Genomic DNA, 268,271 nt, shown 5'->3' with positions numbered 1-268,271 from the left:
CGAGTTGGTCACACGGGAACAAGTACATGACACACTGAGTTGACAAAAGCCGTGTGCTAGCAATATGCAAATATACAGACGGCGGTAGCATCGCGTACTCAAGGTATAACAAGGCAGTGCATTGGCGAAGCTGTCGTTTGTACTCAGGTGATTCAGGTGAACAGGTGTCCGACGTGATTATTACCGACGGGGTTTAACAAAAGGAATGGTAGTTACGGCTAGACGCATGGGACATTCCATCTCGGGAACCGTTGCGGAATTCGATGTTGTGAGATCCACAGTGCCAAGAGTTGCCGAGAATACCAAATTTCAGGCATTGCCTCTCACCACGGACAACAAAGAGGCCGCCGGCCTTCACTTAACGATCGAGAGTGCGGCGTTTGCGTAGACCTGTCAGTGCCAACAGACAAGCAACTGTGCGTGAAATAACCACGGAAATCAGTGTGGGAGGTACAACGAACGTATCCGTTACTACAATGCGGCGAAATCTGGCGTTAATGGTCTATGACAGCAAATGACCGACGCGAGTGCCTTTGCTAAAGCACGACATCGCCTGTAGCGCCTCTCCCGGAATCGTGACCATATCTGCTGGACCCTAGACTACTGGGAAACCGTGGCCTGGTCAGATGAGTCCCGATTTCATTCGATAAGGGCTAGTAGTGGGGTTCGAGTAGGCTCAGACCCCACAAAGCCATGGACTCAAGTTGTCAACAAGACACTGTGCAAGCTGCGGGCACCTCCACAATAGTGTGGGCTGTGATTACAAGGAATGGACTGGGTACTCTAGTCCAGCCTAACCAATCATTGACCGGATATGGTTATGTTCAGCTACTTGGAGACCATTTGCAGCCATTCATGTAATTTTTATGGATGGCAACGCAATATGGCACAGAGCCACAATTGTTCACATTTGTTTGAAGGACATCTAGAAAATTCTAGCGAATGACTCGGGATTAGCCGAGCAGTCTCAGGCGCTGCAGTCATGGACTGTGCGGCTGGCCCCGGCGGAGGTTCGAGTCATCCTTCGGGCATGGGTGTGTGTGTCTGTCCTTAGGATAATTTAGGGTAAGTAGTGTGTAAGCTTAGGGCCTGATGACCTTAGCAGTTAAATCCCATAAGATTTCACACACATTTGAACGTTTGAACATTTGACTCGACGACCCAGATCGCCATACATGGGAATTAATCGAAAGGTCACTTCGTGCTCAAAATCCTGTACCGGAAACACTTCCGCAGTTACGAACGGCTATAGAGACATCATGGCTAAATATTTCTGCATGGGACTTCCAACATCCATGTCACGTCGAATTGCTGCATTACGCTGGACAAAATGTCAGACATGCTAATAAGACGTATTCCACAACTTTTGCCACCTCGGTATAAATTTTTTGTTTATTTGTAGATATACATTGAAATCTTCGCCCCATTGTACCGTAGCACGTCGACAGGTGAGATAAAACAAACTTTATCTATCTGTCCCGCCACTTTGTTTTGGCCCCTCTGTCGGTGCGCTACGATACTTCACATTTCAATGTGCACCAGCACTGCAGATATGTGATTACAAACAGACTAAAAATTTATTACGTAACTTTACTTTTTGGAGGAGTGGAAAAAGTTTTCAAAGTAGTCTGCGTCGTGAGCTGGAAACCCGAGACCAGCAGTGCGTCGAAGGAAATAATAGAAAATGTGTCCACGGCGGTGTACAAGGCGAGGTCCTCACGCTCTCTCCCACGAATTCCTTCCGCAGGCCGGACTGAAATCAATCGCAGGCCCGCAAGTTGCCCACCCATGTCATACGTGAATGTAGATAGAAAGTTGCTGTACAAACTTTAATGTACCCACGTAAATTAAAAGTTTCCCTTTGCAGCAATAGCAAGTTGCTGGTGACAAGTGAAGGTCGATAGAGGTCTCCCTGAAGCAGCTATATCTAGTTGCTGCATAGTGACAGCATAAACACATCGCCTGCAGCTGAGGTGTTGGGCCCATGGTTTTGCTACTCATAAACTGTGCCAGATTGCCTCCAAAAATGGCTACCATTCTTCCATAGTTGACAAGGTTCTTCAAACCAAAGCCAACGTACTGCGGTTGTGTCCGAATAAATAAAATTCGTCTCTTTTCCTTTTTTTGTGTGTGTGGGGGGGGGGGTGGGGGGGGGAGTTTCTTATAAACTCTGTGCTCTGTTTCGCAAATTTCATGTTAGAAATACGTTCAAAACGATAACATATTATGCCAACTACATTTGCATAATATTAAAACTGTTGTTGTTGTGGTCTTCATTCCTGAGACTGGTTTGATGCAGCTCTCCATGCTACTCTATCCTGTGCAAGCTTCTTCATCTCCCAGTACTTACTGCAACCTACACCCTTCTGAATCTGTTTAGTGCATTCATTTCTTGGTCTCCCTGTACGATTTTTACCCTCCACGCTGCCCTCCAATACTAAACTGGTGATCCCTTGATGCCTCAGAATATGCCCTACCAACCGATCCCTTCTTCTAGTCAAGTTGTGCCACAAATTTCTCTTCTGTCCTCTTCTATTCAGTACCTCCTCATTAGTTATGTGAACTACCCATCTAATCTTCAGCATTCTTCTGTAGCACCACATTTCGAAAGCTTCTATTCTCTTCTTGTCTAAACTATTTATCGTCCACGTTTCACTTCCATACATGGCTACACTCCATACAAATACTTTCAGGAACGACTTCCTGACACTTAAATCTATACTCGATGTTAACAAATTTCTCTTCTTCAAAAACGTTTCCCTTGCCATTGCCAGTCTACATTTTATATCCTCTCTACTTCGACCGTCATCAGTTATTTTGCTCCCCAAATAGCAAAACTCATTTACTACTTTAAGCGTCTCATTTCCTAATCTAATTCCCGCAGCATCACCCGATTTAATTTGACTACATTGCATTATCCTCGTTTTGCTTTTGTTGATGTTCATCTTATATCCTCCTTTCAAGACACTGTCTATTCCGTTCAGCTGCTCTTCCAGGTCCTTTGCTGTCTCTGACACAATTACAATGTCATCGGCGAACCTCAAAGTTTTTATTTCTTCTCCATGGATTTTCATTCCTACTCCAAATTTTTCTTTTGTTTCCTTTACTGATTGCTCAATATACAGATTGAGTAACATCGGGGATAGGCTACAATCCTGTCTCACTCCCTTCCCAACCACTGCTTCTCTTTCATGTCCCTCGACTCTTATAACTGCTTATTAAAACTAATCACAACAAATTTACAGCAGCAAGCATTTATAAAATCTGCTGCGCTGATTGTAACGCCTTTTATGTTGGCCTGATAGTCAGAAACTTCAAAAATAAATTCAAAGACCATGCAGAAGTAGGGAGGAAGAGTGCGGAAGACAAATCTACGTTTGCTTCTCACTTAGTTTCAGAGTTACACAGTGCCCCTCATATTGCCAACAAGATCAGAATTTTTCATAAAATGGAGAAATTTACCGGTATGGACATTTTTGAGGAAATCGAAATCTACGACTATGTGGAGCACAATAAGAGCGAGATTCATGACGTACAGAAGAGCCTGAAAAACATTGTTTTCGTCGATGCCTTCCAGATTGTGTTTGATGACGTATGAAGTAATTTATTCTGGCGCTTTTGCGTCTCATTACTTAGTACAGCAGGTCTCTTTATTGTAAACAGTAGTACATGAACAGTTCCTTACACCAACATGCCGTATTAACATCGTGTTTGCATGCATAGATACTACCGTTGATTTCCATATCGACATTTCGTTCATCATAGGGCCTCTGAGCGACGTCCGCTGTGCTTCCACCTTACGTAATAATACATTTTATACGTCTTTTTTTATGCATCCTTTTCAGTCTCTTAGATTTTAATTTGTATTGTTTTTACGAGGGCTATCCACAAAGTACATTACGTTTTCGTTTGTGTCCGTTAGGGGCGGGGCTAGCGCGGCCATCTTGGGTGTCATGGCATTTCGCCGCTCAGTCGGCATCCTGCCGTGCTAGTGAGAGGTTCGTGCTGTACTCCGTTGAGTTATTGTGACAGTTTGAAATGTCAGCGTTAATTGAAAATGCCGCGAAGTGTGAAGTGCGTGCTGTAATAAGGTTTCTGACTGCAAAAAACTGTACACCGATAGAAATCTATCGGCAGCTTTGTGAAGTGTATGGTGACAACGTAATTACTGAAGGTGGAGTGCGTCAATGGGTCATAAAATTTGAAAACGACGAAGAGCGAAGTGGAATACCCAGCATAGTGACTACCGAACTTGTCGAAAAAGTCGATGCCGCGGTCCGTGAAAAGCGTAATTTCACAATAACGGAACTCTCTATGAGTTTTCCACAAATTTCACGAAGTTTGTTGCACGAAATCATTACCGAAAAGCTTGGTTACCACAAGTTTTGTGCAGGATGGATACCAAAAATCTTGACAGAGATTCACAAAAATCAGCGAATGGCTGCAGCGTTAACGTTTTTGGACGCTTACGAGAAAGATGGCGACTCATTACTCGATCGCATCGTTACTGGTGACGAAACATGGGTTAAGCATGTGAACTGCGAGACAAAATTGCAGTCAGTGCAGTGGAGGCACACAAAATCCCCCCAAAAACCCAAGAAATGCATGTCTTTTGAGACAGAAAAGGTGTGATTTTTGTGGATTTCCTGGAAAGAGGCACTACAATAGACTCTCAAAGGTATTGCCAAACTCTGCACAACCTCAGAAGAGCAATACAAAACAAGCGCAGGGAAAAGTTGGGCTCAAAGATCTTGCTGATTCACGACAACGCCCAGGCCCACACGGCAAATGCCACTCGTGAAGTTCTCGAATCTTTTAAGTGGGAGTTGATTCCTCATCCGCCGTACAATCCCGACCTGGCACCGAGCGACTTCCACTTATTCCCAGCAATGAAGAAGTGGTTGGCTATGCAGCGTTTTGATGACGACGCACAGCTTCAAGAAGAGGTAACCACGTGGTTGAAGGCGTAGGCGGCCGAATTTTACGACGAAGGAATTTCCAAGCTCGTCCATCGCTACGATAAGTGCCTTAATTTAAATGGCAACTATGTAGAAAAGTAGTATTTAAGTGTTGCTTTCATCTGTACATAATAAAAAAATTCCAATACTTTATTTATTTTTACTTCCAAAACGTAATGTACTTTGTGGATAGCCCTAGTATTTATCTTTTACAGCATTTTAGTAGCTTTTATCTCGTCACTTCCCTCCAGCTGCCTACCTACCTGCCCCCTATTGGTCCTACTCGAGACTTGTCTCTCCCCTAATTAAGTGCCGCTCCTGGTACTCCTGTATCCTCTCAGGGGTCCTGGCATGTGTGGGTAGGAGACATATAGCGATTCTCTGTTTGTAACAATATCTACGTTATTACGGTGTTTTGTGATGTTTGTTAACAAGCTGTTTTTCAATATTATTTACTGTAAGTAACGTACAGCTAAATTCTTCACCATTTGACTAATTCTTTTGTACTTTATTGGTTGATACTATGCAGATACCACTAGATAATGGCCATGGGGATTGTAACCGGTCATGGTTTAAAGCGTAAAGGAAAAAAGTGCAACTGGTGCGGAAATTTTCTTCAAACCTTATAAGTTCACCGCTCAGCATATTTGGCCATTTCTGGTAAAGAAACAAGCTCAACTACCTTATTACCAAAGCCGAGCGCTCATTTCAAAGTGAATTTCTCGAATAATCAGAACCAAAAAAGATTCAGTAATACCCGTTGAAAACTATCTTTTGTGACAAGATTCATCCAGTATAACAGGACTACATCTTGCATGTGAATGAAGATAGAAATTTCGATTAAATTTTGAGTAGCGAAACTAAAAGTTTACCTTGCCGACCACCAACTGTAAAATGGAGGTTCATTTTGTGCCAGTAGGGGGTCCTTCCTGTTGCAACTCGCTCGCTCCGTCGCTAGTTTATTGGACAATTGTAGGAGCAAGGAGAAATTTGCATTTTTCAACAGGACGGACCACCAGTTCAGTGCCACCTACATGTAAGAGCACTTCCTAATAATGAGCTTCCTGGGTGATGGATCAGCATTGCGTTATTGGCTTCCGAGGTCGCCTGCTATTACTGTATGTGATTTTTTTGTGTCCTTTGCGTGGGTTTGTGAAAAACTTCGTCTAATTGCCTCCCTTTCAAACGCCTCTGAGTGAATTGCGACACCCAGAACAATAGCAGTAAATGAAGCGATGCCTGAGAAGCTCACAAAAGTGTGGGACGAGTGTGACTATCGTTTTGATGTTCATCGCGCGTCCGGTGGGGGGAATAAATCAGAAGTTTATTTTGAAAATAAAAAAGGTTGTAACCCTATATGTAACTTAAATTGTCGCCACGTTTTTATCATCATTCACGTATAAGATACAGTCTTATGAAATCGGATATATATTTTTGAAACATGTCGTGCTTCTCGCATAGTCTTGAAGAAATCAAGAAATGAAAATTTACAATACCTTCGTATTTCTTCTGCGAATGTCAATCACAAACAATTTTTCCAAAATAAAGCAACACACACAAATAAATGTAGCGTGACACAGAGTGTAACATCCACGATATATATATTTTTTATTACGAGTGGAATATGAACGTCTGGATAATATTCATTCAATTATGTAATTATTTCTTAAAAAGATGATAATTATGTAAAACAGAGACAATATTCGTCTCACATTCTTTGTTAATCTATGTCATTCTTTTCTTTTGTTTTGTACCCTTTTGTCGTCTTCTTCTGATGTACATCGCAAGACGCGAATCGACTTGAGGTCTGTTAAATGAAAAACATTTAATGTAAAATTATTGTACTTTTATGTTCATTTGCTGATAAAAACAAATAGAGCCAAATACGTTAAAACTATTTATGATTAATTATTGAAAATTCACTTCCTGTTTAAATTATAATTTTGTATTAATTGTTTTATCATAGCCGCAAGAGCAGCCATTGTTAGTTGCAATTATATAGCAACTTCGTCTGTACTTCTAGTTGAAAACAGCATGGGTTTGTGTTAAACTAATTTGCAAACAATTCAATAATTTTTATTGGTGGCATCAATTTAAATGATTTATTGGGAAAAGGAAAATCTTAATCAAAAAAGAAATCCTCTATCTTTTGTTGGCCACAATCTTAACTTTTATCACAGCGGCAAATTTAAATTACTTGAAACTGCAGACTTTCAATATTCCGATGTGTAAGAAATAAATGTGCACTGGTGGTACTGAACTCTATTTATAAAAGAAAAAATTAATCGAATCAGACTGCATTTTCTAAGAACAGTGCTGATGGTATTTATTGTTGAACAAGATTTCATTGCTGATGTATGTGCACCGGTGTACTGAACTCTATTTATAAAAGAAAAAATTAATCGAATCAGACTGCATTTTCTAAGAACAGTGCTGATGGTATTTATTATTGAACAAGATTTCATTGCTGATGTATGTGGCCAAAATTAAACTACGCACAAATCACGGAGAAAAATATTTCTGGTAGCATACGTCAGTGTTGTGTGCAGGTGATATTCTGTGGATCTGTTTCATGATCAATTTGCTAAGAATAATTAAATCCATCGAAGACAAAACTTATAAAAGCTCTGATGTACGATCTGTAATTTTAGTGATATGAACACAGCTTACAGTCAACATTATTACACTACGTCAGGTGGAATTCTTGTGCAATTTGAACAAAATAATTATCCAGGAGAAGTTGTAGTTTGAATAATGCATTATACATGTGTATAATATTGTCAGTATCATTTACAAAACCAAATCAATGCAACTGCTAAATAACAGAGTGAATTCAAACCGCAGAATACCATAGAGTATCGTATCATCCATATTCATTGCACTTGTCGATGTTGACGATACACAAAAACCGCCACAAGAGATCATTTCAAGCATAGTTTTCATATACGATCAACTTAGAATGATCAAATAAATGATCCCACTTTACAGCAGCACGAATGCTTCTTAGTAGGCCTACCTGATTTGATATAATTTTTGTCTTTATCGAGAGGGGTGGCTCACTGTAAAAGACACTGTGGTACGCTGTCTCATTCACCCTGGTATCCTTCGATGTGAAACAGTCCGTCTAGAGTCGCGTTATTAACGTTGTAAATACGTAGACTTACGGTTATTAAAACTGCAACATTATGAAGGCAGTATGCAACAACTGCAAAACTGGCATTCTTGGATATGAAAATGATTAGCATTTATTGCGCAACCTATGTACAGTACCTTATGGAAGCTCAGTCATCACACGCTGTGTTTAAAAAGGAACCAAAATGCGGATAGTGAGATACTAGAAAACTAGAAGACAAACGAAACTAACTTCCTTACAATTAATAAAAGAAACATGGTTCGTAGCAGGTTCTAATATAGACGATCTTTATTTAAATCGAGTGATTATCCAATTTTCAAGAACATGTGTAATATTACGTATTACATGTCGTAATTGCCGATTTTTTTCACTGCAGATAATAAACAGACGTTACATTTCATCCTTACGTTGTGTGTATAACGTCTTCTTTTTACATGATGTGAAAAATAATTTGGCAATTGCGACTTGTAACACATAATATTACATATATTCTTGAAAACGATAGGTCGTGGAAATTAGCTAATCGCGAGATTTAAATAAAGATTGTCTACATTACAGCCTACTACGGACCATGTTTTATTTTATTAAGTATTTGGAGGCCGTGGATCCCCACAAAAACGAAATTCCAACTATTTTTTACGTACACACATATGTTCCGTAGTGACTCGTCGGATTTATTTATTTATTTATCTCTTGTTCCGGTGATCCATGCTGTGACACTATCAGAGGATATGGAACGTGTCAATTTTACAAGCTTTTGGCCAGAATTTATGGTTATATATAAAACAAAACAAAAACAGTAAACAGTAACATAGGTCCCACTACAAAAAATACATTTTACAGATAGATAGAGATTACAAAACAAAAACAGTAACTTAGGTCCCAGTACAAAAATACATTTTAGAGATAGATAAAGATTACAAAATAATAAGTGTTACAGAGAAATAAATATTGCAAAATATATGTTTACAATAAAAATATTCGGTATTACAAATACAAATTTGGGCCTACATTTGCAATTTCAATACAAGAAATGTTAAACACTGTAGTTCAGGAACTCTTCTAATGTATAAAATGATCCTTGCAATCGGAACTGCCTTAAGCTTTTTTTAAACAAGAGGTCATCATCTACCAAACACTTAATTCTTGAAGGGAGGGCATTACACTGAAATGGACTCCTTTCTGCACCATACTTAGTTTTGGCTGTTCATAGTGGATATCATGTTTCCTTCTAGTATTGTGACTGCGATATGCACCATTCAGCTTAAAGATGGATTTTTCTTTCCCTATGAAGCACATCAACGAGAATATATATTGTGCAGTGGGTGTAAGTATTTCAAGCTTCTTAAAAAGATTCCTGCATGTGGCTCTAGGATGGACTCCACACATGATCCTTATGGCTCTTTTTTGTACACAGTACTTTTTTAGCCAGTGGCTGATTTCCCCAAAATATAATTCCAAATGCCATAATTGCATGAAAGTAACCGTAATACACTGACTTCATGGTTTCCATATTTCTATAAGAAGAAACAATGTGCAATGCCTATGTTGCTGAACTTAGTCTTCTGCACAGATCCACGATGTGGTTTGACCAATTCAGTTTGCTATCAATATGCAAGCCTAGGTATTTTGAGGAATCTACACTGGTTATTGTCTGCTCACCTATCTTTACAAATATTTCCCCATCTGTGGATGTTTTGTGGAACTGAATGTAGTTTGTTTTACAGTAATTTAAAATAAGACCATTAATGTTGAACCCGTTCACCGTTTCATTTAAAACCTTATTTGCCATTACCTCAAGTTTATCTACTGAATTATCAATAAGTAGTGTAGTGTCATCCGCGAAAATGGTGAATCTACAGTATTCCATAGAGAGAGGAAGATCATTTATAAATATAATAAAAAGTAGGGGGCCCAGAACTGAGTCCTGCGGCACTCCACATGTGATGGTACCCCATTCTGAAGATACTGGGACACCATCTTGACTATCTACTACAACTTTTTGTTTCCTGTTTGACGGATATGAGTCGAGCCATTTCCCTGCTGCACCACTTATACCGAGATGTGCAGCTTTTTGTAAAAGAATTTGGTGATTTACACAGTCAAATGCTTTTGTTAGGTCACAAAATATTTCAATCACTTTCAGTTTTTTGTTGATAGATTCCAAGAGTTTGCCAGTAAATGCAAATATTGCATCTTCCGTTGACAAACCTTTCTGAAATCCAAACTGACTTTTGCTGATGCTATTGTGTTCACTGAGATGCTTAACTATCCTGACATGTATTAGTTTCTCTAAAACCTTTGAAAAGCTTGTCAGTAGTGATATTGGCGTATCTTCTTCTTCTTCGGTTATCAACCCACAGGTTGGTTGGCAGCAGCACGCCATTCCGTTCTTTTGTCAACTTTCTTCTTCATATCTGCATAGGTCTGGCACCCGATGTCATTTATTACTTGTTGAATGTAGCTTAATCTAGGTCGTCCTCGGCGAGTTCTTCCTTCAATGATTCCTTCTAATATTCTCTTAATGAAATTGTTATGCCGTAAAATGTGACCTATGAAGGTTATTCTTCTTTTCTGTATATTTCGCCAAAGAGATCTGTTTTCTTTCACTCTTCTGAGGACATCTTCGTTTGTAGCCTTGTCTCGCCAGCTGATTTTTTCCATTCTCCGGTAGCACCACATTTCGAATGCCTCTAATCTTCTCTTTTCTTCTTTTCCACAAGTCCAAGTTTCACATCCGTAAAGGGCTGTACTCCACACATAGGTTTTCATGACTCTCTTTCTTACGTCTAAACTAACATTTCTACTCGTCAGTAAGTTTCTTTTTCCATTGAATGCTATTTTGGCAAGTTGTATTCTGTTTTTAATGTCACTTTTGCTCCTTCCATCTGCTGTTATTTTGCTACCTAAGTAGTTAAATTCTGTAACCTGCCCTAGTTTCTCTCCCTTTATTGTTATTCGTATGGGTTCATTGTAGTTCAGGGCGCCACTCACCATCACTTTAGTCTTTTTCTTATTTATTTTCATTCCATACTGTTCTTTTAAGGTGTTTTCCATTTCATTGAGTGCGGCTTCTAAATCTTCTTTCCTTTCTGTAATTATGGCGATATCATCTGCATATCGCAACATATCTATTTTCATTCCGTTAAGTTTTATTCCTACTTCAATATTCTCTCTTATTTTGTCTATTGCTTCTTGGATATATGCGTTGAAAATTACTGGAGATAGTGGGCATCCCTGTCTCACTCCTTTCCTTATTCTTGCTGTTTCTTCTTTGTTTTCCTTCTTAACTAAGGCTGTTTCATTTTGGTATATTTTAAAGATTATCCTTCTATCATTATATTTCAGACCAGCCTTCTTCAGAATTCTAAACATTTCTGGCCATACAACATTGTCAAATGCCTTTTCGAGGTCTACGAAGGCTATAAATACTTGTTTGTTTTTGGAAATTTGTTTCTCAATTATTAGTCTTAAAGATAAGATTGCTTCCCTCGTCCCTACACCGCTTCTAAAACCGAATTGGTCTTCACTTAGAGTGCTATTCAATTGGTTTTCAACTCTTTTCAAAATTATTCTTATTAGAATTTTTGATGCGTGTGAAAGAAGACTGAGTGTTCGATGGTTTTCACAGTCCATAGTAGATGCTTTCTTAGGTATGGGGAATATGATGCATTTCTGATAGTCTTCAGGAACTTCACCTGTTTTGTATATTTTCTGTATGAGTTGTAGTAATGTAGCTTTCATTTTGTCTCCTGATTTCTTAATTAGTTCAGAAGGTATATCATCAACACCTGCCGCTTTCTTATCTGGTAGTTCTTTTAGTGCTTTTTCAAATTCATCTTTCAGAATTGTGTCCCCTAGTTCTTCTTTCTCTACTTCTTCGCTTAATTCTATCATATTATCTGTTAGAGGGTCTCCTTGATATAGCTCTTCAATGTATTCTTGCCATCTCTTCAGCGTGTCATATCCAAATAGTACCTTGCCCTCTTTGTTCTTTATAGTTCCTGAAGATTTTACTTTCCGTTTAGCAAAGTTTTGTTTTATTGTTCTGTAGGCCAAGTCAGTTTTTCCTTTAACCATGTTTTCCTCCACCTCTTTACAAATGCTGTTGAGGTAATTTTCTTTTGCTTTCCTAGATTCTCTGTTTATTTGGTTTCTAAGCTTTCTATATTTGTTTTCGCTTTGCTCGTCAAAGGCATTTTTGTATAGTCTTCTTTCTTCCATTAGACAAATTATTTCAGGTGTTATCCACTCTTTCCTGTTTACAGGTTTGGCTTTCCCAATAAATTCTTCTGCTGCTTTATGTATGCCTTCTTTGATTTGTTTCCACTCCTCGTTAGTACTCCCGGGAATAATGTTTGATGCCATCTCATCAGTTTTCCGTGCATAAGGGATCACTAGTTCTTCAGACTTTAGGTTATCTCTGTTCCATACTTTGTTCGTTTTTCTCTCTAATCGCTTGAGTTTGAGTAAGCATTTCATCATTACAAGGTTGTGATCACTATTAATATCCGCAGACGGGTAGCTTCTGCAGTCCTTGATTTGGTTTTTAAAACGCGATTTTACTAATATATAGTCGATTTGGTGTCTTCTAGTATCTCCTGGGGCTTTCCACGTGTACCTTCTTCTTTTATGGTGGTTGAAAAGGGAGTTCGCTATGACCAACTTGTTTTTGGCACAAAATTCAATTAGCCGGCTTCCTCTTTCGTTTCTATCTCCTAGACCATATTTCCCTACAATTCCGTCAACTTTCTCTTCTCCAACACTAGCATTCCAATCTCCCATTATAATTAAGTTCTCTTCACCTTTAACATAATTTATAACTTTGTTGATGTCTTCATACACTGTTTCTATTACATCGTCTTCTTCTGCCGATGTCGGCATATAGACTTGTACTATTACCGTGTTCTTTGGTTTGGTTCCAATTTTGACTAGTATTATCCTAGAGTTAAATTGCACATATCCTGTGACTAGATTCCCGAGTTTTCCTTTTAGAATTATTCCAACTCCACCGATTCCAGTTGTTCCTTGGTTAGTACCTGTATGAATGATACGATAATTTCCTGATCTGAAGTCTCCTGGTTCAGGCCATCGCATCTCAGATATTCCTATTATGTCTGTTCCCATTCTGTCCATCTCTAGTTTGAGGTTCTCTAATTTCCCGCATTGGAGGAGTGTTCTTACATTCCATGTTGCTATTTTTAGTGTATTCTTCAACTTTGCCTGACCTTCCATTGTCCCCACCCGGAGATCCGATTGGGGGACTATTACTCCGGATTTATGTTTAACAGAAGATTCTGGCATGGTGCGCTACTGATTCTTGGGATATCTTGAGTGATCTTTAATGGAGTGGTTTCCCGTTGCCTTCTCCATCCTATGCCGTTGACTGTGAAGTTCTTCCGCCTTTAGGAGCAATTTTCTCACTCCAAGGACAAGAGAGTGCCCTGCCTCTATCCGCTCATCCGCTCTCTTTGAGACCGTTGGCACTTGATAGGGGGCGTTTCCTTATCCCGGGAAACACTCGGTCGTCAGAGCCTCGTTAGCAATAACAGGGTGTACCGTGCAGCAATCCTTAGCTGCAACTCGGGTAGGTGAGGTTGACATTTGTACAGGAGAGGCTGTTAGAGTCGCTTCACTGTACCTTGGCGTATAGTTAGCAGTATACGTCTTATCCCCCTTCTTATACAGCGGTCTTACACGTGCATACTTAAGCCTCTCAGGAACTATTCCTTGCTTAAGCGACGCATCAAAAATGTGGCAAAGGACTTTACTTACATGGCTGGAGCAGTATTTTAATTTGTCAGAAATGTTGTCAATTCCAGCAGAGTTTTTACTTTCCAGGGATTTAATAACTCTTTCAATTTCTTGAACAGTGACTGTTTTTACCTTCATGTGTTGTACTGAACCAGGTACTCTAGCTTTCAAAAGATTGATGGCTTGCTTCATGGACCCTTGTAAACCTATTTTTTTCTGTTACTGTTAAAAATTGTTGTTGAATGTGTCTGCGACTGTTTTTGGATCGCTAACAAGATTACCCTCACTTTTGATTAGAATGTTTTCACTACAAACTGCATTTTTCCCCCGTTTCCTTCCTTACAAATTTCCAGATAGTTTTTACTTTATTGCTCGAGTTGTCAATTTCTGCCTTCAAGCACATGTTCTTTGCTGCCTGAATGGTCTTATTCAGAACTTTATTGTAGATTTTATAGTGTGTAATCCTACTGTTATCATTTGAACTCCTGGCTGCAGCATATAGTTCTCTTCTTGTTTTACAAGAGATTTTGATGCCTTTAGTAATCCAAGGCTTCTTTCCAGATTTGAACAGGTTTTCTCTCACTGATTTTTTAGGAAATGCTTCTTCAAAAAGGCTTGTAACTTCATTGATAAATATATTAAATTTTGAATTAACATCAACTGTAGCATATACAGGAGACCAGTCCACAAGCCATAATTGCTGATTAAAGGTTTCAGTGGTGTGTCTGTTTATAATCCTAAATGTTTTCCAAATGAAATTTTCTTTTCTTTGTACATTCATTTGGTTTAGAGTGAGGAATTGCCCTTCATGATCAGAGAGACCATTTACAACATTTTTCATGGTTAAATTATTGCAAATATCCTTATCTACAAATACATTATCTATTAAAGTGCTAGAGCTGGCAGTTACTCTAGTTGGAGTGTCCAACACTGGTACTAAATTGTAACAGTACATTAAATGTTCAAAGTCTGTCTTGTTTCTATTTTCTGTTAAAAGGTCCACATTGAAGTCACCCATAACAATGATATATTTTGTTTTCCTACATAGGTGGGCCAGAAGTGATTCAGTTTGTCTTAGAAATACATTTAGATTTCCAGCAGGTGCCCTGTAAACAGCCAGAACAATAACAGTTGCACTGTCTGCTGTTAACTCAATGCCACACACCTCAAAATGTTGTTCATCACAGTCCTTGCTTAAATCTAGGGATTTATACACTATATTTTTTATAAATATTGCAACACCACCTTTTTCCATAACAGATCTACAGTAATGAGTAGCTAAACTAAGGTTCTCAATCTGTATCATGTGGGTCCCACTCATAACGTAATGTTCTGAGAAACACAGTATATCAGGCTCACTTTCACACCCGTCTTTTAAATTTATTAGCAACTGGTCTATTTTATTCTTGAGGCTACATATATTTTGGTGGAATAAAGACAAAGTTTGACTTTTCCTCACCTCTGCATTTGCGTGATGTTTGCTAGGAGTGGCATTTTTCAGTACATTAGTTGATAGTATTGCTTGCGGTGTGGAAAACTCACATTGAACACACGAGAGAGATGCTTCACGCAACTTTGAATCCTCATCTCTCGTGTTACTCACCATAAAAAACGCTGAGTTTGTTTTCTGTTGCGTGTAGGACGGGCAATAGTTACCGCTGAATATGTTGTTTTAGCTGTTTGCTCCGCCACTGACGATTCTGCTGCTTTTGAGGATGCTTCTTTTTCTTTTGCTGCGACTGGTCCCATACCGGTACACGGAATTTTTCTGTTCGCTCTCTCTCTGTTCGCAATGATTTCATTTATCATTTTACATACAAAGTTTATTCCTTAATAATTTAGATGCATTCCGTGTTTGGTATGCTGGCATCTGTCCAATTTGCCTATATCAAGGACGCTACATTTTCCAAACAAAGAACACATCTGTTTTATTTTAATGTTAGTTTTACGAATTTCTTTATTTACACACGAGTGATACAATAGATCATATCTGTGTGGTAATGTTGCAACTATCGTATTTTTTTGTTTACTGCGTTCCAGGAATTTCTTTAGTTCAGTGAGACAGATATTTGCTTCGTTTTTCGCAACATCATTTGCACCCGATATACACACGACATAGTCATTTTTTCCCGACATTTTGTCTTGTAAATCAACACCAATAATGTTTTTTGCTGTTGCTCCTGGCTTCACAAAACCTGTTGCGTCGTATTTCGTGTTTTCTTTGAATAGTCTCGTCATTTTTCTGCCGTGACTGTCCGTTAAAAATAATACATTACTTTCGTCTTTGCACTGTTGTACGTTTTGATTGATACTGTCTTTCTCATTACTACGTGCGATAGATGTCCCATTATTATGTACAATAGATGGCATGCTCAATTTCGCACCTTCATTGTTTGCGTTAATGCTGAACTCAGAGCCTGTATCACCATTATGATTACAAAGTTTGTTCAAAAGTTCATCTTCCCTTACCGATGTTAGGTCTAAATCCGCCTCTTCACTCACGGAAAGAACTTGAAATTTGTTTTTAACTGCCAACTGTTTGGTGTTTTTACTCCCTGGTGATGCTTTCATATTCACACCTCTGTTTTTATATGGTATATTTGTCCACTCGTTAGAGTTTTTTGCGGAAGAGAACTTGCCTTTTGTTTGACTAATGACTCACTTATTTCTTTTCAAAGTTCTAATGTCCGATACCACTCGTCGGCTATGAGCAATGACGTCATACCTAAGGCTAAGACGTTACGTATAGGCAATCTAAGAAAGCAACGGATCATACTCGTAAACAAACGAATGTAGCACACGATAAAATTACAATCATATTCACGCAGTTATTTGCTTGGTCATGAATTATATCCAAACGAACTGAAGATAATGATAATAATTAAGAACGAGAATTAAAAACAAATTTTCATATCTGATAAGAAGTATTCGCATATGTTGTTCGAGTGGAAAAGCACAGAGAACCTTTAAATTGCATTACAGTAAAACGCATGGTGAAATCATAGCTATAAAAGAGCATTAATTTTACTATTAATTATTGAACCTAACGGGAGAAGCACACGAAAGTTGGGGTTTAGAGCGGGGAGAAACTAAAGTGTAACAAAAAAACTGCAAATGAAGTGAATGACAACAAATACAAAACAGTAACATGAAATGTGGAGAAACCGACACACTAAATTTTAAAAGAAAAACCAGTATGTGGCTAACGAATATCTACAAAAAAATAAAGTATATTGGAATCGATAACTAGAATTAACCTATGTAGGTAACTTCCGGTTACAGACTCCATCCGCTCCATGAGTCATATGTAAATTATTTTTGCTGTTGTATGCACTGAAAAGACGATCTAATAAATGCATCATCAAATGCCTGGAATCGGTAGCTAGAACTGACCTATATAGGAGGTCAATTCTAGTTAATGATTCCAACTATTAGATGATTCATAATTCTGGACATGTTTGCAGTAAATCTGTGGCCTATGTTTTTGTGGGGTTTCTAGATTTCTTATTGATCTCAGAACTACTACGAAAAAGTAATAAATATTATAGGTACAGGTTCCAAATTTTTCTCTTTTTCATAGAAGTGAAAACAGAAATACCATATGTAGGAATCCTGTAACACTTTAGCGCACATACTTGTTGCTAAAACGGTCTAAATAACGAACCGTGGACTTGTTGGAATCGGTAACTAGAATCTACCTGTTTAAGTCAATTCCAGTTACCAATTCCAGTATTTGATAGACCCTACTTTTGTCAATTTTCGTTACTTGTGTACTTGGCCGCGGAGGGGTAGAAGGTGTGGGAATCATCATTATGGATGGTAACATAGGAGGGACGGTGGGAGAGGAAGGAGGCAATCAGATGGACATAGTCGATAGGAAGGGCATAGGTTAGGAGACCGGGATGTCAGACATGGTCATAGGCCTTTTCGAGGTCGAGGGACACAAAAATGGTGGAGCAACAGGAGTTAAGCTGGAGGGAGAGGAGATGAGTGAGGCATAGGAGTTGGTCATCAACAGAGCAGTAAAGTCGAAAGTCACATTGGGTGTTGGAAAAGAGGTGGTGTCAGTGGAGGTAGTGATGGATGCGCCGAGTAAGGATGGATTCCAAGAGCTTGCTGAACACCCAGGTGAGACATATATGGCGATAGGAAGAGGAATCAGATGGAGGCTTGTTGGGTTTGGAGAACATCAGGATACTGGAGGTTTTCCACAGGTCGGGGTAGAAGCCGGTGGCAAGTATTACGTTGTAGAGGGTGGAAAGGACTGCAAGGAAGGAGGGAGGGTAGTGTTTGAGATAGCGGTAAGTAACACATCGTGGCCGGCAGCATTGTTGCGTTTAGTGCGGAGTGTAAGCTGATCTCCTGTGTAGTGATGGAAGTGTTAAGTTCAGATGGTGGCGTTTGGCCCAAGTACTGGAAGCTAGGAGCAAGGGGAGGAACAGAGGTACCCGTATGGTAAAATGACATCAGGGAAGAGGGAATAATCAAATTGGGGATCATCTGGGATGGGAAAAACATCGGATAGGTGGAAGGCAAAGTGGTTGACCTTACTGAGGTGGTCAGGAAAGGGGCAGTCATCAAGGAGGAGAGGGCCCTGGGAGGTAGGGTGGTTCCCTGTAAGGTGGTGGAAACCAGACCAATACTTGGAAGAGTTTATTGGGAGCGTGGTGTTGAGTTGTGTACATGACTGTCGCCAAGCACGGCGCTTCTTTGCAGTAAGCATGTTGCGGACGTGTCGTTGTAATTGCCAGTGGCAGGTGAGTGTGTCCTGTTCACGAGTGGGGAGAAAAGAGCAGCAGAGGCGGCGGGATTCACGAAGGAGAAGGACAGCCTGTGGGGGCAGGGCTGGGGAGTGAGGGTTAATGGCTTTGGTAGGGATATGGGTGGCGACAGCGTAAGACAAGGTCTGGTGCAGGAAGGCAGCGGTGTGGGAGACGTCATCAGGAGATTGGAGGGTAAGGTCGTGGCGTTCGACCTGGGTATGTATGGAGTCCCAGTAGCATCCCAGTTGGCGCAGGAGTAATCGTGAACAAGTTTAGGAGGGATGTCAGGGTGAGGAGCAGGTCAGGGATGGCGACTGATAGAGATAGTGAGGAGGACGGGAGCATGGTCACTGCCAATGAGGTCAAGGACATACACGGCGATGCGCCCAAGGAGGTTGGGAGAGGCGAGGATCATGTCGAGAGTGGTGTTGGATACGGGTCGAGTGCTGGGGGGTGGGGGGGGGGGGGAGGAAACCAGGCCTCCCTGGAGGGTGGCGATAAACTGAAGCCACAACTGGAGTTCGGCAGGAGCACGGCTGTGGATTTTGAAGTCAGCGGCAATCACGTAGGTGGAGAAGGTGCGGTCAATGTGGGCCAGGAAATCTTATGGGATGGGGGTATGAGGGCGGACATAAATGGTTCAAATGGCTCTGAGCACTATGGGACTTAACAGCTGAGGTCATCAGTCCCCTAGAACTTAGAACTACTTAAACCTAACTAACCTAAGGACATGACACACATCCATCCCCGAGGCAGGATTCGAACCTGCGACAGTAGTGGTCTCGCGGCTCCAGACTGCAGCACCTAGAACCGCTCGGCCACCCTGGCCGGCGGACATAAATGGTGGCACAGGTGACGGTAAGGGTGGGGAAGAAGAGACTGAGGGTGAGATGTTCGGCAGGATTGTTGAAGAGTAATATTCGGCTAAACGATGAGCTACCCGTGGTTTACTGGCAAATTGCACTATGAGAACGAACCTTTTATGATTATGAAACGAGTTTTCTTTTTCCGTAGAAACTTTACGACAATCAAGTAATTTTAAAAATGCGATGTTTATAGCGTGTGCAACAATGTAATGACAGGTGTGCAGGCAATAAACACTGCGCTGGAGCCGCTATCTGTTCTATGTCTCAATGATAAGTGCACTCCAGTCGCAATGTACAGCCAGTGATGATACCTCGTAGTTCGCTATATGGCCACGGTGGCGCCTTGAGTAGTTCCCTGTCCGATATGTTGGAGCAATACAACATTGCGAATGGGGTTTCCAATTAGAAGTTATGAAATACTGGCCTGTCCTACCCTCGCAGGATTGAGGTGAGGTCTCACGTACCATTGGATATTCAAGGGCCATTGAGTATAATGTCAGTTCGAGTTGGTATTCCGTTGCGAGCAGACGCGTGATGCTTCCGCTGCGATGATTACGGGCGGAAACTCGGCGAAGGGCGTGGCGGATCGCCGTCCGGCGGAGCTCGCTTCGTCGGCGGCCCCATCCGACCCCCCAATGATGACGAACAGGCAAAGGAGGTAGGATAACGAGCATATGACGACACAGCAATCGACAAGCTCAAGAGCAAGGCAACCGTTTCCGGAATTGTTTGTACCCGCTCAGGCTGCATCTCAACAGCAAGAAGAACTGGCAGCATCTCAACTAGCTGAAGAGAGTATGGAGATTGAAGATGTTTCCATCACTCACAACACGTCGAACAGGGACGGCAGCATGACACAGCGGCCGACCCACGAAGTCATGGAACACGACAATGCAAATGGCGGCAGTTGCACGAGCCGCAAAAGAGGCGACGATAGTCGCCCCTCGTAGCAGTAACCTTAGATGGACGACGGTCTCAGCAACCCGCCGAGGAAGCGGCAAGCTAAGCAGTAGGAATTGCCTACGCCGCAAGGACTCGAAACCAGCAACAGATACGACGTCATCGCGGACGCGACTACAGCAGCGGACGACAGCATGACATCACAGCCGCAGCAACCTCCACGACTGCTACAGAAAATTCCACTTATCGTGATGCAGTACCCTGACACCTATAAGGAACCGTACGACTGGCTAAAGGAAAACATGAAGCAGTCGTTTTCTGCCAAACAGGCTGGAGGGGACAAATTGAAACTGTCTCCTCAAGTGAAGATTACGTCCGAGTGATGGGAGCTGGTCGACACCAGGGGTGTATACCCATGTATTCCTACCCAGCTGTTCGGTCACCCACACTGAGGGTGGTACTATGAGGAGTCGTCGCTTCACTCAAAAATGAGGAAGTCAAAGAAGAATTGCAACGTCTGGGCTACACCGTTCACGTAGTAGACTTTCACAGGATGCCTGGCACCAATCAGAAGTCTGGCCTAAGGGTGGTCGCCCTCCCGACTCCCGTGACAGCAGAAAAATCCTCCAGACTCTTCGTTCTGGAAGAAATATTGAGAAAACAGCGCGGAATTACGCAGTGTTTCCGCTGTCAAGGCTTCAACCAAGTCGCCAGATACTGCACAATGGACTGGGTGTGCGTTAAATATGGCGGACTCCACGACAGCAGGCAGTGCATGGTTCCTAAGGAGCAACCTGCGATATGTGGACTTTGCGGGGGTAACCACCCTGCAAGCTACAAGTCGTGTCGAAGCATAAAGATGTTAGTCGACAGATGAGAGGCCTGCCTCCACTCACCTGCAGGGGGCGGACAAACCCAGGCGCTTACGCCAGACCCAGAAGCATGGGATGCAGTTAGATTCTTTACGAAGCGGAAGGCAACGATTCCACCCCTCGAAACGCCTACTGGTATCGTCTACACGGCTGGGGACAAAGTGAATGCCATAGCGCATGTTTTTCAAAACAACTTTGTGCCAGTGGATGACCCAACTGATGACAACCATGTGCACCAGATTGAAGAAGAAGTACAAGATCACCTCCGTGCACCAGCTAGAGAAGAAGAAGAGAACATACCACCCATTACTCCAGCTGAAGTCTCTGGCTGCATTCGTGCCTTAAGCAATTAAAAAGCACCGGGACTCGAACGCTGCTCTCTTCAACATCATCCTGCGACTCAAGATTTTTCCAGCTGTCTGGAAACAAGCTGTAGTTGTGCCAGTCCCCAAGCCAGGAAAATCCAGGAAGGACCCTCGGAACTATCGACCGATCAGCCTCCTCTCTCATCTCAGTGAGGTGTTTGAGAGGCTCCTGCTGCAGTTCATCAAGGCTCTCATGGATCTCCGTCTTAGATGAGCAATTTGGTTTTTGCAGTCAACATTCAACCACGCAACAACTTCTGCGGGTTGTGGAAGAGATCACAACCGTTCAACAAGCGGGAATACTGTGGGGCCATCTTTTTGGATGTGTCTTGCGCTTTTGACAGCAACTGGCACACAGGACTGATTTGGAAGATCCAACATCTGCGATTTCCAAGGCCTTATGTCGTCGTGCTTGCATAATATCTTCAAGGACGCACCTTCAGATTGCGGAATTACGATTCCACCTCGACGCTACCACCTGTCGCCGCTGGCGTCCCGCAGGGGTTAGTTCTTGGACCGACCCTGTATTCCTTGTACACAGCAGACTTACCTCGGACACCGCGTGTGGAACTGGCCCTATACATGGATGTCACAGCTGTCTATACTCGGAGCAGATGGGCCATAATCATGCACCACTGACTACAAGACGCCTGCCGTAACATTGAGAACTGGTCTCGCAAGTGGAGACTCAAATTCAACGCACAGAAGAGCCAGACCATTATCTTCACACGGAAGCGACCCACCCTCGTGCCAACGCTCCAGCTGTTTGGAGAAGAGATGGAATGGAAACAAACGGCCACCTACCTGGGAGTCGTTTTAGATGCAAAACTCACATGGCAGCAGCATATCACTACCATCCGCAGGAAAGTTGACCAGCGTCTGGGGGCTCTCTACCTCCTACTCAACGAGCACTCGACGGTCACCAGTGAAAATGGACTGCGAATCTACCACCTGCTCATCCGTCCCATCATGGAATACGCTTGAACAGTATGGGGAAAAGCCGCTATCAAGCATCTCTCAAGACTACAAGCGCTGCAGAACAAGGCTCTACGAAGAATTATGCACGTCCATTCACAGTTCCCGACGAGATTTCTTCGTGAACTTGCACCGGAATCAGAAGTTCTTCAACGTTTCAAAGAAGTTGCCACGCGTTTCTACTAGAAGAAGGAAGAAGCCGGAAATCCCTTGATCCCGAACCTTGGAGCCCCTGATGACAGGGCTATATATCAACGCCCGGTAGCTCTGCTGCAACAATGAATGCCTCAGCAGATCTACATGATGCCATACCAATTCCACAATAGATGACAGATACACTCCACTAATAAAGATGACACACTTCCAACACCTGACGTTTCCTCTCCCGTGAAACACAGATGAAGTAGGAAATGCCCACCAGTAAAACCTACATTGCCATCAACTGAAGAAAAGTTAAGAAGAAGTGGGTAGGAGAGTTCAATGTCGTAAATTACGCGAGGTACCCATTTCTATTCCTCCGATTTCAGCGACATCTGTGCCGAAACGAAGAAAATGCTTCAGAGAAAACGGATGTAGATTTTGTTGCGGAATCGTAACCTTCAATGAAAAAGTAGTGGCTCCCATTGAAGATTCCAAAGTTGGGCCCCGTGTCCACTAGCTGGGTGCGATGGCGGGTCGAGAGCGGTATCGCTGGATGTCCTCTTCCGAGACAAGCAAATTGGAATTATATCTTTTTTTGGTCTGATGCGTAGTTTTCTTGATGTTCCAACGTCTTCAGTTAAAATAAATACCCTGTATACAAAGTTCTCGTCTTCACCTTATAATCCGTTCCTGGAAATTTATATCAAATCCCAAATTTTCCGTTGCCTTTTTCTTTTCTTGTCTTTTATGAAAATATTAATAAGTACAATTTATTGAACATTATTGCGGTTTATTTGCAGCACAAGTAACGTAAAAACTAAAAATTTAAAGACGTTTCATCAGTTGAACGAGAACCCAGAACCCTCGGATTACGGTTTCAAACTCCTTCCGTTACATGGAAACTATACCAACATAAATGGCTTATGCCTCGCCCAACCCGTGGCGAAAATGCTATTTTTTTTCTAAATGCCTGGCCATCTGGAAGTCCCACTTCCGTCACTCTTTTTTTTCTTGTTTTTTTTTGGGGGGGGGGGGCGGGGGGGGGGGGGGGGAAGAAAGCTTCACCAGTGGACTGTCTTGGAGTAAGGATAAAATTGTTCTATCCTCCAATGATTTCATTCCACTGACATCATTGGAGCACACGTTGAGGGTGTGGCGGAGGGACTTGAAGTCCCATACCACCCTTCGACGGAGGAAGTTCAAGGTAGCAGTAAATAGGTAACACAACTACACAGGTACTGCTATTGGTGCTCGTATGATGCTCGACACATATCGAGAGGTCGTATCAAGACTTACACTTTATTAGCGGCCGTAACAGAGGTATCGTTAGCCATGGTCTGAATCTGATTGCCCGAGGATGGTGAGAGGAAAAGGGTGGCAGCGCTAGTGCTGGGGAGTCGTGGAGCCAATGTTTCGTTAAGCCAGCGACTGTGTCGTGCAGAGCATCCACTCTGTCATAGAATCGCCTTGCCTTCTCTCGAATTGACGTCTTCAGAGTTATCATGTTTGTTTCCTCGTGGAGGGTAATTACCGTTGTGAGGGGAGGGCCATGGAGGCTCCACCGAAACACCTTATTCTGCAGGCACTGGAAAGTCTGCATGCGGAATGTATTAATCGTGGCCCACGCGGAGGAGCCATAGGTGAGGTAACGGTGGACAGCCATCAGGTACAGTCGGAGATTGGATGTTAGGTTCACTTCCCTGCTGTTGGACAGTGGGTACGATGCTTTTGTCAGCTTCTGTCCTTTTTGGGTTACGTATTCTGCATATCGATAGAAGAGCAGTAAATACTTGGTATCGGGAGACCATAGGACCTGGACGCCTGCAATAGCGAACTTTTGCTTCCCGCCAAATTCTGCATTTATCATAAATTTGGACACAAAATCGGTGACGAAAAGTAGGAGTGATGGCTTCGTCAGTTTTCTTGTAAAATGCTATGATTCATCTATCGAAACCCTTGAAAACACAACGTATTCGTCATACCGCAGTGGCTAACTGAAATGTTCTGCTGAGTTAGCCGGCCGCGGTGGCCGAGCGGTTCTAGGCGCTTCAGTCCGGAACCGCGCGACTGCTACGGTCGCAGGTTCGAATCCTGCCTCGGGCATGGATGTGTGTGATGTCCTTAGGTTAGTTAGGTTTAAGTACTTCTGAGTTCTAGGGTACTGATGACCTCAGATGTTAAGTCCCATAGTGCTCAGAGCCATTTTTCTGCAGAGTTAATAGCTGAAAAATAAAACAGCATAAAACAGATCTTGGCTTGTGGTACCCTCTCTGGACATTAGCCTAAACTCAGAGTTTTAAGCAGCTCGGCGCTCCACTATGTCTGGCTGTATTTCGTATCTTCAGGAGAGGACATTGCCAACAAGTAATTGTATCCAGATATTTGTATAAGCTGAGTGATTCCAACTGTGAATTGTTGGTGCAGTCATAAGATAATATCTTTTTGCGTTTTGTGAAGTGTACAGTTTTACGTTTCTGAAGTTCCCGATTTTCGCACCACTCTCTAATGGTAACAATATATGCCTATATATTTGCGCTCGTTTTATTTCTCCAGGTAGTACTTGATGATGGATAATTATATAATCTGCAAAAAATCTGAGATTACTGTTATTGTTGTCTGCCATGTCATTAATATAAACACGAACAGCGACGGTTTCAATGCATTCCCTAGGACACACCTGCATTTACTGAATGATTCTTCACACAAGACAGCATACGGCTTCCTACCTTCAAATAAACCACCAATCCAGTCGCAAATTTCAGTTGGTACCCCACATGATCGTACAGAATCATCTCCATCATGTTATCCATCATGGAGTCCGAATACCAGTCATACAAAATCCAGCTGGAGCTTTTCGCACCTTTTCGCATCCTTAAAGCCACAAACTAAGGCTACCTGGTAATGTAGATTTTTTTATTTCCGAAAAATATTTGACACAGTGTCGTACCAACTCTTGTTAATAAGATTACGATCATAATGAGTATCAAGTGAAATTTGAGTCTCTGTCAAGAATTTCTTGCCTGTGTGGAAGCAGTATGTTATCATATACGGAGAGTCATTGACAGACGTAGAAGTAAGCTTAGGCGTGTCCCAGGAAAGTGTTTTGTACGTTTCTGATATACTTGTAATATGCTCTATGTTCAGGTGCATGTTGCAACGAACGCAGCTTGATTCTACTTGTTCACACATGACTCTTCGGTAGTGCTGCCCAGCTACCGTCATTTCCAGGAGATTTATAAACTCAGGGTCATGTGTGGTAGTTCCTTGTGCATAATACTTCCCAAGAGGACATCAGACCGCCAAACGAGGATATAAGCCGACACACATCTCCATTCAGAAACTACTAACTGGTCGAAGGCCGAGCCCCCCCCCCCCCCCCCTCCCTCACAGTCCCTCTCACCTATAAATCCTTAATCCGTCCCATCCTTTGATTTGCGAATGTTGCATGGAGCTCCACCCCACCAAAGTTCTATCAGTCCCTCCAAATCCTGGAACACCATGTATTCCACCTTGCTTACCACATCCTTTTACCTTCCTCCACAAGATTCCTTTTCCAACTCATCAAATTCCCGCCTCTCCTCATTCATTCTGAACACCTCCAAACTACACCATTAGCAAACTTTACTCCAATAATCCTATAATTTAACCCCTACTTTTCAATTCTCATATACCGCTGCGCCTTTACCAACACATCCCACCAACCCTCCAACCAGCCACCCCCTGCATAGTCTCCCAAAGAAATTGCAGCCATCTCCCCTTCCCACTCCCAGATCTTGAAGCCCACCACAATGGTTACCCATCCTTCCAGCTACAGGGCCATTCAACCCAGTCCAGCTTATCAGGGCTTCCTCTCCCTCCTCTCCCCACATTTTCTTACCTCCTTTTTTCCCCATATGCCTTTCTTTGGCCACCCCACTTTTCCCAACAACTGTTAGTGTCACCAGTTTCTTCCTCAACTCCACCCCCTCTTCTCCTCTTCTGACGCCACCTTATACTACAGTCCTACCCTCTTCATGAGCGAACCTTTTTCCCTTCAACCGCGTGGGGTAGCTGCGTGGCTTGAGGCGCCTTGTCACAGTCTGTGCGCCCCCCCCCCCCCCTCCCCCACGTCGTCGAGTCCTCCCTCGGGCATGGGTGTTTGTGTTGTCCATAGCGTAAGTTAGTTTAAGTCAGATTAAATAGTGTGTAGGCTTAGGGAACGATGACCTCAGCAGTTTGGTCCCATAAGACCTTACCACAAATTTTCAAATTTTTTTTCTTCAACAACTGAGTCCCTATCCCATGGCAGGTCCTTCCAGTTTTTAGTGACAGCAGTGTCTCTAGGATATTGGACGGCAATTTTGTGGATCACCTCTGCTACCCCCCTTGTAGGCGAGTATGACTTCTGCCTTTTTCGGTTAATGGATACGGTTTTTTGCTCGAGAGGTCTATGGTACTTATGGTTAAAATAGGGACTAACTCAGTCGCAAAGTCGGTAAAGAGTCTGATAGGTATTCCGTGGAGCTTTGTTCAGTTTTACTGATATCCGCTGATTCTCAACACCATTGACACTACTATCTATATCCGTCGTCGCTGCGATGCTGTGAGAATTTAATTGCGACAATACCCTTACATTGTCACGTGTGAAGAAAACGGAGTTCAGTATTTCTGATTTTGCTTTGTTACCCTCGATTTCAGTCGCTACCTTGTCCTTGAGTATCTGGACACTAACTTTGGTAATTAACGGCCTTTACATATGACCAGATTTTCTTTGGTTTTTGTGGGGTATTCTTCGTCAATGTTCTGCTACGATAGTCATTGAAGGCTTTGTTCATTGCCCTCTTCGGGCATAATGCTTTTTATTCAGCATCATCTTATCCGTAGCCCTACGTTTTGTTTTACATCTATGATACAGTAGTCTCTGTTTCCTTACAGTGACTGTATACAAAGGAGGGCCCCTCCATTCATGAAGTGTTCTACCAGGTACATGCCTGTAAAGTGCATGGTCTTCTTCTAAATCTGAGGCACAGTTCTACATACTCCTCCCCAGAGTTAAATGTTTCGAGTTCCTAGCTAACATGTGACGTTATTGCCCCTTTATCTAGCTTACTGAACATATAAAACCTCCTACTTGACCTTTTTACTTTAATAACCATTGTTGTCGTAGTTACGCTCATATACCTATACCCTTGTTGCCCGGTCACTGCTATCAATTTATATGCCGACAGTCTCAAAGAGGTCAGGTCTGTTTGTTGATACTGGCTCCATTACAGATCCATCTGTCCTAGCTGGTTCTGAGCGAATGTGTTCAGTAATGCTTCACGCGGCACCTACCACTTAAATAACTATAACTTTCCCAACTGATTGTTGGGCTATTATAGCTTCTTCCAGTGATGGTCGTATGATTGGACAACTTCTCTAAAGTTCCGATTGCATCTAGAGATGAGTCTGATGGTCGATGAAAGGATCCGATTGTTTATGCCTTCCCTGAACAGTGAGTCTTGTCCAAGCAATCTCGCACGCAGTTCCAATTTCTGTCTCGATGGATTTGAGTTTCTTGCTTACTACGACAAATACAACACCCCCATTTACCATTAGCCTATCCTTTCGATATACGAGTATACTTAAATTTTACCCAAGTGTCTCACTGCTACCAATTTCGGTGTTACCCGCCTTTCTGTGCCTGGCACAAAGTGAGCTCCACAGCCTTTTTACGATCGCAGCACTCTGTTGCGAATCATTCAGAAGTTAATTACTTGGATTTCGATACTCTTGCAAACTGGCTGTTTACACCAGAAGCAGATATAGATTCAGTACATAATTTAGTAATGATGAAGAGTAGACCGAAGTTTAAGAGAATCGACGGGAAAATCAGTGTGGAAAGAAACGAGATACTAAAGTAGTGAGCAGTGATGAGGCGGATTTCAAGTTCTGTAAAGTTGTCCGTTCTGCTACAACGAATATCACAGTAGGTTGTTCAACTGATAAGTAATAGACATCTCCGAAAAGAGCAGAAGTTGCAAAGAAAACTGAAGAAACATTCGGTGAAAGAAGAAACACGAAAGAAGGAAGCACAATAGATGACTGGATATCGGAAACGCTGAAAGTGCCAAAATTGTGCAATATCAGTTTTTAGTTGGAAACCGTTGTATGTCCGAAGGCGAGTTACACAGAAAACGTCGAAAGTAGTTCACAAGACGTCCGGGAGGTGCAGGAGAATGGATGTTCCATCGGCAGCGGCACGATGAATACTGAATGTGCCACGCGCCTAATGGCAGTGATAGTTGTAAGCTGTGCCTCGTGTGAGCACCTACTCTGTATATTGTATAAACTCATTTTGTCGTGTGATAACTGTGTCGGACAGAACAAAAATCGTATGTCGTCGATAGCTTTAATGTTTCTTGTTGCGGAAGTTATCTTTCGCAGCGTTGATATCAAGTTTTTAATGCCTGTTCATAGTTACATTCCTTCGAGACTTTATTAATACAGAGAAAAGGAAACAGAATGTCAAATCATGGTTTCTGAAGAACTGGAAAATGTGGTGGCCACAAGTAGAGTAGAAAAACCTTTATTGTGACCAATATGGTGCCATTTTGATGAAGCACAGATGCGAAGAAATCGAGAAAGAAGTGTTCTAGAAAAGTCAGAACAACCTCTGGTGAAGTAAAGGATAAGTGGAAAGAGCACCTTGAAGTCCTTTACAAGGAGGAAGAAACTATAGCGGAAGATGTGAGGCAATATAGGTTTATAGGTTCGATGAGGAATTCCGCATTTTGCAAGACACCTTTGGAGTTTTGTTGTACCCAGGCTCGCTTCAACACTTTTTGTGCTATCTTCAGTGAGTTACTTTATTTCCTTTCTGTAAAATTATTATTGCATATTAATGTTTAGAGAAAACATTTGATACAAAATACATCTGTCAATGAAATGATTGTTGTCAAGTATTGTACATAGTTTGTTTACAGCTCACAGTTGAGATATGTATTGCTGGGCTGATGCATTGTACGAGGGTAGTCCCAAAAGTAAGGTCTCCTATTTTTTTGTAAGTACAGAACTCTGTTTGTGTGGCAGTTGGTCACACTGTTATGAAGAGTGCTTCACGCCCTATAAACATGCGCACGCCGCCCTGAGGCGCTCAGTAGAGATGGGCAAACTGAAACACGTAACTGTTCCGAAACAAATGAAACAGTACAATGTAATGTTCCGATACGCTGTTTCGAAACAGTGAAACAGTTTGTGTTTTGTAATCTAATAAACCTACACATTTTACCATCTTGAATGTCTACTGTATAAGTATGTCCATATAAACACACACGAGGTGCGAGAGCGCTAATCATGTCGCAGAAAGTATGAAACTATCACTTAGGCGTCTTGGCAGTTTCGTATTTCCTGCAGCAAATGCGCTGCTTTCGTGTCGCGTGACTTTCATACTTTTCAATTGGCTGAGGACAGCCATAGCTGAAGACAGAAGAACCACCACGAACGGAACTGGAGGTGGGAGCAAACTGCAGAAACAACGGATATTCTACTGGGAGTCCCACATTCCGTTAGTATGGGTAATAAACCCATCCTGCAATACCTTCAACTTCTGCACTTTCACTAACTACCTGTGCTTGAACACTGTTTTCATTAACTGTATCACTTTTACTCATAGTATCCCAAAACCTTTTATTAAATTCTAATTTATTCATTCTAACAACATCAGTATTTTCATGGTACTTACTCTTTACATTGTATCCTCTCCTTTTCCAGTTCCGGTTATGTGTTGTCCTGTCATAATATTGTCTAGCCCCAAAACTACGGACATCTAGTGGGACTGTCCACCGTTTCCCGGCTGGTTCCCTCGGTCTGTCCGTTTGTAGTTGTCGTTTAGTTCACTAGTTGCAGCAAACCCCCTTCTATCTTGTTCTCTTCCCCAATACCTATTTCTATCATTCCTGTTATCTCTCCTCCATCCTCCCTCCTGTGTATTGTTTCTGAAATCATTTTCGTATCTCCTATCTCCCCTATTTGGAACATTATTTCCAGAATTTTCAAAGTCTCTCCTCCCATAATAATCTCTATTTACATTCCTGTTCCACCCCCCATACTGGTTGTTGCCAGAGCCAAAACATTGGTTATTTTCTCTTTCCAAGGCCCTATCTAATCTATCTACAAATTTCAGGAACTCTTCCATTGAATCGTCTGGTCCATGGACCAATTCCCACTGCAGTCTCTCTGGTAACCTTCTTTTTAAAACATCAATTTGTGTCATAATATCAAAAGAGTTATTCAAGTGAGCAAGTTTTTTCAATTGATCTCTGCAAAATTTTTGCATTCCCCCTACTTTCCCTCTATACACTGGTCCATTTAGAAATTCTGACTTTAATCTGGCTTGTATGGATTGTGACCAAAATTTGCAAATAAATTTAGCTTCAAACTCTTCAAAAGTATTCCAAGAATCATTATTCTCATTTGCCCAGGATAGGGCCTCCCCTTCTAGAAACCGTTTTACTAACTTAATTTTTATGTTATCTGACATTCCTACAACAAACATATCCTTACATTGGTGAATAAAGTCAATAGGGTGCAGATTTTCACCAGGAAAGCATTTCACTTGGATGTGCCCATACATTGTATTTTGATTGTAAATCGTTTGTTTGGACATCAATGCGTCCTCCAATTGTGTACATTTAGTGTGTATATTTTCTACTTTTGTATCTACATTAGTGGTATACAGGTTGTATTCTTGTTTAAGGTTTTCTGAAGTTTTGTCTATTCTCTGATCTAATCTTTCAACTTCAGTATCTACTCTGTTGTAGATGACAGCAATGCTGTCTGTGTTAGCTTGTATGTTTTCATTTAAACTTTCAACTTTAACTTGAAATTCTTTTCTGAAGTGTATCAACTGTTCTCTAGTGTCCTTACTGAGGGTAGTTTTAATTTCCTCACACTTCTCATTGAGATGAGTACTTAATAGATCAAAATCCAAACTTAATTTATCCAGTCTATCTGTGTTTTCTTTAAGTTTCAAACTTACTTGTTCACTTGATTGTTTAAAATCCAAACGCACTTGTTCACTGGATTGTTTAAGTTGCGAGCTTATTTGAGTTGCAAACCCTGCTAGCCACTCTGTTAAGTTTAATTGTTCACCATCCCCTGGTTCAATTTTTACATTTCCTATGATCTCATCACTCTCAGGTAGAGACATGTTAACTATTAATTATTTTAAATGACAACAACAACAAAATACCTTGCTTTATGCTATGATGTCGTGATCGGTGTTCTTGCTGGCTTTCTTCACTTATATTCGGTTTTATCGAAGCTGCAGTCTTGATTGATGAATTCCATTGACATAATCCAGACGTTAATCTTCCGAGCGGTGTGATGATGGTTTTTGGTAGTCGCACTAACACACTTTATTTATTTATTTAATTTTGACATATTTTCACTGTTGCCACACTGCACAAATAAACTTTTTTGGAATGATAAGCACTTACGAAATTTATCGCTGCACTATTATCATCGATGCACTTAAAGATCCCGGACGAGCCCCCACTTTTGTAATGGTCGCCTGGTCGTAGATATTGCTAATTGCTATAATCGCACTATTTCACTCCCATTTACGGAGCTTGTTAGCACTTGATGTTAGGTTGGCGCCATTAAAATGCATTGTAGTAATCACTTCTGCTTGCTGGATCGCTGCTGTGTCTCGATGTTGATGCTGGCTCTAAATCTGGTTGTCTAGGGTTAAAAACATGAGGTCCCGTGTTTTTTATGTGATTTTGATGATAAAGAACGAGCGAAACCAACAAATATGTAAACTTCAAATTTTTATTACTCTGGTGGCCATCTTAATTCCACTGTCCACCAAAGACCATGACTCAACACAAAGTAGTACTTCCGTTACATGTTCTTCGCATTTTTTATCCACCTCAAACAATAACACACAAACACACTTTACCAAAGTGACATTCCGACTGCCTCCCGACCGTTCTTGCTGCTTGTATTTATAACATTGTCAAAGAACTACTAAAAAGAGATATAGTTTACAAGTCACATGTACATCTGTTATCATAATTTGTGCAGAAAAGTTATTAATTTGCATCGAATGACATAATTTAACATGTTATTAAAATGACAGACAGATTTGTTGACTTGACAGAATAATTCTTTGTTACAAAAAGGCCGTTTTTTAGAAGTTTGTCAATTGACTTCTCTAATTTGCATAAATAAGTAATTAACATGAATTATTAAGAAATACATTGGTTTTCGTCTAAAACAGGATTGATTTCGTGAATACTAAGTGAAACCGCTCCTAGTGAACAAATAGGTTTCACTGGGTGATTTTTATTTAAGGAGATCCAAAATACCTAATTTGTCCACTATTTTTCGTACTTCATATTAATTATTTACGATGAACTCAGTGTTTTTACATGATGACATTTGCTGTATCAGTGATCAAGTGATATTAACTTTTGTGTGGGTCAGTTACTCAGTATAATTTAATGGGTTGACTGTTTATGGAGACATGTTATGCAATCATTGTTAACACACACAATACCTTTGCTATAATCATAAATACTCGTTAAACTGGTTGAATTTGGAGGGTATCGCGTACTTCGGTACAGTAAAGCCTTTAATATGTTCCGTTACAAGTGGTATGTTGTGTTTCAGTACCTGTGCCGAGCCCGAATCTCGACCGATACAGAGTGGAATGAAACATCACTGTTTCGATACAATTAGTCCGTTCCAGGCACAAGTGGACTGAAACAGCCTTATTTTGAAACAACGATACAGTTTCTGTACCTCCATGGTTTCTGTGTCTGGCTCGAGATCGAATCTGGTCCGAGACAGGGGCGGAATGGAACACCACTGTTTCGAAACAGTGAACACGTATCGATACACTGTATCGAAACATAGAAACAGTGTCCAAGTCTAGCGCTCAGTCTTGGCGTGGCAGCAGTTGAGAATGGAGCTTCCGTTGGATGTTACCGCCAAGTGCGAATTGCGCGCAGTTATTCGGTTTTTGAACGCAAAGGGCACTGCGTTGATTGAAATCCATCGCCAATTGACGGAAGGGAATGGTGAGTCGTGCATGGATGTCAAAAATGTTCGTAAGTGGTGTAGAGAGTTTGCAGCTGATCGGACCGAAATTCACGACGAACAAAGGAGCGGAAGACCGTCAGTTTCTGAGGAGACAGTGTTGAAGGTTGAGCAAAGCATGTGTGAAGATCGGCGGGATCACCCTGGATGATCTCTGCACGTTGCTTCCAAAGGCTTCCCGAAGCACCGCTCACAGAATTTTAACGGAAACATTGAACTACCGGAAGGTGTGCGCAAGATAGGTGCCACGCATGCTGACTGAGGACCATATGCGGCAACAAGTTGATGCTTCCCGCGCATTTCTTCACCGCCTTGCAGCCGAACAGGGCAGCTTTCTTATGTCAATTGTCAAGGGTGACGAAACCTGGCCATACCACTTTACACCTGAGACCAAGCAACAATCACGCCAGTGGCGGCTTCCTTCTTCGCCAAAGCCACGGAAATTCAAACAAGTACCGTCTGCCGGTAAAGTCATGACAACCGTTTTTTGGGATCGGAAAGGGGTATTGTTTGTCAACTTTATGCCCACTGGGACCACAATTAAAGCTGACAGGTACTGTGAGACTCTGAAAAAACTGAAACGGCTTGTCTCCATGACAACGCTCGCCCACACATCGCTCGGCAAACAATTGTTCTCCTGCAACCGTTTCGGTGGAACATAATCACCCAACCACCCTATAGTCCTGACTTGGCGCCCAGTGACTATCACCTGTTCTCTAGGTTAAAAGAACATTTGCCTGGAAAGCGATTCAGCTCCGATGACGATGTGAAAGAAGGGGTTCATAACTTTCTGAACAGCATGGCTGCGAGCTGGTATGACATGGGTATACAAAAACTGCCACAGCGTCTACAAAGCTGCATCTACAGAAATGGTGATTATGTCGTAAAATAGCTAAATGTTCAAGCTGCAAACTGATGCAAACCATTGTAGAAATAAACAGATCTATGTACTTATAAAAGAAATTGAAGACCTTACTTTTGGGATTACCCTCGTATGTTGTTTATTACAATATGGCTAAAGTTATTGTGTTTTAGCTTATTTGGAAAAAGGGTGGCTATATGCATTAGTGTAGATACCTTACATGAAGCTATTGAATGTTTGTGCTGGTAACTTTTAGTCTGCTAACCAATCTGCAACTTGTCAACTGCAAACAGCAAAACGTAATTTTTATTTTTGTATATTACACATTTCCAAACGAAAATGAGTATGTAACGCGTTAGTTTGCATGTTACTTATGGCTTTGATATTGTGGTGTTTGTTCCTTTGTTGTGCTGTGATGACAAGTTGTAGATTGGTTAGCAGACTTACAGCTACCAACGTAAATATTCAGTAGCTTCATGTAAGGTACGTAAACCAATGCATACATACACCTTTTTTTCCAAAGAAGCTAAAAAACCATAACTTTAGACATATTGTAATAACCAACATACAATGCATGAGCCCACAATACATATCTCAAAGTGAACTGTAAACAAACCATGTACAATATTTTTCAACACTCACTTCATTTACAAATATAAATATTTTGTGCCAAATGTTTACGCTAAACGTTAAGGTGTAATAACAAATTTACGGAAAGGAAATAAAGTAACCCACTGAAGATAGTACAAAAAGTATTGAAAGGAGCCTGGGTACAATAAAACTTCAAAGGTGTCTTGCATAAGGCGGAATTCCTCATCAAATTTTCTTAGCAAGCGTGTATATATGAAGAACTGCAACACCACAAGATGAATGTTTATAGGTTATTGTTTGTGTCGAAATCCACTCAAGCGAGTGATGAAACCAGCACTGCAGTGAATGACCTGAAACTGTGACATGAACTACTGGTACCCGTCAATACTCGTAAACGAACACTTCAACAAATATCGGCTATGGCCAAATAGAAGTACAAGAGAAAAAGATCGTAACCGTTTTTACTCAAGAGCAAATACTGACTTTGAGGGGCAGCACCTCGAGCAGCATACGCATCCATCTTATTATTGACTTGTAAACTGTTACCGGTATGTAATGAGCCCCCAGGACACTAGCTACATTAAGGCGCGTTAGTTGACCCGTCTCCCCCTCTCCTCTGCACGTACTAATCTTTAAAAGTCGGCACTATGACTATTAGGAACATTTTGTGCCTACTGTTCACTGTTTTCAGATTGCTGCCAACCTCATGGACTTCAGAGCTGTGACACTGTAATTGCTTGACTAAGTGTTGTTGCCCGAGGGAGCACGTGATTAACTGATTAATAACAGTAACTGCTCTTATATTTAAATGCAATGTTAGAGACAATCACAAATATTTACCAAATATTTTGAATGCCATTTTTCTTCTACTCATTGCGTTTTATTACAACACCCTTATTTTAATTTCGTATTCCTCCCTATAAGTAAGTATCACATTTGAAGGTCGCTGTCCCAATGGTGCACATTCCAGGACACATGTTATTTTCGTTTGAAATTTATAGAGCAGCAGCAGATCGGTATGAAACACACATTCCCGTGAACTATCAGCAGTGGAAGACAATCAAAAAACACTCCTCACCTCCCCCCAACTCCCACATCTTCTGACCTCTCAGTTGGCTCAAGGTCGAGTTCACCAACGTCAGGTAAAATTTAGCACTTCACAAATATTATTGTTTCTATAAGTATTACTGAGCAGGAATACTACAATCTCAAGAAGCTCTTAATGTTAGTTGACTTTTATAGTTTCGGCTGTTAGTTGCTACTTCTGAACCAGATGACATTATTGGGTGTAGCTTTATATGTCCACAAAAGCATAACAGGAAATGTTAAAGAATGTAAATCCACCTCAGTAAGATAAACTCTCCTATCACTTAAATGCAAAAACAAGATATACACACTTGTTAATTGCCATGCACCAGTAAATGAAGACAACAGGAAATCCCTCAAAAAAACTGAGGAATTCTGGGATCTTTTAGAAACTGAAATACCTAAAATTCCAAAGATGAACACCACATTACTATTAGGCATCTTCGATGCACAAATAGGCAGAGAAAAGAAATTTAGAAATGTAGTAGGGCACTATCAAGCTCATAGAAGAACCAACACAAATGGTGTGAAGCTAATCAGCTTGTATCAAATCTCTCATCTGAAATTAATGTCAAACTTCTTTAAGAAACTCCCAAGAAAAGCTGAAACATGGATATCTCCCAACCCAATGTTACGAGAATTTCACTTAGATCACATGGCTATTTCGGAAAAAGTACATTGCAAATTATAAATGTGAAAGTAGTAAGGAATGCTGAATTTGATTCTCTAAAATTAAAGTCAAACTCCTACCTAATAAAGAACAAAGAAAGACAAAGGTTAATAAAATATAATACAGACAGGATTACTATAAGAAAGGAATCAGTTAAAAACTATCAAAACTAAATTAAAGTGGCTAAACATAGCAACTGGCAAGAAATATCCAAAGCAATTAATAATGCTGCACAGAAAATATTTGGGCCAACAAAAAGTAAAATATGGTGGAATGAAATATGTGAAGAAGCCATAACACAAAGATCTAAAAAGAGGAGAAAATGGAAATGCTCAAAGAAAATGGAAGATTGTGATCAATTTAAACAACAAAGGCAGGAAACAGCCAGGTTAATCAGATATACCAAACGAGATTTGAAAAGGAGAAATTTTTGGAAATATATAAAAAAAATTTAAAAGTAAAAATAGTACTTCTGACTTTTACCAAACTTTTAAGAACAAATTAAAGGAGTACCAACCTCCAAACATCTGTTTCAAAAATGAGAATGACAATAATGAAAATTGTGAAATATTAGCAAAATATTTTCATCAGCTTCTGAACTGTCTTTAATTTACATTAATTCCTTCCATTTCACTTCTTCACAGTAACTACTCCATTCTTCACTCCATTTTAGCTTTCTCTGTCTTTCATTTCCTGACTCATGTATTTCTCACCATCCCACCACCCACCTCCATTGTTTACAATGCATTTAGCTTTCCACTTTTGTTAACTCATGCACAATGTTTTAGTAGTAATCACTATCTAGCATATTACCCTGTCTTCCACCTTTAAGCTCTCAGATTTTCACATCATGTCTGGTTCAGTCCCCAACAATCCATCTTTCTTTCTCATCCCCTCTGGTAAGTCTTACCTGACCTGGAGTTCAGGGTGACTGTTCTGAACTGTACTCCTTTCCCTAAACCTCTCCAGTCCATTCCCTTCACACCTCTTCCTTCCTTTTCAGCTCTTCTGCCAGAAGAAGGAGCCATTGGTTCCTAAAGCTTTTAGAAGTTAAACCCTTTTTGTGTGTGTGTGTGTGTGTGTGTGTGTGTGTGTGTGTGTGTGTGTGTGTGTGTGTGTGTGTGTGTGCGTGTACTTTATATTATCAATAATTGATTATTTTCATTGATATATATATAGTTAGCATTTCTAATGATATTTTTGAAGTATTTGGCTTATCCTTTGGTCCAAAATTACCTAAGGGCCATTGAACGTGCATGTATATTTGCATATTAAGCATTTATGAATGCCTGTGACTTACTTGCTTAGAGGATTAGTTGAAGCTTTTGTGTAAAAAGAAAAACATAAATTGAAATCAATTGCTGTTGTTGCCGGCCAGTGTGGCTGAGCAGTTCTAGGCACTTCAGTGTAGAACCGCGCGACCGCTATGGTCACAGGTTCGAATCCTTCCTTGGGCATGGATGTGTGTGATCTCCTTAGGTTAGTTAGGTTCAAGTAGTTCTAAGTTCTAGGTGACTGATGACCTCAGATGTTAAGTCAGATAGGCTCAGAGCTATTTGAACCATTTTTTTGCTGTTTTTGGTAAATGAATAGCACAGGAATAGAATATGCTTTGTCCATATTATCAAATTGTTCAGAAAAGTAATTTTAAAGTTTGAAACCAAATTTCATGAGTAGTAACGGATAAAATTATTAATATTTAAGTCATTTGAAACTGATGTTATACATATTAAATTTAATATAGACTGATAACTTAAATGTTGATATTGTAGTTTTATTGGCATGATATTTAAACTAATGTCATGTGTTACAAGCGAAAAATCTACTACTTATATGTAATGGAATAGAAGATATTGCGAGTAAAACTGTACTTTTTGCTAATCTTTATGTGTCAGAGTATTTTGTAATGAAAACAATGATGGAAACAATAAAAATACTTCTTGTTAAACAATTTTTCTTTGTTATTTTAACTTCATGTGATAATGTGGCAAGAAAAATAAAACATGATATCACTTTTTACTAATATGCACTTCTCAGCCTAGTGTAAAAACTTTGTGTAAAACTCTTGAGCTCTTTGTTCACAGTAATCTTTTAAAACCTAGAGGTCCTGATACTTTTCTTTCAGTATTGCCAGAGAACATGTAAAAACAAATTATTATTATTATTATTATTATTATTATTATTATTATTATGTTTAGCAGGATATAAAATTATTCTGAAATAATCTTTTATTAAATTTTTATATTCTACCTTTGTAAGCAGGAGTTGAGTATTCTCCAGATTGCTGTTTTTCAAGTCACTGTGAAGCTCTCGCCACCTGTGAAATGCAAGCTTCATTATAAGTTTTTTTATGCTGAATGAGAGAGGTACATTTTCTGTGATGACTACCTCTCTGGTGACCTTTGTTAGCAATGGACATTTCCTTGAGTATTTCTTCTCCAGGAAAGACTCCAAATTTTGTATCCTAAATTATCTTGATTGACCACCACAACATCAGGATCCTTAGGTTTGCATCAAACTTTAATCATGATCTACATGCAATCCATTGGAACTTCTGCTACTGCCTTTGTGTTAATCGGTCCCACATGCATATCACACTACATAAAAGAGTGTATACTAATAGAGAATGTTCGTTTCACTGTCTCTGAAAGTTTCAGTTCACTCACCGGATAATTAAGATAACTTACAATAGCGTAATTCTTGTTCTGATCTGAACATGAATAATAAAAATTTCAAGACGTTTGACTTTCTTGTCCAATACTTCCATAAAAGCATGATTTAAAAAGAAAACCATTTCATTGACCCCGTTTCTTCCAGAGTCTTCAGTGTAAGTGTAGAACACTGAAGTTGAATTTGAACGCTGATGAGTATTGTAAGAGTAAACAGACAACTGCCTTTTATAATAGACATCATTAGTACTTATGTTTGGGAAGTATAAATTTATTTGGTAGTCCATGAAGACTGCTTCTTTTTCAGTAGACCTTTGGCTAAGTAAGCAAGCATTTCTTTTCCTGAAATAAAATGTTATGGTTTTCACTTTGTGTACTTTGTGGTCAACAGTGATCTTATTAATTTCTTTGAAGGCTTGTTTCTTCATGTCATCATCTAAATTTTCGGATAAACTTGCCTTCAGTACTTTCATCTCAGCTGTGTACTTATCACAGGTTGAGCACATATCACTCCTTGGATACCCAAAAATTATATTGAATTTGGTGTTGAATGCTGTTGAATATGATCTATATGAACTGTCCAATTTCTGGTATATTTCCTGGAACATTTCATGCATTTTTTCATCAAAAGTTCCTCTAGGAGATGTAGCTTCTTTGTGTTGCTATAATATGTTGATCTACCCTTAAATCAATCATTGTGATTGTAAATTACCTCTTCTACTTCTTCTATAACTTTCCATGGCCTATTTCCATGCTTATCTCTTTATAAATTGATCACCTATCATTAACCACTATCTTGTCATTTCATGTACTGCCACTAAGGCTTTTGTGCTTATAGGAACATTGTCATATTTGGCTCTAACTCTGTAGTTGAAATTACACTCTCAAAGCTGTCTTTCATCTTCATTCTTGTTTGATCCCCTTCTGTGAACCAGAAGTATTGTAACAAGACCTGTCAAATACAATTGTTATTCATTCCAGTCTCCCATATCATTAAATTTTCTTATAATATTTGATGTTTCTTCAGCACTTTCTTCCTCAAAGCACATTAACTTACTGTTGCAATCTTCTCCTAATTCATATGACTAACTGTGTGCAATCACCCTTGTAGGAAGCATTAATTAGACATAATATAATTAATAATGATGTTATATATTTAAAAAGAAAGATGATGAGACTTACCAAACAAAAGCGCTGGCAGGTCGATAGACACACAAACAAACACAAACATACACACAAAATTCTAGCTTTCGCAACCAACGGTGTGTATATGCGGATGGATATGTGTGTGTGTTGCGAGTGTATACCCGTCCTTTTTTCCCCCTAAGGTAAGTCTTTCCGCTCCCGGGATTGGAATGACTCCTTACCCTCTCCCTTAAAACCCAAATCCTTTTGTCTTTCCCTCTCCTTCCCTCTTTCCTGACGAGGCAACCGTTGGTTGCGAAAGCTAGAATTTTGTGTGTATGTTTGTGTTTGTTTGTGTGTCTATCGACCTGCCAGCGCTTTTGTTTGGTAAGTCTCATCATCTTTCTTTTTAAATATATTTTTCCCACGTGGAATGTTTCCCTCTATTATAATAATGATGTTATTAATACAAACATGATAGAATCCTTGAATGTAAAATATGAGTGGAATGGAATTATTTGATATCCCCCTAACACAGTTAGAATCTGAAGGTATTTATCTTTCATCCTCAGATGAAGTACTCATCATTCAGTATAAATAACAAATTATTAAAACTGAAATTAATCACTTACAACACCTGCATTTCTAAATCAAATGCCTCAAACTAAAGCAAAGGTTTTCACTAGCAACAACAATGCACAATGAAGGAAAGTTCTCTGTTTCTTGCTTTAATGTTGTATGCCAACCCACAAGGAATTTAAAAATTAATACAAAACATTGGATAAAGTAAATTTATTCCCTGTAGTAAGAGACAGCACATTCTTTCCCTGCATACTTAATCTAAAACGGGTTGTAGAACATGGACTATTTGTATAATCACACTGGTCAATTAACAATATTAAAGATCACAGAGTCCTACATCTCATAGGACACATAACTCATTTTTGAAAAAACATAGTCAAAGAATGTTCCTTTCCTGTACTCTTCAAATATCAGTGTCTTCTTGCCATCATTGTTACTTAAAGACTGTGGTACCTTTTGAATTGTTAATTATCTTTCTCCAGTGTTTGATGTAACAAATTTTATTTATCATATGTCCAGTCTAACCACCAGAACATTCCATATACCATCCACATTGTCTCTATCATTTCAAATACATTTATAACAGTGCTGTCATTATATTTTATCTGAATAGTATTAGCTGTTAACTACTCTGTAAATATCCATCAGGGCTCCTGGCTTTTGAGAGCGGCACTGTAGCATACTAGGTGCCAGCACCACTGTGAACATTTCGTGAAGAAATGTTACATTACAGTCAATATGGACATATGTAAAAGTGCATTACATGATTGATGTAATGTCTCACAAGCCTTATGTTAATGTTTATGTAACCAGTAGTTAACTTTGAAATTCAATCAGGACATGATCATTGTCGAATATTTCTCAAGCCATTGGCATGTAAAAGTCAAGCAGTGAAGTTGTTTGCATTGCTTTATTCAGTTTCATACAAACTAATAAACTACTACATGTCTTATTTGTCTTTATTGAGGCAACTAAATTTGCATCATAATTTCTCATACATATGTTCCATTGAACACTAAATAAATTTTCACCCAAGATTTACTTAATGTGACACTCTTTTGCCTCACATTAATCAATTTTATACTTACCAATATCTGTCCCACTTTTGTTGTAGAGAAATGAGAACATGGGTCAGAGACTATCTGATGGGATTAGGATGGTTTGTTAGTATCACAACCTTTTAATGAGGTTTCCAAGAATCAACAAAATTTCAGTCACTTCTCTGGTTCTAATCTGTTGATAATATTCCTGGTCTCTGAAGGCAATCTAGGTAATCTGTGTAGGTAACATGAATTGACCTACACATGGAAAATTTACCAGGTGTTATTATAAATCATACATCATGGTAGCTGATCTCAGTTGCATTACCACCATCTCCATGCTTCAACATGTCCATCTTATCAACAGACACTGCTCTTCCACCTTCATAGTTTCCATAGTTAACTACTGCTTTTTGTAAGTGTTGACTTTCATGCAAGAATGTTGACAAGCTACAGAAATAAACAAGTAAACATATAATTAGTTTCTCACTGTTGTACTATCAATGGGAAACAAAAGCTAATTTCCTCTGTCACCTCAGCCTTCCTCAAAACTTATCACTCCTCAGAAAAGCAAAAGTGTTTTGCTTCTCTCACACAGTGCTATGCTTGCTTTGCTTACCATGTATCAACCAACTCTTCCCCTGGGTTATGAGTTTCTGAAGTCATAGTGTGAAGTAACACACATCTTGCCAATTATACTCACTACACTGTACTCATACAGCTGCCATACCATAATGGCTGGACAGTGTTCCTCTTCAGCCTATTTCCTTTCAGGATGGTTCATAGTCTTCAGATTGTCCCCACTTCTCTTAGTCATCTTCTGAAAGTACCTATTCCATTTTCCTCATAACACAAATTCCATCAACTATGTAGTATGTTCTACATTAAATACCAGATTATGTACAACCACTGCACTTATTTTTGGTTTGACATAAAAACCTTTAAGTTATCAGTGAGATGAAATGGACATATACAGCGAACTTTTTATCGTGTGTGTTAAAATTTTTCAGACATTTCTTCAAATAGTGTTGCAAAAACTATAAAGTACTGCTACAAGGCAGCTGCTCATCATCTTCATGTATCACAGTCACACCTGAAATTACAAGTAACTGCCTCATAGAAAAAATGTGCAATTTCGTAGCACCAGCCTATGCAGTGCCTGAGAAACTATTTAAGAAGCTATTACATTGGGAAAGCATACAGCAGCATATTTATGAGCTGCTCTGCTGCTAATACCACTGTATATGAACTTACAATATTATGAAAATAATAGTTGCTGCTCACCATATTGTGGAGATACCGAGTCGCAAATAGGCACAACAAGAAGACCGTCACAAAATAAGCTTTTGGCCAACAAGATCTTTGTCAAAAATATAAGACTGACACACACACTCACTCACGCAAACTCAACTCACATACACATACACATGACTGTAGTCTCTGGCAGCTGAAGCGACACTGTGAGCAGCAGCAGCAGTGCATATGAGAGAGGCAACTGGATGGGAGTAAGAAGGGGCTGAGCTGGGGATGGGGAAGGATAGCAGGGTAGGGGTGAGGGATGGTGAAGTGCTGTTGGGAAGCATGCAGTGGAGCAGGGAAGGGGCCAGATGGGTGAGGGCAATGTTTAATGAAGATTGAGGCCGGGTGGATTACGGGAACATAGGATATATTGCAGGGAGAGTTCTCACCCGCACAATTTGGAAAATCTGGTGTTGGTGGGAATGGCACAGGCTGTGAAGCAGTCATTGAAATGCAGAATGTCATGTTGGGTGGAGTGCTCAGCAACAAGGTGGTTCAGGTGTTTTCTGGCCACATTTTGTCGGTGGCTATTCATGCGGACAGACAGCTTGTTGGTTATCATGCCCACATAGAGTGCAGCACAGTGGTTGCAGCTTAGCTTATAAATCACATTACTGGTTCCACAGGTAGCCCTACCTTTGATGAGGATAAGTGATGTTTGTGACCAGACTGGAGTAGGTGGCAGTGGGAGGATGTATGGGACAGGTCTTGCATCTATGTCTATTACAGGGATATGAGCCATGAGGTGTAGGATTGGGAGCAGGTTTTCGTAGGGATGGACAAGTATACTTTTTAGGTTAGATGGACAATGGAATACCACTGTGGAAGGATAGTGGGCAGACCATGTCTCATTTCATGTCATGATGAGAGGTATTCGAGAACTTGGCAGAGAATGTAATTCAGTTGCTCCAGTCCTGAGTGGTACTGAGTTATGAGGGAACTGCTCCTCTGTGACCAGACAGTGAGACTTTTGGAGGTGGTGGGAGGCTGGAAAGATAAGGCACAGGAGATTCGTTTTTGTACAAGGTTGGGAGGATAACTACAGTCTGTGAAGGCCTCAGTGAGACCCTTATTATATTTTAAGAGGAACCACTTTTGACTGCAGGTGTGATGACCATGTGTGGCTAGGCCTTATGGAAGAGACTTCTTGGTATGTAACAGGTGGATGTTGTCGAATTGGAGGTATTTCTGGTGGTTAGTAGGTTTGATTTGGACAGAGGTACTGATGTAGCCATCTTTGAGGTGGTGGTCAACAACTAGGAAGGTGGCTTGTTGATCTGAATAGGACCAGGTGAAGCAAGTGAGGGAGAAGCTGTGAGGTTCTGGAGGAATGTGAACAGGGTGTCCTCACCCTTGATCCAGATAGCAAAGATGTCATCAATGAATCTGAACCAGGTGAGAGGTTTAGGATTCCTGGTGTTTAGGAAGGATTCCTCTAGATGGCCCATGAGTAGGTTGGCAGAGGATGGTGCCATGCAGGTGCCCATAGACAAACCCCAGTTTTGTTTGTAGGTAATTCCTTCAAAGGAGAAGTAATTGTGGGTGAAGATATAGTTTGTCATGATGATTAGGAAGGAGATTGTTGGTTTGGTATCAGTTGGGCACTGTCAAAGGTAGTGTTCATAGTGATAAGGCCATGGGAATTAGGAACGTTAGTGTAAAGGGAGATGACATCAACAGTGATGAGCAGGCACCATGTGGTAAACAGACAGGAACTGGAAATTGGAAATTTGTGATAAGGACTATGGGACCAAACTGCTGAGGTCATTGGTCCCTAGGCTTACACACTACTTAATCTAACTTAAACTAAGTTATGCTAACGACAACACACACACTCATGTCCGACAGAGGACTCGAACCTCTGACAGGGGGGCCGTGGGAACTGTGACAAGATGCCTATGACCACACAGCTACCCTGCGCAGCCAACAGGAACTGTGGAGGTCTGTGGAGGAAACAATTGGTATCATTTAGATATGAGGGTAGATTCTGGGTAACAGGCTGAAGGTGATGATCTACAAGAGCAGAGATTCTCTCAATGGGGGCAGAGTAACCATCCACAGTAGTGCATCCAGGGTGGTTGGGTTTATGGACCTTAGGAATCATGTAGAAGATAGGAGTGTGGGGAGTGGTAGGGGTGAGCAGAGAGATGGACTCTGGGAAGACATTCTGGGATGGGCCTACAGATTTGAGGAGAAACTGGAGATCCTGCTGGATTTCTGGAATGGGGTCAATGTGGCAAGGTTTGTAGGTGGATGTATCTGACAGCTGGTAGAGTCCTTCTGCCAGGTAATCCTTGTGGTTCAAAACAACAGTGGTGGAGCCTTTGTCTGCAGGGAAGATTATAGGGTCAAGACAAGTTCTTAGATGGTGGACTGTAGTTCTTTTTGCTGATGTAAGGTTAGTTTGCATGTTGAGGGATTTGGGAAATGATGGTGAGGTAAGTAGTGAGGTTAATAAATTTTGGAAAGTTAACAGGGGGTGATTTGGGGGCAGTGGGGTGGATCACAGTTGGATGGAGGAGTGAACTGAGTCAGGCAGGGTTCAATATTGGTCTTTGGTTGAGTCTAATTGGTGGTGACAAAGTTTTTCCACTGTAAGGACCAGAGGAAGGAGGGAAGGCCTGCATGATTGACTTTGGGAGTGGGGCAGAAAGTGAGGCCTTTGGAAAGGATTGATATTTCTGTGGGGCTAAGGCTTCTGGAGGGAATTTTCATGAGTGTGTTTTGGGTCTTTTTAGGTTCTGGATTCTGTGTGGCTGTGGGAGAGTGTTTTGGAGGGTTAGGTAAATGTAGTAGGGCTGCAAGACAGGGTTTGTCAGCTATGGGGGGATGTGGGGGAGGTTTGGATGTTGTTGTAGAGGTGGTGGACAATTGTACTGCAAGGCAGGAGCAGTAAGTAAGCAGACTGGAGAGTTTTTTGAGGTGGTGTTGTGCATGTTGCTCTAGTTCCTGGAGAGCAAGAATTTCAATGCATGCTATTGTTTCCAGGAATTTGGGATTGCATAGCAGGAGAATTTTACATGTGCAGAGAAGGCATTGCAACGTGGTTTGGACTTGGTTTATAAGCTTTTGCAGGACTATGTTGGTGATGACTAAGGATTGGCAGAATAGGAACAGATAGTGGTCATTGTGGAAGGAGCAGTGGAAGGAGCAGTGGCAGCCGGAGATGGGTAATTTGATGGTAAGGCCAATTGGGGGGATTCCATGAGCCAATCAATAACACAGAAAGAGTATGTGGGATTGAGTTCTAGCTAGGGATAAGGAAACTTTTCGATATTGATGCAGATGGAAGGAACAAGAACCCATGGTGGTGGAAAACATGCAAGAAATTATATAAATAATGTAGAATTATGTCCGAAAAATTCGCAAAATACACCCAAATGAATGGGAAAAATAATGAGAAGGCAGGGCTACCTGTGACACCAGTCATGTGGTCTACGAGCTAAGCTGCAACCACTGTGCTGCATTCTATGTGGGCATGACAACCAAAAAGTTGTTTGTCTGCATAAATGGCCACCGGCAAACTGTGGCCAAGAAATAACTGGACCATCCCATTGCTGAGCTCGCTTCCTAACATGACATTCTTCATTTCAATGACTGCTTCAGAGACTGTGGAATATGGATCCTTCCCACGAACACCAGATTTTCCAAATTGCACAGATGGGAAATCCACCTGCAATAAGTCCTAATTCCCATAGCCCTCCTGGCCTCAACCTTCCTTAGTCATTGCCCTCACCCATCCAGCCCCTTCTCCATTCCCATTTTGGCACTACACAGCCCTCTATTCCACCAATGCACCCAGTCTTTTTATTTCTCTCGTTTTCCACTACCCCTCCCTCCCCCCATCTCTCCCCAGCCCACTGTCTAACCTCCCTATTGCACCTAGCTGGCCTACCCTCTCTTCACCTCATCTGTCCCCCACATCTCCCCTGCTATTCCTCCCTCTCCCCACTCCAGCCTCCTCCTGACTCCCACCCAGTTGCCTCCCTCATCATGCACTGCTGCTGCTGCTCACTATGTCACTTCAGCTGCCAAAGACTGCAGACGTGTGTGTGTGAGCTGCATTTCCTTGAGTGTGTGTGTGTGTGTATGTGTGTGTGTGTGTGTGTGTGTGTGTGTGTGTGTGAGAGACAGATCTAATTTTGACAAAGGCCTTGTGGCCAAAAGCTTATTTTGTGACAGTCTTTTTGTTTTGCCTATCTGTGTCTCATCATCTCCACTATCCTTTTCATTATATTGTTACATTCCATCCCACATTTTCCATTGTTTGCATATGAAGTTATTGTGTCCTTGCTCTTGATCAAACAGCTCATCTCATAACCAAGCATTACAATCATTTAAAGTATCCTGTAGATTATGTATAAATTTAGTGACAAATATTGAGCCATGAATAATGATGTAGGTTATAACTGTCTAAGGTTAGTTTAGTATAGTTCCCATCTCAGAGTTAGCTATTAACTAAGCCTATGTGTTTTTTATTAGACAGACAAGATTCCAACCAAGCCTGGAGAGCAATTGGTCTCATAATGGTTGGTCCCCCAAATACTATTTTACTTTCAACATAATTGACTGTGTTCATCATATCCCAGAAAGCCATGAAGACAAATTATCTGGCTTACCTTGAAAAGACATTACTTACTCATGCACATTTTGATGATTATTCCAACAGATCGCTTATCCTTGACACATGTTCTGTTCACATTTTGTACATGACTCTACTTAAGCATAGTAACAAAATAAAGATGTAGTTAGTTAGTAATTTTATAATGAAAAACTTTATTACAATAATTGTTTTCCTTCACATATTCATTAACATTACTAAAAATTAACACATTATCAGAAAGTTAACATATTGTATTATTCTTATTAATACTAAGACTATATATATTATTGTCAGGTACATTCTAAATTAACAGCAATACATTGTAGTGACATAATACAACTGTTGTTCTAAATGTGTTACAAATCCTGTTATACACACTAAAATTCAGTTATTGTCACCACAACAGTGTCTATTGCAATCCTTTTTCTTTTTTTACTTTGTTAGATGGTTTATTCTTCAGCTTCTCCTGTAAAAGAAAAATTATAAATGAAACACTACAACATTTATTTTATTAGTGTTGAATAAACAATAAAATGAGATGTAGTCTCATGCTTTTGTAACATACAATGATATGTGGTATTAATTACCTTGATGTAACTTCATTTCAAATTACATATAAATTCATACAACACTGTGTGTCACTAAAGATGTGACTATTCATATAAATGAATGAACAATAAAAAGTGTTATCATCAATCAAGGTACACATGCCGTTATGAATGGTAATTTTTAAAAACTGAGTGAAGCAGATGGTTTCTGCAAATATTAATTTTCCCAATTTCACAGTGAAATATTAAAACTACAAACATTTCTGTAAAGAAATGTATTTTGCATTTTTACTTCTATTCGGTTCTCTTTTTATGGTGCTTTTAACATTAATTCTTCTACAGGTGACAGCATATGTTCACTTTCACACAGTCATGAGCTTAGTATGTAGTAGTAGTATCTGGCAGCATTATACTCATAGACCTTAAGTCTAAGCATGTGTGTTGTGTTCACTCATATTTTATAAAGTAATAACTAAATTTCTAAAGTTCTATCATTGCTTAGAAACAATTGATAGAAAATAATTTCCACTACCTTTAAGTAAAAGTTCTTTCCATACAGACATTGCATTTCTGTATGGGGTTCAGAAGGGACTTTTATATTTTTGGTGGAAAAGTCTTCAATGGACTGCCAACTGGTATTAGGTAGGAAACTAGAAATCCCAAGATATTTCATAATAAAGTAAAAGAGCATTTATCAGCTATACCTGCTATAAATTATCAGAGAACTGGGAGTAGTTGATGTAAATTCTGTTTAAGCTTAATATCCATATTGCAAAGATATATTTCATATACATAGACATTCTGACCTGACAGCATTCTCTGGAATCATACATTGAAGTTACATAAACACTTACTGTCTGAAGTTTAAATGAAAATGGCAACATTTACCTTGAAGCTGCATATAAGACACATTTGAAAGTAGAAAAATGTGTACATTGGGAGTACTTTGAATTTCACCATCTGAAGGCTCGTGAGGGCCAACCAATCTGTCATCTCATAATTGTAAAGTTTTCTTGAGCAAATTTTTCTTTTGATATAATGTGTAATCTCACTCATCGCACATTCCTTAGGCTTCTCTCCTAATGGTGGCTTTGGAGCATGGTGTGTATATTACTAATATGTACATTACCTGAGTCTGAAGGATACCAGTAAAGGCAAAAGAATGTGTATCTAGTTTTATGTATGTCATAGCACTTGAATCATGTTATCAGTTATGCATCTCTTTATTTTAGCATTTAGTTGAACAGATAATTTAATTTTTTAGTATTGCTATAAATATGAAGTGTCTGTTTGACTTGCAGTAAACCCTTGAATACTATAATTTATTATGTTGAACAGTGGATACTCCAGGTATGAATATCAACAGTGAAGGAAAAGACAGGTTGCTACTTACCATAAAGAAGGCATGACAGGTTGCAGGCAGGCACAATTAAAACTTACCTTTAGCTTTTGGCCAGGGCCAGAGCCTTCATCAGTAAAAGACACACACACACACACACACACACACACACACACACACACACACACACACACACACACTCTCACACACACACACACACACAAGCAAGCACACCTCAGGCACACACTACTGCCAGCTCCAGCATATCGGGCCAGAATGCCATCCTACAATGCAGTGAAGTTTTCCTTTGTAACTCTTCTCTTTGACAATCTGGTCTGGGATGCTGTAGTTTGCAGTCATGTGTGCATGATGTGCACTTGCTTGTGTGTGTGAATAGTGTATGTGTCTCTCTTTTACTGATGAAGGCTGTGGCCGAAAGCTTTATGAAAGTGTCTTTTAATTGTGCATGTCTACAATTTGACGTGTGCTCTTTATGGTAAGTAGCAATCTATAATTTTTGTGTTATTCACTGTGTGAATGAATGAATGACAGGAGGCATCAAAACTAGGCATTTGTGAAAGTGTCAACCAGCAGTATAAATGGCACATTTCAAGTAAAAGTGTGTAACGTGTACAAGTGATTTAAACTTATATAACACTGCTGGCAAGGAAGTGAAGCACACAGAAAACACAGTCAGGTGTCAAAGTAACTTCGTACATGTACATACCATTTGTGGGTATGTGAATGATTAGATTTGCAATTCTCTGTGACAGGCGAAATGAACACTAGAATTTGTTGGTGTTATTCATCCTCCCACCATGCCTGGTAGGCTATATATGAGGTTTGATCAGTGCCGGATATTAAGTGATTACTGTGAAGGATGTGGAGGCATTGCATACCAGTGTAAGACAGTGTTATCAGCACCTGACAGTTTGGAAGGTGCCTCAGTGTGGTTCAGCCCACTGCATGGCAACATGAGGGCAGGCATACTTGTTGTCAAGGTTCTGGTCAGCCACATCTGACCAACTTGCTGAGGGTCACTCTATTGTGCACCAATCACATAGTAATCCCATCACATTTACACCTGCCCTCTCAGAACAAGTAATGGACTCCTTACAACATTCTGTGTCATCCCACACCACTGATCATTGACTAGCAGCAGCCAGACTAGGGAGTTACTGTCCTGTGACATTGACACCACAACACAATTGACTGCATTTGGTGTGGTCCATGACTGGGAAGTATAGACTGCTGATGAATAGTGTCACATTGTGTTCAGTGATGAATACAGTTCAGCACTACCCTGAATAACCATCATTGGCAGTATAGTAATGATCCGAGGTGAGGTCTCATTATTCCAATGCTTTGAAGAGGCACAGTGGTGTTACCTCTGGCATCATGGTGTGGGGAGCCATCAGGTATGACTTCAGGTCAAAACTGCTAGTAATGTAGAGAACTTTGATGGCAAAATGGTGTGCCACATATATCCTGTATCCTTGTGCCTTACCTCTCATGTTACAGTACAGTGGTGCTACTTTCAACAGAACAATACTCATTCACACATGCCACATATCTCTACAAACTGTCTACGTGATGTTGAGGTACTCCTGTGGTGAGCAAGATCCCAAGATCTATCCCCAATAGAACACGTGAGGGACCAGTTTGTTTGTTCACTCTGCCCTGTACACTATTCAGGATGTCAAGCATGAGTTACAACAGCAGTGGGCTGGTTGTGTCAAGAGAGCATACAATGACATGCTTCCTAACTGAATCAGTGCATGCATCCAGGCCAAAGGGGATGCAGTACCATACTGATAAGTGGTCTCACACTGCCAAGTTATTTCTAAATTTGATGTGATTTTGTAATCACTGGAATAACATCACATAAACTCTCAACTCATGAAGTTTCAGTCCATTCCCTCCTCCCCTTCTGGGTGCTTCAATTATTTTTTGTCAGGCATGGTACAAGCTTAAATATGGTGATACTATGTAAAATACAAAATGTGTTTAAATCTGCTTCTTGTGTTGCTGGTCAACATGTTACTTTCATTTACATTGACATCCTGCAGAATCTATGCATTCAGTTTCGTTTATTTTATCAGTTTTCAAATTAACCAAATATTTGGTATTGGATGACAAACAGATTCATATGAGACACTAACTTTTTGCTTATAAGTCATATAAGTCCCATTTTATCAAATCATTTGTTCACAAAAAGGATCCCAGTTAACTGCCTGAAGTGTGAAGAAAAACAGTAGGTAATTTTTTTCATTTTCAAATTGTGCATCTTTAAAACTAGTATCAGTCTGTAAACATTACCTTTGGGGAAGATACTTTATACACAGGCATGAAGACAAACAGTCAGCAGACTTATTTATATAACTTTATGATAAGACTCCAGGGATGACACACTGTTGGCCTACTCCTGAATTATCTTCTAGTAAAGGCTGCAGTTCTCATCAGTATCAAGTGGAATACAGTCTGCACTCAGTTTACCAAGCCTTCTACAGCAAATTTTGACTGAGACACACTGTTACTTCTTCAAATAGTTCCTCAGTTGCCATTCCACAGCTGAGTCCACCACAGTTCATATCTCTCTCTCTCTCTCTCTCTCTCTCTCTCTCTCTCTCTCTCTCTCTCTCTCACACACACACACACACACACACACACACACACACACACACACACGAAAAGAAAACAAAAAAACTTTGGAATGTTAGGATCTGAACCCAGTAATGGAGTGTTTGTGGTGGTCTAGCAGGTAGAGAACTAGATTCAGGCCCTGGAAGACCCAAATTCAAACTCAGACAGGAGACGGGGTTTTTCCTCATTTCAGTCCCTCCAGAATGGCTACCATTCCATTCAGTACTGGGGATTTTTCCCAGAATAAAGGGTGGCCAGGGTGATGGGTCCACGACCCACTCCTTCTTAGTGCCACAGTGTAAAAAGTCTGCACTCTACCTGAAGTCAGGTCAGTAGCCCCATTCCCGGCTTTCACCACAGAGTTAGGGACTCAGTAATGGAGGTAGACTAAGCTTACTACAATACATTACTCTTCTCCAACTCCTTTATATATAAAGAAGCAGATATCAAATGTTGAAGTGTCCACATACCCAGTGTATCCTTGTAATTGGTGTCCCCATCTATAAGCACTGTAAGCTCTGGCCCATTTTTATACTCTGAGAATCAGCATTTCAAAACAGTTGACTCTAAAATAGCCTTCTCATCACATCTGAGAATATCAGTGTACTTTTTGTCATAAGGTAAGTGCCACATTTCAAATTATGGTGTAACAAATAAAATAATTCCACTTAAGTAGTGAAATGCACCACAGTGATACAGTAAAGTCTACTCCAGTTGTTCCTATTGTGGTATGGGCTTCTGGATACATTATCCAATCCAGACTTCACTTCTATTATGTGCCACATATACTGAAACATCAAAGCATTGTTACTATCTTCTTAATAGTATGTTGGTCCATTTCTGGGACATACATAGCAGCAATTCCACATGGTTTGACATTAAATTAAAGGCTGTTGTCTTGTGGGCATGGATTTGGCACTCAGTTGCATACCAGAAGTGTTCCATTGGGTTCAGATAAGGCAAATTTGGTAGCTAAGGCATCATGTGAGTTTACTATCACACCTTCTAAACCCCTATATCATGATTCTGCACTTTTCATATGTAGGGGAACACATCAAACATGAAGGGATGCAGGTTGTCCATGATAATGTTCATATTATCCACAGCAGTCATGGTGTCTTCGATAACTACTACAGATCCCATGGAACCCCGGGTAAATGTCCACCATAGCTTAATACTGCCTCCATCAGACTGCAACCATGGCATGGAATGTGTTTTGAGCGTCTGTTTGTTGACCTGCTGTAAAAGGAAATGTGATTCAGGAGATGAGCAGACACTTTTTTTTAATCTAATGTCCATTCTTCATGTCCTCATGCCCAATGCAGTCATAACTAATGATACTATTGTATCACATGAAGACATGTAGGGGTTATCTGCTGTGGAGCCCCAAGTTCAACATTGTGCACTGAAGGATGCACTCCAAAACACTTGTGCCTGCACCACCACTGTACTTTGTCATCAGATCTGCTATAGGTCGTCATCTGTCCTGGTTTACAGTGTGCACACACCTCTGTTGGACTGTGATGAGGCACAGATGTCTAACACTTTGTTGCCTACTCTTGGTTCTTCACTCTTCAGCCACTTCATGTACATACTCACAACACTAGCACACAAACAGCCAACCAGGTTCAACATTTTCGGTATGCTTGTTTCCTGTTTTAGTCCAAACTAATCAGTTCTTTGTCAAAATCACTTATGCCAATTGATTTCCACATTTTCAAATCATGTCATTTCTAGAATGATTCCATAGTCATCTTTGTCCCACTTATACACTTTCCTGGCTGTGTTATGTGCCATAATGCCATCAGGTGGCATTCAGTCTCATGGCAGATGGTAATTGCAATATTTTCACTCAGAGGTGTATTTAGTTTGCTTTACTTTCTCATTAGCTACAGCTGTTGAAGCTTGGCATAAAATTGTAAGATGCTATAACTTGTCTGTGTATATACCGTATTTACTCGAATCTAAGCCGCACTTTTTTTTCGCTTTTTGTAATCCAAAAAACCAGCTGCGGCTTAGAATCGAGTGCAAAGCAATTGGAGGTTCTGAAAAATGTTGGTAGGTGCCGCCACAACTAACTTCTGCCGTCGAATATATGTAGCGCTACAAAGGCAAGCTTTGTAGGCACAAAGATAAATACTGGCGCCAAAACCTCTGCGTCAGTAAATAAATTTAAAAAAAAGGGTGGAAGACGAGCTTTTTTCTCCGCCCCGAATTTCGACCACTGCATTTTCATGCATTATCCAACGAAGTAAATACAAATTCCGTATTGCTCATCTTCGAATGTAGCAGAATTTCAATGTACTACGAAAATCCGACTGGTAAGACTGTTTGGGATGTTTGTCAATATGGCCAACTCTACGTTCTCAATTTTTTCCTACCTGTGAGAAGAGATGGTTGCTAATAGGAACCTGATGAAATGTAAATCACATGCAGTGATATTCTTCACCATAAGAATAATATGAATATAAACATTGTGCCACGTATTTTTCATGTTTGCTGCTATCTGATTTAAATCCTGTCTGCCTAATAAACTACGAAACTAGAGTGAGACAACAGCAAACGCGGCATAATATACGTATCGTGTCATGTTTATATTCGTATTATTGTTATGCCTAATAGTGATACAGTCAGAAATGAAGCACGGCAACTGACTAGATTTTTAAACCTAAGATGACTAATTTCTGTGCAGAAGCGGCCGCGAAGATTTTCAAACGGAGAAAAATTTTCACCTAACTCTCGTTCAGAACATGTTCTATCATACGCAGTCTATTATTTGGTTCTTGTTGATCATTATCAAAGAAAGCAGCAGTGTAAGTAACAACAAATAGCAGTCTCTTGCCATTGTTTTGCTAATGCGACTAACAATGCATGACACAGAACAGTAATGCATTTTCAGCTTAAGAGTGACGTAAACACCTATAAAAAAGAAAACGGCAATTATCAGATCGAAGCAAACTAAGCAATCGATTCAAACCAGACGAAGCACGCGAAAAAGGAAGGGTACCCGAATAAATACGGACGGAGCGCCTGACGCACAGCAATGGCTACCTGGTAAAGCTTAACTGCTATGCTTACGACTCGAACCAAACTACTGTAGCTGTATCGTCATTCATTCGACCTAAATTGTGTCTCATATTACAATGGACCAACTTTTTTTTTATTTGGAGGTGCGGCCTAAAACTATTCTCTCCCCTTGAATTTTGGAGTCTAAAATTACAGGTGCGGCTTAGATTCGGGAAATTTTTTTTCCTTTATTTCGAGTCTCATTTTTCAGATGCGGCTTAGATTCGAGTGCGGCTTAGATTCGAGTAAATATGGTACTACACAAATCTCCAATACCATTTCTGGAAGTCAAAATGAATGCCTCACAAAAAAGTTTTGTATCAGTTGCATATCTGTACAATTTTGTGGATTTGGTTTCTAGGAAAGCAGAAAATGAAAAAAATAAGTCTTATGAAACTGAAAATAGAACTTAACTGTGAACTAAAAAATTAAACAATAATCTAAATAAAGGTAGCTAGTTCCAAAGTATACACTTCTACATAAGTATGAAATGAAAACTGTTGCTACATTGCTCAACCCTGCACATTGAAAAATGCTTGAGTCCTCCTTGGCAAGTAATCTAGGTGATTGAGATGTTGCTGCTGATGCATATTGAATCCTTTGGCAGCAGCCCTCCTTAGGCAATCAAGTACCTGACGAAGGCTCCTGCAATAATCAACTGCTGGCTCCAACTGGTTCCAAGCATGCTCAGTTTGTTTCATGACAGAAGATATGACAGATCATTCTATTTGGTTGATCACTGGAGAAAGATATTGATGAGGTGGGCACACTATAATTGAGCATTTTCATCTGGAAAGGTGAACTCATCACTAAAATGTTGACTGCATCTCTGAACAGAACTTTGGAGGATACTTTCCGAACACTGCACAGTTCTGAAATTATGCGTGATACCAATGAGAGACATCTGACATTTGTACATAATACCAGCTCAAAACATGACTAGACCACCTCCCTACCAAATTGTGGAACAACATTCATTCGATTATGACAACCATTAGATGCCAGAAAAACCCTGAAATTGTTGGTGAAGAGATCCGAACACCAGAGCTAGTTTCCCTTACCCACTTTCTTCATACATAATGGTTCTGGGAACTTGTATAGAGCCTTCTTCAATATCCCTAGCTCCATAAAGCAGATAATTCTTCCTTTTTTTGTTTTAAGTTTTCTTTTACTTGTATTGAGGAGTCAGAACCTATATGACTAATCTAGGGGTGCAAGAAGCAAATTAGCTAAAACATTCACAGAGAAAGGATGTTTAATATCTTTTGATCTGTTAATAAAGGATGGTATGTGTCTCTAGATTTTGCATTACATACATTTAAATTCTTGTCTTCTGCAACAATAATATTTTTGACACATTACTTGCATTTTCTGATATGATGGCTGAATATTTCAAACTAATTCAAAATATGGTGACAGCACACTCTTTATGACAACCATCAGATGCCAGAAAAATCCTGCAATTGCTGGTGAAGAGTGTGCTATGTTAGTTGTGTTGGAGAGTACAGCTACTGCCCATGCTAAACTATTCAGCCTATTTACTAGATAGCACCTAAGTGTGTGTGTGTGTGTGTGTGTGTGTGTGTGTGTGTGTGTGTGTGTGTGTGTGTGTATGCCCACAAACAATGCCTAGGAATAATTTATTGTGATATGTGTCTGGCAGTTCCAGCTTTTCATTAATAATTTAGAGGCAGTTTGTTATTGTGTGCTGTCTTAAACTGCATAATTTAGATTTTCTTGAACTTCAGCTTCAAGCTATTTAGATGAAACAAGGTACCTAAATTGTTTGGATGATTTATAAATTTATGTCGCTAAGTCCAGATATTTTGAGGAATTAAAATAGGAATTCCAATGAGGTATTCGTTTACTTAGTATTTTCAGTTTCCTGCCCAATGTCTCCTAGAAACCTATTACAGACTTTGGCAGCAAAATATAAAACTCCATTCTGAACTACAGACAGGGATTCACAGTCACTATGTAATTTATTTTTGCCACTAGTAGTGTTGTTGTGAATTGAATAGTTCATCCTAAATTCATTCTATTCATTAATTATAAACATAATTAGAGGTATATGTTTCTGTGATTATAAACTTGCTCATGGTAATATAAAAGATTGGGAGGTCCTTTATTAATGTAAGAAACAGCAAGGGTCTCAGAACCAAACCTTCTGGAACTCCGGTACCCACTGTGCCCAACTCTGATGCAGTTTCAATTCCATTATCAGTAACAAAGAAAATAATCATGTTTTGACAATATAATGTAACTGGATAGATAAAAAAATCTACTCATCAAGTGATGGCAGGAGAACAGGCATATAAAAAAATTTACTTATGAAAGCTTTTGGAGACAGTGGCTCCTTCTTCTGGAAGAAGGGTTGAAGGAGAAGGAAGAGGGGTGAAGGGAAAGGAAGTGGAGAGGAGTAGGAATTGGGGTAGAGATCAGACAAGTCATCCAGAAGTCTGGGTCGATGGAGACTTACTGGCCTTACATCTGGTAAGTCGCCCCTGACCTTGTTTCTGGGTGCCACTGGCTCAGAAAGCTTGCATAAACAAAATCTTTTTTATATGTGTATTCTCCTGTCTCCGATTGGTGAGTAGATTTCTTATCTGTCCAGTTACTATCAGTATGTATTTTCTGCCTGTTAAGTGAAACTTAGTCCATTCCCCCACTATTCTGCTCAAACTATGGAATTATGCTCTCTGTAGAAGAATTTAATGGTTCACTCAGTAAAAGGCTTTGATCAGCTCACACAGGATTCTGACTAGTACCATTTTGCTGTTTGCAGATTTCAGAATAATATCACTAAAGGATAACATAGCGGTGTTAACAGCACTTGCTGAAAACCTATACTGAGTAAGGTGGTGCAGTGGTTAGCCCACTGGACTTACATTTGGGGAAAAACAGTCACATCCCCATCTGGCCATCTACATTTAGGATTCTATTATCTATCTAAATCAAAGGGCAAGGCCAATTTCCTCCCCCATCCTTGAATCAATGTGTGTTGGTGCTGTTTCTACTGACCTTGATGTCAATTTGACATTAAATTGTAACCTTCTTTTTTGGAAACCAAACTGAAATTGAGGTGACATTCAAGTGACCAACAGTTCTTCTGAACATCAGTTTTTCTGGGACTTTGGAAGAATTTGTTAGCGGAGAGAATGAGCATTAGTTTGATATGTCAGTTTTATCGCCCTTTCTTAAAAGTGCTGTCTCACAAGCATGTTTTAATCTCTCCAGTATAGTACTTTGTTGTGGAGATTAATTAAAAAACAATTGAAGGTAGAAAATTGCTGTAACCAGCATACATTATACTTTCTACTATGTGTTTTGGCAGAGTATACATCCATCACTAGGTGGATTTATGTCAGCTGATAATGAGTGGACATGTTACATGTGCAGCTTTTAGGTAACTTGTGGCACTGCCTTTCACTGATCGCTGATGACCAATCCTTGTAGGATTGTAAATGTTCTGTTCTCTCTTTTTGTGTTTCATTTTATGTCTGTGACACAGTCTATCAATAAGATGGCTCCTTCTGTGTAAGAGGCATGTCATTCATGCCACAACATTTCCGTCTGTCTAGTAGAATTTTGTGATACCAACAATCAGAGGTTTTGGCAAACTCACGGAACATACCAACAAGTTAATTTTTCTTGTTTAGCTCAGCCAGTACTTCCTTTCTGAGATCTTACACCACTTTCTCTGTGGATAATCCTTCTGGAAAACCATGCTCAGAGGCAGTTCACAACTTTTGCTCATTTAAATGAGCCAATATTCTATAAAGACTCCTTCCTCAAGCACTTTTAAGAGCTCTGAAAGAAGAGAAGTAAGCCTATAATTGGAGGTGGTCTGCTTATTTCCCGTTTTATACATGCTTCTTTCTATAGCATATTTAAGTCTCATTATAGGTAACCAAGGTTGCCACATGTTCTGGAAATCAGGGAATGTAAGGGAATTTCAAATGTGTCAGAGAAATCAGGAAAGTATCAGGGATATTTGAAAACAAAAGAAAAAAAACACTGGAAAAACCTCATTTTTGTCTCAGTAGATGAAGTGCTTTGTTTACTGAGATATCATGCATCATCGCTAGCTGGGCACAGCTGAGTATGTGCGTTGCTTCCCTACTCCCTCATTCCAACTGCTTATCTCCCTCCTGCCACTCCCCTCAGTTTGCAGTCAGTGTTGCCACCACTTCTTGCCACTAGCCTAGCAGCTGCTGATGAGAGGTAGGGAGGCATGAGGAACAGTTTGTTTGGATCTTGTAACGGAACATATTAAAGGCTTTACTGTACCGAAGTATGCGATACCCTCCAAATTCAACCAGTTTAACGAGTATTTATGATTATAGAAAAGTTATTGCGTATGTTAACAATGATTGCGTAACATGTCTCCATAAACAGTCAACCCATTAAATTATACTGAATAACTAACCCACACAAAAGTTAATATCACTTTATCACTGATACAGCAAATGTCATCATGTAAAAACACTGAGTTCATCTTAAATAATTAATATGAAGTACGAAAAATAGTGTACAACTTAGTTATTTTGGATCTCCTTAAATAAAATTCACCCAGTGAAACCTATTTGTTCACTAGGAGCGGTTTCACTTAGTATTCACGAAATCAATCCTGTTTTAGATGAAAACCAATGTATTTCTTAATAATTCATGTTAATTACTTATTTATGCAAATTAGAGAAGTCAATTGACAAACTTCTAAAAAACGGACTTTTTGTAACAAAGAATTATTCTGTCAAGTCAACAAATCTGTCTGTCATTTTAATAACATGTTAAATTATGTCACTCGATGCAAATTAATAACTTTTCTGCACAAATTATGATAACAGATGTACATGTGACTTGTAAACTATATCTCTTTTTAGTAGTTCTTTGACAATGTTATAAATACGAGCAGCAAGAAGGGTCGAGAGGCAGTCGGAATGTCACTTTGGTACAGTGTGTTAGTGTGTTATTGTTTGAGGTGGATAAACAATGCAAAGAACATGTAACGGAAATACTACTTTGTGTTGTGTCATGGTCTTTGGTGGACAGTGGAAGTAAGATGGCCACCAGAGTAATAAATGTTTGAAGTTTACATATTTGTTGGTTTCGTTCATCCTTTATCATCAAAAGCACATAAAACAAAACACGGGACCTCATGTTTTTAACCCTAGACAACCAGATTTAGAGCCAGCATCTACATCGAGACACAGCAGCGATCCAGCAAGCAGGAGTGATTACTACAATGCATTGTAATGGCGCCAACCTAACATCAAGTGCTAACAAGCTCCGTAAATGGGAGTGAAATAGTGCGTTTATAGCAATTAGCAATATCTACGACCAGGCGACCATTACAAAAGTGGGGGCCTGTCCGGGATCTTTAAGTGCATCGATGATAATAGTGCAGCGATAAATTTCGTAAGTGCTTAGCATTCCAAAAAAAGTTTATTTGTGCAGTGTGGCAACAGTGAAAATATGTCAAAATTAAATAAATAAATAAAGTGTGTTTGTGCGACTGCCAAAAACCATCATCACACCGCTCGGAAGATTAACGTCTGGATAATGTCAACAGAAGTCATCAATCAAGACCTCAGCTTCAATAAAACCGAATAGAAGTGAAGAAACCAACAGGAACACCGATCACGACATCATAGCATAAAGCCAGGTATTTTGTTGTTGTTGTCATTTAAAATAATTAATAGTTAACATGTCTCTGCCTGAGAGTGATGAGATCGTAGGAAATGTAAAAATTGAACCAGGGGATGGTGAACAATTAAACTTAACAGAGTGGCTAGCAGGGTTTGCAACTCAAATAAGCTCGCAACTTAAACAATCCAGTGAAGAAATAAGTGTGAAACTGAAAGAAAACACAGATAGACTGGATAAGTTAAGTTTCAATTTTGATGTATTAAGTACTCATCTCAATGAGAAGTGTGAGGAAATTAAAACTAGCCTCAGTAAGGACACTAGAGAACAGTTGATACACTTCAGAAAAGGATTTCAAGTTAAAGTTGAAAGTTTAAATGAAAACATACAAGCTAACACAGACAGCATTGCTGTCATCTACAACAGAGTAGATACTGAAGTTGAAAGATTAGATCAGAGAATAGACAAAACTTCAGAAAACCTTAAACAAGAATACAACCTGTATACCACTAATGTAGATACAAAAGTAGAAAATATACACACTAAATGTACACAATTGGAGGACGCATTGATGTCCAAACAAACGATTTACAATCAAAATACAATGTATGGGCACATCTAAGTGAAATGCTTTCCTGGTGAAAATCTGCACCCTATTGACTTTATTCACCAATGTAAGGATATGTTTGTGGTAGGAATGTCAGATAACATAAAAATCAAGTTAGTAAAACGGTTTCTTGAAGGGGAGGCCCTATCCTGGGCAAATGAGAATAATGATTCTTGGAATACTTTTGAAGAGTGTGAAGCTAAATTTATTTGCAAATTTTGGTCACAATCCATACAAGCCAGATTAAAGTCAGAATTTCTAAATTTCTAATGAAAGTAGGGGGAATGCAAAAATGTTGCAGAGATCAATTGAAAAAGCTTGCTCACTTGAATAACTCTTTTGATATTATGACACAAATTGATGTTTTAAAAAGAAGGTTACCAGAGAGACTGCAGTGGGAATTGGTCCATGGACCAGACGATTCAATGGAAGAGTTCCTGAAATTTGTAGATAGATTAGATAGGGCCTTGGAAAGAGAAAATAACCAAAGTTTTGGCTCTGGCAACAACCAGTATGGGGGGTGGAACAGGAATGTAAATAGAGATTATTATGGGAGGAGAGACTTTGAAAATTCTGGAAATAATGCTCCAAATAGGGGAGATAGGAGATATGAAAATGATTTCAGAAACAATACACCGGAGGGAGGATGGAGGAGAGATAGCAGGAATGATAGAAGTAGGTATTGGGGAAGAGAACAAGATAGAAGGCGGTTTGCTGAAACTAGTGAACAAAACGACAACTACAAACGGACAGACCGAGGGAACCAGCCGGGAAACGGTGGACAGTCCCACTAGATGTCCGTAGTTTTGGGGCTAGACAGTATTATGATAGGACAACACATAACCGAAACTGGAAAAGGAGAGGATACAATGTAAAGAGTAAGTACCATGAAAACTCTGATGTTGTTAGAATGGATAAATTAGAATTTAATAAAAGGTTTTGGGATACTATGAGTAAAAGTGATACAGTTAATAAAAACAGTGTTCAAGCACAGGTAGTTAGTGAAAGTGCAGAAGTTGAAGGTATTGCAGAGTTGCATAGTTGGGCTGAAAAAGATACTGGTGCTAATATCAAGTCAGACACACCACAAATAGAATCTATTTTGGGGGGTTTATTTGATAAGAAGGGGGATGACGAAGTGTTTAATGGAGCCAAAGACTCAATTGCTGAGATTCAGATACATAGGGGGGAAACTGAAGATGGGGTTGTTGCGGAGGAGGAGGAAGAAGTAATAGAGGGACATTTAAATAATGATCCTAAATCAAGTGATGTTGTTGATGAGAGTGTGGAGGAAGAAATAAAAGTATTTGTAGAATTGAAAAGTGATGATGAGGTAAAGGTAAGTGGTGTGACAAATATGGGTCATAATGAGGTTAATGTAAGTGAAATGCAGACTAGGGAATGTGTATCTGAGGACAAGCTATTGCCTATTGGGAACTATGAAACACTAATCTATGAGAGTGGTAATAATAATAATATTAAAGAAAATATAAAGGGATGGAATGTAAATGTGTGTTTTCAAGAGAAAGGGGAAAAGTTTTTAGAAGTTTTGTGGAACAACTATGGAAACTGTATAAACAAAGATGCCTTTTGGAAAGAATTAGCAAAGGTAAGTGCAACCTTGTATCCTACATGGTGGACAAGAATCCGTAGTGGACTTTATAAAAAAGGGGGTGAAAACAGTAGTTTGTTAAGTGACAACACAGTGTTAAAAGGAACTGATGAAAACAAAGGTTTATGTTTAAATGTCAATGCTTTGCAAACAGAGAGGGATGTGTCTAAGTGTAGGAAAGAGGGATTAGACTTAGGAACTAAAGAAATTGAAAATGATCTATTGTTTGAAAATACTGAAATAGACAAAGAAGTTGAGCTAGGTTGTCCGTATGTTAAAGTAAACATTGACATTGGTCCATTTGAAATAAAAGAAAGCCCACATCCTAATGCGTATAGACTTATCTTTCCCAGATCAAGAAAGTTATTTGGATTAAGAAACATCACTGAATTGAAACCATATAAACATGGTTAAGCACATTTCCCTGTTTGAATACAGTTACTTACCCATTTTCCATAAAGCATGTTATCAGCAAAGTTTTTTACTGGGTGTGTCTAATAGCAACTACCACTCATCCTACAGACCCTGGAGAAGTTCCAGATCTCTGAGAGAATGTTTTTATATTTATATTGTCACTATTGAATATTAAATTTTGAGACATCTTCTTTACTTGCAACGGGCAAGAAGGTGACAAACATTAATTACTTTCCTTTTGTATTGTTGAATATGGGACATACTTGCACCAAATAAAAGACAATGAAAAAATTGTTGTGCAAGACCCATCATTTTGTGACTATTGTGTTCTTAGGCATAAGATTTGTGTACAATTTTCTACAGTTAATCAGATGTTCACCAAGTTTGATGTTTGTGTTATGTTGTGACCAATTTAAGTGTCCAATTTTAGTATTAATTTGTTCTTGTACTGTCTTGACTCCCCCCCATGAACCATGGACCTTGCCGTTGGTGGGGAGGCTTGCATGCCTCAGCGATACAGATAGCCGTACCGTAGGTGCAACCACAACGGAGGGGTATCTGTTGAGAGGCCAGACAAACATGTGGTTCCTGAAGAGGGGCAGCAGCCTTTTCAGTAGTTGCAGGGGCAACAGTCTGGATGATTGACTGATCTGGCCTTGTAACATTAACCAAAACGGCCTTGCTGTGCTGGTACTGCGAACGGCTGAAAGCAAGGGGAAACTACAGCCGTAATTTTTCCCGAGGACATGCAGCTCTACTGTATGATTAAATGATGATGGCGTCCTCTTGGGTAAAATATTCCGGAGGTAAAATAGTCCCCCATTCGGATCTCCGGGTGGGGACTACTCAAGAGGACGTCGTTATTAGGAGAAAGAAAACTGGCGTTCTACGGATCGGAGCGTGGAATGTCAGATCACTTAATCGGGCAGGTAGGTTAGAAAATTTAAAAAGGGAGATGGATAGGTTAAAGTTAGATATAGTGGGAATTAGTGAAGTTCGGTGGCAGGAGGAACAAGACTTTTGGTCAGGTGATTACAGGGTTATAAATACAAAATCAAATAGGGGTAATGCAGGAGTAGGTTTAACAATGAATAAAAAAATAGGAGTGCGGGTTAGCTAATACAAACAGCATAGTGAACGCATTATTGTGGCCAAGACAGACACAAAGCCCATGCCTACTACAGTAGTACAAGTTTATATGCCAACTAGCTCTGCAGATGATGAAGAAATAGATGAAATGTATGACGAGATAAAAGAAATTATTCAGGTAGTGAAGGGAGACGAAAATTTAATAGTCATGGGTGACTGGAATTCGTCAGTAGGAAAAGGGAGAGAAGGAAACATAGTAGGTGAATATGGATTGGGGGGAAGGAATGAAAGAGGAAGCCGCCTTGTAGAATTTTGCACAGAGCATAACTTAATCATAGCTAACACTTGGTTCAAGAATCATGAAAGGAGGCTGTATACATGGAAGAAGCCTGGAGATACTGACAGGTTTCAGATAGATTATATAATGGTAAGACAGAGATTTAGGAACCAGGTTTTAAATTGTAAGACATTTCCTGGGGCAGATGTAGATTCTGACCACAATCTATTGGTTATGAACTGCAGATTGAAACTGAAGAAACTGCAAAAAGGTGGGAATTTAAGGAGATGGGACCTGGATAAACTGAAAGAACCAGAGGTTGTAGAGAGTTTCAGGGAGAGCATTAGGGAACAATTGACTGGAATGGGGGAAAGAAATACAGTAGAAGAAGAATGGGTAGCTCTGAGGGATGAAGTGGTGAAGGCAGCAGACGATCAAGTAGGTAAAAAGACGCGGGCTAATAGAAATCCTTGGGTAACAGAAGAAATATTGAATTTAATTGATGAAAGGAGAAAATATAAAAATGCAGTAAATGAAGCAGGCAAAAAGGAATACAAACGTCTCAAAAATGAAATCGACAGGAAGTGCAAAATGGCTAAGCAGGGATGGCTAGAGGACAAATGTAAGGCTGTAGAGGCTTGTCTCACTAGGGGTAAGATAGATACTGCCTACAGGAAAATTAAAGAGACCTTTGGAGAGAAGAGAACCACTTGTATGAATATCAAGAGCTCAGATGGCAACCCAGTTCTAAGCAAAGAAGGGAAAGCAGAAAGGTGGAAGGAGTATATAGAGGGTTTATACAAGGGCGATGTACTTGAGGACAATATTATGGAAATGGAAGAGGATGTAGATGAAGATGAAATGGGAGATAAGATACTGCGTGAAGAGTTTGACAGAGCACTGAAAGACCTGAATCAAAACAAGGCCCCGGGAGTAGACAACATTCCATTAGAACTACTGATGGCCTCGGGAGAGCCAGTCATGACAAAACTCTACCATCTGGTGAGCACGATGTATGAGACAGGCGAAATACCCTCAGACTTTAAGAAGAATATAATAATTCCAATCCCAAAGAAAGCAGGTGTTGACAGATGTGAAAGTTACCGAACTATCAGTTTAATAAGTCACAGCTGCAAAATACTAACGCGAATTCTTTACAGACGAATGGAAAAACTGGTAGAAGCCGACCTCGGGGAAGATCAGTTTGGATTCCGTAGAAATGTTGGAACACGTGAGGCAATACTGACCTTACGACTTATCTTGGAAGAAAGATTAAGAAAAGGCAAACCTACATTTCTAGCATTTGTAGACTTAGAGAAAGCTTTTGACAATGTTGACTGGAATACTCTCTTTCAAATTCTGAAGGTGGCAGGGGTAAAATACAGGGAGCGAAAGGCTATTTACAATTTGTACAGAAACCAGATGGCAGTTGTAAGAGTTGAGGGGCATGAAAGGGAAGCAGTGGTTGGGAAAGGAGTGAGACAGGGTTGTAGCCTCTCCCCGATGTTATTCAATCTGTATATTGAGCAAGCAGTAAAGGAAACAAAAGAAAAATTCGGAGTAGGTATTAAAATTCATGGAGAAGAAGTAAAAACTTTGAGGTTCGCCAATGACATTGTAATTCTGTCAGAGACAGCAAAGGACGTGGAAGAGCAGTTGAACGGAATGGACAGTGTCTTGAAAGGAGGATATAAGATGAACATCAACAAAAGCAAAACGAGGATAATGGAATGTAGTCAAATTAAGTCAGGTGATGCTGGGGGAATTAGATTAGGAAATGAGACACTTAAAGTAGTAAAGGAGTTTTGCTATTTAGGGAGTAAAATAACCGATGATGGTCGAAGTAGAGAGGATATAAAATGTAGACTGGCAATGGCAAGGAAAGCGTTTCTCAAGAAGAGAAATTTGTTAACATCGAATATATATTTAGGTGTCAGGAAGTTGTTTCTGAAAGTATTTGTATGGAGTGTAGCCATGTATGGAAGTGAGACATGGACGATAACTAGTTTGGACAAGAAGAGAATAGAAGCTTTCGAAATGTGGTGCTACAGAAGAATGCTGAAGATAAGGTGGGTAGATCACGTAACTAATGAGGAGGTATTGAATAGGATTGGGGAGAAGAGAAGTTTGTGGCACAACTTGACTAGAAGAAGGGATCGGTTGGTAGGACATGTTCTGAGGCATCGAGGGATCACAAATTTAGCATTGGAGGGCAGCGTGGAGGGTAAAAATCGTAGAGGGAGACCAAGAGATCAATACAGTAAGCAGATTCAGAAAGATGTAGGTTGCAGTAGGTACTGGGAGATGAAGAAGCTTGCACAGGATAGAGTAGCATGGAGAGCTGCATCAAACCAGTCTCAGGACTGAAGACCACAACAACAACAACAACAACTGTCTTGACTATGCGTCTCAATGGGAGACAAGTTTTTTAAATATTTCCTTTTTTTGCAAGTGCATATTATATTCATACATGTGACTTCTCTAGTGTTTGTGTTTATATATCATGTCCATACTTATATTTATGTTCTTTGTTTTCATTTGTTTTATGTGGCTCAAAAAGAGCAGACAGTTGCAATATTTTCCTATGGACATATGACCTGTCCATCTATGTAATATATTTATGTTCCTTCTATTATATTGAGTAATCTGTGACTCAATGAGAACTGACTTTGAAATAATTTACATATATTTTTGATATATCTTAACATTGCATGTGATATATTTGTGTCTATTTTTAATCATTTTCCATGTGGCTCACTGGGAGCAAAGATTAACATTTTTTTTACTTTCATATATTACTAATTATTTTTATTATGCTGTCATACTGAATGACATAACACAAAGTGCATTTGAAACAACACAACTAAAATATTTGCAGGAAAAAGTCATTTTGAAACGGTGTAATGGTCATTGCATACATACACATTATGCATAGTAAAACAAAAAAAATTATTAAAGTAGTACTTTTCCAAATTTTAACAATTTGACACATTTGTCCTAGTCGGCTAATATCATTAACATTCTGTAAATGATATTACCCGAGGGGGGTGTTGTAGCGGAACATATTAAAGGCTTTACTGTACCGAAGTATGCGATACCCTCCAAATTCAACCAGTTTAACGAGTATTTATGATTATAGAAAAGTTATTGTGTATGTTAACAATGATTGCGTAACATGTCTCCATAAACAGTCAACCCATTAAATTATACTGAATAACTAACCCACACAAAAGTTAATATCACTTTATCACTGATACAGCAAATGTCATCATGTAAAAACACTGAGTTCATCTTAAATAATTAATATGAAGTACGAAAAATAGTGTACAACTTAGGTATTTTGGATCTCCTTAAATAAAATTCACCCAGTGAAACCTATTTGTTCACTAGGAGCGGTTTCACTTAGTATTCACGAAATCAATCCTGTTTTAGACGAAAACCAATGTATTTCTTAATAATTCATGTTAATTACTTATTTATGCAAATTAGAGAAGTCAATTGACAAACTTCTAAAAAACGGACTTTTTGTAACAAAGAATTATTCTGTCAAGTCAACAAATCTGTCTGTCATTTTAATAACATGTTAAATTATGTCACTCGATGCAAATTAATAACTTTTCTGCACAAATTATGATAACAGATGTACATGTGACTTGTAAACTATATCTCTTTTTAGTAGTTCTTTGACAATGTTCTAATACGAGCAGCAAGAAGGGTCGAGAGGCAGTCGGAATGTCACTTTGGTACAGTGTGTTAGTGTGTTATTGTTTGAGGTGGATAAACAATGCAAAGAACATGTAACGGAAATACTACTTTGTGTTGTGTCATGGTCTTTGGTGGACAGTGGAAGTAAGATGGTCACCAGAGTAATAAATATTTGAAGTTTACATATTTGTTGGTTTCGTTCATCCTTTATCATCAAAAGCACATAAAACAAAACACAGGACCTCATGTTTTTAACCCTAGACAACCAGATTTAGAGCCAGCATCTACATCGAGACACAGCAGCGATCCAGCAAGCAGGAGTGATTACTACAATGCATTGTAATGGCGCCAACCTAACATCAAGTGCTAACAAGCTCCGTAAATGGGAGTGAAATAGTGCGTTTATAGCAATTAGCAATATCTACGACCAGGCGACCATTACAATCTGATTCTCAGAGACAGTAGACGCAGTGGCAAGAGATGGCAGTGATGTGTGCATGATTTGTGTCTGAGTAATTGTGTGAAACTCCGTGTGCTCTCTTTTCCTGACAAAGGCTATGGCCAAAAATTTAGATGTGAGAGTTTGGATCTCTTTTCTACATGCCTGTCTGTGGCTCAGTGATCATCATAATGGTGAGTTGCTATCTATCCTCATTATTATTGATTCTCAGACTATATGCACAAGTTGTCTGTTATGTGGATTGATCATTGTGGTCTCATTTCATCAACATGCTGTCCATGACTCGTAAATAGAGGCCACATGAGTGGATTTCCACAATGGGCCACAACCACAGGCCATTTTGATGGCTCTAATGGATCAGGCCTGCCAATTTGAAGCCTGTCTTTCCCCACTAATGCGCAAGCCCAGTCTGCCAGATCTAGTCTCACTGATCTGCCCACAGGCTGGCTCTGTTTGTGTGCGGGATAATGCAGTGGGTTTTCATGGTTTATCCACGGACACAGGAATGCGGTGCTTCTCGGCGGTCCAGAGGCGATGGACAATGGATTTCAGGAATTGTGACTGTCTCACTACAAGTACATTGAACAAAGCAGTATTTTACAGACATTTTATTTATTCTATATATTTCGGCACTTCGAAAGTAGTTTATATATAAAAAAGCATACTGACATTGGTCTAGCCCCTTTATTATATTTGTAGTAACTAAAACTTGCTGTCTCTTGAAAACTGTTCACTAAAAAGTGGCACATTTCATGTAACAGCTTCATGTCTCTTGTTTCCTTGTTAAAATTTACTTTCTTTGGCAAAATAAAGCAGAATTTGCACAATGTCTCCTCGCTAACATCGTAGTGCACTTGCAGTTGTGACAGACTCCTAAAACAGTGGATATATTGTGCATATTGTGTATGAAGTTAGGCAGATAAACTTTCAGTATTTGCTGAAAGTTAACTTCAAGTACAATTTTTCAATTTCCTATACCTACACTTAATAAAACCTGTGATAGCTCTTGTATACAAAGGATGAAGAAATGTGCTTTATTATTTTATATGTATATCTTGTTATATTACTATAGCACTTGTACATAGTTGTTCCATTTGCTTAGTCCTCCATTCTTAGATGGAAATTATTGGGACTGCTGGTAATGATCAGGATGCAGCTATGTAAAAATACACACTCCATCATTCAAGTCTGAATATCATGTATGAATCATTTGACTGCTCATTTTACGCATGCAGTATGTTTTCTCACAGCTTACAATTTGTTTGAATTTTACTTGAAAGAGCTGAAAGTGACACCTAATTTGCTGAAAATTACTGTATTTTCACATATTGTAACACCTAATGAAAAGGCAAAACATCTGTTTGGTTTTCGTTTAATCATAAGATTGTCAGTGATGTAGATATAAAAGCAGTTTTCACAAACTTCAAATTTGTTATTGATTTTAATCTGATGAACAGTTTTCTGTTCATATTAAATTCTTGTGCTTTGATTCAAACAATTTGTTTCATGATCTGATGCCATCACACACGTTTAAAAGATTTGATTCCATGGAAAACATGTTTTATCTTTAAAAGCTTTCATGGAAGCGATCAGGTGGTCTTTATAAAACACCTTAAAATTGAAGTATTCAACTTGATGTGTGACATTTTGGAGTGATAAACTGTAACTAAATATTGGGTTATGCCAAAAAAATTTCTTTTAAATTATGATTTACGAATATGTCACTGTCATAGCTTTTAGATGAAAAACATTTTTAGATAAATAAAATTTTCTGTACACACTTTAATTCTTTGCTCTGATAAATTTGTGTCTTCACGGATACATCATAGACATAGAGATGTGTGTCAATATCTGTTCTTCATTTGAAAAGGACTGATATTTTTGTAGCATTTTTACCTTTACAATGTAATGTTCACCATCTGTGTGTTTAAAAATTTAATAAAGCAACTTTGTAAGCTAACAGTAAAAGAAGAAAAGATCTTGAATAAAAAGTTTTTGTCTCATTTTTTCTGATTTAGTGTCAGTAACTACAGTTGCTGTTAATTCAAAGTTACAGTTAACTGTTTCATAAAAACATAAATTCTTCATACAAAAATGGATTTCATTTACTTAACTTACTTGCCCTTGAGACCATAAAGTCTGTAAAGGGGACAATTTTTTGTTAATTCAGAACGAGAGGATTAATAATATGTTTAGAAATACAGAAGGCCTTACATTTTTTGTCAACTTACATCTTTACTTTCACTTAAGATCAAAAAATTTGTTAGGTAAAATGCAGAAACTTGTCTGGAATTCAGGGAAATATCAGGGAATTTCACTTGGGGAAACTTCTGGCAACCCTGGTGACATTCATCATGAGAGAGTGCTATAATGTGTAGTTCTGAGAACTGCATGATGGGTTGCTGAAGCAGCTACATAGACTGGAAGATGATCCAAATAAATTAAAATTAGTCATATTGTAATAATATACAACCGAGACTGGAAAATAAGTTATATAAACATTTTTATTACTAAGACTGCCAGGAAATATGCCCTAAGTTATTGACTGGTTACAAAGACAGATGAAGGGTAATTCTGTTAAGTCAGCACAAGGCTTTAATATTCTGTTAGAAACACCATCATAGTTTGTAGATTGTTACAGTATAATGTCCAGATAAATTTTGTAAACCTCTCAGGGTTTTTATTTTTGAAACTAACTTCTGTTGGTGAGCCCTGCTGTATCTACATAAATAAATGTGATGCCCATTTATTTGGTTGTTTCTTAATGTGTGCAATGTTTGATGACACTTTCAGGAAGTAATCACTGAACTTTGTGGCCCATGATTTGAAAATGTCATAATTTCTATCAGGGCTATTCTCTGTGGCTCAGTTTCATTCGGAACACTGTTCATTTGTATATTATTTGATAATGTTCCAGACAGTTTCTACCTTCTTCTTTGAGGGAATGTTTGCACAGGGCATGTGTTTCATTTGCTGGGTTACACAATACTTGTTGTAATCAAGCTTGATTACAGTTTGTTCTCTGAATTAGGTAGAGTTCTCTCTTACAATCATAAGATACTTCAATTCCAGGAGTTAAACGATGGCAACATATCTCTCTCTCTCTCTCTCTCTCTCTCTCTCTCTCTCTCTCTCTCTCTCTCTCTCTCTCTCTCTCTCACACACACACACACACACACACACACACACACACACACACACACACACGCAAGCAAGCAAGCAAGCAAGCAAGCAAGCATACCTCATACACACATGACCGCCAACTCCTGCATCTCAGGCTGGCCTGAGCGGCTGGAGTTGGTGCTCATGTGTGCATGAGGTGTGCTTGCTTGCTTGTGTGTGTGTGTGTGTGTGTGTGTGTGTGTGTGTGTGTGTGTGTGTCTTACTGATGCAGACTATGGCCAAAAGCTTTATGTGAGTGTCTTTTAATTGTGCCCCTCTGCAACTTGATGTGTCTTCTTTACAGCAATTAGCAATCTATCTTTTCCCACATTGTTAGTTACAGAAGTCAATCATCCTTTATCCTTCCTGTATATGAACTACATCATTACATACTACTGCAGTAGACTAAAGTAAAGTTAAATATATGTGGGAACTCTGCGACAATAAACAATATCAATGGCAGTTGACTGAGACCACGCATGAGCAATCTCTGACAGATAGTTTATGCAGTGGCTTCAAGCAGTACAGATGTACCTCTGCTGTACCAACTCTGTGAACGTGAATTGTACTCTTACTCAGATATAGCTCATATTGTTATGCATTCCACATGCCATCTATAGCAGAGTACTACATTGATGACCTACAATGACCATGTTTGCTTTCAGTTTGCAAAATCTACAGTTATTGCACACTACAATGCTGCCATCATCCCATCATGACATTTCACACATCCAGATAGCAGTTCTCATGTTATGATACCTGGGGTCATGGATAGACCCCCCCAGGCATGTCAGATTATCCACAATGGTAGTGACATACTTCACGGTGGTGCTCAGGCAGTGAACAATGGAGCACATCAGACAACCTACTGTGTGATATCTCAATAGATTCTGCTAAACTTACAAACTGGGCTACTTCCAAGCCACATCAATCCAATGGTCAGAGTTGCATTCACTCACTTTGGCCGAGAGGTCACCTGCAATGCAAACAAGATCATCTGCTCCAGGCATCAGGCAGCCATTGGTATTGTCTCCCATTCACCTACTATGCATCAAGTTGTGCCAGTTATGGTGTCTAATAGCACAGCTGTTCTTCCTCTGTGAACATGAAAGTGGCAACCTACTGGACAGGGTACACATCTTCAGCTGCCACCTTTTTGGCTGGATCAACAAAGCCTGTGGTTTGCCACTGTGCAAAGCATTTTTGCTGCAAGTTATGTCATCAGTGACAGCATGAAATTCTTCACAGTGCTTTGTCATTTTTTAATACAACCAGCAAAGTCATCCTTCCCCCAGCCCTGGACAAGAAATACAAGACTGTAAAAACTGAAGTCCTCCATTGCCACACCCACTCCCAGGAGAAATGTTGGACCACATCTTCTACGATGAACATTTAAAGGACAACTATGGCATCGGGTACATACTCAGATTGATTTGCACCTCATGCCCAATCACACACCATAGACATTATTGACTGTCAAGCTTTGCCCGCAAGTTTAACTGGCCACCAGTCTCCTGTGAGCAAGACTCACTAAAAGCACATCTCAAACTTGTGGACAGAATATTTTCCATCAGTCAACATTGACAATGTGTAAATAATCCAGACAACAATGGCCTTGAATGCAACCTCCTGTGCAACATGAGCTAAGCTGATCTTGTCTGACCTCTGCTGACCATGATGTTGCCACTGTTAGCTGGAGGAATGACCCACATGCTGCCACAACAAACCCCTACACGCTCACCAACTGCACTGCACCTGTGCCTTCACAGAACTGCTTTTGTTGGTACCACACATGATTCAGTGACTCTGCCCACAACTGTTGTTCACCTTGTGACTTCCCAAACTCAATGTATGTTTTTCAGGAGGTACAATAAACGATGCAGGATATCTAAGCTGCCTAGACACAATGATGGCATTGGCCCTCTGCTGTCTCATCCTCATCTTGACAACAAGTTCTTCATTCTCAACAGTAGTGACCAACGATCTCTTGCCAACTCTGGGTCAGAAGTATGTACTTTGCTACCCTCTACTCTATGCCTAACACTCCTTGTTCAGCCCTACAGTTCCATGCAGCAAAAGACTCAATAATCTGAGTATATGGCAATCAGACCTGCACGCTGGACCTTGGTTTTGATGACTTTTGCAGCTGGGCATTCATGGTTGCGCATGTTAGTGAGCCAGTATTCAGTGTGTACTTCCTCTGAAACTTGCATATGGTTCCTGATCCATACAGAAGTATGTTGACTCACATTGCTAGCAGCCACTCAGTCATATGTGTCATCAGCCTTGCGCCCAAGGCAGTCTGGTACAATGGAGACACTCACTTTACACAACAGTTCCCACCACTGACCAGAAAGTCCCACAGCCACCAATACCTTCAGGAGTGACTTCTCAACACTGAACATTTTCAGACAGGAAATGACACCACCCAGCAGAGAATTCATGATGTTGAGAAAGAATTCCAACTGACATGGTGCCGTTTCGACTGGCTTCGTCAATTGCCTCCACCCAGTTTTAGTGTACCTTCTGTCCCCCAGCACTGACTGACACCAAAGTCATTTTGTCATCTGTGGATACACCTACAGCATCACCACTATCTGCTGATACAAAGTACAAAGCTCGGTACCATGCGTTTTGCTTGCTCTCCCCTGACGTGTCTTTGGGCTTTCCCCACAAGACCAGTTTGTGCAGTGAGCTATTAAAATGAAATAGTTCATAAGATAATCATTAGTGCATCACAGACCATGTACTGCTCCTAAATCTACTCAGGGTCACAAGTGAGCGGTAGATAAAGACTAACACACTGACAGTTCAAAGGGTTCAAAGGGCTCTAAGCATTATGGGACTTAACATCTGAGGTCATCATTCCCTAGACTTAGAACTACTTAAACCTAATTAACCTAAGGATATCACACACATCCATGCCCAAGGCAGGATTCGAACCTGCAACAGTAGCAGCTGTGCGGTTCCAGACTGAAGCGCTCAGCCACAGCGGCCAGCTCTGACAATTCCTGGGCTTCACCCATCAAATTAGTTCCCAAAAAAGATGGTTCTGTCTGGTTGTGTGGTAATTACATAGTTCTCAATGACTGTACTGTACTGGACAGTTATCCAGTTCCAAACATCCAGGATGTCACTTGTTACCTGGTTGACGTCTCCGTGTTTAGTGCCATAAACTGCAACAAAGCATAGCTGCAAATCCCTAATTGCCTGGATGATACCTACAATATGGCTATTATCATGCCTTTTGGCTTTTTTTAGTTTATATCTATGCTGTATGTACTTAAGAATGCCACTCAAATATAGCAGTCCTTTATCGATAGTGTACTATTCAACTTCCCATTCATTACGTGTAGCCTGATGATATCCTTATTTTTTCACCAGATGAAGATTCCCAAACATGCATCTCAATCAAAATTTTTATGTGCTCTCTGACAGCAAAGTTGTAATCAATGAAAAAAATGCCAACATTGACTCTGCTCTGGCATTTTCCCCATGTCACAGCACAAAGAGACCATTCAACAACTGCCACTGCCACAGGACTACCAGGAACTGTGTCAGTTTTTAGACATGATAAATTTTTATTGATGGCACCTTATGCAGGCAACTTTTCTTCAGGAGTCTCTCACTCAAGCCCTTGTTGGCAAGAGTGCTATGAGTAAACATAAACTCACATGGATATCAGAGATGCAATCTGCTTTCAAACATATTAAAGACTGTCTTGTCCAAGCCATTAATTTGTTGCACCCTCCCCATGACGCCCAGCTCATCATAACACTGTACATGAGTGACTTCCCTGTTGGCACAATTCTGTAACAAGAAGTGGGGGTTTCAAATGATCACTCTTTTTTTTTTCTCATGCAAACTCTCACTTCCACAGTACAAGTGGCCAGCATATGATCAAAAGCTACTAGCAGTTTATGAAGCAGCATGTTAATTCTGGTAAGACATCAGTGCCCTCTGATTTTTTATACAGACCACTAACTGCTCGCAGACTCGATCTGAAATTCACCAAAGGACACTTGGCCCTGACTGTTTTGGCACTTAGATTACATTGCATAGTTCACTACCAATATCTGTCATTGAATGGTGTAGAAAACATCATGACAGATTACCTCTTTTGCACAAATGCCACATCATCCCACTTTGACTATGAACAGTTTGAGGAAATGCAACAGCAAGACCAACAGTTACAGGCTCTTCTTCACAACTTGCCCATGAATCTATGCATCAAACTTCAGCCTATTCCTGGTGCAGCCTGTCCCATCACTTATGACATCACACACTAACAGCCATTCCTGCTTGTTCCTTGACCATTTCACCATGTCATCTACGACCAGTTACATAACTTGGCATGACCCAGCATGCATCTGACTTCATTCCTGGTGCCAGACCATTTTGTATGGCCTAATGTGAAGGACTGTAAGCTTTGGATTCATGCATGCATTCTGTGGCAAAGGAGCAAGGTATCACACCATGCTCAGTCACCACTGGTTTGCTTTGAAGTCCCAAAACTACACTTTTGGTGTTACATATCTATCCTGTAGGGCCACTACTCACCTCTGACAGCTATTTATACATCCTGTCGGATATCAAGCACATCACTCAATGGCTAGAAGCTGTGCCACTTATATTATGGCTGAATCCGCAGCCATAACTTTTGTCAACACATGGATTTCATGCTTCAGCTGTCTCACATCTATTATGACTGGCCAAGGTCAGCACTTTGAATTGGTTCTGTTCCTTGACTTGTGCAACCTGCTCAGCAGTAGTCAATTTAGAATGATAGTGTGTCACCCACAGAGTAACAGGTTCATCAAGCAGTGGCATCACACCTTAAAGGTGGCTCTAGTGTGCCATATCACACTCTGGACAGAGGCTTACCATGGGTACTCCTGGGAGTGTGTGCAGACCATAAATGTGACCTTTGTTCACTGAAATTTTGTATGGTGTAGTGATCTCCCTGAATGGTGACTTTGTGTTGCAAAAACCTTTGACTAAGTCTCCTGATCTGCCTGGCCTGGCTTCATGAGTAAAATGCTGCATCACCCAGCTCCACATGTCTACCCTCTTCCTTATACAGCACCTAAAGTATTCCTCCACATGACTCTAAAAGATTATGACTTTGTGATGTTGTGTAATGATACAATCTGACCAGCCTTGCAGCCCTCATACTCAGGTCAACACAAGATACTTTGATGGGATGACTGTGCCTTTGACATATTGTTACATGGGAAACCTGCAACAGCTTCCGTCAGTCGTCTTAAGCCAGTGGGATTGTACAAGAAGCTTTACCTGGAAATGATCCCTACTAATCTCACTCCACTGCTCTGTTAGGTGGCTCACACCTGCCTGGTGATGGATGTACCACTGACTTTTCAGTAGTGCCTCAATGTCCGTGATTTTCTTCCTGAAGGCCTTGACATTAGATTGATCTATAATGACCTCCTCATCGAGAGGCAGCAAGCAGATTGCAAATGGCTCTATTACCTGTTGCTTGAAGAAAACCGTTAAGATACCACATGAGATCAATACCGCCACTCTCACCTTCTGCTTCTCTGCTATGGTCTCCTCGCCATTATGCTTCCCCACCTGCCCTTTTCTGATTATGCACCCTTACCAGTGCCATCTCTCCCCACTGACCTCTCCACTACCCCTCCAAACTTTTATATCACCACAGTCATGCTTCAGCTAGCCTCACCATGTACCAGCACATTTTCATGACTACCACCTCTATGCTGTTTGGCATACACTGCCTCCCCGCACCAATTCGCAGAGACGACAATATACCTGTCCTGCCACACAGTGCCCTGATGACCTCTCTACTGCCACACTGTCTCTTTGCCTCTATACTCTTCATATCTATGCTCACAGTCCTGCGCATTATGGGGAGAGGGAGCCTCTATGGGAACTCCGTGATGATAAATAATATCACTGGTGGCCAACTTAGACCGTGCACAAGTTATTTGTGTCAGACAATTCATGTAATAGCTTCAAGCACTGAAGATGTATCCCTGTTGTCCAATCTTTGTGAGAATAACATGTGTACTTATACAGATACAATGCAATCAACATGATCAGCCCCTCAAATATCACATCTGGTACTTGAATTCATGGTAGTAACAAAACATTAGCTGTCTACGACCATAAGCTCAAACCATCCTATTATTTGATAGCTTCATGGGTATATTACATGTGGCATTATTATACCTTAATATCTTCACAGTGTGCATAGTACTTAGTTTAATACACAATTTTATTCTATGAAGTGACCAGTGCAACTAAGACATCTGTGTTACTACGTATTTCAGACATCTAATGAGCTCAAAACTACTTCCACAGCTTAGATATATACTCACCTATCCATGAATTGTAACCTTTGCTGAAGCACTGGCCATTCCTTCAGAATTCACTGCAATGCAGGTGTATGTACCAGCATCTGATTTACGTAGATCAACAATTTGTACCCATGATGTTTCCATGTAAGATTCTGGACCACCACGTACTTGTACCGCTACATACAGGTCATCACCTATAATGTAAGGATTTTTGTAAAAAAGGAAGGTCCAAAAATTAAATTATAACAAAAGAAAACTAGAAAAGCTATATCAGACTAAGGCAATAGCAACCTGATAGTCATATACAAAAGGTGGTCTATCTGTCAGTTCTTGTAATACACACTTCCTTTGATAAAAAAGGATTGGAGATAATGAAATTTTAGTACTATGCACAGAACTCACTGAGAACTGCAGGTCAAAGAATAAATAAAGTAACAGTATGAGACACTAATTAACCAGGAGATTTCAGAAAACAATCAAGTTACAAAAAATCGAAAAGTTAAAAGTGATGATGATTAAATCAGAGATAACAGAAGAGACTTCAGTATACAAATAACAGTTCATTCAAAAATGGACACAGATGAAGAAAAGAACAACAGTCATAAGATAAAATAACAAAAGGAAACAACAGGAAAGAAAATACAGCAATAAATATTATAAGTCATTCATTGTGTTACACTGATATGACCATGAAGAAGACCTTTCTAGGATGTAGAAAAAATCAAAGAATCCATAAACAAAGTGAATCTGATTTTATAATCAGCATTACTAATTAACTATTTTTAAATTATTATGAACTATTCATTCTTACTCAAACTAAATTTAAATAAGAAAAAGAAAGCTTAAGTTGTACTTGTACTGACTGGAAGACAGAGTTTCCTTAAATCTTATAAGATGGTTAATTAATTCATTTGTCAGAAAACTAATGTATAGGAAGTGAGGTAAAGAAACACTAAAATATAGTGCAGAAGCAGAAAGAAGATTAAGGTTTAACACATTGACATTTGGTTAACAAATCTGGGGAATGCTGTTCTCTTGATCACCAAACTGAAGGGGGAGGAGGAGGGAGGGGGGCAGGGAGATTTACAGAGAAGAGGCACGGAGTGAGGTGGTGCAGCAGTTAGCATTATGGTCCAGTATTTGGGAGGATGATGGTTCAAGTCCACGTCCAGCCATTCAGGTTTAGGTTTTCTATAATTTTTCCAAATTTCTCAGGGCAGATGCTTGAGTGGTCCCTTTGAAAGCACGTGGCTGATTTCCTTCCCCATTCTAGAAACATTCTTAACTTATGTTCCATCTCTAATGACCTTGATATTGACAGGACATTAAACCCTAATCTTCCTTCCATCCAGGGGACAGTCTGTAAAAGTTATGCTGAACTCCTCTCTGTAGGGTTTGTGGGGAGAGAGGAAGAAGCATAGTGATTTCTACAGGAAGAGCAGTGCTGGGGGAAGGGAGGGAGACAATCAATGAATCAATCACTCCCCTACAATGAGTAGAAGAAACTGTAAAAAACTCTTTGGCTACTACGACTATACAATAAGTCACACGCTCTTCTGTGAGTAAGGCGTTATAAGGTTGAAGCTCTGACAGTTCAGCTGTACGGCTCATGATGCACCTCATGCCCCATTTGTCATCTCCATTATCCCTGCTGCAGCCCCTGCAATGATTTGCAAGTACTTTTCAATGACATTGAAACTTCTCCTTGCTTCAACAGTGCCTGTTAATCCATTGTCATGTGGTAATTATTTGTTGTTGTTGTTGTTGTTGTGGTGGTCTTCAGTCCTGAGACTGGTTTGATGCAGCTCTCCATGCTACTCTATCCTGTGCAAGCTTCTTCATATCAAATGGCTCTGAGCACTATGCGACTTAACTTCTGAGGTCATCAGTCACCTAGAACTTAGAACTAATTAAACCTAACTAACCTAAGGACATCACACACATCCATGCCCGAGGCAGGATTCGAACCTGCGACTGTAGCGGTCGCTTGGCTCCAGACTGTAGCGCCCAGAACTGCACGGCCACTCCAGCCAGCATTCTTCATCTCCCAGTACGTACTTCAGCCTACATCCTTCTGAATCTGTTTAGTGTATTCATCTCTTGGTCTCCCTCTACGATTTTTACCCTCCACACCGCCCTCCAATACTTAATTGGTGATCCCTTGATGCCTCAGAACATGTCCTACCAACTGATCCCTTCTTCTTGTCAAGTGTTGCCACAAACTCCTCTTCTCCCCAATCCTATTCAATACTTCCTCATTAGTTACGTGATCTACCTATCTAATCTTCAGCATTCTTCTGTAGCACCACATTTCAAAGGCTTCTATTCTCTTCTTGTCCAAACTATTTATTGTCCATGTTTCACTTCCATACATGGCTACACTCCATACAAATACTTTCAGAAAAGACTTCCTGACATTTAAATCTATACTCGATATTAACAAATTTCTCTTCTTCAGAAATGATTTCCTTGCCATTGCCAGTCTACATTTTATATCCTCTCTACTTCGACCATCATCAGTTACTTTGCTCCCCAAATAGCAAAACTCCTTTACTACTTTAAGTGTCTCATTTCCTAATCTAATTCCCTCAGCATCGCCAGATTTAATTAGACTACATTCCATTATCCTCGTTTTGCTTTTGTTGATGTTCATCTTATATCCTCCCTTCAAGACACTGTCCATTCCGTTCAACTGCTCATCCAAGTCCTCTGCTGTCTCTGAGAGAATTACAATGTCATCAGCGAACCTTAAAGTTTTTACTTCTTCACCATGGATTTTAATACCTACTCCGAATGTTTCTTTTGTTTCCTTTACTGCTTGCTCAATATACAGATTGAATAACATTGGGGAGAGGCTACAACCCTGTCTTACTCCCTTCCCAACCACTGCTTCCCTTTCATGTCCCTCGACTCTTATAACTGCCATCTGGTTTCTGTACAAACTGTAAATAGCCTTTCGCTCCCTGTATATTACCCTTGACACCTTCAGAATTTGAAAGAGATTATTCCAGTCAACATTGTCAAAAGCTTTCTCCAAGTCTACAAATGCTAGAAACGTAGGTTTGCCTTTCCTTAATCTTTCTTCTAAGATAAGTCGTAGGGTCAGTATTGCCTCACGTGTTCCCATATTTCTACGGAATCCAAACTGATCTTCCCCGAGGTCAGCTTCTACCAGTTTTTCCATTCGTCTGTACAGAATTCGCGTTAGTATTTTGCAGCTATGACTTATTAAACTGATAGTTTGGTAATTTTCACATCTGTCAATGCCTGCTTTCTTTGGGATTGGAATTATTATATTCTTCTTGAAGTCTGAGGGTATTTCGCCTGTCTCATACATTTTGCTCACCAGATGGTAGAGTTTTTTCAGGACTGGCTCTCCCAAGGCTGTCAGTAGTTCTAATGGAATTTTGTCTACTCCTGGGGCCTTGTTTCGACTTAGGTCTTTCAGTGCTCTATCAAATTCTTCACGCAGTATCATATCTCCCATTTCATCTTCATCTACATCCTCTTCCATTTACATAATATTGTCCTCAAGAACATCGCCCTTGTATAGTCCCTCTATATACTCCTTCCACCTTTCTGCTTTCCATTCTTTGCTTAGAACTGGGTTTCCATCTCAGCCCTTGATATTCATACAAGTGGTTCTCTTTTCTCCAAAGGTCTCTTTAATTTTCCTGTAGGCAGTATCTATCTTACCCCTAGTGAGGTAAGCCTCTACATTCCAATTAACTTGCTTGCTATTTTGTGCATTAACCATAATGTTGACAAAAATTATTTTTGGAAGAAAATCTATTATGAGCCTGTTGTAACTACCAATTCTGTGTGTCTGTCACTTCCTAGTTTGGCAGCAATAGTGTGCACAACCTGCTAGCTGTGCTTACTGTTGGAACTAATTACTATATAGGCCAGAGTTCCAGGCTCCGCTGGCCACTCGTACATTGTTAACTTTAGTTTACCTTGCCCTCCATGTGTGGGTGTACTGTTCGAGCAATAAATTACAGTGTTATTGGGTTAGAACAGAATCATCAGCACTTTTTGAACATAAATTATTAGTCAGATTGTTTAGTTATATTTTTAAAGTTAACTTTCTTTTGAGTAAGTTTTTTAATTGCAAAAACAGTTTTATTTTATTTAGTTGAAAAAAAAACCAAATAATAAATTCTTTTAGCAAATAACCCCATTTTGGGAAAAAGTTAAAAAGCATACACTTTGAGATTTGGCATCTACGTTTAAAATCAGGATTGTGTTGCAGAAGGATGGTGAAAGAAATTGCTCATCATCTTTAAAGGGCCCAGTCTGACATTCACCTTAAGTGATTTAGGAAAATCACAGAAAACCTAGATCTGGATGGCCAAATGGAGTTGTGACCACATTCCTCCCCACTATGAATCCATTGTCTTACCACTGCACCACTCATTCATTGTGATGTCGTACAGTACCTCTTTAAAAATTCATGCTATTGGAACAGAAGCAATAATCTTATGCACAAATACTCAACTTGTCTCACACAAATAAATGCATGGTTTGTTATAGATTGTAACAGTACAAGTGTATTCTTTCAGATATTTTAGTATCAAATTATCATTTCTTCCTTGCTTCCAAGTTTTCTTTATTATAGTCTTCTACAGTAGTATATCAGCTTCCAATATGGTAGCGGTGAAAACATTGACAAAAGTCATGAAGGAATTAATTTGAACATCACACCTGTGTGAGTTTACTCCTTTTACTCATTAAATTTCTAATACATATTTCCCTCAGACAGAAAATTACACCTTCCTTTTTTCCATGTAACTTAGACAGAATATAATTCAGTATTAGCTCCTAGAATTTATAAAAATACATTTCATATACACAAAACAAGTATTGTACTGCTGGAATGAAATATCATATGGGTTGTGGGATACAACAATGACCTAAATGGACATTTACTGTTAGCAGGGCTTGCAGTTTACAATCATGTTTGATAGACCCCATCGAGGAGGAGAATCTTCATGTATGTGGGGTCAAGATATACATTAACAAAAGACAAAGACATCACTAATACTTAATCTATATACTGTATTAATAACATATTATCACTACACTTCCTAATGCTGTTCACACTAACGCCACCTAAAGTAACCAAGTAAATTAGATAGGAAGCTCCTGCTTTGGAAACAGCTGCTGGCTTCTGAGTTTTAGAACATAGTTGCTGTTTACCTGCCATTGGTATGTTAATATTTACTTAATGACAATGGTATCTTATAAACAAAATAGTTTTTGCATGCATAAATACTGAGGCCTGTTTATAGTATGTTAATGCTTGCCATTCATCTTTATAAAACAAATATTGCTGATTCTCATGTAGCTCACAGAACCTTTCAGTCTTTGAATCCAGATATTCAGATAATTTGTAAAAATAATGAGTAATAAGTTATGTTTTTAATTTTCTTTTGTGTTGCTAAGGATTACTAATTTCTCGCTTTATGTTAGATAGGATCTTATTGAATGTCTTAACACTAGACAGCATAACTCCATTGCAAATAGTCTGACGAAATATGAAATGAGGAGGTTCTCCACAGAATCAGTGAGAAAGGAATGGGTGGGAAGCTAAAAGAAGTGACTGAGTGATAGAATATGTACTAAAGCAGTGGGGAGCACTTTCCATGGTACTAGACCAGGGCTGGCCACAGCATGGAAAATTTCACACATGCAGAATGTGCAGACCACAGGTGGGCCATTTGTTGTCCTGTCTTGACTTCTCTCGTTTCTTACTGGAAGTAGTCATTAGAGCACGACATTTCATTTGGTATTTTGGTGTGACATTTTTTCAGCCAACACGACTCTCTTCAGTTCACAGTGCTATTTGTTCATCATATGACAGACATTCACAGGTCCATTGGCTGTTTTCACAGAAAGAGGCAGTCTACAATTTTACTGTCATAAACCTTTAAAAATGAATGTGAATGACAGAAGAGAGGGCTGAGAATTCTCAGTAACTATTATGCACTTGCATAATTGACATGTACTGAAAATTTACTATGAAATGACATTATAACACTCTGCAGAAAAAAATTAAAAGACTTATTTGATAATGAAAGAGCAAAAATTTACCATTATCGACAGATGGGGTTTATTGTTCTGTACCTCAAGAAGCACTTTGTGCTAAATTTGCAGGCATGGAGCATGTGTTGGAATTGAACTGAATTTCTGAAGTCACACTCATCATTCCATTGTCTGTTGCAACAGTTTTCGATGGAATGGAATTAGAGTATGGAGACTTTACATATAACTGTAAGGTATGTTGCTTAAGTCAAGGGGCAGGCTGGAATGATTCTTCAATATAAAGCCTGCTATTGTTAGATTTGTGAACAAAAAAAGTGTGCAGGGATGAAAATTAGAACATCTGGAATGGACTGCAGACCCCACATTTTATGTGGACTAGGCTGCACACTGCCCATGGTAAGACACTGCAAGGAGAGAAACAATTTATTTCTGATTTGATGTGGATGCATTTACAAAGAAAAATCACATTGTAAAATGGACAAATTCTAACAAAAAGCAGAGTCCAGTCCCTTAAGCTCACAGACGTTAAAGAAAATGTGAGGTTTCAAGAATTTATAGTTGACTTGAAAGAATTACAAGTATAACTTAAACATTTTTGAGGATGCTGCCAATCCTGTGTGTGTTTTCAAGACCACTTGCTGTTTCAGTTCAAAGTGCCCCTATGCATATGCAGATGTAATTGATTGATCTGTAGTTTAAGTCCCATTTTAAAGACACATCCTTTTACATTAACACTGCCTGGCACGTCTACATTGTTTTCTTCAGGGAGAGTTTCCACATCTTCAAATGAGTTTGCATATGTGATAAAATATTTCAGTCAGAATATGTGTGTGAAAGGCTTTTTTTCTATTATGAAACTAAATAAGTCATGATTATATGGATACCTGAGTGCAAAAATCTGTGTAATAGTCTCTGTGTCTGTATTCCAACAGTTTGTACCAAATAAAAATTGTACTATGTCATCAGTGTGACAAAAATAACTAAGTAATGCTGATAATTTGTTTCGTTTGTGATCTATGTTGTTGAGAAATATGAAACCAAGTCTCATGCAGTATGACTGCATTGCCATTTAAATATAGTATGCCCACAATTTATCCCTCCTCCCACTCATAGAGTATGGCATGATGGTGGAAGAAACATGCAGTTTCACTGAGTGCTATGGCATACAGCCCATTGCTTGGCTTGTGAGCTGAATTCCTAGCCACCCCTGTACTTGATGGAGATATAAAACCTGGGAGACAGAAATTCAAATACATTCAACAAATAACTGTTGACTGGAAGTGCTGCGCTCAGATGTAGAGATTAGCACAGTGGAGGAAATCATGGTGAGCCACATTAGATCAGTCATAAGACTGAACAGCATTACCTTTTACTGTACCTTACCAGGCTTGGGTCACACAAATCATTATTATTTCTTCTAATCCTCATCAGATTTGCATTCCACTCTGTATTTTTCAGAGCATTCTTCACGTATACAATTTTTTTAGCAAGGCTTCACAGTTCATACTTCAAGTACAGAATAATGTGTCTTTGAGTGGTACGGTTTGTGGTAACTCTGGTACAACATAAACACCCACTTCTTTGTTTGACATAAAATACTGAGTTGGCCTGCAAGGTGTATGTAATTCTTTCAAATATATATTCAGTAACTCATGATCTAGTGTTGGCACCCTTGACTTGTAAAAAAGTCCTGGGTCCTAACCCAAGCACTGCTTAAATTATGAGTAATGGCATTACAGGTTAGTTCTCATCAGCAATTAGAGCCAAGGACTTCTGGCATATGAAGTCACCCCTATTCTGTCTACAGACTTCTCAAATGGGGCAGAGGAGCAGCGCACTCTCTTGCCCTTGTGATGGGAAACTGCCCCTAAAAGGTGGAAGAATCACCAATGATCAATAAAATGAATACTCAGAAGGCACATAATGTGTAGGCACAGGATATGTTGCCTGTAACTGAAAAAGTGTCATGATGATCTTCCCATTGGCAAAAGATTCCAGATAAGTCCCCTATCTGGATCTCTGGGAAGGGCCTGCCAAGAGACATCTCTAAAAAAGACTGTCACACATGTTGGACTGACAAACACAGGTACAAGGCAGATAACTGAGAAGAAACCTGTGAAACAAAAGGAAAACTTCATCTGATCTGCAAAGGAAGTAAGTACAAAAATGTTCTGGGAAAGACAGGAATACAAAAATATAAGCTCCTTAGGAAAGAAATAAATAGGAAGAGCAGGGCAGCCAAGGTGAAATGGTTGCAGGAAAACATGGAGAAATTGAAAAAGCAAGGAGTGGCTCAACACATAGAAACCTCATAACACCCTTTGCGGAAATTAAGAACTGATAATATTAAGAGTGCAGTGAAAATTCCATTGTTAGTCACAGAGGAGAGTGGGTGGAAAGAGTAAATTTAAGGCTTCTATGAGGAGAAGAGCTTGTCTGATGATGTTATAGAAGAAGAAATTGGAGTCTATATGGAAGACATAAGGTATCCAGTATTAGAGTCAGAATTTAAAAGAGCTCTGGAAGACTTGAGATCAAATAAGGCAGAAATGATAGATAACATCTATCAAAATTTCTAAAATGAACAGGGGAAGTGAGAACTGAACAACTATTCAAGCTGGTGTGTAGAATATACAAGACTGGCAACATATGATTAGACTTTTGGAAAAATGCCATCTACACAAGTCCAAAAATAACAAGGGCAGAGAAGTGTGGGAGTATCACACAATCAGCTTAACAGCTCATGCATTCAAGTTGCTGACAAGAATAATATACAGGAGAATGGAAAAGCTAATTGTGGAACTATTAGATGATGATCAGTTTGGCTTTAGGAAAGGTAAAGGCACCAGGGAGGCAATTCTGACATTGCACTTGATTAACAAGAGGAAGACTAAAGGAAAATCAAGACACATTCATAGGACCTGTCAACTTAGAAAAAGCACTTGATAGGTCAAATGGTGAGATTTGTTAGAAATTCTGAGAAAACAGGAGCAAACCATAAGGAAGATGGTTGATATACATCATTTACCACAACCAGGATGCAACTCTAAGACAGGAAAACTGAGAATGAAACAGGACACAGATGCAGCCTTTCATCCCTACTGTTCAATCTATACAGTGAAGAAGCAATGATAGGAATATATGAAAGGTTCAAGAGTGGGATTAAAATTCAGGGTGAAGGATATCAATGACAAGATTTGCGGATGATGACATTGCCATCCTCACTGAAAGTTATGAAGGATTACAGGATCTGTTGGATGGAATGAACAGTGTAATGAGTACAGAATATGAATTGGGACTAAACCAGAAAAGGATAAAAGTAATGAGAAGTATCAGAAATGGGAATAGTGAAAAAAATAACATTAAAATTGGTGATCATGAAGTAAACTAAGTTACGGAATTCTGTTACCTTAGAAGCAAAGTAACCTTTGACATACAAAGCAAAGAGAACATAGAAAGCAGGCTAACACAGGCAAATTGGGCATTATTGGACAAGAGAAGTCTACTGGTACCATGCACAGGCCTTAATGGAAAAAATCCTGAGAATGTATGTCTGAAGCACAGCATTGTATGGAAGTGAATCACAGATACTGAGAAGGCTGGAATATAAGATAACTGAAGAATATGAGATGTGGTGCTACTGAAAAATGTTGAAAATTTGGTGGACTGATAAAATAATGGATAACAGAGTTCACCACAGACTCAGCTAAGAAAGGAGCATAAGGAAAACACTAACAAAATGAAGGAACAGGATGAATATGTGTTCAGACATCATTACTTACACTTTTACCATTTCATATTTTCTTCTTTAGTGCATTAATTGGTGCATTTTTCATTAAATTTGACATTTTCATCATTTATAACCTAAACAATTTTGTTTTGATCTGATCTACATTCTGTCAGGCAGGGTACTAGCAGCCATCAATTCTGAATTGTACAACAACTTTGTGTCTCTCATGAGTCTCTCATGATACACAATATATATTCCTATTTCTTACTCTCTTTTACACTCACAAACATATTTCTCTGCTTGACTTGCCTTCTATTCAGATAATTTCTCTCATTTTTTTATACTTATAAAGTAAAATTGCTGACAGCTACCTATAGATTCATTACTATCCACTCTATGCAAATGTAATGGCATTCTCTTTTATGACTGACTTGAGTTGTCATTTTGACTGCATTCTGTCCTATTAACAGCTTCATTTCTTTTGCCCCAACCTTGAATTAATCCATGATAGCCTCTCCTGTACTTGGTGATACATTTTCTTTTTCTCCCCATTCTGAAGATGTGTTCTGGTTACAATAAGTTTATACTAAGCACTGTCTATTTCTGTTGGTGATACTGTAACTCTATAAAATGTCTGTCTTACAATGATTTAACTCCCATTTATATTTCCAGTGCCCTCAACTTTTAGGTTGCCCTGCACATATCTGCTGCAAAATCCTGAACGACCAACACCTAAAAGACTGTGCTCTCCAGTGGCAGTAGACCACTACCTACTGTGCCACAAGCATCAGTATGGGTGTAGTTGTGGGATGTACATTACATGAAACAGCCAATATGTCATTAATAGTGAGTGTGGTAGTAGTTATTTATCTTTGAAACATATCATTTATTAATGACCCACAAAATGATGTATTGTGGAACATTTACAACAATAAGAACAAATGGAACATCTACAGCAACAATTACAGTACCAGCAGCAACTGATACAACAACAGCAGTAGCAGCTACTGTTCAATCAGCAGTGACAGCACGTGGAAAAGATGGCAGTGCTGCAGCAGCAATACCGGGAGCAGCTACAAATATGGCTGGAAGCAGAGGGCTGTCTGCAGTGGAACAATAGATGCCACACTCACACAAACCTGAAAGTTAATGACCATGCACTAGACTGCCAACCACAGCAGGTGCCTCTTCCCATTACCAGATTGGGTTGTGTGTTTTTACCACCATCATTTTTACAACATAGCAAGTAAGTGTAGATCAATGTGTTCCTGGACAGGAAACACAAATTGAAGCTTCCCATATCTGGAAGGCAAGGCTGCCAACAGCACCAGCCTGGCCAGTTATTGTGACATTTACTGGTAACAGACAGGCCCACTAAGATACACTTTGTGTTGGATACCAGCTCAGGCATGTGTGTGTTTCCCAGGTACCTGCTATGGAACAATTACTACACACTAATTATGACATAGCAGCTGTAAATACATAGCTACATATGGGCTCACAGCTTTGGTTGCTGAAGCACTGGTTTCTGAAGGACATTTGATCGCTGATTTATCATTGCAGATGGACCCACACTATCATTGAGCAGAACTTGCTGTCCTTCTATGACCTCATCCTACATGAGAGGAATGCTTCCATTTTGGACCAGGTCACGTATCACTGAAGGCTGTATGCAAGCCTACACAGTACATTGATCCATTGGTATGCTTCCTCACTGTGCCGCTGCCACCACTGGCATCCCTACTAAACCACTTCTCATTGATCATGCAACCTGCCAGAATGCTCTCATCGCCCTACCAGTTAACAGTGCATCACATCAGGATCATTCCAGGGTCCTAATCTTTTCTTGCAGCCCAGCCATTTACTGCCCCATGAACTTTGCCTCATAAAACATAATTCCATGTAGTGATCCAAGCAAACACAGTATGACCCTCATAAAGAAACTGGGATCCCCCCCCCCACTCTTCATCTGGTACCAAAGAAACTAGACAGTTGGCACCCCCTTGATGATTGTAGAGGACTCTTAGCTTGGACAATTACCAACCTATACATCACATTAGATATTTTGCTTGTCACCTGGTATGACACACTGTTCTCTCAAAGTGTGACAATAGAGTACCTCCATAAAACTGAAATAACTATGCCTTTTGGACTATTTTAATTCCCATACTCATTGTATAATGTACAGAATGTGGGAAAAACTTTTCAATACTTTACCAATGAAGTTTTGTGGGAACTGGACTCCTTCTTTGTGTACATTGGTGAGATGTTGCTGGCATCCTTGTCATCAGAAGAACACGAAAGACATCTGTGCCTACAGAATTCACCTACATCTAGCTAAATTTGTCATCAGTGTTAACTAAATGAAATTTCTGGGTTTCGTATTTCTGTGACTGGTACACATCCAGCAGCTGAACACATGGCCGCTCCTACAACATACCAATCCTGAAAATAGTATGCAATAAGGCATCAGTACCTGGGGTAGTTAAACTCTTACCACAGTTTGTTAACTCAAGCTGCTGAATCCCATGTGCCACTCCATTCTGTCCTCACAGGCTCCAGAGTGCATGGTTGCACATCTATCATAGGACTGACAAACTACAGGCAGCATCTGAAGCATACTAGACAAGCCTCGTGCTAGCCATTCTCCTTGTATACCTATTCGCCAACACCCCATTACATACTATCTGGACTCAGCCATCTGGGAACCTGCGCTACGTGAGCCATTACTGTGACCCCTCCAGCTATCAATCTCTGAGAAACCATGCGGCTATCACTGGGATCAACAAGTAATTTCTTTGACCAATGGCTAAGCAAGGCATGTGCACCAAGCTGGTGAACAGTGAGGAATGAACCAAAAAGAAAGCAAGACAGTGGAGTGGGAACAGGGACAGTTATTGTTTGCTGGTCATTGGTCATACAGCATTGGGTCCTCTCTCTCTCTCTCTCTCTCTCTCTCTCTCTCTCTCTCTCTCTCTCTCTCTCTCTCTTTCTCTGAGCTGTGTACCAAGCACAGCATGCTACTGCAGACAACATTGGTGAATTCCAATAAGGATCCATGTAATTTGTCCAGAATAACTCCAGCACTTGCCACATCCAATACCATAACCACTACCATCTCACTGTGAAGGCACTACTGATGCAGCATTTGTGTGATCCAATATACACGATAGCCATACATGGTCTCAGATCTGCATGCCCTGCCAGATGTGCAAAGTAGCACAGCACATACATGTTCCACTTAGAAGTTTTGAAATCCCGGAAGCACAATTCTCACTCCAGGTTACACGGATCTATTGGTACTACCCACTAAAAAAGAAAAAAAAACTACTGAGAAAGTTGTGTGTTGTTCACTTTGGAGTTGGATTTCACATTTTGGCAGCCCAAGCATGTGACTTTCAACCAGTGTCAGCAGTGGAGGCAGAAATATTTTGCACAATGGCCTGACTGTATGGGATACACATAAAAAAACTTCACAATTTCATGCAGTTGCAAATGACACTGGGGAGTGCTTAAAATATTCCTTGAATGCCTCTGAAATAGGCCACATGACAGATTTGTGTATAAGCCTTCCCAGTAGTGCTGCTGGGATTGCACACTGCATTAAAAGTAGGCCTGAAGGCCTCCCCAGTAGAGCTGGTGTATGGCAAACCTTTTTGTCTACCAGAAAAGTTTTTCAAACTGCATCCCACCCCCTGTTTTCTACTCAAAATTACAGAGCAGAACTCCAGAGGCAAACTGAAGCTATTCAACTAGTGGAACAAGTCTTGGCAATGATGAAGGACATCTTCGTCCAATGCAACCCATTGTGCAAATCACTGGAAGTTCCCTTCAAAAACTCATACACAGTTATGGGACAAAATGATAGGACACTCACTCTCTGCAGATACAGTACTATGTCAACCACAGCAAGCCAGCCTACCAAAGTGCTGAAGCTGCCATGGAAACACAATGCATCAACTGGAAACAGAACACCCACCACACCACAGCCACCTGCATTGCAGTATCATCCAGAGCAATGCCACTCACCTGAAAATTGACTTATTGCTGCCCACCCAGATGAGCTGACTCACCAGCATCCAGCCCCAGTGGAAACTCATTATGAATAAAAAGTGGAGTTGCATTTCGATCCAGCAGATATTTCCTAGCTCAGGTCAGTTAAATTTATTAATATTATTATTTGTGTGTGTGTGTGTGGGTGGGTGGGTGGGTAGGTGGGTGTGTTTGCAAGCCACCTAACAATGTGTGGCAGAAGGTACTTCTGTACCACTAATTGATCCCTCCTTCAATGTTCCACTCGTGAATGGTGCATGGGAAGAATTATTGTCTGTAAGCCTCCACATTAGCTCCTATTTCTAGTCATGGTCATTCCACGGGATGTATGTGGGAGGAAGTAATATGTTGTCTCATTCTTCCTGGAAAGTGTTCTCTTGAAATTTCTATAGTAAACTTTTATGGAGCACAGCATGTCTCACAAAATCTGTCTCTGGAGCTTGTTGAGCATCTCAGTAATGCTCTCATGCTGACCAGAGAGCCCCATGATGAAACGCGCCTCTTTTCATTGGGTCTTCCCGATCTCTTCCATCAGTCCGACCTGGTCAGGTTCCCATATTGATTAACAGTATTCAAAAATCAGTTGAACAAATGCCTTATAAGCCACTCCCTTCATGGATGAGTTTCCTTAAGATTCTTTCTATGAATCTCAGTCTGGTGTCTGATTTTCCGGCTATTTGTTTTATGTGGTTGTTCCACTTAAGTTCACTTTGGATAGTTACTCCTAGATATTGTACAGTGGTACTGTTTCCAGCAATTTCTCATGAATAGTCTAGTTACACAGCACTGGATTTCTTTTCCTATGTATGCATAATATGTTGCATTTACATACATCAGAGCCTGCACCATTCATCAATCCTCTGCAGGTTATTCTATGATTCAGTGCTGTGTTCTGGTGTTTTTAATTTCCTACAGACAACCACATCAACAGTGAATAGTCTTAAAGTGCTTTTAATACTTTCTACTAGGTCATTTACATACATTCTAAACAGTAATGGATCTATTACACTTCTTTGGGGTAATCTGTAAATTACCTTTATATCTGCCAATTTTGTTCTGTTAAGACCATCATATTAAGTTTTATCTGAAAGTAAGTCTTGAATTCAGTCACAAATCTCATGTGACATTTGATAAGCTTCTATTTTTTTTCAGTAATTACTAGTGCGGTATGGTGTCAAATGCCTTCCTGAAGACAAGAAACACAGCATCAAACTGAGCACCACTGTCTACAGCGCTATGGATCTCATGGAGGAACAGGAAAAACTGTGTTTGGCAAGATTTCTGTTTCCAGAACCTATGTTGATTTTTATAGAGGAGATTTTTGTTCTCTGAAAACATCATAATTCTTGAGCATAAAAGATGTTCCATAACTCTACAATAGACGCCAGTGATATAGGCCTCTAATTATCTGCATCTATCCTATGACCCTTCTTGAAAATGGAATGACCTGCATTTTTTTCCAGTCACTAGGTACCCTTCATTGCTTGAGTGATCTCTGATATCTGCTGTTAGACAGGGGGCAAGTTCTTTTGCATAATCTTTGTAGAATCTTATAGGTATCTCATCTGCTCCTGATACCTTTCCATTAGTAAGTAATTTTAGTTGCTTTTCTGTGCAATTATCAGTTATCAGTATCTTCCATTTTGAGATTGGTACAATGATTAGAAGGAGGAACCGTGCTACAATCTTCTGTGGCGAAACAATTTCAGAATGCTGATTTCAGTACTTTGGCCTTCTATCTATTATCTTCCATTTTGGTGCCAGTATGGTCCCTGAGTAAACAAATAGAGGATTTTGAATGACTTACTGATTTTACATAAGACCAAAACCTCTTAAGACCTTTATACAGATTGGTTGAAAAAATTTTACTTTTAAAGTCATTGAACACTTCTCCCATTGCTCTCCTTACACTCGTTTTCATGTCATTCAGCTTTTGTTTGTCAGCTACATTTTGACTTCTCTGGTATATGTGATGAAGTTCTCTTTATTTATGTAACAGTTTTCTAACATGGCTATTAAACCACAGTGGGTCTTTCTCATCCCTTAACACCTTCCTCTGAACTTACTTTTCTAATGTGTATTGAACAGTGTTTTCAAAATGTTTCCATTTGTACTCCACATCTTTGTCCTCAGCTTTGAATATTTGATTTTGACTGTTCAGGTACTCTGCAATTAGTATTCTGTCACTATTGCTAAGCAAAAATGTCTTCCTACTTTTCTTAACACCTCTTGTAAAACCCATGGTCATAGCTGCTATCACAGCCTTATGATCATTGATACATTCCTCTATGTTAAATGATCCGATAAGCTCAGATCTGTTAGTTGTTAGGAAGAATAAGATGTTACCTTCACAAGTTGGTTCTCTAACCATCTGCTCAAAATAAAATCAAACAATAGAAAATCCAGGATGGAATAGTGCCAATATTATTATCAAATAATAGATTGCTACTCACCATATAGTGAAGATGCTGAGTCACAGACAGGCGCAAAAAAAAGATTCCATTCTAAAAATCAAACAGAATTTCCATGGTCCATGGAACTCTTCAATCCCTAACATTTTGGCCAAGGCTATGCTGGACATCTTTGGAGGTGCTCCTGGTTGTGCTGAGTCTTGCACAACCAGGAGCACTTCCAAAGATGTCCAACATAGCCTTGGATGAAACGTTAGGGATTGAAGAGTTCCATGGACCATGGCCATACAACCTGGAAGAATTCTCAGCAGCTGAAACATTCGGTCATGAAAGCCTTCATTTTATCTATAAACCCAATCATACAGGATACTGTGCCCTACTGAGAGGATCTCTGCTGTCACAGACCAACACCATCAGACTGTAATCCACAACCTACCCTCCTATACAAAAGATACCAACCATTTCATCCACTGACTCTCCACAGTTCCTGTTCCTTTACCACACGGTGCCCTGCTCATCCGTAATGCTGCTATTGAACACTGTCTTCCCAAGCACCCAACTGATTTTAAACCAACAACTTCCTTCCTGGACACTATGACCATCTTTATCCTCACCCACAATTACTTCACCTTTGAAGACATCACCTACAAACAAATCCATGGTATGACAACAGGCACCTGCATAACTACATCCGGTGCCAACCTACTCATGGGCCATCTAGAGGAATGCCAGAATACCAAACCTCTCAGCTGGCTGAGATGCACTGATGACATCTTTGTCATCTGGATCAAGGGCGAGGACATCTTATCCACATTCCTACAGAGCCCTAACACCTTCTCCCCCATTCACTTACCTGATTGTCCTCAACCCATTAAGTCACCTTCCTTGATGTTGACCTCCACCTCAAAGATGGCTACATCAGTACCTCTGTCCATACTGAACTTACCAACCACCTCCAATACCTTCACTGTGACAGCTGCCAGCCACTCCATGCTAAAAATTCCCTTCCACACAGCCTAGCTACCCGTGGTCATTGCACCTGTAGCGATGAGCATCCCCTCTCAAAATACACCAAGAGTCTCACTGAGGCCTTCACAGACTGAAATTACCATTCCAACCTTGTACAGAAACAGATTTTCCATGCCTTATCTCTCCAGTCATCCATCATCTACCAAAGTGTCATCATGCAGTCACAAAAAAAATTCCTTTCATGAATAAGTACCACCCAGGATCTAAGTAACTGAATCACATTCTCTGCCAAGGTTTCAACTATCTCTCATCATACCCTGAAATGAGGAATGTTACATACTTTCCTCCCCACCCTACTCCTACCCCACCCACCGAACCTACACAATATCCTCATCCATCCCTATTCCACCTCTGCTCCCAATCCACTGCCTCATGGCTCAAATTACTGTAATAGACTTAGATGCAAGACCTTTCACATACATCCTCCCACCACCACTTACTCCATTCTGGTCACAACCATCACCCCTACCATTAAAGGCAGGGCCACCTGTGAAAGTAGTCATGTGTTCTACAAGCTATGCTGCAACCACTGTGTTGCGTTATGTGGGTGTGACAACCAACAAACTGTCTGTATGCATGATTGTCCATTGACTAACTGTGTCTAAAAAAAAAGCTGGACCAACCAGTTGCTGAGATCACTGCCCAACACAAAATTCTTCACTTCAATGGCTGCTTCACAGTCTGGACCATCAGGATCCTTCCTACCAACACCAGCTTTTTTGAATTGCACAGGTAGGAACTCTCCCTGCAACCTTGCAGAGTAGCCATGTGGACTTTAGGATAAAATGATAGGGCTGTTCAAATTATCACCAAATCCCTGCCATATTTCACTCTTGAGATGTAAACTGAGACATAAGTTGTAAACAGTGTAGATCAAGACTCATCCAACCAAATGACTTCCTTCCATTGCTCCATAGTCCAGGTTTTATGGCATCAGCAGCTTTTTCCTGTTATCATAATTTACATAACTGAAAACTGGTTTTGAAATTCATGCTCACCCTGCAATTTCCTGCCTATGGAACTCACATCATGTTGTTTCAGTGCTAAAAGAGTTCATGAGTGTGGCAATCAGTTCTGCAATGGCTTTTGCAGCTGTTGGAGACTTATTTTTTGTCACAGTCCTCTTCAGCGAACATAGGTCATGATCATTCAACACACACCTTCATCCACTTTCTGACTTAGTGAATGATGTTTTTCTGCTTTTCCTGTATGTGCAGTATAAACCTTAGATACGTTGCCTCTTCCAACACCAAACACTTTGGCTACTGAAGTTATAGAAGCAACCACCATAGAAGCACCAACAATTTGTCCACTGGAATTTACTTAGCTCCAGTATAATGCAGTCGTAACTGTGCAGAACACTGTTCTGACCATGACTGACACTTCCAACATATTGAGGATGTTGCATAGGTGCCATTAGCAGTCAAATACAATAGCCTGCAGGGTTGTCTAGCATTTGTATTTATGGTTAAGCAGGCATCCCTTGCAGTGGCTCCGTATTTTTGTCCAACCCCTGTGTGTGTGTATACAAATATGTTAAGAGGAAAGCAAATACTTTGAAAAAAGCTACTGCTCTTCCTTAAAGTGTTGTATTTAGCTATTCTTACATTTTATCTTTGAGAATAAATTGCATCAGTGACAATTATAACATTTTTTTTTTTTTAAATCAGCTGAAGAGCACCAAACAAATATGCCTGAGTACAGAGTGAGGGCACTGAGTAATCATTTTCAAGCTTTTCCTTTCCTTGTTTCTTTTATAAAGTACTTTTTAATTAAATTAAGTTTATGTGCCATAGGAATATCTTAATACACATTTAAATGACACACTGGAACTGATTCCATAACATCATCATCTGATAATGAGTAACTGTTAACTATAAGCCTTAGCAGTCATAATTTTACATACATTAAAATGAAGAAACTACTTACTTGGCAATAGCCTGACAGAACCATTTTCAGCCTTGAATTCCCAGTGAATAGATGGTACTGGATAACCTTTAGCTTCACAGTCAAGTGATAAGCCAGAGTTTAATGGCACTACTACATCTTCAGGTCCTGAAGTGATCCATGGAGCTGAAATTGAGACAAAAGAAAAAATGCTGTAATTTTTATCTATTTTGAGAATATAAAAATCAGCAAATCACTTTTAATTGTATAAATTAACTAAACTCCAAGCACTTTTAGCAGTATTTCTGACAGGGTTGTCCACTTACAAGTCCTGAAACAGGAAAACCTGAAGTATAGTGACAGATGCATAAACTCAGAAATTGCTCTTTTGTCTGAGATGTTTACATTATATTTAACGGTTTTTTAAATCATTCTGACTTTCATTTCTTATTTCTTCTGTATTTCAGGTGACTTCCATTTCATTCATGCACAATAAAATGGATATACTAAAACATCAAATAAAATTTGTATTCTATTGGTGATGAGATAAAGGTAATTGCAGTGTTAATATCTTGCTCTAGAGAATTAGCTCATGTTTTATTAGCATTAATGCTCATAAGTGGATTTAATTGAACCTTGAAAATATATTTAACAGTAAAATTACATCATGAGATAAATTATACAATACAATGAACTGGCATACTCTATTCCTTCAAGAGTGTGGTACATATGCTACTAATAAAAGCTTACTTTAAGTGAGCTGTATCAGTTTTCATATATTACAATGCAGTACTATCTCTTAAAACTCTATAGTTAAAATTTATTGTATATGGCACTACTGCAAGGACATGTACATTGGTGCTGGAAATGTATGAGCTATAGATAGTATTAACATTATTTAATTTTGTAGTACTTTTATATCCAGCCCAAATGCCTACAGAAAAAATTGTATAAAATTTCTTGTTGCAATACGACACACAGTAATGCACTTGATGATAGCTAATGAATGATATTTGCACTGTCAGTTTTTCACTTGCCAGAAAAGACACAGCAGTCTTACTTGGAAGAAACCAAATGCTTACTATGGGTGATTAACTGGTAACTAACAAACTTAAATGGTTTTGTTGACTTGTGATGAAATTCTGCTGGAAAATTAGTAGCCAGTAATTAAATTTTCCACTGGAGTCGACAGCTTCCTAATATCATGTGATCTTTCCAAAACCTCTATAGCACCATGATCAGACCCAGCAATCTTCTTCATCCCAATGCCTTCACTCATGGTTTCCATTCTTGTTTTATTGCTTTATGCTTTATTTTAAAAAATACAGCAATCAGCCATTTTTTGTATATTTTTATTTATGCCAATTGGTGTTTTGGGCTTTTGTTCATCTTTGACTGGCCTAACTCATATTTATTCTTCAGTTAGCACATCATTAAAAACACTGAGTGTAATTTGGATGTGCAGCTGCCTTTCTGTTCTGCTTGTTTGTTGTTCCAGTTTTTGCACAATGCACTGGTTTTGTGCAGCATATGAATGAAAAAGTGCTTGTGCTGTGAATATAAATGTGAAAATTGGTACAACAACAATCATAATAGAAAGACAGCTATATCATCGAAATTTCAGTCAATGTTCCTGACAATGAGCTAATTGAGAATTAAATACTCGTATGTATTATGCCTTCTCCCAATCCCTACAATGGAAGCACTTCTTTGCCACCAATCCCTCCAACAAAAACCACCGTAACTCCAAAATTGAACCCTGCCTCTTCCAGTTCATAGCACCATCCAACTGTGATCCTCCCCGCTCCCACCTAACCACCTGCTGGTCACCTTTCAGGAATTCCTTACCTCCAACTTAGCCTCACCATCCTTCACCAAGTCCTTTCATCAGAACACCAACCTTTCAGTAGAAGAAAGAAAAGCTATAAGCAACCTCAAAACAAATCCTGGCCTAATCATCCTACCTGCAGACAAAGGTCTCACCAATGTTATTATGAATTGTAGTGACTGCCTAGCAGAAGGCCTCCGCCCACTATCTGACTACTCCACCTATAAACTCTGCCAAGTGATCCCATCCCGAAAGTCCAACACAAACTCCAATCCCTATTTAAAGCCTTAGGCCGAACTGGTTCCAACTGCCATCTGGTGAGCCCAGAGTTGAACTGAGGCCCTCCTAGTCTCCGAACTGATTTGTCACTCACCAGGGCTGGTCATTGCCAGCCAAATCCAGGTCTGAGATTCATATGCAGATGCCTCTGTCTCCTCCCAACAGGCTGACTGCCAGCTAGCCTCATGTGCAGCTGATCACTGCCTTACCACTTTGTGCTGCAGCTTATCTAGCATTGCCCACCACCTGAAGTATGCAGACCTCATAAGATCCAAGCACCGATGTGCTAAGCCCAGTCACTGTGGCCAGAGGGAATGCTGCACTAGGGTCAGCTAACCACTAGCTACTGCCTCAACTCCCAGTGGGCCAGTCCTACAGAGTCACTGCACTTTCACCCAGCAGCAGTCCAACATCACTTCACATGAGTCAGAGACCAACACCTGACTATACCTATTGAACACAAATGCTGTCGGTCAGTGTCAGAAAAATGTGTCATCTGAGGAGTGTGCATACATGTAGCTGCTCTCAGCTTGTTGGAACAGTGAAGAGTTTTCATGAGTAGCATCCGTCTTACTGCAGTCAAGTCACCGCTCTGACAGTACCGTGTAGCCCTCTTGAATCTACCAAAGCCTCCAGTACACAGGTGGGAGAGCTGAATGTCATCTTGACAGCCCAGAGGAACAGATCACCAACGCACTGTAGCAATTTTTGCCCACAGGTCCACTACATTTCTGTGTCAACATCTTTTGCTCCCCACTTTGGTCTTTCTTTCCTTTTTCTCCTTTGTTACTGTTCATTTTAGTATCACTCATGGTTCTGTTTTCTGCCTTCCCCTTCCTCCCTCTCCATCTTTTTCAATTTGCACTTTCCAAGTGCTTATACTTTCTTTTTACTCAGGTTATCAGAATTTAGATATTCCCAGTATCTATCTCAGTCTCAAATCACAGAGAATTTTTATAATTATTCCCTGATTTGTCTCCATTTCTTAATCATTTTCTTACTAGAGGAAGAAGTTTTTGTTTCTGAAATCCTTCGGTGATGTGTTTGTGCATGCCTGAGATAGAAAACCAAGTCCCATTCCCTCTCTATAAAAATTGGAACATTTGGTATCAAATGAAAAGTGTATGATACAATATTGTTTTTAATTTCATCCTTATATTTGTCCTTTGCAAACATTTTCCAATAATTTGTTGTAGACTGTTTGCCAAATTTGTTAGTGTTGTTACCTGTGTCACCAGTGTTCTACAGAGCCATATAGACACTTTAAGTGTATGTTATTGTTGTTGCAGTCTTCAATCCAAAGACTGGTGTAATGCAGCTCTCCATGCTACTCTAGACTGTCAAGCCTGCTTGATGTCTTAGAATATATCCTATCAACTTATCACTTCTTTTAGTCAAGTTGTGCCACAGATTTCTTGTTTCCCCAATTCCATACAGTACCTGCTCATTAGTTACATGATCTACCTATCTAATCTCCTGCATTCTTCTGTAGCACCACATTTCAAAAGCTTCTATTTTCTTCTTGTCTGAATTGTTTATCAACCACGTTTCACTTCCACACGTCTCCACAAATACCTTCAGAAAAGTCAGCCTAACACTTAAGCATTTGTTAAATCTTAAGAAATTTCTCTTTTTCATAAATTCTCTTTTTGCCACTGGATTTTATATCCTCTCTACTTTGAACATAATCAGTTATTTTGCTGCTCAAATAAGCAAAACCTATCTGCTACTTTAACTGTCTCATTTTCTAATCTAATTCCCTCAGCTTCACCTGATTCTTGTCATGTTTTGTTGATTTTCATCTTTTGTCCTTCTTTCAAGACACTGTCCATTCTGTTCAGCAGCTCTTCCAAGTATTTTGCTGTCTGAATTACTTTTTTTATGCTTACTCTGGATACAAATTGAATAACATAAGGGATATTCTGCAACTCTGTCTCACTCTCTTCTCAACAACTGAATTCCTTTCATGCTCCTTGAATATTATAAGTGTTTACTCCTATTATCTTCAGAATTTCAAAGTGTATTTGAGTCAACAGTGTCAAAAGCTTTCTCTTAGTCTACAGATGCTATGAATGTAGAGTTGCCTTTCCTTAACCAGCCTTATAAGATAGACAATGCTCACGTGTTCCTACATTTCTCTGAAAATCTTATTGATCTTCCCTGACATTCACTTCTACCAGTTGTTCCATTCTTCTGTAAAGAATTTGCATTAGTATTTTGCAACCATGATTTATTAAACTGATAGTTTGGTAATTTCCACACTTGTCAGCAACTGCTTTTTTTGGAATTGGAATTGCTGCATTCTTTTTGAAGTCTGGGGGTATTCTGCATGTCTCATGTATCTTGCACACCAGGTGGAAGAGTTTTCTCATGGCTGGCTCTCCCAGGGCTGTCAGTAGTTCTGGTGGAATCTCGTCTACTCCAGGGGCCTTGTTTGAACTTAGGTCTTTCAGTGCTCTCTCAAATTATTTTTGCAACATCATGTCTGCCATCTCATCTTCATCTATGTCCTCTTCCATTTCTATAATATTGAATTCATGATCATCTTCCCTGTATAGACCCTCCACATACTTCTTTCACCTTTCCCTTCTTTGCTTGTTATTGGTTTTCCATCTGAGCTCTTGATATTGATACACTGATTCCCTGTTCTCAAAAAGTCGCTTTAATTTTTCTGTAGATGGTATCTATTTTTCACCCAGTGAAATATGCTTCTAAGTCCTCACAATTGTCCTCTAGCCACTCCTGCTTAGCCATTTTGCTATCAGTCTCATTTTTTAGACTTCATCTGCTTTATTTGTTGCATTTTTATAATCTCTCTTTTCATCAGTTAAATTCAGTATCAGCTATGTTATCAAAGTATTTCCAGCAGGCCTTGTCTTTTTACCTTTTTGATCTTGTGCTGCACTCACTTTTTCATCTCTTAAAGCTACCCATTCATCTTCTACTACATTTCCTTTCCCACTTGAAGTCAACCATTGCCTAATGCAAACTCCCAACAACCTCTGGTTCTTTCAACTTATCCACATCCCATCTCCTTAATTTCCTGACTTTTTGCAATGTTTTCAGTTTTACTCTATTGTTCATAACCAATAACTTGTAGTCAAGAGTTCACATCTGCCCCCAGAAATGTCTTACAATTTAAAACCTGCTTCAGAAATCTCTGTCTTACCATTATATAATCAATCTGAAATCCTCTGGTGTCTCCATGTCTTTTCACATATACAGCCTCTTTTTGAGATTCCTAAAGCAAGTGTTATTAATGATTAAATTATGTTCTGCTTCTGAGCAAAATTCTAGCAGGCAGCTTTCTCTTTCATTAATTTCTTCCAGTCTGTATTCACCTACTATTTTTCCTTCTCTTCCTTTTTCTACTGTCAAATTCCAGTCCCCAATTACAATAAAATTTTTGTCTCCCTTAACAATCTGAATAATTTCTTTTATCTGATCATACATTTCTTTAATTTCTTAATCTGCAGCTAGTTGGCATATAAACTTATACTACTGTGGTAAGTGTGGGCTTCATGTCTATCTTTGCTACAATAATGTGTTCACTACCCACATTCCTATTCTCTTATTCATTGTTAAACCCATCCATGCATTATCTGTATGTGACTTTGTATTTATAGCCCTGTATGCACCTGGCCAGAAGTCCTGCTCCTCCTGCCACAGAAATTCACTAATTCCCACTACATCTAACTTCAGCCTATCCATTTTGCTTTCCAAATTTTTTAACCTACCTGCTCAATTAAGGGATCCAACTGATCAGTAGAAGGCCAGTTTTGTTTCTCCTGATGACAATACCTTCCCAGGTACTCACCGCCAGAGATCCAAATGGGGGACTATTGTACCTCCAGAATATTTTACCCAAGGGGATGCCATAATTAACCATAAAGTAGAGCTGCATGCCCTCAGGAAAAACTATGGTTGTAGTTTCCCCTTGCTTTCAGCTGTTCACATACCAACACATCAAAGCTGTTTTGCTTGGTGTTACAAGGCCAAACCCTGGAATTGTCCTTGGGTACAACGTTAGTTGTAATACAGTCCCTTGCTGCAGTTGAAGATACTATCTAATCAGTTAACAAAACATACTTTAGAGTGACTTTGCCTACTTACAGGTGCTGGTCTACTAAAGTGATGGCTGATTTTAATACTGAGTTCCTGGCATATCTTATTAACAGTAACAATAATAACAGCAAAATGGGTTCATATTAACAGCTGATTAATTTGCCTTTTTTGTGCCTACCTACTTGGCACACTACTTACACATAATACTGTCATACTGAGCAAATGGAACTGAAATTCATAACTTCTGGCAACATAGTCTCTGTATTTGTGATACTCAGTGTGTAAAACAAAAAGAGAGCCCTCTCAACATAAACAGATAAGTGTCACAAATTTTCAGTGTGTAAGTGACTTTCAGGCAGATTTCTTCAAATTCCTGTATTTACAGATAGTTAATTACATATATATGACATGGATCTAATAGAAGTCTTTCTAATGAGACACAAGTCTGTGTGTAACACACTTTCTCAGTGAACCATCTACATGATTGTTTTAAGTGACCTTCATTTATTCATGTACTAAATGTTTTATGTACAGTGATTTATACTTAAATATATTCAATCTCACAAATACAATTTGTTATATTATTACACATTCAGAAATTATTTTACTGTATAAAAGTGTTCTTGAGGTCTTACCACTTTCACAAGGTCCCCAGTGCTTTAGTCGAATTGAGGGTTGCTCCTCAAATTTACTAGCATCTGCTTTCAACTGACAAACTGAGTCATATGTCCTGTTATTTGTCCCACATGCTTCACGTGAATCTTTACACATGCACAAAGACTCGGGCTCATCCTGTGAACAGAATTTTGTAGTTATAAATCAGATCTTTTATCCAACAAAATCCAGTAGATGATTTAGAAAATTTAACAGAAAACTCATATGCAAAGTGTACACTTTTACAAAAGGCATTTTTTTAAGTTCATTGTCAAGGTACAATAGAAATGCTTGAGCAAAGATAGAAAGAATGACTATTTCCCTCAATGTTGTAGCTCTTAATAGCATGAAAGCACACATCTCTAAGTTTCACTTTCTTCTTAGGAGAAGTACAAAAGAATTTAATTAATGAAAGGCAATCCTGCAGATTGACCTCATCATACCGACAGATTTTCTATGTGAAATGTTTTGCAATTGTGTTTCCACATGATCAAAATAATGTTTGACAATTACTTCAATTGTACACATATGTGACTGCACAGAATGTCCTTAGCGGAACATTGAAGCAAAATGTCATGGCTGTTCAAACTGTCTCAGCCCCATTTCTTTCCAGACTTTTGGCAAACTGTTATTATCTCTTACTTTTTTAGTCAAGATTAGCCTCAATGATTAACCACAATGCAATTAAGAAGTTGCCATAGGAAGTTCATCTGTACAATGTTGCAAAAACATCAAAATTACAGTATACTGATAATTTTTACTTATGGACCATCTGACAGCAACTGAATAAAACACAATTTTAGTGCCATACACGTTTCGCCTTTATTTTCTGCAAGGCATCATCAGTGACAGGTTGCGTGGACAATTTCTTACATATTATGCTCCTGTTGCATTTTTGGTGTTCTTCTTCTTATGAATGCCAATTTGCGGTTTTTTTCCCACATTCCACAACACAATGAACTACCGTAATATTACATGCAACTGAGGAAGACAGGACTAAAAAGTTGAAGATATCGAAATTACAGTTCATGATATAAAGCTGAGACTATGAGCATATAGGAAATAAATTGATGATGAAAAGTGAAAGTAAGAGATGAAGAGAAAGGTACAACAAAAGGTTGTGTATCACTACTGAAAATAATCAAACATTTAAGATATTAAGGAAAAAATGAATGAAAATCAGAGACAAATGGAGATGTTTCACTAGACCTAGTGACACCATTTATTAATTTGGTGGGTTGTTGACAGTTAAAAAAATATTGTGAAAGTTTTCAGTTTAAAATTATTGTATAGCAGATACAAAACGTGTCTCATAAGAAACTTCCTGGCACATTAAAACTGTGTGCCGGACTGAAAGGCAAAGGTCCTGAGTTCGAGTCTCAGGTCTGGTACACAGTTTTAATCTGTCAGGAAGTTTCATATCAGCACACACCCCACTGCAGAGTGAAAATCACATTGTGGAAACATCCCCCAGGCTGTGACTAAGCCGTGTCCCAGCAATATCCTATCTTCCAGGAATGCTATTTATGCAAGGTTCGCAGGAGAGCTTCCATGAAGCTTGGAAGATAGAAGATGAGGTACTGGAGGACTTATAGCTGTGAGAACAAGGCATGAGTTGTGCTTGGGTAGCTCAGATGGTAGAGCACTTGCCCACGTAATGCAAAGGTCCTGAGTCCAAGTCTCGGTCCAGCGCACAATTTTAATCTGCCAGGAAGTTTCATATCAGTGCACACTCTGCTGCAGAGTGAAAAATTTCATTCTGTGTCTCATAAGATTTAATGCACAAGGTCTTCTGAAGATTATAAAAGCTCTGAGGCACATACGACTAATCAAAGGGCAAGAAATTAAAAAAAGAAAAATCACTCCTTGTTTTGCGTAACTTTCCAAAAAAGGCAGCTGGACAAGTATCAAGAAACATTTTAGGGCAGTGATTCAGGATTAAATTTGTGCATGGTAACTACAAAATAGATCATGAGCTTATTGCAAACTTGCAAATTTATTTATTCTTTTTCTTTTGATCTGGCTTTCAATCAGTCTACCCTGCAGAAGCTGCTAGTCTGATAACACATTCCAAACATGCATGGCTCATCTTTTCTTCATTTCCCCACCTGTACTGGTATTACCACAGCTTTTGATGTTGAGCCATTAGCATATTCCAGCACTCCTTGCTGCAGAAATAAATTGAATAAATTCTAGATTCTACTTGTTCCTTCTCAGTAATGATTCATCCAAGCCTCTTGATTTTGCCATAGTATTGCTAACTTTCAGCAGTTGCTATCCTTTCTGTATTTATCACAGTTCTGCTTACTGCACTGCACAACATTTTGGCTTTTCTGTGAGTTTTTAAATATGGAACTGGTATGCATGAACAAATTGTATAACATTGTCTTACAAATTTTATGTAAGGAAACCATTTGAATACTGACAATGTTTCATGTAAGGATAATATCTGTGGGTTTATATATTTAAATTATCAACTTTCATGAAAAGGAGAAAGTTTACAAACAATGATGGTAGACTTGTCAGTTTGTTTATTTCAGGTGCTCTTGAAAACCAATGTGCAGCAGCCTTACAAGGCACCACAAAAAAGTAAGAATACAATTTTTGAGAAAATGTATAACTCATAGTCTTCTGTTACTTTCTGTAATTCAAACAGGTCTTGGTGTATTTAATCTTGAACCAAATATCTGGGTGTCTGTAAACATGATGTTTAACAAACTCAAGTGGCAGACTCTGCAAGAGAGGCGCTCTGCATCGCGGTGTAGCTTGCTCGCCAGGTTTCGAGAGGGTGCGTTTCTGGATGAGGTATAGAATATATTGCTTCCTCCTACTTATACCTCCCGAGGAGATCACGAACGTAAAATTAGAGAGATTAGAGTGCGCACAGAGGCTTTCAGACAGTCGTTCTTCCCGCGAACCATACGCGACTGGAACAGGAAAGGGAGATAATGACAGTGGCACGTAAAGTGCCCTCCGCCACACACCGTTGGGTGGCTTGCGGAGTATAAATGTAGATGTAGATGTAGATGTATAAGCCAATCATTATTCACATTGATATTATAATCCAATTCTATGCTTTTTCACAGTTCTTAAACATCTTCATGTTTCTTTGTCTTTCTTCTTTTAGTTTTGGTCATCTGAGAACCACATTAACACTCCTTTACATGCATCACCCAACACCAGTACATGCCTTGTGTCTGTGAGATACATATTTAGTCAACTAAAAACAGTAATGTTTCTGATTTCCCAGGTGAAAAAGTACACATACATCAAATTAAGAATGTTATTAATTAAATAAATTAGATAAAAACTTTTATTATAAACTAGTTCATAGAAATTCAATCCAAAGAGTTAAACCTGACTAGTACTAATAGTACTAGTAAAAAAGAAACAAACAGAAAAAATGTCCCTAACAACTTCTACTTTTACAAAATGTCAGTCTGTATTACTTTCATCATCATCATGATCAATTTTACAATCACCAACACAAAAATAGTCACAGTGTTGTGGGCATAAATATTGGCCACATGCTTTGCCTGTGTATTTGGTTTTAGTGTCATCACCCCAACATGGTTGGCAGTGTTTTTGATTATGAGCTTCTGTATGAGTTGTTGCAGAGTTGCTTGAAGTTTGTGTTACTTGATCTTGAAGAAGCTCTCAAAGACATAAGGCCATAGTGCGTGACAAGCATGTGAGCTGTGATCGCCTAATCTAGTGATTCTTTATGAGCTTGTGGGGACATAGAACCACTGGCTCTACTCCTCTCCCCCCTCCCTCCAATAATATCACTGTCATACCGCAGCAAGAACAACTGTATCTTTGCCAGATCAGTTCTCCTCTATTCTACACATATTGTGTATACGCTGTGAGAATAAAAGTATTCATAGTAAGTGAAGGGAGTCAGAGTGATCATTTATTGTCATAATTACCATGCCCGCTCCCCTCTACCTACAAGCTCTTTTCCCAGCTCACGAAGGAAAACCCGGCGAGATGGCATGTTTTGTCCATTCCCTAGGCAAATGACTTGCCTGTTTGTACCAGCTATGTATAGAATGGTGGAAAACACAACCATTGGCCACTTTCTCGTGCCTCTTTGGACACTGTAATCAGAACACATGTCAAACAATGTCCATACCAAGTATATGTTACTATAATACGTAATCATTTCTGGTTTTCTTTTGTCCCCATTTTCTTCATCAATTGCTCCATCCAAATGTGTATTGGACATCAAGAGTACATTCTTTTTCTTGTGTGGCACATACGAAACCATAGTGCTCTCCTTGTTGAAAGCAAGAACGTTGGGGAATGCCTCTCTGTTTCTCAAATCCTTCATTTCTTTTGGAATTTGCCATTTGTTCTTTTTCAAAGTCCCCACATAGACAGGCCGTATTTTGTTAACAAGGTATAAAGCAGAGTAAGATTACTGAACCAGTTGTCAGCTGTAATACACTGGTATAGGCATGCATATTCAAATATGGAGATATGTAAACAGGTAGAAAACAGTGCTGCGGTCGGAAACGTCTATATAATACCAACAAGTGTCTGGCACATTTGTTAGATCGGTTACTGCTGCTACAATGGCAGGTTATCAAGATTTAACTGAGTCTGAACGTGGTGCTGCAGTCGACACATGAGATTTCCCTTCCGCAAATTGCTGCAGATTTCAATTCTGGGCTAATAACAAGTGTTAGCGTGTGAACCATTCAACGAAACATCATCGATATGGACTTTCGAAGCTGAAGGCCCGCTCATGTACCCTTGATGATTGCACGACACAAAGCATGACACCTCGCCTAGGCCTGTCAAAACCGACATTGGACTGCTATTGACTGGAAATACGTTGCCTGGTCGAACGAGTCTCGTTTCAAATTATACCAAGCAGATGGACGTGTACGGGTATGGAGACAACCTCGTGAATCCATTGGCCCTGCATGTCAGCAGGGGACTGTTCAGGTTGGCAGAGGCTCTGTAATGGTGTGGGGAGTGTGCAGTTGGAGTGATATGGGACCCCCGATATGTCTAGATACGACTCTGACAGGTTACACGTATGTAAGCATCCAGTCTGATCACCTGCATCCATTCATGTCCATTGTGCATTCCGACAGACTTGATCAATTCTAGCAGGACAATGAAACACTCCACACGTCCAGAATTGCTATAGAGTGGCTTCACGAACTCTCTTCTGAGTTTTAACACTTCCGCTGGCAACCAAACTCCCCATATCTGGGATGCCTTGTAATGTCCTGTTCAGAACTGATCTCATCCCCATCGTATTCTTACGGATTTATGGACAGCCCTCCAGAATTCACGGTCTCAGTTCCCTCCAGTACTATTTCAGACATTAGTAGAGTCCATGCCACGTCGCGTAGCCGCACTTCTGCGTGCTCATGGACGCCCTACACGATATTAAGCAAGTGCACCAGTTTCTTTGGGTCTTCATTTTATTGCGTCCTGGTATACTAAATGGAACAACCGGCGTTGAACGACATCCACAGATTTATTACAAAGCTGGGAAGGGCCGTCAGGTTGCTTGCTTGCGAAGATTTCCATGTTGCATGTATAATACACGCTCGAATCGACGGCAGCAAAGATTTTAACTCCACATTTAGGTGGCTTGGAACGGATACATTGAATAAAGTTGCACCTGCCTCTAAAAGCCACCAATCTCTCATCGATGGCGACGTCTTCTACCACTTGATAACTCACTTTACCGTTCTTGACAAATTTTCCAAAATTGTCGCTGATAGAGGCAAGGCGACAGAGCGCCTTTCGCTCTTCTCCAGTTTGCCTGTCATCGAATCTTAGAGTTTGAAGTAAGAAACGAAACCTTTTGATGTCCATGGTGGAACGGAATATCTCAGTCTCGAATTCATCATCAGGCCAATAAATGTGAAAGTTTCAGTTTCCCTGCTTTATAAGTTCCAGCAACGTAGAGAAGTCCCATAAATGCTTTTATTTCGTGTTTGTTGGTGTTTTTAACGTCTCTGATACGTCAATAATTGTATCAGATGCTATTAGTATATTGATTAGTGAGCATCACAACTATTTCTAAGCCCGCATCTCGTGGTCGTGCGGTAGCGTTCTCGCTTCCCACGCCCGGGTTCCCGGGTTCGATTCCCGGCGGGGTCAGGGATTTTCTCTGCCTCATGATGGCTGGGTGTTGTGTGCTGTCCTTAGGTTAGTTAGGTTTAAGTAGTTCTAAGTTCTAGGGGACTTATGACCACAGCAGTTGAGTCCCATAGTGCTCAGAGCCAGTTGAACCATTTGAACTATTTCTAACATATTGTCCTCGAATCAACAGAGTCTGTTTTCCAGAATGGTTTGTGCCTTTTTGCCTTTCCTACTGGGCCTGGGAGCTGTCGTATGAGATTGTGTTTACCTCTCCTCTTATATGGATAAGGTGATTTTCTTCATGAAATTGAATCCAGTATTTGGTTTTTTAGGCAGACATAAGAGGTCTCGTCGTCTTCACAATCAGGTGGTGTGTCTGAATCACTTTGTTCAGTGTCAGAGTTCTCTTCTCGTTCTTGAACGTCTTCTTCCGCACCAGTGTCGGCTTCCTCTTCTGGAACCTCTGTAAAGAGGTTTGATTTTCCTTCAGGAACTGAAGCTAAAGAAGGTAGACTTACTTCGTCATCACTCTCGTCAAAGCCATCAAATAGATGTTAGTGAATTTGCCGGATGTCAGCGGAGTTATTGAAATACTGCTTTTGTCGCCATTTTGAACCTAAAACAAATTATGTACGAGTAGTTTGCACAAAATTTGGAAATTTGTGGTAAGGTCTTATGGGACCAAACTGCTAAGGTCATCGGTCCCTAAGGTTACACACGACTTAATCTAACTTAAACTAACTCACGCTAAGGACAACACACACCCATGCCCGGGGTAGAACTCGAACCTCCGACAGGGGGAGCAGCGCGGACCGTTACAAGGCGCCCTTAAACCGCGCGGCTACCCCGTGCGGCTTTGCACAAAACAAAGTTACTCAGAACATTTGGACCAGTCAAACTAATATAGATACACGCGTTGTATCAGAGAGATACATGAGGGTGTATCGGGTAAACAAATCCATTTTCACAAAAATAATTATAATCACATGGTATCACAACGTGTACCAAAAAGAAAATAGAAGGGTAGTATTTAAAAACTTACTTAAAAACACACGGCGTATCTGTTAGATACAGAAGTAAATTAATCGCCTCTCGTGGGTGAAACGCATGACAGCGCTCGACTAACTCGCTGAAGAACACATGCTTGAGGAATAGGAAAGAGGAAGACAACGTCGCCCTCGGGCGGCTAAACCTGTTATCAAACATGCTGTGTATCTGTGAGATACATAGCGTGTAATGGAGCGTTAATTTGGATCTCCTTTATTCTGATATTTACTCTTTTCCAACAATATTTCATTTTCATTCATTGCAGCCGTCTTTACTTCTCTGTCTATGATATTTTTGTCCTGGAAATTTGTGGTAGGCTCAATTTTTTATTTAAACCTTGTCATGTCGTAAATCTCTCTTCTTTATTCCCATTTAGTGTAAATGCCATTACAGTTCTTGGGTCCAGTGTACTTACGTTCTCTTGCTCACTAGAAACTTCAGTACCAGTATCTGATTGTCAACTTCCAATGGGCCATTGTAATGATGTAGTGGAAGAATGCGGTCTTTCTTTTTTCCCTGACCATGTGTGAAATCCTCTCTGTCTGGCTGTACAGTTCCTGGTTCACCCATTTTCTGTAGTGATGGTCTTCTGTTCTTTGAAGTGCCAATATCCTTGTAGATATTGTATCTATCAGCCGTTAGCAGCAATCCAGTGTGTTGTGTAACATACAAATGAAAAAGTGTGGCACGATTATAAATGCGAAAATTGGAACAAGGAGCAGAATAAAAAGGCAGCTGCAGCATCCAAATTGCAGTCAATGTTTCTAACGATTTACTAACTGAAGATCAAATATGTGTTAGGTCAGTCGAAGTTTGACGAAAGCTCAGAACGTCTGTTGTCATAAACAAAAATATATATTAGCTGAGGAAGCTGAGTAGTACACAAAATATGAAACAAACTAACTGAATGAGAAAAGGAAGACGTCGTTCAGGCTACAACAGGTAGGGAACATTTTTTAAGTATGGAAATACAGATCTGAACCAGCCGATCGCCAGCAGTAAAATTAACAGTCAGCATGAAATTTTAACACAATCTATTGAAAGCGTTGACGAGGGTGAATCATGTGGCGACAGTTGTGGTAGTATAAGAAGTGGAAGTGACATTGTCGTTGGTGTTGATGCTGAAGACGCATTAACCCTTTCAGACCCTCAGGCTACAATCATGTACAATTACTTTTCCTGTGTCTTAGCTGCTACCTGAGGTACACATTTGTGTGTGATCAACCTTTTCATCATGCGCAAGTGCTACCTATGGTTGGGGCGCACTATGAAAAAATCAGCAAGTCAATGCAGCAGTGCGCAGCAGCTCGTGACCACCATAGTACAGGAATGCGGTTAGTTTCCTGTATTCCACTGTGTAACTGAATATTGTTATTTTGCATGGTAATTATTAAATTATCATTTTACTATTTATTACAATAAAGAATATTTCGTAATTAGTCATTATAGTGCATAAAATGAAGCCAAGTGTACGAAGCATGTTTTGAAAATAGGTACACATTTTTGCGTAAATCTTGCATCTAAAATCATTAAAAAATCATCTAAGAGCATTACCAGATAAATAAAAATTTTCTGTCCTCCAGAAAAAATTCATGTCTGAAAGGGTTAAAAATAGGGACTTGTGATGACAGTATAGGGCTTCCAGCATCTGGAAACGAAGGAATAGAGGAGGACACAGCTCCTGACAGAAAAGTTAGGAAGAGTGGCATATAGGTAGAAAAATGAGGTTGGGGGAGAGGCCGAAAAATCTCTGCAGTCTGCAAATAGGGCTCTGAAATTTCTGTCCAAGCTCCTCGAGCATTTTTACATTTTCATATGCGCTATACCTACCTGTTAGGACCGTAACAGCGCTTCTCTGAATGTGTTCGATGTTTATTGTCAAGCCTACTTGATAAGGTCTCCAAGCACTGGAGCAGTAATCTACGATTACCGAAGTTACAAGCATATGGAAAAGGGTCGTAGATACATGAGTGGCTCGAAAGCTTCTTCATTAATCAGTATGCTGTCCTCTACGGCTAGTATTCATCAGTGATAAGGATATCGTAAGGAGTGCCCCAGGGAAGTGAGATAGGAGCGCTCTCATTTTCTATATACACTACTGGCCATTAAAATTGCTACACCAAGAAGAAATATAGATGATAAACGGGTATTCATTGGACAGATATATTATACTAGGACTGACTTGTGATTACATTTTCACGCAATTTGTGTGCATAGATACTGATAAATCAGTACCCAGAACAACCACCTCTGGCTGGCCGTAATAACGGCCTTGATACGCCTGGGCATTGAGTCAAACAGAGCTTGGATAGCGTGTACAGGTACAGCTGCCCATGCGGCTTTAACACGATACCCCAGTTCATCAAGAGTAGTGACTGGCGTATTGTGACGAGCCAGTTGCTCGGCCACCATTGACCAGACGTTTTCAATTGGTGAGAGATCTGGAGAATGTGCTGGCCAGGGCAGCAGTCGAACATTTTCTGTATCCAGAAAGGCCCGTACAGGATCTGCAACATGCGGTCGTGCATTATCCTGCTGAAATGTAGGGTTTCGCAGGGGTCGAATGAAGGGTAGAGATACGGGTCGTAACACATCTGAAACGTAACGTCCACTGTTCAAAGTCAATCCGAACAAGAGGTGACCGAGTTGCGGTAACCAATGGCACCCCATACCATCACGCCGGGTGATACGCCAGTACGGCGATGACGAGTACACGCTTCCAATATGCGTTCACCGCAATGTCGCCAATCACGGATGCGACCATCGTGATGCTGTAAACTGAACCTGGATTCATCCGAAAAAATGACGTTTTGCCATTCGTGCACCCAGGTTCGTCGTTGAGTACACCATCGCAGGCACTCCTGTCTGTGATGCTGCGTCAAGGGTAACCGCAGCCATGGTCTCCGGGCTGATAGTCCATGCTCCCTCAAACGTCGTCGAACTGTTCGCGCAGATGGTTGTTGTATTGCGAACGTCCTCATCTGTTGACTCAGGGATCGAGACGTGGCTGCACGATCCATTACAGCCATGCGGATAAGATACCTGTCATCTCGACTGCTAGTGATAAGAGGCTGTTGGGATCCAGCACAGCGTTCCGTATTACCCTCCTGAACCCACCGATTCCATATTCTGCTAACAGTCATTGGATATCGACCAACGCGAGCAGCAATGTCGCGATACGATAAAACCGCAATCGCGATAGGCTACAATCCGACCTTTATCAAAGTCGGAAACGTGATGGTACGCATTTCTCCTCCTTACACGAGGCATCACAACAACGTTTCACCAGGCAACGCCGGTCAACTGCTGTTTGTGTATGGGAAATCGGTTGGAAACTTTCCTTATGTCAGCACGTTGTAGGTGTCGCCACCGGCGCCATCCTTGTGTGAATTCTCTGAAAAGCTAATCATTTGCATATCACAGCATCTTCGTCCTGTCGGTTAAATTTCGCTTCTGTAGCACGTCATCTTCGTGGTGTAGCAATTTTAATGGCCAGTAGTGTACATAAACGATCTAGCAGAAAGGGTGGGGAGCAATCTGCCGTTGTTTGCTAATGATTCTGTGGTTTACTGGAAGACATCTTCGTTGAGTGACTGTAGGAGGATACAAGATGACTTAGACAAAATTTCTATTTGTTTTGATAAATGGCAGCTAACTCTATAACCACAAAAAAGTAAATTAATGCGGGTGAGTATGACAAACAACCTGTAATATTAGGATACAACATTAGTAGTGTCCTGCTCGACACAGTCACGTCGGTTAAATATCTGGGCGTAGAGCTGCAAAGCGAAATGAGATGGAACAACCATGTGAGGACTGTGGTAGGGAATGCAAATGGTCGACTTTCGTTTATTGGGAGGAATTTTAGGAAAACGTGGTACTTCTATAAAGCACAACGTACACAGGACTCTAGTGCGCCCTATTATTTAGAACTACTCGAGTGTTTGGGATCTGCTCCAGGTCGGATTAGAGAAAGACATAGAGGCAAGTCAAAGGCTGGCTGCGAAATTTGTTCGGTAGGTTCGAACAACACGCAACTATACATAGATACTTCGGTAATCCCTCGAGGGAACGTGACGTTCTTTTCGAGGAATACTATTGAGAAAATTTAGAGTACCGGCATATGAAGCTGACTAGAGAACGATTCTACTGCCACCAACATACATTTCGCGTAAGGATCACGAAGATAAGATACGAGAAATTATGGGTCATACGGGGGCATATACAGAGGGGTCCAAAAAAGCGTATTCACTGTTTAAAAGTCCATAACTGGCAAACTAATTGACGGAGTTGTCTCATCTTCGGTAGTGTAATAGTTTGTAGTTCCGGCAATCGCCACACAAGCGTTGTATTGCGTTGTTTTGTTTTGTCAGATGACAGTCGCCAGATAGTCAGTGTTTTGTTCTTAGTTGCACCTAGTAACTCGAGTAAAAAAAGCTGGCGCAAGGCTTACATTCGATGAAAGGAAGTCTGTTTTGAAGTGGTATTTTAAGTACGAAAACATTAATGAGATTCAACAGCAATGGCGAAATGATTATCAAACAGGGCCACCGACACGTTTAACGATTCGAGACAAACTCGAGGCCGAAGGCTGTGTTACAGATGTACACAAACAACGATCTGGACGACCTGTAACAGTAACAAGTGCAGCTAACTGCCGTCGTGTGTTACAGCAATTCACTCGCTCACCACAAAAGTTTGTGAGACAGTGTGCCCGTGAAACTGGAGTGAGTCGCTCAAGTGTTCAGTGAATTTTGAAGACAGCAAAGTGAAGTGGGACCGATGACCGTAGCAGTCTGGTCCCTTCAATCCCACAAACCAACCAGCCAAAGTGGAAGTGCTACATCCCACGATTGCTACACGTAATGAACGAGGACGACCCAGACCGTAGAATAAGGTACTGCGAGTGGTTTACTAACATGTTGTACAACGAAGAAGAGTTTGCAGAGACGATTGTGTGGTCTGATGAGGCACAGTTCAAACTCAATGGTACAGTAAATCGCTACAATTGCATCTACTGGGCCGCCGAAAATCCGAACGTCCCTGTAGACAAAGCCGTGAATTTGCCAGGAGTAAATGTGTGGTGTGGGTTGTCTTACCGGGCCTTGATTGGGCCATTCTTCTTTGACGGCACAGTTACCGGTGAGGTGTACCTTCGGAAGCTTCAGACATCCATTTTACCTGCCATCCGAGACTTGTATAGAGACGGAAGAGTTTACTTTGAACAAGATGGTGCCCCAGCCCACTACCAAAATCGTGTTAGGGCGTATCTCGACGAAAATCTACCAGGAAGATGGATAGGCCGTAGAGGTGCTGTGGAGTATCCACCACGTTCCCCAGACCTAACTCTTCTGGACTTTTACCTGTGGGGAACACTAAAGGACGTCGTTTATCGACATAAGCCACGCACATTGGATGAACTTCGAGAATCCACATCGTACATTCATGTGCAAATATCCAAGTGAACACGTTGCATTCAGTAGTTCGTGCTGCAGTTCGGCGGCATCGTTTGTGTGTGGGTGTTAATGGTGACCATTTCGAACACCTACAGTGGTATCTTTAATTTGGACTTTAAACTAAACTTTCACCAAAAAATGAGACAACTCCGTCAATTATTTTACAAGTTATGGACTTTTAAACAGTGAATACATTTTTTGGACCCCTCTGTCGATAGTCGTTTTTTCCTCGCTCTCTTTGCCAGTGGAATAGGAAAGGTAACGACTAGTAGCGATAAAGGGCACCCTCCGCCAAGCACCGTATGGTTCCATACGGCGTATGTATGTAGTTGTAGATGGGCTTTGTATGCGATTTCGTTTACAGGTGCACTGCACTTTCCCAAACCCTTCCCACAAACTTAAGTCTTCCACGAACGACGTCGGCACCACAGAATGCGTGAACCGATTGCCGGCAGCTAAATTGTCGCTGACGTAAGCTCCCACCTGCTATTTCCGCCCACGACAGTGGCGCGCCGTTTTGAGACGCACTCTCCGCCTCTAACTGGAGTCGAGCGAATGGGTTTGTCGGAAGTGGGCGGAGCAAGTGCGCCAAGTCACCAGGCGTGGACTGGAAGCAGCTGCCACCAGTGTTGCATTTTAGACACTTTAAAAATAAGTGCGTCCTCTGTCACAGTTCCGTACCAGTTGCACGTCAGCCTTGGTTAACTCATTGCTCCTGATCCTCCGACACATTTCTTTACTCATCATTTTCTGTCTCGACTATAATATGTATACTTTCACGCCAGGCATTTTCTTCGCATGTAACTGCAATTTATTGAGGAGTGTCTCATAAATTTACAGTCGTTGTCTCCTGAAGCAGCAGACATAAAGCCTTATGTTTGTGTGTAATCAAACCGTGGTCAAAAAGTCAACTATCACATTTGTCAGAATAACCTGAACTGTTATACGCTTGAAGTTGGACGTCAGCTGTCCCACGAACGTCTAGTTATGAAGTTTAAAGAATCAGTATTAAATGAGGAATTTACGAATATACACTACTGGCCATTAAAAGTACTACACCGCGAAGACGTGCTACAGACACGAAATTTAACCGACAGGAAGAAGATGCTGTGATATGCAAATGATTAGCTTTTCAGAGCATTCACACTAGGTTGGCGCCGGTGGCGACACCTACAACCTGCTGACATGAGGAAAGTTTCCAACCGATTTCTCATACACAAACAGCAGTTGACCGGCGTTGCCTGGGGAAACGTTGTTGTGATACCTCGTATAAGGAGGAGAAATGCGTGCCATCACGTTTCCGACTTTGATAAAGGTCGGATTGTAGCCTATCGCGATTGCGGTTTATCGTATCGCAACATTGCTGCTCGCGTTGGTCGAGATCCAATGACCGTTAGCAGAATATGGAATCGGTGGGTTCAGGAGCGTAATACGGAACGCCGTGCTGGATCCCAACGGCCTCGTATCACTAGCAGTGGAGATGACAGGCATCTTATTCGCATGACTGTAACGGATCGTGCAGCCACGTCTAGATCCCTGAGTCAACAGATGGGGACGTTTTGCAAAACAACAACCATCTGCGCGAACAGTTCGACGACGTTTGCAGCAGCATGGACTATCAGCTCGGAGACCATGGCTGCGGTTACCCTTGACGCTGCATCACACACAGGAGCGTCTGCGATGGTGTACTCAACGACGAACCTGGGTGCACGAATGGCAAAACGTCATTTTTTCGGATGAATCCACGTTCTGTTTACAGCATCATGATGGTCGCATCCGTGATTGGCGACATCGCAGTGAACGCACATTGGAAGCGTGTATTCGTCATCGCCATACTGGCGTATCACCCGACGTGATGGTATGGGGCGCCATTGGTTACACGTCTCGGCCACCTCTTGTTCGGATTGACGGCACTTTTAACAGTGGACGTTACATTTCAGATGTGTTACGACCCGTGGCTCTACTCTTCATTCGATCCCTGCGAAACACTGCATTTCATCAGCATAATGCACGACGGCATGTTGCAGGTCCTGTACGGACCTTTCTGGGTACAGAAAATGTTCGACTGCTGCCCTGGCCAGCACATTCTCCAGATCTCTCACCAACTGAAAACGTCTGGTCAATGGTGGCCGAGCAACTGGCTCGTCACAATACGCCAGTCACTACTCTTGATGAACTGTGGTGTCGTGTTGTAGCTGCATGGGCAGCTGTATCTGTACACGCCATCCAAGCTCTGTTTGACTCAATGACCATGCGTATCAAGGCCGTTATTACGGCCAGAGATGGTTGTTCTGGGTACTGATTTCTCAGGATCTATGCATCCAAATTGCATGAAAATGTAATCACATGTCAGTTCTAGTATAACATATTTGTCCAATGAATACCCGTTTATCATCTGCATTTCTTCTTGGTGTAGCATTTTTAATGGCCAGTAGTGTATTACAGTTCCCTACGCATCGCTCCCATTGGTATAGAGGGCGAAACTAGTCTAATTACAGCTCGCATAGAGGCGTTTAAGGAAACATTCTTCCCGATTTCCATAGGGAAGAAAGCCTGAGTCACAGAAATATCTTCTGCCATGCTTTTTACAGTGGTTTGCGCAGTATAGAGGAAGATACTCTTTTTAACGCAGTCTTCTTTGTACAGTTTTCTTTCCCTTTTATATTACTCCTTTTGAGAAAAAATGCTGATATACTGAATTACATTGTTTGCAAAAGCAAATTGCCTGGTGCTATCGCGTCCTTCGTGTTCATTTTTTATCAGCTCGCGCATCAGAAAAAGGAGAGCAAATGACTATACTCGGTTATATTTTATTTTGAAGCCAAAAACTGCCCCATCCAGAAGGTTTACTGCATTTTTTCAATCATTGAATCATACTTCATTACGCGCTCTAGGCTCCGGCCGAGGTTGCTGTATGAGGCGTTTACGAGGAAACACATGCAGGTCCGTTAACGTGGAGACATGAAATGACATACACGTAGACTGTAAGTGTAATACAGAGGTTAGATTAGATTCAGTTTTCGTTCTATAGATCCAAAAATGAGATGATTCTCGTGAGTGTGGAACGAGTCAGAAAGTATAACATAAAAACATTAAACTTTTGAATATATCTCCTTCGGGTATGGGTGTCTGTGTTGTTCTTAGCGTAAGTTAGTTTAAGTAGTGTATAGGTCTAGGGACCGATGACCTCAGCAGTTTAGTCCCTTAGGAATTCACACACATTTGAACATTTGAATATAATACTCACTTACCTGATAATTTGTCAGGAGATTGTCAAAATATGTGAGTACATTACAGTAAACTGGAACTGGTAATATTTACCGAATTAATACACTGTCAGAATGAAACATCGCTATGCTTTTTTAATAAATTTATCATACACAAAATTCCGTATCTTGACTGTTGTGAACTAGTGCTGTCAAAACTGAAATCTAGCGGACATTTTTACTTAAGTTGGTCTAGCAGTCGTAGTTAATACATTCACCTAGGTGCCTATCAAAGAGCCTTTAGGACTCTGTTTAAACTGTACTTTATCTGAAACCAATTTTTTAATAATTGCTGCCAGAAGAAGAAAGCTCTAACAGTCATTTTAACTTTCTAATTGCACTCGATTGCGTTTGTCACCTATTGCCCCACATCAAATTACGATTTCGTTTCAAAACATTATGTGTAGAGCATTCAAAAGGAATTTTCAGAGTAGCAGACGGGAGACATTTCTAAAATTCTGTTAAGCAATGGCACCGCCATTATTTCTTTATGGAAGTGAATACTAAAGAAATGACAGACCACAATAGAAAGTGCAGAAACATGGCCCAAGGGCGTGCCCAGTAAGGAGCAAACCCCCGGTATATATACAATGAAGCGCCAAAGAAACTTGTATAGGCATGCGTATTCAAATACAGATATATGTAAACAGGCAGCATAAGGCGCTGTGGTCGGCAACGACTTTGTAAGACAACAAGTGTCTGGCGCAGATGTTACATTGGTTACTGCTACTACAATTGCAGGGTATCAAGATTTAAGTGAGCTTGAACGTGGTATTATAGCCAGCGCACGATCGATGGAACAAAGCATCTCCAAGGTAGCGATAAAGTGGGGATTTTCCCATACGACCATTTCACGAGTGTACCGTGAATATCAGGAATCCGGTAAAACATCAAATCTCCGATATCGCTGCGGCCGGAAAAAGATCCTGCAAGAACGGGACCAACGACGACTGAAGAGAACCATTCAACGTGACAGAAATACAACCCTTGCGCAAACTGATACAGATTTCAGTACTGGGCCACCAACAAGTATCAGCGTACGAATCATTCAACGAAACATCATCGATTTGAGCTTTCGGAGCGGAAGGTCCACTCGTGTACCCTTGATGACTGCACGACACAAAGCTTTGCGCTTCGCCTGGGCCCGTCAACATCAACGTTGGACTTCTGATGACTGGAAACATATTGCCTAGTCGAATGGGTCTTGTTTTAAATTGTATCGAGCGGACGGACGTGTACGGGTATGGAGACAACCTCATAAACCCATAGACGCTGCATGTCAGCAGGACCGCGCGGGGTAGCCACGTGGTCTTAGGTGCCTTGCCACGGTTCTCGCGGCTCTCCCCGTCAGAGGTTCGAGTCCTCTCTCGTGCATGGGTGTGTGTGTTGTCCTTAGCGTAAGTTAGTTTAAATTAGATTAAATAGTGTGTAACCTTAGAGACCGTGAACCTCAGCTTTTGCTCCCATAGGAACTTACCACCGCCATGTCAGCAGAGGACTGTTCAAGCTGGTGTAATGGTGTGCTGCGTGTGCAGTTGGAATCCCTGATATGTCTAGATACGACTCTGACATGTGACTCGTACGTATGCATCCTGTCTGATCAACTGCATCCATTCATGTCCATTGTGCGTTCCGACGGACCTGAGCAATTCCATCAGGACAATGCGACACCCCACACGTCCAGAATTGCTGCAGCTGGCTACCAAACACCTCAGACATGAACGTTATTGAGCATATCTGGGATACCTTGCAACGTGCTGTTCAGAAGAGATCTCCACTCCCTCGTACTCTTACGGATTTATGGACAGCCCTGCAGGATTCATGGTATCAATTCCCTCCAGTACTACTTCAGACATTAGTCGAGTCCATGCCATGTCGTGCTGCGGCGCTTCTGCGTGCTCGCGGGGGCCCTACAAGATTTTAGGCAGGTGTACCAGTTTCTTTGGATCTTCAGTGTATATGAATGATCTTCGCATACTGACTCGCATCCTGACCCCACCACACACATGCACACACACACACACACACACACACACACACACACACACACACACACACACCAAATAATTACTGAATCAGAAGAAAACAAGGACACGTAATTTTTCCTGACTAGTGGCAAGTACGAGGGTTGGAACTTAAATAGTGGCAACTATTTATTCACAACCGATACAAAAGCGTTACATGTTTGCACCTGTTACTGTCCTTCAAAGTAGTCACCAGCGTTGTGTATAACCCGTTGCCAGCGATGTGGAGGGCGCAATATACCGTTAGCAGAGCCTGTTCTGTTGATGGTGCGAATGGAGCTGTCTAAAGTTATGGTGATTCTCGTGTACGACTGTGACGGTGTTATCCTAACGTATTACGTTCCTCCACGGCAGACCGTCAGTGCATAGCATTACTGTTCGTTTTTGGAGCATCACCTGCGACCAGCTTTGCGAAAGAAGCGGCGACACTTTCTGCGCAATCCACGATGGCAAATATCCTTCAACTTTCCCCACAGAAAGAAATCCGGGGACGTCAGATCCGGTGAACGTGCGGGCCATGGTATGGTGCTTCGACGACCAATCCACCTGCCATGAAATATGCTATTCAATACCGCTTCAACCGCACGCGAGCTATGTGCCGAACATCCATCACGGTGGAAGTACATCGTCATTCTGTCATGCAGTGAAACATGTTGTAGTAACATCGGTAGAACATGACGTAGGACATCAGCATACATTGCACCATTTAGATTGCCATCGATAAAATGGGGCCCAATTATCCTTTCTCCCATAATGCCGCACCATACATTAACCCGCCAAGGTCGCTGATGTTCCACTTGTCACAGCCATCGTGGATTTTTCGTTGCCCATTAGTGCATATTATGCCGGTTTACGTTACCGCTCTTGGTAAATGACGCTTCGTCGCTAAATAGAACGTGTGCAAAAAATCTGTCATCGTCCCGTAATTTCTTTTGTGCCCAGTGGCACGTTCAAAGTCGTCGCCATGCAATTCCTGGTGCATAGAAATATGGTACGGGTGCAATCGATGTTGATGTAGCATTCCCAACACCGACGTTTTTGAGATTCCCGATTCTTTCGCAATTTGTCTGCTACTGATGGGCGGATTATCCGCGACAGCAGCTAAAACACCTACTTGGGCATCATCATTTGTTGCAGGTCGTGGTTGACGTTTCACATGTGGCTGAACACTTCCTGTTTCCTTAAATAACGTAACTGTGCGGCGAACGATCCAGACACTTAGATGATGTCGTCCAGGTTACCGAGCAGCATACATAGCACATGCCCGTTGGACATTTTGATCACAATAGCCATACATCAACATGATATCGACCTTTTCCGCAGTTGGTAAACGGTCCATTTTAACACGGGTAACGTATCACGAAGCAAATACCGTCTCCACTGGCGGAATGTTAAGTGATACCACGTACTTATGCGTTTGTGACTATTACAGCGCCATCTATCACAAAGCGAAAAAAGTGGTCCAACTAAAACATTCATATTTCTTTACGTACTACACGAATATGTAATAAACAATGGGGGTTCGTGTTTTAAAAAAACACAATTGATTTCCGTTTGACCTATGGCAGCGCCGTCTAGCGGGCCAACCATAGCGCCATCTAGTTTCCCCTTTCAAGCTAGACGAGTTTCGTTCTTTGTAGTTGTTTCGTTTGATGCTTATTTCGTGAGATATTTGGCCCGGTCACTATCAATGGATCACCCTGTATAGTCGTCAACAACTCACTTCTGACATTCTGTTTTAAAAGTGAAAAATACGGTCTACTTCTGTATTTACCCCAGAACCTCCATGTGGTGTCAAGTTAATGACAACTGTTTGGGATTTTAAGCGCATTAATTCGTAGAATAACATTCCGGGAAACTTCTCTGCCCGTATAATGTGTTTCCTGGAACGTCATGGAATGACACGATTATAGCTCTATGAGGCTTTTATTGAGTCAATGTTTCACAAAAATTTGCACAATGGTGTCAATAACGCATCACAATGTGCAATGAAATTACCTCCAAAGAATGTGTGTGCTTCTGTGGTTTTCGCTTTTATGCCAATGAACTAGAGAAGTAAAAAGGCGTCTGTTTATTTCCATTGACATTATACTGCAGTGATCGAAAGCTGATTAGGGAGGACAGGAGGGAACTTCTGTATCTCTACAAGAGCTGTCTCATTGACGGTGTGGTGATTTATATGTGATTGTTACTGAAAATTACTGGCAGATTAAAACTGCGTAGTGTGACACGGACCCGGCAACTTGCCGTTCACGAGCAATTCTCGCACTTACTGAGCTCCCAGATGCGACCCACGACTGCTAGGACCTCTCTGATCATTTCCAGACTTCACAGTTCTGTTTCATACCTTTTTAGCACTCCTGGAAAAAGGATATTGCGGAGAAGAGGCATAATTACAGCATAGAGGATTGTTTCCAGAATGAACATTTCAATCTGCAGGGGAGAGCGCTCTGTTATGAAATTTTCTGGAAGGTAACATATCGGTCGTGAACATGGAAATTCCACAACAGTCCTCACACCACTGCAGAGTGGCTTATGAGTCAAAAATGGTTCAAATGGCTCTGAGCACTATGGGACTTAACTTCTGAAGTCATCAGTCCCCTAGAACTTGGAACTACTTAAACCTAACAAAGGACATCACACACATCCATGCCCGAGGCAGGATTCGAACCTGCGACCGTAGCGGTCGCGCGGTTCCAGACTGAAGCGCCTAGAACCGCTCGGCCACTCCGGCCGGTGCTTATGAGTCGCAGTTCTATTATTCAATAAGTAAAAACATTGGCGGGAAAGTGCAAAGGCATGAGCTCGAGTCCCTGTTCGGTCCACAGTTCTAATTTCTCAGATAGTTAGCCAGCTTTAAATTTTTCGGCAGGACCCGCACAGAACATTGCAACGAACTGGCGGACAGATGTAAATAACAACATAAACTGGAAGGAACATTCTACGGGAAGGATTGCTATGTATCCCGGATAACCTGCAGCAGATACACAAACTGCTGCCTAGTGTTTCCCTAAAGAGACGTGTGTACTGTGAAAATTTTATTCTTTTTTTGAAGAAGATTAGGGCGTCCAGAGTGAACCACTATGAATTGTAACATCTCATTTATCCGTAAAAGCCAGTAGCCACAATGCTCCGATGCAGTGTTGGGAAAAACCCCACGCTGTCATTCACATCTAGCGTGACAGTATAAGTGTTTTGTATCTTCCCTCCACACCATCGTATCTTCCAGGAGTTCTACTGCTGCGAGGTACGCGTAAGACCAATGAAAAATGAAAAGTGAGAGGGAGTAGTGGCAGAGGTGAAGTTCTGAGGAGGGGGGGGATCGTGCTTGGATGGATCAATTGGTAAGAGCATTGCCTGCGATAGGCAAGGAACGAATCACGGTCCGGCACACAGTTTTAATCTGTAAAGAAGTTTTGTAACAGCACACATTCCACAACAGAGTGAAAGATTCATTTTTGATGACTGTTATTACTTACGGTCATGCGTGGTGCTTACCCAATACGCATAACTATTGAGTACCGCACGGCATCGTTTTGGCTGAAAACGGGCAAAGCAGACACAGTGAGAGACTATATGTAAACTGAAGGGAGATGATTGCTATCAACTGCAGCGGGACATTAAGCGGAATCAGCAGCGACGAGGGGAAATGTGTACGGAACAGGGATTCGAGTCCGGGATTTTGTGCTTACTAGCACCTGGCGTTCGGTGGGAGTCTGGATCGGCCATGAGGCGTAGCGAGATAGTCCATGCAGTTTCAATAACGCTGTGTCTTGGATGGCACGTGGTTACCACACCTGCCTAGTAAGCAGGAGATCCCGAGTTCGAATCCCGCTCCGGTACAAATTTTTTCTCGGCGCCCCTGATTCCGCTTAATGTCCCGCCCCAGCTGATAGCAGTCACCCCCTTCAATTTACATTCACAGCTGCAGGATCTGTTCTTTCGGAGGAATAGACACTGTGAATTCAAATAACAGTGAGAAACCTCTTAAGAAAGGAAATACGTGCCTTGACAGAGCTCAAAACCTAGAAAAAGAATTTATGGCAAAGGGAGTGATGCAACTGCGAAAAGGCTCGTGAGATACACATTCTTCCTCAGCATCGTGGAGTGACTGAGAATGAAACATATCAATGTCAGCCGGGGTTTAATTCATTTCTTAACCAGCTCTGGACAATACCCCACTCGTTTGCTCGGTGAAAATCTGTCAGGTGATTGACTGTGCCTGTGGAAAGAGAGAGGAACCCCCCCCCCCCCCTTCCCAACACATACTTCTGTACTACTATCGTTTGTCGCAGGAAAGACGACTAACACACTCACACGACGACATAATACAACCATTAATACATCAGATCTCGTGGGCCGACGTCAACGACTGTGCAGACAGAATATCTAGAGCGTTGCATAATGACTGCTTTCAGCGATAAGAGTACAGGCGGCAATCTCCCCTGAGACACTAGCGAGGCAGAAGACATCAGCAGTGGTGGGAGATCAGACGACGGACTAAATGTACAATCACCAGAGTGTCACAAAACCAAGTGTCCAGTAGACGGTAATATTAGATTGTAAGAGAAATGTAGAAACAGAAGAAAGCACACGCTGCCGTGTGCAGTAACCTAATCTAGACGCAGGATCACACCATCTAAGGGTAAGAGGCTCAAAGTATTGCTGATATCCTCGCCCTCGGATAACGAGCAGTGTTAGAACGGGCGAGGGAGAAGCTCAACGTCCTTCAAAGGTACTTTTACCCGGACGACATCGGTTGTGGCATCCTATAAACTATTTCATATTTAGTTAATAAGGAAATTGTTAATTTTAAGCAATTCTGTTTCATAATAAGTTTTTCGTGCACAAATACTTATAGCTGCAACATTGTTAGAACTTTGTTCAAACGATGAGGAATCAAATAAGCTTCATATTATGCATATCTAAAATTTAATACTGTTAGTCACCAGGTGGCTGGTGATTTGTAAATGGTAGCAAATTAAAATAAATCGTCATTCCGCTGTGACGGTCGCGGTTAAGCTTGTGCATAATGATCTCTGTTGTGTACCTCTTCCTTCACTCAAGTGCTGCACGCGTTGTGTTTTCCGCGTGCGAATGTTTTGTTGCTGCAGCATAAGGCAGGATGCGAATGCCCTAGGGGCTCTGACTCAGCCTGCTTCTGCTGACAGGCGTCCTGCCCCTTCCTGACAGATGCGCGTCTCTGTGTGTACACCACACCGCTGGCTGCTGCGCAGTACTCGGCAACTCACTGAAATCCGCAGGCATCTGTTTCTGTCTCGTACGCAGATGCGCAATTCCCAGCACAGATCCCGGCCGGTGTGGCCGTGCGGTCTGGGCGCTTCAGTCTGGAACCGCGTGACCGCTCCGGTCGCAGGTTCGAATCCTGCCTCGGGCATGGATGTGTGTGATGTCCTTAGGTTAGTTAGGTTTAAGTAGTTCTAAGTTCTAGGGGACTGATGACCACAGAAGTTAAGTCCCATAGTGCTCAGAGCCATTTGAACCATTTTGAACCCAGCACAGATAGTTTCTTAGCGTTTAAGGTCCGCTATGCCGACAGGGAAACGCAAAGGCTCAATCTAGATATAGTAGGGGTCAGTGAAGTGAAATGGAAAGAAGACATCTACTTCTGGCCAGATGAGTACAGAGTAATATCAACAGCAGCAGAAAATAGTATAACGGCAGTAGGATTCGTAATGAACAGGAAAGTAGGGTAGAGAGTGTGTTACTGTGAACAGTTCAGTGATAGGGTTGTTCTTACCAGAATCGACAGCAAACCAACACCGACAACAATAGTTCAGGTATACATACCGACGTCGCAAGCTGAAGATGAAGAGATGGAGAAAGAATATTAGTCGGCCGGTGTGGCCGAGCGGTTCTAGGCGCTTCAGTCTGGAACCGCGCGACCGCTACGGTCGCAGGTTTGAATCCTGCCGCGGGCATGTATGTGTGTGATGCCTTTAGGTTAGTTAGGTTTAATTAGTTCTAAGTTCTAGGGGACTGATGACCTCAGATGTTAAGTCCCATAGTGCTCAGAGCCAAAGTATAACAGGATACTGAAAGGTAACACAGTACGTAAAGGGAGATGAAAATCTAATAATCGTGGGTGACTGAAATGCAGTTGTAGGGGAAGGAGCAGAAGAAAAGGTTACAGGAGGATATGGGCGTGCAACAAGGAATGAGAGAGGAGAAAGACTAACTGAGTTCTGTAAGAAATTTCAGCAAGTAATAGCGAATACTCTGTTCAAGAAACACAAATGGAGGAGATATACTTGGAAAAGCTGAGTGGTACGGGAAGATTCCAGTTAGATTACAGCAGAGTCAGACAGAGATTCCGAAATCAGATACTGGAGCAGGCGTACTTAGGAGCAGATATAGACTCGGATCACAATATAATATTGTGAAGAGTACGGTGAAGTTTAAGACATTTTCAGGAAGAATCAATACGAAAAGAAGTTGGATACAGAAGTACTAAGGAATGACGACATACGCTTGAAGTTCTCTAAGGCTATAGATACAGCAATAAGGAACAGCTCAGTAGGCAGTAGAGTTGAAGATAAATGGGCATCTCTAAAAAGGGCCATCACAGGAGTTGGAAAGAAAAACGTAGGTACAAAGAAGGTGACTGCGACGAAGCCATGGGTAACAGAAGTACTTCATTTGATCGATGAAACGAGAAAGTACAAAAATGTTCCGGGAAACTCAGGAATACAGAGATACAAGTCGCAGAGGAATGAAATAAATATGAACTGCAGGGAAACTAAGGCGGAATGACTGCTTGAAAAATGTGAATAAATCGAAAAAGAAACGATTGTCGGAAGGACAGACTCAGCGTACAGGAAAGTCAAAACAACCTTTGGTGACAGTAAAAGCAAGGGTGGTAACATCAACAGTGCAAAGAGAATTTCACTGTTATATGCAGAGGAGAGAGGGGATAGGTGGAAAGAATACATTGAAAGCCTCTATGAGGGGGAAGATTTGTCTGATGTGACAGAAGAAGAAACAGAAGAGAAGAGGTAGGGGATCCAGTATTAGAATCAGAATTTAAAAGAGCTTTGGAGGACTTAAGATCAAATAACGAAGAAGGGATACATAACATTCCATCAGAATTTCTAAAATCATTACGGAAAGTGGCAACAAACCGACTTTTCACGTTGGTGTGTAGAATGAATGAGTCTGGCGAGATACCATCTGACTTTCAGAAAAATATCATCCACACAATTCCGAAAACTGCAAGAGCCGACAAGAGCGAGAATTATCACACCACACCACCACCGTAACAGCTCATGCACCAAGTTGCTGACAAGCATAATATACAGAAGAATTGAAAAGAAAATTGAGTATGCGCTAAATGACGATCAGTTTGGCTTTAGAGAAGGTAAAGACACGAGAGAGGCAGTTCTGACGTTGTAGTTGATAATGGAACCAAGATTAAAGAAAAATCAAGACACGTTCATAGGTTTTGTCGATCTGGAAAAAGCGTTAGAAAATGTAAAATGGTGCAAGATGTTCGAAATTCTGAGAAAAAGAGGGGTAAGCTATAGGGACAGACGGATGATATACAATATATACAAGAGCCAAGAGGGAATAATAAGTATGGACGACGAAGAACGAAGTGGTAGGATTAAAAAGGGTGTAGGGAGATTAAAAAGGGTGTAGAGAGACAGCTTGAAGTTGGTTCATTGCCAGGCACTTAATTGTGAATAGGAGAGTAATCACGTAGATGTAGATGTAGTCTTTCGCCCCTACTGCTCAATCTATACATCGAAGAAGCTATGATGGAAATAAAAGAAAGGTTTAGGAGTGGAATTAAAATTTAAGGTGAAAGGATATCAATGAGACAATTCGCTGATGACACTGGTATCCTGATTGAAAGTGAAGAAGAATTGCATGATATGCTGGATGGAACGAACTGTCTAATGAGTACAGAATATGGACTGAGAGTAAATCGAAGAAAGACGAAAGTAATGAGAAGTAGCAGAAATGAGAACAGCGAGAAACTCAACATCGGGATTGATGGTCACGAAGTAGATGCAGTTAAGGAATTCTACTACCTAGTCAGCAAAATAACCAATGACGGACAGAGCAAGGAGGACATCAAAAGCAGACCAGCAAAGGCAAAAAGGGCATTCCTGGCCAAGAGAAGTCTACTAGTGTCAAATATAGGCATATATTTGAGGACGAAATTTCTGAGAATGTTTGTTTGGCGTACAGCATTATATGGTAGTGAAGCATGGACTGTGGGAAATCCGGAACAGAAGACAATCGAAGCATATGAGATGTGGTGCTACAAACGAATGTTGAGGGTTAGGTGGACTGATAAGGTAAGGAATGAGGAGGTTCTACGCAGAATCGGAGATGAAAGGAATATGTGGAAAACACTGATAAGGAGAAGGGACAGGATGATAGGGTATCTGTTAAGACATGAGGGAATGCCTTCCATGGTACTGGAGGGAGCTGTAGGGGGCAGAAGCTGTAGAGTAAGACAGAGATTGGAATACATACAGCAGATAATTGAGGACGTAGGTTGCAAGTGCTACTCTGAGATGATGAGGTTAGCACAGGAGAGGAATTCGTGGCGGGCTCCATCAAATTAGTCAGTTGTCTGATGACACCTCCGCTCCAAAAAAAAAAAAAATGCCAACATCACAATAAAAAAAATCAGCCCTTATTTATACCTCTGCAGACAACGTAATTTTGGGTTTAGACTATGACGAAAAATAAGAAAATTTGTTAAACCTTCACATACCATTACGACCAATATCATTCGAGACGAGGCGTAATCTGGGATTGGACAAAGACTGGGAAGGAAACTAACTGTGAATTTTTCGAAGGAACTGTCCGATAATTTGTTTCAACTGATTTAGGGAAACCTAAATGAGGGTTGCCAGACAGATATTACACACCGTAGATGTTTTCTTTTTCTGAGCAGCATTACTGAATTCAGTCTGTTGTCGTTCGATATTTGCTGCTAACCTTGATTTCTTCCATGAGTTCCCGTCCTTCCACTTCACTTTCTTCACTCAATCGTTCTTTCGACCGACAGTGAACTGACATGAATGGCGTTGGAGTAGGTGGATGACCAGTCTCCCTACGGCTGGCTGTGTCGAGTACGCTCCTGGTCTCTTCCACGCTTTTCAGCGCTTCTGCGAGACGTTGACTGCCCGTTGTCACAATCATTCTCCTCTAACTCCACATCTCGAAAATCTGAAACTTTTTCTCTGTCCTCGATGACCGTGTGTATCTGTTTACGAATCTTTTCCTAGTGTATGGTGAAGTGGTAGCGTGATGTTCCTTTTAAATCTGTAACCAGAGTTGTAAACTGGAGGAAACTATTGGAGTGCTTCTAACCACTCTTCGGGAGGGAACGAAATTGATGCTACACATGATAGGCAGTGATAAAAGTAAATGAATAAAATTGATCAAAAGCCCTGGTTTTGCTGGGACACTTTTGATTTTTGGAGTTCAGTCGGTTTGTTCCCATCGAAGTCTGCCGGAACGCCTAAATGTTATGGTTTTTAGAAATCAAATCAAATTCTCGGTCATGAGACGTTTCAGTACATAACTTTTTATATTTATTTATAAAAGTATCTACACTATATTTCCACATCTTATCCATAACTTAACGTACCACGACGCACAGTATTACGAAATGCGTTCACACAGCCTACCTGGCGATTCCTTCAAGTTCGAGATCTTCAGTACTTCTTGCGCTGAAGTTAGTATTACTGAGCTGGATATTTTAACCGGTAACACTACTGCTTTCGCGTCATTTCGTTAGCGTAAGTACTGGAGGACGTATAACACATTTAGCTGAATCTAGAGACTTCGAAAGAAATCCTGGTGGTGGAAGTCAATCTCAAGTACAGTTGTTCGGAATTCCATGACGTCTTAAACATAAAGGGGAGAAAACATCTGCTGAATCGAACTCATTCGTCACAGAAGTATGGAGGCATAAACAGCTGAGTGTTAAAAGCTTTCTGTAGTTACCTAAGCAAGCGTTGTGTCCTGTTTACGGCATTTAAGATTTAATTGTATTACAATTATACGCTAACTACGAATGGGTCTGTCTTTTAGATTATACTTGTCATATTATTATTTGGTGCCTACTACTCATTTTATTGTAAGCTTTGATAATGTATAAAAGTTACGGAGCATTGCCGCATACTGAACCGCGAGCTGTTATAAAACTCATCCCAACTTCGACTCCCGGTCAATTAAAATACACTCCTGGAAATGGAAAAAAGAACACATTGACACCGGTGTGTCAGACCCACCATACTTGCTCCGGACACTGCGAGAGGGCTGTACAAGCAATGATCACACGCACGGCACAGCGGACACACCAGGAACCGCGGTGTTGGCCGTCGAATGGCGCTAGCTGCGCAGCATTTGTGCACCGCCGCCGTCAGTATCAGCCAGTTTGCCGTGGCATACGGAGCTCCATCGCAGTCTTTAACACTGGTAGCATGCCGCGACAGCGTGGACGTGAACCGTATGTGCAGTTGACGGACTTTGAGCGACGGCGTATAGTGGGCATGCGGGAGGCCGGGTGGACGTACCGCCGAATTGCTCAACACGTGGGGCGTGAGGTCTCCACAGTACATCGATGTTGTCGCCAGTGGTCGGCGGAAGGTGCACGTGCCCGTCGACCTGGGACCGGACCGCAGCGACGCACGGATGCACGCCAAGACCGTAGGATCCTACGCAGTGCCGTAGGGGACCGCACCGCCACTTCCCAGCAAATTAGGGACACTGTTGCTCCTGGGGTATCGGCGAGGACCATTCGCAACCGTCTCCATGAAGCTGGGCTACGGTCCCGCACACCGTTAGGCCGTCTTCCGCTCACGCCCCAACATCGTGCAGCCCGCCTCCAGTGGTGTCGCGACAGGCGTGAATGGAGGGACGAATGGAGACGTGTCGTCTTCAGCGATGAGAGTCGCTTCTGCCTTGGTGCCAATGATGGTCGTATGCGTGTTTGGCGCCGTGCAGGTGAGCGCCACAATCAGGACTGCATACGACCGAGGCACACAGGGCCAACACCCGGCATCATGGTGTGGGGAGCGATCTCCTACACTGGCCGTACACCACTGGTGATCGTCGAGGGGACACTGAATAGTGCACGGTACATCCAAACCGTCATCGAACCCATCGTTCTACCATTCCTAGACCGGCAAGGGAACTTGCTGTTCCAACAGGACAATGCACGTCCGCATGTATCCCGTGCCACCCAACGTGCTCTAGAAGGTGTAAGTCAACTACCCTGGCAGGCAAGATCTCCGGATCTGTCCCCCATTGAGCATGTTTGGGACTGGATGAAGCGTCGTCTCACGCGGTCTGCACGTCCAGCACGAACGCTGGTCCAACTGAGGCGCCAGGTGGAAATGGCATGGCAAGCCGTTCCACAGGACTACATCCAGCATCTCTACGATCGTCTCCATGGGAGAATAGCAGCCTGCATTGCTGCGAAAGGTGGATATACACTGTACTAGTGCCGACATTGTGCATGCTCTGTTGCCTGTGTCTATGTGCCTGTGGTTCTGTCAGTGTGATCATGTGATGTATCTGACCCCAGGAATGTGTCAATAAAGTTTCCCCTTCCTGGGACAATGAATTCACGGTGTTCTTATTTCAGTTTCCAGGAGTGTACATCAAATGCAATCAAGACATTTGCGAATGAGTAAAGAGACACAGTTCTCGAATTAATTAATCCGTGGCAGTGATGTGCATAACTGTTAACTACTGTATTTATAACAGTTAAATAATGTCGACTCTAATGAGTCACCATCAAAACCATTATGTTGTTACTGGTGTAAGGACAGCAAACACTGGACGATTGCACAGTGGAAAAACTTTGTGTGGAGTGACGAATCACGGTACACAGTGGCGCTCCGATGGCGGGGTGTGGGTATGGCGAATGTCCGGTGAACGTCATCTGCCAGCGTTTGTAGTGCCAACAGTAAAATTCTGAGGTGGTGGTGTTATGGCGTGGATTTGTGTTTTTCAAAGAGGGGACTTGCACACTTTGTTGTTTTGTGGGGTACTATCACAGCACAGACCTACATTGATGTTTTAAGCACCTTCTTGCTTCCCACTGTTGAAGAGCAATTCGGGGATGGCGATTGCACCTTTCAACATGATCGAGCACCTCTTCATAATGCACGGCCTGTGACGGAGAGGTTACACGACAATAACATTCCTGTAATGGACTGGCCTGCACAGAATCCTGACGTGAATCCTATGGAAGCCCTTTGGGATGTTCTGGAACGCAGACTTCGTGCCAGGCCTCACCGACCGACATCGATACCTCTCCTCAGTGCAGCACTCCGTAAAGAATTTGGCTGCCATTCCCCAAGAAACGTTCCAGCACCTGATTGAACGTATGCATGCGAGACTGGAACCTGCCATCAAGGCTAAGGGTGGGCCAACACCATACTGAATTCCAGCATTACCAATTGGGGGAGGGGAGAGGGTGGGGGCGCCACGAACTTGTGAATCACTTTCAACTAGGTGTTCTGATACTTTCATGTTTGCCTACCACTAGCAATCGTTCAACCTGGGTTAAACATGAAAATGGACTGCGTGACGCAGTGGTTGAGGGATCGTACTGGTGTCCAGAGAAAGCGGGACTTAGTCCCCGTCCAGCTTCCAAGCTTTGCACTTTCCGTCGTCATTATAAATAGCTTAAGGCCAACTACGGATAGCTGACTTTGAAAATAACATGGCCGGTCAACTACCTTCAAGAAGATCAAATAGAGTCTCAGATTGGCAAAGAACAATTGTCGAGAGTATACCGTATACCCTGTACACGTCAAAAAGTCTTTTTCTGGAATGACTGTACAATCCATCACTCTCAGGATCATCTAACATAATGTTGCACGTGTGTATTGTGTATTGTGTATGGAACCGGGGACCTAGAAACGTAGTAGCTTCGTCCCGCCATAGCCCACAGTGGTCCACAGCCCCACAATAGACCACAGCAGTCCATCCACCCTGCCGCCGCCCCACACAGAACCCAGGGTTACTCTGCAGTTCGGCCCCCAGTGAACCCCTCACCCCGAGGGAACGTCTCATACCAGACTATTGTAACCCCTGTTTGCCTGTTTGAGTGGTAGAGTAATGATGGTGTACACGTACGTGGAGGCAGTGTTCGTGCAGCAATCGAAAACATAGTGTAACTGAGGCGTAATAAGGGAAACCAGCCCGCATTCGCCGAGGAAGATGGAAAACCGCCTTAAAAACCATCCACAGGCTGACCAGCACACTGGACCTCGACACCAATCCGCCGGTGGATTCGTGCTGGGGACCTCCACGTCTTCCCGCTCGGGAAGCAGCACGGTAGACCGCGCGGCTAGCAGGGCTGGCATGTTGCATGTACTTATATTATCTAGCCACCGCCACAACCCGAGTTCGCATCCAGCAGTGGAGGCAGAATTTTTGACAATGTCAGCCATTGTGGTGGCGTAACGTCTGGGAAATTGTTAAACAAACATCGGTCGAAGATCCCGAAACAAAAGCCAACAGACAATGTAACAAGTATACAGGGTGTTACAAAAAGGTACGGCCAAACTTTCAGGAAACATTCCTCACACACAAAGAAAGAAAATATGTTATGTGGACATGTGTCCGGAAACGCTTACTTTCCATGTTAGAGCTCATTTTATTACTTCTCTTCAAATCATATTAATCATGGAATGGAAACACACAGCCACAGAACGTACCAGCGTGACTTAAAAACACTTTGTTACAGGAAATGTTCAAAATGTCCTCCGTTAGCGAGGATACATGCATCCACCCTCCGTCGCATGCAATCCCTGACGCGCTGATGCAGCCCTGGAGAATGGCGTATTGTATCAAAGCTGTCCACAATACGAGCACAAAGAGTCTCTACATTTGGTACCGGAGTTGCGTAGACAAGAGCTTTCAAATGCCCCCATAAATGAAAGTCAAGAGGGTTGAGGTCAGGAGAGTGTGGAGGACATGGAATTAGTCCGCCTCTACCAATCCATCGGTCACCGAATCTGTAGTTGAGAAGCGTACGAACACTTCGACTGAAATGTGCAGGGGCTCCATCGTACATGAACCACATGTTGTGTCGTACTTGTAAAGGCACATGTTCTAGCAGCACAGGTAGAGTATCCCGTATGAAATCATGATAACGTGCTACATTGAGCGTAGGTGGAAGAACATGGGGCCCAATCAAGACATCACCAACAATGCCTGGCCAAACGTTCACAGAAAATCTGTGTTGATGACGTGATTGCACAATTGCGTGCGGATTCTCGTCAGCCCACACATGTTGATTGCGAAAATTTACAATTTGATCACGTTAGATACTGACGAAACTAAAATGAGCTCTAACATAGAAATTAAGCGTTTCCGGACACATGTCCACATAACATCTTTTCTTTATTTGTGTGTGAGGAATGTTTCCTGAAAGTTTGGTCGTACCTTTTTGTAACACCCTGTATATGTCAGTCGTCTGTTCTTTCGGACATGATCCAGCGACCACTATGAAGTAAGACACAAAGTAATTAAGGGGAATGGCTATTAGCGGAAACTAATTGAAAGCAATAGGAAAATTTGTGCCAGACCGGGATTCGAAACCAGGTCTCCTGCTTACCAGGCAGGTGCTCTGACCTTTAAGCCTTCCGGACACAGTGGTCATTGCAGCTGCACTGACTACCCTAGCACGCCTCCTGTCAGATCCAAGTTCTGAACTTATCCACACACTACTTATGTAGTGGCCTTTTCCAATTATCATTAATCGCGGCATTTTGCCGATTCCCATAAGAGTTCGAGGCATTTCAGAAAGAACAGACACCACATAACAAGTGGCCATGAAAGCCTCAAAAACTTAGTCTGTCTGAGCTTGTGATCAGTCTCTAAATATTTCATCGTCGACAGAACATTAAACACAGGCCTTCCCCTCTGCCAGTTCATTTTCACTTAATGTGAGGAGCAAGAACAGATTCCCAGTAACTTATAACTCATTCCCACTCTGAACTTCTGCTTCCTGGTGCGGAGTTTCGAGCTATGTGGCGAATGAAGTCTGCCATGGCACGCTGCTGGTCATAAAAATTGCAACACCATAAAGGCGTAATGCAGCAAACAGCAAATTGTCCTGAAGAGTACTACAGACAAAAGATCAGCATTTCAGCACAACCTCACGAAGTACTTAGAAGTTGTACCATCTAGATTCTGGAAATATGGAAAGATTACGTAGCGGGTTTCTCGTGCGGAAATCGCATTTGAATGTTAGGAGTTCCTGAGAAGTTTTAATGTCTCATCTAAGAAGGTGAAACATATTCCAGTACGTGTCGGAATTCAAGAGCGGCGGGAATGTGGCCTATTAGGATTTTGGTTTATCGTTCCCCAACATCGCTGCTCTCATTGATCGAAATCCCAAGGTTGTCGAGTGGACATGGAATCAATAGATTCAGGAGTGTCATCAGCGCGTGGTAGATCGCAACGGCTCTACGTCTCTAGCGCCAGAGAGGGCAGATATATAGTTCGCTCAGTCGTGCAGAATCGTGCAGGAACCACGGGCTGTTAGCAAAGGACGGCACAGTCATACACCGAGAAATAACACTGGACACAGGAGGGTCTTTTCAGATGAGTGTACCATCATGATGGACATATCCTTACGTGGCGGCTCCGAGGCGAACGAACGTTGCCAGACTGCATTCGTCATCGTCATTAGCGCCTAGCAGTTGGCGTGGGTACGAGTTGCCATTGATCACAGAAGACGATCAGCCGGAAATCTGCTCAGCAGCCGTTACATTTCTGACGTGCTAAGGCCAGATCTTTCGAGGTCTCCAGGACATTATCTGTAAAAAAGATAGCTCAAGACCGTACGTTGGACGTGGTGTTCCTGGCCATTACACACTTCAGAACTCTCACTCATTGGAAAGATTTGGCGATGGATTAGCCGATAGAGTAGCTCGCCATCACTCGTTAGCCAGTACGACTGATGAACTCTGGCACAGTAGTAAATGATGTACCCATAGCTGCCACTCAACCTCATTTCGCCTCGATGCCTAACATGTTACAACCATTGTTTCCACCGGGAATGGCAGCCCTATTTACTGAATTTCACACTCTTATACAGCCCGAAAAACACGTAAAAAGTAATAATGTATTCTTTCCCCTATTTTGCATAGAAACAATAACTAAAATTTCAAATGTTGAAATGTGTGTGAATTCCTAAGGGACCGAACTGGTGAGGTCCATCGGTCCCTAGACTTACACACTACTTAAACTAACTTACGCTAAGAAAAACACACACACCCATGCCCGAGGAAGGACTCGAACCTCTGGCGGGATGGCCAGCGCAATCCGTGATATGGCGCCTTAAACCACGCGGCCACTCCGCGCGGCAACTAAAATTTCATTATTCGCCGTACTCCCTGGTGTTATGATTATAACAACCATCAGTGCAGGTTACCTGAACAAGTCTACATCTTCATCTGTACTTCGCAAGCAACCATACGGTCGAGGGTATTTCGGGTACCACCTAAAATTCCCTTATTCCCTGTCCCGTTCGTCAACGATACGCTTCAAGAGCAACCGTCGGTAAGATTCTGAATGATCTCAAATATCTCTGATTTTCCAGTCATGGTCATTTCACGAGTTGTATAGGGGAGGAATTAATATTTTGCGACGCAATACGTTGTCATGCTCTAAACCTCTCCGTGATGCACGACGCTTCTCTGTAGCGTCTGCCAGTGGGGTCTGTTGATCATCTCCGTAACACTCTGAGTTTATCATGCGAAACTATGAAGAAATGCAGCGCTCTTCGTTTAATTTTCTCTATCTCATCTTTTAATACAGGCTTGTAAGGATCACAGACCAACGATAAATAGTGAAAATCTGGTGTAAAGAGAATCTTTCGAGCCACTCCTTTCGTAAGGAGATTACATTTTGTCAAGACTCTTTCAATGAATCTCAGTCTCGCATTTGCGTTTTAGGAAGTACTTTTACGTTGTCGTTTTCTCTTTAAATAGCTGCAGACGGATACCTTCACATTTCAAGGTTTTTCAACACATTGATTCGACGAACGATTGCAAATGTAGATAGTAGCGGTCCGTTTAATCGTCTAGGTATATTTGAAACAAATTGAATATAAATAAATTATAACGTTTCCAAAACCGATTTATGCTCTCAGAGTCCATCAAATAGTCAAATACATCGAGATAGATATTAATTATTTTCACAGGAAATTATCCCCTACCGTCAATTCTTTCATCGCATGTGCAAGTTTAATATTAATTAAGCGTGATACTTCCTGCCGTGTTTCGCTTCCTAAAAACCTAAGCGTTATGAAATCCTGTGTGCAAATCCGGTCGACGAGACGCAACATACATTTCCTCTTAAATATATACAGACTAATAACCGAGAAATATTTTCATGATACTATTTTGCTTTGTCAGAAGCAGTAATGACGCAGTTTGTAGTCCGTCTCTAATAATCTCGTCGTGAGTGGTTAAACTTAACACTCATTTTTTTCTGTTTTTACAGTTGTTGAATGCTTACACTTTACTTACTTCGCCAAGATCATTTTTATCTCTAAATTGTTTATATTTCCTTACGTCAAGAAATATACCGTTTAGTCTACATCTGTAATACACTTTACTTGTTACTGGTTCGTATCTCACGCTTTGGCACGTATTTTGCAAATAGAGCATTTCTCTGTGTCGCAGTTCACATTGCTATGAAATAATTCCTGTCAGCATACTGATGGCAACTATCAAACAGTCAAGAGTACTTGGCTGACAGCGTGTCTGCTTCTTGTGTTTCCAAGACGCTTTCTCATCGAAAATACTGAAAAACTCTGTGATCTTTGGTCATGTGCCACATGAGCTTTGGAGAGCCAGTTCAGTTCAGATAGATCCTGACAAACTGAGGCACGACTGCCATTTTATGAATGACCCATGCAAAGCTATATACTGATGTTGCACTTGGAAGGCATAGGTAGTGATTACCATCGTGATGTGTTGATATTCAAAATTCTTTTAATTAAAAATACACGACGACATTATAATACCCGCAAACGTATGGGGAATATCGTAACATCGATACTTTTGTTGTTTTGGACAGATCCGTTGACCGGAAACAGATTGCGGAGTGGCCTCTGGCACGAAGAGCCGATGGTCAGGGAGGACAAGGACGCGGTGCAGGCAGATAGCAGTACTTCGGTTTCAAAACAATCCCTGTCGAGATGTGGCACGAAAAAAACTGAGAGCCAGTTCTAAAACAAACGGGCAGATTTTATGCTTCACATCTACTACACAATTCAGCTACACCCTATGTTAGTGTCACCAAAACGTGTATAATCATGAAATGGTGTCAGCACGCTCTGAAGACTATTCCAGAGTAGGAGAACTGTCACAACTGACTTATTCATTTGGGCAGTTAATGTCATGTGATCGTTTCATCGCCTTAATGAAATGACAAGGATTGCTTAAGACAGAGAAGGCCGCTTTTTCAGGTTGCATGGAAATGAATTTTGTTGACTTTCGTTTTACATAAAGATGGCGCTTCAATCACATGTTCCTTCTACGTAGAAAGATTCTGAAGGGCCTAGTGAGACATCGCGGAGTGCAGTTTTTTTGTCAGGCGAAGAGGTGTGCTTTCACGGCAGTGGCGACAGTCTACTGGGAACGAATCGGCTTCCCATGGCCCCTACGCTGTTTCATCCAAGTGTCGATTGCGCCGCTGGCTGTCAATTTGTTTAAGTGACCGCCGCTGTCAGAGACCACCCAAGGTGCGACAGAGGAGCAGCGCGTTTATCCTGCGTGGCAAGTCCATATCAGTAACACGTTCAGTTGCTAGATCTACAACTCGTCCGTAATCCATCGAATGGAAGATTCCAAGCCAACTTGGGGCGGTGCGGAACTGTGAGTATTTGTCCGGAATCACATATGCCAAAATTTACGGTTGAGACAATCTACACGTGCCATTGTTATATACTATTTTATTCAATTCACTTTCTTAAAACAAGCTGGAATACAGTAATTATTACAACTATGTCCTCGTTTATTTATACCTATTCTGAGAAGTAAATTACGTTATACAGAATTTGTCTTTTGCATTTTTTTCCTTTTCTGTGCCTTTTCTGTTTGTGTATTATTCCAAATATACATAGTACTTCAGTACTTTTAACACTATTCATTCAGTGCCCTAATGGTCAGTAAGAGGTGTTTCAGGATACGGTCCACTGTTTGTGTATTGTATTGTATTGTGTATTAAACCGGGGATCTAGAAACGACGGAGATGCTTGTACCGCCGGAGCCCTCAGTGGTTCACAACGCCACAACAGGCCACAGCAGTCCGCCCACCCCATCGCCGCCCCACATCGAACACGAGGTTATTGTGCGGCTCGGCTTCCAATCGACACCCCCCCCCCACCTCCCCTCCCCCACGAAGTCTCATACCAGACGAATGTAACCCCAAATATTTGCGTGGTACAGTAATTATGGTGTACACGTATGTGGAGACAGTGTTTGCACAGCAATCGCCGACATAGTATAACTGAAGCAGAATAAGAGAAACCAGCCCGCATTTGCCGAGGCAGATGGAAAACCGCCTAAAAACCATCCACAGACTGGCCGGTTCACCGGACCTCGATACAAATCCGCCGGGCGGATACGAGCCGGGGACCGGCACACCTACCCGCTCGTGAAGCAGCGCATTATACTGCGCGGCTAGCCGTAGGGAATTTCCAAGTGGAAATATTTATGAGGATATTTCCAGTTCTGACATATGTGTTACAACCAAAGAACACCTTCCAAACCTTAGTAGGAAACGATAGACTGAAAATATTTTGGTGGATCATCATCGTCCTAATCAAAACTGCGTAAGTAGCTGATTGTATTCTATGATTTGCTCGACGTGTTCTGCAGCTTACTTGATGCATGTTTTAATTTTTTTTTGTTTTGTCCGTCTCTACCATGAAGGATGGAATGGTATGTTCCATATCCGACCTATTGTAGAGTCCTGTCCATTTTAGTGAACACTAGACCATCTGTTGCTGGGGCACAGGGAGTCCTAATTTGGAATATTTGATAGTAGAATTCCATTTCCGACATTTGCTATCTTTAATTTATTTTAGGACAATACGTCCAGTAAAAAATGAGACCTGGTGCACATTTGAGTTGTAGTTTAGGTGTATGAGACAGTAAGGTCGACGTGTCCCACTCCGTTCATGGACTGCGCACGTCGAGTGCGATGTTGAATATTAATATTTTTAGTCCTAAAATACATAGTATCTTCCAGAATACGTTACTGTGGTTGTCGTTAATACATTTCAATAACGAATAAACATGTGTACTCTAATTTTATTTACAGACTGTACGGACTGACATCATGCAAAACTTTGTTTTCTCATAACAAATTATCTTTCGGCAGAGACACACGAGTCCCTGACAGACAAGTTCAACATTCAAAAAACTGCGTAGTATAGCACAGTCTTGGTGGAACGATTGAACAGCAGAAACATGGAAACAGTTGTGTTTGCCTATGACCGCAGTATTATCATCATTTCTTGGTGTCTGTTGATATCGTCTGTGCCACAGTTAAGTGAAACACGGAACAGGAAAATATTTTTCATACCAAGAAAATAAAGAAATGAACAGACAACAAAGCAAGTGATTATATTGGGGCAAAAAGTACGGTCGGGCCTCGTTGTATAACGGCAGTGCGCGTGACTGGAAACCGAGAGGTAGCAGCATCGAATCTCGGCCGCGTAACGGAAATTTTCAGTCTGCCTTTATTCAAGACTTTAAGTCTGAACGACGTGATGAGTAGCCACGATCAACACGTGGTTCCGATTCCAAGTCAAACGGCAGATCCCCGATTTTTAGTTGTATAACCGATAGATTAGTGACACACGATTTGCCGAAGTGACGTCCAGTTGTAAGACTTGCATCCGGCTATTGAGTCAGACGCAATAGTAATAAAATGGTAAAAAGTATTAATAATTCAGCCATAAAACTTGCAGTAATCTCCTTTTCTGAGGGAAAAAAATCACTATTCCATCGCTAATTTACCGGTGACAAGATGTGAGTTCTTACATTCCACCACAGAATATCATACTGTACGTCAAAACATAAATGCGAGGAATTATCGTAAACAACAGAGAAATAGGGTCGCATCTAATAATTCGTATACAGTAGATATTAATGTAGGAAATGAGATTAAACGCTCAGTATTTTTACAGCAGTTCGTCCCTACAGAAGGCTCCAAAACGTTTCCGGAAGACTAAAAGTAATAAAATCGTTTTCAAAAGACAGATTTCCAGGAAAAAAATAGAGGAATTACGCAGGTACGAAAAAAATAAAATTCTGGACACCATAGACTTACAGAGAAATAAGGAACCTCTTACTGTGGCTTAGAGCTGGTTCCTGTCATGAATGTTTTGTCTCTCTCTGATCTTTGTGCTTTGTGTTTAAAATTTAAATCTACGGATTAAGTGGCTACTCTGAATCAATAGACGATATTTATTGTTTCATTTTGAACTGCTCTCTGAGTCACTGACAGCATTAACACTGGGGAATAAAGGTCATTTTCCCTCTAGTATTGTCCGTACATCACTGTTCTTTTCAAGTTCTCATGGGTTATTCTCGACGAATTTCACTAGCGAAAATGCAGGGAGACATGCAGTAATCTCTTTGATTGTAAGAGGCGATACGAAGCAACAATTACTCCCCTTAGTTAACACTTTCTGGATAGAGGTTTCGGTTTTTAGGATAGTATACTGGTCATGAACTTACGAATCAGATATTTCAGGCTGGCATGTTGTCGACACAGTCTGTCAGGCATCATAGTAACCATATTTTCCCATTAGATTTCACAATACCTGCTTCAATCGAGTCTTGTGGTGTGGCTCTGGCAAGCAAACTGTATCAGTTAACTTGAATTTCCTCTAACACCATAGTGTCTATCCGAAGGAATACGCTACCGACCCAGTCATTTCGTAAGGTTATCGTTGTGTGAGTTTGTGAATTTAAGGCGCTCAGGAGTAAGGTTGTTAGAGTCCTAGGAACACACTTAGCAAAAAAATATTTACTGTTATCTTCCACGACAGAAGGAGCCTGCAACTAAGTCAACTGTGTTTGTATGTAAAATTACTTCTGTTGACTTCCAGGATGAATTGTGCAACAAAGTCACGGCCAATTCCTTCAGCCTTCCTTGTTCAGCCCACCAAATAGTCGAACTCATGACATCGATATCAACGGGACATTTAAATTCTGAAACTCCCTTCCTTCCTTCTTTCTCTTCCTTATTCTGCTCCACGGAGCAGAGCGGGCTGTCTGAGAAAAGGGGACTTCCAGTTCCGAAAACCTTTGTCGGAACTGGGGGATTGAGATTATTTTAATGTATTTCTGGGAAAATGTTATCAATTGTTCCAGACAAAAATTAAAATTTATGGTACATGTTTGTTGTGTGTGTGAATGCGTGTCAGTGTGAGTGATTTCCTTTCTTTTGTAACTGGCGCACAGTTGGAGCTAAGAGTGACTGCAGGCGCACGCCTGTGCGAGCCAACGGAACTATTTGTTACCGAAGTCCTTACTGGACATCGTCTCGGTAATTACTGTAATCGGTAAGTGGCATCCTGGGCTTTTTTGTGACCCCCCCCCCCCCCCCAATTGAAGAGACGCATTTCAGTTGCGGCCCATACAACAAGTACCACATGGACATCACGAAGAAAGCAGATTCACAAGAGAGATGCTTGAAGCAATCAATACAGGTAAGTGGCTAGAATACATTCCCTGCTCCCAAACCAAGTACAGTATTTCTCGACGTACAGGAACCAAGTTGGTGAGTAGCCCAGGGTACGAACGTGGATGTCACAAAATTTCCGGTTTTACAATCTCCCAATCAAAAACGAAGCCTAAGGCGCCAAGTTATAAAATTAGTATACAATCTCGCTGTTCACTGTAAATGTGAAATGCGGGGTGATCCCTATGATGCAAGTGAAGTGTTAGCGTTTCATGGGAACCACTACTCTCTTAGGTTGCGATCACCACAGACCACGCCACCTTGTTGCTCAAGCATTGTGCGAGGTGGTTTGTCGGTTTTGGCCGAGATGTTAAGGGAGAGACAAGAATACAGCAATATATATTGCCCAAGAATGAAATAAATGGAATGTGCAGGGAAGCCAAGGCAAGATGGCTATCGAAAAATGTGAAGAAATCTAAAAACAAATGACCGTCGGAAGGACTCACTCAGAATACAGATAAGTCAAAACAAATTTAGCCGATGTAAAAACCAAGGACGGCAACACTTAAGCGTGCAAAGGGAATTCCACTATTAAATGCAGAGGAGAGAGTGGATAGCCGCAGAGAGTACGTTGAAGGTCCCTGTGACGAGGAGAATTTACCTGATAACGTGATAGACGAAGGAATTGGAGGCGATATGGAAGAGATACAAGATCCAGTATTAGAGTCAGAATTTAAGATCGCTCTGGAACACATGGGATAAAATAAGGGAAAAGGGATAGACAACAATTCGTCGGAATTCGTAAAATCACTGAAGGAAGTGGCAAACAAACGATTATTCAAGTTAGTGAATAGAATCTATGAGATTAGCGACGTACGCATTTTCTCGAAAAAATATTATCCGTTCAATTTCGAAGATAGCAAGAGCTGACAAGTGCGAAAATTAGTCACAATCAGCTTAACAGTTCATGCATCCAAGTTACTGACAAGAATAATACACATAAGAATGGAAAATACAACTGGGGCACTGTTAGATGGCGATTAGTTTGACTTTAGGAAAGGTAAAGGCACCAAAGAGCCAGTCCTGACGTTGCACTCATGATGATGAAAGCATGACAGAGGAAAACTCAAGACACAAAAAAATGGTTCAAACGGCATTGAGCACTATGGGACTTAACAGCTGAGGTCATCAGTCCCCTAGAACTTAGAACTTAGCTGCAGTATAGCAGGTCAGCAACTGGAAGCAGTTAATTCCATAAATTATCTGGGAGTAGGCATTAGGAGTGATTTAAAATGGAATGATCATATAAAGTTGATCGTCGGTAAAGCAGATGCCAGACTGAGATTCATTGGAAAAATTCTAAGAAAATGCAATCCGAAAACAAAGGAAGTAGGTTACAGTACACTTGTTCGTCCACTGCTTGAATATTGCTACCCAGTGTGGGATCCGTACCAGATAGGGTTGATAGAAGAGATAGAGAAGATCCAACGGAGAGCAGCGCGCTTCTTACAGGATCATTTAGTAATCGAGAAAGCGTTACGGAGATGACAGATAAACTCCAGTGGAAGACTTTGCAGGAGAGACGCTCAGTAGCTCGGTACGGGCTTTTGTTGAAATTTCGAGAACATACCTTCACCGAGGAGTCAAGCAGTTTAATGCTCCCTCCTATGTATATCTCGCGAAGAGACCATGAGGATAAATCAGAGAGATTAGAGCCCATACAGAGGCATACCGACAATCTTTCTTTCCACGAACAATACGAGACTGGAATAGAAGGGAGAACCGATAGAGGTACTCAAAGTACCCTCCGCCACACACCGTCTGGTGGCTTGCGGAGTATAGCTGTAGATGTAGATGTACTTAAACCTAACTAACCTAAGGACATCATACACATCCATGCCCGAGGCAGGATTCGAACCTGCGACCGTAGCAATCGCGCGGTTCCGGAACCGCTCGGCCACCGCGGCCGACTCAAGACACATCCATGGGATTTGTCAACCTGGAAAAAGCTTTTATAGTCTAAAATCGTGTAAGATGTTGGAAATTCTGAGAAAAGTAGGAGTAAGATTTAGAAAAAAAAGAGTATTATACAATATGTAGAAGAAACATGAGGAAACAATAAGATTGGAAAACCAAGAACGAAGTGCTCAAATTAAAAAGAGAGTAAGACAGGAACGCAGTCTTTCGTCCTACTGTTCACTCTGTATTTCGCAGAAGCAATGAAAAAAATAAAAGTAAGGTTCAATAGTGAGATGAAAATTCAAGGTGATAAGATATCACTGATGAGATTCCCTGACGACATTGCAAACCTTAGTGAAGGTAAAGAAGAATTACAACATCTATTGAATGGAATGAACAGTCTAATATATATAGAATATAGACCCAGAGTAAACCGAAGAAAGATGGAAGTAATGAGAATAAGGAAAAGCTTAACATCAAAATTGGTGTCCATGATGTAGACGAAGCTAAGGAGTTCTGCTGCCTAGGGAGCAAAACAACCAATGACAGACAAAGCAAGGAGGACCTTAGCACAGGCCAAGAGTGCATTCCTGGCCAAAATAATTCGATTAATGTTAAATAAAGGCATTAATTTCAGGAAGAAATTTCTAAGAATGTACGTACGGAGCACCGCACTTTATCGTAGTTAATCACAGACAGTCGGGAAACCGGAACAGTATTGGGTGGAAGCGTTTGAGATAAGGTGCTAAGAGGGATGTTGAAAACAGGTAGCTTGTTACAGTAAGGAAAGAGGAGGTTCTTCACATCATCAGCGAAGAAAAGAACACAGGGAAAACGCTGACAAGAAGAAGGGAGAGGATGATAGGACATGTGTTTAGACAGAATATTGATTACCTTCTTAACTTCTTTCTGCGTAATTTATGACTGGTAAAGACACTTCTATCACTTTGGTAATTTCCAATACTATTTTGTTTTTATCATCGATCAAAAATGGCTCTGAGCACTATGGGACTTAACTTCTGAGGTCATCAGTCCTCTAGAACTTAGAACTACTTAAACCTAAATAACCTAAGGACACCACACACTTCCATGCCCGAGGCAGGATTCGAACCTGCGACCGTAGCGGTCACGCAATTCCAGACTGTAGCCCTAGAACCGCTCGGCCACTCCGGCCGGCTATCTTCGATCAATTCACGATACAGGCATATCGTAAAGAAACTCTTTTTCGCTGAACATGCGCGACGACCATCACTACAAACAACGTCCACCGTGTTGTCAGACCTAGCAAGTTAGCGCAGTGGTTAGCACACTGGACTCGCATTCTGGAGGACGGCGGTTCAGTCCCGTATCCGACCATCCTGATTTAGGTTTTCCGTGACTTCCCTAAATCGCTTCAGGTAGATGTCGGGATGGTTCCTTTCAAAGGGCACTGACGGCTTCCTTTCCCATCCTTCCCTAATCCGAAGAGACCGATGACCTCGCTGTTTGGTCTCTTCCACCAAATCAACTCCCCCCCCCCCCCCCCCAACCTCATCTTGTCAAATCGGCAATCAATCAGAACTTCTCTCAAACTTTTAAACACAGTCTATTTTGACAAACGCGTGAAATTATGCTGCAAACTGCCAAATGCTTTGAGAAACTAGTGAAGTTTGACAAATTGTTTGACCTTTTAAAGTGGCGTTGAGATTTCAGTTTGAGTGTGTGCACAGCTCTGTCAGCAGATGCCGCCGACATACCAGTCTGAAGGGCAGAATGGCACAGCCATTTTCTCCGAATTCTCAAGTCCATACCCAACTCGTGTTGTGTATTCGCGCATAAAACTGATACACCACCTGCTACAGTCAGAGGAGTGGGCCAGAGCGCCGTGCTGTGATCGCAGCTTGCCTATTGCGCTTGTGTCGTGCATGAAGCATCCTGTACAACCCGTTTGCAGTGAACTACAAGACCTGTTATAGAGGATAAAGACTATTCTCTTATTACTTTGTCTCCACTCAGCTGTTTATATTGGTTTTTGTTTATTTATTATAGGTTTCTAAGCTTCACGGCTTCATCTTCAAGTAATTTAATTCATTGATCGATGTTATATTACATGACAAGTATATCTGCCTCAAATGGCTCTGAGCACTATGGGACTTAACAGCTATGGTCATCAGTCCCCTAGAACTTAGAACTACTTAAACCTAAGGACAGCACACAACACCCAGTCATCACGAGGCAGAGAAAATCCCTGACCCCACCGGGAATCGAACCCGGGAACCCGGGCGCGGGAAGCGAGAACGCTACCGCAAGACCACGAGATGCGGACACAAGTATATCTGATGAATGTAATCCAGCATGATCAGGTGTGGTATCCTAACTACACCAAAGAATGCTGGATTCCATTAATCGGATGTACACTCCTGGAAATGGAAAAAAGAACACATTGACACCGGTGTGTCAGACCCACCATACTTGCTCCGGGCACTGCGAGAGGGCTGTACAAGCAATGATCACACGCACGGCACAGCGGACACACCAGGAACCGCGGTGTTGGCCGTCGAATGGCGCTAGCTGCGCAGCATTTGTGCACCGCCGCCGTCAGTGTCAGCCAGTTTGCCGTGGCATACGGAGCTCCATCGCAGTCTTTAACACTGGTAGCATGCCGCGACAGCGTGGACGTGAACCGTATGTGCAGTTGACGGACTTTGAGCGAGGGCGTATAGTGGGCATGCGGGAGGCCGGGTGGACGTACCGCCGAATTGCTCAACACGTGGGGCGTGAGGTCTCCACAGTACATCGATGTTGTCGCCAGTAGTCGGCGGAAGGTGCACGTGCCCGTCGACCTGGGACCGGACCGCAGCGACGCACGGATGCACGCCAAGACCGTAGGATTCTACGCAGTGCCGTAGGGGACCGCACCGCCACTTCCCAGCAAATTAGGGACACTGTTGCTCCTGGGGTATCGGCGAGGACCATTCGCAACCGTCTCCATGAAGCTGGGCTACGGTCCCGCACACCGTTAGGCCGTCTTCCGCTCACGCCCCAACATCGTGCAGCCCGCCTCCAGTGGTGTCGCGACAGGCGTGAATGGAGGGACGAATGGAGACGTGTCGTCTTCAGCGATGAGAGTCGCTTCTGCCTTGGTGCCAATGATGGTCGTATGCGTGTTTGGCGCCGTGCAGGTGAGCGCCACAATCAGGAATGCATACGACCGAGGCACACAGGGCCAACACCCGGCATCATGGTGTGGGGAGCGATCTCCTACACTGGCCGTACACCACTGGTGATCGTCGAGGGGACACTGAATAGTGCACGGTACATCCAAACCGTCATCGAACCCATCGTTCTACCATTCCTAGACCGGCAAGGGAACTTGCTATTCCAACAGGACAATGCACGTCCGCATGTATCCCGTGCCACCCAACGTGCTCTAGAAGGTGTAAGTCAACTACCCTGGCCAGCAAGATCTCCGGATCTGTCCCCCATTGAGCATGTTTGGGACTGGATGAAGCGTCGTCTCACGCGGTCTGCACGTCCAGCACGAACGCTGGTCCGCCAGGTGGAAATGGCATGGCAAGCCGTTCCACAGGACTACATCCAGCATCTCTACGATCGTCTCCATGGAAGAATAGCAGCCTGCATTGCTGCGAAAGGTGGATATACACTGTACTAGTGCCGACATGTGCATGCTCTGTTGCCTGTGTCTATGTGCCTGTGGTTCTGTCAGTGTGATCATGTGATGTATCTGACCCCAGGAATGTGTCAATAAAGTTTCCCCTTCCTGGGACAATGAATTCACGGGGTTCTTATTTCAATTTCCAGGAGTGTACTTGCGGTGGCATAGGACATCAATCAAAAAGTTAAAGTACTTGTAGATGACGTTGTGAGGCTTAGAAATCTATACCAGATTAACAAGAAACAATAAAAATGACTGTGCGGAGATCAACTAATAAAATTCTTTATTGTCCGTAATACACCCGACCTCACAATTCCCATCACTATGGAAACAACTACAATAGAAGTTTAACAAAGCTGTAATGTTACACTTTAGGTACCATTATGCTCAATAAAACACTTCAAAGCATCTTGCAAGTAACATCATCTGTGTACATTTAGTAAAATCTCGAATTTAGTACTACTGGGAGTGACTTTGGACTAGGCATTGCTTGCCTGCGGTATCCTTTCTCCCTTGATCTGCTCAAAGAATATGTAATCTTGAGAGGGAAAGACAGTTTCCCAAGTCCAGACCACAACGCGTTTGCTTGCTTTACATCTGAGATGTACACCCGTTTGACCCCTTTCAGCCAAAAGTGTGCAAGCTGTGGCAAGTGCATCTAGTTAAACACTGCAAAGAGCAACCGCAGCCACTCATCTGGTTTATTTAGGAGGTCGCGTCAGCAGAGGCGCGGCTTCGTTGGGGTGACGCAACGCCAATCGACCTCAAACGCTGCACGTAGCGTTCTGCAGCCTAGTTGCGCCGTCTTTCCCCATTAATGGTAATGACACTGGTAACGCCGCTGTTGCATCCTCTGAAAAAACACTCTGTTACTCGAGATCTCTTACGTAATCAAACATTTTCCATTTTTCAGTTTCAAACCAGCGACAAATTTGCGACGATCCACCCGGTGCTTCATCCACGAACGCACAAATTTGTGCACAAAGTCTCAACACCAAAAAGATGTCACGCATTATTTTCAAGAATGAAATCCATTCCGAGGCCGGATTCGAACCCAAAATATCGACTTTGTGTAACATCAAAGTTTGCTCAAGACAATGTAAAATTGCAATCGCACACCAATGGGCGATACAAGTCGTGGCATTTTATCGCGAGCATATCAGCCGTGCTAGACGCACGGATACGTAAGGTACTGATCATGACAACTCTGAAACCTTCACCAGCTACCATTTGAAATCATCTCTTTAGAGATGAAACTGCTGCCACAATGATCAAGAACAAGTAGATCCAAGGTTCGACGCTAACTCGGATTGCAAGAATGGACTACAGCGCAGCAGATCATAGGCGTCCGCAAGAGAGGCGGGAATGATGGCGGAGGGGGGGGGGGGGGGGGGCAAGACAGGCACCTATCCCCTCCTGACATCTGCACTACAGAGTTTTTATTCATTACAAAATTCCCATACCCTTCTAGAAGTGAGTGGACAAGCATCACCTTTCAGGGATATACGAGGGCCATTCCAAAACAAATGCACACTATTTTTGTAAAAAACAGTTTTCATTCTGCATGTATGAAAGTTTTACAGTGTGTAGATACATCCTTCCAGCTTGTTTTCAAACGTAGTTCAACCTTTTCCCGTGATTGGCGCTGTCATAGCATGTCTTCAAGTTGGCTGCTACACTTGACGTTCGTCAGAAGCAACGTGCTGTCATAGAATTCCTGTGCTGTGAAAACGAGACAGTGGGAAACATCCACAAGAGGTTGAAAAAGGTGTATGGAGATGCTGCTGTCGATCGCAGTACAGTTAGTCGGTGGGCAAACAGGTTACGTGATGAAAGCGGGCACGGCAATATTGAGGATTGTCCTCGCAGCGGCAGGCCTCGTACTGCACACACTCCAGACAATGTGCAGAGAGTTAACGAACCGGTGACTGCTGACAAAGGCATCACAGTGAAACTTAAAGCTCGACTGAGTCGTGTTCGACCACATCTGCAAAAGCAGGATGTTTTGCTGTTGCACAACAATTCACGGCCACATGTCAGTCAAAAAAACCATGGAAGCGATTACAAAACTCGGATGGACAACACTGAAACACCCGCCTTATAGTCCTGACCTGGCTCCATGTGACTATCATCTCTTTGGGAAACTGAAAGACTCTCTTGGTGGAACAAGGTTTGAAGACGATGACTCCATTGTGCACGCTGCCAAAAAGTGGCTCCAACAGGTTGGTCCAGAATTTTATCGTGTGGATATACAGGCGCTAGTTCCAAGATGGCGTAAGGCAGTTGAGAGGGATGTAAAGTATGTGGAGAAATGAAAATATTGTTCCTAAAGCATGTATCTACACATTGTAAAACTTTCAAACATGTAGAATAAAAGATGGATATAAAAAAGTAGTGTGCATTTCTTTTGGAGTGACCCTCGTAATACGTTCTGAGTCCCCAATAAAATATCATTCTTGTGGAATGACATCTCTCGTAACTGACGAACTCATTTTCGTATTATCGCGAAATAGGGAGGTGAGTACCACAGATATAATACGAGAATTGGGGTGGCAATCACCAAAACAAAAACGTTTTTCGTTGCTACAGGATCTTCTGATGAATTTTCAATCACCAAGTTTCGCGTCATAGAGTGAAAATATTTTGTTGACGCCCTCTACATACGGAAAAATGATCGTTATAATAAACTAACTAAGAGCTCGTACCAGAATATTCAAGCGTTCGTTTTTTTCGAGCGCTGTTAGACGGCGAAATGGTAGAGAAACACATTGAAAGTGGTTCTCTGTCAGGCATTTAACTGTGAATTGTAATCACGTAAACGTAGATTTAGGTACCGAAAAAGCATAAATTTCCGCGGACGCCCATTCAGCAAATCACTCGTTATTCCAATGTTGAATATCAACATGCGAGTAGTGTTGTCATCCAGAATCCTTTCCTTTCTGTGGTCACTGGTTCATACTGTGATCGCACTTCATTAGGAAGAGAAATACATCGTTGGTGCACGAATATTACCACTGATCGTTCAAGTAATAGAAAATTGTTACCTGGAATAATGAGTGCATGTCATTATTCGTTGATAACACGGTACGAACGTTTGGACACACACGCGATAGCTATCATTTCACTCGGTGGCAGTGTCCTCATTTACAGAATCGTTTAGCGGTATTAAATGGGATATTTGGTAGTATTTTCATCATTACATAAGTAGAGGGTTATCCACAAGTACCTCCTGGGTCTCACAGTACTGCTACGTAAGAACTACAAGACGCACAGAAAACAGACAGACGTCAGTGGACAGAGCATCTCTCCACATTTCCAACTCAAATTACGAGTGCTCGGCGTGGGCACCATTTGTGAAGTGGGAAACTGCAATCCCGCCAACACCAATTGCCTGGGAAGACGCGACAGCAGCCCAGTTTGGAAATCTCTTGATTGGATTGCTTATCTGCAGACAAGACTAATTCGATGCGATAGTACAGAGTGGGTGGTATGTCTACATGTTCAGTTACACCAGCTCCCTAGTGCAGCTAAGCCACGGCGCACATAACGATTTGAAACTTGGACAGATGCTATATTCACTGATATGTGTCATTTTTCTCTATGCCTCATAGCTTTCGTCCAGTTGTCTTCTGAGACCCCGGACATAATTACGAATAACCCTATGCTTGCTTAGAATATACACTGCACAACGGAATTGAAGGATAGCTTTTCAGAAATCTTGAAATTATTTCCCGTTTCACGCCTGTTACCCATATTTCACCCCTTCTTTTGATGCGTCCGCAAGGTATATTTGGATTGCATCACCGATCGTTGAAATCCGCGGTATTCTTATTTGTACCCAAGGAAAACGTTTCAGACACACCGCCGCTCGGAATCCCAATGAAAACGTGTCAGTGGGTTGCACAGAGGGCGTCAATGAAACCACCAGTTCCCTTTAGACGTTACAACCATTCTCTAAAGACGTCGTGGGCCAGCAAACATAGTAGCATCTCTTTGGAGTGCAGCATCCCTTTGGATTACAGTACAACGGCAATTTTTTCTCTGGTGTATAGCGTGGAATCTGAATGTGATCCGGAACGGTAAATGATGATTATGCCTTTCCAGCTCTCCTGATTTTACGCCCTCCTGTGGCGTGATCATTGACGGGTACCGCTTCGATACATGCTTAAATGAAACGAGAAAGGGTCCCTCTGAGACCCTCCAGTTCGGAAACACCCTCAGTGTCACCCACCCACATTTAGTGAGCACTTCAAATTGTACCTGTACAGAAAAAATGGAAATGAGCGTGTGGCATCATTGGCCGGGAGGCCCCTATTCGGGGAAGTTCGACCTCCAAGTGCAAGCCTTATTTCATTCGACGCCACACTGGGCGACTTGCAGCCCGGTGATGAGGATGAAATGATGAGGAGGACAACACAACACCCAGTCCACGAGAGAAAAAAATCTCCAACCCGGCCGGGAATCTAACCCGGGCCCACTTGCATGAGAGACGAGCACTTTACCACCCAGCCAAGTAGGCGGACACCTATACGGATAAAAAAATGTGACGAGAGTCCCAGGTGCCTCCAGATAGGCAACCACTCGACACCTCTCCGTTCGCAGAGGGGCGCTTTGCCATTTTACTCATGCATGCGTTAATGTCTCATTCCTTCATGATCACACCACAGGACGGCGCAAAATAGGAAGCCTGAAAATGCATAAGCACCCTTCGCTGCTTCGGATCGCGTTCAGAGCAAAAACTGTGCTCGCATGGCACTCCAAAGGAGTGATATCAGATTCAGTATTGTTGCTAGTCCACTATGTCCTAAGGGAAAGGTTGAAGCGTCTGTGGGGTATCAGCAGTGAGTCTGAATCGTTTTCCTCCGTCACACATAAGAAAAACGCGTGAATTAAACGCTGGGGGAAGCGGTACTAATCTCATCGTGGAAGAGTTTAAAAAAAGGGGTTAAGCGTGGGTAAGATGGGGTACAACGACCTTCCCATTATGTGACAAGTTCACGGTGGAGTTGGGCTGAATTGTCGTGACGTTTTGTGCCAATGTGACCTTACGGTTCTTTTGCACCTCTAAGCTGTGGCCTTTCTTTCACATGTATCGACAGCTTACAGTTGAGGCGTCATCTAGCCCAACAGTGACGTCGCAGGGCGAAACGCTTTTGCACCGTTACAGAGGAAAGTTGTAGGCACATTTGAGGCAGATTTCAATGGGAAATAATTACGGAGTGCTGAAAAATTAATTGTGTTACGGAATGCGTTATCAACAAAGTTAGCAAACTGGTATAACTGTAGTCAGGAGTACTAAAATGTTCGTCAAATATACTAACTTTAGGCCAGTAATAAAAAATTTCCGACACATATCAGTAAAAGTTAACGACCTATTAAAGGACGTGACAAGGACGTTGTAGTAATGCAACAATGGAAGCTGAGTGTTTCCGAAACGTACATTTCGGGTTTATGCTAAGGTGTCCCTTTAGTTTTCCAGCTGGTAGCAATCCCCTGGGACGCCATATTCTAAATTTCGTGGTTACTTCTGTCGACGCTTTCAGAGATTCATTTCAGAACTTTCAAATACAAACTCGACCATTTTCTAAGTGAATACGCATTTTATTTCAGTTACGAGTGCCGAAATGTCGGGATATAAGGCGTCACACATAAGGCACACGCGAGAACAGACACGACAATCTACATTTACATCTACACTCCACATGCCACCTGACGGTGTGTGGCGGAGGGTACCTTGAGTACCTCTATTGGTTCTCCCTTCTATTTCAGTCTTGTATTGTTCGTGGAAAGAAAGATTGTCGGTATGCCTCTGTGTGGGCTCTAATCTCTCTGATTTTATCCTCATGGTCTTCTCGCGAGATGTACGTAGGAGGGAGAAATATACTGCTTCACTCCTCGGTGAAGGTATGTTCTGGAAACTTCAACAAAAGCCCGTACCGAGTTACTGAGCGTCTCTCTTGCAGAGTCTTCCACTGGAGTCTATCTATTATCTCCGTAACGCTTTCGCGATTACTAAATGATCCTGTAACGAAGCGCTCTGCTCTCTGTTGGATCTTCTCTATCTCTTCTATCAACCCTATCTGGTACGGATCCCACACCGGTGAGCAGTATTCAAGCAGTGGGCGAAGAAGTGTACTGTAACCTACTTCCTTTGTTTTCGGACTGCATTTCCTTAGGATTCTTCCAATGAATCTCAGTCTGGCATCTGCTTTATCGATGATTAATTTTATATGGTTATTCCATTTTAGATCACTCCTAATGCCTACTCCCAGATAATTTATGGAATTAACTGCTTCCAATTGCTGACCTGCTATATTGTAGCTAAATGATAAACGATCTTTCTTTCTATGTATTCGCAGCACATTACACTTGTCTACATTGAGATTCAATTGCCATTCCGTGCACCATGCGCCAGTTCGCTGCAGATCCTCCTGCATTTCAGTACAATTTTCCATTGTCGCAACCTCTCAATATACTACAGCATCATCCGCAAAAAGCCTCAGTGAACTTCCGATGTTATCGACAAGGTCATTTATATATATTGTGAATAGCAACGGTCCTACGACACTCCCCTGCGGCACACCTGAAATCACTCTCACTTCGGAAGACTTCTCTCCATTGAGAATGACATGCTCCGTTCTGTTATCCAGGAACTCCTCAATCCAATCACACAATTGGTCTGATAGTCCATAAGCTCTTACTTTGTTCATTAAACGACTGCGAGGAACAGTATCAAACGCCTTGCGGACGTCAAGAAACACGGCATCTACCTGGGAACCCTTGTCTATGACCCTCTGAGTCTCGTGGACGAATAGCGCACGCTGGATTTCATATGATCGTCTTTTTCAAAACCCATGCTGATTCCTGCAGATTAGATTTCTAGTCTTCAGAAAAGTCATTATACTCGAACATAATATGTGTTCCAAAATTCTACAACTGATCGACGTTAGAGATATAGGTCTACAGTTCCGCACATCTGTTCGACGTCCCTTCTTTGAAACGGGGATGACCTGTGTCCTTTTCCAATCTTTTGGCCGGCCGTTGTAGCCGAGCGGTTCTAGTCGCAGGTTGGAATCCTGCCTCGGGCATGGATGTGTGTGATGTCCTTAGGTTCGTTAGGTTTAAGTAGTTCTAAGTTCTAGGGGACTGATGACCTCAGAAGTTAAGTCCCATAGTGCTCAGAGCCATTTGAGCCAGCCAATCTTTTGGAACGCTACGCTCTTCTAGAGACCAACGGTACACCTCTGCAAGAAGGGGGGCAAGTTCCTTCGTGTACTCTGTGTAAAATCGAACTGGTATCCCATCAGGTCCAGCAGCCTTTCCTCTTTTGAGCGATTTTAATTGTTTTTCTATCCCTCTGTCATCTATTTCGATATATACCATTTTGTCATCTGTGCGACAATCTAGAGAAGGAACGAAAGTGCAGTCTTCCTCTGTGAAACAGCTTTGGAAAAAGACATTTAGTATATCGGCCTTTAGTCTGTCATTCCCTGTTTCAGTACCATTTTGGTCACAGAGTGCGTGGACATTTTGTTTTGATTCACCTAGCGCATAAGACCAAAATTTCAACCCTAAAAATGGAGATATCCCGCAAAAAACGGACCATCTGGCGATACTAGCTGCAAGTTCAAAAATGGCTTTGAGCACTATGGGACTTAACTTCTGAAGTCATGAGTCCCCTAAAACTTAGAACTACTTAAACGTAACTAACCTAAGGACATCACACACATCCATACCCGAGGCAGGATTCGAACCTGCAACCGTAGCGGTCGCGCGGTTCCAGACTGTAGCGCCTAGAACCGCTCGGCCACCCCGGCCGGCCTAGCTGCAAGTGACGCTGTCATGACGAACAGGAAAGGCAACTCGGGAGGGATAACAGCCGTGTCGGAGTACACACATCCCGGGTTGACTTACAAGCGCCTGCGAGTTGTGCGGGCCAGAGGCAGACACTGCGGCGGCCAGCGGCTGCGCGTGTCTGGCGATCCGTGATTTACGCGCCTGACGCAGAACCCGGGCCGGCCCGTGTACCGTGGTGTGCGTGTAGTGCAGCGCAGGCGCCGCGTGCACTGAGCGCCCGCCAGCCACAAAGGCCGGATTAATCTCCTGCGAAGAGGACCGTGGCGGAGGCGAGCCCAGCCACGCCGATCCGAGCCCTGCCACGCCGAGCGGCCGCATTTGCATCACAATTGCACATCCTGCCCGCTAGATAATAGGCCTGATGTAATGCCGATCGCTCTCGATCTACTGCGAAATTACTCGCAGTCCTGCCCGTGTCTCTTTCCTCCCGAAAAAATGATATCCGACGTTCGCTCTTATTGTCTTCTGACGTCTGAATAGCTCTGTTTGTACGGTGTGTGAGCATTACATTGCAGAAATGGATGTTATTGCGCTGCAGAACGTAGCGGTACTGTCATTCTAACTGGCTTCGTTGTCGTATTTTAGCCACAACAATTCAGCCACCTGTCAGTACCATTCTAGTAAGCTGCAATAACCATAATACCTCTCTCGAATGACAACATTGGCTGAGCGTTTGGGTTATTGACCGCCTTCGTGTCTGAGTAACCATCGTGTTACAACATCTTACAGCACCCCTAGATATTCTGAAGGCATCAAAGATATTGGTAGTGCACGCCAGTTGTCTCCATTGGAAGTTCTGATTTCTTAGTCATTGTGAACGCCATACTTCCCACACGCAAACTATTATTGAAATTGGATAGAAAAGAATAACTGTATTTCTAAAATAAGTTGTAAGTAGGCTGTTTAGGTTTTTATGTTGGTGACGCCACGCAGCGCTCAGTATTAAAATCTCTGACTGCGCTGTGTGCAGTCTGTGGCTGGTTGGACTCATTGTTGGATTATTCGTTAGTGTTTTGTTGGGCAGTTGGATGTGAACACCCGTAGCCGACAGTAGTGGGTGGATGTGGGGAGAGAGACGCCAGAGTTTTGTGAGATGTTAATATGAGCGGACGATCTGGACTTGTGTGCGTCAGAAAAAGGAAATTTGTCAAGATAGATGTCAAGAATATGACTTTTGAACATTATTAAAGTAAATACATTGTTCGTTCTCTATCAAAATCTTTCATTTGCTAACTATATGCCTATCAGTAGTTAGTGCCTTCAAGAGTTAGAATCTTTTATTTAGCTGGCAGTATTTTCGCTGGCTGTATTGCAGTAGTTTGAGTAACAAAGATTTTTGTGAGGTAAGTGATTCATGAAGGGTATAGGTTATTGTTAGTCAGGGCTGTTCTTTTTGTAGGGATTATTAATAGTCAGATTGCGTTGCGCTAAAATATTGTGTGTCAGCTTAGAATTGATCAGAATGAGTAAAGAGAAAACTGTCTGAGTACGTTCAGTTTTACTCAGCTGTTTCTGCATCAAATAACCTAGAAGTTTACCAGTACAGTTATTCATTACATTCAAAGAGGAAGTTTCAGAATTTTAGATTTAGCATTTATGATAAATCTTAGAAAGCCAGAATGTGTAAAAATTGTATGTTTATTGTATTTCATAGGAAAACAATTTCTGTAGCTTCAACAGCGCAAGTAGCGTGGGTTTGGAGGAAAGTAGGCACTTGCTGCTCCTGGTCTTTCCACTGGGAGCAGTACAGAAGCGCAATCATGATAGAAATAAAATACTTCTTTTAACATTGATTTTCTTTTTGGCCAACTAGCTGCATTGGCACGAAAAAGCGTAAAATAACTCGACAACTGGTACCGAATATTTTATCATCTCCTAGACAACATAAATTTGAGCCAATGAACCTATCACTTCTTTTCTTTTATATGAAACTTCACCGGTAGTTTGTCGCAGGTAGCGCTATGATGGCTGCTAAACCATGGACTTGGGTTCTTCCGTCAGTACTTTCGGATATTTTTCATTGGCTGAAAGACTGGAAAAGAGCTCCCTCTGTTTCGTAAAAATAAATAAAGAGGTACTTGTAGAATAAGTAATATTCCCCGCTTCAAAAGTCGACTTTAACGGCCGCGAGATCAATGCTTTCATCACAGCCAAGCATTCATCTACTCTAGTTCATAAAATACGTATGATACTTAAAAATTAACAAGTGGCAATTATCGTATGTCCACCACTAGAACCTCGTAAGGGACACAGTATTGAAGCTCAGTATTATTGTTACGTCGATTAATGAGTTGAATAATGCAGCCAATCATTTCTGCAAAGAATGGCACGACTTTGGCCGGACATTACGCTTAACGCTGTAATTGAATGTCGTTTCTTGCTCATGATGACTGATAAAATGTGTACGATAATGAAACACAATTAGGTGGGGACTTCAAAAGTAAGTTACACATTATTGTAGTAGGCGAAGTAACTTTTATCGAATACTGCACTAACTTCAAACCGACACAGATAAATGACACTATTTTTCAACATAGTCACCAAGTTCCTATGTACAACGATCGGGGGGTTCTACAAACCTCTGAGTCCCTCAATGACAGACATTTGCTCCTTCCTCACAGGGCCATTCGAGAACCGCGTGTGAATCTGCGATTGCTGCGAATCAATTCTTCGAGTGCCTAGATATCGTTGTCTGTGATCGATATCGACAGCCTTCCTTCCCGAATAGCATCACCCAAGTCTGTGCGGCCTTAGTGAAACTGTTGGCACCATTTCTCTACGGATGGAAGTGACACTGTATAGGGATCACACACTGCCAGAATTTCACGGCGAATCTGTGTGTAACTTCGACGTTTTGCCCACGAGAATCGTACTTTCCTGCGACTTCAAGTTTGGAAAAAAGTTCCAGTCGCTGCGGCATTTCACTCCCACAGTGTGAAGCGTTATCGTACCGCAGCAGAACTGCGTCTGTAGGAAATCCAGAACGTGTACTCTCTTCTGACAATGCGCCACTCTCCTTGGGTTATGGTTTTAATGTGGGACGACATGTATAACTTACATTTGGAACCCCCCACCCTCTTAAGTATTTCAGGTCACAAAAAGTTACACGTAATGTAGCGTTAAAGCGTGGCTTGAAGATGGCCACGATATTCAACAGCTTCTATGATGCCGTTCTTCGAATTTATGTAATTTGGGCTGGAGCAGATTCAGGTAATACACTTACACAAGGTAGTGGAGGGTCTGAATCAGAGGCTGAGACGGTTCTGCGACCGTGTGGGCTGCAGATTCCTCGACTTGCGCCATAGGGTGGTGGGGTTTCGGGTTCCGCTGGATAGGTCAGGAATCCACTACACGCAACAAGGGGCTACACGGGTAGCAGGGGTTGTGTGGCGTGGGCTGGACGGTTTTTTAGGTTAGATGGCCTTGGGCAAGTACAGAAAGGGCAACAGCCTCAAAGGGTGCGGGGCAAAGTCACGACATGTGGGGACCAAGCAGCAATCGGTATTGTAATTGTAAACTGTCGAAGCTGCGTTGGTAAAGTACCGGAACTTCAAGCGCCGATAGAAAGCACCGAAGCTGAAATTGTTATAGGTACAGAAAGTTGGCTGAAGCCAGAGATAAATTCTGCTGAAATTTTTACAAAAGCACAGACGGTGTTTAGAAAGGATAGATTGCATGCAATCGGTGGTGGAGTGTTCGTCGCTGTTAGTAGTAGTTTATCCTGTAGTGAAGTAGAAGTGGATAGTTCCTGTGAATTATTATGGGTGGAGTTTACACTCAACAACCGAGCTAGGTTAATAATTGGCTCCTTTCACCGACCTCCCGACTCAGCAGCATTAGTGGCAGAACAACTGAGAGAAAATTTGGAATACATTTCACATAAATTTTCTCAGCATGTTATAGTCTTAGGTGGAGATTTTAATTTACCAGATATAGAATGGGACACTCAGATGTTTAGGATGGGTGGTAGGGACAGAGCATCGAGTGACATTATACTGAGTGCACTATCCGAAAATTACCTCGAGCAATTAAACAGAGAACCGACTCGTGGAGATAACATCTTGGACCTACTGATAACAAACAGACTCGAACTTTTCGACTCTGTATGTGCAGAACAGGGAATCAGCGATCATAAGGCCGTTGCAGCATCCCTGAATATGGAAGTTAATAGGCATATAAAAAAAGGGAGGAAGGTTTATCTGTTTAGCAAGAGTAATAGAAGGCAGATTTCAGACTACCTAACAGATCAAAACGAAAATTTCTGTTCCGACACTGACAATGTTGAGTGTTTATGGAAAAAGTTCAAGGCAATCGTAAAATGCGTTTTAGACAGGTACGTGCCGAGTAAAACTGTGAGGCACGGGAAAAACCCACCGTGGTACAACAACAGAGTTAGGAAACTACTGCGAAAGCAAAGAGAGCTTCACTGCAAGTTTAAACGCAGCCAAAACCTCTCAGACAAACAGAAGCTAAACGATGTCAAAGTTAGCGTAAGGAGGGCTATGCGTGAAGCGTTCAGTGAATTCGAAAGTAAAATTCTATGTACCGACTTGACAGAAAATCCTAGGAAGTTCTGGTCTTACGTTAAATTAGTAAGTGGCTCGAAACAGCATATCCAGACACTCCGGGATGATGAAGGCATTGAAACAGAGGATGACACGCGTAAAGCTGAAATACTAAACACCTTTTTCCAAAGCTGTTTCACAGAGGAGGACCGCACTGCAGTTCCTTCTCTAAATCCTCGCACAAACTAAAAAATGGCTGACAACGAAATAAGTGTCCAAGGAATAGAAAAGCAACTGGAATCACTCAACAGAGGAAAGTCCACTGGACCTGACGGGATACCAATTCGATTCTACACAGAGTACGCGAAAGAACTTGCCCCCCTTCGAACAGCCGTGTACCGCAAGTCTCTAGAGGAACGGAAGGTTCCAAATGATTGGAAAAGAGCACAGGTAGTCCCAGTCTTCAAGAAGGGTCGTCGAGCAGATGCGCAAAACTATAGACCTATATCTCTGACGTCGATCTGTTGTAGAATTTTAGAACATGTTTTTTGCTCGAGTATCATGTCGTTTTTGGAAACCCAGAATCTACTATGTAGGGATCAACATGGAGTCCGGAAACAGCGATCATGTGAGACCCAACTCGCTTTATTTGTTCATGAGACCCAGAAAATATTAGATACAGGCTCCCAGGTAGATGCTATTTTTCTTGACTTCCGGAAGGCGTTCGATACAGTTCCGCACTGTCGCCTGATAAACAAAGTAAGAGCCTACGGAATATCAGACCAGTTGTGTGGCTGGATTGAAGAGTTTTTAGCAAACAGAACACAGCATGTTGTTATCAATGGAGAGACGTCTGCAGACGTTAAAGTAACCTCTGGCGTGCCACAGGGGAGTGTTATGGGACCATTGCTTTTCACAATATATATAAATGACCTAGTAGATAGTGTCGGAAGTTCCATGCGGCTTTTCGCGGATGATGCTGTAATATACAGAGAAGTTGCAGCATTAGAAAATTGTAGCGAAATGCAGGAAGATCTGCAGCGGATAGGCACTTGGTGCAGGGAGTGGCAACTGACCCTTAACATAGACAAATGAAAAGTATTGCGAATACATAGAAAGAAGGATCCTTTATTGTGTGATTATATGATAGCGGAACAAACACTGGTAGCAGTTACATCTGTAAAATATCTGGGAGTATGCGTGCGGAACGATTTGAAGTGGAATGATCATATAAAATTAATTGTTGGTAAGGTGGGTACCAGGTTGAGATTCATTGGGAGAGTCCTTAGAAAATGTAGTCCATCAACAAAGGAGGTGGCTTACAAAACACTCGTTCGACCTATACTTGAGTATTGCTCATCAGTGTGGGATCCGTACCAGATCGGGTTGACGGAGGAGATAGAGAAGATCCAAAGAAGAGCGGCGCGTTTCGTCACAGGGTTATTTGGTAACCGTGATAGCGTTACGGAGATGTTTAACAAACTTAAGTGGCAGACTCTGCAAGAGAGGCGCTCTGCATCGCGGTGTAGCTTGCTTGCCAGGTTTCGAGAGGGTGCGTTTCTGGATGAGGTATCGAATATATTGCTTCCCCCTACTTATACCTCCCGAGGAGATCACGAATGTAAAATTAGAGAGATTAGAGCGCGTACGGAGGCTTTCAGACAGTCGTTTTTCCCGCGAACCATACGCGACTGGAACAGGAAAGGGAGGTAATGACAGTGGCACGTAAAGTGCCCTCCGCCACACACCGTTGGGTGGCTTGCGGAGTATAAATGTAGATGTAGATGTAGATGTAGATGTAGATGTAGAAGGTGAAAGGTTTTCGGCCTGGCAAGCTATGACATCGGTCAGCACTAAATTTTATTTTTTGTTGTATTAATGCACGTTGCGGGATACAGTAAACAAAAAGAGAACTTCAGCCGGTGAAAGTTTATAGCATTTTTAAAGTGTTATGTCTGTCCTTTTAAAACTGGGCAAACTGGGCTTGGTGTTTTCAAATCATTTGGGGCTTTCTTTCGCCAGACGATACTTGCCAAAATTTGTGTTCCCTGCAGACGAGGCCGTTAAGAGACGAAGCACAATTCTGGATTGCGGTAGGATCGGCAAAGAAAACGCACGTATCCATTCTAAAGGAAACATCCCAGCATTTTCTTTAACCGGTTCAAGGAAATCATTGAGAACCTAAATCTAAGCAGCTAGATAGCGATTCTAACTCTGATCCTCCCAAATAGCAAACTCTGTGCTGTTCGCAGCCATACACAGCGAGGGCGCCACATGAGGGGGTCAACCTCAAGAGGCGCAACCTAGTTATGGCGAGACGCCATAGGATGCACAAACAGTACGTTATATTATGTTTTTGTATGTCCATCCTTTTGACTGGAGGTCTTGGGGACCACGGCCGTTCAATACTGTAAGAAAATGAAGTACCTACAGCCGTCCTGTGATCTTATTTATTGTGCAGCTACCAGTTTCGGCCCTTCGATGCGCCATCTTCAGGCCTTAGTTGATGCTGAAGGCAGTTGATGGTTGATGATTGGAGTGCTGACGTCATAGTTACAGATAGTCTGCGTAAATCTGTTATGTTGGCCACTGATGCAGCGTGTACATGGATCGTGATAACCTCTTCAGCATCAACGAATGCCTGAAGACGGTGCATTGAATCGCCGAAACTGGTAGCTACAGAATAAATAAAATCATAAGGGCTGCTGTAAGGGTTTCATTTACTTACAGTATTATGTTTCCTCTATACGTCAGTGAAACATTTCCGAAGTTGGCATCCATTCACCAAACGCAGATATAAGCGGACACACGGCTCCACTCGTCCATACAAGGGTTAGAACCCCTCTTCCCCTTGGGAATAAGAACTGTCTGGGCTGCTCTTAAAGTCGGAATATCAATAGGGAAAAGTTTCCAGCCGTCGCCCTCTGTGTCGTCACCCTTACTAGCAGTCCTTGCTACCCATCATTCTCAACGTCATCACCTCCACCCTCAGCCCTTGTCTTTGCTGTCAGTCCTCGCTACCAGTCGCCACATTCGCCACCAGACCTCGCCCTCGCCGTCGACATCGACAGTCGTCACCAGTCCACGTCATCGCTGCCAGTCTTTTCTCCATCATCGCCTGCTTGCCATCACCTGCGCTACCCTCATACAACCATCTATCAAACTAGAGCTACGACGTCCACAATCATCTTGTATTGCACTGCCACCTCCACTTACTCCTTCACTGTTCCCTCCTGCTCTTCCCTCCTTCCCCACTACTCCGGTGCCTTCATCCATCTTCCCACTCTCACACACTGCAGCCTCAGACTCAATTTACTCTTCGTCTGCGTGTGTCATCATTCCAGCATGCACTGCACATCCGTTTCCATCGCCGCTGCAGCCACCACCGCCATCCCCGCCACCGTTGTCAGTACTGTACCAAGTAGTAGCGCCATCAGCCCCTACTGCTGCTCAAATGCCACGACTATCATCACTACTTTTGGGTACAGAAGTAGAAGCACCAACCTCACCTACTCCAGCAACAACCCGACCCATACCAACAACATATGCTACAGCTGTGACCGCATCAGTCATATCTGCATAGTTGCAGTCCATCCCCCATCTCCACCCCCCACCCCCACCCCCCACTCCAGGTAAAAAGTATAAGAAAAGTCGTGCGAAACCTCAACCCACGACCACCGTCAATTTTCTCTGTCACCTCATCCTCAAACGATCCTTGCAACCCATTTAGAACACAGATCCCACACTTATTTCTGACAACCAACTTCCCTGCCCAATCCGCCACTATCCCCACACACCAAAACCTATGGAGTTCTCTTCCTCCCCCCTCCCCTTCAAATCTCCTCCAATACATTCCTTCATCTCATCACATCCCAACACCAGATTCATCAGTCCTAAAACACTTTCCCTCGAAATAAAAAAGCACCTTCCAAACCTCAACATATCGCAACTCATACCCCACAAAGACTCTGTAATCATCAAATCATCTGATCCTGATCTCCAAACCCTCATTCTGCAACAAATACCTTCCAACAGCTATGATCTACATGCCTCCCTGCTCCCACTCAGTCCACCACGACACCGATAAACCCATCATCCCCCCCCCCCTCCACAGTCCACAGATATCGACTCTTTCTGCTGGGATCAAGGGGTGAACTCTGAGATCACAGTGGGGGAAGTTTGGTGAGAGCTAAATTCCAATACTGACTTTTAAATCTGAAACACCCCTCGAATTCACCAACATTCCGATCCTGCATTCCTCATTCACGTCTTTTCTCAAGATCTCTCAACCATAGATCACCTTCTTCAGAATGGGCCTTCAACTATTTCCTTAAACACAAAGCTGAGCCCAAGCATACTGTTGCCACAAATGTATCATCTACAGTGATTAATTCTTGACTGCAAAAACTGTCCTTCCTACTACAATGAGCCCAAGCCTACTGTATCATCTACAGTGATTAATTCTTGACTGCAAAAACTGTCCTTTCTACTACCACTTCAAAGCCAGCCACCTGAACCAACGCTGTTCCAAACTTCGGTCCCTACCCACCTGCGACATTTGCAGCCAATCCCATTCCAACTCTGCCTATAAGAGTACTGCTAAACCCCCTCCCACCAATACTGAAATGGCCATCCCATTCTGCCCTATCGACAGACCACTTCACCGAAACAACTCCCTATGTCCTACTCTTACCACTGAAGACATCATCCGCTTCATTACCACTGTCCTCAAAAACATTCACCCATTCAGGTGTTCATACATCCTCTATCAGGTCACCCTGGCGGCCCATTCCATATTTCATTTAAATGCCATTACACGTGTTTCTAAAACCATTCCCACTTCCCCATTCCACGAGTAGACACTCTCTTCTAATACATTACCACCCAACCTTGAGCAGCCCCTCCAACCCTAAAACACCCTCTTCTCTTCCGCCACCATCCCTCTCACAGCCACACCAACAGCTTTTTTCTCCTTCTCCGTATCTTCAGTGCTAACTCTGTGCCCTCATCTTTTGTTTCTCTTTTTACCATACTACCGCGATCTTTTCCATCTACCCCTTGACTGGAGCTGGTCATCAAGCAGATGCCACGCCAGCATTACCGCCTGCAACTCGTCACGTCTTAGCGGCTCTCCATGAAAATCCAACTCCACCGCATCATCATCACCCAGAAATATTCAATACTCACGTTTTGTTCACCTTTCTATGTTTTAATATAACTAATATGTTTCAAAACTGAAGGCTGAATAGCGGCTACATCTGCCAGCCCGCCCTCGTAAGGGGGCATGAAACGACAAGAAAGGCAAACAATTCCACTCATCAGTTAGTATCAGCGACGGCGTATCAGATTCAGGACCGTGCCTCCAGTCGCTGCCAAGAAGAGCCCAACTGGACATTCTGCTAGTTATGTTAGGCCTCGTTCACTGGATTCAGGACTATACCACTGTTGAAATGAACATTTAATCATTGCCACACATCGTCTTCACGCTTAATTTAAGTAATGTGTAATTTATTTTAATGAACTATTGTAAATTGCTGCTAATATTTATTGTCAAATATCTTTGTTTAACGCTGTCCTGGCGAACATAGTCATATTGAGAAGCGTGGCTGTTGCACAGTTATATGATTTATAATTAAAACAGCAAACAACCACAAGTATGGTTTGAAAAGGATTATTTACATAAAACAATTACCGGTATGGGATTTATTACAAATCCATCTTCAGGCGGCTTCTGCAGATTTCCATACTGTCCTGCTGGGTTCTCGTTTTGTACTCGTTACTGGTTTTGTGCTCCAACAACAAGATAAACTAAAAGTTTTCCCTACATGCATGTCTGAAAAAACAGACATTGTTAGCGAAACAGCTGTATGAAACACCTCGAAATTAATCCGCTGAGTGAGAATTCCCTGACACCAGCTCTGTTAGGTCTAGATCTACTACCCAGCTAGAGACATACGAAAATTTGTGCCGGATCGGGATTCGAATCGAGGTCTCCTGCTCATCGCCAGCAGTCGCCTTAACCACTTCGGCTGCCCTTGAACGCCCTTCGGACCAACCAACTCTTCCATACGTCGTATTGACCACATCCTCATGTCGTAGCCCCTTAAATTCATCACGCAATGCTTGGAACATTACTTGGACTCCAGCAACTAGGAGAATAGAGACCAGTGTTGTTATCGTCGCACGACCGCCCAGGGTTGCAATACTTACTTACATGCACGTGTGAAAGGACAGACACTGTAAGGACGTAGAAAGTGTGGTATATAGAAGCTTGGCTCAGTTCCAGGAGCGTGGACGGATAACCGAAATAGTTAAGACAATTGCTCGCGATAAGTGGGAAATCCGCGTTCAGGTTCCCCTCCGACACCCTGATGGGTAGCAGACCCATACCTAATACAACTGATGTCTACGAATACGCAGACAGTGAATGAATTTCGAAAAAGTTCTTCGTTCAAGATTAGATAAACTCACATGAGTATTTTTATCTTCACAGGAACATTCTTGAAATGGTTTTCAACGTCACATCTCATATTTTATTACCGTAAAATCGTTTCAAGAATGTTTCTCTGAAGGTAGGAAAAAATAAGTTTACCGAATTTTGAAGAACAAACGTTGTTTATCTTAGATCACAAAATCAGTAGTTAGTACAAAGCTACGTCCCATAAGGACAGCTGGGAAATCAGCAAGAGCCATCTGAATATGGGTTTGTAATAAATCGGAAGCCGGTAATGGTTAGATTCAAATAAACATTTTAAACCATACTGTCGGCCGGGGTGGCCGAGCGGTTCTAGGCGCTACAGTCTGGAACCGCGCGACCGCTACGGTCGCACGTTCGTATCCTGCCTCGGGCATGGATGTGTGTGATGTCCTTAGGTTAGTTAGGTTTAAGTAGTTCTAAGTTCTAGGGGACTGATGACCTCAGATGTTAAGTCCCATAGTGCTCAGAGCCATTTGAACCCACATGGACAGCAGGGAAATCGGTAAGAGCCATATGACGATGGATTTGTAATAAATCCGAAGCCGGTAATGGTTAGATTTAAATAAATTTTGTAAACCATACTTGTGAGTTAGCCGGCCGGAGTGGCCGAGCGTTCTAGGCGCTACAGTCTGGAACCGCGCGACCGCTACGGTCGCAGGTTCGAATCCTGTCTCGGGCATGGATGTGTGTGATGTCCTTAGATTAGTTACGTTTTAGTAGTTCTAAGTTCTAGGGGACTGATGACCTCAGAAGTTAAGTCCCATGTACTCTGAGCCATTTGAACCCTTTTGAACTTGTGAGTCGTTGCTGCTTAAATTATAAACCTTATATTTTTATTTAGCTTTTGCCTGATCATATTGCACCCTGTAACGATGGTGTAAAGTTGCTGCGTGCAAGCAAACCAATTCATAAAAGCACATAATTTCGGTTGTTAAATGATTTTACAATGAAATGAACAACCTTAGCTGCTTACAGGCGTTGACATACGTCAACGGGGACAGATGAAAATGTGTGCCCCGACCGGAACTCGAACCCGGGATCTCCCGCTTACATGGCAGATGCTCTATCCATCTGAGCCACCGAGGACACAGAGGATAGCGCGAATGCAGGGATTTATCTCTGGCACGCCTCCTGCGAAACCCACATTCTCAACGTATTGTCCCGCACTACATTCGTAGTGCACCCGCCCATTATACACATTACTCGCGGCGCGTTGCCGATTCCCGTAAGAGTTCGGGCACTGTTTGTGCATTCGCACAGAAGAAGAAGATGGTCAAGTGGCCGGTGAGCCTTAACTATATATATATATATATATACTAAGATGGTATGTGTTCTTTCGGAAATGTAAGCAGAAGATCCCGGGTTCGAGTTCTACATCTACATCTACATCCATACTCCGCAAGCCACCTGACGGTGTGTGGCGGAGGGTACCTTCAGTACCTCTATCGGTTCTCCCTTCTATTCCAGTCTCGTATTGTTCGTGGAAAGAAGGATTGTCGGTATGCCTCTGTGTGGGCTCTAATCTCTCTGATTTTATCCTCATGGTCTCTTCGCGAGATATACGTAGGAGGGAGCAATAAACTGATTGACTCTTCGGTGAAGGTATGTTCTCGAAACTTTGACAAAAGCCCGTACCGAGCTACTGAGCGTCTCTCCTGCAGAGTCTTCCACTGGAGTTTATCTATCATCTCCGTAACGCTTTCGCGATTACTAAATGATCCTGTAACGAAGCGCGTTGCTCTCCGTTGGATCTTCTCTATGTCTTGTATCAACCCTATCTGGTACGGATCCCACACTGCTGAGCAGTATTCAAGCAGTGGGCGAACAAGCGTACTGTAACCTACTTCCTTTGTTTTCGGATTGCATTTCCTTAGGATTCTTCCAATGAATCTCAGTCTGGCATCTGCTTTACCGACAATCAACATTATATGATCATTCCATTTTAAATCACTCCTAATGCGTACTCCCAGATAATTTATGGTATTAACTGCTTCCAGTTGCTGACCTGCTATATTGTAGCTAAATGATAAAGGATCTATCTTTCTGTGTATTCGCAGCACATTACACTTGTCTACATTGAGATTCAGTTGCCATTCCCTGCACCATGCGTCAATTCGCTGCAGATCCTCCTGCATTTCAGTACAATTTTCCATTGTTACAACCTCTCGATACACCACAGCATCAACTGCAAAAAGCCTCAGTGAACTTCCGATGTCATCCACCAGGTCATTTATGTATATTGTGAATAGCAACGGTCCTATGACACTCCCCTGCGGCACACCTGAAATTACTCTTACTTCGGAAGACTTCTCTCCATTGAGAATAACATGCTGCGTCCTGTTATCTAGGAACTCCTCAATCCAATCACACAATTGGTCTGATAGTCCACATGCTCTTACTTTGTTCATTAAACGACTGTGGGGAACTGTATCGAACGCCTTGCGGAAGTCAAGAAACACGGCATCTACCTGTGAACCCGTGTCTATGGCCCTCTGAGTCTCGTGGACGAATAGCGCGAGCTGGGTTTCACATGACCGTCTTTTTCGAAACCCATGCTGATTCCTACAGAGTAGATTTCTAGTCTCCAGAAAAGTCATTATACTCGAACACAATACGTGTTCCAAAATTCTACAACTGATCGACGTTAGAGATATAGGTCTATAGTTCTGCACATCTGTTCGACGTCCCTTCTTGAAAACGGGGATGACCTGTGCCCTTTTCCAATCCTTCGGAACGCTACGCTCTTCTAGAGACCTACGGTACACCGCTGCAAGAAGGGGGGCAAGTTCCTTCGCGTACTCTGTGTAAAATTGAACTGGTATCCCATCAGGTCCAGAGGCCTTTCCTCTTTTGAGCGATTTTAATTGTTTCTCTATCCCTCTGTCGTCTATTTCGATATCTACCATTTTGTCATCTGTGTGACAATCTAGAGAAGGAACTACAGTGCAATCTTCCTCTGTGAAACAACTTTGGAAAGAGACATTTAGTATTTCGGCCTTTAGTCTGTCATCCTCTGTTTCAGTACCATTTTGGTCACAGAGTGTCTGGACATTTTGTTTTGATCCGGTCGGGGCACACATTTTCATCTGTCCCCGTTGACGTATGTCAACGCCTGTAAGCAGCTAAGGTTGTTCATTTCATGTCCGAAAGAACAGATACCATCTTAGTATATATATGTTAAATGATTCTTTTCCTGTCATGGGTTTATGTTTGACACCAAGTATTGGGAAGAAAACAACACTCTCCCCTAGCCCCTTTGATAATGCAAACTTTTGCTCATTCTAGAAACATCCCTCAACAGGATGGTTAAAGGTGGAAACCATTGGAATATGTGAGTGATTTGAATTCTGTTCAATAGATATGGGACCCTCTGATTTCAACCTACTCGGGCATCTAAAAAAAATTGATGAGTCAAAAACATATTTGGTCCAATCGTGTGGTTTTGGCATTTTTAGACTTTCCAGAATGGGACTACATGAATGGAATCAACCTGCTAGAAAATCCTTGGATGATGTGCACTGACCTAAAAGAAGGAACGCTAGAGTTCAATTCTGACCAATAAAAACTGTGTATCGCTGCCGCGTGGAGAATTATTAACTTGCGGAGGCGTCACAAGTAACGAGAAGAGCAGTGGTATCGACAAGTTGTTACTGACAAGCTGCGATTTCGTTAGTTCTTCCTGTGTGTGGGTGTCACGAAATGTCAGCGACTCCTATCGGCAACAGCGCGTCGCTCTAGACGCCAAGACAAATTTAAATCTGTCCGACGGCTGTTGCAAAAAAGAAGGTGACGGCGGACGAGATGCTAGAGCAGACAAAGAAGCGGTGCCTGCGGCCGACACGCCGGCCAGCCATAAGTCAGGGGGGCGCTAATGGCCGCCACTCCAGATAGCCGGCGCTCGCAGACAGGCGCGCCCGGCACGCGTGTGCTGGCTGCAGCCGTGCGCGCAGAACTTTCTGCGCCTCCCGACCTCCATTAGCCACAGACTTCACAGCAATGTCTGCCAGAATAGGAGCCCAGAGGAAGATCGACTCACAAGAATCAAAGCGCGAGAGATACGTACTGGATGAACCGTAGCCGGCCGGTGTGGCCGTGCGGTTAAAGGCGCTTCAGTCTGGAACCGCGTGATCGCTACGGTCGCAGGTTCGAATCCTGCCTCGGGCATGGATGTGTGTGATGTCCTTAGGTTAGTTAGGTTTAATTAGTTCTAAGTTCTAGGCGACTGATGACCTCAGAAGTTAAGTCGCATAGTGCTCAGAGCCATTTGAACCATTTGATGGACCGTAATTAATGGCGGAAACTGACACAGTGAATGTAAAGCAGAGCAACAGTTACCCGTACTACTCAGGAACAGCATCATGGCTACGTTTCATGATTAAACATAAATACAGGGTGGTCCATTGATCGTGACCGGGCCAAATATCTCACGAAATAAGCGTCAAACGAAAAAACTACAAAGAACAAAACTTGTCTAACTTGAAGGGGGAAACCAGATGGTTGCCCCGCTAGATTGCACTGTCATACGTCAAACGGATATCAAATGCGTTTTTTTTTTAATAGGAACCCTCAATTTCGTGTAGTACGTAAATAAATATGATTGTTTTAGTTGGACCACTTTTTTCGCTTTGTTATATATGGCGCTGTAATAGTCACTCTTGTCACCGTGTCTATTGACTACTGAGGTCTGGAGTACCGGGCACTAGGTGGCAGCACAATGCACCTAATTTGAAAAACGTATGTTTTTGGGGGTCTCCGGATGCTTTTGGTCACATAGTGTACATACTCTAGTTTCAAAAGTTAAAAACAGGCATTAAGGTAAGGCTGAAATTTAGGGGAAGTATCCCAAAATTTGTTTTAGCCTCAGAATTGAGACTACTTTCTTTTTGACACTAAATCTCGCAAACGTTTTCAAGGCAGCGATTGGGCAACACCACGCGTTCTTCTTCTTATTCTAAGTACTTCATAGCCATCCAAAGGCTCTGTAAAGCTGGATAGTTCCTAAGGAACTTCCTGGCAGATTGAAACTGTGTGTCGGATTGAGAATCGAACTCGGAACCTTTGCCTTCCGCAGGCAAGTGCTCCACCACTTTTTTTTATTTTAATTTTTTTAAGCTCCTTTCCACTGAGCTACGCTAGCACGACTCATGAATCGTCCTCACAGCGTTACTTCTGCCAGTACCTATTCGCCTACCTCCCAAAATTTTGTGAAGTTGCCCGCGGGAGGTAAAGGTCCGGAGTTTCAGTCTCGCTCCGGTACACAGTTATAATCTGCCGGGAAGTTTCATATCAGCGCGCGCTCGTCTGCAGAGTGAAAATATAATTCCGCATAGGTCTTTATGAGCATAATAGTTGTCACTACTGCCATCCTCGTCGTCGCAAGCGAAGGCCCAAATGTCAACACACAACACGAACAATGACCATTGATAGGTAAGGGAAAATCGCTGAAACGGTCAGTCCACGCCAACGGACCTTTTTCATGGTGCACGAGCAAAATTGAATTTTACGACAGGAATGCTTTTGGCCAATTCACGTTTCAGGCTGATCGGCATTCAAATAATCCATATTATTCTGTAAATGATAACAGAAGAATCAGCGCTCTAGTAAACAAGGAGCCGCAAACGAGTAGTTTGGGAGACGGTGATGGATGTGTGGTTACGAGCCGCCACTGACTTCAGCATAACATATTGCCCTATCAAGTACAAATGTAACTGAAATGTAAATTTTTCGATTAAATCCCAAACTAACTGGGCTCCAGTATCAGCTATGGCCTTTGGTTGGGGAATGTGGTACATTCGTCACAGGACACCGGCATATTTTGCTACTGATTTAGACGACATCTAACGCGCCATTATGGTGCAAGATATATAGTCCTCCAAGATGACCTGACCTGATCTTACAAGCGGATTGTACAGCATTTTGTTTGATACGACTGAAGAAGTGGAGCCTTGTAAAGTACTGTCAAGATTAATAGATGATCCATTTGTCTTTGAAACAATTCAAATTCACCGCAGAAATGAGCGCTGTATTACGTCAAAATGCCACAAAGACAGACTGAACTGCTCTCGTAACAGGTATTAATGTAGAGTAAATTGTAAGATGTAACGTGCTGAAGCACTCTTTCATTTATTGTTAAGGTAGAGCACGTGTGAAATTTGAGCCCGATTAGGTGATCAATCAGTCGACAAGCTTAAATTTTATTTTAAGTACAACGATATTTCAGTCAATGCTTGAAATAAGAATAATTCTCATAAAGATTGAAAATCATTTATTTTACACCAGAATGATGTCCGTTATTCAGGAACACACATTTTCATTAACTTTCCAGCAACCATAATACCTTCAGTGTAAGAGGTGCCTAAAGGATTTATTAGTTAGTAGATCCGACTGATGTGTACATATTATGAATAATATCAAGCAGTGTGCGTATTACGTAAAGCATTACTTCTGTACACCTTCAGTAGAGTAATGTGACCATTGTAAATGAGCCTTGTAAAGTAATTTTTCTCTTTGACCACTCGTGGCTGCAATAGCCTAAGAATTATCATATTCACCTCATGTATTCTGCGTGTAACTGTTTTGCGACAGATTTGTTATTACCTCTTAAATGAAAATATGTTTAAATCTTTTTTACTTATTCCACAATTACGAGGACCATTTCACTTGAGATCTGTGGAAGGTGCATTAGCATATGGTCCAAATGGCTCTAAGCACTATGGGACTTAACATCTGAGGTCATCAGTCCCCTAGACTTAGAACTACTTAAACCTAACTAACGTAAGAACGTCACACACACATCAATGCCCGAGGCAGGAGTCGAACCTGCGACCGTAGCGGCAGCACGGTTCCGGACTGAAGCACCTAGAATCGCTCGGTCACAGCGGCCGGCATGGCATGCTGAAGTCAGTGGCCGCTCGCAAGCACACGCAGTCGTTTATGGGCTCATATTTAGTGGCACTTTTCTGCTTCTCTTATCGTATGTTTTCACCCACGTATACTTTCACTATTAATGATGATACACCCTATACGTGCTAACACATTGTTTATTTTGCAGCATCGTTAGCCATCCACCCCAACCCATATCTACGCCTCTTTACTTGTTGAAGAATTTGTCAACTGTCTTTCCTGGGTAGCCTCTCCAGTTCCTGCGTTGCGTTGCTTTCTATGTCTCCATCTCCACTCTTCCTGAGGCATTCAGTCACGCAGTTCTAGTTGTTTTCAAGTCATATCCACCATACACTTAATGTCTCCATTCTTTGTCCTATCCATTATTGTGGAGTGCAATATCTTCTCCAAAATATTTTCATTGCCTGCAGTATTTCTTTCAGTTTCTTCCTCAGCGTCCGCACTTCTGAACTAAATGACACAGTGCTTTCCAAAATACCCTTAGGCAGTCTCTTTTTTGTAACCTTGGTAAAACTGTCATTCCATAATGCTGGATGTAGCTCTTTAAGTATGACATTGGATTTTCTTATATCATCAAGGCATCGAGGTTACAAAAACACGGCGTACACGACTTGTCTTTCTTGTGTAATAAGGTAGATCTCTGTTACGCCCCGTTCGCGATCACTACAAGATCAATACGAAGGGAGCTGTAGTGTATTCCTAGATTTATTCCTAGATTCCTAACTTAATACTGGTGACTGATACATTGTGAGCACTCTTTCGTGAGATAGTTTTCGTCCAACATAAGGCATTTACCAGTTTAGGTTTTACTGCATCCTCCCAATGAATCCACTATACTGAGGCAATCATGCTGTGAGAATTAAAACTGATGATTTTAAACAGCACGTATTCCAGCAGTTTTAGGACGCAAAGCTGTTTGAGACAGGAGGCATAATGATCATCATACCCATTCGTGATGGGTAACACTAGGTGTAATAATTTTCGGAGGTCACTTCCTCTGTTTCTTTCGTTAAAATATCAAAACAAAAATCTACAAGTAGAAGATGTAGTATATGAAGTAAATGTGGATAAAAACTGACTAAAATTATCTCATACTGAGTAAGCATACGAATTGCTCTTCAAGAAAAATAACGTTAATAACTTTTGGCCGCGTCTTCATACCTTAAATTACTCTGGCTCAATAATATTTAAAATAAACCGGAAAATTTGTTACGAAATTTGTAACTGTCTGAAGGACTGCTATGGATAATTTTTCAAGTTTGTTAGAAATGGGACAAGCATCTGCAGTGAGGACGATCTACATTCAATGGGTGCGTCCATACCACTCTTTCTCTCTCGTCGCGTGAACCATACACCGTTATTGGCATCAGATAACTCATAGAACATAGTTTTTGCTTCGCACACTGCAAGTAATCCAGTCAACTTGAGATGTAAACAATTCCAGGGTAAAGGTTATCGCAGAGAAGCGAGATGCCTGACAGACCAGCGAACTGCGATGTGCTACGAGCGAGGCTGCGGCGTGAACGTACCCTCAAAGTGGCGGTTACGAACGTGTTAGACATTGCCGTAGTGAAATATACCCGGTAGCCTGCACTGTTGAGTGGCGAAGCTAGCGACGTCAAATGTAAATGTTTGAGTGTGACATGGATAGAGCATCAGATTCCGACTTCTACATATTGACGGCACCTAAATTACAACTCCTCCATCGGTGATGTTTTGGAGCACACAGTACTGTTCGTTTTTAGATAAACCTGTGTCCAATGTTTTAGTTGGAAACGATCAGCCACATGAACACAACGATATGTACTACTTCTTCCTTGAAATTCCATCATTTGCGTGTGACCCATCAAACATTGCTGGGATATGGTTAATCTGCAATTTGTTCATCACTGTGCTCAAGCAGCTGATAGCGTTGAGTCTTTTTGGCGTCGTAAACATATCACGTGGAAGTGAATTTCTCATAAGTATATCCACGCACTCCTTGAGTCCACGCCACGTACAGCAAAGGGGAGCTTCTCATCTCAGGTGCCTATAATTTATTATGGTCGGTTCTGCAATATTAATCGTTTGTTTACAGTCATGTATGTTATTGGTGCTGAACTTTTAACAAATGTCTTTGTACATAGATAGCTACCAAATCGGTATGCCTGATGCATTGTTGTTAGCATAGTTTGTTTGATAAGAGCCAGAAGCGTTAGAGATCGGACTGTGTCCCTTCTATTTTTTTAACTGGTACTTAACACAATATTACCGTTGTTTCTAGCATCCTAGCCTCCGAAATCTCCTTTCTTTTCAATCTTCTGTCTGCAAATTCTTCTCTGATGTAGTTCTTCCGACTCCCTCTTCCCATGTTGTTTTCGGACGCCCTCTCTTCTCTTCGTCTTCTTCTTTTTCTTCTAAAGTTGGAATCCATTCCATTATATCCCTAGCATCTATGCTCACCCAAACGACATACATGCCCATACCGTCTCAATTGTTATGCTTAGACTGTATCCACTACGTAATACCCAGGTTCATTCTCTTATGTGTGTCTTTATTTTTAACTTTAGCCTACAGCAACACTTCCAAAATCCCATCTCCATTGAGAAGAAGTTCCTCTTCACTATTTCAGTTATTTCCCATGGTACTGCTCCATACGTTGCTATACCTTCTACAGTATTTTTAAATGCCCTAATCTTCGCTTCTGATCTGTTTGTTACACAAAACTCAATTTAAATGTTTGGTTGATTATCTACCTTGGCCAATGCAGTTATTAATTTCGCTTTACTCGATACATCTTTGTTAATAATGGCTCCCAAATATCTATTCCTGTTTTTATGAGGTGAAATACACATTTGGCATCACGGGACTGTCTAGTCTACACTGAAGCCGTGGCGGGCAACGATGGTACTAGAATTCGACGATGATAGCACCATCTAAAGAGCAGATGGAAGTAATGTTGGTGAATATCAGAATTAATGGGGGCGGGTAGATTTCCAACCCAGATTCATTCCGTTTCGAACTCAGTGCTTACCCGCTTCCATATTTCCACTCTTTTAAGAAGGAAGCTGCTACAACTTATGACTGCAGGATGCGACAGACAGAGTGTTATAGGTTTGTCTATGAAACGGACATTGCCTTGATTTACAGTATTAGGTGCTTGTGACTGCATTTGTTTTCCGTAAGCGGCAACACCCACGCGCAACTGACTAGTGAAGTTATTGTTACAGCCCTACCGGCTGTCATACTATCGGAAACATTTCCTGTAAGAACCATTTCGTCTTTATGTCAACACCAAAGTAGCACAAGATGTGTGTTACAATATTCAACGCTAATCACTTCCAGCAGACTGATTAAAATCATTGTGCATTTTTTTCTATTGCCTAACGAACAGTGATTGCTTCTAATATTTCGCTAATGCGTCATTATAACGTTTATTCTGTTTAGTCTTTAGAAAACCAGAATTTTTACACTGCTCTAGTATATGTTAATTTCTTTGATACAGAATAGAAGTTTCTCACAGGAGTGCGACTCTTGGCGGGAGACCAGATGCGCACCTCCGCACTGAAGGACCCTTGAGTTTTCGCAGCGTCGGCCATCACGATAGTTGGCACGTTTCCCTGGCTTCTGTGATTCAGGTTTCTGGGCTTGTCATTAACTTGGTCATTAGGGTCGTCTGTAGTCGACCGAGCGATAAATCGCTTCCTTATTCCAAATGCTGGCGTACCTCCAACGGATCGATGTTAAAAAATACTATACAATTCAACATTAAACGACAGACAGCGGGCAGACACACGGTGCTTTAAAAGATACTCGAGATGAAAGGGTTTTGGTAATGGAATTTCTTTGAGAGGTATTGCTGGCAAGTTTAGGTGCATCAAAGGAAATTTAGGTCTGCTTTCTGCGATTCTGCGTCGTCCATAGAACAGACAATATGAGAATCATTAAGCCCGTATTGTGGCAAATCACAATAAGAGCTAAGTTAATATAGCAGTTATGAAGCCAAAGGAAATTGGTACATTTCGAAACTAAGTTTCTACGCTTTTTAAATAATTTTGTCTAGCAGAAGGACAGTAGAGAGATACACTTTCTACATTTTTCGAAATTTAGAAATCTGCAGCGTGTTATCTCGTTCAGAACTATAGCAATGATATCATTTAACAACATCGAACTCCACGATTTTCCAGATAAAATTCGACGCACATATTCCTTGTGTAACTACAGTGGAACAGCTAATCTCCATGTGTGAGCAGCCGAGAAATATCTGCGCGTCTGACTGCGTGTCACAGGTCACTGTGCCACTGGCCGTGTTGTTTGGTGGAATTATAAACACTTCGTTCAGATTATTCCTCCAAAGGCCTTCGCTTCAAACTGTTACTCGTTCTACACGTTCTCACTAGCCAGACCAGGCTCAATACATGGAACGAAATTATCTCATCTATAATTTGAACAGAATTAAATACCTTATAACATTTAGTTTCGTAAGCTGCATTTTAGTACAGTTAAAAAACTTGACCTGAAAGTGCTTTAACCAACAACATCGGTTTTGAAGTACACTACTGGCCATTAAAATTGCTACACCAAGAAGAAATGCATATGATAATCGGGTATTCATTAGACAAACACATTATACTAGAACTGACATGTGATTACATTTTCACGCAATCTGGGTGAATAGATTCTGAGGAATCAGTACCCAGAACAAACACCTTGGGCCGTAATAACGGCCTTGATACGCCTCGGCATTGAGTCAAACAGAGCTTGGATGGCGTGTACAGGTACTGCTGCCCATGCAGCTTCAACACGATACCACAGTTCATCAAGAGTAGTGACTGAGGTATTGTGACGAGCCAGTTGCTCGGCCACCATTGACCAGACGTTTTCAATTGATGAAAGATCTGGAGAATGTGCTGGCCAGGGCAGCAGTCGAACATTTTCTGTATCCAGAAACGCCCGTACAAGACCTGCAACATGCGGTCGTGCATTATCCTGCTAAAATGTAGGGTTTCGCAGGGGTCGAATTAAGGGTAGAGCCACGGTTCGTAACACATCTGAAATATAACTTCCACTGTTCAAAGTGCCGTCAATGCGAACAAGAGGTGACCGAGACGTGTAACCAATGGCACCCCATACCATCACACCGGGTGATACGCCAGTATGGGGATGATGAATACACGCTTCCAATGTGCGTTCACTACGATGTTGCCAAACACGGATGCGACCATCATTATGCTGTAAACAGTACCTGGATTCATCCGAAAAAATGACGTTTTGCCATTCGTGCACCCAGGTTCGTCGTTGAGTACACCATCGCAGTCACTCCTGCCTGTGATGCAGCGTCAAGGGTAACCGCAGCCATGGTTTCCGAACTGATAGTCCATGCTGCTGCAAACGTCGTCGAACAGTTCGTGCAGATGGTTGTTGTCTTGTAAAGGTCCACATCTGTTGACTCAGGGATCGAGACGTCGCTTCACGATCCGTTACAGCCATGCAGATAAGATGCCTGTCATCTCGACTGCTAGTGATACGAGGCCGTTGGGATCCAGCACAGCGTTCCGTATTACCCTCCTGAACAAACCGATTCCATATTCTGCTAACAGTCATTGGATCTCGACTAACCCGAGCAGCAATGTCGCGATACGATAAACCGCAATCGCGATAGGCTACAATCCGACCTTTATCAAAGTCGGAAACGTGATGGTACGCATTTCTCCTCCTTACACGAGGCATCATAACAAGCTTTCACCAGGCAACGCCGGTCAACTGCTGTTTGTGTATGAGAGGTCGGTTGGAAACTTTCCTCATGTCAGCACGTTGTAGGTGTCGCCACCGGCGTCAACCTTGTGTGAATGCTCTGAAAAGCTAATCATTTGCATATCACAGCATCTTCTTCCTGTCGCTTAAATTTCGCGTCTGTAGCACGTCATCTTCGTGGTGTAGATATTTTAATGGTCAGTAGTGTATTTAAAACAAATGACGACGCGATATTAATTGACGTATTTGTTCGAAAGAAATTGTAGAAACGAAGGAAACGTGCAGTTAGTGTTAACGAAATTTATCGTGGATCTGTTTTCGAAAAAATGAGGTCGGCATGACATCGAAATTCTCTACTGATAGACAGAAGTTGTGTAGACAGAGAAGTTTTTTTCGAGGAGACTTGAAAACTAAGCTACAGATGTCGTTCCACGCTAAGACCATTCCGCAACAACAGTGTCCCATTGTCATAAGAGAGTATATGCCCCGGGGTTCCTGCAGACACTGGATGCGGTATGGAGGGACGTAGGGTCAGCACACCGCTCTCGGTCGTTGTCAGTTTTCGTGACCTGAACCGCTACTACTCGGTCAAGCAGCTCGTCAACTTATATCACAAGGCTAATTCCAGTCCTCTCGCCATATCCCTGGCAGTACTGGGAATCCAACCCGGGTTCTGCGCATGACAGTCTGCCGCGCAGACGACTCATCTATGGAGGCGGCCCACGTAATCAACATAATTACAGTCAAATGTCTAATATTCTGTAATTTAGAAATTTATGGGAGTTTACGACCGTCTAGTGGACAGAGTGAATCTGTCTGGCTCCCCTCGACATTGCGCCAGATAACCTTCTCTGATTGAGAAACTTCTGGGCGCTCGTTTAGGCAGGAAGAAGAAAGGGAAAGCGAAGTTCAACATCTAGTCCACAACGATATCATTACAGGCGAAACACGAGCTCTGATTGTGGAAGCAAATGGACCGTCCCCTTTTTCGGAGGAACCATTCCGACATAGGCCGTAAGTGATTTAGAGAAACCACGGGAAACCTAAATCTGGATTGCCGGACGGGGATTTGAAATTCCGTCCTCCGAAATGCACGGCTACTGTCTTAACCAGTGCATCACCTCGATCAGCCTGGCTCGCCTTGCTGCTTCATTCCGCGCCGAGAACAGTTACAACGGAAACGCTCACAAGGCTACCTTTCTGTAAGAATAATTGCAATGCCTGAAGCAACTGCGTTTGCGACGACACTGAGTATGGGGCTCTACATGGGAAAGGATTGCGCAGAAAGAGAACGTGGCGCGTCGTGTGAAGAGCACGGGCAGCGCAGCCGGCACACGCGGCTCGGTATTGTCCGCGGCGTCAGCGTGGCGCCCACGTGTGCAGCAGGACATTCCGCGCGTGCTGCGTCCACTGGCGCGCCGGCCCACAGAGTCACTGACCCAGGCGCCGCGGGACTGCAGAGCGCAAGCAGAGTGCAAAGGGCGGCCACCGAGCAGCCGCACACTTCCCGCTTCAGAACTGGACATAACGGAGCACACAGTCCCATGCATTATCATAGCCTGAATTACGTTCGCGCAACAAGTCAAGGAAACATCTCAAAAGTCACTAAACCAAAAAAATTGTGAGTTGAATAATGTGGAACATTGCGCTGACATAGAACACATCTACAGCCATACCCTGCAAGCCAGCCCACGGAGTGCGGCGGAAGGTATTTCTGGCGCCATTACAATTTCTTTCGCTTCCTCATTCCATTAGCGAATGGTAGGGCGGAATGTCGACTGTCGGTGAACCTCCGTATTACCTCTAATTTCTCGAATTTTCTCATTGTGGCCATTTCGCGAGACGTATGTGGGAGGAAGTGATATGACGCGGCTCCATTCCTCTCGAAAGCTACTCTCTCGGAATTTCAACAGTGAGCCTCTCCGTGATCCAAACACGCCTCTTGTAGCGTCTACCTTAGGCGTTCGTTGAGGACCTCCGTAAAGCTCTCGCGTTGACTGAACGATCCAGTGACAATGCGTGCCGCTCGTCTTCGGATGTTCCGTATCTATTCTATTACTCCACACAGTAGATTGTAACAAAATGAAAGCCAGTACTCAAGGTTGTCTTCCAAGCGTCAGTACTCAAAAATTTGCATTGTAAACCACTTCTTTCGTGGGTAAATTACTGGTGAGCAAGATGTATGAAACAGGCGAAATACCCACAGACTTCAAGAAGAATATAATAATTCCAACCCCAAAGAAAGCAGGTGTTGACAGATGTGAAAATTACCGAACAATCAGTTTAATAAGCCACAGCTGCAAAATACTAACACGAATTCTTTACAGACGAGTGGAAAAACTAGTAGAAGCCGACCTTGGGGAAGATCAGTTTGGATTCCGTAGAAATACTGGAACACATGAGGCAATACTGACCTTACGACTTATCTTAGAAGAAAGATTAAGGAAAGGCAAACCTACGTTTCTAGCATTTGTAGACTTAGAGAAAGCTTTTGACAATGTTGACTGGAATACTCTCTTTCAAATTCTAAAGGTGGCAGGGGTAAAATACAGGGAGCGAAAGGCTATTTACAATTTGTACAGAAACCAGATGGCAGTTATAAGAGTCGAGGGACATGAAAGGGAAGCAGTGGTTGGGAAGGGAGTAAGACAGGGTTGTAGCCTCTCCCCGATGTTATTCAATCTGTATATTGAGCAAGCAGTAAAGGAAACAAAAGAAAAATTCGGAGTAGGTATTAAAATCCATGGAGAAGAAATAAAAACTTTGAGGTTCGCTGATGACATTGTAATTCTGTCAGAGACAGCAAAGGACTTGGAAGAGCAGTTGAACGGAATGGATGGTGTCTTGAAGGGAGGATATAAGATGAACATCAACAAAAGCAAAACGTGGATAATGGAATGTAGTCGAATTAAGGCGGGTGATGTTGAGGGTATTAGATTAGGAAATGAGACACTTAAAGTAGTAAAGGAGTTTTGCTATTTGGGGAGCAAAATAACTGATGATGGTCGAAGTAGAGCGGATATAAAATGTAGACTGGCAATGGCAAGAAAAGCGTTTCTGAAGAAGAGAAATTTGTTAACATCGAGTATAGATTTAAGTGTCAGGAAGTCGTTTCTGAAAGTATTTGTATGGAGCGTAGCCATGTATGGAAGTGAAACATGGACGGTAAATAGTTTGGACAAGAAGAGAATAGAAGCTTTAGAAATGTGGTGCTACAGATGAATGCTGAAGATTAGATGGGTAGATCACATAACTAATGAGGAAGTATTGAATAGGATTCGGGAGAAGAGACGTTTGTGGCACAACTTGACCAGAAGAAGGGATCGGTTGGTAGGACATGTTCTGAGGCATCAAGGGATCACCAATTTAGTACTGGAGGGCAGCGTGGAGGGTAAAAATCGTAGGGGGAGACCAAGAGATGAATACACTAAGCAGGATGTAGGTTGCAGTAGGTACTGGGAGATGAAGAAGCTTGCACAGGATAGAGTAGCATGGAGAGCTGCATCAAACCAGTCTCAGGACTGAAGACCACAACAACAACAACAAGATTATTCTAATGAATTCCAGACTTGCCTCTGCAATTCCTGCAGTCTGGTTTATGTGATCGTTCCCCTGTACGTTCTAGGTACACTATGTGATCAAAAGTATCCGGACACCCCCAAAACACATACGTTTTTCACACTGGGTGCATTGTGCTGCCACCTACTGCCAGGTACTCCATATCAGATACCTCAGTAGTCATTAGACATCGTGAGAGAGCAGAATGGGGCGCTCCGCGGAACTCACGGACTTCGAACATGGTCAGGTGATTGCGGGTCCCTTGTGCCATACGTCTCTATGCGAGATTTCCACGCTCCTAAACATCCATAGATCTACTGTTTCCGATCTGCTAGTGAAGTGGAAACGTGAAGGGACAAGTACACCACAAAAGCGTACAGGCCGACCTCGTCTGTTCACTGACGATTGGAGATTGTCGTAGTGTCTAATAGGCAAACATGTATCAGCACCATCACACAGGAATTCCAAACTGCATCAAGATCCACTGCCAGTACTATGACAGTTAGGTGGGACGTGAGAAAACTTGGATTTCATGGTCGAGCAGCTGCTCATAAGTCACACATCACGCCGGTAAATGCCAAACGACGTCTCGCTTGGTGTAAGGAGCGTAATCATTGGACGATTGAACAGTAGAAGAACGTCGTATGGAGTGACGAATCACGTTACACAATGTGGCGATCCGATGGCAGGGTGAGTCTGGCGAATGCCCAGTGAACGTAATCTGCCAGCGTGTGTAGTGCCAACTGTAAAATGCGGAGGCGGTGGTATTACGATGTGGTCGTGTTTTCTATGGAGGAGACCTTGCACCCCTTGTTGTTTTCCGTACACTATCACAGTACAGGCCTACACTGATGTTGTAAGCATCTCCTTGCTTCCCACTGTTGAAGAGCAATTAGGGGATGGCGATTGCATCTTTCAACACGATCGAGCACCTATTCATAATGCATGGCCTCTGCCGGAGTGCTTACACGACAATAACATCCCTGCAATGAACTGGCCTGCACAGAGTCCTGGCCTGAATCACATAGAAAACTTTTGAGATGTTTTGGAACGCCGACTTCATACCAGGCCTCACAGACCGACATCGATACCTGTCCTCAGTTCAGCACACCGTGAAGAATGGGCTGTCTTTCCCCAAGGAACCTTCCAGCACCTGATTGAACGTATACCTGCGAGGGTGGTAGCTGTAATCAAGGCTAAGGGTGGGCCACCACCATACTGAATTCCAGCATTACCGATGGAGGGCGCCATGATCTTGTAAGTCATTTTCAGCCAGGTGTCCCGATACTTTTGATCACATAGTATATGATTTGCATCCTTCACTCGTACATAACGTCTGTTTTACTGATTATAGCTCCTCTAACAGACAGTGAAAAAGGAGACTTCTACAAGAAAACATTATGCAGAATATGTAGAAGATAGTGTTATTCAAAAAGTGCAAGAAACCAAAGGATCACAAATGTCTTAGAACCAGTCATATATGGAACTAAACCGGTTTCACTTCTAAACTACCATGACACCATACCAGCCACTGAAATGAAATAGCTGCACCGAGTGGCCGCGGGGTTAGAGGCGCCATGGCACGGATTGCGCGCCCCCTCTCGCCGGAGGTTCGAGTCCTTCCCGGGCATGGGTGTCTGTGTGTGTTGTTCTTATCATAAGTTAGTTTAAGTAGTGTGTAAGTCTAGGGACCGGTGACCTCAGCAGTTTTTTCCCTTAGGAATTCACACAGATTTCAGCATTTTTTGAAATGAAACAACGAACACGCATGATTATTGCTAGCATGTGGCTACAACTTTCCAAAAGTAACATGGAAGGAAAATTTCATACATTAAATCTGCTCCATTATAGAGTGAAAGTGATATTAGGGTCAAAGTTAGAGCCTAAATTTGTTTCTCACGTCCAGTCTTAACGTCCAAGTTACTGTGTGCCACGAAGGCCAAAAATAAACGTTTATCTCTGAACGCCGGATAGTGCAGTATTCTACAAAAGCGAAAAATTTGTCATAATGCAGTTTGCTTCAAAATGCGTGATGTCTAAATAAACGTTGGTGAGAATTTGTCATTCCACCAAGCGCTGTTCTAAATAACTGAGAAAAATCGCAAAAAAGCCTTCGTGATTTTGGTCGGTAAATCTGGAGGCAAATCACAGTCAAATGAGAACCAAACTGACCGGAAAAAGTGAGTAAAACGTTTATTATTTCAAAAATAATCGCCATAACTACTCATACCTTTATTGCACTGTGAGACAACATGATCAATACGTTCATGAAAAACGTTTATGGTTGCCTAAGGAACCATAATTCTAGCGAGATGTGAACCGCTTGATCCGATGTAAATTGGCGTCACTGCCGTCTTTCTTTAGGGCTCTAAAAGTATGGAAATTGCATAAGGAGAGAGGGAAACTGTATGAGCGATGTGTAAGAGCTTCCCTGCGAAATGTCTGCAGCATAATCGAAACAATCTTGGCAACATGTGGGCGGGCATTATCTTGCAACAGAACGATGCCATCCGTCAACATTCTTGGGCGTTTGGACTTGATGGCGGTCTTCAGTTTTTGCAAAATGTACACCGTGTTCCAGAAATTCAGTGAACAATGGGCCCTAGTAGTCAAAGAAAAAGGTCATCACGACTTTCCCGGAGATGGGGTGCCTGTTGTTTCGACTACACTGCAGAAGTTTCTCTGGAAATCCCTTACACATCCTCCACATTTTCAGAGCCCTGAAGAAAGTCATTCGTGGCCGTCGATTTGTGTCGTATGAAGAGGTGCACGCCTGGATGCAATCATGGTTCCGTAGGCATCTGCAAACATTTTTGCATGAATTCATCCACCATCTTGTCTCACAGTTATATGAAATGAAATGATCGTATGGCATTGTTGGCTGGGAGGCCCCATTCGGGGGAGTGCGGCCGCCGTATTGCAAGTTCATTTTAGTTGACGCCACTTCGGCGACTTGCGAGTCAGTGATGATGAAAATGATGAACGACACACAACACCCAGTCTCCTGCCGGGAATCGAACCTGGGCCCCCTGCGTGGTAAGTGGTAACGCTACCACTACGCTACGGAGGCGGACACAGCTATGGTGATTACATTTGAAATTTTAAGTTTACTTATTTTCTCGTCTGTCTCGTTTTCACTTAACTACCCATTACGCATACACGAGGGTGAGTCAAAAAAAACCTTAAATATTTTTTAAAAATATTATTTATTGTGCAGGAGTGGTACAAAACTGTATCACTTTTCAACATAATCTTCCCCACGCTCAATGCAAGTCCTCCAGCGCTTATAAAGTGCATAAATTTCTTTAGAAAAAAATTCGTTTGGTTGTCCGCGCAACCACATACGAGGTGCATTCAAGTTCTAAGGCCTCCTATTTTTTTTCTCCGGTCTGGAAAGAGATAGAAACATGCGCATTGTTTTAAAATGGGACCGCGTTCATTGTCAATACGTCCCAGAGATGGCAGCACCGTACGGCAGATGGAATTTTACCGCCAGCGGCGAGAATGAGAACTGTTTTAAATACTTAAAATGGCAACGTTTTCCTTACTTGAACAGCGTGCAATCATTCGTTTTCTGAATTTGCGTGGTGTGAAACCAATTGAAATTCATCGACAGTTGAAGGAGACACCTGGTGATGGAGTTATGGATGTGTCAAAAATGCGTTCGTGGGTGCGACAGTTTAATGAAGGCAGAACATCGTGTGACAACAAACCGAAACAACCTCGGGCTCGCATAAGCCGGTCTGACGACATGATCGAGAAAGTGGAGAGAATTGTTTTGGAGGATCACCGAATGACTGTTGAACGGCTCGCCTTCAGAGTTGGCATTTCTGTGGGTTCTGTCCACACAATCCTGAATGACGACCTGAAAATGCGAAAAGTGTCATCCAGGTGGGTGCCACGAATGCTGACGGGCGACCACATGGCTGCCCGTGTGGCATGTTGCCAAGCAGTGTTGACGCGCAACGACAGCATGAATGGGACTTTCGTTTCGTCGGTTGTGACAATGGATGAGACGTGGATGCCATTTTTCAATCCAGAAACAAAGCGCCAGTCAGCTCAATGGAACCACACAGATTCACCGCCACCAAAAAAATTTCAGGTAACCGCCAGTGCTGAAAAAATGATGGTGTCCACGTTCTGGGACAGCGAGGGCGTAATCCTTACCCATTGCGTTCCAAAGGGCACTACGGTAACAGGTGCATCCTACGAAAATGTTTTGAAGAACAAATTCCTTCCTGCACTGCAACAAAAACGTCCGGGAAGGGCTGTTTCACCAAGACAATTCACCCACACATCGAGCTAACATTACGCAACAGTTTCTTCGTGATAACAACTTTGAAGTGATTCCTCATGCTCCCTACTCACCTGACCTGGCTCCTAGTGACTTTTGGCTTTTTCCAACAATGAAAGACAATCTCCGTGGCCGCACATTCACCAGCCGTGCTGCTATTGCCTCAGCGATTTTCCAGTGGTCAAAACAGACTCCCAAAGAAGCCTTCGCTGCTGCCATGGAATCATGGCGTCAGCGTTGTGAAAAATGTATATGTCTGCAGGGCGATTACGTCGAGAAGTAACGCCAGTTTCATCGATTTCGGGTGAGTAGTTAATTAGAAAAAACATCAGAGGCCTTAGAACTTGAATGCACCTCGTATGCACCGCGTGGCGTACCTCTTCATCCGAACGGAACTTCTTTCCTCCCATTGCGTCTTTGAGTGGTCCAATCATATGGAAATCACTTGGGCAAGGTCTAGTGAGTATGGTGGATGAGGAAGACACCCAAAATGCAGGTCTGTGATTGTTGCAACTGTTGTACGGGCAGTGTGGGGCCATGCATTGTCATGTTGCAAAAGGACACCTGCTGACAGCAATCCACGTCGCTTTGATTTGATTGCAGGCCGCAGATGATTTTTTTGGGAGATCTGTGTATGATGTACTGGTGACAGTGGTCCCTCTAGGCATGTAATGCTCCAAAATGACGCCTTTTTCGTCCCAAAAGAGAGTCGCATAACCTTCCTTGCTGATGGTTCTGTTCGAAACTTCTTTGGTTTTGGGGATGATGAATGGCGCCATTCCTTACTCGCTCTCTTCATTTCCAGTTGGTGGAAGTGAACCCAGCTTTCGTCCCCAGCAGCGATTCTTGCAAGGAAGCCATCACCTTCTCGTTCAAAGCGCCGAAGCAGTTCTTCACAAGCATCAACATGTCGTTCTCTCATTTCAGGAGTCAGCTGCCGTGGCACCCATCCTTGCAGACACTTTGTGAAACTGGAGCACATCATGTGGTGTGCCGACCCATGACTAATCTCTAAAAATGCTACAATGTCATTCAGTGACACTCAGCTGTTTTCCTTCTTTGTGGCTTCAACTGCTGCCTGACCTGGACGAGGAGCATCTTCCACTAAAGTCATACCATTTGCGAACTTCCTACTCCATTCGTAGACTTGCTGCTGTGACACACATGCATCACCGTAATGAACCTTCATTCGTCGATGAATTTCAGTAGGTTTCACACCTTCACCACGCAAAAATCGAATAACAGAACACTGTTCTTCCCTCGTGCAAGTCGCAAGTGGAGCAGCCATCCTTATACTGATACTGCGACGGTATGTGTGCATCTGCACTACACTGCCACCTACAGGCCATTCTGCACGCTGTTTGTACCGCGCTTACCAACTTACAGGATAACGGCGTGAGATTTGTTATTACAAATTTAAGGTTTTCATTCGACTTTCACCCACGTAGATGTTCGAATCTTCGACCAGCACACAATTTCAGTTTGTCACATATAATGAAAGCACCAAATGCCATTCATAGAATAAGACAATTCATTCTCGATGCTTTAACTAGTTTGTAGGTTACTATATTTGCGTAAATAACATTCTAGAACTTCACAGGATGTCATTTGTTTTAAATGAAACAATATACACTATTGATATTTGTCATTTCACTAGAGAGCTCATTATGCGAGTAACCTTCAACGATGTGTGATGGCTGTTGATCGGTAATCCAATCTTGCGTTTCTTTCAAATAACGAATTCGCTCCTGTGGGTTTTTTTGTCCCGAGGCACTGGAAGACAGATGGCTGCGTTGACGGACAACTGAACAGCAGAACATTTATATTCAGCTTTCCGGGTGAGATAAAACGTCCTGGCCCGGATATCTGGTGCCATAAAAAGATGACCTCTCTGTCATGTTTACAGATGTGTCGGCGAGTTTTAAAGCTCCTCTGACTAATCGGTATAAAAAAGTCCGAGTTGCAACCACGTGGCTGCAAAACAGACTTGAAATGAAGGAGTGAATGTGAAAAAAAAAATATTCGTGCTAATGGAGAATGACATAACAAGAACTTTTCGCTACGTTCTCGCGTGGCCGTCCCGTGTCATTATCTTGCGTTCTTGACGAGTTCCTTTCACGTCTGGTGCTCGCAAAACGTCCATTAGTGGGATGGCGCCGGCTTTGTCCTAATGCGAGACTGTTTTTCGTTGACCATTGTCAGATACACAAGCGATACTGCTCTGCCGCATATGTGCCGTAAAAAACTGTATTGCATTACTCTGAGCAGCACGGAAAGCGGGAGTGTCGAGTATTTTAGCGTTTAATGGTATTACGGGGGAGTGAAGCGTCTCTCAGGCATAAAGTCTGTCTTTCGCGTCTCAGGCTATTAGATTTAACTTAATAACCTTAACATGTATCACCTCAAGCATCAACGAAGCTTCAGATTTTCCCGCTTCGTTAATGTAGTGAAGTTATAAATTAAAAAGAGGTGTTATTTCTTTTCCTAACGAGGATAGGCCGTAAAGCAACAAAAATACGTTAAACTAAAGAAAATTGTTACTGAAGACGCCATGCATGTGCAGTGTATGTATGCGTGTGTGTGTGCGTGTGTACTATTCGTGTGCGAGAGAGAAAGAGAAAGAGAGAGACAGAGACTGAGAGAGACAGATAGAGAGGATGGGGGGAGAGGGGATGGAGGCAGATAGTTGGGAGGTGGGGTTATGTAAACGGTAGGAGTTTGAGTAGATCCGGTCTAGTGTTTATGTCCACGAATGGTTAAACTGCCAATCTAAAAATATTGTTTTTAAAATTGGATGCATAAACTTCGGAAGTATACCTAAAGATACTTGTACAGTGTGTAGATTAGTAAAGATTGGAGGTATAATTGTTGGCAACGAACTGATACGGAAAGAAAATGATTTGTTCCAAAAAAAAATAATATTTAAGAGATGAGGTGTAGAAATTCGCGGTTTGTAGTGGAAAAATGACTCAATAGTGTGCAATTTGTCCTAATTTTATGAAGAACGTGCAATATACGTATACTGCACCTGAAGCGAAATTATTGTACAAACTAAATCCCTTCCAGCTGAAAATGTACATAATACCATAACGATGCGGAATACTAATTCCGTACGACTTACGTTATGAGATACAAATAGTCTCTAACGAAATCACTTTTAGAAAGAAGTGTGTGATGAAGTCAAAGAGGTTCCAGTATAGTGCTAAAACAATACTGAAACCTGAGAATGACCTACACAAACAATGGACACCCCCAGTGTAAATGAAAGTCATTTCAGTGCTAATTTGGTCACTAGCCACACTGTTATAGATCTGGAATAGCACAGTCAGATATGATTAATTTAACGCTTATCACGCTGTAGAAGATACCTGAATGGGTCAAATTTTCAGGAAAGGGTAAAGATTTGAAAGTAATGACCCATCACTAACGAACACTGGCCTGCATTCTTTCAAAGTAAACCGCAAAAATCTTCTCAGTATGATCAGATCTATAGTTGAAGTCCATTCTTACCGAAAACGATGTCACTAAAATGAGCTTGCCATATCTCTCCGCGAACGACTTAAAAGCACGCGCATAATGTCCGCTGAAGCCACTTTCGGTCCTGTATAATTTCCCAGCAGACACAGGAGTCTGATCAATAGCAAAAAGCCCACCTTTCATCATTCATAGCGTATAATGTTGGAGAATTGGAAAAGATCAATAAGTTGAAACTGTATTCAGCCACTTATACTTAACTCTTCAACAGATTTATGTGGCTGGAATATTGCACATCGCCCTTAGACTTGTTTGGTTCCTTCTACCATAAGCATCATGGCAATTAATTTTGCTAATTATATACCTCATTTATTTATTTATTACATTGTAGCATGTTACCTGTAATTTAAACACAGTTGTATTTATTCTTACAGAAATTATTACTATCAGCGACCGCCTGCTTAGCTGGGTGGTAACAGGCTTGACTCCTATGCAATGGGCCCGGGTTCGATTCCCGGCCGACTTGGAGATTTTCTCCGCTCGTTGACTGGGTGTTGTGTTGTCATTATTTCATCATCGGCCGCAAGACGACCAATGTGGCACCGACTGAAATAAGACTTGCACTAGGCGGTCGAACCCGAATGGGACTTCCCGGCCAACAATGCCATACGATCATTTCATTTCATTACTATCAACAATACTTCTTCCTACACATCGACAGCTAAAGATTCAACATTACATACACCACAGTATTTCGTCCCATCACCATAAATATTCCTATTATTAATAAGAGCTACGCCTACTTCCAAATCTATGTCTGTCACTATTATTGCCTTACAACTCGTGTCGCTTCTATCCATCACCAGTATGCATTATAACTAACTGAAACAGATTAAAAACAACAGTAACACCAGTTCCTATGTGCCACTTTCCACAATGCACTCCATCGCTCACTGGTCCTAAGGCAAGTACATCTCATTTCAGAAAGAAATTTACTTTCAATTTTCCGTCACGGAAACGTTAACACCAAAGTAAATTACCAACGACGAAAATGAAATTTTTTTTTCGCGGATACTAACGTCTAGATTGCGTAATATATTTTCAATTCTTTAAACACGTTTCGCCTATAGCTGTATCAGGTCAAAACTTAAAACACTTAAAGGAAAGTTTAGTGTCAGCTGCAATAAAACCTTTACCTAAACGTTGCCTCAACGTCGTAATAAGTGACAATATATTACACAGTCTGGACGGCTTTATTCGCAAAAATGCATAGCGACAGCATGCTCATTTGGGGTGTGCATTTGCTTGGATTAAAAATGAAAACTTTTCACTGCACGGATATGGCAAATCGTAGCAGTAGATATGTTCTAAAGTACCGAACTGATTGGTGAAATAAATGAGACACTGGATTCTGGACACATACTCGAAAAGATTTGGGTCAATCCTCATTCAGTTCCGTAGTCTTGTGTATCTCACGGTTTGCCTAAATCAGGAGGCGAACACCGGGAGGGCAACATAAAAAAGGCCATAAGTTTTCTTGCCCATCATTATCGAAATACGATTTTGTTTTACATCGCTATTGCGAATGACATCAACTGTCTTTCTATCGTCTTAGGAACAATGGAACCCAAATCCTCGTCCCACCATTTCGCATTACACTTAGACTGTGTTTTCTAAACACCTCGGGTGAGTGATGGGCATTCCGAAAACCGAAAGCGAGCACTTCTTTGTTCCTGAGTGATCACGATTTTCTCGAGAGTCGATGTCTGAATGGCACATAAGAAGATACTGTACCTGCCGGACCCAGTGAAGCGACGCCAACCAACATATCGATGATCAAACCAAAGGGGTGGCGGACGTTTCGCGTCCACTGTCAGACCAGGGGGGAGACGACAGAAGCGACGTCACGGTCCCGCGCCGCTAGCAAATCGCGGCGGATCTGCAAACCGTTGGCAGCACTTCTCTGCCCCACAGCAGCCATCAACAGAGAGTTCAGTTCCTGCTTTCGTGACTCTGTAATCTCTAAGCTTCCTGTTACGCAGTGCAATCAGCGACGGCTGTCTACCACTCGGACTTTTCTTCTGGTTCGCTCTTCGGACAGACTTGCTATTTGTGTTGACTGCCCTACTTCGAATGTTAAATTGGCCACTGGACGGCCCAGCTGTATGCTATTTTACGTTGTAGGCGTGCTCACGATACGCCAATGAAGTGTCAGTTGCCGACATACATCTGCGAAGGACATTCTTAAAGTCTTACTTATCTCCTCCAAAAAATATATTCCCTAATTAGTACCTTTTTGTTTGCAGTTTCATGTCTGAAGTTCCGGTACACATAGAAATACCTAAACCAGGGTAACGTAGCACCCCTCTACAGCAGCCAAAACAAACTGGCGCTGCCCATCTCAAACTTCAACAACAGGCGTTTTGTTTCGACTTCTCTATTGGCGAGCTACGATAATTTCATGAAGGGATTTTCATATGACTCGCCCACCCAGATAAACAATAGTGCGTAGAAGTCACACAATCTGGGTCTACCTGTTCTCTGTAGCCGGCCGCGGTGGCCGAGCGGTTCTAGGCGCTTCGGTCTGGAACCACGCGGCTGCTACGATCGCAGGTTCGAACGCTGACTCGGGCATGGATGTGTGTGATGTCCTTAGGTTAGTTAAGTTTAAGTAGTTCTAAGCTCCAGGGGACTGATGACCTCAGATGTTAAGTCCCATAGTGTTTAGAGACATTTGATTTTGTTCTATGTAAAAAAGGGTGTCCAACCTTTTAGCTTACCTGGCCTAAATTGGAAGAAGACGAGTATTGCTGGACCGTGCAGGGTATACTTAACACTGTAGTCCGATTCACGAACGATGGCGGTTTGTGCAGGTGGAGAAACGGACGGGGATTACGTTGTTGTCGGTTCCAACCGTCAGTTGCGGTACGCGCATGCATGTGCTTTGCGTTTGAATAAAGCATGTATCCTGCAAATTATGTCTCCCACGTCCTTCCATAGAATTTGTCATTTACCACTACCATCAACCATGACAACTCGCAACAAAAGGAATAAAAATTTACACAATATCTCGCTACGGTCACGTTTAACGCTCGCATTTGCTACGACATTCACAGCAGGGCGCCCAGAACACTGCTGAATCCTCATTGGCTGTCAGAGAATGCGTGTAGTTGGTCCGCGGAATAAGTCTAAACTCGACCGCCAGCTATAACAAGAAACACTAAGGCAAAAGAAGTGGTGGGGATGGACAAATGAGAGGGCAGCATCGTGCGCCGGGAGTTTCAGATGGGAAGTATGCAGTTTATTATAACTTTACACTGATACTTGCTTTGGGCCGCGGGTTGAAAACCCCTGCTGTGAAGGATGAGTGGTTTTCCTTAGGGTAAGCTCCTATTGGACAGACAGCTATCGAAAACATCAACTTGCTCCAAAATGCAGGTAAGTGTTCCTCTGTCCCTCGGGTAGATGAAATGAAATGAGCTTCTGGCATTGATGGCCGGGAGGCTCCATCCGGGGAAGTTCGGCAGCCGAGTGCAAGTCTTATTTCATCCGACCCCACATTGAGCGACTCGAGTGCAAGTGATGAGGATGAAATGATGATGAAGACGCAATAGCCACCAACACAGGCTGGTCTTGCAGGACCATTCCTTGAGACAGGCAGTCTGTGAAAGTAACGGGCCGGCTGCAGAGGTGCGCCGATGAGTTGGGTAACGCGAGTGAGGTGGGCGGGAGTCGTGGGAGCAGCAGCCACCGCCGACAGAACGGAGACCAGTTCGCCCACCAACACAGCTCCAACGCTGTATCCTTCGCTTCCTTCATATCGCCAGGTGACTGGCTGTTCAGTAATATTGGTTTGAAGAACTGTGTGATGACCGTGTATTCAGTGTTTTCTCCAGCACTAGACAAAAAGCCATGATATTTAGCATAATCTGAAATAGGGAAGTTTGAAGTTCCAAAGTAAGTATTTCTACATCTACACTTATGATCTGCAAGCCTCCTTACGGTGTGTGGTGGCGGGTGCTTTTGGTAGTGGATCTCTTGCCCTATTTATGCCCCGTGTTTTATTACTACCAGTCCCTGCCCCAATAGTCGCTCCCCTGTAGCTCTTCCTCCTGCAATTCGTTGCAGTCTCCTTTGATTGCTTATGTCAGTCTAGTGGAAATTGTTCTGTTATTGTTTGATCCGATGTCTGTTACAGACCGATCGTAGCTGAAGTACACTATGTGATAAAAAGTATCCTAACACTTGGCTGAAAATGACTTACAAGTTCGTGGCGCCTTCCATCGGTAATGCTGGAATGACACCTTCCACTCTCTCAGGCATACGTTCAATCAGATGTTGGAAGGTGTCTTGAGGAATGGCAGCCCATTCTTCACTGAGTGCTGCTCTGAGTGGAGGTATCGATGTCAGTCGGTGAGGCCTCGCATGAAACATGCCAAAGGTTTTCTTTAGGATCCAGGTCAGGACTCTGTGCAGGCCAGTCTATTACAGGGATGTTATTGTCGTGTAACCTCTCCGCCACAGGCCGTGCATTATGAGCAGGTGGTCGATCGTGTTGAAAGATGCAATCGCCATCCCCGAATTACTCTTCAACAGTGGCAAGCAAGAAGGTGCTTAAAACATTAAAGCCGGCCGGAGTGGCCGAGCGGTTCTAGGCGCTACAGTCTGGAACCGCGCGACCGCTACGGTCGCAGGTTCGAATCCTGCCTCGGGCATGGATGTGTGTGATGTCCTTAGGTTAGTTAGGTTTAATTAGTTCTAGGGGACTGATGACCTTAGAAGTTAAGTCACATAGTGCTCAGAGTCATTTGAACCATGACATTAAAGTAGGCCTGTGCTCTGATAGTGCCACGCAAAACAACAAGGGTGCAAGCCCCGTCCATGAAAAACGCCACCACGCCGTAGTACACCGCCTCTGCATTTTACAGTTGGCACTGCCGTGTCATCCTCAGCTCATAGGCGGCACTGTATACGGATATGGAGGGGCATGTGGTCAGCACAACGCTCTCCCGTCCGTATGTCACTTTCCGAGACCGGAGCCGCAACTTTTCAGTCAAGTAGCTCCTCAATTTGCCTCGCTAGGGCTGAGTGCACCCTGCTTGCCAACAGCGCTCGGCAGACTGGATGGTCACCCATCCAAGTGCTAGCCCAGCCCAACAGCGCTTAACTGCGGTGATCTGGCGGGAACCGGTGTTACTGTTGTGGCGTAGCAAGACAGCCACGCCACTCGGAAGTAGCCGAAATGCACGCGTTACACACGCCGGCTGGCGTGATGTCTGAAACAGGATACGTAATGAATGCTATAAAGAAAAGTACGTAGCTTCTGTAATACTTAACTTTAATCCATCATTTGCATACAGCATTCTTGATGATACAAGTGAGACTCTCTCTAGATATGGTTAATGGCGCCTTGCTAGGTCATAGGCCATGGACTTAGCTGAAGGCTATTCTAACTATCTCTCGGCAAATGAGAGAAAGGCTTCGTCAGTGTAGTCGCTAGCAACGTCGTCGTACAACTGGGGCTAGTGCTAGTAAGTCTCTCTAGACCTGCCGTGTGGTGGCGCTCGGTCTGCAATTACTGACAGTGGCGACACGCGGGTCCGACATGTACTAATGGACCGCGGACGATTTAAAGCTACCACCTAGCAAGTGTGGTGTCTGGCGGTGACACCACAGTTACCACTGCGGCAAGGCCGTTGGCCTTTCTGTAAAATATTTAAATAGACAATTTATTTAAACATTAAGGCATGCTGTATAACACGCGAGTTATTTATGATCTTTGTGTTGCTGAAATTTCCATATGGTCTGATGCTACCGAAGCTCGACGCATGTGAGCAGCCTATAGTGGCTTGCCTTTTATGTATTCTGTTTTACAAATTTTGTGACTAAAGCTTTATCGCTTGATTTTTAGTTTACACGTGACATGCAAATTTGAGAATTTTATTTCTGATGAAGGCACTCATAGCAGTGTTGAAACCTAGGTCAAAAACTCCTTTTTTGCGACGGAGGGCTGCTTTCACTGTTTATTTACTTTGTAAACGGTCGCTGACCACGCAGCCATGTTCAAAACTTTACACTGTAGGTATCTTTAAAAACTTCACGAACAGTGTAAACAAAATGTGAAAGTTACTTCAGTGGGTGATGTTATGCACAAAATGAATCAGCATAATTCACAGATACACTGTACCGAGTGAAATGGGGTAAAGCGGATCACAGGGGGTAAAGTGGATGCATGATACGTTAGTGTACTAAATCACTGCCACCTGATTGACAGGAGAGAGAAACACGAAAATTGACTTAGTTAGAAGGCTGTGATCTGTAAGTTAGTTATCTGTGTCATCACTAACACGAGAAACGAAAATTGTGGCAACCATCAGCTGTTATTATCAATGGTGCCTTTAAAGCTATATAATATCGTCGAAAACAGACTGGCACAGCGCCCATAGGTGAGAAACTACATCTGTTTTGTAGCTGAATTGCATCAAAGCACTACTGTACCTGCAATATATGTGAAACTCACTTTTTAACGTACTTTTTTCACTTCGGTATTGTGCTAAAAATGACTTCCTTTGTAATTTCAGGGATAAAGTGGATCAAGCCCCAGAAACAAATACGGAAGTTTGGAGCACAGGAAAAAATATTATAGTGAACTTCATTTTCGCGAAGCATGATAAAAGTAAAGAACAATAAATGGCTTTACCAAATGCTTCTGAATTTCTTTATGACAAATGAAGCCATGTCTCCGCTTGCTTCAATACTGACGAAAAAGATAGATGTCAGGTAGGAAACGTTATGGAGGCGGATAAAGACACTGCGCTGATCAATTTTTAAGAAAAAAAAATATAGCAAGAAACAGATATTTTGTGCATCCTAATGTTGCTGACATTCGAACATTTTCGATATCAAACATTATTTGTAAGGTAAAGGTGAAAGATTTCAGGAGGGGCCAATATGATGTCGCAGACATTAATGTGAACAAAGTGGAGTAATAGAATTGCGATATCTGATTTTATTACATTACTATGTAGTTTTGTGTTTAAATTCTCAAAAATATTGGTAATTTAACTGTATTTCCGATTGTAATTCGAATGTTAAGTTATTTTTACTTAAAGATGTACGATTATTTCTTCTATAAAATCTTACAGTGATTCACTTTCCTCCTCGAATGGGTTAACTTGGCTTAAGTACACTACTGGCAATTAAAATTGCTATACCACGAAGATGACGTGCTACAGACGCGAAATTTAACCGACAGGAAGAAGATGCTGTGATATACAAATGATTAGCTTTTCAGAGCATTCACACAAGGTTGGCGCCGGTGGCGACACCTACAGCGTGTTGACATGAGGAAAGTTTCCAACCGATTTCTCATACACAAACAGCAGTTGACTGGCGTTGCTTGATGAAACGTTGTTGTGATGCCTCGTGTAAGGAGGAGAAATGCGTACCATCACCTTTCCGACTTTGATAAAGGTCGGATTGTAGCCTATCGCGATTGCGGTTTATCGTATCGCGACATTGCTGCTCGCGTTGGTCGAGATCCAATGACTGTTAGCAGAATATGGAATAGGTGGTTTCAGGAGGGTAATACGCAACGCCGTACTGAATCCCAATGGCCTCGTATCACTAGCAGTAGAGATGACAGGCATCTTATCCGTATGGCTCTAACGGATCGTGCAGCCACGTCTCGATCCCTGAGTCAGCAAATGGGGACGTTTGCAAGACAACAACCATCTGCACGAACAGTTCGACGATGTTTGCAGCAGCATGGACTATCAGCTTGGAGACAATGGCTGCGGTTACCCTTGACGCTGCATCACAGACAGGAGCGCCTCCGATGGTGTACTCAACGACGAACCTGGGTGCACGAATGGCAAAACGTCATTTTTTCGGATGAATCAAGGTTCTGTTTACAGCATCATGATGGTCGCATCCGTGTTTGGCGACATCGCGGTGAACGCACATTGGAAGCGTGTATTCGTCATCGCCATACTGGCGTATCACCCGGCGTGATGGTATGGGGTGCCATTGGTTACACGTCTCGGTCACCTCTTGTTCACATTGACGGCACGTTGAACAGTGGACGTTACATTTCAGATGTGTTACGACCCGTGGCTCTGCCCTTCATTCGATCCCTGCGAAACCCTACATTTTAGCAGGATAATGCACGACCGCATGTTGCTGGTCCTGTACGGGCCTTTCTGGATACAGAAAATGTTCGACTGCTGCCCTGGCCAGCACATTCTCCAGATCTCTCACCAATTGAAAACGTCTGGTCAATGGTGGCCGAGCAACTGGCTCGTCACAATACGCCAGTCACTTCTCTCGATGGACTGTGGTATCGTGTTGAAGCTGCATCGTCAGCTGTACTTGCGCCATCCAAAGTTCTGTTTGACTCAATGCCCAGGCGTATCAAGGCCGTTATTACGGCCAGAGGTGGTTGTTCTGGGTACTGTTTTCTCAGGATCTATGCACCCAAATTGCGTGAAAATGTAATCATATGTCAGTTCTAGTATAATATATTTGTCCAATAAATACCCGTTTATCATCTGCATTTCTTCTTGGTGTAGCAATTTTAATGGCCAGTAGCGTACGAAAATATATAGATGTTCCCCATTACCCAAAGTAGTAGGTTACAGCGGACCAGAATTTTCTGTATGCTGGTAACCGTGTACAGTAAAAAGAATGTTAGTGACAACTGAAAAATCCTAAATGTAAAGTACCAGCAAATATTTTTGCTGAGTCTCATTAATCGTTGAAGACCTTATTGTTATGAAAACTTGAAATTTTGATTTAATTTACCCTGTTTTACGATAAATAATCTACATATATTTCACTGTAACTGCGTATACGTTCTATGAGAACTTGTAAAATTTCAGTTAAGATCGAACCGTAGGTTCTTCGATGAGCAACAGAAGTCCTGATGATGAAGCTGCACTCGAGAATGTGCACTGTCGAAGTAAAAATGCTGTTGAGAAGCCGGTACACTGACTTGCTCACTAACTATGTACATCTCTGAGACAAGGAGCGCCTGTCTGCGTTGCTGACAGGCAGCGGCGCCCGCTCCCGTACCTCGCAGCAGCCAGCCGTGAACAGATCGAGTGTCGGCGATGACACAACGCGCACTTCGCTTCTCACGCCTGGCGCTCCCGAGGTCACGCTAGCGAGCTTCCTCGTGGGGTGGGCGCTGTACCGTGTGGTACACAACTGTGCGGAAGATAGCGACAGCCGTCTGATGCAGTCGTAAGAGGTGTCAGTCTGCACTCATAACAACCTTGTTATGCGAATATGATTATGCATTAGCATCGTTCATTCAGGTAACTGTATGTGCATCACGTACAGGCTATGAATAACACAGTGCTAAGAAGCGTGCTGGAGAAATGAGGTAACTTTCCGTTAATGCTCGTCGTCTCTTCCCTCATTTTCTATTCAGCTGTATGCACGCCCCCAGGATTCGCCCTTCGCCGCTCTTTTATGTCCTAAACACAGCCCGTGTTTCTAAACCACCCTCTCATGCGTTCCTACTTCAATATGGCGACGACAACGCTTTCCTTGTCCTTCATCTCATCCTCCATACCTCCCGACATCGGCTCCAAATCCACCTCCATAATTTCACCTCCTGGTATAGCGAATGATACATTTTGAACAATCATGGGAAAACCCAGCATCCTCGAGATCTCTACTTCACAGTCCCTAACGATCCTACTCATCTAAGTAAAACACTAAAATATAGTGGAGTGATGCTCGATCAAAAGCAAGGCTGGACTCCTCACATACCAACCATCCAAAAGAAAACTACATACGGCACGAAAGTGAGGCTAAAACCCTTCACTATCATACATACTAACTAGGTCCTCATCCGTCCCATACTCTCATACGCTAATTTTGCATGGATCAACACCTCTCCCTAGGCCTCTAAATCCTAGAGCGCCTTGAGCTCCAGCTCGCATTCCGTATCCGTTTACCATTCCCTGCTTGTATCCTGTAACAGATTAAAAAGGTTCCCAGAGCGATGTCTCCTTTAAAATCGAATTCTTACACTAAGCTCGATATCTCATCCTTGAGAGCACCGCGCCTCAATCGTCCCATGCAACGTTTCTTAATCTCCATAATCACCATGTCCTTTCTGAAGGTAATTTCAGCCGTCTTCTCTTCCAGTGCCTTACATCATTTCTGAGATCATTCTATTAAACATAGCCTACCTCAACTTTCCCTTTTCCGATTAAAGTCCCATCCCAGCCAAAACCGGAGCAACCGTAGTCATAGGTATCTCCCATCAACTAAATTCAATCTCTAGAACCTCACCCCTCCCCCTACACTCAACCCCTGCAAAAACCTTATTCCACATCCTTCCCCCTATAATTCTCTTCCCATTCCCACTGCATTCACACAGTAAGTTTTAGCAGCAGCCCACAATATCATCACCCTTTCAGTCTTATGCCGTCAAACCGACATAATCACTTTTTATCCATGCCATTGTATTTTTACGTTTTTGTTAGCCATTTTACTCAAAGCCTACTGAACGACAACATGGTTACTGCCAGCCCACACCTCTCCCTTCGTGGTGGGGAGGAATAAATAAGAACTAAATCCTAGAAAATAGCCGTTAGAAGGCTTGGAGAAAGGAAATTAAGGAATGGTACAGTTTAGTGTGTCGTCGACATCGATGGGGCTACATGATTACAGATCATTTGACCACCAGAAGGCAATCGCTGTGAAGGAATACTCGGGGGCCATTGACATTCTGGATGATTTAATGAAGATTTGATGCCCATTCCTTCCGATATAACTGCTAATAGTCTCGCTGTTTGTAGTTAACAGTTGTTACCTATGGGCCGGTCGGTGTGACCGAGCGGTTCTAGGCGCTTCAGTCTGAAACCACGCGACCGCTACGGTCGCAGGCTCGAATCCTGCCTCGGGCATGGATGTGTGTGATGGCCTTAGGTTAGTTAGGTTTGGGTAGTTCTAACTTCTAGGGGACTGATGACTTCAGATGTTAAGTCTCACAGTCCTCAGAGCCATTGTATTGTTACCTATGTCTGGGGCGTTCCACGCGTGATGCTTTGAGGTCGATCGATCGAGATATACAGATGTCTCCACCACATCTGCGAAAGCAAGCACTGGTATAGGGTGCACGTATTGCTGTCAAACTGACCTCATACTGTGTATCTATACTTCTTCTTTATGATTTCTTATGCTGATTTCACCTGAACAGTATATAAAAAATTGTGTATGGCTTTAGATAAAGTGTGATCGAACCAGAATCTCGTATTGAAAGTGCTACATTGATTGACGACGTGTACTTCGATTTTATATCCTTCATTGAAAAAATGAATAACTACAGGGTATTTCTAGTAAAGATTATACAGACTTTCAAGGATCATCAAGATCAGCAAATGTGTCAACTTGAGAAGGGAATACCTGATCGGTAATTGACTGAGCAGGATACAATATGTGAAATAAAAAAAGGTTTTATTTACCATTGCTCTACTGACGGTGATAAAAATCCAAAAATCCTTTTTTGTAATAATTTTATTTATCCGTACATTTATATAAGTGCAACAGTTCAGAGTAATGTTCCCTAGCTTCTATGCAAGCTTGACATTCTCACACAGACTTCGTATGTACCCGTCCGAACAATGAGCTGGTCTCGAAACAAACCCTCTACTTCCTACACAAGCTTCAAGGAAATCGTGACGTAGGTGTTCGGGAACGAGATGTACAAATTAAGCTGGAGCCCCATCACGATGAAACCACGAAGAACATGTGGGACGTCGTCCAATAACAGAGTATGCCTCTCAGAAACACTGAGTGCACCACTGCATTTATATGAAAGCAAGTAGTCGCTATTTTGTTAATCAATCATTGACTGATTCTACTCACATGTTCTTTGTAACTCTGTGTTAACAACTCCACCAAGCCGTAGCGTGGCAATCGTCAGAACCCCCTACACGACTATTAGCATTACTGAGCATCCCGTTTCTGGGGTCGATATAATTTCATTCCTGAATTGTTTGTAACTACATGGTAAATCATTTTATTACATCGCATAACCAACGACTCGTAGCCTTTGGCATTCCAGGGACGTAATTAACACACAACACGTTTGGATTTGTAACCCTTGACATTCTCATTTGTGGATCGGGGTCCCTTATTTCAAACTGATACATTTGCCCTTCTCTACCATCACTGAAAGTTTCTCTCCTCGCGAAGGGAACGCCCTTTAAAAAGGAAGTGTCTGTGGCTGTCTCTAAACTAAGTGAACATGGTCTACGCTACAGACAATGTGCGTAGCTCCAAGATAAAGAACGAGCGAGGTGGTGCAGTGGTTAGCACAACAGATTCGCATCCGGGAGGATGACTGTTCAAACCCGCGACCGGCCGTTCCGATTTCGGTTTTCCGTGATCTCCCTAAATCGGTTCAGGCATATATCTGGATCATTCCTTTGACAGGGTACGGCCGACTTCCTTCCCCATCCTTCCCTAATCCGATGGGACCGATGACCTCGCTGTTTGGTCCCCTCCCCAATCCAGGATTACGTGTCGGGCGAGGGAGTTGATTTACAGAACAATTGTGCTCCCTCCAACATTTGAACAGCAGTGTGGCGATGACACATTATTGACGTTCCCAGCTGCGTGAACGTTAAGTGCCGGACCGAAACTCGAACTTACATATATTTGCCCACAGTACACAAATATTGTTGAGATACAAATAAGATACCTGTCTCCAAACAAACGAATATACAATTCTACATTCACTACTGTGGCATCTGTGGTGGTAAACGTATGAATTGGTTGTCAAGTCATCACTGAAGTGTTAATAGCAAACAATGTACACAGAACAAGACATCATAACGACAAGATAACAATATGAACGGAAATATGCCGAAAATATTACCATATAGATGACAATAGTGACCATCGTCAGAACACCTAAAAATTACTGGAAGTACAATACCACGTTATGTAAAAAAAGCGAAGGAAGTGCACTGTTTTAGAACTGTAATTAATACGTGTAACGCCAAAACTGCATCACATTTCAGAATAGCCACTGAAGATGCCTCTCACATAGTAGACGAAACGCATCTGGGATAATAACTATCAACATTGGAGCACGCTAAAGAGTTTTTGTTGTAAAAGAGTATCTGCATAAATGTTGCGGAAAATGGCAACTGCCACAAAATATTTTTAGTTAATTACAGCTGCATCAAACCAGTCTCAGGACTGAAGACCACAACAACAACAACAACAACAACAACAAACACGTTTTATAGGTTTTTAACTGAATATCATAAATTATTATCAACAACTGAAGTATTATCAAAATGAGTTATTTAGGGATGTTTTTACGCTCATTGACAACAAACTTTTATAAACAGGTCTATTTGCTAGACATCTGTAAACAGACATAACACTGTCCAACAATACAACGGAGTGAAACACGAATGTTGAAGTACTCGTCATATTATTTTTAATAGCACAAAAAGAAAATTTTCAAACAAAAATAAGTTTTCTAATGCTAATAAGGAATTTATCTCAAAAAGTATTTCATGCCATATTAGCAACGATGAGCTCCGTCACGAATCAGACTTGTCCGACTAAAGCGAGTTGGAGTTTGAGACAAATATATTCCAATCAGAGTGATTTAAAATGAGCAGTTCATTCGACATCTACATGTGATCTATAGGGCAACCTCCGTCCGTTGAGGTATTGTGAATAGTTACAGTTATCAAATTCTAGACACGGGAACCGTCGTGTTGTTCAAGGACTTTTCAGGATTACCTACAAGTTAAATGTTTTTTGCTCTCTCTGTTATGACGAAACGATTCGTCCATTATTTTTCAGTGAGCACATAAGTTTCTTCATGTAACTGAACAGTCTACAACACCATAATAACAACCAATGAGCACAAAGGTATTTTTTTTAATTGCGGGAAGTGGAGTTGATGGAACGAAGATGTTACATTCTATGCCTCTCGCTCCTCCTCTCAACCCCACATCCCCGTCCCCCAACTTATTCCCACCGTCGATCAAATGACAGTATCGTCTCGCCTTATTTAAGTAGGATTGAAAAAATTGACTCATTATTTTTGACATATAACTGAGGAGACAGTAGACTCTGTCTTATTAGACGGTGTACACAACACGTTTGATGAATTCGTGAACAGAGTAGGAATTCTGAAATTCTCTTACAGAAAATTCTTGAAAAGACCGGAAACTTAGGTTGACAACTTGTCTGAATTAATGTGCGAGGAAATACAAACTGTGTTCCTGATCACTATTATTTATGGTAACTACATGCGGTATGAAACGGTTACAAACAAAGAAAATTTTTAATGAAATTTTGAAACGCTGTTGTATATTAAGGAGATTCTAAATCATTATCGAGGTAATTATCTATCTGCTACGATTCAGAGGCTTGTGCACAATACAATTACTGCTCTTTTATTGTGTACCTCAAACATGTTTCAATACAGCTGTAACATCTTCCCAGTGGCGTGCTATACGCAGTTGACTGAAATTTTGTCCGAAAATGTTTTTTAGCAATACAACTAACATTTTACTAATACGAGAAATACTTTTGAGGTTCATTTCAAAGATACATTACACAGACTAGTGAAAGATGAATCTCATAACCGACTTCATATTATAAGCTAAAAATACTTGCCCTTACCTTACAAACCATTTTCGAACAAATTTTTAGATCATTAAATAAAGATCACACACTACAGGTGACGAATTGCATTTGATGTGTATCAACGATAGGACAGAACTTACGGATAAATGACTATTAAAGTAAGATATAATTAACTTGAACATTATATTTTGCCTATTCATTTACTCGATTTGGTACGTTAACTAGAACTGACTCATGTTGGCTCCATGAAGAATTGTACTGTTAGTAGTTTTATCACTTGTAAATATATTAATTATCTAGCTACATGCAAAATGTAACTTATATTTGGTTTTTGGTCTTGTATATCCCTCGTTCTTTATAACTGACAAGCGATGGACTATACATGTCTGGTCTGAACCTTAGTTCTTGCTCGCGTTATTTTACCATGTAGCTAACCAAAATGTATATACGATTTACTTAACCCAATCCGCAAAGAATATTTTGGAATGAAACACTAAGGGCTGGAGATTCTATGTAGACGAGTAGAAATCTAAAGGTCAATAAATAAATTTGAAAGAATAATTACACTGAAATATGTTTTAGGCATAAAAATAATAAATTATTGAGTTTTGCAAGGTCGAACGTTTGTATTTCTCATTTCTCTTTCGTGATTGGCGTAAGTGAGAAGTACCTATCCTACCTCACTCAAGTTTTGTTTGTTACAAAATAACATCTACTGCTACTAATCACAATACGTTTCGGTAAATAATTCTCGTTCTTAAGTACGTTGTTCCTTGCACGAGGATACTTTCAAATGTAATGTTTCCTATGTATGAACTCCTGCATTTCGCTGGCGTGTTTATTGTAATGTAAACGCTCAGAGTTTTGTAATTACTGGCGTAATTATAGACACATTTGAAAATAAATCTTTACTTATGAATGAACCTTTCAGGAATGTTGTAAACACGTTCTATGGGATTCAGTTCGAAAGGTCGAGCTTGGAGCTCCACTCGGTAAGTTGCTTACTTGCGAATATATTCGTTCACTCCCAACGTTTCTGGCACTATTCCCCAAGATCGAGACTAAGCCTCGAAAAACTCTTAACGGGCGTCTCGCCTTCTGCAGAAGCGATGTACCTTCCCAGAAAAACGCAAACATACTCTGTGGGGTTCACACCGAGAAATTTGGTGAATATATTCGTCCACTATACCAGTGTATACATTTGCTATTTCAAGAGCATTCTTTTCTCCGTAAAAACCGTGCTTTGGAAGTAGGAAATGAATATATTTATCTGGAATATAACCAGACAGCAGAGATAACCCTCATAGAATCGCCCTCACCTTGGTGGCATTTGGCAAACTTGGTTCATTCTCCGCCATAAATTCGAAGAGGAAGGCTTATGACACATGCATCCTGCCAGTAACAACATAATGGCTCGAAAAAATGACACAGCAAACAGCACAGATCGTCTCCGGGTGTGTCAAAGGGCAATTGAGCGAGCAATGCTCGGATTGAATCCGCGAGAAAACATCAAGATAAAGAGAAGAATAGGAGTCCGCGACTTTTTCGAGAGGGTAGCGAAACTGAAATGGCTTTGGGCAGGAGCAACTTCACATGGAGCAAAACACTGGTACAGTTGAGTCCGAGGGAGTCAAAGAGAAATGTCGGCCGTCCTATGGCATGATGAGGGACGATATCCACCACATGCAGGAAGAAACTGGATCCAAACAGTCCAGCAAAGATCGACACGGAAGTCTTTGAAAGAGGGCTATGTCTACGAGAGGATATCTAGAGGCTGGAAAGGAAGATGTTTAGCAAGTGCCTTGTTATGTGCAGAAGTGATTCTCTTCCGAAATAGAAATGAGCGTTTGGTGTTATTGGCCGGGAGGCCCCTTACGGGGCAGGTCCGGCCGCGTTGATGCAGGTCTTATTACATTCGACGCCACCTTGGGCGACCTGCGCGCCGGATGGGGATGAAATGATGATGAAAACAACACAACAACCAGTCCCTGAGCGGAGAAAATCCCCGACCCAGCCGGGAATCGAACCCGGGCCTCTTAGGACAGCACTCTGTTACGCTACCGCTCAGCTATCGGGGCGGACATTCTATTTCGACAACATGGTAAACATACTCTATGAGATTCGCACTGAGAGATCTTGTCACTATACCAATGACTATCAGGTCGGATTGAGAGAGGACATAGAAGCAATTCAGAGGCGGGCTGCTAGATTTGTTACTGGTAGGTTTGATCATCACGCGAGTGTTACGGAAATGCTTCAGGAACTCGGGTGGGAGTCTCTAGAGGAAAGGAGGCGTTCTTTTCGTGAATCGCTACTGAGGAAATTTAGAGAACCAGCATTTGAGGCTAACTGCAGTACAATTTTACTGCCGCCAACTTACATTTCGCGGATAGACCACAAAGATAAGATAAGAGACATTAGGGCTCGTACAGAGGCATATAGGCAGTCATTTTTCCCTCGTTCTGTTTGGGAGTGAAACAGGGAGAGAAGATGCTAGTTGTGGTATGAGGTACCTTCCGCCACGCACCGTATGGTGGATTGCGGAATATGTATGTAAATGTAACTCCCAACATTGCTGAAGCTGTTACCCACGAGCAAGACTACATGTCAGCCAATGTCCCCAGCAAAGTTTAGCACGCCTTCTGCCTTCTACAGCTGCAGCAGTCTCCGAGGTACTCACCCGGAAGGTGAGGTCATGACGGGACTTGCAGACGAGCCCGTCGCCGCACTGGCCGAACCTGTCGAACTTCTTTGGCGTGACCCGGGGGTCGAAGCAGCGCTCGCCCTCCTCGAGGCCGCAGAGACCGGAGGGGCAGCAGGCGCACGGGTCGGGCACCAGCCCCCGGGGGCAGGCCGCCTCCGACCGGGGGCACAGCGCCGTGTCGCATTTGTCCGGGCAGCGGTCGCCGTCGTGCACCGGCGCCGCCCCCGCACCCGCCGTGGCCACCAGGAGGACCACCAGCGCCGTCGCCTTCACCAGGAGCTGCATCGTCGGTGCGTCGCGCGTGCTGCTGCTGCTGCTGCTGCTGTTGCCGCTGCTGCTGCCGGCGCCCGTCTGTCGCGTGGGCGCGCCCGCCTCGTATATATATAGCGGCGCGGCTCTGGCTCTGTGTGTGTGTGTGTGTGTGTGTGTGTGCGAGGGAGGGCGCGTGGGGGCCGCCTCTCGCCGGCGCGCTGACAGCCGAGCGGTAGCGTTTTTCCCTCGCCGCTCCGCCACGGATTCCGTATTTACGTCGCGGAGGCTTCACTCCGGGGAGATCCGTCTTTTCTGTTGCGACGCGGCAACTGCGCCGCTTGTTTATAGCGACGAACGCGGGATCTGTTCGGACAGTTTCCACGGGGCAGAAAAAAAAAGAAAAAACGATTTCCTATGCCGGCGCTGTAGTCGAGTTCTCCAGCGATACAGCCACAGTGGATTACCACATAGAGGCAACCCTTCTGCTTCTCTTGATGCAGAGCAGCATCTCGTTCGGTTCAAATCCAGATAGCTACCACCTTTCCGCCAAGTAGTGCAGAAAATTCAACGTGTTTTCCACAGATGTTCTCCTCTGATCTAAACTGTTTCCCTCTGGAATTTACAGTAGAAGAGCAAGACGTGAGATATTACTGTTGTGAAAACTTTTTCCAGTATGTCACGGAAAATAAAAATGTTTTTTTCACGGTAAATGATGACAGCCAAAACATTTGCAGGATAAAGGTTTATTAAAATTCTTCACTACGGTTTCGGCATATCTAAATACATCTTCATCAGAAGTACAATACACTAAAATCACATCCTGCAATGGAGATTCCTAAAACAATTGTGCCAAAGGCGTCGTCAGTAGTTAAAACATTATCTCCATTTATACAAGATAATTATGGACAGAGGGTCGATGCGAACACAAAGGTATATTTAGATATACCGAAACCGTGGTCAAGAATTTTAATAAATCTTTATCCTGCAACTGTTTTGGCTGTCATCTTTTACCGTGAAGAATTTCAACAGTTGTTGTTTCAGCCATATTTAAAATCTTGAAATAAAAATATTGATTATTATGCATTTGCGTGACGGGTGGGAGCAACATTCAAAGACGTCAAACTTGAATCGAAAACATATATAAATTAAACCACGTATTTGCGTAATTATGAGTATACCGTCTATTAATATCGTGAGGCACTATACATCAAACGATTCAAGCGACTGCCGATGTTATTGATAGAAGGTAACTGACCTACCAATCTAACATGATTCTTACGTAAGAAATACGCCTAAGGTCGGCAATTCGATCTCAGGGTGGTTCTGATTAGTGATATTCGTGACAAAAAAATGGTTCAGATGGCTCTGAGCACTATGGGACTCAACTGCTGTGGTCATAAGTCCCCTAGAACTTAGAACTACTTAAACCTAACTAACCTAAGGACATCACACACATCCATGCCCGAGGCAGGATTCGAACCTGCGACCGTAGCGGTCGTGCGGTTCCAGACTGTAGCGCCTTTAACCGCTCGGCCACTCCGGCCGGCTATATTCGTGACATTTCTGTTTAAGTCTTATATGTGTCACGGCAATAAAGTAATAAACAGTGTCGTATTGTTAAAATATGGTGAAGTGTGAAGCGAAAGCCAATATAGTGCATCCACAACATATAAAATATATGAAGAATAGCAGATGACAATGTTTGCTTTTTGATAAACTCATCAAACTCTCTGGCGTAATAAGCATATAATGCACCGACAGAGAGAAGATTGACTAACTCTTGTCTCGCTGTACAAGAAGGACGTTGTTGTATAATACCACCTCCGATGCTTAATACTTGTAAAACGAAAACGTATGTATTGTAAATGTATTACTTTGTGCTTAATTTCAGAATATAATTCGATAGTTAAAATATTAACCTACTTTGTTCCTTTCTGAAAAGCTCCTATGCTCTAATTAGTAAGTAAGTACGTAAGAGTTTTCTAATGCCCATAAGCCATTGCAGATCATTGGTAGATCGCAGCTATAAACCGCTAATAGCTTCATATTTATGTAATAATTTGCGGGCTTCACCTGTCTTCTTGAATAATATTACGGGTCTTCTTGAATAATATTACAGGAATAAACATCAGTAGAATATTTAGTCTTTTGATTATACCAAAAAATGAGACTACTCAGGAATAATTCTTTCTTTGTCATTTTGCTTATATGATAAAATCCTCTGACTTCATCGATTTCCTTCACGAAATCTGATGGCAGTGAATGTTTTATTAAGGAAATAAGTTCACGACAAATACTGAACAGATAATCGAAGTCGAGTTTTTTTTCATTCTGGATGCTCAAATAATAAGGATTACTTCATTAGAATAATTTTTCGTTACTTGAGTATTTGTATTGGCAATCCCTGTCGATAGTGTACCTTGTATGCCGGGTAAACCTAAACAGTTTCATATTGTTAACGTCATATTAACGAAGCTTTATCAGACATATCGGTCCGAAAGATTAATTTTAACAACATCTCAAAACATTTTGTTCACGTAATGTGAAACCATTAGCAGTGACAAACGCAAAGTAATTTTCTGTGCTTTGTCGTTGTATTCATTTCATTGTTCTCACACGCCCAGCAGCTGCGGTGCGCGTGTATGTAAATCATTAAGGCAATTCCCATCGCATAACCGCCGACCAAGTAAGATCAATACGATCATCCGTTCTTACACATTATATACAAAAAATCAAATAAAAATGCGCACTGAGAGAGGGAAGACTGAATCGGTAACGAAAGACAACACAACGTGTTCGATCGTTCAACCCCCGAACAATTCGTCGTCAATCCTTACTTTACGGTCTCTGAAAAGAAAGATGCAAATATTGACACAAATTTATGGTTATTATGATTGGGTACTGTAGGACCATACTATAATTAAATATGATACTATAATTCTAGTTACACATTTCAAAAATATATATTTTTTATCTAATAACAAAGCACACAGAAACGTTGCTTGCTCTGCAACAGCCAGGCAAAAAAGACGCCACAGAATGCTGAGAAGAAATAAAATCCATTGCATTAGTTTTGTAGCATGAGATATACAGATTTCGTTTCAGTTTGGCCTTTTTGTCGCAAGTCCCTGATCAAATGATTTTATTGGGATTTTAATTACAAAACGTGTTTTTACATAGAAAAACAAAAATAGAAGTCACATGGGGACAATGTATATACGGCACGTAAATCACCGCTGACATAAAGAACGTTACAGATCTTCTTACCAAGTCCCGTCGCACCTACTCTGCTTACAAACTCGAAGAAGATACTAGCTACGTATATCTTGCATGAATCATTGAAATGAGGGTACCTCAGTAGGATGTCAAGCTTAATAATCATCTAAAATGCAGAACACGTAACATGGTATATAAATAAAAATAAAAGGTATGTTTACAAGCAAAGAATGAATGTTCCACTTTCGAAGATATTTTAGGTTTGCAGTGGATTTATTAGTTTAGTACTAGTAAACCCTCCAATCCTGATTCTTTAAAGAATCTAATTACCATGTATAAAATGTTGTATCTACCTAACTATGTGTCGTAGGAGGATATAATTTTGGAGACACATTCAATGGTATATGTGAGTCCTATCTGCAAAGCGTGTTGCTAATGGAATTAGTAGTATGGAAATAATAAATTACTTCAGGCCTGATTCTGGCTGGACAGCGAAAAAGTGGCAATGGATAAGCTTTTTCTTTTCATCATTTTGGGGTGTAGGAGCGGGGGGGGGGGGGGTCAAAGAATAAAAGTTAATAAAAGTTTTAAATTATGTGTAAAGTTTGTTGGAAGTGACTAAGTATTCACAAATTCTGGATGGATATGGTCTGGGTAACGAGTTTGTTTGCGTGGCCATCCTCAGCAGCAAGAACAGAAATATTTGTTTTGTAAATAAAAAATACGCCTTCTCTTGGTGCAGTGCATTTTATTCTCCCAGAGGCATTTCGACTTTTTTTCAGTTTAAGGCATTTAGTGAGACCTACACAGAAGTGCCACAGAAACTGGTATAGGCATGCGTATACAAATACAGAGATATGGAAACAGGCAGAACACGACGCTGCGGTCGGCAACGCCTATATAAGACAACAAGTGTCGGTGTAGTTGTTAGATTGGCTACTGCTGCTACAGTGGCAGGTTATCGAGATTTAAGTGAGTTTAAATGTGGTGTTATAGTCAGCGCACGAGCGATGGGACACAGCATATCCGAGGCAACGATAAAGTGGGGATTTTCCCGTACGACCATTTCACGAATATGCCATGAATATCAGGAAGCCAGCAAAATACCAAATCTCCGACATCGCTGCTACCGGAAAAAGATCCTGCTAGGACGGGACCAACGACGACTGACGAGAATCGTTCAATGTGACAGAAGTGCAACCCTTCCGCAAATTGTTGCAGATTTCAATGCCGGGCCATCGACAGGTGTCAGAGTGTGAACCATTCAACGAAACATCATCGATGTTGGCTTTCTGAGCCGATTGCCCTCTCGTGTACCCTTGATGAATGCACTACACAAAACTTTACGCCTTGCCTGGGCCCGTCAACACCATTAGACTGTTCATGACCGGAAACATGTTGCCTGGTCGGACGAATCTAGGCTCAAATTGTATCAAGCGGAAGGACGTGTACGGGTATGGAGACAACCTCATGAATCCATTGACCTTGCCACGCTAGTGGCAAATTCGGCTGGAAGTTGGAAACAGTGTGAAACAAAAGTCATCCGACCAAATGACTCTTGTATTGCTCCACAGTCCTAAATTTTATGGTTTCGACATCAAGTATTCCTGTTACGAACATTTCAGTCACTGGTGAGTAGTTTGGAATCCCAGATTATCCGGCGGTTTCCTGCTCATGAAACTCTGTTCGTGTCGTTTTGGTGCTGATAAGGTTCGCAAGAGCGAAATTCAGTTATGCAGAAACTTTTGCAGCTGTTGCCCCTTTATTTTTCTCATACCCCTATTCCGTGACCGTCTGTCACGATCACTCAAAACAGGCTTGCGTTATTCAGCGGATGATGTTATTCAGCTTTCCCCTTATGGGATATATCACTTCGCTACGTTGACTCTGCAAAAACCAAACGCTTCGACTCCCTTGGTTGCAGAAGTATCCACCATACGAGCTCCAGCAGTTCACTTTGCTCCAATATAATGCAATCACAACTACACATAACACAGTTGTGACCACGACTGACACTCACAAAGCATTGAGAACATTGCACAGGTGGCGTTGGTGGTCAAGTACAACAGCACCACTTGCAGGTGTGGCTATCCTCTGCATTTATGTTAGTCTGCAGGCTTTCGTGGCCGTTGTCACTGAAGTTAAAATGTGTGTGGGAATTAACTGCTAAGGTCATCAGTCCCTAAGCTTACACACTACTTAACCTAAATTATCCTAATGACAGACACACACATCCATGCCCGAGGGATGACTCGAACTTCCGCCGGGACCAGCCGCACAGTCCATGACTGCAGCGCCCTAGACGGCTCGGCTAATCCCGCGTGGTATTTCTTCAGACAAATGATGTTTCAACCCCTCTGCTGGAATCTTCTTCAGGATCACGTGGTGTCATCTGTAGATTGTCCACAGAATTGTGAAACGACGACGGTTTGAAGAAATGTGGTAAGGCCTAAGAACCCAGAAGATTTTAACTTCAACTCCCTCGCGGGATTGGCCGAGCGGTCTCAGGCGCTGCAGTCATGGACTTGTGGCTGGACCCATTGGAGGTTCGAGTCCCCCCTCGGGCATGGGTGTGTGTTTTTGTCCTTAGGATAATTTAGGTTAAGTAGTGTGTAAGCTTAGGGACTGACGACCTTAGCAGTTAAGTCCCATAAGATTTCACACACATTTGAACTTTTTTTTTTTAACTTCAACTACATTTATGTACAAGCCTGCATTTCTCGCAGTTTTTGACCGAGACCAACATAACTGGGACTCTGCACCATGATCCATGAACCAGAACCGGGTTAGGCGTTTAGCTCATAGATAAGTCATTACGAACAGTGACTCCCCAGAACGCAGTACATCTAGGGGAAGGTCGGGTAGTACAGGACAGTAGAATGTATCGGATAAGATCTGTTTCTAAACTCTGGGGCTAGTGACAGCGCCTATCACGCTAGTGCAGCGTGAAGTATAGAAGAACAAAGCCACATACCTCATTTTGAATCAAAATAACAGTACATTTCGGAGGTCAGAAAGTTATCTGTTCCAAGTCAATTTATCGACCCATGAAATTAATTTTCCAGAGTTTGATCTTGATTGCAAGTAAGCAATAAAACATTTTTAATATTCTCTATATTGTATGTTAAGGCAATACCTAGCCCAAGTAGTAACAAAAGGAATGTTAAATTACCACAATAGTACGTACCCCTTGTACACTATGTGATAAAAAATATCCGGAGGCCTGACTGAAAATAACTTACAAGTTCGTGGCGCCCTCCTCGGTATTGCTGGAATTCAAGATGGTGTCGGCCCACCCTTAGCCTTGATGACAGCTTCCACTCTCGCAGGCATACGTTCAATCAGGTGGTGGAAGGTTTCTTGGGGAATGGCTGCCCATTCTTCACTGAGTGGTACACTGAGGAGAGGTATCGATGTCGGTCGGTGTGGCCTGGCACTAAGCCGGCGTTGCAAAACATCCCAAATGTGTTCTATAGGATTCAGGTCAGGACTATGCAGGCCAGTCCATTATAGGGAAGTTATTGCCGTGAAACCACTCCGCCACAGGCCATGCATTATGAACAGGTGCTAGATCGTGTTGAAAGATGTAGTCGCCATCCCCTAATTGCTCTTCAACAATGGGAAGCAAGAAGGTGCTTAAAACATCAATGTAGGCCTGTGCTGTGATAGTGTCACGCAAAACAACAAGGGGTGCAATCCCCCTGCATGAAAAACACGACCACACCGTAACAAGATCACCTCCGAATTTTCCTGTTGGCACTTCACATGCTGACAGACGATGTTCCCCGGGCATTCGCCATACCCACACCCTGCCATGGGATCGCCACATTGTGTACACTCGTCACTACACACAACGTTTTTCCACTGTTCAATCGTCCAATGCTTACGCTCCTTACACCAAGTGAAGCGTCGTTTGGCATTTACCGGAGTGATGTGTGGCTTTTGAGCAGCCACTCGACCATGAAATCCAAGTTTTCTCACCTCCCGCCTAACTTTCATAGTATTTGCAGTGGATCCTGATGCAGACTGGAATTCTTGTGTGATGTTCTGGATAGATGTCTGTCTATCACAAATTACGACCGTCTTCAACTGTCAGCGGTCTCTGTCAGTGAACAGATGAGGTCAGCCTATAAGCTTTTGTGCTGTACATGAACCTTCACGTCTCCACTTCACTGTCACATCGGAAACAGTGGACCTAGGGATGTTTAGGAGTGTGGAAATCTCGCGTGCAGACGTATGACGCAAGTGACACCCAATCACCTGACCAAGTTCGAAGTCCGCGAGTTCCGCGGAGCGCCCCTTTCTCCTCTCTCACGATGTCTAATGACTACTGAGGTCGCTGATATGCAGCACCTGGCAGTAGGTGGCAGCACAGAGCACCTAATATGAAAACCGTATCTTTTGGGGGGTGTTCGGTTACTTTTGATCACAAAGTGTATGAGACAAAACATATGGCGTAAACACATTTTTGCAGTGTATTCTTTAACAACAAAAGATGGAAAATTCATGTAGGAAAATTTATGTATGTAGTAGTAGGATAAGTCAGGCTTCTTGAGATGACGATATGAGAAGCGAGTTCAGATGGTTAAAATGGCTCTAAGCACTATGGGACTTAACATCTGAGGTCATCAGTCCCCTAGGCTTAGAACTACATAAAACTAACTAACCTAAGGACATCACACACATCAATTTCCGAGGCAGGCTTCGAAACTGCGACCGTAGCAGCAGCGCGGTTCCGGACTGAAGCGCCTAGATCCGCTCGGTCACAGTGGCCGGCGAGAAGCGAGTGAAAAATAATCAGTTTGAAGAAGTACAGGGGAACTTTAAATGATTTCTTCGGTTTCAAAACTCTATATTTTCCAAAGTATCACATGTACAAATATGACTGACGCAGGAATACTAATAAACAGAACTGTAAACTCTCGGAGTTTGCATTGCATCCACCAGCTGTCGTTATGAGTACCTTGACATAATGACGACAGATCCAGAAAAGAGTTTTTGTGTTTTAGAATAAGCGAGATGTTTATTTGCCCTTTTCATTTATGTGGAAAGAGTAATCGCCAGAATGTGAGAGTGCGTAGTGAAGATGTTGTAGGTCTATTGCCTTGGACCCCAGATCAACTAATCTAAGGCTTTATGAGTTTTTCCTTTGTGGGTATAGTAAAGACCGTGTCTGTGTACCTCCACTGCCAAGAAAACTGGAGCAGCTCAGAGAGCACATCAATGCTGCTGTGCTGGTCACCGATAGGCTCTTCCTACAAACGGTATGAAACGAACCTAGCTACCACTTGGACGTGTGTCGTGTTGCCAGAAGGGCACACATACAGCAGTTGTGGTATGCAAAACGCAAACTTAATGCACATTTTCTCAACTTTAAACTTGGTGAGTTTACGGTTCTATTCATGCATCAGTCATATTTGTACATGTTATACTTTGTAAAATATAGATTTTTGAAAACGAATGACTCATTTATAGAACCCCGATACTATGAAAAGGGTAGATTGCTATTAACCATAAAGCAGAGATGTTGAGTAACAGCCGGCAGAACAAAAAGATTACTAAACACGTAAGCTTTCGGTCAGAAGGCCTTCTTCTGAAGTAGACTGCATACACACAAACACACATTCACCCAAACGCAGCTCACACACACATGACCACTATCGCTGCGTTTGTGTGAATGTGTGTGTGTGTGTGTGTGTGTGTGTGTGTGTGTGTGTGTGTGTGTGTGTGTGTGTGTTTCAGAAGAAGGCCTTCTGGCCGAAAGCTTAAGCGTTTAGTAGTCTTTTTGTTATTCCCGCCTGCTAGTACACCTCTCCGCTATATGGCGAGTAGCAATCTATCCTTTTCATAATATTGTCATTATACCACCCAGAATTTTTCATTGTTTGATTTATGGAAGATCCATATATTAGGTGGCAACTTTACGAGAAAACAGCGAGGCAACCATAAAACCTGCTTTAGTAAATAATAATTGTTTTCAGAGAACATTCAGTGATGAACTGGAAACAGTATCATGTAATCATGTTAAAAGTTTAGATAACAAGCTTATGCTTTTGAGTAAAAATGGGTTCTCATTTCTACTGTAGAAATATGGAGAGCAACTGCAAATAAAAATCGGTTCAATAAGACAAAAATGATAGCGGGTAAAGATTTTACTCATGTTTAATGAAACGTAGACTTAAGGCTGGAGACAGCTGAATCCGGAATATGTAACGAGCAGGAGGACTTAGCAAGAAACGAGTCGACAGATCCTTTGATATTTGTAAGAAAATGAAACACCCACAGCCGTCTTTGTGATGTCATTTATTGTGTAGCTACCAATTTCGGCGATTCAGTGCACCATCTTCAGACGTTAGCTGATGATCAAAATATACACATATTTACGATGCATCAGTGGCCAACATAACTAGATTACGCAAACTGTCTGTAACTGTGATGTCGTCTCTCCAACCATCAACTGTCAACTTCTTGGCAAGCTGGGTGGGCTGATGGGCAAGTTTTCACCATTTACGATTCAATTAAAACTTATTTGCAACAAAAATTACATTTTTACACGTTACAATTTAACATCGGAGAACCCTCCAAAAATTTAAATGACCGAACTGCGAAATGAGGAAAAAATATTAAAAAATCAATGAACGTGTATTTTTATGACATAAGAATTTTGTAATTAAGTAACCTATCACAATATTTTTTTAATGTTCCAATAGAACCTTCAGAAAATAATATAATTTCGATAAAGCTTTCGTGACTGATACTAACCGACCTTCCCCTACATCTATACTCTGCAAATCGCTGCAAAGTGCATGGAAGAGAGTACATCCCTTTCTATCATGTATCGTGGTTTCTTCAGATGCCAATCGCGTATGCAGAGCGGGAAGAACGATTGCGGAAATACTTCCGTACGTGCTGTTACTGGTCTTGCCCTCGCGGTCCTTACGGGAGGAAAGTAGGCTTTCAGGGAATTGTTGGCTTTACCTCCAAACGTCCGCCACTTCAGGTTTCTCAGCTTTTCCGTGACGCTCTTCCATGATGCAAACAAGTCTGTGATTATTGGTTCTGCCCTTCTGTGCATATGACCAGTGTCCCCTGTTTATCCTATTTGGTATGCAGCCCATACAGTTAAGCAATATTCTGGTATGAGTCGTAGTAGTGTTTTCTAAACGATCTCCTATATAGGCTGACTGCATTTTTGTGGCATCTCACCAGCGAACCGAAGTCTACACCTGCTTTATCTGCGACTGAGCCTATCTCATCATTTCATTTCATATCCCAGCAAATTGTTACAGCTCCCTTATTCGTATGAATTGACACCGTAGTCATAGTCTATCATGTTTTTCCGTTTAGTGAGGTCCATAGTTTCACATTTCTGAACTTTTAAACCAAGTTATCACTCTTTGTACCACTCTAAAATCTTTCCAAGAACTGTATCAATATTTGTGCGACGTTTTTCAGATAGTACTTCGATACGGATAACTGCATCAAAGTCTCGTACTATTAATATAGTCTGATATGTCATTAGTGTAAAACTTGAATAACAGTTTCCTTTGGCACAAGTGAAGACAATTCTACTTCTGTTGACGACTCCCCAACAAAGAAAATATGCTGTGTTCTCCCTGTCTAGAAATCCACAGTACAGTCACAGATTTCATTTGATGTCTCATATGATCCTACGTTTCTTAATAAATTTTGGTGTTCTATTGAGTTAAATGCTCTACAGAAGTCAAGAAATACTGCATCTATCGGATTACTTTGAACGATTGTTTTCAGGACGGCATGTGAGACAAGAGCGAGTTCGATGTACGACAGTATTGTAAGAAGCGATACATCTGCCGAGAAGAGCTCGGATCGAGTTATCGAGCTGGCCACTCGAATCGTCTTTTACTGGTAAAGGCAAGGGAAGACCAGTGGTTCTCAACCTTTCTGGACCGTCACCCAAGAACTAGACTAGATGTCATCCAGTGCATCATCTCCAACAAAGTTTAGCACTAAATTTGTTTTTGTACTGAAAATAAAGATGTATTATTTTAGAATAACTTACGACAAATAATTTTTCGTTACTGTTCAAACAATCAAGAGATAACGCGATAATGAGACGGTTGCTACCGCTGATTTTTGACAATGTTTTATTCTGCATTTTCTGGCTATTAAAAGCTTTCGCTGAGTAGGGAATCGAATCTGGGACCTTTGCCTTTCGCGGACACGTGTTCTATTTCCTAAGGTATCCAAGCATGATTCACGACCCGCCGTCACAGTTTTTCTTCCTCGAGATTTCATCTCCTAACTTCCAAACGTCACAGACGCTCGGCTACGTACCTTACGGGATTAGTACTCCTGGAAGAATGGTCCCAGGTTTCAGTACCGGTATGGCACACATTTTTAATAAGTCAGAAAGTTTCAGATCAGCGCACTCTCCGATGCAGAGTGAAAACTCTCTCTGTAAAATAACTTTGACATTCGTTTTGGTCTCGATCAGTCCACATATTACGTCATGATAGAAGTCCACTTTGTTCCTTGCTTTTGCTTGCATTGATACCACAGTCTAAAATCTACATTCATAGCTGCAAGTTGTGGCGAATGAATTAGTATTCTTTTCCAGTAATAACAGATAATCGCCACCCTCAGTGTCGTCAAAATGTCGGCACTTTTGGTTTATCAAAACCTAACTTCAGTGAGTTGAGTTCGAGGTGTTCAAGAAATTGTATTTTGACTGGAAGATCACTATCTTAAAATATTCCTTCCTTAACTGGAAAGACATTTACTTGTCGATTTGCAAAATCAGAAAAACAGTTGCTAACATAATTTATTACTGATTACAAGTGCTGACTTACCTCAGCCGTGGAAAATCGTTGCACACTGCTTACGTTGGGCATAATTGGCAGTTCTGAGGCCATCGAAACGTACTCGGCTTCAGTCCTGCTCTGCTGAAGCTTTAATTAAAAAAAAAAAAAAACAGAGGCATCTCTATCTTGTACCGATAAAATATTTACCATAATTCCTTGCACACCGAGGTTCAGCGAATTTATTCAGCAAAGAAATCGTCAGTCTGGAGATAAATGCATTTTCTGTTATTTTGGCTCGGTCCGCGGGTGAAGAGCTGATTGGCGCAACACTGGAAACGAAAACTCGGTCGAAGCTATGGACGTTTCGCGCCAATAAACTACGAATGTACAGCTGCGGCAAATTTTGGTGTAGCTGAATGCTGCGGCATCGAGCAACCACTAACCGCCCACACCACCACCGCCACAAACACACACACACACACACACACACACACACACACACACACAAATACAAACATGGTTATGGTCAACGACAACTGCTCGCGAACTGGAAATAACGCCGTTCATATGTTTGTTTCACATGCTGTGGCTTCTGTTATTGCTCGTATTTGAAAATTATATGCAGTGTATATTAGAGTTCAACGAAATTTTTTTGAAAAAAATTCAGTGGCTGAACCGTTATCGGACAGTTCTGTTCTTTTACCAGTCAGAAAATTTTATTTCCGTCCCAGTGCTCCCAGCCCCCATCCAGGAGTAATCAACCCCAGGTTGTGAACCACTCTATCAGATAAATCAAATATGGCTGTGTGTTGTCAACACGTTAGACGAAAGATCATAAAAAATTATCACCTGTTTAAGATTTGTAATGGTGTATGTAAACATCTAAGATTCTATATCTGAGCATAGCCACCGTTCCCCATGGAAAGAAAACTACTCCTGGGAGCCCAGCTAAAGATACAATGGTGTGCCAAAGAAATATGACCACTTGTTTAATTGTATGTTTGTCCACCTTTGGGACGCATTAGAGCAGAGATGCTGCGTGGCATGGGTTCGAGAACCTCTTACTAGGTTTTCGTAGGTATGTGGCATCAAATGTTTGCGCACAGGTAACGCAATTCCCGTAAATTACGAGCCAGTGGTTCGTGGGCACGGAGCTGGCGCCAGATGTGCTCCACCTCAGGGTCAGGCGAATTCGGAGGCCAAGAGATCAACTTGAGTTCACTATCAAATACCTCAAACCACTGTAGCACGATTTTTGCCTTCTGACATGGGCAGTTAACTTACTGGATAATGCTGCCGCCGTCGGGAAAGACATCCAGCATGGAGGAATGCAGATCGTCTGAGTAGCCCACACCTGTCATGGTTCCTTCGACTACTGCCGCAGGTTCCATGTAAGCACAGGGCACTGTTAGCTGTAGCATAATTCTGCCTCCAATTGACTGCCTGGGTGGTGCGGTGCGTATCAGGAGCAGCCATTCACCTGGATGAGGTGAATCCGGACCCAGTGTAACAGGAAACGTGATTCATCAGATCAGGCGACCCGTTTCCATTGATCGACGATCCCCAATCTCGATGAGCCCACGTTCACTACAGTTGTAACTGACGATGCCGTTTCGTCAAAACAGGAGCATTAGGGGTCGACTGCTACGGACATCAAAGCACGCTGAACGTCTGCTGCCCCAGCAGTGTTCTTTGTCGTGTTCTTCGACAGACTGACGCCTATCCTGCATCCGGCCTCCACGTTCTGAGATGGGCCGTGAACTCCTTGTCGCCTTCTCGTGCTTTCACAGGCCTTCAACCATTTTACATAGATGTTCACACCAGTAGCATGCGACCAGCCAATCACCTACGCTGATCATGCTCACATGCTCATTCCCAGACGCCGGGCCATAAGAATCGGCCCTTATCGTCGCTAGAATGATTCCGCATTCACCTCTGCTCCACTTTCCAGACCGCGTCAAGTGCTCACATCGCCACCAAGCCGTATTCACTCTCTTGTGGGCAGTAGTCTAAATGTGTTGACTCATTCGTGTACACCATTCAAGACGCTGACGCTAAGTTTGAAGTCATCCCTTTCACAAATGTTTAACAGCATTCCGACTTATCGTCAAGTAAAAACATGTCTACTGAAATAGGATTAATTAGATACGAGGACATTCCTCCATTGGTCTACAGACCATTGTACAAGTTTCTGTCTCCATTGCAAATGATTCCTCCTGCGCCACTTGCTGGCCATTACACATAAGTCAGATAGTCTCGCATACGTACCATGTACCTATAGCCTTACGATGAAAGATCTATATCACCTTTCCAGAGGCTGCAGTAAAGCAGAGTGGTCGCAGTTTTTTTCTTTTGAGTCGATAACAGCAAACAACTACTATCGTTGTAGCCATCGGCCGTCTTCAGCTGAAAGTGACTGATGCCGTACCTGCAGCCAGAAGCCCTTACGACAGTTCATAAACAAGACAAGGACAAAGTGACTGATATTCATCTAAATTGTCAAACACCAATCATCACAATTCGTGCGTTAAATAAACCAGGCTGGCTTTCCGGATATAATTTTGGAGATACATTCAATGGTGTCTACGAATGCTGTCTGCAAAATGTGTTGAGAATGGAATCATTAGTATGCTGTATGCAATAATGCCTGTAGACCTGCCCTCGAACATGGATTTTTTGTTTGTTTATGTAGATAAAGCAAGAGAATTGCAGCGCTGCTTGTTTTCACATGATAATTCAGTTGCTTGCTGCTGCTTTTAGACACAACTTATGCTTCTTGTTTTCCACAGTCGTGATTGCGTTTTTACATTTATCTAGCTTATAGCAGAAACGTGAATGTGCGCATCTGAACCACATCATTATAGCCACATTTTTAAAACAAAAGGCAGCTACCGCTGGAAGGCTGACTCTGTGAAGTGCTGAAGTGTTATCATAAGAGCTTGCACCCACGATGCGCATCATGTAATAGATGTTAATTGAAGCGGTGGAAATTTTGAACGGAACCATGGTATGAACCTAGTGGGCTTGCCTTTTTTGCGGGGAATCCTATACGGGCCCGAGGAATACAATCAGCGTGCGTAGCAGTACGTGGTTACTAACAAAATGATAAGAATATTTAATTCTTAGGGTTCTGTTGATATCGGGGTCATCGGGGATGTACGACGACCGCGGGCAGTAGTGCACAATTTTTATTTACTTTCACCATAGTTTCATTATAATTTGATGTTAGCAGCCATTAGTCATATGGCTGAACTTGATTACGTGAGCCTAATAATTGTACGACTTACTGAAAGCTTCTGAAATGGTAGGGAGCTGGTTGGGGGGCTCGTAAGGTGCTCGTTAACAAAGTTGCGTATACTTAAACAGTGTTTAATATCAAAAAACAATTGTACACTTTACATTTAGTAAATACACAATTTAATAATGGTAGCACTTATGAATAGTAAACAAGACAGTTAAACCAAAGGCTCACCGCTTCATTAAATACAATCCTAAACGCACATGGATACTAGGTGATCACAAAAAACAAGGAAACAAAGATCGATGCACGTTGACAAACCCAAAATAAAATCACATTTCTTTCCTCATCGAAATATTTAAAGTACTAAGCATCCACAACAAAAGTGATTGACTACCAGAAGGCGTTGCTGGTTAACAGACAGTTACAGATCACGAACTTCAATTGATCAAAACAAGTAACTACACTTAGGAAACTTCACAGACCGCTTAAGGCCCAATGACATATACCCACCACGGCGAAGCCCTTTCAAGTAATTAAATTTTATGTACAAATTGCAATAAAGAACAAGATTCCTCGCCAGTAAATACCAGCGTTTGGTAACTCTAACCAGCCATCAGTGAACAAAGTTTCACTATTCAAAAACTTTAATAATATTTAACTGAGATATACGATAACGGAACCAACAGCCGGCGGTCACACGAAAAGGATTTACAATGGACGAAGATGCTTTAGGATTTACACGAAATTCTGTTAACAATACAAGATGTTCATTAGCAATTAATTTTAAGGGAACTTAAGCTTATGGCGAAACACGTCTGCACGGGCAGGTAGGCTTTCAGGCTTATGAAGACAGTGAGCCTTACAGCACAATGGCCAACCAGAAACACCAGGTACAAGGCATGAAGTTCGTGAGACCTTCATGGCAAATGCCTAGAACATATGAATCATTGAAAAAAAGCACTCCACCTTCAGGTCACAAGTGGCCTACCGGGACCATCCGAGCGCCGTGTCATCCTCGTGGAGGATGCGGATAGGAGGGGCGTGTGGTCAGCACACCACTCTCCCGGTCGTTATGGTGGTTTTCTTTGCCCGGAGCCGCTACTGTTCGGTCGAGTAGCTCCTCAACTGGCATCACGAGGCTGAGTGCACCCCGAAAAATGGCAACAGCGCATGGCAGCCTGGATAGTCACCCATCCAAGTGCCGACCACGCCCGACAGCGCTTAACTTCGGTGATCTAACGGGAAACGGTGTATCCACTGCGGCAAGGCCGTTCCCTTCACATAAATTATAAGGGAAAATAATTATAAATATGAATGTTCCCCGGCCGATGTCATATATAATTGAAATACGGAACGCCAAACAAAGGCAAACACTTAATGTCGGGAGGTTTCAGGCAAGCAAACGACGCAGTAGCCAATCAAATGTACATAATGAATTAGCTAAGCCTGGCAGGCAGAAAAAGCAAACAAATAAATCTCAAAAGAATTATTACACAGGTGGCTAGTTCGGCAAACAGCTTATAACAAGTAATACGGATTTACTAGAATCAGCTTGCCAGCTGTCTTACAAAAATAGATACCTTTTACATAGATTTACAAGAACTTTACTTTACCAAAAATGATCTGATGAAGGCCACCAGACCAACTAAAGCATACAGTGATCCCGTTTCTGGGATCGCTGTCGAGTTCAATAAATAAGATATTAAATAATGGCTAATCTGTCTTGCAACACACACACATGTAAGCACGATTAAACACTATTCTGAGGAAATACAAAAATCAATAAATAGAACAACGCTGGGAAGCACTGAATCGTTAATACGAGAGGTAAGTAAACTCCGTCCGAACAGGCCTTGGAAGGCCCAAAGGTACCGACCGGCCGCCGTGTCATCCTCAGCCCACAGGCGTCACCGGATGCGGATGTGGAGGGGCAAGTGGTCAGCACACCGCTCTCCCCGCCGTATGTCGGTTGACGAGACCGGATCCGCTACTTGTAAATCAAGTAGCTCCTCAGTTTGCCAACAGCGCTCGGCAGACCGGATGGTCACCCATGCAAGTGCTAGCCCAGACCGACAGCACTTAACTTCGTTGATCTGACGGGAACCGGTGTTACCACTGCGGCAAGGCCGTTGGCAGTGACAAGTAGCTTGCAGAAAAATTTGAACAGTAACCACGGGCTTGCGTACACAATCAACCAAGCCGTGCTACCCTGTAACATGGTACGCAGGGATCAAAATCCAAACTACAAGCCACATTCGCTACAAATCGCGTATACATGTCCAGAAAATCGACTGAACACAGCCTGGTAGAAAAATACAAACGTGCACCTTCGCTCAAAATAAATATCGGAACAACGATCACAAATCCCACCTAGATCCCAAAGGAAGCAGGATGCAGTAGGTCACACGCCAATTAACAACAAAATTATTGTCTGTTACAGAAAAGGGCTCTCCTTGAAGTCCACAACATAGGCACGCAATGGTTCCCCAAACTGGTGCGCATCTGTCAATGGTCCAGTAGCTGATAGTTGAACTCCAACCGGCTACATGGCTCCTATAACACTCCTGATGCTATGCCGTCACGTTCCAACAGAGCATTCACACAACCGAGATAAAACCGGACCTCTAACCTCCAACTCTCGACAGTGATGGCAGTATGTGCCCCTACTTCTGCTTGTTGCACACGCCCCGATACCCCCCTCCCCGCCAATGCTCAGCTCATGCGCCCTGCTGCTGATTGGCGTCCTCCAGTTTCTCAGCAATGGGGCAGAGACAGATACTATTGATAACTCAGAACACATGATGTTGCGCGTGCATGACACAAGTTCAGGAAACATTTAAAAACCGTCTAATAGTAGGGCAACTTCCTTAATTTTATGTAGGATGACATTACTCTAAGAACAAATTCTAATTTTACCCATAATCAATTAACGTAAACAATAAATATTTCACCATAAAGTTAACAGCACAGTGCATTGTGGCTCACTTACTCCGAAGGTAAGAGGAAGAAAAGGAACTTGTTTAGGATGGACGGAAAGATGATTAGGATTAACATTCTGTCGATATGGGACACAAGCTCGGATACGACAAGAGCGGTAGAGACAGCCAATCGTCTCCTTTTCAAAGCAGTTATCCTTGCGTTCACTGTAACAGATATAGGACACCCACACAAAACTAAATCTGGAACCCTGTTCCTCATTAAATCGACTCTTAGTGCGTCACTCAGTCAAAAACCAGAGTTCCCCCGCGAGTTCAACGCATGTAATGAATCCTCTCATGGTGCCATCTGTTTTTATTGTAATCCATTGTGGCATAGTGGTACAGCAACCTTGTATTGTAATAAACATTAAAACAGTCCTAGGTTGCATAATATTGTTTACAGATTCAAAACCGACACGTTTCACACGAATAGTGCATCATCAAGTTATCTCGTGTGATGTGATTCATTATTCATAGTAGCATAGAACAAGACCACGCTCATAGACTGTAAACATTGCCCCGGAAAAAACTGCCGAGGGCCGATCCACGCTCACTTAGTGTATGCACAGTATACATATACTGAAGCTATGTACACAGTGCTCGTATAAATTGTTTACACTGTGTAAGCGCTGATTGGCACTTTGTTCTGGGGCCATGGTCTTGTTCTACGCTGCTGTGAACGACACTTCACACGAGACAACCTGATGCCCTACCTGGATGAAACGCGTCGTTTTTGAACCTCTTTTTAATAAAATGGGCACCTACCTGCCTTACAGCTTCCTGTCCTAATCGGGACACAAGTAATCAACTCCCTTTGATACTTGCAGGCATAGTTAATCTTGGCCTCATGGTTAATCACTGTGCTTATGATCAACCTACTAATAGAAACGGAAGACAGGTGAACATATTATAATGCTACATGAATAGGAGTTATAGTGAGAGCGGAAGAAGTAAATAATAGAATAAAGCCTTCAGTGAGAGATACAAGAAGCCTACTTAACCAGTTAATGTTATATTCCTGAAATGCATGGCAAAGTGTGCTGGACTGTCCACGTTTTACAGGTTATTGGTCGAGAAATTACTGCTCGGTCAACAGTAGAAAATCACCCCCAATAATCATTGAAATACACAAGAAAATAAAGGCGAGTGCCAGAGAGAGATTCTGCGACGCCAGCAGGCATTTGCTGTTAGCTGAGTGGCAGCAAGGATGACTTAGTGGTTTCGCTGTAATCCTACTTTCGAGCTGTCGTCTTGATACCTGTCAAAAGAGTTGTCGAAACTAGGAAGTAACAAAGTGCTTAAAAGATTGTTTGTCGAAAACTGACATTATTCACCAGAAGTCTAAGGTTTCAGCACCCAGGAAGACATTCACCGCACTGCGCCGAAACTGTAAGTCTAAGTGGTTGGGAGGCTGACTGTACCTATAGCAAAAGCGCATGTTGACCTCTCGAAGGCAATACAAAAAGTGAGAGCCACGGTTGTTTTTGGGTGCTATTTAAAATATCTGTTCCCAAGGAAAACTGTCGACAAACCAAAGTTGCATTACTTTTTTGGCCTCTTGTGTCTTTTGCATCAGTTCTGGAATGACCAATCTGGAATAATAAGTAGCCAGTTATTGGCATAAGAGTGTTCAAGTTCATACAGAGTGTTTGTTTATTAGAAAACGCCAATATAGCGATAGTAACTTTTTAACACAACAAACTCGCATCACAAAAATCAGGACGAATATACCTCTATACCACTCGATCATCTTTGCGTAATAGACGAAACTGATATACAAAGTTTTACACTCACTTTCCGTGTAACATTTTTTTCATGGTGTAGTTGAGTTCCCACCTTGGTCATCAGATCGCACCAGCACGGGTCGGGAGACCCAGTCGCACCAGAGGGTGTGGGGATCAGCAAGCTGGTGGATGCAGCAGCATGTCAAGGTTTGCTGTGGTAGTGAGGAACAGCGAAGGGCAGCCTGATGTCTGAAGTACAGATCTGGAGCGGCAGCTTGGTCTGGGAAACTACGTCTGGCCGCTATAGGCAGTGGCTGAAAAATCTCGGTGTGGTGCCTGAGGCCTTGCATAGTACGCTGACCTAGTTTGTTTTGCATCAGCGCGGCTGGACCAGGAAGATGATCTAATGAACGCAGCTCGATGTCAAGTTGTACAACGGGAAAGGAATAGACCATATCTTCTTGAGGTCAGTGCTGAGTGACCGTGGTACGTGCCTCACAGGTCCGCAGTTCGTAGCCAGGGCCTCGGCATCAGCGCGACTGCCGAGCTTGTTTGGTATCAGTGGGGCCACTCCAGGACGTGCCGGTGATTGGAAGGCTACAGGTAACCACTGGCAGGGGTGAGGCAGCCGTAGTAGAACAACAGTTAAACCCGCTGACGAAAGTGAAGACGTTGAACCGTGATTCACTTTCAAAGAATATTCTTAAGAATTTATTTTATTTACTAGCAATTCATCAAGAACATTATCACATTTAATCACACTATGTAAGCATGGAAGTAGTTGCCAGGGAGTAACTGATGAAATCATAACCAAATTCCTTTTAACAAATGGGAATTTTATTCACTTTAATAGTGCCTAAAAGCATTTTTTTAAAAGAAACAGATTTAAAATTATAATCAGAAAGCACTCTCTAAATATCAAAATTACAATTTATTCAGGGGCAGAAAGAAACAGGTTTTGACTGTATGAGCTTCCGTGCAGAGAACCTTGCCGCTCCCTTTTGACACGGCCGTAGTTACGACCGCTCAGAACAGCCTGTAAAAGACTACGCTGGTGCAAATCTGCAACTCACCAGATTACTTTAAACTAAGAGTTTTAACAATTTACACAAGCACACAAAATATGCGCCCCCCATAGGATGGATGGAAATGGTACAAAGCACTAACAATAAAAATATTAACCTTGCCACCGAAGGTGCAGCTTGATTTTAACTTCTAAGAAAAGTCTTACGGTGAAAGGGTGGCAACTTTATATACTAAAATGATCATTTAAATAAAAGCCCATGAAATGCAATCTTATATAAAATTCTACAAGGTTGGCCAAACAATAGTTAAGATGCTCTACAGTACACAGATACCGCCTCTCAAGATCATAGGCAATAATATCAAAGTTTCCAAACATCAAAACATATTTCAGGTATTAGGCCAGTGTACTCCAAGCAACACACCATATCCGACAAACATGACAGAGGCATCTACTAACGTACGGTAGATTGATAGGGAGATTACCGAAGAACCCGAACCGCAGGTTGCTCTAACCCGCCCCTACTCCACAAGGGAAAAACGGACCACCAAATTTATTAACAACCGCCTTCCTGCGGGTGGGCAAACGGAGAAGAATGGTGGGACGACCCCAAAGCAAAACAAGCAAAGAAAACAAGTAGAATTTAACAAGAGTAAATCAAACAACATATCACCAATCACTTACCTTCTAATAAACTGCGATGTCTGGTGAAGACCTGGCGCAGCACCCCTAAATCGCTTTCCCGAACCGTCCGCTGCCAGCCGCTTCAACGGACGCAGGAAGGCGCGCCGATCTCCCGTCTCACGGCGTCGCAGCTCGCACCGGGCAGACTGAAGTCGTGGGCTGACTCGTGTTGCTCTCGTGTCGACCGCGAAGTCACTACCCCTCGATATACGCCGCGGCCCACTGGACTCACGTGGCGACCTCACATGCGCCGACGCTCAAGACGGACAAGTAATCTTGTGTCTCAGTACACGACCGACCAACCGATCGATCCACCCGCCAATGACCATTGCCTGAGCAAACTCGAGCAGACTGGCGGCCTAACGCGCAGACTCAGATGCAGGAACTAAGTCCCGACCGGGCGACCACTCGCTGAGTTCTCTTACTGGCGGAGTGGAAAGACTCTCATTTTGCCGGCTTTAAAGGTTGATCCGAACGACACTCATACCAGCATTCCGAAAGACAGACAGACACTAACTGCCTAACAAATGCAGACAAGAGACAGACTAGCAAGCTGAGAACGAGAGACTGACACAGACTGACCGACTGGAGAGATCATAGCGCCCCTTAAATGCACGTGAACAGGCAACCTTTCTCCTTGCCCACCAGATGGAGACACCAAAGCTGCGATTGACACAGCGGCGCCACCGCCAGAAACGGAGGGCGACTGCTTCTCACTACGCGCTGCGGTGCGCTCTTCAGAACAGAAATTTTTACCACGGCTCAGACGTCTTGGAGGAAGCTCAACAGTACGGATAGTGAGGAGTCAGCAAGGCGGCGTAATGACTGACCGTCAACACTAGGGGTGGACTGGTGTTAACGCGAGGCGTCGTTTTGCTGGAGCAGCAAATGGTTTTTTCCTCCGCACGTCCAGTGGATACTGCAGGTGGGGAGGGGGGGGGGGGGCAGGAAACGTTTGCGAAGGGAAGATTTTCTTTGTGACGAGTGGAGGGAGGGCTGGAGTGGCTTGCGCCATTTTGCTGTGCTGGCCTTTGAGTCTGTGGTGGCATTAGTGCATTGCCAAGGTATCGAATTGATGAACTGGCCAGGTCGCTCTTGGGTCCGTAGTTTTATGTACAGTGACTTGTAAAAGTTTATTGTATTCTAATGAAACATAGTGAGGCCATCTGGAGGCTGGATATTGAGAAGCAGTGAATTATGTGAGGAATTGTATTTTAGCAATAATCTTTTAGTGTTTCAAGTTACCTTTCTGTGATCCATGATATTTGAGGACCTACTTTTCGTTATTGTGTGACTATAAATGGTGTATATTGCCCTGGTTGTCTGTCTCTCTTTGTTTAAAGTGTTGTTCATAGTGAGGTGTCATTGTGTTGCCTTGTTGACAATTGTACTTTGCAGAAGGTTACACTGAGAGAACGTTTTGCAAAGTTGATCTCTATGGGGGAAGAACTGTATTGGGTAATATATGAGGGTATGCTGAAAACTGATACCTCCGAATTATTTGCGTGAAATCTGTTAAGGCTTTTTAACAATAATAAATTTTATTAACATTCTACATCTTTATTCTTCATGTCTATGTATTTGTTTCTCAACAAAGTGACCCTGGCGACAATGACTTTTCTCCCAACGAGGGACAAGTTTGTTGTTAGCGCCACTGTAGAATGTTTGACTTTGTTGACGGACCTACAACCTTACCTCTGGTTCCGCCGCTTCATCACGATCAACTTGAAATCCTTTGTGGTATTTTTTACGTTTTGGAAAGAGATGAAAATTGGATGAAGCCAAGTCGCGGCTATGTTTCTCCAGGTGCGTATGAACTCTTCGAATTCGTTCGTTCACTTTTCTGAGGGTCTGGCAGTACTTTGCAGAAATTTTATATAATTTATTTTTACTTTAGCGTTACTTTACCTGGTGATGGTATGGCCTCGAAATTTTTGGAGTCGGCGATCCTTCCGCTCCCTGTAGCTGAGTGGTCAGCGTGACAGAATGTCAATCCTAAGGGCCCGGATTCGATTCCCGGCTGGGTCGGTTATTTTCTCCGCTCAGGGACTGGGTTTTGTGTTGTTCTAATCATCATCATTTCATCCCTATCGACGCGCAAGTCGCCGAAGTGGTGTCAAATCGAAAGACTTGCACCCGGCGAACAGTCTACCCGACGGGAGGCCCTAGTCATACGACATTTACATTTACCCTCAAAACGCAAAAGAAATTGTTGAAAAGTGTTCGATATCCTCCGGCTCACGCCAGGTATGATCATTCGAGGTACCCACGGTGCATACAGTTTAATGTACCGCAGTTATGCAGTGATGGCCTGTACACGTTCTCGTGATATGTCACACTTATCTGAGAGCTGCGTCTGCGTTATCCGATGCGTTCATCAACCCGATTCCGATGACTCTTGTCGGTTGCGACATGCGGTCATCCACTCCGAGCTCTATCACAAACGTTGAAGTTTACAAATTCGGGTCAAATTTAGAAAGCAAAAGGCAGCAAGAGTCTACTAATCAGTATGACATAGCCCGCTCCCGTGGCTGAATGCATACACTGATTCGGTTGGAAAGGGTCTTTAAAGCCGTTGTGACTGGTCCGTGGTACCTGGGATACTGGCACTGGGAAAGAATTGACGTTCGAGCTGGTCCAACACATGTTTTATCGCGGACAGATCTGAATATCATGCTGGCCACAGGAGTACCTCATCAAGCAGACAGTTCACAGAGACACTAGCTATGTGTGACCGAGAATTTGCCTGTTGGACGCAATACTGTAGCGTGAGGAGTAACACACGAGGACGCAGGATGACCCTGGCGTACCATTGTGCCATCAGAGGTCCCTCAAGCACTACCAGCCATGACCTAGTCATACCAGATGTCTTCCAACATCATACCTCTCCAAAACATTAAAACAATAGAACCTCTCTCCATGTTGCCGCCATACTCGCCAACGATGGTCATCCGAGTAGTCTAGAATCTCGATTCATAACTGAACACAATTTATCTGCAGCCCACGCTTCCCAGTCATGGCACCACTCTAAACCCGCTTGTGATAGTGCTTCACCTTTTGCCAGGCTGTGTAAGTAATTATGATTTTTTATCTTGTTGTCTCCGTCCCTTGGGGATTTGGTACCGTAGCCTCTGTATGAGAATTCCGGCGAAGGATGTCGCAAGATACGTGTCATTTGTGTAATAAACTCTAATTCAAGCCAAACCAGCAGCAAGAAGTACCAACTGTAGGACGAAAGCTGCAAGCAACTGTCTCCTAACTGACACCAGAAAGGCGTAAGCTTTAGCGATCCTCTGAAAAAGTCAACAATAGGGCCATAGACAGAAAGCCCCCGTTCCTCCCTCTGTCTCGCTCACGTATACATGGACCCTATTCCTAGACGCGAGGAATGACATCCAGCAGATTACGCTACTTAGAAAGATTCTCAGTCGCTGTAAAAAATGAAGGGTCCTCAGTGGTACATACAGGAAAGTGTCTACCAACTTAAGCATATTCAGACTGGGAATAAGTTAGCGACGTGTGGGTAAATGAGGAATCTCCTAATAACGTGGCTACGGGGAAGAATTGCGATTGTTTTTCAAAAAAACCTTACTGTCGTTGGAACTACAGAAAACTTGTAACAAATGGAAAAAAATCATGACACAGGTACTTGAAACAATACAGAAGAGTGGAACCTAAACAGTTAAAAGGAAGGGAGCTTTGTGGGTCTCGTTCCTTTGGCATTCGTTACGTCAGATGGCAATTATTGAGCAGATCCTCAGATGCATCTGGTACAGTGATTACCTTGGGCAGCCACCAATTCTTTTCGCTGCAGTCATCTATTCACCAAGGATACTCTATTATACAGAAGCCATTTCCTGGCAGCACAACTGCAGATTTGACGTTGGATGCTGTTGAAGCTGAATCTGCAATGGCTACCAGTTTCTGACGCAGTTTGAATGTCGCTGACTCATACTGTAATATGCCAAGGAATCACAGTTCCCTAACACAAGTCGCATTGCATACATTCATGAGACAGCTACCTGAGCCATCTTGTATCATAACAGTACTTCTGCTACTCCAGACTGTTTGACATCAAAGTAACCAAGGCACACAGCCAGTAACGCTGAACCCCTGATAGTACATAACCAACAATGTCACACGATCATTTCATTTCGTATAAAAAATGTAGTCCTATGTGTGATATCAATAGCTACGATGCCACGGCATAACGCCGCCCCAGATTCTGCCCATTTGATTCAGAGTAGACGACCAAGCAACACTGTTTCTATTTCATAGTGGGCGAACCACTACAGATTTAGCCCTTGTAACTCCTAGCCGATGAATTGATGTATTCATATTCTTCCTATAGTAAAGGTGCTTTAAATTTACACGCATTACCAAAGTACTTCACCTTTTCTTGCTCCTGCTCGCGTTCTTCACTCTCGGCCTATTCTGCAGAAGCAGTTCACAGGAGCAGACCCACGCGCCGCCTACCAGGCGGGATATAAAACTATGCATAGTCACCCTACTATTACTTTGCTTGCAATGTTCAACTTTGAGTTTTCGTTTTTATTTGATTTCATTTTCATCTCTAATTCTTACAATATATACGAGATCACTACATTATACAATAAATGCTTCTGTGAGAAGTCGAGTACTCCGCTGCAAAGCTCTTTGTTTGGACATAGAAGTTAACAAATGTAGCAATGACTGTTCGAAAATTAGGCCAAATGAAAATAGGATTTCGACTCTTCTAAAAATGTAATTCATCGTCTAAATAATGGTGTCATCTTGCTTGGCAAGCGCTTTAAGGAGCACCCCATCACCCTTCTGGCCTAAGGTGTCCTCCTCTGAAGACAGCAAACGAAATGTTGGTGCAAGTTTATGTAAACAGAAAATAAGCTAAGAGGATCACCCACAAGCAACACTTTCATCTGTAACCTTTCTTTACCCCCAGAGCTACGCTGCTACAATCAGTTATATCAGACTGTGTTGTCCTTTTCGGCTAACCAGTTGAATTTGTGGTCACAGTAACACGATTGTCTCTGAATATCAATAAAACAGAAACCCCTCGTTGAGCTTTATTTGAACTGGGAGGCAGAATTGGTCCCGTTTGCAGATTATATAACATTGTTGTGAAGCAGAACAAAGAAGCACCAACTAGGAAAACGGTAAATTACGACTTTGTGAAAGTTATCGACTGATCTGCACAAATGGGTTAGTTTTAAAGTATTAAAAAAACAAACAGCACCTTTGGTTTTGTACTGGCAAAAAGATCCCACCTTCTACTAGCCCTGTATTCCAGTAATAAACAATAAACATGATAGCCTTGTCTTAAGTTCTTAGATCTTAGTTGTGCATATTGATGAACATTTAAATGGATAAACCATATAGTAGACCTGCTAAAAGGTTTCTGTTCGACTTCTTTTGCCGTGAGAGTAATTGCTAACACTGGGAATAAAGAAGTCTGTAAGTTAACGTATTTTGCACGTTATCATTCGTTGTTGTCTTATAGGATAATATTTTGGGGTAATTCTTCACTTAAGCAAAAAGGATTTATTGCACGACACTAAGTAACAAGAATTATGTATGGGGTTCACACACGTACACCTCGCAGGCATCTCATTAAGCGACTGGGAGCATTAATTACAGCCGCACAGGACACTGCTGAAGAGGTACTCTCCCCATTGCAGCCTGTCATGTCCCTCGCCGATGGAATGGAAGGTTGTAAAAAAAATATAGAAAAGAAACACGAAATTTGTTATAATGAATCCGTCTCAGTTTAAGAATAACAGAGATTTCTCAAGTGCAACTCTTTTATGAATCTAACTTTGGTACGGGAAGGGGTGAAATACGCAGCTATAAAAATAATTGAAATGTACACATGGAAATAAAATGTCTGACAGGTAGAGGACAGATTAAGTACAGTTCTCCTTACCAACTCCTACACCAAAGAGGAATTCTTTAGTGGGAATAAGTAGTCATTTCTACAGAAAATACTTCCAATGGCAATTAATAATTTTTTCATCTTAACATACATTATCCGATCACAAGCAACCGGCCACCCCTACGTAATGCGAAACTGATCACTAGATGTCATGAGAGGCGGTCGCGCCGGTGTAATAGCAGGGAGGGAGTTTTCTGTTGTCAGCAAAGACGCAGTATCAGTTCCATGGGTCGGTCGGACAGGTCAGAGACTTCGAACTTGGTTTAGTCGTTGGATGTCCATCACAGACATTTAAACTCTTGTAAAGTTACCTAGGTCGACCGTCGCTAATGTGCTTGTGAAATGCAAACGCGAAGGAAGAACCATAGCTAAACTAGGACGAAGCAGACCTCATGTATTGAAGGACGGGGACCGTCGAGCACTGCGGGCGATAGCTGCAACACTTTGTGTGCACTGAGCGTGATATCCAAAGCGTTGCCAGCACTCCAGCAAGCACAGCGGCTTTGCGTAGGGAGTTAAAAATAATGGTGTGCAGTGGTTGAGCAGCTACTCATGACCACACATTTCTGTTCAAAAATGTTCAAATTTGTTTGAAATCTTATGGGACTTAATTGCTAATTGCTTACACACTACTCAACCTAAATTATCCTAAGGACAAACACACACACACCCATGCCCGAGGGAGGACTCGAACCTCCACCGGGACCAGCCGCACAGTCCATGACTGCAGCGCCTCAGACCGCTCGGCTAATTCCGCGCGGCCACATTTCTGTGCTCTGTGCTAAACGACTTTGGCTTCGTTGTAAAGAGCGACGACACTGGACAGTGGACAACTGGAAACAAGTGATTTGGAGTGTTGACTCACGCTATATCCTGTGGCAGTGCAATAGATAGGCTCGTCATTGACGAATGCCTGGAGAATGTTACCTGCCGTTATGTGTGGTGACAGCGATGAAGTACAGAAGAGGTGGTGTTACAGTATAGTGATATTTTTCGTTATTAGCGGCTCATTCCCATACTGCTCTTAAGAAAACGCTAAATGCGGGTAGATATGATCGCATTCTACAGCCTTGTGAGCCGGCCGGTGTGGACGAGTGGTTCTAGGCGCTTCAGTCTGTACCCGTGCGACCGCTACGGTCGCAGGTTCGAATCCTGCCTCGGGCATGGATGTGTGTGATGTCCTTAGGTTAGTTAGGTTTAAGTAGTTCTACGTTCTAGGGGACTGATGACCTCAGATGCTAAGTCCCATAGTGACCAGAGCCATTTGAACAGACTTGTGAGCTGTGTACAGTAGAGGAACAGTTCGTATCAGAATGACAGTACACCATGCCATAAAGCAACATCTGCGAAGCAATGATTTGTGGACAATAACGTTCTTGTACTGGACGGGCCTGCCCAGACTCCCAACGTAAACCCAGTGGAACACCTTAGGGATGAATTAGAAAGTCTGCTTCGCTCTAGGCCCCAGCCTCCAACATCACCACCTTCTTTGGTTTCGGCTCTGGAAGAAGAATAGGCTGTTATTACTCCACAGACTCTCTGACACATCATTGAAAGTGTCCCCGGCACAGCTCAATCCAACAATAAAGGCGAAGGGTGAACACACCCCATGTGAAAGTCCACCAATAGGTGGACTACTGCTATGCGAGGTGTCTCTCCTAAGAATCAAAATTGTTCAAATGGCTCTGAGCACTATGGGACTTAACTTCTGAGGTCATCAGTCCCCTAGAACTTAGAACTACTTAAACCTAACTAACCTAAGGACATCACACAAATCCATGCCCAAGGCAGGATTCGAACCTGCGGCCGTAGCGGTCGCCCGGTTCCAGACTGTAGCGCCTAGAACCGCTCTGCCACCTCGGCCGGCTCCTAAGAATCGTCAGGCGCATTTTCTCTAGTATTTCATCAGATATTTGCAATTTCGTTCTTGCATTGTGTATCTGGAGTCAGCCCAAACAAAAACTGCTCGTCACGTCTTTCATGCGACGCGCAGTGTCGACGGAAAGCGTCGCTTTTTTACCCACTGTCAACAAAATGATTTTTAAAGCGGAATTTGAAGTGTCCGTTCAATAGATAGGTCCCAGATTAGTCTAGTCCGACATTCGTTCTATCGGCAAGTATTAACACGAGAACAAAACTCGAATAATAACCAGTGCTGCAACAGCGGCAGCGCTGCCCTGGTTCACGCCCAGTGCTACTGCCAAGCTTATAGCTCTATTGAGTCGCGTATTTGTGTGTGTGTGTGTGTGTGTGTGTGTGTGTGTGTGTGTGTTGTATGTATGTGCCTTCCTTGTATGCTTGTTCCATTGTCACAGTGAATATGATCTATGGAACAAGTAACTCACCTACTAGATTCATCTGAGTTCGAAGTCACTGAACTGTAACCCAAAATGGTCGCGGCGTGAATTTTGCGAGACGTGATGAAAACAGGCTTCCGAAGCTATTCAGCACAACAGCACAAAACCAATATCAAGGTGGTCAGACAAAGATTTCAGAACTGTTTCTCCACAAGACTAGTAGAATATCTTAAATAATGCGCCATCTCGTTTGATGTAAACGAAACTGAAATGTTCTTGGCTTTTTTTTTTCAGTGTGACGTGCCCACTAAACCTAAGAGGTCAATCGCATTAGTAAAATATGTGAATCAGATGGTGATAGCTTATGATGTAAGATATTTGAATGATTTCAATAAATCTTGCTGCAAAAGTTACAGAATTTAGATTACAAATATATCTTTTAATTGTTTCCTTTGCATTGATAATAATGATCGTATTCGTTGTAAGTAGGCTGTTTAGGTTTTTATGTTGGTAACGCCACATAGCGCTCTGTATGAAAATCACTGGCTGTGCTGTGTGCAGTCTGTGGCTGGTTGTCATTGTTGGAATAATCGCTATTGTAGTGTTGGGCAGTTGGATCTGAACAGCGCGTAGCGTTGCGCAGTTGGAGGTGAGCCGCCAGTAGTGGTGGATGTGCGGAGAGAGATGGCGGAGTTTTGAGAGCGGATGATCTGGACATGTGTCCATCAGAGACAGTAAATTTGTAAGACTGGATGTCATGAACTGATATATATATATTATGACTTTTGAACACTATTAAGGGAAATACATTGTTTGTTCTCTATCAAAATCTTTCATTTGCTAACTATGCTTATCAGTAGTTACTGTCTTCAGTAGTTAGAATCTTTTATTTAGCTAGCAGTATTGGCGCTCGCCGTATTGCAGTAGTTCGAGTAACGAAGATTTTTGTGAGGTAAGTGATTCATGAAAGGTATAGGTTATTGCTAGTTAGGGTCATTGTTTTGTAGGGATTATTGAAAGTCAGATTGCGTTGCGATAAAAATATTGTGTGTCAGTTTAGTGTTGATCAGGATAAGTAAAGAGCTAAATGTCTGAGTACGTTCAGTTCTGCTCAGCTGTTTGAAAATCAAATAACGTAAGGGGTATCCAAGCACAGTAATTCATAAATTTTTCCATAGGGATGTTTCATCGTAAGAAAGAAACTGTTATCGTGTTTCGAAACGACAACAGAAACCTGTCCAAAAAATTTTAAACAATAATCTCGTCAACTGGTATGTACCCAGCAACAAGCGATTCAAATTACTTAGACTGGATAGCATATATTATTTGCATAGCGAATCAGACATAAACGTTCAATATGCACCCTCTGGGCCATGATGTGCAGGAAAATGTTAGAACAGTATCTGCTGCCCACTGCAAAAAACTCTTGCGAATTTGTGTTAATTACTGTTCAGTCTCTCCAGTTGCCCCCACTTTAATGATTTTCCTCGCCGCTAATAATTTCGAGAGTATGATGAAGTGAACCCTAGCAGTGCAAAACAAGCAATTTCCCAGAAACTCATTCAAATTCGAAGTTAGTTTAATTAATTTCCGTTGCATACCGGAGCTCTATCGTTATCCGATATTCCGTTATTAATGCCTGTTTAAGTCGCCTGCTGCGCACGGGCGCTTATATGGGATCAACTTCTCTACGTTCCGAGCGCCAATATATTGACTAACATACAGCGAGATGGCACACAGTTTCATAACGTGTCATTAGTAGCAACTACCGCAAAAAATACATTTGTGAAAAATGGCTCCCAACGAATAGTAAGCGGACATTGTAAGACCGCAAAAAATGAACTCCCACCGAATAGGAAGCGCACAATATAAGACCACAAAAAATTACCTCTCGTGTTTGTGGAGAGAGACTACTGCATTTTCCCGCTTGTAGTTCATCAATGACAGACAGACGCTCAGTCCTACAGCTTGGTCGCCTTGTGAATAATTTAACTGATCACATTGCAAAACCTCGTATTGAATAAAACGTTCTCGGTTTTCCAGCCGCGTCAATTCGAATAAAATCCTCCGAGGACACAAAAATTCGTATTGCTTATTTATAAAAAAGATACTGTAACTATTTAGATTTTCGTGTGGAAATTAACCCTCGAAGAATACTACGTTTCTAATCTATCTTTTTCTTGTTAGTTACAGTAGAATATGTCACAAGAAAATTTGAATGAAAATGTACGAGTACAAAGAGTTAACACATCGATCTGACACGATCTGCATGAATTACCACATTTAGATGGCTGTGAGAGAGCATGCGTATGAACTTTCTGTTCTTTTTCTTCTATTTTCGCCAACAACAAAACTTCCATCAGGAAATGAACGTAAGCTGACACAAAGATGACAGAACAATAAAGCTGTGAGCCAGTTTCGAGAATCTTAATTTCACAAGTAAATTGTTAGCATCAGAAGCATCCAAGTTGCCTAAAGGCGATTTTTTTTATTTGTACGACCCTATAAAATTTATGATGAAGGCCCAGCTCCGCTGAAAGTACACTTACCGAATTTTTGTGAATTTGGAAATTACGTCTTTGAATCTTATTAGTTATTCCCAGTTCGTTTTATTATTCCCTTACCTTTGTCTTTCTGCTCATTTTTCAATATTTTTGTTTACAAAGAAAAAAGAAGATTTTTGAGAGGAGAATAAATAATTGAATCGTGCCAGAGAAAGATTTTACAGCGAATTTTTAGAAAAGTGTTTGCATTTGTAAATTCCGTTGATGAAGTTTCATCTGCTGTTTTTCTTATTCTTATTTTACTGACATCGTAGCGCATTAATAATATTTAAGCTTCGTAGTTTCAGATCTGAATTATTGACCAGAAAAACTTTCTAAAAACGAAATTGTCTTTCATTAGTCAATAAACTTGATTTCTTCAGCTTCATCATTGAGGGACGGAAGCGAAAGGCCTTTTAGGAATTGCTGTTATATAAAAAAAACTGGAATTTTAATCTGCTGGCTTCACTTAAAAGACACTGTAAAGCAGTTTGATATTTTCGATAATTTAATGATGTAGAAAGTAATTTGGTGTAACATCAATGCGCTAGTCAGAAAGACGAAAGACAACGTTGAATGTCGTGCTGTTAAATACAACTGCAGTGACTTAAGTAGAACTATTAGTGATTTTAAATGGCAAAATAGCACTAAATAATAGCTTTAACACCAAACTGTACTATCAAAGGAATCGGGGAGATATGACAAAAAAAATGGCTCTGAGCACTATGGGACTTAACTGCCGAGGTCATCAGTCCCCTAGAACGTAGAACTAGTTAAACCTAACTAACCTAAGGATATCACAAACAGCCATGCCCGAGGCAGGATTCGAACCTGTGACCGTAGCGGGCGCGCGGTTCCAAACTCTAGCGCCTAGAACCGCTCGGCCACTCCAGCCGGAGGCGATATGACGGGAGTATAGTATACGTTGTGGTGGTGCTCAGTCCGAAGACTGCTTTGATGTGGATCCACACGACAGCCCATTCTTTGTCAGGCTCTTCATCCCTGAATAACTATTGCAGCCCACGTTCATTTGAACCTGCTTGGCCTCCCTCTACAATTTTAACGCCTCACCCTTACCTCCTTTATCGTTTTGACGGTCTTTAGATATCTCAGGATTAGTACTGCCTCTCCGGAACCCACACTGATCTTTCCCAGTGTCAACCCCTACCCTCATTTCCATTCTTATGCAAATAATTCTATCAATATTTTGCATTAATGACACTGAACTTTTATTTCAATTATATTCGCACTAGTCAGAGTCGATGCTTTTTTTTTTAGGAATTCCTGGACTTCTTCAAGGCAATGTATTTCGTCCATCTCATACTCTCCTCGTGGATCAGGCGAAACAGTTTTGCCACCGCTTACTGTCCCAAGGATCTATCTACTCTAGAGACCTTCTTTGAACTTACATGTCAGTCCACGATGAAATTCTTCTCGCCGGCTTATATCTCTTATCTCGTCTTTATTTACTTTGTCTTCTGCTTCTATAATATTGTCTTCAAGTTCATTTCCCTTGTATTGTCCTTCTATACGTTACTTCCATCTCTTAAGCCCCTCTCACACGGAGCAAGGTTCGCCGCAAGTTTGCGAGACGGCGTGCATGCCTGCCGGCTTGCAAGGAAGGGAGCCGGCTATCTTCCATGCCGACGCTCTCCCACGGTGCAAGATCGACAGCATGTTGTATCGAACGAAGATGGCTGCTTCAGGTACAGATGTTCAGAGCAAACTGGCGTTATTAGCTGTTTTGGTGCTAAACACTGCATAAATGCATGCTAATGAGAGAAGAAGAAAGAAAGAAAGAATAGACGAAAAACTGAATTAAGAGGAGAAACGCTGGAAAAGGTGTGCTCTCCATGCTTCATAAAGAGTTGAGGTTAATTCGCATAACACCTCCTTTTGTTTGAAAAGTATCACTATTTCATTACTGTTTGATTTTATAAATATACCAATAATGACTGTTATATACGACTTTATTTTATAGGATAGAAGATCGTACATCCTTTGCAAATTTTATACGAATGGATGTATTGGTATTTGCAACTCTTTCGAGTGCCTCTGCACGCAAGTGTTTATTACGATAGTTTGCGCTTTTCACTACGTACACACACTGTTCTTCCCTATAAGTACATATCAATGCTTCAATCGCTTCCTTGGATCACTGCGGTGCCATTATTTAATAATTATAAGAACTTCCTACCGCGACTCACGACAGCATAAAAGCGACTATCAACAAAGGCTTCCCGCCCAAGCTTTCCGCGTCTGACGTCATAAACGAAACGCCTCCTGGTTGGCCAACGCAGGTAGCACGCAGGGAACCTTGCAAGAAAAATAGCACCGGACCTATCCTGGAAATCTTACAAGGTTCCCAGCAAGGTAGCCCGCTAGCAGACGACGGAACCCGCAAGGTAGCCGCCGCGCGAGCCAGCAAGGAAACTTACAGCGGATCTTGCTCCGTGTGAGACGGGCTTTAGCTTTCCCTTCTCTGCTTTGTTATCACATGCCGTCCGAGCTCTTCATAATCATACAGCTGTTATCTTTTCTCGAAAGGTCTCTTTAATTTTCCTACAGGCTGCATCAATTTTTCCGCAAGTCATGCTCGTTTCTACGGCCTTGCATTTGCTGTCCAGCTTTCTTGTCTTGCAACTTTGCACTTCCTGTCAGTCTCATTTTTTAGACGTCTGTATGCCCTTTTGACTGCTTCATTCGGTGCATTTTTATATTTTGTCCTTTCATCAAGCTAACTACAGCATTTCGAGTGTTATCCAAGTGTTTCCACTGAGTCTTGTCTTTTTGTCTGTTGGATCCTCTACTATCTTCACTAATTCATCTGTCAAAGCTATCCATTCGTCTTCTCTGTATTCCTCCATCCTGTTGCAGTCAATCGTTGCCTAATGCTTTCTTTGAAAGTCTCAACAACCTCTATTTCTTTCAATTTATCCAGGTCCCATCTCCGTAAATTCTTACGTTTTGCAGTTTCTTCAGTTTCAATCCGTAGTTCATAACTAATAAATTATATTCAGAATCCGCATCTGCCCCTGGAAAAGTCTTAGTGTTTAAAACATGGTTTGGAATATATATATCGTACCATCATATAATCTGAATCATTCTAGTACCCCTACGTCTCTTCCAGGTATGAAATCTTCTTTCACAATCCTAAACCTAACGTTAGTGATTATTAAATTATAATCTGTGCGAAATTCTACCAGGTGGTGGCCTCTGACATTCCTTTTCCCTAGTACATGGTCTTCTACTATTTTCGTATTATCAATTTCCAGTCTCACATCACAGATAAATTTTCGTCTTCCTTAATCACATGAAAAATTCTTGCATCTCAGCATACATTCTTTCCATCTCTTCATCATCTGCAGTGCTAGTTGGAAGATAAACTTGTAGTACTGTGGCGGCGTTGGCTTCATATGTATCTTGACCACGATAATGCATTCGATATGCTATCTACAATAGCTTAACTGTATCCCTATTTTCTTATGCGTTATTGGGCCTACTCCTGCATTACCTCTATTTAATCCTGTATAACGCTTCATTCATCTGACGAGGAGTCCCGCTCTTCCTGCCGCCGCACTTCACTAGCTCCCAGCGTATCTAACTTCAACGGAACCGCTTCTCTTTTTAAATTCTCTGCTCTAACTACGCAATTAACAAATTCAACAGTCCATGCCCCGACCATTACAAATCGTTTTGTTTTTCCTGATGAAAACACCCTCTTGGATAGTTCCCGTTCTCGCGTCCGTCGGCCGTCGTAATTTAATATATTATTATTATGTTGATTGTTGCCGACTTACGTGGTGGGCCTTAATAAAAATGATATTTCATTTTATTTTGATTTACAATTAAACGCTTTTGTGAAGTTCTCCCTTTTTTAACAATATTAATCTTCAGTAAAAATTATTTGTTACGTTAATGAACGTTAGACTCACTGAATCTTAAAACATGAGCATATAAATTGAACAATGGAATAAGCTTTTCATATTAATTTCCTCGGCTAGTTAGCTCACTTTAAATCAAAAAATCTTTAGTTATTAATTACAATTGCGGTCCACACACGCGCGAGAGTATTTTTTCTTACCTCCGTTAACCATTGCCTCATAGTCGGAGTCCTGGCGCTGGCTCTCGGATATGGTACTGAAAATAAGAATCTTAAAGCTACGTATTTTCTGCAACGTCGGGCGGCTGTGGAGAAAAATTAATATTACATTAATAGCGGGCGAGTTTTTCGCTTCCGCTAGTTTTTTTGTAAGTTAATATCGCCACGTAATGGCGTCGTTGGATGCATCGGCCGCTGCGATTGTTGAATTGTAAATTACTCGAATGCAGGTTAATTCAAAGGAAGGCGGACATGAAATCGGGATCACCTCTTACAGATTAAAAGTGCACAATAATATTAAATCAATATATTATCTGCTTAATTAGTACAAATATGCTTACATTTGCCAGCACTCGCAAGATGTCCGTCTACACGCAACCAAGGCAAGAAGTGAAGACGACTAAAAAATTACCAATTACCTGACATTGTCGTCTCTTTAGATCATTTTGTCATATCTGCACTCGAAATTTACCCAGAGAAATTATTATTTTACGGGTACATGATAAAAATATATATTATTCAATTTTTAAACATCTCTTCTTTATAAATACTGTTTTTTAAGTCTTTTCGTATTATTTCACTGGGGACACTATACCGCCCAGTGATCCGAATGCGGAATTGTTTTACCTCCGGAATGCTACACACCAGAGGATTGCATCAAGCCGTACTGTAGATAATCTTCATGCATTAAAGCTGCTAACATCGGGGGAAATAACAGCTGTAGTTTCTCCTTCCTTTCTGCTGTTCGCAGTACCAACACAGTAAGAGCATGTTGGCTGATGTTACAAGGCTAGAACAATCCGAAGTGTTGCTCCTACAAATACCGAGAAACCTCCTGACCCTATCTAGGAGCCATAGGTTTGTCTGTACCTCACTGGTACTCCTCTAACATGCTTGCATTTACGGTACAGCTATGTGCATCGTTGAGTCATGCAAACCACACCTGATCACCAAGGTCCATGGTTCATGGAGGGTTTCTGGATCTATAAAACAAACACCATCCGAGCAGGCCTTGAAGGCTCAACGGTACTGTTCGAAAGCCGTGCCACCCTCAGCCCTTAGGCGTCACCGGATACGGATACGGAGGGGCATGTTGTCAGCACACCGCTCTCCCGTCCTTTGTCAGTGTTCGTGACCGGTGCCACTAATTCTCAATGGAGTACCTCCTCAATTGGTGTCGCAAGGGCTGAGTGCGCCCCACTCGCCAACATCACTCACCAGATCTGGACGCTGACCCATCCATGTGCTAGTGAAGCCCGACAGGGCTTAGCTTCAGTGATGTGATGGGAACAGGTGTTACCACCGCCGCAAGGCCGTTGGTTTTCTGAATCTGTGGTGCTGTTTTACTCATTGGTGGCCTCTCCTGAACTTCTTGTCTTTATTATTGTATCAATACAGAATACGGCTGTCCTTGGATATTAAATAACTCGATTAGTGTTTGTCCAATTAGTTACCCGCAGGTTCGAATCCTGCCTCGGGCATGGATGTGTGTGATGTCCTTAGGGTAGTTAGGTTTAAGTAGTTCTAAGTTCTAAGGGACTGATGACCACAGCAGTTATGTCCCATAGTGCTCAGAGCCATTTGAACCAATTAGTTACCTGCTATGAAAACCTTCTGTTATCCTTTGAGTTACAGAACCATTGAATAATGTAGTATGCGTTACAGCGCTTAAGTGTTTCGTACTCAATTTTGAAATTTCAGGTTGCTTTGTTACCCCACAAAGCGGGGAAAGCGTGTGCGACATGTGTAAGCTACAGACAAAAATTAATTAGGTAAACATAGGCGGTTACTATGGGGCGATTGGAAGGTTGCAATTAAGCTCTGATAAGGTTCCAGAAATCAGACGTTTTTCAAAATGTGTTATCCTTTTCCTTTTTCAAACTCATATTGTGACGTTTATTCGAGTTTGCCCTATAACATTAAATTCATGCTGAAAACATTTCCCGTTAAAATCGAAACAAACGAAGATTGAACTAACAAAAAATTACGCTCCCAGTACATCAGCAAGATGGTAAATTCTGTGACGTCGCATTTTATTTACTGTAATATGTATTAATATTTGTACTAGGCATAAAAAACGGACTACCGCGCAGAAAAGGTTGAGAAAATATTATACTCTCTCTTTTCTAAGAGTGCACACAGTTTATTTTCAAGGCCGGCCGGAGTGGCCAAGCGGTTCTAGGGGCTACAGTCTGGAACCGCGCGACCGCTCCGTTGGCAGGTTCGAATCCTGCCTCGGGTATGGGTGTGTGTGATGTCCTTAGCTTAGTGAATGTGTGGTAGTTTCAACGGGAACAGTGTTGCGGAAATGTTTCAGTACGATTGTGAGCTCTTCTTCCCACACTGGTAGCGATCGTACAGATAGGCAAAGACTTACTGCACGCTATATGTGCTCCTGATTTATAGTTGGAGACGTTGGCTTCTGACATAATGTTTGACAGTAGTTATGGGTTGTCATACATTTGAGTAGAATGTCACAGTACACCTGAAGATAATCTGTTTATGCCGGAAACTGATTGTGTAATGAACTGCTGAATGAAGATGCGTGAAACCATTATTTTTCAACAATTTTTAAAATCTGTAAATCAGCGCCTCCTCAAAATATAATCTGATGAGTTCTGGTAAAAAGTTAGTACAAATATGAATTTGCAGTGTTTACAACGTTTACGAAGGATCCAAATTGTCTGTGAATCGTCGTCCACCAGGTCAAAGCGAAACAGCAATCAAAGCAAAAATAGAAGACGTCAGGGGGAAAGTTTAAGGCCTTCTTTTTGCGGCATACAAAAGCGAACTTCCTCTTTCTACTCCCAAGAAATAGCAATTTTTTTGCCTAATAATACACAGCCTTTCACTGGAAGACTGAGAAATTTTACTGCATTGTTGCTATACTGTATCTGTCTTTGCCTCTGCCAGTGAAATAAAATTCCGAGGGTGGTTTGAAAAATTCTCAGAATCACCAAGAGAGGTCAGCGCTAGCGCAACGAGTTGTCCACGTGACATTCATTGAATCGTTGCCTGTAAACACGTGCCACGTCGCCCCGCGGAGTGGCCACGCGGTTTGAGGCGCCTTGCCACGGATTGCGCGGCCGCTCCCGCCGGAGGTTCGAGTCCTCCCTTGGGCATGGGCGTGTGTGTTGTTCTTAGCGTAAATTAGTTTAAGTAATGTGCAAGTCTACGGACCGATGACCTCAGCAGTTTGGTCCATTTGGAATACGCACGCACACACGTGCCACGTCAGTGCTCTTGGAGGAGAGCTGTGACGGTGACGTGGCTCTGTTGTTGTTCCCGCGTAGTGATTTGCAAAGACGGAAAAAATCGAGATTCGAGCAGTGATTAGGTACTTCGTAAAGAAAGGTATGAAAGCAAAGGCCATTCATGTCGATTTCCAGAATACACTGGGGGACTCTGCTTCTTCATATTCATCTGTTGCCAAGTGGACAAATGAATTTAAATTTGGTCGGGAGAGCTTAGATGATGATCCACGCACTGATCAGCCAATATGTGTCACTACTCCAGAAATCATTGCAAAAGTGCACAAAATCGTTGTCTTGTGACAGCCAGAGCGAGAGCACCAGCAGCAGCGAGTACTGTTTGTATAAAGCGTTTATTTTGCATTTTGTTTACGACCTTCCACTAAGGAAGGGACTCTATTTGTGTTTATCTGCTCTGCATAGTAACTAACAGTTCTTGATAAAACTTTACGTAGTTTTCGTGTTAGATTTCTTAGTGTTTTCTTGATCGTTTAGAACAGAAAGCGCCCTAAAACCGTCTTTTGTTTGTTTCGCGGCCGTTAGCCACTAGTCACTTGAATCAGCAGTTGTCTTGTGACAGCCAGAGCGAGAGCACCAGCAGCAGCGAGTACTGTTTGTATAAAGCGTTTTTGTACTTATTTGCTGCGCTTAGCTTTTAAATAGTTTTTTCTGGGAAAACCTAGCGTAGTTATTTTTGGCGTCTCGTATTTCAGTGAGTGTTTCTTGATTATCAGAGTAGCTCATCAGAAGATTATCTTGGGAATTTGTCATCGTATAGAGTAGGGTAAACATAGTCATGTGTAGGGACTGTGGTTGTTGTGAGCGGACGCAAGGAGAATTGGCCACTCTTCGGGGGCAGGTGGAGGCTTTGTCTGTTAGGCTCATCGAGCTCGAGGCGCAGGCGTCGGCTCGTAGTGGCGCTGGGGCAACTGTGGTGAGACCTATGCCTACTTCGGTGGCCTTGGAGTCACATGGAACCCCTGATGTCGCTGCGTCTTCCGGCAGTGAGCATCTTACCGGTCAGCCATCACTCCAGGGTGAATGGCGGACAGTGGTGGGCTCGCGCGTGCCTGGCCGAAAGGCGAAGGTGGGATCTGGCCGCGTGGCAGCTGCCTTACCCCTTTCCAACAGGTACGGGGTGCTTCCTGGTGGTGATGACATCGTTTCCGAGCCACCACAGGATGCCTCGCCTGTTGGGCCAGTGGCCGATTCTCCGGCAAGGTCCCGACAGTCACAGAGGGCGGGCCTATTAGTTATAGAGAGCTCCAACGTTAGGCGGGTTATGGAGCCCCTCAGGAAAATAGCGGGTAGGTCGGGGAAGAATGCCAGTGTGCACTCGGTGTGCTTGCCGGGGGGTCTCGTCCGTAATGTGGAGGAGGCCCTTCCGGCAGCTATTGAACGCACTGGGTGTGACCGGCTGCAGATAGTAGCACATGTCGGAACGAATGACGCCTGCCGCTTGGGTTCTGAGGCCATCCTTGGTTCCTTCCGGCGGCTGGCTGATTTGGTGAAGACAACCAGCATCGCACGCGGAGTGCAAGCTGAGCTTAATATCTGCAGCATAGTGCCCAGAGTCGATCGCGGTTCTCTGGTTTGGAGCCGTGTGGAGGGTCTAAACCAGAGGCTCAGACGACTCTGCGACTATAATGGTTGCAAATTCATCGACCTCCGTTATTGGGTGGAGAACTGTAGGGCCCCCCTAGACAGGTCAGGCGTGCACTACACACCGGAAGCAGCTACTAGGGTAGCAGAGTACGTGTGGCGTGCACACGGGGGTTTTTTAGGTTAGAGGGACCCCCCCTTGGGCGAAACGATAAAATACCTGACGGCTTACCAGAGAGGACATTATCATCGTTGATAAAGAACGTCCGTCCTCAGAGACCAAAAACAGGAAAAGTTAACGTAATATTGGTAAACTGCAGGAGTATCCAGGGCAAGGTTCCTGAATTAGTATCTCTTATTGAAGGAAATAGTGCGCATATAGTATTAGGAACGGAAAGTTGGTTAAAACCGGAAGTGAACAGTAACGAAATCCTAGACACAGAATGGAATATATACCGCAAGGATAGGATAAACGCCAATGGTGGAGGAGTATTTATAGCAGTAAAGAATTCAATAATATCCAGTGAAGTTATTAACGAATGCGAATGTGAAATAATCTGGGTTAAGCTAAGTATCAAAGGTGGGTCAGATATGATAGTCGGATGCTTCTATAGACCACCTGCATCAGCAACCGTAGTAGTTGAGCGCCTCAGAGAGAACCTGTAGAACGTCGTGAAGAAGTTTCGTGATCATACTATTGTAATAGGGGGAGACTTCAATCTACCAGGTATAGAATGGGATAGTCACACAATCAGAACTGGAGCCAGGGACAGAGACTCTTGTGACATTATCCTGACTGCCTTGTCCGAGAATTACTTCGAACAGATAGTTAGAGAACCAACTCGTGAAGCTAACGTTTTAGACCTCATAGCAACAAATAGACCGGAACTTTTCGACTCCGTGAATGTAGAAGAGGGTATCAGTGATCATAAGTCAGTGGTTGCATCAATGACTACAAGGGTAATAAGAAATGCCAAGAAAGGAAGGAAAATATATTTGCTTAACAAGAGTGATAGGGCACAAATCGCAGAATATCTGAGTGACCACCATCAAACGTTCATTTCTGAGGAAGAAGATGTGGAACAAAAATGGAAAAAATTCAGAAACATCGTCCAGTACGCCTTAGATAAGTTCGTACCGACTAAGGTCCAAAGCGAGGGGAAAGATCCACCGTGGTATAACAATCATGTACGAAAGGTACTACGGAAACAAAGAAAGCTTCATCATAGGTTTAAGAGTAGTCGAATCATAGCTGATAAGGAAAAGCTGAACGAAGCGAAAAAGAGCGTAAAGAGAGCAATGAGAGAAGCATTCAACGAATTCGAACATAAAACATTGGCAAACAATCTAAACAAGAACCCTGAAAAGTTTTGGTCATATGTAAAATCGGTAAGCGGATCTAAATCCCCTATTCAGTCACTCGTTGACCACGATGGCACCGAAACAGAGGACGACCGAAGAAAGGCAGAAATACTGAATTCAGTGTTCCGAAACTGTTTCACTGCGGAAAATCGTAACACGGTCCCTGACTTCAGCCGTCGCACGGACGCCAAAATGGAAAATATTGAAATAAACGATATCGGAATTGAAAAACAACTGCTATCACTTAGTAGCGGAAAAGCATCCGGACCAGACGAGATACCCTTAAGATTCTACAGTGATTATGCTAAAGAACTTGCCCCCTTTCTATCAGCAATTTATCGTAGATCGCTGGAAGAACGTAAAGTACCTAGCGACTGGAAGAAAGCGCAGGTCGTTCCCATTTTCAAGAAGGGTCATAAATCAGATGCGAATAATTATAGGCCTATTTCGCTTACGTCAATCTGTTGTAGAATAATGGAACATGTTTTGTGTTCTCGTATTATGACGTTCTTAGATAATACAAATCTCCTTCATCATAACCAACATGGATTCCGCAAACAGAGATCATGTGAAACTCAGCTCGCCCTATTTGCCCAAGAAATTCACAGTGCCGTAGACGCTGGCGAGCAGATTGATGCCGTATTCCTGGACTTCAGGAAGGCATTTGATACGGTTCCGCACTTACGTTTAGTGAAAAAAATACGAGCTTACGGAATATCGGACCAGGTTTGTGATTGGATTCAGGATTTCCTAGAAGAAAGAACACAACATGTCATTCTTAACGGTTCAAAATCTACAGATGTAGAGGTAATTTCGGGAGTACCGCAAGGAAGCGTGATAGGACCTTTATTGTTTACAATATACATAAATGACTTAGTTGACAACATCGGTAGCTCCGTGAGGCTATTTGCAGATGACACGGTTGTCTACAAGAAAGTAGCAACATCAGAAGACTCGTACGTACTGCAGGAAGACCTGCAGAGGATTAATGCATGGTGCGACAGCTGGCAGCTTTCCCTAAACGTAGATAAATGTAATATAATGCGCATACATAGGGGCAGAAATCCATTCCAGTACGATTATGCCATAGGTGGTAAATCATTGGAAGCGGTAACGACCGTAAAATACTTAGGAGTTACTATCCGGAGCGATCTGAAGTGGAATGATCACATAAAACAAATAGTGGGAAAAGCAGGCGCCAGGTTGAGATTCATAGGAAGAATTCTAAGAAAATGTGACTCATCGACGAAAGAAGTAGCTTACAAAACGCTTGTTCGTCCGATTCTTGAGTATTGCTCATCAGTATGGGACCCTTACCAGGTTGGATTAATAGAAGAGATAGACATGATCCAGCGAAAAGCAGCGCGATTCGTCATGGGGACATTTAGTCAGCGCGAGAGCGTTACGGAGATGCTGAACAAGCGCCCGAAATTACGAGAGAGCACATTCCGGGAAGAGATGGGCAACATATTACTACCGCCCACATATATCTCGCGTAATGATCACAACGAAAAGATCCGAGAAATTAGAGCAAATACGGAGACTTACAAGCAGTCGTTCTTCCCACGCACAATTCGTGAATGGAACAGGGAAGGGGGGATCAGATAGCGGTACAATAAGTACCCTCCGCCACACACCGTAAGGTGGCTCGCGGAGTATAGATGTAGATGTAGAAATGGTCATGGAGGATCGCCGATTGCCGGCCGGAGTGGCCGAGCGGTTCTAGGCGCTACAGTCTGGAACCGCGCGACCGCTACGGTCGCAGGTTCGGATCCTGCCTCAGGCATGGATGTGTGTGATGTCCTTAGGTTAGTTAGGTTTAAGTAGTTCTAAGTTCTAGGGAACTGATGACCTCAGAAGAAAAATCCCATAGTGCTCATAGCCATTTGAACCATTTTTGATCGCCGATTGAAATTGCTCACGCTTGCTAGATGTCATCTGAAAGGGTATATCACATTTTAACTGAAGAATTAGAAATGAAAAAAATTACCTGCAAAATGGGTGCCGCGACTCTTAACGCAGGATCCAAAACACATGAGAATGGACATATCGGAACAATGTTTGGCCCGTTTTAGGAGAAACGAAGAAGATTTTTTGCGCCGGATTGTGACCACAGATGAAACTTGGGTACACTACTATACCCCACAGACAAAATAACAGTCAGGGCAGTGGAAACATGCTGATTCTCCGCCGCCAAAGAAAGAAAAGACAACTCCTTCGGCGGGAAAGGTAATGGGCATCAGTGTTCTGGGATGCGAAAGGGATTCTGTTTGTAAAGATTACTGGAGAATACTATGCTAACCTCCTGGACAATCTGCAACCTAAGATGAGTGAAAAAAGGAGAGGTTTAGCAAAGAAGAAAGCCATCTTCCATCAAGACCATGCGCGCCCGCACATATGTGCCGTCGCCATGTCAAAATTACCCAAATTAAGGTATGAATTGCCACACCCGCCATATTCACCTGATATGGCTCCGACAGACTTCCATTCTTCCCAAACCTGAAAATTTTTCTTGGTGTACGAAGATTCACTTCAAACGAAGAATTGACAGCCAGAGTTGACAACTATTTTTCAGGCCTGGAGGAAACTCATTTTCGAGATGGGATCAAGGCACTGGAACGTCGTTGGACCAAGTGCATTAATCTACAAGGAAACGACATTAAAAAATAAAAAACGATTCAGTGATGTAAGTACTTTTTTTCTATTCCGTTCCGATAACTTTTTAAAACACCCTCGTAATTCTCTCGATGTAGCGACAAAATCTATTGAAATTTGAATGTGTACAGCGTAAGTAGCGTACATCGAAGTAGTTTACGTTTTAATGCTTCGATAAAGTGTTGGCACGTTGTAAGTAAAGCGTATTTCTGTAGACGAGTTTCGTGTCGAATGTGTTTCACTGCCCTTAGTCTTTACAATAGCTGTCCATAGGAAACAAGATCACCACTTAATGGTCCGCCCGTTTAGCTGGGTGGTAACGTACTTGCCTCCCATGCACTCGATCCGGTTTCGATTCCCGGCCGGGTTGGAGATTTTCGTGGACTGCGTGTTGTGTTACCATAGTTTCATCCTCATCATCGACTGCAAGTCGCCGAATGAAATAAGACTTGCACTTGGCGGCCGAACTCGAATGGGACATCCCGGCCAACAATGTCATCCGATCATTTTATTTTATTTTACTTCTTAATGGAATTTATTCCACAAGTAGTATTCATGTTAATAGATAACCAATAAGTACCGTTTACTTGATAATTAGTCCAACGTTGTTAGAAAGAATTCAAGAGATTATGCTGCAAACATATTCAAAGACGAAAAGGGGTTCTTCTTTATGCATTTCTGACAACTATTAAAATAACGCTTGTGAAATATCAAACAATCTTCAAGATTCACTGGGCGAGAAAAATAATCAGAATAGGCATGATTTGCAAAATAAAATAAAATCACGTTTCATCACGTTCAGACTTATAATCATAATTGCATTTTGGTAATGAGAAAACTGAGGTTCTGAAATAGGAATTTTGGGATTATTCTCCCTATTCACCAAATACCCTCTGGTTTCCATGTATTTCCACATCAAAATAAATTTGTGATTGGGAAACGTAATTATGTCACCCCTGGACAGTTTTCTGACCTTCTGGAATCTCACTCTAAAAGAAAGATTGGTAAAAAGCACATTGACGTAGAAGAAGACTGTATCGAAATATAAATAAATTTTTTACTTAAAAAATCATTTGTTCACGGTAAGAGAGAGTAATAATTCTCTCTTAATATCGTAGCTGACGCTGCTGTGGCGACTGGACCTGAACCTTATAAGCGGCATTGACCGTGCCCCCCATTAATTGAGGAGTCGTGTCGGCTGATGAAAGTAAATCTGGGGAGCATTGTTCTTCATTGCCACACCGTTAACGGTGCTGTTGTTGATGCAGGCCAGCAAAGCAGTGCTTTTTACAGTCGTGAAAGGGGCTGACGTGTGATCACCGCACTGCGGCGTCGTGTTGGTTATCAACGCTAGATCTAGTGACGACGCGTTACGTGACCAGCATAATACAGTACAATGCAAAACGAATTCTGAAACGGCAAATATATTACTGATCTATTGTTAATGAAATTGTAATTAACACATAGTACATAAATCAGATATCCACTCAACATCGCAGAAAGCGGCTCATGAAATACACTCCTGGAAATTGAAATAAGAACACCGTGAATTCATTGTCCCAGGAAGGGGAAACTTTATTGACACATTCCTGGGGTCAGATACATCACATGATCACACTGACAGAACCACAGGCACATAGACACAGGCAACAGAGCATGCACAAGGTCGGCACTAGTACAGTGTATATCCACCTTTCGCAGCAATGCAGGCTGCTATTCTCCCATGGAGACGATCGTAGAGATGCTGGATGTAGTCCTGTGGAACGGCTTGCCATGCCATTTCCACCTGGCGCCTCAGTTGGACCAGCGTTCGTGCTGGACGTGCAGACCGCGTGAGACGACGCTTCATCCAGTCCCAAACATGCTCAATGGGGGACAGATCCGGAGATCTTGCTGGCCAGGGTAGTTGACTTACACCTTCTAGAGCACGTTGGGTGGCACGGGATACATGCGGACGTGCATTGTCCTGTTGGAACAGCAAGTTCCCTCTTGCCGGTCTAGGAATGGTAGAACGATGGGTTCGATGACGGTTTGGATGTACCGTGCACTATTCAGTGTCCCCTCGACGATCATCAGTGGTGTACGGCCAGTGTAGGAGATCGCTCCCCACACCATGATGCCGGGTGTTGGCCCTGTGTGCCTCGGTCGTATGCAGTCCTGATTGTGGCGCTCACCTGCACGGCGCCAAACACGCATACGACCATCATTGGCACCAAGGCAGAAGCGACTCTCATCGCTGAAGACGACACGTCTCCATTCGTCCCTCCATTCACGCCTGTCGCGACACCACTGGAGGCGGGCTGCACGATGTTGGGGCGTGAGCGGAAGACGGCCTAACGGTGTGCGGGACCGTAGCCCAGCTTCATGGAGACGGTTGCGAGTGGTCCTCGCCGATACCCCAGGAGCAACAGTGTCCCTAATTTGCTGGGAAGTGGCGGTGCGGTCCCCTACGGCACTGCGTAGGATCCTACGGTCTTGGCGTGCATCCGTGCGTCGCTGCGGTCCGGTCCCAGGTCGACGGGCACGTGCACCTTCCGCCGACCACTGGCGACAACATCGATGTACTGTGGAGACCTCACGCCCCACGTGTTGAGCAATTCGGCGGTACGTCCATCCGGCCTCCCGCATGCCCACTATACGCCCTCGCTCAAAGTCCGTCAACTGCACATACGGTTCACGTCCACGCTGTCGCGGCATGCTACCAGTGTTAAAGACTGCGATGGAGCTCCGTATGCCACGGCAAACTGGCTGACACTGACGGCGGCGGTGCACAAATGCTGCGCAGCTAGCGCCATTCGACGGCCAACACCGGCGGTTCCTGGTGTGTCCGCTGTGCCGTGCGTGTGATCATTGCTTGTACAGCCCTCTCGCAGTGTCCGGAGCAAGTATGGTGGGTCTGACACACCGGTGTCAATGTGTTCTTTTTTCCATTTCCAGGAGTATATATAGCTTCGATTTTATTTACCTGGAGTTTCTGAATTAAAAGTGAGAACGTTGGTGTTATGTCAGTTGGCTGACGACTTGTACGACTTATTAACAGGATAAAGTTGTGAAATAAAACGGATGACCAGATCGCAGGTTTACACTTCGTTTCACTGTGTCTAAGCAGCACCCAACATAAACATGATTGAAACAGTCGTCAAAGATCGTCATAGAAACACCACAATCTGAACTATGAAATGTATGGTATGTCAGGCAGTGGAACTGTTTATTCAACAAGCTAGTTACATTATCGTTGCAGTAGGTACAATATGCCCGTGTTTACATGAAATGGCATGGAGAGACAATTTCAGAGTAAAGATCGCGACATACACCATTGTAAGTTAAGATCCATAGAAGTTCATCATTGTGAGGTCGTTAAATACGTGATACATATGGTCTGTCATCCATATATACAACCTATACTGTAATATTATTTAACCGTATGTTTCAGATAATTGATAAAAGTGAAAACACCTTTGGGGTTTCTTACTACATTACTATATTTATATATGACGAATTGTCCTTTACATTTTATGTTCTCAGTTTTTAGAACATTTACTACATTTGTTTACTCTCATACACCTTTTATCTTAGACACATGCTTAAGTAATATTGCAGTATAGATTGAATATATGGGTAATACTGTGAACTTAGTGTTCATTGGTTTCCTCCTTCTCCTCTCTCTCTCTCTCTCTCTCTCTCTCTTTCTCTTTTTCTCTTTCCCCCCTGTCCCCTTTTCTCCAAGTACGTAATCAGACTACCTCACCTTACCTCCCCTCCTACACCACAGCCGGCCGGATTGGCCGTGCGGTTCTCGGCGCTACAGTCTGGAACCGAGCGACCGCTACAGTCGCAGTTTCGAATCGTGCCTCGGCCATGGATGTGTGTGATGTCCTTGGGTTAGTTAGGTTTAATTAGTTCTAAGTTCTAGGCGACTGATGACCTCAGAAGTTAAGTCGCATAGTGCTCAGAGCTATTTGAACCCACACCACACACAACCCTCCACCCATTCTCTACTTTTTTTTGCCTTTATTGTGATTTCATTCCCCTGCCCCGTATGGGCAGGGGAGGGCTGTCAGCGGTACAATCCGCCGCTCTTCAGCCGAGTGACATGACTTAAAATAAGAATAAAATGTTACATACATAAGGCGATAAAGGGGAACTTAAAACAGAATAACGGGAGAAAATGGAGGTAAAAAATATTGACGTTCGTGGAGGACAGTTAAAAAAAGTCACCAGAAAGTTAAAAAACACAGTTGGCGATTCTTCAAAACTCAGAGAAGACACTGAATGGACATGCACACGTTAAAAGTCGGCCACAGCAGTAAAAACACTCCGGAAGAACACACTTAAAACCCATTTGGAGCACACACGACGATGAATAAAACTGCCAGGCGGGACCTGCCTAGGGAAAGGGCAGAGAGGATGGAAAAGGAGGAGAGAGCAAGGGGCAGCAGGGGAAGCTGCGGGATGAAGAGAGGAGGGGCATCAGTGGGTACACGAAGAGGCGGGAGACACGTGGGGTGGGAGAGGAAGAGGGAAGACAGGGCAAGAGGGATCGCAGAGACAGTGAAATGAGGCACAAGAGATGCAGGGGGAGTAGGAGGGGGAAGCCACTCAGGAGGAGGGAGGGGGAGGAGAGGGAGCCCTGAGGAGGAGGCAGGAAGATGGTGATAGAGTTGGTAGGAAGGGTAGATGTCAGGGCGAAGCTCATCATCCGAGAGGGGTAGATGGTGGAAGTTGCGTTGGGAAAGGAGATGGAGAGAGGGTAGGACACAACGGTAAAGGTGCAGCATCTGGTTGGGGGTGGAGAGGAAGGGAGACACCAGGGTGTGAGAGGGATCAAGGCGGCGGACAATATATAGTGTGCGGATATGTTCAAGGAAAAGGAGAAGGTGGGGGAGGGGGATGAGGTCGTAGAGGATGCACGTGGGGGATGGAAGGCAGATGCGGAAGGAGAGGCGGAGTGCATGGCGTTCGAGGATTTGGAGGGCTTTATAGAACCGAGGAGGGGCGGAAATCCAAGCTACGCTGGCATAACAGAGGATGGGGCGGATCAAGGATTTGTAGGTGTGAAGGATGGTGGAAGGATGCAGACCCCACGTCCAGCCGGACAGGAGTTTCAGGAGGCGGAGGCGATTGTGAGCTTTGTTTTGGATGGTAAGGAGATGGGGAGTCCAGGTGAGGTGGCGGTCAAGTGTGAGGCCAAGGTATTTGAGGGTAGGAGTGAGGTAGATAGGATGGCCATAAATGGTGAGGTAGAAATCATGGAGGTGGAAGGAGCGGGTGGTGCAGCCTATGGTGATCGCCTGGGTCTTAGAGGGATTAACATGGAGGAACCACTGGTTGCACCAAGCGGTGAATTGGTCAAGGTGGGTTTGGAGGGTACATTGGGACCATTGTAGGGTAGGATAAAGGGCTAGGAAAGCAGTGTCATCAGCGAACTGGAGAAGATGAACAGGAGGGGGAGGTTTGGGCATATCAGCAGTGTACAGGAGATAGAGGAGAGGGGAAAAGACAGAACCTTGAGGCACACCGGCAGAGGGATAGAAAGTACGGAATTGTGGATAGTCACATAGGAGGGACGATGGGAGAGGAAGGAAGCAACAAGCCGGACGAAGTTCATGGGGAGACCATAGGTCTGGAGTTTGAAGATGAGCCTGGGATGCCAGATATGGTCATAGGCGTTCTGGAGATCGAGGGAAACAAAGATAGTGGAGCGACGGGAGTTAAGTTGGAGGAAAGAAGATTGGTAAGGTTAACAAGCTGGTCGTCGGCAGAGAAGGAAGGCCAAAGGCCACAGGGTTGTGGCCGGACAGGGAGATGCCTATAGCGACCTCGCCTCGGGCTAGGGGAGGGGGATTGTCAGTGCGGTGAAGGAGATAGGGGCAGGTACAGACAACATGGTGGGGTTGGAGGAAGGTTTCACTATGCATGAAGGAGTCAACCTGCTGCTGGGAGAAGGTATGTGTGAAGAGGTCTTTGTTTGCAGGGAGGGAGCGAATGTTGAGGTAGAGGAGACGATACTGTTGACGTGCCAGGAGGTTGAGGTGGGAAGTGTGCGGGAAGGGGAGAGAGGGCCTTAAATGAGGGTGTTGAGGCTGGTGACGGTAAAGTGTGCCTGGTTGTGGGAGTAGGTGGCGTAGGTGTTTAATTGGAAAACAGAGTGGGCGGCAAGGGAAATCTGCTGGAGTGTTGGGGGCACTGGAAGGGGTGGATGTTCTGCAGGACGATGGTGAGGAACCGGATGATGTCTTCTGCTGTAGGGGGAGGGCGGAGGGAATTGTTAGGGTGGATGGGTGGGTCGACGGGGACAGTGAGTTCAGGGTTGGTGGGAGGGGCTTTGCTTTGAATTTGGAGGAATATGTGGGGTGAGGTTCATTGCAGGTGTTGCAGGAAGGGGAAGGGGGGGGAGGCGACGTTGGGACACTATTTACGGAAGTGGGAGGCTTTACAATGGGGGCAGGTGGGTGGGTACTTGCAGTTTTTGGTGAGGTGGTCGTTGTACAGAAGACAGCGCTGGTAGTGGTAGGTTTGAGCAGGGGAACGGGACGGGTCAACAGGGTGGCGGTGGTTGAAAATCAGTGCTCCTGCATGAGGAGGTGGTCGATGGAGGAGGCGGACTCTGTAAATATATGCATGAGGAAAGTAGGGCCAGAGGTGTTGTAAATACGGCGGGCGGAGTGGACTTCCAGGGCGGGGTGGGTGTTCCGTCAACACCTCAGCCTCCGTGACCACAGGGCTTAGTTTAGTGATGTGATGATGGCGGTGAGGGTCGGCGGAAGACGAGGTGGTTGGGGCTGATGAGGAGAGGAGGATGTAAGGAATGGGATGAGGGATGCACGGGGTCCAAAGCTGATGCGGGGAAGGCGCCAGAGGAGATCAGTATGGAAGGATGGAGTGGGAGACTTGATGAGAACAGTGTCTGTGAGGGACAAGTTGGGTGATGGGTGCACTTCCGGATTTCAAGGGTGAAGGTGCGGGCATCCAGGAATTTTGGATCAGGGTTGGCTAGGACGAAGGTATACAGGGAGGGGGATGGAGAGGAGGGAGGTGTGGTGGTACCATAGCAGGGTCAGTGGAAGGTGGAGCAGGTAGTGGCTTTTTGGATGAGGGAGTAGAGGAGAGGTCGCCACTGGTCCACTTGGAAGATTTTTTGGTGGGTGTTGCCTGGGAGGAGGGATGAGGGACTGGATGGATGGGGAGGTGGTGGGAGGCAGGGCCCTCCTGTGAGGCAGTAGAACTGGATGAGAGGGTAGGGCGCTCTTTAGCGGTGACTGTGGAGCGGTGGGCGGTGACTCGGGCAGGGGAAGCTGAGGTAGTTGCAGGGGGGAGGAGGGAAAGTCGTCTCGGCGGGCGACAGGAGTGGGAGGAGGGGTGGGAGCAGGGGCAGGGGTAGGAGCAGGGGTAGCAGCAGGAGTGACATAGAGGTGGGGATACAGTGATGGTGAGGAGATAGATGGGGAGGAGACTGTGAGTAGGGGAGGTGGATGAGACGGGTTAAACCCAGAGGAAGCACTGCATGATGTGACAGTGGGGGCAGGTGAAGGGGAGGTGTAGATGATGGTGGTAGTTGGGGTGTCCATGATTGCAGGCAGTCCCCACGGGCGACAGGTGACACCGAAGTACAAAGGGAATGAAAACGGGGGGTGGCAACAAGCACTGGGCGGCGGTGAGCACAGGGAGACGGCGGCCGCGGCGGCGGCGGCGGCGGCGGCAGCAGTAGTAGCAGCGAGCACCGAGAGAGGGCTACCAGGCGGCGGCAGCTGCGGTGGCAAGCACCGGGAGGCGACGACCAGGCGGCGGTGGCGGCTGCGTCGGCGGCGGGCAGCAGTGATGGCGTGCAGACGTGCAACAACACAACAGGCATGGTTGGGGCTCTTCCACGTCGAAGATACACCCTGAGAGTAGCCCAGGCAGTGCGAGTCCTCGATGAGGAAGTGAGGTAATCCAACCCTCGAATGCCCATTCTCTAGCCCTTTCTACTGATTAAATTCTGCCATTTCCAATCTGCGCCATACCCTCGTCCACTATGACTCACGCTTCCCCTCCACCCGGCTTTTTCCCTTTTGTTTCCTTGAATGTTTGGTCCTTCATGAGATTCTTTAAGTTTTTGTATAAAGCAGGTTGTAACTTTTAACGATACTGATAACCATTTATTTTATGTTATCGACCATGTATCAAACATGTTCTTGTGTATGGTGCTTGTAATCTTTAACGATGTTTGCAACTATTTATTTTTATACCGGACCTTGTATCAAATATTTAACGATTTCACAAGGTTCAACTTCTATGCCTCTTAAATTAGATGGTATATGTTGCGATCTTTACTGTGAAGTTGGTTCCCGACGCCATATATTGTTAACACTGGCATCTTGTACCTACTGCAAAGATAATGTTATATAAACAGTTCCACTACCTGACGTATCACAGATTATGCAGTTTAGACTGTGGTGTTTCTGTCACGATCGTTTCACTTATTGTATGTTGGGTGCTGCTTAGACACAATGAAACGAAATGTATATCTGGAATCTGGTCATTCGTTTTATTTCACAGCTTTGTCGCGTTAATAAATCATGCAAGTCGCCAGCCAATTCATATGTCATAAAAATGTTCTCACTGTCACTTTCGAAATATCAGGTTTATATAACCAAAGATAAATATTTTAACGACTGCTGCTGACAGCCCGCCCAAATGGGGAATTGAAATACAGTAAAGAAAATAAATTAACAATTATTATCCAAAGAAATTTCAACCGTCTCCCTCTCCCGGACAACGGACTAGACTCTGACATCTATCCGCCTTACCAACTCTGAACCCATCCTACCCTACCAACACCCCTCTCCCAATCCCCTCCCAAGGACTCCCCCTCCTCCTCCATCACCTCCCCTCCCCCACACCCCCCCTTTCCTCTGGAATCTGTAGACCGATACCAATCACTGTTCTCTCCATGTCTCCCATAGCCCCTTCTGCCTTGTCACCACCCCTTACCAGTCCTCAGTCCTCTTCATCACCACTCTCCTATCTCCTTCCATACCCACCCTTCTTTTCCTCTACAATTTACTGTTCCAGATCAGGTCGTTTTCCAGGTTTAGTGAAAATGCATGGTGCTCCGTTTTTAATGGTCTGTAACCTAGTGTCTTTTTCAGCGTTTCTTCAAGTGCTTAGTGTTCTTCAAGTGTTTACGAAGTGTTTTTAACTGTGCTGTCTGTCCACACTTTTATCACTGTTTTTAAACAATTCATGAAGCCTGCATTGTATTATTTATATTTCTCTCATTTATGTCACCTTCACAAATAATTTTAAATTCATAGTACATATGTCTTCTTGTTGTTTTTGTTTTAGCATTTAAGTTAGCCTTAAGTTCTAGTGGCTGAAGAACGGGTTATTTGTACCGCTGAAAAAACAATGAAGAAGAAAAAAGAAATTTAACGATGACTTTTGTTCCACAAAAGTAGTATGATATTCGACACGTAAGTAAAAAAATAAATCGTATAATCTATACATTAATTATATTTTTGCCTTATTTTTCTGCAACTCATGCTTTTAATGTGTATTTTTTCAAAATGGCCTAAGGCGGAAATCTAGATCGTACATCAAAGTATTTCATACATTCAAATGCGGGTATATCTTTCCGTAAGTTTTATATAACTGTGGTTCCAGATAAAGGAAAAAAAATTGAGGCAGGACTGTTACAAGTAATACGAATATTAATAAACGTTTCGGTACCACAATTTCGCCGCTGCGGTACATTCAAAGATTCGTTGGCTATTCGCAGTGTACCGTATTGTAAAACGGCGTTACTGCATTCTTTCCGTTTGTTTCTGTACTGGTATCAACTACATCACTCTACACATAGTTCATGAAATAACTAAACGATGAAGCCCTTAAAGGATTGAGCCAAAAAATTTTAGAGGTAAAACTGAACCACTCATCACATGACAGGTACAGCAATGAAGCTCAGAATGCTTCAATACGAAGCATAAACCACGTATGCGAAATGTGCATACACTGTAAAGTAATATGATTTCATAATACCGCTAAGTAATTGCATGAAGATGTTGCGGTAAACTTAGCAGTTAACGTCTTTCTTTTATCTGCTGGGTATGGAATAACGTTATGTGGGAAGCGGGCCTAAGCATTCCACCAGACCAACATATTTAAGTTTCACATAATTTCAGTAGGTCAGTTATGCCGAAATATCTAGATACTTCCTTTTAAAAGGGCACAACTAGTCTCTAGACAGATCTTTGTCCAGTTCTAGCTCAGTTTGGATCTGTAATGACGGTTAACGTGCACGTCGGTTCTGGACTGCCAGAAACTCCCAGATAATATTTCATACAAAGTGACTCATGTTCTAAAACTGGTATGCTCCTGGGACCTCCATTTTGTGCTTGGTTTACTGGAGGTATTCGGTGATTAGCAAACTGAGAAGAGCGAAAGTTCACAGCGCTAGGGGTTAATTTTTTTGGAAATCTTTTGAGCGGACTAGGTAAGAAGCGGTATAACAACTTTTATCTAAAAATCTCTCTAGAAAAACAGGAAAGTAACGGTTATCATATCGAGTACACGAACTGAACAAAGGAACTAAGAAAATGTCCACAGTGAAATGCAGTATGTAAGGAAATTTGAATCTCCACTCACATTTACTCTAAAGCGCCAAAGAAGTTGGTACAGGCATGCAGATACAGAGATACGTAAACTGGCAGAATACGGCGCTGCGGTCGACAATGCCTACATAACACAACGAGTGTTTGGCGCAGTTGTTATATCGGTTACTACTGCTACAATGGCGTGTTATCGAGATTTAAGTGAGTTTGAACTTGGTGTTACAGTCGGCGCACGAGGGATGAGACACAGCATCTCCGAGGTTGCGATGTAGTGCGGTTTTCCCCCACGACCATTGCACGAGTGTACCGTGAATATCAGGGATACGGTGAAACATGAAATCTGCCACACCGGTGCGGCCGGAAAAAGAAGAACGGGACCAACGACGACTGAAGAGATTCGTTCAAGGCGACAGAAATGCAACCATTCAGAAAATTGCTGCAGATTTCA

At 42.4% G+C, this 268,271-nt stretch overlaps 1 protein-coding gene across 1 annotated transcript; it reads right to left on the bottom strand.

Moving 5' to 3' along the window:
- Positions 1-79,241: 79,241 nt before the first annotated feature.
- On the bottom strand, positions 79,242-211,927 carry LOC126172775 (insulin-like growth factor-binding protein-related protein 1). The gene is made up of 4 exons (XM_049920907.1): positions 211,565-211,927; positions 105,187-105,343; positions 98,422-98,565; positions 79,242-79,418 (listed from the first exon to the last, which is right to left on the bottom strand). The coding sequence occupies exons 1-4, from the start codon at positions 211,871-211,873 to the stop codon at positions 79,246-79,248; spliced, it is 783 nt and encodes a 260-aa protein (XP_049776864.1). The 5' UTR covers positions 211,874-211,927; the 3' UTR covers positions 79,242-79,245.
- Between the last annotated feature and the right edge of the window lie 56,344 nt (positions 211,928-268,271).

Source organism: Schistocerca cancellata, chromosome 1 (genome assembly GCF_023864275.1).
Source record: "Schistocerca cancellata isolate TAMUIC-IGC-003103 chromosome 1, iqSchCanc2.1, whole genome shotgun sequence".
In the NCBI taxonomy this organism is placed as follows: domain Eukaryota; kingdom Metazoa; phylum Arthropoda; class Insecta; order Orthoptera; family Acrididae; genus Schistocerca; species Schistocerca cancellata.
The sequence above is the reverse complement of the archived record's forward strand: the minus strand, read 5'-3'. Positions and strand labels throughout refer to the sequence as shown.

Coding starts and splice junctions, on each gene's coding strand:
- LOC126172775 (XM_049920907.1), bottom strand. CDS start 211,873: ATGCAGCTCCTGGTGAAGGCGACGGCGCTGGTGGTCCTCCTGGTGGCC. Junction 98,566..105,186: donor CTGGGGACCTTGTGAAAGTG/GTAAGACCTCAA, acceptor TCTCAATTTCAG/CTCCATGGATCACTTCAGGA. Junction 79,419..98,421: donor TTCTGTCAGGCTATTGCCAA/GTAAGTAGTTTC, acceptor CTTACATTATAG/GTGATGACCTGTATGTAGCG.